The sequence below is a fragment of the Salvelinus namaycush genome, chromosome 3 (assembly GCF_016432855.1).
Source record: "Salvelinus namaycush isolate Seneca chromosome 3, SaNama_1.0, whole genome shotgun sequence".
Taxonomy (NCBI): Eukaryota; Metazoa; Chordata; class Actinopteri; order Salmoniformes; family Salmonidae; genus Salvelinus; species Salvelinus namaycush.
The window spans coordinates 34,828,038-35,082,756 of NC_052309.1; the positions used below are offsets into that span (position 1 = coordinate 34,828,038).

Here is a 254,719-nt window from a genome sequence, read left to right on the forward strand (position 1 = left end):
TCGTTAACAGGTATGGCAGTCAATCATTGTTTACATTGTGTCTTTGAAGTAACTAATCACCTATAGGCCTACAGCGTATTGAATTGCAGTGAATGGAGTGGGTGGAGTAAAAAGTGTTGCTGGGCATTAAAAAATGATCATATATAGATTCTACAGACCCTAGTGAGTTATCCCAACCCCACTTTTACTTTGGCACCTATAATAGTTTTCTATCTATAAGTATTTTGTGTATTGCACATGGGGCATTTATTTGACCTTGAAACATGTTTTAAAACCCACATTTAATGTTACTTAAATATGAACAAATATGAATCATTGTTAATGTTTAGACAATTTTTAAATATATCATGAATAAATACAGGTTAATTACACTTTTTCTACTATTACACGTGGGACTTTTATTTTGAGAATTTTCGAAATTCCGTGACCCTGAAGTACTTTTTAGTGTTGCTGACGAGACGCTGATCCCAGCCGCACAGTCAGTGGCTACTGAAGAAGGTGTCTCGTCCTCTGAAAAAGGTGAGAATTAAGCCTTGTAAAGTTAGTTCTTGACCAGTTATCTAAGGCATGTTTGCAACAGCCAACATGTAAGTACGCATTTGCTAACTTTAGCTTGCTAGCTAGCTAGACATAAAGCTACTATACTGTTAGTTAGCATGCTAACACATATAGAACAAGCCTGGATAAGGTAGTTAGGTCTGTTAAACATATTTTTAGTTATACATATCTACAGTAGCACGGTGGTTAGTTTCCTAGCCAGCTAGCTGTTTATTGTTATCAATGGGTTGTTGGCACGTTGTTTGACAAAATCTAACGCTTTATGCCGAAACCCTATTTATGTTTGTTGTAACCTGTAACGTTACACGCACCCCCGTCTCCGGCTTATCTTGTGTATTTTTGGTTGTTGCAGGCGTCATACGTGATAACGTCAGCTAAATAACCTATGCTATGTTGATGTAGTTACTAGCTAAGCCAATCTGTCATATACAGGTGAGGTGTCCTCCACCTGCTTGAGGGGGGCTCAACCAGGGTTTAACCTATATACTGACAGTCTTGTTTTGAGTGCACATACACACTCATAGTCCTCAAGCTGCAGCCTGCAGGTGAATGGTTTCTTTGTTTTGAAGGACAAACTGGCCTACCTCAATTTCTTTTGGGGAAATTTCCAGTGACTGGAGTTAAATTACAAAATCAATATTCAGGAGCCACAACCGGATGTACATAATCTGCACACTGTAGACAGGCTACACACAAACTGCACATGACACACAGCTTTTAAAGGGATATTCTATTTGGTTGGTGAGGTACGTTGATGGCATTGCAGTGAGATGTATTATTTCATTCAAAGTCAATCCATATAGTTTTAGTCACTGCCAGGAAAGCTTTCTGGTAATTAACAATAGCAAGTAAACCATCTCAAATATAGGCCCATTGTTCCCATGGGTCGTTCCATGTCATTTCAGCAATCCATGACACCCACCATCTGATTGTTCTAAAATCATTTCTGTAGTTAGAAACAGATTCGATTAACATTCTTGCAACATTATTTTGTTGAAATATAATTTGTTCTCAGAGAAATTAAGCTAATTGATTACATACATTATTATTTACAGAATTCATATAATACCCAATAAATATAGTGCCTAACATCCAATTTGACCAAACTTTTTTCGAACAATGAGTAAGACCGGAGGAAATGGTAAAAAGCCAACCACAGACCCCTCCCCCCACGGCAAACCCACCCCAACAATAAGTATACAGTACCAGTTCTCTATGTCTGACAAAAAGTATGGAGCTGGGGCTCGGAGTATTGTTTCTTCATCCTATGTAATGTATTTCTTTGTGAATTTGGGTCCTTAATAACACCTGGAACACCACCATCTAGTGGTCCGAACCTGGTAATATCAGGATGTAGGATGGAACATAAATTACCAAATTCAGCAAAAAAAGAATTGTTCCTTTTTCAGGACCCTATCTTTCAAAGATGATTTGTAAAAATCCAAATAACTTCACAGATCTTCATTGTAAAGGGCTTAAACACTGTTTCCCATGCTTGTTCAATGAACCATAAACAATTAATGAACATGCACCTGTGGAACGGTCGTTAAGACACTAACAGCTTACAGACGGTAGGCAATTAAGGTCACAGTTCTGAAAAATTTAGGACACTAAAGAGGCCTTTCTACTGACTCCGAAAAACACCAAAAGAAAGATGGCCAGGGTCCCTGCTCATCTGCGTGAACGTGCCTTAGGCATGCTGCAAGGAGGCATGAGGACTGCAGATGTGGCCAGGGCAATAAATTGCAATGTCCGTACTGTGAGACGCCTAAGACAGCGCTACAGGGAGACAGGACGGACAGCTGATCGTCCTCGCAGTGGTAGACCACGTGTAACAACACCTGCACAGGATCGGTTCATCCAAACATCACACCTGCGGGACAGGTACAGGATGGCAACAACAACTGCCCGACTTACACCAGGAAAGGACAATCCCTGAGAAAGGCTGGACTGAGGGCTTGTAGGCCTGTTGTAAGGCAGGTCCTCACCAGACATCACCGGCAACAACGTCGCCTTTGGGCACAAACCCACCGTCACTGGACCAGACAGGACTGGCAAAAAGTGCTCTTCACTGACATGTACGGGAACTTGCAGGTGCCTTGGTGGAAGAGTATGGTAACATCTCACAGCAAGAACTGGCAGATCTGGTGCAGTCCATGAGGAGGAGATGCACCTCAGTACTTAATGCAGCTGATGGCCACACCAGATACTGACTGTTACTTTTGATTTTGAATCCCCCTTTGTTCAGGGACACATTATTCCATTTCACATGTCTGTGGAACTTGTTCAGTTTATGTCTCAGTTGTTGAATTATGTTCATACAAATATTTACACATGTTAAGTTTGCTGAAAATAAACGCAGTTGATGGTGAGAGGACGTTTCATTTTTTGCTGAGTTTAGTTTCTCGGAATGGGGGGGGGGGGGGGGACATCACTGAATACGCTGGGCATACATTACATATGTGAAGAAACAATACTCAAAGCCGAGGCTCCAAAATACTTGTCAGACATAGAGATCTGATACTATATACTCGTTGTTGGGGTGGGATTGATGTGGCGGTCCGTGGATGGCTTTTGACCATTTCGTTGGATTCCTCATGTCTAATTCATTGTTAGAAAAATGTTAGTCCAAGTCACATGTTGGGTACTATATTTATTGAATATTAAATTAATCCCATAAATGAAAATGGCCAATTTTGGGTGCAATCAATTAGCTTAATTTTTCACATTCTATTTCAACAAAATAATTTCAGAATGCTAATTTCATCTGTTTTATAACAACAGAAACAATCTGAGATGATGGCTGGCAATCCTCTTTCTTGTGCTTTTTGAGGTGGAACAACCCCCACCTAAACCTTATGTGTTTGCAGTGGTAGAGCTAAGCTGATGCCCAACCATAACCTCTGTTTTTACAACAATCAGCTAAGGCTACAGAGATGTAGGTTACGCTCAGCACAGTTTAGCATACTTTTAGAATCCCAATGCAGTGAGCTTGGGAAGCACCTCCATGTCTCCTTCCACTATAATACGTGTACAGTTGACCATACAGTGAGTCTTGTTGTCCACGGTGTATATGGGGTTGGAAACATTCACGTGAACTGTTGGCTTCAGGCTGCATTCTCTTTAGCCTAGTCCCTATCCTTGTTCCTGACCACATTGTGTTCTCTGAGCTCACACAGCAGTGTCAGCAGCATCACACTGAAATATTGATGCTATGTCTGCTTTCTGCTGTGTAGTGATGGGTCCTGTTACCTACAAGTCACTCTATTGCTGTATGTGCATATTATACTGGGCAGTACTGGATATGGCCCCCCTGTAACAAGTCACCTTGTTCCTCCATAAGTAGGGTTGCAAAGGGTCGGAAACTTTCTCTTATGGAATGTTTTGGTTAAACTATCCGCAATTCAATGGAATTGCAACCCTCTGCATGCACAGTGCATTCTTCCATCACATGTACAGCTGATTCTCAAGATCTTGCACACTAATGAGATGCTATTGAGCCCACACTACTACACTGTCTGAGCCAAGGACTACATACTTCCTGGTAAGTTTTGATTACAACACTAGGTGGGGTGAATATATTTTATATTAACTAGTAAATAGTAGCCTACAGCAAAGTGTGTTTAAATCATTTCTAACTTGTTAACAATTTCTGCTAGTTAGTTTTTGCTACCATGTGGGTTTTAGCTTGCTTGAGCCTGCTAACTGAGTGTTAATTCACCTGTTTCCATACATGTTTCAATTTAAAACATTTGTCTTTAGTGATGCACCGATATGACATTTTTGGCCGATACCGATATTTTCCTTGCCAAAAAAAGATGATACCGATAACCGATATTTAAAATGTTGGCGTTCTTTTAAGCAGTGTTGTAGTACAGTTAAATAGTTAACACACACAGATGCAGCGGTTTAAGGCACTGCATCTCAGTGCAAGAGGCGTCTCTACAGTCCCTGGTTCGTATCCAGGCTCTATCACATCCGGCTGTGATTGGGAGTCTCATAGGGCGGCACACAATTGGCCCAGCATCGTCCGGGTTTGGCCGGGGTAGGCCATCATTGTAAATTTAAGAATTTGTTCTTAACTGACTTGCCTAGTTAAATAAAGGTTACACACACACCACACTGACCCAAAAATTATTAGGTTGGCATTTACGTATGTCCCCATTACCAGTAAAACATCATCAAAAACTATTTCTGTTACTTGCTGTGTTGTTTCGTTGTTAATTTCTTCAGTCGTTAAATTCTCAACCAGGATTTCTATGGAACGCCGTTTGGGTCTTTGCGTGTCAAAAAAGATGCTTGTTAAATAACACTCTTTGACGTGTCAAATAAGCTTGTTGACCAATCAGGATCTGAATATGATTGCATGTCACATAATAATTTAACGTGTTCATTAAACACGTTCATAAATTGTGTGGTTATTACACATTGATTACACTATCACTCGTATTTCATATGTCACAACGATTAATCGATACGTATGCTATGATGCTGGTAACGTTGTCTTGGCAACCTACAGTGCGGGTTATTAAAAAAAAGCGAGCTAGCTCATGGATACAAACAATGTTCTTCCCCAAAAACATAGCAAACCGACATCTGTTTCAGTAACTATATAGCTAGTTGTCATCGTCTAAAATAACCCTAATTTACAAGATGGTTCTTATTTGATTAATGGTGGTCGGACCAAACTATGTGAAGCTAGCCACAATAAGGATTAGCCACAATAGTGGACTTTGCGGTTAGCCTTCAAAATAAAAGTATGGCATAATTCTACTATTTGTATTCATTTGCATCACTGTCAATGACATATTTTTATTTTGAGGGCAAACCGCAAAGTCCACTATTGTGCCTAATCCTTATTGTGGCTAGCTTCACAACACAACCCGGTGTGGTCGAGCCTCACTAGCCAGATGAAGCTAGCTGGCTGCTTATAACGTTAGCTTTGGGCAACATGGTTTAGTAGCTTGCTAGCTATTAATTTTCATGAACTGAAGTTCAATTTCAATAGGCGAACAACAAGTGGCAACCTAGCTAATACTTACTCACAAGGATTCCTAAATCATTGCTAAGAATAATAAAAATGACTGCAGTTTTTACTGGTCATTATTTTCAGGCTGGTTGTATTTAGTGCTAGCTAGGTACCAAGTTAAAGCTAGCTACCCCAGAAGTTGCAGTTAAACAAATGATGCTTTATTACACATCGTTTGTGGCCGGTGTTGGCTTGTTTACAGACTTTTTTTGTACAGCTTTGACAGTGCTACTGTATCTTTTTTGACACGCAAAGACCCAAATGGCGTTCCACGCTATTACTGTGTAACTCCGGTAGAGCAACATCTGAAAAATAGCTCACTTAGTAGTGTGTACCGGTGCTCGACCAGTCGACGAAAGCCAACATCACCCACAACAGTGAACGGTTGGTTGTTAAGAGCAATTAATTCCATTATCTTGGTTTTAATGGATTTTGCCTTTGAGTTGTCTTGCTGAAATCTTCTTACTCTTTCAAATGACTGCTTGACTTGTTGACTGCTCGATCCACACAGCAGACATTGTGGGCTAGGTTAGGAATGCTGTGAAGCACATGTAGCGCAAAATTTCATGGGACGTCATGTACCTACGTTATATAGGTATGCACGGCAGCTTTGACATCGGTGTTTAACATCGGTGTTAAATTAGACATCCGGCTGATACCGATGATGGCATTTTTAGCTAATATCGTCCGATTCCAATATGTTCACCGATATATCGTGCATCCCTATTTATCTTACGAAGGAGTTATTTAATCTATCTGCCTAACTATTTATCTGTACATGGAATTATATATATTTTTTAACAAATTTTTGTCTAATCTTTACAGGAAAATGCCACGGGCACTATCTGTATGGAGACATTTCACTGCAGCTAATGTAGAAGGAAAAGCTGTGTACATTTGCAAATACTGTGCCAAATCATATGTGAAGAATGCAACAAAAATGCAGAATCATCTGGCCAAGTGCATAAAGTTCCCTCAGCGCTCACAACAAGCAACCTCTGACAAAAGTCCCTCTACTTCTATTCGAGGTGAAAATTATGAATCAGACACATTAGTGATAGCAACAGCTCATGGTCCTCCTAGAATCAGAAGTTTTTTTTTTTACTCAATGGACGAACATAGTCAGAGATGCTGATGGATGTCTTGCTCGAGTTGTGAATGGAACTGGTTCACCTCTGATGCTCACAGGCAATGTGTATTGGAAGAGATTTCTGAATGTTCTTCGCCCAGCATGCACTCCTCCAACCAGACATGCTTTATCTACTCATTTGCTGGATGCAGAGTTCAAGTGCAGGTCAAGCAAATCATGGAGAAAGCAGACTGTATTGCAATCATCTCTGATGGGTGGTCGAATGTTTGTGGGCAAGGAATAATTAACTAAATCATCTCCACCCCTCAACCAGTATTCTACATGAGCACAGACACAAGGGACAACAGACACACCGGTCTCTACATTGCAGATGAGCTGAAGGCAGTCATCAATGACCTTGGACCACAGAAGGTATTTGCACTGGTGACAGAAAATACTGCGAACATGAAGGCTGCTTGGTCTAAAGTGGAGGAGTCCTACCCTCACATCACACCCATTGGCTGTGCTGCTCATGCATTGAATCTGCTCCTCAAGGACATCATGGCACTGAAAACAATGGATACACTCTACAAGAGAGCCAAGGAAATGGTTAGGTATGTGGAGTGTCATCACGTTATAGCAGCAATCTACCTCACCAAGCAAAGTGAGAAGAATAAGAGCACCACATTGAAGCTGCCCAGCAACACCCGTTGGGGTGGTGTTGTCATCATGTTTGACAGTCTCCTGGAGGGGAAGGAGTCTCCCCAAGAAATGGCCATATCAGTCTGCCGATATGGACAGCCCCATCAAGAGGATCCTACTGGATGATGTATTTTGGAAGAGAGTGGTAGGCAGCCTGAAACTCCTGAAACCTATAGCAGTAGCCATTGCACAGATTGAGGGAGACAATGCCATCCTGTCTGATGTTCAGACTCTGCTTGCAGATGTAAGAGAAGAAATCTGTACTGCCCTGCCCACGTCACTGTTGCTCCAAGCAGAGGAAACTGCAGTTCTGAAATGCATCAAAAAGCGTGAAGACTTCTACCTAAAGCCCATACACGCCGCAGCGTACATGTTGGACCCCAAGTATGCTGGCAAGAGCATCCTGTCTGGTGCAGAGATCAACAAGGCTTATGGTGTCATCACTACAGTATCTCGCCACCTTGGCCTGGATGAGGGCAAGGTTCTTAGCAGTCTGCCGAAGTACACTTCCAAGCAAGGGCTTTGGAATGGAGATGCAATATGGCAGTCGTGCCAACATATCTCATCAGCCACCTGGTGGAAGGGACTTTGTGAATCTGAGGCTCTTTCCCCTGTTGCCTCCACCATCCTCCAAATCCCACCAACATCAGCCCCCTCAGAGCGCAACTGGTCCTTGTTTGGGAACGCGCACGCAACAGGCTGACCAATACAAGGGTTGACACATTGGTGGCCATCTGGGCAAATTTGAGGCTTTTTGAGCCTGACAACGAGCCATCCTCAACAAGGTTGGAAAGTGACAGTGAAGATGAGGCCTCAGTCTGATGTTCAAGAGGTGGACATTGAGGTCCGGGGAAAAGACATGGACGCCTGAGAGGAAGACAACCAAAGCTTTAGTTTCTAGGCTGTCATTTTACAGATGTATGTTGAAAACGTTTTTTGGGAGATGCGATGGATCATTGGGGATTATTCAATATTCCCTTTTGTTGTTCAGTGAAATCATCCCGTGTGAAGAGTCAACTCATTTGATTAAAGTTCAATTCGTAACTGAATCGTTTTTTTATTTCTATTGGAAGGATTTAATCATTTGCAATTATGTCTACTTATGATAAGGTAAAAGGTTTATGTTTCTGCCTCCATATGATATGGTAAATATATCCAATTCAAAAAAACATCTCCATTCTTCTAAATGGTATTAATGTACATTTGCATTTATTCCCGTTAATTCCCATATATTCCCACGGAAAGTTTCCACTGAATATTCCCCAAAATGTGCAACCCTATACATAAGGCATGGGGTTGATTTTTATTTCATCTTTTCATCCAGGAATGGAGCTTGTTTGATTGGAGAGCAGTTCTTAGTTCTGAATGTTCTCAGTGTTTCTGGGCTGGATTGGCTTGTGTCCGTGCCTCCTTCCTGCTGGAACATCAGGGGTTTGTGGGGGGTGATTCATCTTGTCATGGTATGTTGAGTTAAATGGGGAAAAGCCCATGGACTTGAAGAAGTGTGTAAAAACCTAAATTCTATCCAAAACTGCATTGACTGATTGCTTGTCAAAACTGTGGCCATGCAAGCCTTAGTTAGAGAAGGTGGTAAAGGTGTAAGATAAATAAAAAATAAAAAAAGATGACTATAGACCTAGCTCAATGTGCCAGATGGTCTCAATGTCTTCCTCATTTTCATTGGTGTGTGTGAACAACACTAAAAATGTCATCTTTCCCCACCAGCCAGCTCTTATAAGTTCCCTCCAGCCAGGCAGCTAGATGAGTCAGCGGAAGGAGCGCCGCGGGATCCACGTGGACCAGTCAGAGCTGCACTGCAACAAGGGCTGTGGTTACTATGGCAACGCAGCCTGGCAGGGCCTGTGCTCCAAGTGCTGGCGGGAGGACTACCAGCGGGCCCGGCAGAAGCAGATCCAGGAGGACTGGGCCCTAGCTGAGAAGTAAGGAAGGAACACTCCTAGTCCTGGATCAATGGGTCTCAAACTTGGGGTGGGGTGTGATGATGGAGGGGTCCATAGATAGTTGGTGGGATGACGCAGGATTAAATGTAGGCCCACTTGTGAAATGTTCTAATCAATTGCGATGTGTTGTCAGTGCTGTGGTGCATTCCTTCCTCAGTGGCAGGGTAGATACTTTTACATCACAAAGTTTAATGTGGGATGCCTCACTATGTTGGAATGTCAACATTCAACCCCAGGTCACTGGCCAGCAGAGTTAACAGTCAAGCTGGTTTGTCTTATCCACATGGTATTCTACTGTAGCAGAGGATATGTGCTTATAAGTATTCACCCACTTGGATTTCTTAACATTTATTGTGTTATAAAGTGGGATTAAAATTGATTTGTAACTTTTTGGTCGAAGATCTACACACAATCTATTGTCAGTGGAAGAAAAGTTATAATTTTGTTTAAAGATGAATGAAAAATAAAACTCTAATATACCTTGATTAAATAAGAATTCACTCCCCTGAGTCAATACATGTTAGACACACCTTTGGCAGTGATTAGATCTGTGAGTCTCTAAGAGCGGAAGGTGCTCCCGAGTGGCACAGCGGTCTAAGGCACTGCATCTCAGTGCAAGAGGTGTCACTGCAGTACCTGGTTCGAATCCAGGCTGCATCGCATCCGGCTGTGATTGGGAGTCCCATAGGGAGGCGCACAATTGGCCCAGCATCGTCCAGGTTTGGCCGGGGTAGACCGTCATTGTAAATATGAATTTGTTCTTAACTGACTTGTCTAGTTAAATATATAAAAAAGAGCTTAGTTTGCACACCTTAATTGTGCATATTTGCCCATTTTATTTTCAAAATTCTTCAACCTCTGTCAAGGTGTTGGGGATCATGGCTAGACAGCCATTTTCAGGTCTTGCCATAGATTTTCAAGCAGATTAAAGTAAACTAACTTGGCCACTCAGGAACATTCACCGTCTTCTTGGTAAGCAACAAGAGTGTAGATTTGGCCTTGAGTTTTTGGTTATTGTCCTGCTGAAAGGTGAATGCATCTCCCAGTGTCTGTTGGAAAGCAGACTAAACCAGGATTTCCTTTAGGATTTTGCCTGTGCTTTGCTCTATTCTGTTTATTTTTATCCTAAAAAAACTCCTTAGTCCTTGCCGATGACAAGCTTACCCGTAACATGATGCAGCCACCATCATGCTTGAAAATATGAAGTGGGACTTAATGATGTATTGGTTTTGCCCCAAACATACCGCTTTGTATTCAGGACACAAAGGTAAATTCTTAAAACATAATTCCACTTTGACATTATGGGGTATTGTGTGTATGCCAGTGACCATAAATCTACATTTAATCAATTTTAAATTCAGGCTGTAACAACGCGAGCTCATGTTGTGGACGCATCTATATGTATAAAACAACATCATGGGTAACTCATCTTTTATTTTGTGGGACCAAGGCACACATGAATAGAATCAACCTGCATACATCGATATTTGATACAGATATTCAAATATGATTACATTTTAACTCATAATAAGCTTTTGACCTTTTCAACTGCTCTATTGAATGTATCAAATGTTTCTTTGGCGCTATTCACACGAGCTATGGAGAACTCTAGTGAAATAACGTCAAGGACGTTTTGTAGCCATTGAGTTATGCTGAGCTTATGTGGAGGCTTCCATCTGGTCACTAACATCCTTTTTGCTGCAGTCAGTTCAGACAACCATACTCGTTTGTGTGGTACTGTGAGAGTCAGTGAAGAGTCATCATTCACCAATAATATATTGGGGAGATGGGGAATGGGAACACCAACTATGCTCAATAGAGACCTGTCAAACTGGGGTAGTCCCACATCATCCCACATAAGTTCCAATATTTATTAGAGAACACAACAAACAAGTTGGAATAGGAGCAAGTTTAAATTGGCAGCATTTCTGTGGAGTCAAATAAAATATGTCAATTCATTTGTAGTGTATTAGTTGATGATTTCAAATTTCGGGAAGACTTTGGGATATTCATTATGTCAGAAAGTTTATGAATACCTTGTTCAGACCATGATAGGTTTTCCCTCCCAAAGATAGGGAGTTATTTCTAAATATTGGTTTGGGTATGCCATTGCACTTCCCAATTACCAAGTTTTTCAATTTGTTGCCAGGTCTGTATTGAGTGGGGGCTGATTGGTCCAAACTGATTACGGCCTTGTATTTTGATCAAACCATTTCTTAAGTGGGAGATGAGATGACCAGTTTACAGAGGAGTATAGAGTGCAGAGATGTGTCCTATAAGCACTGGTGGCAAATCTGATGGCCGAGTGGTAAAGAACATCTAGCCGCTCGAGAGCACCCTTACCTGCCGATCTATAAATTATGTCTCCGTAATCTAGCATGGGTAGGATGGTCATCTGAATCAATTAGTTTGGCAGCTTGGGTGAAAGAGGAGCGATTACGATAGAGGTAACCCAGTCTAGGCCTCCCGGGTGGCGCAGTGGTCTAGGGCACTGCATCGCAGTGCTAGCTGCGCCACCAGAGTCTCTGGGTTCGCGCCCAGGCTGGGCTGGGTTCGCGCCCAGGCTCTGTCGCAGCCGGCCGCAACCGGGAGGTCCGTGGGGCGACGCACAATTGGCATAGCGTCGTCCGGGTTAGGGAGGGTTTGGCCAGTAGGGATATCCTTGTCTCAGTATGTAAAAAATGTAATAAAAATGTATGCACTCTACTGTAAGTCGCTCTGGATAAGAGCGTCTGCTAAATGACTAAAATGTAAATGTAAATGTAGATTTAACTTTCGCCTGCAGCTTTGATATGTGCTGAGAGAAGGACAGTGTACTATCTGGCCATGCTCCCAAGTACTTGTATGAGGGGACTACTACCTCAAGCTCTAAACCCTCAGTAGTAATCACACCTGTGGGGAGAGGGGCATTCTTCTTACCAAACCACATGACCTTTGTTTTGGAGGTGTTCAGAGCAAGGTTAAGGGTAGAGAAAGCTTGTTGGACACTAAGAAAGCTTTGTTGTAGAGCATTTTACACAAAATCTGGGGAGGTGCCAGCTGAGTATAAGGACTGTGTCATCTGCATATAAATGGATGAGAGAGCTTCCTACTGCCTGAGCTATGTTGTTGATGTAAATTGAGAAGTGCATGGTGCCTAGGATTGAGCCTTGTGGTACTCCCTTGGTGACAGGCAGTGACTGAGACAGCAGATTTTCTGACTGTATACACTGCACTCTTTGAGAGAGGTAGTTAGCAAACCAGGCCAAAGAACCCTCAGACACCAATACTCCTTAGCCGGCCCACAAGAATGGAATGGTCTACCATATCAAAAGCTTTGGCCAAGTCAATAGAAATAGCAGCACAACATTGCTTAGAATCAAGGGCAATGGTGACATCATTGAGGACCTTTAAGGTTGCAGTGACACATCCATAACCTGAGCGGAAACCAGATTGCATACCAGAGAGAATACTATAGACATCAAGAAAGCCAGTCAGTTGATTATTGACAAGTTTTTCCAACAGTTTTGGTGAACAGGGCAAAATAGAAATAGGCCTATAACAATTAGATCAGCTTGATCTCCCCCTTTAAATAAAGGATGAACCGTGGATGCCTTTCAAGCAATGGGAACCTCCCCAGAAAGGAGAGACAGGCTTGGCGACGATAGGGGCAGCCACCCTGTCCTGAGTGAAGGAAAGATGATGTGAATGTACTGAGTTAAGGACAGATAATCACATGTGGCAGGCACTGATAAGGATGGAGTGGTGGATTAGTGAGGAAAGGGGTCGAGGTCAGGTCACCTCAAGGGAGAAGGAACAGTTTATTGCCCGTGTCACTTAATTTCCTGCCTAGCAATAGAGATGTAATGTTTAGAGAGAAGGAGGACATCACCCATATTGGGGTATATGTACTACCACTGGTGGAAATATGTCATTGTCTAAATTCAGCTGCTCGATCCTTTGGGCGAATAAACTTGGTTGGAGCTTTCATAGTGTCCGTCAATTTCTTACTCTGATAATTAGAACCTAACGCATAGTATACCAGAGGTAGAACCATGCGATACGGTCAAAGGCCTTTTCCGCATCAATTGGCAGGACTGCATAGGAGGGCGGTATATTAGGTGTAATATGTAATATGTAGGAGACATCTCCGATTGTCTGACGCCAGTCTATGTTTGACGAGGCCCATTTGATCAGGTTGAACTAGTTTGGGTAAAATGGTTTCAAGACGTTTGGCTAGAACCTTGGCGTACAATTTCATGTCACTGTTAATGAGGGAGAGAGGCCTATGACTTGAAAAGAGAGTTGGGTCTTTACCTTTTTTATGTAACAGAGAGATAATTGCATTATTAACATCTCTATTGAAAAATCCCATCTGAATAGATATTTGTAACATCTCTAATAATATTGGACCAAGTTCAGACCAAAAGGTTAAATAAAATTCAGGTGGGATGCCATCCCATCCAGGGGATTTACCTCGGTTCATGTCTTTCAATGCATTGTGCAGTTCATTGAGTGTTTTATAGGTGCATCTAAAGAGAGTGCATCATCAGAGGAGAGTTTTGCAGTAGATTCAAGCCCTCAAAAAAGGGTATCTTGCTGTCTGAGGTATTTTGTACTTCAGAACTGTATAATTTTTCTAAATATAAATTGATGGTGAATCATGCAAGAGAACATCGTCAGCCTGAATGGAAAGAATGTCAGCAAGACTATCATTATTCCGTAATTTACTCACTAAGAGGAAGCTAGGTCTATTTAAAGTCCAGATAATCAGTTTGTCTGACTCTATGAATTCAAAATTCTGCTCTTAATCTGAGTAAGGAATTTAACTCAGATTTAATAATTCTCTCTTCGGCGGAGAAACTGTTCTGCTTGTTGACGAGTTAGTAAGGATAAAGTGGACAACAGTTTGGTTATTTTTTTTTTTAGTCGAGACTTGGTCACAGACTCTTTGTTGAGGATAAATTCATGTAAATCAGACCTGAATTGATCAGAATTCCAAACAAATTTAAAGAGTGAGATTAAATCTCCACCTTGCACGATTTGGAGCATTGGTTGTTGATAATTTGCATAAATTTGCAAGATCATTAGACACACTACATGACCAAATGTATGTGGGCACCTGCTCGTAAAACATCTCATTCCAAAATCATGGGCATTAATATTGAGTTGGTTTTGCTGCTATAATAACTTGCCACAAGCATTAGTGAGGTCGGGCACTGATGTTGGGCGATTAGACCTGGCTCACAGTTGGCGTTGCAGTTCATCCCAAAGGTGTTCGATGGAGGTCAGGGCACTGTGCAGGCCAGTCAAGTTCTTCCACACCGATCTCTACAAACAATTTCTGTATGGGCCTCACTTTGTGCATGGGAGCATTGCCATGCTGAAACAGGAAAGGGCCTTCCCCAAACTTTTGCCACAAAGTTGGAAGCACAGAATTGTCTAGAATGTCATTGTATGCTGTAGCGTTAAGATTTCCCTTCACTGGAACTAAGGGGGCTAGCCTGAACCATGAAAAACAGCCCCAGACCATTATTCCTCTTCCACCTAACTTTACAGTTGGCACTATGCATTGGGGCAGGTAGCGTTCTCTTGGCATCCGTCAAACCCAGATTCGTCTGCCAGATGTTGACCGCGATTCATCACGCCAGGGAACGCGTTTCCACTGCTCCAGAGTCCAATGGCGGCGAGCTTTACACCACTCTAGCCAACACTTGGCATTGCACATGGTGATCTTAGACTTGTGTTTAGCTGTTCGGCCGTGGAAATCCATTTCATGAAGCTGACGTTGCTTCCAGAGGCAGTTTGGAACTCGGTAGTGAGTGTTGCAACAATGTGCTTCATTACTCGGCAGTCCCGTTCTGTGAGCTTGTGTGGCATACCACTTTGCGGCTGAGCCGTTGTTGCTCCTAGATGTTTCCACTTCACAATAAAAGCATTTACAGTTGCAGGGCAGAAATTTGATGAACTGAGCTCCTGAGCGCTCTGGAGCAGGTTTTCATCAAGGATCTCTCTGTACTTTGCTCTGTTCATCTTTCCCTCGATCCTGACTAGTCTCCCAGTCCCTGCCGCTGAAAAACATCCCCATAACATGATGCTGCCACCAACATGCTTCACCGTAGGGATGATGCCAGGTTTCTTCCTGATGTGACGCTTGACATTCAGGCCAGAGAGAGTTTAATCTTGGTTTCATCAGACCATAGAATCTTGTTTCTCATGGTCAGAGTTGTTTAAGTGCCTCTTGGAAAACTCCAAGCAGGCTGTCATGTGCCTGTTACTGAGGAGTGGCTTCCATCTGGCCACTCTACCATAAAGGCCTGATTGGTGGAGTGCTGCAGAGATGGTTGTCCTTCTGGAAGGTTCTCCCATTTTTTTTGGTACCGTTTCCCAGATCTGTACCTCGACACAATCCTGTCTCGGAGCTCTACGGACAATTCCTTCGACCTCATGGCATGGTTTTTGCTCTGACATGCATTGTCGGCTGTGGGACCTTATATAGACAGGTGTGTGCCTTTCCAAACAAATCATGTCCAATCAATTTAATTTACCACAGGTGAACTCCAAGTTGTAGAAACATCTCAAGGATGATCAATGGAAATAGGATGCACCTGAGCTCAATTTTGAGTCTCCTAGGAAAGGGTCTGAATACTTATTTACATAAGGTTTTTAAGTTTTCTATAAATTTGCAAGAGTTCCTAAAAACCTGTTTCGCTTTGTCATTATGGGGTATTGTGTGTAGATTGAACAATTTGTATTTAATCCATTTTAGAATAAGGCTGTAACAAAATGGTAAAACGTCAAGGGGTCAGAATACTTTCCAAATGCACTGTATTTTTTATTTCACCTTAATTTAACCAGGTTGCAAATTTATTGAAAATATATTATTTACACCCCTTTCCTATGACACTCCAAATTGAGCTCAGGCGCATCCAATTTTCTTTGATCATTCTTGAGATTTCACTATAACTTGATTTGAATCCACCTGTGGCCAACTTAAATTGTTTGGACATGATTTTAAAAGAAACACACCTGTCATAAGGTCTCACAGTTGACAGTTCATGTCAGAGCAGAAACTACACCATGAGGTCCAAGGAACTGTCCGAGATAGAATTATGATGAGGCATATATCTGGGGAAGGGTCTAAAAAAAATTCTAGAGTGTTGAAAGTTTCCAAGGGCACAGTGGTCTCCATAATTGAGAAAGTGAAGAAATATGGAGCTACCCAGACTCTGCCTAGAGCTGGCTGTCCAACTGGGCAAGAAGGACCTTGGTCAAGGGGGTGACCAGGAACCCAATGACCACTCTGACACAACTACAGAGTTCCTTGGCTAAGATGGGACAACCTTCCAGAAGTACAATGGCCTCTACAGCACGTCACCAATCTGGGCTTTATGGGAGATTGGCCAGATGGAAGCTACTGCTGAGAAAAAGTCACATGACAGCACTCCTGGAGTTTGCAAATAGGCATTGTGAAAGACACTGAGATCATAAGGCAAAATATCTGGTGGTCTGGTGAGAAATACAACTCTTTGGCCTGAATGCAAAGCACTACGTCTGGAGGTACAGCTCATCACCCTTCTAACACCATCCCTACCCGGAAGCATGGTTGTGGCAGCATCATGCTATGGGGATGCTTTTCAGAGGCATGAACTGGGAGACTGGTAAGGATAGAGGAAACAATGAATGGGGCAAAATATAGGCTACCGGTAATCCTTGATGAGAACCTGCTTCAGAGTGCAACGACCTTAGACTGGGGGGAAGATTTACGTTCCAACAGGACAATAACCCCAAGCATACAGCCAAAGAGACACTGGAATGACTTCAGAACAAGAATGTGTAAGTCCTTGAGTGGCCCAGCCAAAGCCCAGACTTGAATCTTATTTAAAATCTGTGGAAGGACTTGAAGATTGCTGTTCAGCACCGCTGAACAGATTCACATGGAATTGTTGTGCAATTTAAATGTTTAAATATGAAATTATTTGTGAAAAGATTACATGTAATTTTAGCTTCTAAATGAGAGAATTGTTTGCATAAGTAAACTATGCTCACTCAGTGGCCATGCCAAAGTGAACAGACATTGGTTGAGAACTATGAAACACACCCTTCTCTCCCCCAATACAAAAGCCTGTTGACGGAAGTCAAACTTAGTTCCCGACGATGTGAGGACTGGTGTCCATACGTTTTAAAAGTGCTAATTTCAACATGGAGGTGACGATCACCACGCTGAAAGGATGAATTTCTACTAGACCAGCCAGAATTCACGGCAAGCTGATTATGGCAAAATGGTTTGAACTTTGAACTCTTATTCACTAAAGAAGAAGTGATACATCGTAGAATTCAAGTTATCAGCTGCAGCTGTAAACGTACGTGGCCTAGGAAAGGACAGACAATCTCCTAATAAGAACGACAGGGTACAAAGTATCGGCCCTACAACACTACGACCAGAAATATTCTTCAAAGGACAAGGGCGATCTCAGCTCGGCAAACCAGTCTTCCAACTTCGACCCATCTATAGAAGCGCAGATTTGTTTAACACTTTTTTGGTTACTACATGATTCCATATTTGTTATTTCATAGTTTTGATGTCTTCAATATTATTCTACAATGTAGAAAATAAACTCAGCAAAAAAAGAAATCTCTCACTGTCAACTGTGTTTATTTTCAGCAAACTTAACATGAGTAAATATTTCTATGAACATAAGATTCAACAACTAAGACATGACCTGAACAAGTTCCACAGACATGTGACTAACAGAAATTGAATATTGTGTCCCTGAACAAAGGGGGGGTCAAAATCAAAAGTATCTGGTGTGGCCATCAGCTGCATTAAGTACTGCAGTGCATCTCCTCATGGACTGCACCAGATTTGCCAGTTCTTGCTGTGAGATGTTACCCCACTCTTCCACCAAGGCACATGCAAGTTCCCAGACATTTCTGGGGGGAATGGCCATCACCCTCCGATCCAACAGGTCCCAGACGTCCTCAATGGGATTGAGATCCGTGCTCTTCGCTGACCATGGCAGAACACTGACATTCCTGTCTTGCAGGAAATCACGCACAGAACGAGCAGTATGGCTGGTGGCATTGTCATGCTGGAGGGTCATGTTAGGGTGAGCTTGCAGGAAGGGTACCACATGAGGGAGGATGTCTTCCCTGTAATGCACAGCGTTGATTGCCTGCAATGACAACAAGCTCAGTCCGATGATGCTGTGACACACCGCCCCTGACCATAACAGACCCTCGACCTCCAAATCGATCCCGCTCCAGAGTACAGGCCTCGGTGTAACGCTCATTCCTTCGACGACAAATGCGAATCTGACCATCACCCCTGGTGAGACAAAACCGCGACTTGTCAGTGAAAAGCACTTTTTGCCAGTCCTGTCTGGTCCAGCCACGGTGGGTTTGTGCCCATAGGTGACATTGTTGCCGGTGATGTCTGGTGAGGACCTGCCTTACAACAGGCCTACAAGCCCTCAGTCCAGCCTCTCTCAGCCTATTGGGGACAGTCTGAGCACTGATGGAGGAATTGTGGATTCCCTCCATCATTGCGTTTGTGTAACTTGGGCAGTTGTTGATGCCATCCTGTACCTGTCCCGCAGGTGTGATGTTTGGATATACCGATCCTGTGCAGGTGTTGTTACACGTGGTCTGCCACTGCGAAGACAATCAGCTATCCGTCCTGTCTCCCTGTAGCGCTGTCTTAGGCGTCTCACAGTACGGACATTGCAATTTATTGCTCTGGCCACATCTGCAGTCCTCATGCCTCCTTGCAGCATGCCTAAGGCACGTTCACGCAGATGAGCAGGGACCCTGGGCATCTTTCTTTTGGTGTTTTTCAGTGTCAGTAGAAAGGCCTCTTTAGCATCCTAAGTTTTCATAACTTTGACCTTAATTGCCTACCGTCTGTAAGCTGTTAGTGTCTTAACGACCGTTCCACAGGTGCATTAAGTGTTTATGGATCATTGAACAAACATGGGAAACAGTGTTTAAACCCTTTACAATGAAGATCTGTGAAGTTATTTGGAATTTCTTTGAAAGACAGGGTCCTGAAAAAGGGATGTTTCTTTTTTTGCTGAGTTTATCTTGCATTTTCCTTTTCTGAATGGGCAGTTATTAGAATGCATACGTTTCTGTATTTACGGTAGCATAGCTCTTCAAGGTGCAACAGAGACCCAATCTCCTTTGTCCCTCAGTCTTCCTGCTCTTTGATTCAAACCCAACCCCCTTCCTTTGTGTAACTAGCCGTCATATCGGTTTCGTACGCTAGGGACTTTTTCTTTTATGACATGATCAGTAATCGATGTATGATCCATCCTGTGTAAATGTAATTCTGTGTGATTATTTAGTAAATAAATAATTAATCCCATTTTTGTATTGCTGATTCAATTTATTTGCCAGGGTTCGTGAAGAATTTTACGACGTTCAGATGAAACTGATTAATAATTGACTGCTATTGATATAAAAGATCTTTGAGGTTATTCGGAAGACAGCAGCTCTATAAATACTCTTCCGTGGTACCTCAGGTTAGTTACGAGTTAATTGTTGCTTGGTTTAATTCAATCACGTAATCAATCAAACGTTAGGTAATCGATTTGATAAAATAGCCTGTCATATAATTTAATCAGTCAGAGACACGGCAGATGCTTCTACAAAGTATTGACTCAGGGGTGTGAATACTTGTTAATGAGCTTTCTGTATTCAATTTTCAATCAATTACATTTTTTCTTCTAAAAACATGTTTTCATTTTGTTCTTATGGGGTATTGTGTGTAGATGGGTGCAATTAAAAAAATAAAAAATGTATAATTTTATTTAAACAATTTTTAATTCCTGCTGTAACACAACAAAATGTAGAATAAGTCAAGGGGTATGAATACTTTCTGAAGGCACTATCACATTTGCAGACCAATGTGAAATAGTAGGCTGAGTACATTGGATAGTCATTTAGTTAAGCTAATAATATATAACTGACTCACTGTTCACAAAAAATACCCTTATGCTTTTCTTCTCCTTTCTTTGCACATATCCAGAGCTCAGACCCAGCTAGAGGGCCATTTTTAAAGAGGATCCGAGAAATGGTTTGCCTTTTTATAAACATTTTATGCAGTTCTAGGACACTACTCTTCATGACTGGCGACAATAGCATAATCTTTAATACCACAAAAATGACAGGGTAGACTACTCTACTGACAAACTGAGATCAATAAAAACGACCTTGTCTTGTATGCAACCATCTAATTGATGCTTATGAAAAGGGGAGACACATATTGTAGGCTATGACGTCCATCCAGCTTGGAGGAGGAAATTGTCCTAAAAAATATTACACCGGAGATATGGCCGATGCTCTCCGCTATAGTGCCAATTAGGCATGGGCGGTGTACTGTATATACCGGGATATTTGGAAATTGTCACGGAATGGTTATTAAATACCGTCAATATTGTTAACTATTTCTTTGAAGTTAAAAAAAATATACAGTACCAGTCAAAAGTTTGGACACCTACTCATTCCAGAGTTCTTATTTTTACTATTTTCTACATTGTAGAATAATAGTGAAGCCATCAAAACTACGAAATAACACATGGAATTATGTAGTAACCAAAAAAGCGTTTAACAAATCAAAATATATTTTATATTTGAGATTCTTCAAAGTAGCCACCCTTTGCCTTGATAACAGCTTTCCACACTCTTGGCATTCTCTCAACCAGCTTCACCTGGAATGCTTTTCCAATAGTCTTTAAGGAGTTCCCACATATGCTGAGCACTTGTTGGCTGCTTTTCCTTCACTCTGCGGTCCAACTCATCCCAAACCATCTCAATTGGGTTGAGGCCGGGTTATTTGTGGAGGCCAGATCATATGATGAAGCACTCCATCACTCTCCTTCTTGGAGAGCCCTTACACAGCCTGGAGGTGTGTTGGGTCATTGTCCTGTTGAAAAACAAATGATAGTTACACTAAGCTTAAACCAGATGGGATGGCGTATCACTGCAGAATGCTGTGGTAGCCATGCGCTTTGAATTCTAAATAAATGCTTCATGGTGGGAACCACACGTGGAGATCATCCGTTCACCTAAAAATCTCAAATTTGGTCTCATCAGACCAAAAGGACAGATTTCCACCGGTCTAATGTCCATTGCTCGTGTATCTTGGCCCAAGCAAGTCTCTTCTTATTATTGGTGTCCTTTTAGTAGTGGTTTCTTTGCAGCAAATTGACCATGAAGGCCTGATTCTTGCAGTCTCCTCTGAACAGTTGATGTTGATGTGTCTGACTTTTATTTGGGCTGCAATTTCTGAGGCTGGTAACTCTAATGAACTTATACTCTGCAGTAGAAGTAACTCTGGGTTTTCCTTTTGTGTGGCGGTCCTCATGAGAGCCAGTTACAACAGTGCTTGATGGTTTTTGCGACTGCACTTGAAGAAACGTTCAATGTTCTTGAAATGTTCCGGATTGACTGACCTTCATGTCTTAAAGTAATGATGGACTGTCATTTCTCTTTGCGTATTTGAGCAGTTCTTGCCATAATATGGACTTGGTCTTTTACCAAATAGTGCTATCTTCTGTATACCACCCCTACCTTGTCACAACACAAGTGATTGGCTCAAACGCATTAAAAAGAAAAGACATTCCACAAATTAACTTTTAACAAGGCACACCTGTTAATTGAAATTCCCGGTGACTACCTCATGAAGCTGGTTGAGAGAATGCCAAGAGTGTGGAAAGCTGTCATCAAAGAAAAGCGTGGCTACTTTGAAGAATCTCAAATATAACACTTTTGGATACTACATGATTCCATGTGTGTTATTTCATAGTTTTGATGTCTTCACTATTATTCTACAATGTAGAAAATAGTAAAAATAAAGAAACCTTGGAATGAGTAGCTGTGTCAACTTTTGACTGGTACTGTAATTTTGGCAAATTCAAGCTTAGCATATTGGATGTGCATATTCCCTAGCCTATTGCACGCGCCACCTACGACACAGTAGTTAAAAATAATACCTTAAAGTTCAAGTCTAATCACCAGTTGTTCCCCCTGGTCTACCTCAGGCTGCAGAGGGAGGAGGAGGTTGCCTATGCCAGCATCCAGGGGGCCCAGTCTCAGCCCCTGTCCCAGCCCCAGGCCTCTCTGGCGCCCTTCTCCAAGTTCGAGGAGAAGAAGACCAATGAGAAGACGCGCAAGGTGACCACTGTGAAGAAGTTCTTTAGTCCCTCGTCACGGACAGCACCCAAGAAAGGTACTGACTGCCTGACTGACTCTATAAAACGGAAGACAGTTCTGCTTTCCCTTTGATACGTTAAAGCCTGAGTTATCTCAATGGTATTTCTCCAGTGCAGTTTCTGACACACACACACACTTTCCATCCCAGCGTATCAGCCTAGTACTTGTCTCATCAGCTCACTTCTTTGGAAGTGATCCCCGGAGGCTCTAAAGCAGGGCATGTTAGTGATTTGAAGGTGTTCTGTGCCTACCAAGCCCATAACAGGCTATTATAGCCTGGGTTATTTAGTGATGCCCTCTATTAGCCTAACTGTTAGGCAAACTCCCATAGCTCCTATCTGTACAATGGCCCCAAGGGTATTGAGAACAATGTGCAAACTTCAAAGTTCCTTTATTTTTGCAGACTTCAATATTTTTTTCTTCAGTCAAAGAGGTGCCCTATCTCAGTGTGGGGATCATGGTTGATTGTCATTGACACATCACTCGTCGAGATTGTGACTTTGTCTCATCAGATTTCACTTTTTCTTTGCAGTAATAGCTGCTGTGCACCATTCTCTAGTGTTAGGTCATGTTTTTAACTGTTTTCCATATCCTTTCCAATCCCTTCTATCTCATTGATACCCTCATCATAACATAATGGTCCCAAACCAAACAACCCCTCTCTTTCTCCATCTTGTCTGATCCCTTCATTCCGCACTTCTGTCATCGCCAGTGTTTGTTGATTCATGAATTTATTGTCATCCATTATTTTCCATACCCATTCCACCTTCACCCACCTCTCTCAAATCCCATGTACCCATTCTCTCTTGTATGCCATTCTGGTACCCTTCATCCCTGTTTGCCCTGCGGCCCCACTTGGCCCTACCATCTCATTCTCAGCCCCCACTGTGGGAGAGGAGAAGCTGACAGGCCTCAGGGACTGGAGAGGAATGTTTACTCCCCCTTGGGAAATGGGCTCTCCCACCGAAGGTAATCATTTCTACCATTGGAGAGGAGATTTGCATTGGATAGCGCTCCCATTTTAATCCCTGTAGTTTTAAAACCAACTAGAAAACCATAAGGCCTTAACTAGTGTAGTCGACTTATAATTACCCTCCAACCAGGTAGCATTAAGATGTACCAATAGTCTCACCATAGTAGCACCCGCTCAGTCTGATTGGCTAAGAGACCTGTCCATCAAAGTGACTCCGCTGCTCCGGTTGGTTTTGAGTTTATTTGATGTGTAGTGTGCAGACGTGTGTGTGTGTGTGTGTGTGTGTGTGTGTGTGTGTGTGTGTGTGTTCAACGAGTCCCTTTTTCATGTTGTTCATAAAGTTCATTATCTCACTGTCCTCCTCTTGCGTATGGTCATTATACTGGCAGCACTGGTGGCAAGACTCAGAGGTGGGTATCTGTCATTCTCTCTGTAGTTGTAGATACACTTCTACAGAATAGATGACAAAACTGACTGTGTCCCTGAAACTGCCAACAATGTGTTCTTACAACCTGATCAGCAAAAGCAGTTCTAAAGTATCTGTTTATTTGTAGTTGTGACGCAATCCTGTTGATTTCATATTTGAGTCTGTTTTCCTGACCTCTTCTCAGCTCTTATGTAAAGATGCACCCTTCTGACAGTTTACCTTCTTTACCTGAGGCTCAGTCAGTTAGCGAGGGCAACCATGAAGAGGAAGGTATGGCGTAACATTAAGAGTAACACGTCATGGTGTCCCCCCCCATCAGAGAACCAGGAGGGCAAGACCCCCAGCCCCTCCATCAGCCGCCAGTCAAGCATTGAGACGGACCGCGTCTCCAGAGACTTTTTGGACTTCCTGAAGACCCTGCATAAGCCCGGCCGTGAGGTCCACAAGCAGAGCCGAGCCTTCATCGAGATCATGGCCAACAAAAAGGTCAGTTGAAAATGAGTCTGAATGCTTATTCATTGATTTTTAAACGTGCAGGGTACAAAACGATATCTGAAAGGAATAGATATACAGTTGAAGTCGGAGGTTTACATACACCTTAGCCAAATAGATTTAAACTGTTTTTCCTAGTAACAATTCCCTGTCTTAGGTCAGTTAGGATCACCACTTTTTATTTTAAGAATGTGAAATGTCAGAATAATAGTAGAGAGAATTATTTCAGCTTTTATTTCTTTCATCACATTCCTAGTGGGTCAGAAGTTTACATACACTCAATTAGTATTTGATAGCATTGCCTTTTAAATTGTTTAACTTGGGTCAAACGTTTCGGGTAGCCTTCCACAAGCTTCCCACAACAAGTTGGGTGAATTTTGGCCCATTCCTCCTGACAGAGCTGGTGTAACTGAGTCAGGTTTATAGGCCTCCTTGCTTGCACATGCTTTTTCAGTTCTGCACACAAATTTTCTATAGGATTGAGGTCAGGGCTTTGTGATGGCCACTCCAATACCTTGACTTTGTTGTCCTTAAGCCATTTTGCCACAACTTTGGAAGTATGCTTGGGGTCATTGTCCATTTGCAAGACCCATTTGCGACCAAGCTTTAACTTCCTGACTGATGTCTTGAGATGTTGCTTCAATATATCCACATCATTTACCTTCCTCATGATGCCATCTATTGAGATGTTGCTTCAATATATCCACCATTTTCCTCCCTCATGATGCCATCTGTTTTGTGAAGTGCACCAGTCCCTCCTGCAGCAAAGCACCCCCACAACATGATGCTGCCACCCCCATGCTTCACGGTTGGGATGGTGTTCTTCGGCTTGCAAGCCTCCCCCTTTTTCCTCCAAACATAACGATGGTCATTATGGCCAAACAGTTCTATTTTTGTTTAATCAGACCAGAGGACATTTCTCCAAAAAGTACGATCTTTATCTCCATGTGCAGTTGCAAACTGTAGTCTGGCTTTTTTATGGCGGTTTTGGAGCAGTGGCTTATTCCTTGCTGAGCGGCCTTTCAGGTTAGGTCGATATAGGACTCGTTTTACTGTGGATATAGATACTTTTGTACCTGTTTCCTCCAGCATCTTCACAAGGTCCTTTGCTGTTGTTCTGGGATTGATTTTCACTTTTCGCACAAAAGAATGTTCATCTCTAGGAGACAGAACGCGTCTCCTTCCTGAGCGGTATGACGGCTGCGTGGTTCCATGGTGTTTATACTTGCGTACTATTGTTTGTACAGATGAACGTGGTACCTTCAGGGATTTGGACACTTTTCCCAAGGATGAACCAGACATGTGGAGGTCTACAATTTTTTTTTCCTGAGGTCTTGGCTGATGTCTTTTGATTTTCCCATGATGTCAAGCAAAGAGGCACTGAGTTTGAAGGTAGGCCTTGAAATACATCCACAGGTACACCTCCAATTGACTCAAATGATGTCAATTAGCCTATCAGAAGCTTCTAAAGCCATGACATTTTCTGGAGTTTTACAAGCTGTTTAAGGGCACAGTCAACTTAGTGTATGTCAACTTCTGACCCACTGGAATTGTGATACAGTGAAATAATCTGTCTGTAAACAATTGTTGGGAAAATTACTTGTGTCATGCACAAAGAAGATGTCCTAACCTACTTGCCAAAACTATAGTTTGTTAACAAGAAATTTGTGGAGTGGTTGAAAAATGAGTTTATGAATCCAACCTAAGTGTATTTAAACTTCCGACTTCAACTGTACCTACACAATTTATGCTTGTGTGCAAATTATGACAACATTTCAAACAGAAGGTCTTGATCCAGCTGAAACTTTGCAATAAACTGTGTGGCTATGGGGGCATATACAATAGTGTGTAGGTATTTCTGTTCTTTCAACTAAGGTCAGCCCTGAAAAGCACAAATTAAATAATAGCTTTTATGTGTATGTTTTGTAATGAAATATTGCTATTTGATATGGCAAAACACTCCAAGGTTCTCTCTTGTTTCAAAAAGTAAATTGTTTTTTATTGGCTAGACAAGAATGTATTGTGGCTGTAGTAGCCTTTCTCACAATCAGTAGTTGTGTTGTACATAGTTTTACAGAACAGTGTCTTTATCATTTCCTTCAGTATAAAGCTCTTTTTTTATGGTATATCTTTTGTAGAAATATAATTAAATTATATAAACAGAGAAAAAACAGAGCTGTTGTGATGAGGTTAAAAAGTTATTTCAAGCTGTAACACATTTTGTCTAGAACATGCAATTTTGTTTGTTTGGTTGTTATGGTATGTAGTTCCTCTCATATCGTCCAGACATTGACATTGATTGACAAATACCTGGGATGACATTTGATTTTTCAGGACTTGAGTGCTGACGAGCTGTCTGAGTGTGTCCAAGACTTCTACCAGAATTTGTCCGACCGCCTCATGACTCATTTTAAAGGTAGGTTCAAACAACATTAAGAATGATGACTCAACCAGCCAAAAAGGGATACTTGCACTGTACAAAATGCATCACAAAAATGTAAATACAATGCATTCGATAGATTCACAAAAATTGACTAAACGGAGTCCCAATGTGTTTCAACTAACTGTGTTCTAGTGCACAATAAAGTGTTCTGTTGGTCTTTTCGGGCTTACAAAATGCCTTTTGGTTTTATTTGCAAGTAGAAATATCTACTGATTTAACCTTTATTTAACTAGGCAAGTCAGTTAAGAACAAAGTCTTATTTACAATGACGGCCTACCCTGGCCAAAACCTAACCCAGATAACGCTGGGCCAATTGTGCGCCGCCCAATGAGACTCCCAATCACAGCCTGTTGTGATACAGCCTGGAATCGAACCAAGGTCTGTAGTGACGCTTCTAGCACTAAGATGCAGTGCCTTGGAACCGCTGAAACTACTACTGTAACTAGAAAAGTACATTTCCTAAAGTGTGGACTTGCAAGCTTGTCTTGAAGTATCAACTGATTGATAGGATACAATAGCCTGAACATGTGAAAGTTGGTTTGGTGTCTGGCTTGAATGGTTCAAGAGTTACTATTATTGTGGTGGGTTATTTAAGCAATAAGGCCCAAGGGGGTGTGGTATATGGCCAATATACCACGGCTATGGACTGTTCTTAGGCACGAGTGCCTGGATACAGTCATTAGTCGTGGTATATTGGCCATATACCACACCCCCGAGGTGCCTTATTGCTATTATTAACTGGTTACTAGAGCAGTAAAAACAGTAAGTAAAAGAGCAGTAAAAACAAATGTTTTGTCATACCCATGGTATACGGTCTCGTATACCACGGCTGTCAGCCAACCAGCATTTTGGGCTGGAACCACCCAGTTTATAATTATTTTATTAGGATCCCTATTAGCTACTGCTAAAGCACTCTTCCTGGGGTCCAGGTTATTTTATGCAAATATTAGCTCATTTCAATTGTTATAGTTTATACTTTTTTTATGTTAGTAATTTGTAGCTGAAATGGTTAAAGAGCAGTAGCATGTGAAATGTCTACCACTGTGTTCTTATGATTGGCATTGAATTCATGAAGTAGTATGGTAATTTATGCCCCCCCCCCCCCAAAAAAAAATCTAGTTTTTATTAAGGTTTGAGAGAATTTGAAGTGAGGATAGCCTGAATGTTTTAAAGTTGGTATTGTTGCTTAAATGGCCAAAGGACCATTTTAAAGGACCATTTTGGATAGCTACCACTGTATTCCTATGGCTGTCATTCAAACCCATGTTAATATATGCACATTTTAAAATGTTTTCCATAAGTATACAAACTGTATGCAAGTACATTAATTTGAGTCAGTCTGCACATTTCAACGTTGGTTTGGAATTCCTATCCAGTGCAGAGCTGGTGTCCGGCTGATGCGCTGACTATGGTCCTGAATCCACCTGTTATGCCTGTACTGTAGATCGCTCCTTTGAGTGGGAGATCTGATATTTGGATTATTTCATAAGGTTGGATGGTCGGACTGAACACTTCATTCAATATCTGTATTTTTTGACAGTAGGCCTATAATTTAACATTTTATCACTGCACTTGTCTGCTGCTTTAGAATCTCTTTCTCGCTTTCTCTTTTGCTCTCTCTCTCGGTATGTGTAGGTAATAGACATGTTGTGTATTTCAATATATTTGTTTACTGTCGGACTCTGACAGTCAGCCTGTTTTGTCAGCGGTGTTGTTGTGTAGTTGGGCGCTAGCTCTATCTACTTGGCAATAATAACGGGCTTGTTTGTCAAGGGAAATGTGTGTTTTTTGGTCACATCCCGTGTTGTGTGTGCACAAATGTTCACTTAAATGTGTCTGGTAGTGGCGGTTATACCCACTTTTTCAGTGGTCGTTACGTATACTCACTTCTTAATCCCCACTGATGCGTATCCAAAGTAGTGGAGTGGAGTTTTACGGGGTATCAATTATGTAGTACAATCGAGAAATCATACACAAAGTTGCCTACACAAATATAATATGGGTTTGAAAAGTGTGAGTGTGGAACCATAGCATAGGCCAGGGCTCGCCAACCCTGTTCCTGGAGAGCTACCCTCCTGTAGGTTTTCACTCCAACCCCAGTTGTAACAAACCTAATTCAGTTTATGACCAGAAAATTATTAGAATCAGGTGTGCTAAATTAGGGTTGGAGTGCAAACCTACAGGACAGTAGCTCTCCAGGAACAGGGTTGAAGAGCCCTGGCATAGGCCTATTTTATTCAGCACCACGGACAGGTAATGCGACTTGGCAGGCGCTGGCTGAGCCCGTGAAAGTCAGATAAAATATTTCAGCACCGGACAGCTCTGGTCTCTGCTTTGACTCCTGATATTTGCATTCACAACGAGAACTGTGCATTTATTCCCATGTCTCATGAGTTCTACAGTTTAGCCTCTCTATTTTGCTTCTCGATAGAAGAGCTTCAAGGGACAGGCTATAAGGTTTAGGCCAGGGCTCTGACTCAATCCTGTAGCGATCACCAGTTCCTCTACGGACTATAGACCTAAGCCTACAGAAATCACGTGGCAAAGAATACAGCCTAGAAAAGTTATACAATAATAGTAATATTAGGGTAGAATTGCAGTGAATTCGGAAAGTATTCAGACCCCTTGACTCTTTCCACGTTTGTTACGTTACAGGCTTATTCTAAAATGGATTAAATTGTTAAATCTTCACACAATACCCCATAATGACGAAGCAAAAACAGGTTTAGACATTTTTGCAAATGTATAAAAATAAAAACGGAGTATTCAGACCCTTTACCTAGTACTTTGTTGAAGTACCTTTTGGCAGCGATTACAGCCTCGAGTCGTCTTGGGTATGACGCTGCAAGCTTGACACACCTGTATTTGGGGAGTTTCTCCCATTCTTCTCTGCAGATCCTCTCAAGCTCTGTCAGGTTGGATGGAGAGCGTCGTTGCACAGCTATTTTCAGGTCTCTCCAGAGATGTTCAATCAGTTTCAAGTCAGGGCTCTGGCTGGGCCACTCAAGGACATTTAGAGACTTGTCCCGAAGCCACTCCTGCGTTGTCTTGACTGTGTGCTTAGGGTCGTTGTCCTGTTGGAAAGTGAACCTTCGCCCCAGTCTGAGGTCCTGAGCTCTCTGGAGCAGGTTTTCATCAAGGATCTCTCTGTACTTTGCTCTGTTCATCTTTCCCTTGATCCAGACTAGTTTCCCAGTCCCTTCCGCATAAAAACCTCCCCACAGCATGATGCTGGCACCGTAGGGATGGTGCCAGGTTTACTCTAGACGTGACGCATGGCATTCATGCCAAAGAGTTCAATCTTGGTTTCATCAGGCCAGAGAATCCTGTTTCTAATGGCCTGAGAGTCCTTTAGGTGCCTTTTTGGCAAACTCCAAATGGGCTGTTGTGCCTTTTTTACTGAGAAATGGCTTCCGTCTGGCCACTCTACCATAAAGGCCTGATTCGTGGAGTGCTGCAGAGATGGTTGTCCTTCTGGAAGGTTCTCCCATCTCCACAGAGGAACTCTGGAGCTCTGTCAGAGTGACCACCGGGTTCTTTGTCACCTCCCTGACCAAGGCCTTTCTCCCCCAATTGCTCAGTTTGGCCAGGCGGCCAGCTCTAGGAAGAGTCTTGGTGGTTCCAAACTTCTTCCATTTAATGATGAAGGCCACTGTGTTCTTGGGGACCTTTTTAATGCTGTAGAAATGTTTTGGTACCCTTCCCCAGATCTGTGCCTCAACACAATCCTGTCTTGGAGTTCTACTGACAATTCCTTTGACCTCATGGATTGTTTTTTGCTCTGACATGCACTGTCGACTGTGGGACCTTATATAGACAGGTGTGTGCCTTTCCAAATCATGTCCAATCAATTGAATTTACCACAGGTGGACTCCAAGTTGTAGAAACATCTCAAGGATGATTAATGGAAACAGGATGCACCTGAGCTGAATTGAGTCTCATAGCAAAGGGTCTGAATACTTAAGTAAGGTACTTCTGTATTTTTTGTCATTATGGGGAATTGTAACTTTTTAAAATCCATTTTAGAATAAGGCTGTAAGGTAATAAAATGTGGAAAAAGAGAAGGGGTCTGAATATTTTCCAAATGCACCGTATGTGGAAACCATGGTGTATGGAATTGAATGTAGCCTAACTCATTTTTGTAACACATAAATCTCCTCTTGCAAAATGCAGAATACAGAGATGAATCAGCAGCGACTAGTATCCAAGCCTTCAGCTACTGTGAAGTGTAGGAACTCCTCATCCCGTTCTCATGTAACGCACCACCACAGAAATCTGTTCCATTTCTTACCTCCATCCTTATCTGGTCCCTTTGCTTAACATATCAGCCATAAGGGCTAGGCCTATTATTTAATTCTGGATATGATGGTTGATGTGTTTCACATTGCCATGCTTTTAGGTCATTGAGTAGCCTACATCTGCTTCTCATATAATTTTTCACAGGGCACTTTTCATTTGCCAGGCAGACTGTTTGGGAAATTTGGCAAAATTTGAATATGCCTACTTCTCCATACACCATGACTACACCACTGATGTCTGGGTATTTTTGCTAGAAAATGTTGGCCCAGTCACTTTTACTCAGGCCCAGCCACACAGCAATTTCTGCCTATGCCTCTGACACTAATACAAATGATGTCTAAGCACTTCACCAAGAGGCCAATGAGGACAAAAGGAATGACTGATAAGCCTGTTGACTTTAGCCTTTGATATGAGATAAAGGATTTAAAGTCCTATCTCTTGGTCCTCATTGACTGATATGGGAAACGTTTTTGTGAGATGTCAGGCCTTTAGACCAAATAGATACTTTGATCTTTGATGTGTAGAATGTTTGCATGTGTCACGATCGTCTTGACAAGAGAGAGAGGACCAAGGCGCAGCGCGTGAAAAATACATCTTCTTTAATGAAGGGAAAAACAAAACTTACAAAATGAACAAAACAAACGATCGTGAAGCTAAACAGAACTAAGTGCAAACATGCAACATAGACTTGACATAGACAATTACCCACAACCAGCTAAAGCCCATGGCTGCCTTAAATATGGCTCCCAATCAGAGACAACAATAACCAGCTGTCTCTGATTGAGAACCAATTCAGGCAACCATAGACTCTCCTAGACACCTACACTGAACACTAAACCATCTACTCTACTTAACCCCCTAAACCATACAACACCCTAGACAATACAAAAAACACACAAAGACAACCCACCCCAACTCACGCCCTGACCAACTAAATAAATAAAAGAAAAAGGAACAATAGGTCAGGAACGTGACAGCATGACTCATCTGTTCCTCACTGTGTGCTACATAGGCATAAAGCTAATATACTTTACCATAGTATCAACTGTACAATGTTTATATGTAAGCTAGATGTAATGAAGACCAAAGTAAAGCCTCATGGGGTGTCTCTTCCCTCCAGGCTCTTCAGAGCGTGTGGAGCGAGTGATGGACGAGGTGGAGAAGTACATTATGACACGCCTGTATAAGAGTGTCTTCTGCCCCGAGACCACAGATGATGAGGAGAAAGACCTGGCCACTCAGAACCGGATACGGTAAGGACTACCATATCCTGTCTGAGGACAGGCAGTTTAATCTGTGCTTGTGTGTTGGGATATTTGCCACTGTGGACAGAGAGATGCATGTAATTATGTGACTATATCACTGTGGGTGGTAATGCCCCTTTTGCGTGTCTGTCTCTGTGGGTGTTGGTGGCACGGTGGGTGTCTCTCTCACCCACGGCACTGTGTTGTACAGGGCGTTACACTGGGTGGACATTCAGATGCTTTGTGTGCCAGTGGATGAGGAGATCCCAGAGGTTTCAGACAACGTGGTTAAAGCCATAACAGGTGAGTTATTGATGGTGTCACACTGGACCCCATTAGGACTCAACCAAAACATGGGTAGTGTGGTTCGAGGACACTGCAGTGTGTTGCCTTTAGTTTGCTATAAGTCGGTTGTAAAAACATTTATAAACTTTGTTAATGAAATCTTGTTAGTGTGGACAGGATTGTGAATTGTGTGTGTCGCGTCACAGATGTCATCGAGATGGACTCCAAGCGGGTACCCCGGGACAAGCTAGCGTGCATCACGCGCTGCAGCAAGCACATCTTCAGCGCCATCAAGATCACAAAGAGCGAGCCAGCCTCGGCCGACGACTTCCTGCCGACCCTGATCTACATCGTGCTGAAGGCCAACCCGCCACGCCTGCAGTCCAACATCCAGTACATCACCCGCTTCTGCAACCCAAGCAGGCTCATGACTGGAGAGGACGGATACTACTTCACTAACCTGGTACCTGTCTCTGTGCCACCTCACACCACTCCCTCATGTCCACACCAAGTTGATGAGAACCAAGCACACACACTTTTTGTTCATAGCTCACCTCATGTGTCCTTTCTCTGTTTAGTGCTGTGCAGTTGCCTTCATCGAGAAACTGGACGCCCAGTCTCTCAACTTGGACCCCGAGGACTTTGAGCGGTACATGTCGGGCCAGGCCTCTCCTTGCAGGCCTGAGGCAGACAGCGGCTGGCCCCAGGTGGACCCTCCTACTGGTTCTGCCACCTCCAGTCCCGCCCTATCCCAGGTCTACCAGAACCTGGACCTCCTGTCTGGCCTGGGGAGCCGACAAGACAGGGTTCTGGAGGGGGTGCAGAGCCTGCAGAGAGACCTGATCACCTGGCAGGAGACTGTGGAGCGAGAGGTGCAGGAGATCCTGGAGAAGTACCCACTGGAGATCCGCCTGCCCACTCCCTCCGCCATTGACTCAGACAACGTGGAAAACGACCGGCTGCCGCCACCACTGACGCCCCAGGTGTTTGCTGGGTAATGTCTCTGCAGAATCGGAGGCAACAAAGGGCTTCTTGAACAAATGACTGCGCCTCTCTAATGTCTTGAGACGTCATTGGCTCTTCACTTTGGTGAGGTTCAGGAAGTGGTAGCCACCTCCTGTCTCCACTGCTACGCTTTTAAACATTCTCACATACTGTAAGCCAAGTAGGCTTTGGTCCATTTTGGCCCCTAGACCCTTTCCTGATAGTAAGATCTGTGAATGCTATCTCAGCCTGGTTAAATTAAGCATTAATAGATCAAAAGGGTGGACTAAGTTTGAGGAAAAGAGTTGAGGGACTGAAATGGAGCCAAGCCAAAACAATGCTCCTGCATGCACATACTCCTTTTAGACCAGACCTCTTCAAATCAGATGGCCTCACACTATGTATGGCGGAGTTGGTATTCGGCCCTAGTCTGTAATCCTCTACACCCCCGCTGCACAGACCCAGATGGCACATCTTGATACTGTAAGATTACTTCTCCAGCTTGTAGTGCCGAGGAAAGGGTTATGTATTTTTAGATAGCTGCTGCTGAATTTGGGAAACGCTGACTTCTGCATCTTGCAGTATGCACTCTGCAGAATTGTATAATCTGCTTGCATGTGCTTTGCTCCTAGCCTTCTTGAGTCTCCAGCAAGGGACCAGGGTGCAGGCTAATTGTGCGCAATGGGGGGAAAAGGGATGCGTTTCATCCAAAACCAAAGGTCTTAAGCTGGTTCTTATGTGATTATGCCCCAATGAGTGGTCTCAGCTAATATTTGTATTGGTAATATAGAGCGCTTAATCATCAGAAAAGTATGAACTAGGTAGGTAAGGTACTTTAACTTCTCTCGTTAATTTTATATCTCAACTATGTGTCAGTATAAGAGCTCTTACTGTATGTATTAAAGAACCTTTTTCCTGATGATGTGATCTGACCAGGAAAACTCCTGTTACTCTCATGTAGGATGCCCATGAGGCATAGTAATGCAGAAGCATGCTTCTTGTTATACCATGGAATCGCAGGGCAATACTTTTTTTTGTTGATAGTTGAACCATGGCACTGATGCTGTAAACTACAATGTGTACTACAATAGGGAAATTATCCTGTATGTTCCTAAATTAACAATCTATTAAAAGGGAATTTCTTCTCCCAGGTACATAATATGTATTAGTTGGGGATAACAATATTATTGGGGAAGTTAGCTTTTTAACACGTTAATGTTGGATAAACAATTACGACCTATGGTATTATGAGAGGCCGAGCACATAACACTCCTCAATTAATTTGTAACTTGAACAAATACTTTTTAATTGTTTCCTTGGTGCACTGCTGCTGGGCGATTCCAAGTCAGCGGAAGCAGAAAATATTGTTATCTCAGGTTGTTCTGGCAATTCTCACATAGTAACTTCATTGACAGGAAGGATGTTTAGCAAGCTTTTTACATTTGTATCACAAACCATTTTTTTTATCATGGTGAAACTGGCCATTTTAGGCCCTCTTTATACCTACGCTGTACATGCCTCCTGTAAGACCCTATGATCTGTGAACAGTACATGATACAGACAACATCTTGGTGCCATTATACTCGTTATAGTGTGATCCATTATATGGAGTATGTCTAGATTCTGAAATACAAATGTTCACATTCATTTATTCAACATTACAAATACTTTTATAAATATCTCAAAACTACCCTTTGATTGTGTTCATTTGGAGACATATTGTTTGGAACAATATACACTACAAGTACATCACATTTCCAGAGTGGGCTCTCTGCTAATTCTGAAGTAATAATACATTTTGAGCACCACCAACATAGTGAATGAGGAAAAATGGATTTAAAGGGAACTCCACCTGTTGGTGATTTAATAAATGTGCAAGCCTAAAGGAGGGATGAGATTGGTTAATGACCTATAATGTCAATTTCTATGTCAAATGTATAATTTCTTTAACAGTAGCAGAGAGTCACTCTGGAAATGTGATGTTTGAAGAGTATATTGTTACAAACAATATGTTTAAAAATAAGATATCCAAAGTGGAGTTGAGATATTCATTAATATTTTTTCATGTTTAATAAATTGATGTGAAAGTGTATTTCAGAATCTAGATATACTCCATATAATGGATCACACTATAAAGAGTATAATGACACCAAGATGTTGTCTGTATCATGTACTGTTCACAGATCATAGGGTCTTACAGGAGGCATGTATAGGTCTAAAAAGGGCCTAAACTGGCCACTTTCATCATGATTTTCTCAAAAATGTTTTGCGATACAAATGTAAAAAGCATGTCAAACATCCTTCCTCCCAATGAAGTTCCTATGTGAGAATTGCCAGAATGATCTTCCGCTGGGCTAGAATCGACCTGCTATATTTCTAATTTGTTTTGTGATTTTGATGGTGCAGAATTATCTGGCTGTAAAAAAAATAAAAGAAACAAGGCAATGGTACTACTTATTAAGCTAAACGTGAGAACGTATCAATAAGCTTGCTAAAATATGTGGCCCTTTAATTTCATTATAATCACATTCAAACGGTTGTAAAATATTTAAGAGGATGCCAGTCTAGTGAAACAAAGGATTATTAGAGGACTTTCAGTTAATACGCTTCTTTTCCATTTTGCAACAGATCTGGGAGCACCATCCTAAGTTTATTCTTCAGATAGTGGTACAATCTGTGAAACCTGAAGTTGACCAAGACGCAGGTTACTGTGTTATGTACAAAATGCCAGTGAACTGCTGATATATGGAGGTGGCATGTTGTATATCATAATGTAATCGTGAAATATGGATGATACCTGGGGAATGTTCAGTAGGGCGAAACACTCAGAACAATGCAGAAGGGACACTTCTTAACGGTTCAATCTGATTACCGCATGGTGTTTGCTCTATTACATGAGTTTTCTATCAGCAATCCATTGAACGTTTTAATCACCTGAATAAGCCCCTGGTTGTAAAGTGTTAACATCACTCATTCCGCTGTTACACATAGACATAACAGGTACTCTACTTTAACACTGTAATCAACTGTGACTGACTGCTAAGGGGTCTCTTAAGAGATTTCTAAACAAGTATGTGTATATTTGTCAACTTTTAAACTGAATGGCACATCACTTTTTATTATGGACATGTAACTTATAAGAATAGCCTTGTTTTACAGTGTCTATTGCCAGTGTATTAATTGCCATTCAATGAATAAACCCCTGGATTTCAAATCCATCAGCTGTGTTAATTTTTTCTCCCTCACACCATTTCCACCCATAATGGTGATGTTTGTTCAAATTTAATTTACTGGAACTGTTGCTCGTTAACAGTGAATGCACTCAAATCTAGCCTAAATCACGTAGAGTGGTCTGCATTGCCTGCTGCAAATGACTTGCTACTGACATCTTGTGGTGAAAATGTTGACCAGAGTTGTGCTAAAGCAGATAGGATGGGGCACTGCACAGCAGTCAGGGTTACTTTGGAACCATATCCCAATTCTGAGAATCCTCTGCAGAAAATGCGTACGGTTGGATTAAGCTACATTTTGACATTCAGCCTCTGAATTTGTGCTGGAAATTCATTGACACCAAATGTCTAAGAAAAGCTGTACTGTAACACTAGAAAAGCTCACTGGACATTAGCATTATCAAATTGTGTGTCTTAGGTAGAACTTTTAAGATGTGTTTTTTGTTTCTAGCAATGACTATTTAATAGTGGCTGCTCTGGAGCTCTATATATATGAAAGTGAGGAGAGAGGACATGATTAATACATATTGTAGTCGTATGTGCCTCTCTCTCCAAGTCTCTTGTCCTCATCTGCATTGATCTAATAGAATAGGACAGGTCACGTGTGTATGTAGATTGCCTGCAGGTGTCCACCATATTGCTTTCACCTATCACATGTTTTCAGATCACAACAGGTGGAGGAAAGGAGACAATGGATAAAAATTCAGATGTACTTTTGTTATGTGTGTCTATGGATGCCTATATTCATCAAGGTTCACAGTGGTTAGCTAGGCAGCCAGGCTTGATACCAGAGGATCCTGCTGAAAATGGGATGTGTCTCGATGGGGCTAGCCTGAATGAAAGACTTACATTTACTCAGGTTCACTGGGGACATAACAAATTGCTCATTAATTTGGCCCCACATCCAGAGAAGGCAACTTCACTGAAGGCAACTCTCTCCGGGCGTTCTATATTTAGTATGTGGGTCAATTTCTCACTCGGGTCCAAATGATGCTTCAGAATAAGGCATTTTCAGTGGAAAGTCCACATTTCAGTACAGTTTTAAGCATGGCATAGTTGATAAGTAACTTTGATTCTGCACTTGCAATGCAATGGGGAGAATAATAAGAGGTTTTCAATTTCACATTTTGTGTTACTGTTTGTCTCCCCAATTTCTTATGGAGATAGTTTTTATAACATATGTAATTACATCACTGGAAATTACCATAGTCACAGATCATTTTCTTTTTTTGAACCTCAAATTGTTTTTCAAAATCAGTGGTGTTCGGGAATATACGATAAGAAAATGGGTGTGTTGCCTTACCTTCTCAGCTATATGGGCCATTGCCCATTGGATAATTTACAAACGTCCCACCTTCCACCGCTTTTACATTGGTTTAAGCAATATCCGAAGAGCTCGCGATAAACAGGGGAATGGTCTCCAATGGTGATATGTAGCTGCAGCAGATGATATAGCCTGCATCATGGAAGAAATATGAATGTAGTCACGGATTGCAAAAACGATGTCTAGTCTTGCGTTCAAATGTATCATTGAATGAAGCCTGCATTTACTGTATGAATTCGATATTTACAGCTGAGGAAATTTAGCTGCTAGCTAGGTCAAGTAAGCTCGATACTAATTAGTTTATTAGCCAGTGGATGTTAGGAATCAGGCTAGCTGACGCTAACTAGCAAGCTAGTTAACCAATTCCACCCATCCAAAATAATAGTGGAACTTCGGCGTGTATCTTCAGCGCGGTTATCAATGCCTTTTTGAAGAAAGAAGAAATAGCTAAGCCAGTTAGCTATCTAGCAAGCATATGAGAAGGTAAGATAACTAGCATAGTCAGCTAGCTAACGTTAGCTAACTCGCTAGCTATGAATTATAATTTGCCATCAGCCCTCATAACATAATGCACAACTTCATTTGCTCTTTTTTTGAATGTTTACTAGTTAGCTAGCTTTGTTGTTCAACCCCATGTCAAACTACGATTATTTTAATGGTGTGTGTGTATAGATGGATATAATCAACAAAGTTTTGGAAACCAGTATTAATTAGCAAAGTCACCACCTGCTTAACGTTAGCTAACCAGTCACAGAGCCAAACTCTTTTTTTTCAGCGTGAAGTTATTGAACACCAATATTCGTTTGAAAGACCGTAATGATGAACTCATTCATTCATGCGCTGGAAATGACTTGACCTTTATCTGCATTAGTTTGACACAACTGGGGTGTGTTCATTACAGAAAGTCTACCGTTTAAGAACCAAACGAAACGGGGAGGGACCTACCTGAATGTTTGGCATAAACGGTTTCTGCAAAAAGTTTCGCAACAGAATCGGCGTAACGATTACACTCCAAACAGTTGGGAAACATCGAAAACTAATATTTCTATTGGACAGATTACTTTATTTCCCGCCCTGTTTGCTGGGTTCGTTTTCGTTACAAAAGAGAATGTTTTGCAACCCTGCGACTTATCCATTACGTTGATTCTGTTGCAAACCAATTCTTAAACATAAACGAACAGAACGAAACAGGGATGGAGCCAACCGGAATTTGTCAAATAGAAATTCGTTTTTGTTGCGAAGTGCAACTGTTTGGACTAATGATTACACCCCTGTTTTCTTTCTCACCATGACAATAGGTATTGGATTGAGATTTCACCCAATTTCCTCCACTTGAAGAAAACTGAACTAGCTGAGATGGATGAACAAAGTGTTGAGGTGTGGTCCATTTTGCACATAAGTATACAGTACCAGTCAAACGTTTGGACACCTACTCATTCAAGGGTTTTTTCTTTATTTGTACTATTTTCTACATTGTAGAATAATAGTGAAGACATCAACACTGAAATAACACATGGAATCATATAGTAACCAAATAAGTGTCAAACAAATCAGAATAGAGTTTAGATTCTTTGCCTTGATGATAGCTTTGTGCACTCTTAGCATTCACTCAACCAGCTTCATGGGGGATGCTTTTCCAACAGTCTTGAAGGAGTTGGCTGCTTTCCTTTGCTCTCGGTCCAACTCATCCCAATTGGGTTGAGGTCGGGTGATTGTGGAGGCCAGCTCATCTGATGCAGCACTCCATCACTCTCCTTCTTGGTCAAATATCCCTTACACAGCCTTGAGGTGTGTTGGTTCATTGTCCTGTTGAAAAGCAAATGATACTCCTACTAAGCGCAAACCAGATGGGATGGCGTATCACTGCAGAGTCCTGTGGTTGCCATGCTGGTTAAGTGTGCCTTGAATTCTAAATAAATCACCAGCAAAACACCCCACATCATCACACCTCCATGTTTCACTGTGGGAACCACACATGTGGAGATAATCCGTTCACCTATTCTGCATCTCACAAAGACACAGCGGTTGGAACCAAAAATCTAAAATTTGGACTCATCAGACCAATGGACAGATTTCCACAGGTCTGATGTCCATTGCTTGTGTTTCTTGGCCCAAGCAAGTCTCTTCTTTGTATTGGTGTCCTTTAGTAGTGATTATTTTGCAGCAATTCTATCATGAAGGCCTGATTCACGCAGTCTCTGAACAGTTGATGTTGAGATGTGTCTGTTACTTGAACTCTGTGAAGCATTTATTTGGGCTGGTAACTCTAATGAACTTGTCCTCTGCAGCAGAGGTAACTCTGGGTCTTCCTTTCCTGTGGCGATCCTCATGAGAGCCAGTTTCATCATAGAGCTTGATGGTTTTTGCAACTGCACTTTGACTGACCTTCATGTCTTAAAGTAATGATGGACTGTCGTTTCTCTTTGCTTATTTGAGTTGTTCTTGCCATAATATGGACTTGGTCTTTTACCAAATAGGACTATTTTAGCTGGTTGAGAGAATGCCAAGAGAGTGCAAAGCTGTCATCAAGGCAAAGGGTGGCTACTTTGAAGAATCTCTAATCTCAAATATATTTGGATATGTTAAACTTTTTTTGGTTACTACATGATTCCATATGTGTTATTTCATAGTTTTGATGTCTTCACTATTATTCTACAATATAGTAAAAAATAAAAACCCTGGAATGAGTAGGTGTGTCAACTTTTGACTGGTACTGTATGTGAATAAGGTATGTTTTTTTTTTTTTAATACATTTGCAAACATTTCAAAAAACCTGTTTTCACTTTGTCATTATGTATGTCACTGGTTACCCCACTGTAGCTTTAGATAACGACCCATCTCTGACTTGCTTGTGTGAACAACTAGACACACTGCTCTAACTAGAAAATCTCCTCAGCTGACAGGCGGATGGATGGATGGAAGCACTCCCGAGCTCATGATGTATCACTAGACTAGAGCTTTTCCTCTCAGCCATCGTTGGCCTTATGCCAATTGCATTAGATTGTGATATAGCTCACCCCACCAGACAGTCATTTACATTGGTTTGTGCCTCAACTGTACCAAATAAGAATTGATTCCTGCTTGCTTGTCCATGACTAAGCCCCCCCCTGTGTTCATTGTGCTGGTAGTTTTTATCACTGTTTGATAGATTGATATTTTCTGTATATTTAGGTCAATTTACAAAATATATACCCTATATCACATTTCTAGTTAGGCCTGTATTAATTGAATGTATCGTACACCACATTTCAAGAGCCTACTGATTCCTGTCAATTTATAATAGTTCCAGTCTTGCTTTGATCATTTAAAAGCCTTCTATCTCTGCACGTAGAGTATTGCGGAGGTGTTTCGTTGTTTCATCTGTATGGAGAAGCTGCGGGACGCTCGGCTCTGCCCCCACTGCTCCAAACTCTGCTGTTTCAGCTGCATACGGGTGAGTCTCATGACATGTCGCCACGGGCAATGAGGCCAGCTCGTTAGCGTAACTGCACAGCTGGGTTGTGAGGGAGAAATCTACAACAATGCACGTTAAAAAGTCTCTGTTCGGACTATCATGCTTAAAACTCACAGCATTGGTGAATTAAGCAGAAGCTTTATGAAACTACTATTCTTGTTTACCAGAGAAATCCAAAATTCCACTTAAATTTTCCAAATGATTAAAATATAGAAACATTCTCATTAGTGTTTACATTGAACTGTCAGGCTAGAAATATAGTAAATGAATGCAGTCATGGGTGTTAGGAATCTTGTAGAAATCTATACAACCTCATCTGCAATGCTGTAATGTAACCTCTCCTATTGACAGCGCTGGTTGACTGAGCAGAGAGCCCAATGCCCACACTGTCGGTAAGCCCTCCTACTACTGTAGTAGTATTCAAAGTAGGGGTTGCGACCCCGGAAAAATTCTAGTGCCAGTATCAATTCATGCTGGTAAAAGAAACACGTTTTTAAAGAAGTCTTGCTTGAAAAATTCTTGAAGGTATACTAAACTTGAAGATCTGTATGTAACTTCCTTTGGCTATATTGTTTGATTAGATGTTTTTGGATAGACCTAGGCCACTTGTCAAACTCATTCCCAGGAAGGCAGAATGTTTGCAGGTTTTCGCTCCTCCCTTGTACTTGATTAATGAAGTAACGTCACTAATTAGTAAAGAACTCCCCTCACCTGGTTGTCTAGGTCTTAATTGAAAGGCAAAACCAAACACATGCAGACACTAGGCCCTCCATGGAATGAGTTTGACATCCCTGACCTAGGCTGTAGCCACCATTTAGCAGGCATTATGTCAAGCCTGATCGTGTGTGTGTCCTGTCTGTCCAGGGCACCACTGCAGCTGCGAGAGCTGGTGAACTGCCGTTGGGTTGAGGAAGTTACTCAGCAGCTGGACACCCTGCAGCTCTGCAACCTCTCCAAACACGAGGAGAACGACAAGGACAAGTGAGCCCCAGCATCCCTCTCCATCGCTCCCCTGTGACCCGCCGCCTCATTCATCATCACTACCACTGCTTTTTTTTATCCTTCTGTCTCTCTCTGCCCTGTCTACCTCTTTCTGAAGACCTCTAAAACAACCTGAGCCCCCATTAAACAAAATGTAGCTCGTACCTGCAGTATGAGGCAAAAGCAACCTAAAATTGTGTCCTTTCAGCTAGGAAATTTGAAAGGCCCAGCACATTCTTTTTTTTATTTTTTTTTATCCCATTTTCTCCCCAATTTTCGTGGTATCCAATCGCTAGTAATTACTATCTTGTCTCATCGCTACAACTCCCGTACGGGCTCGGGAGAGACGAAGGTCGAAAGCCATGCGTCCTCCGAAGCACAACCCAACCAAGCCGCACTGCTTCTTAACACAGTGCGCCTCCAACCCGGAAGCCAGCCGCACCAATGTGTCGGAGGAAACACCGTGTACCTGGCCCCCTTGGTTAGCGCGCACTGCGCCCGGCCCGCCACAGGAGTCGCTGGAGCGCGATGAGACAAGGATATCCCTACCGGCCAAACCCTCCCTAACCCGGACGACGCTATGCCAATTGTGCGTCGCCCCACGGACCTCCCGGTCGCGGCCGGCTGCGACAGAGCCTGGGCGCGAACCCAGAGACTCTGGTGGCGCAGTTAGCACTGCGATGCAGTGCCCTAGACCACTGCGCCACCCGGGAGGCCCGGCCCAGCACATTCTAATGTGGGCTGAGTTTATAAATGGCTGGTTGTTTGGGAGTTGTTTTGGTGACAGTAGCTTGTTTTCATGCGAATATGGAAAAATCTGCTTAAAGAAAATCTGCTCATTTTCCCACCCTTGTTGGGGATAAAAATCAGTGCATGATGACAGTGCACATATATAAAATTTACTTTTTCACTTACGTTTTCATGATTTGAATAAAACCTAAAGAGCAATGTTTCCATCACATTTTCAACTGTCAGACGGCAGTCAAGCATCGATCATCATGTTACCAGAATAAGACCCTCGATATTTAATGGATAGGAGCGTCAAACTCATCACCGCTCACTTTCACCACCCTGTGAAGTTCATAACTTATTTAATCTGTAGCCTAATAAACTGCATGGTTTCCCGAGTCGTAGTGGGAGGACCACACACCATATCACGTGACTCCCAAGTTTACTTTGATATGATGGTTATTATATCAATATTTCTACATAAAGTAGTTTCCACCTCCATTTCTCACATTGTCTGCATTTATAACATTTTACAGACACTTCCTGTTTCCATCACAAATTTTTTTTTATACGGTTTGACGTTACTTGCAAAAAAAACTGTGGATTGAAACATGGTTAATTATAGAAAATGTGTTGAAAAGAGATTACAGAGGGTCTGGATGTGTCAGCCTTATCAGTTGTGTGGTTTGTCCACAGGTGTGAGAACCACCATGAGAAGCTCAGTGTGTTCTGCTGGACCTGTAAGAAGTGCATCTGCCACCAGTGTGCTCTGTGGGGAGGCATGGTAAGTGACCCACAGAGGAGTATTTTCAATCAAGCCCACATCAGTTTGGTATAAGATAACAAGTGCTCTGTCAGTCCGTCCCTCCATTTTATGATCACATCTACCCCTTTCCCAAGCATGGCGGCCACACCTTCAAGCCTCTGGCTGAGATCTATGAGCAGCACGTGACCAAGGTGAACGAGGAGGTGGCCAAGCTCCGCCGACGCCTCATGGAACTTATCAGCCTGGTGCAGGAAGTGGTGAGGGAAACTGTCTGTATATTATGACTTATCATGGAATTGCTTCTTTCTTTTTTTTTTGCTTAGTTAGAAGCGCACATAAGAAAGAAGGATCACTAATGCATAGTGCTGAATTTAACCGCTAGATGGCACAAGGACACTACAGCTAATTATCCTCTGTAGCTAATTATCCTCTACACACTATCCATTTATGATGACAGATGAAGTTACCGTTGTACCAATCTCTGCCTTCATTCGACATGGTTTTCTGGTTCTCTCAGGAGAGGAATGTGGAAGCAGTGCGAGGGGCCAAGGACGAGCGAGTGCGAGAGATCCGTAATGCAGTGGAGATGATGATCGCCCGTCTGGACAACCAGCTCAAGAACAAACTCCTCACCCTCATGGGTACGCTCATTTGGTGACACCATTCCGGGTTCACTCTAGTCACTGTAATGCCACTGAAATGTCACTGAAATATTATTTTTACATGAAAATGTCCTCTCACAACAGGTCAGAAGACCTCCCTCACCCAGGAGACTGAGCTACTGGAGTCTCTCCTACAAGAGGTGGAACATCAGGTGTGTGAACTTGTACCATACCACTATACAGCGTACCATTTAATACATTTAACACCAGTAAACCAAAAGGCAATAATAACAGCATAGGTGGCACTATAAGTGGATTGGACATGGTGTACCTGCTTGAGGGTGTGTGGTCCTGTGGTTTGTGGAGGCAGGTGTTTAAGAGGAGAGTGTGAAGTGTTTCCAGTGGCAGTCTGGCACGCCACACTGCACAGCACTCAGGGTAGCAGGAAGCTGGGGGAGAAACTGAGCCACCAATGGTCTAGAAGCTTTCTCTCGTTTCATATCCTCTTACTCTGCATCTGCACCAAGGTTATTATAGTTTTGTGTTTTTAGATTCATTTTTATTTATATTAGTTTTGAATTAGGTTTAGTTTGTTAGTTTTCAAACCTGATTTGTTTGTTTTTATTTGGTTTAAGTTGTATGAAAATATTAAATTTTAGTGTTAATGAAAGAAAGCATGAGTGAGAGGCTAGGAGCCATTTGTGTTGTATAGTTTTCTTGGGATGTCACTTCTTACCTCTGGGGGGGGTGCAGTAATACATAAGGTGATGGGTCAGGTCATAGGTTAGGCTAGCCCTTCTCATGACTCCAATGCTACATTGGAGTCATTCCACGTCCCTTTTGATTAGCTGAGGTGTTTTGGTCAAGTGTGGAACGCTCTATCTAGAAACGGTTGATACTTGATTGCAAGATGGTTTTGAAACCTTGAACACTCAACTTAAAGTAACTGTCCAGTGTTTCCAGATTTCTATGAAATATGATCTATAATTACTTACAATATGAGTGAAATAGTTTTCCTTCCAAAAAATTGTAATTAAGTATGTTAAAAAGTAGACTTACTTTGTAGGAATGGTGTGGGTGTACCCCAATAACAGAATGGTGTGGGTGTATACCGGTCATTAAAAATATTCATGCTAGTCATTAAAAAGATTTATGCGAGTAGAGTACTGATTGGCCAGCTCATCCTCCTCAGGAGTATGACATCATAATCTATGAGGAAATGGCAAACATTTTTGAAACAGTCTGTTTTGAAGTGTTTTATTTTCTTCTCAAAATTATGCTTTGGCAACATAAGACTATAGGATGAGTCAACAACATCATTTGGGTATGCGTTAACAGAATATACATTTTTAAAGTTCAGAGTACAGTTACTTTAATTATCTAAATGTAACATTAAAAATACAAGTATTTTACCACTTTAATTTTTGGAAGTAACACCTCTTCGAGCAGACTCCCGAGATTCCATTAGCTCAGGAAGTGAAATGCAAAACACCTCAGAGGGTATGATATGAAAGTAGAACTTGGACGTTGTGATTATTAGGGGTTAGACAGAGCGTTGTACACGTTGGCCCCACTGTGGTCAATTGTTCATATGGGAACCCTATGGCTGTATGGCAGCAGGTAGCCTAGCGTTTAAGAGCTTTGGGCTAGTAACCAAAAGGTAGCTGGTTCAAATCCTCGACCTGACTAGGTGAAAAATCTGTGTCCTTGAGCAAGACACTTAACCCTAATTTGCTCCTATAATTCGCTCTAAGAGCATCTTCTAAATTACTTGTTCTCGAGAGCAATGCTTAAGTTTAAATTATAAAGTAAATCTCAGAGACTTGGATTTAAAAGGAATAGTGCTGAGACTGGTGCAGAAGATATGATGGAAGAAAGCCCGTGTTTACACCAATCCAATGTTTCTACAATGAACAAAAATAAACATAACATGTAAGGTGTTGGTCCCATGTTTCATGAGCTGAAATAAAAGATCCCAGAAATGTTCTATACGCACAAAAGCTTATTTCTCTCACATTTTGTGCACAAGTTTGTTTACATCCTTGTTAGTGAGCGTTTCTCCTTTGCCATGGATTTCCATCCACCTGACAAGTGTGGCATATCAAGAAGTTGATTAAACAGCATGATAATTACACAGGTGCACGTTGTCCTGGGGACAATAATAAGCCACAATAAAATGTGCAGTTTTGTCACACAAGACAATGCCACAGCTGTCAAGTTTTAATGAGTGTGTGCAATTGACATGCTGACTGCAGGAATGTCCACTAGAGATGTTGCCTGATAATTGAATGTTAATTTCTCTACCATAAGCTGCTTACAACGTAATTTTAGAGAATTTGGCAGTACTTCCAACCGGCTTCCCAACCACAGACTAAGTGTATGGCGTTGTGTGGGTGAGCGGTTAGCTGATGTCAACGTTGTGAACAGAGTGCCCCTTGGTGGTGGTAGGGTTATGGTATGGGCAGGCATATGCTACGAACAACGAACACAATTACATTTTATTGATGTCAATTTGAATGCACAGAGATACCGTGACAAGATCCTGAGGCCCATTGTTGTGCCTCTCATCCGCCGCCTCACCTCATGTTTCAGCATGATAATGCACGTCCCCATGTCGCAAGGCTCTGTACACAATTCTTGGAAGCTGAAAATGTCCCAGTTCTTCCATGGCCTGCATACTCACCAGACATGTCACACATTGAGCATGTTTGCGATGCTCTGGATCGACAGCGTGTTCCAGTTCCCGCAAATATCCAGCAACTTTGCACAGCCATTGAAGAGTAGTGGGACAACATTCCACAGGCCACAATCAACAGCCTGATCAACTCTATGTGAAGGAGATGTGTCGCACTGCATGTGGCAAATGGTGGTCACACCAGATACTGACTGGTTTTCTAATCCACGGCCCTACCTTTTTTTAAGGTATCGGTGCCCAACAGATGCGTATCTGTATTCCCAGTCATGTGAAATCCATAGATCAGGGCCTATTTAATTTATTTCAATTGACTGATTTCCTTATGAAATGTTACTCAGTAAAGTTTGAAGTTTATTTTTGTTCAGTATAATTTTAGTACATGTAAGAATAATAAATGTTAGCTTTTCCTGTTAGATAGTGACGCAAAAGCTAGTCATTTTTGAAACCTCGCCATCTCCTGGCCGCATTTACCAGCCAGCTTCAGTAGCATAAAATCCCCCAAAAGCTTAAACTCCATTACATTTTTCAGACTATTGAGATTTACTTTTAGTTTTCTGAGAGAACTCATGTGAAACTTCAAGAAACCCGGTTGTTCGCCCTGATTTGAAACTCATGTGAGAAACTAAGCTTTTATGTTAGATGAGTCATTGATTGACAAGAGCTTGATAATCCTGCCCTTTTCAGTCCAGAGATTTCTATATTTCAAAACTGAGCCTAAATTCAATGAAGGTCGCAAGCCCCCTGAGAGAATGGGTGTCCTGGTTTCAACTGTCAGTCACGCATCCAAATTCAGCCATGTGAATCTTTCAGGATGTTTCTCAGGTTCGTAATGCGTTATTCATACATAGTCAATTGAAGAAAAAGATCAAGCTGTTTTCCATCCTTCACCCAGATGTTTTCTCATACATTCAACCTTGGGATTTCCATGGCCTGTGGAAATCTACCTTGATATGTCATGCCGCCAGTGAAATGAGATGACTTTAAGCGTTAAGGGTGGGGGGGTGGGTCAGGTGTTGCTCTGCGGAGCTCTAGAATTGTGTGTGTTGTTCTGTCTTTCAGCTGCGCTCCTGCAGTAAGAGCGAGTTGATCTCCAAGAGCCCAGAGATCCTGCTCATGTTCCAGCAGGTTCACCGCAAGCCCATGCAGTCGTTTGTTACCACCCCAGTCCCCCCAGACTTCACCAGGTAACATACTAAATACTACTGCACTAAACCCATTCTACCTGCACTCCCTAGGTGATGATGCGACTAGAGAACTTGAGAATACAAAAATGCCCTACACCCTCTTTTTAGACTTTGTTGTAGCTGTGTTTTCAAATTGTCGTCAGAGAAAGGAGGATCCACTTTTTAAATATGGATGTTCAGTTTAATTTTGTATTTTCAGATATACATTTCCATTTGGATGATTCATAATGCAGCAAGATATTTTTATGCTTTTAATGGATATTTGATGAAATTGAGCTGTAATTACGAAACATCTCCCCCCACACACACATACAGTGAGCTGGTTCCTGCCTATGACTCAAGCACTTTCGTTCTGGCAAACTTCAGGTAAAAAAAAATCCTCATCGCTCTTCCTCATCTAGTCTTGAAAATGTTCTGATATTCAGCTTGTGTATGCTAAGATGTTAAGATGGAGCTGAAGAGGATGGCTGACGTTTTACATGCCCGTAACCAATTGTGCAAATTTATAATTTTTTTGTTGCCTTTAACTTATTTTTTAACTTATTTTGTACATAATGTTGCTGCTACTGTCTCTTATGACTGAAAATAAATAACATCTGGACATCAGAACTGTGATTACTCACCACGAACTGGAAGAAGCTTTTACCTTTAACGAGAAAGTGACACTGCTCTCCCGGGAGCAGGCCCAGATCCCTGTCATTTGTGTGAAGAAAAGACGGAGGAAAATAGGACCCAGATGGGCTGCCTTTTTGAGAATCGGTAGGCGAGCAAGTAAACTCCCACTGCCATCAATTCTACTTGCTAACATGCAGTCATTGGAAAATAAAATTGATGGCTTACGATTATTCTACCAACGGGACATTAAGAACTGTAATATCTTATGTTTAAACGAGTCGTGGCTGAACGACGACACGGATAATATAGAGCTGGAGAGATTGTCAATGCACTGGCAGAATAGAGAAGCTACGTCTGGTAAGACGAGGGGTGGGGGGGTGTGTCTTTTTGCCAATAACAGCTGGTGCGTGATGTCTAATATTAAAGAAGTCACGAGGTATTGCTCGCCTGAGGTAGAGTACCTAATGATAAGCTGTAGACCACACTATATACCAGGAAATGTCTCATCTATATTATTCGTAGCCGTCTATTCACCACCACAGACCGACACTGGCACTAAGACCACACTCAACCAACTCTAAGGCCATAAGCAAACAAGAAAATGCTCACCCAGAAGCGGTGCTCCTAGTGGCCGGGGACTTTAATGCAGGCAAACTTAAATCAATTTGACCAGAGTTTTACTAGCATGTCACATGTGCAACCAGAGGGGGAAAAAAACTCTAGATCACCTTTGTTCCACACACAGAGACGTGTACAAAGCCTTCCCTCGCCCTCCAGTTGGCAATAATTCTATCCTCCTGATTCCTGCTTACAAGCAAAAACTAAAGCGGGAAGTACCAGTGACTCACTCAATATGGAAGTGGTCAGATGACGTGGATGCTACGCTACAGGACTGTTTTGCTAGCACAGACTGGAATATGTTCCGGGATTCATCCAATGGCATTGAGGAGTATACCACCTCAGTCATCGGCTTCATCAATAAGTGCATTGCGACGTCGTCCCCACAGTGACCGTGTATCCCAACCAGAAGCCATGGATTACAGGCAACATCCGGGCTAGAGCTGCCACTTTCAAGGAGCGGGACACTAATCTGGAGGCCTATAAGAAATTCCGCTATGCCCTCAGACGAACCATCAAACAGGCAAAGCGTCAATACAGGATTAAGATTGAATCCTACTACACCGGCTCTGACGCTCGTTGGATGTGGCAGGGTTTGAAAACTATTATGGACTACAAAGAGAACCCCAGCCGTGAGCTGCCCAGTGACGTGAGTCTAACAGACGAACTAAATGCCTTTTTATGCTCGCTTCGAGGCAAGCAACACTGAAGCATGCACAAGCGCACCAGCTGTTCTGGATGAGTGTGATAATGCTCTCGGTAGCTGATGTGAACAAGACCCGGGGCCAGATGGATTACCAGGACGTGTACTCAAAACATGTGCGGATCAACTGACAAGTGTCTTCACTGACATTTTCAACCTCACCCTGATCCAGTCTGTAATGCATACATGTTTCATGCGGACCACCATAGTCCCTGTGCCCAAGGAAGCGAAGTTAACCTGCCTAAATGATTACCACCCCGTAGCACTCACGTCGGTAGCCATGAAGTGCTTTGAAATGCTGTTCATGGCTCACATCAACAGCATCCTCCCGGATACCCTAGACCCACTCTGATTCGCATAACGCCTCAACAGATCCACAGATGACGCAATCTCAATCGCACTCCACACTGCCCTTTCCCACCTGGACAAAAGGAACATCTATGTGAGAATGCTGTTCATTGACTACAGCTCAGCGTTCAACACCATAGTGCCCACAAAGCTCATCACTAAGCTAAGGACCCTGGGACTAAACACCTCCTTCTGCAACTGGATCCTGGACTTCCTGACGGCCAGGTGGTAAGGGTAGGAAACAATATGTCTGCCACGTTGATCCTCAACACTGGGGCCCCTCAGGGGTGTGTACTTATACCCTCCTGTACTCCCTGTTCACCTACGACTGCGTGGCCAAACACGACTCCAACACCATCAAGTTTGCTGACGACACTACAGTGGTAGGCCTGACCAACGATGAGACAGCCTATTGGGAGGTGGTCAGAGAACTGGCAGTGTGGTGCCAGGACTGCAACCTCTCCCTCAATGTGAGCAAGACAGGAGCTGATCGTGGACTACAGGAAAAGGTGTGCCGAACAGGCCCCCATTAACATCAATGGGGCTGTAGTGGAGAGTTTCAAGTTCCTTGGTGTCCACATCACCAACGATCTATCATGGTCCAAACACATCAAGACAGTCGTGAAGAGGGCACGACAAAACCTTTTCCCCCTCAGGAGACTGAAAAGATTTGGCATGGGTCCCCAGATCCTGCACCATCGCAAGCATCCTGACCGGTTGCATCACCGCCTGGTATTGCAACTGCTCGGCATCTGACCGTAAGGCGCTAGAGGGTAGTGAGTACGGCCCAGTACATCACTGTGGCCAAGCTTCCTGGAATCCAGGACCTATATAATAGGCGGTGTCAGAGGAAAGCCCATAAAATTGTCAGACTCCAGTCACCCAAGTCATAGACTGTTTTCTCTGCTTCCGCACTGCAAGCGGTACCGGAGCGCCAAGTCTAGGACCAAAAGGCTCCTTAACAGCTTCTACCCCCAAGCCATAAGACTCCTGAACAATTAATCAAATGGCCACTGGACTGTTACATTGCCCACCCGCCTTCCTCCATTTGTTTTGTACACTACTGCTACTCACTGTTTGTTATCTATGCATCGTCACTTCACCCCTACCTACATGTACAAATTACCTCTAACCTGTACCCCCGCACACTGACTCGGTAGCTGTACCCCCTCTATATAGCCTCGTTATTGTTACTTTTTATACTTTTCTTCACTCTTCTTGAACTGTACTGTTGGTTAAGCGCTTGTAAGTACGCATTTCACGTTAAGGTCACGTATTCGGCGCATATGACAAAGTTTGATTTGAATCAACAGTCTTTTTGAACAACAAACTAAATATATTTTACCTTCCGTGTCTTGGAAAAAAATACTAAGTCCCCCGTTTAGGTTGCTTGGGTTGCAAGGTCCAAGGCTCTGATTAAGTGCTTATGCTCTAGCTGCTAATTAGCATGTGACTGATCATGTATTAGCATCAGTCAGTTGGGGGATTTGCTCCATTAAAACAACCAAGGACATGTCGGCCCATGATGATGAGCAATTTCTCTCTCGTTGTAACACTTACCAAGACGCAGTAGAAATTGGCTTGTTTAATGAATGGGTTCATCCTATCTGACTTGTTATTCTGCCGGTGTGTTCCGTTGGTCTTGCAGCACCCTGAGACAGAGGGCAGATCCTGTCTACAGCCCACCACTCCAGATATCTGGCCTCTGCTGGAGACTCAAGGTTTACCCAGTGAGTAGACCACAGGCAGTTGGTGGCACCTTAATTGGGGGAGGACAGGCTCGTGGTAACGGCTGGAGCGGAATGAATGGTATCAAATACATCAAACACGTTTCCATTTGTTTGATGCCATTCCATTCGCTCTGTTCCAGCCATTATTATGAGCCATCCTCCCCTCTGTAGCCTCAATTGGAGTAGACAGACACCTCCAACAATAGGTTGTCCTCTTGTAGTAATTGAAACTAGACAATTAGCTCTTATGTTCATCCTATCTTACTCTAACTACTAGATTTGATATGTCACCTATGTCACAACTAAGTTTTCAGTATTGAAGATCTGTGAAAAACTGGTCATGTTCATCATTATGTGTGTTTCTCCTTCAGGATGGCAACGGTGTGGTGCGTGGCAATTACCTGTCCGTTTTCTTGGAACTGTCTGCAGGACTCCCTGAAACGTCGAAGTATGTTTTTGTCAAATTATTGTCATTCTCTTTCTTTCAGTCAAGTTTTCACTTTTAGTTATATCACCTTTAACGTGTGTGTTTGTGTCTGTAGGTACGAGTACCGCGTGGAGATGGTCCACCAGGCCTCCAGCGACCCCACTAAGAACATCATCAGGGAGTTTGCATCAGACTTTGAGGTGGGGGAGTGCTGGGGATACAACCGCTTCTTCAGACTGGACCTGCTGGCCAGTGAGGGCTACCTCAACATGCAGACTGACACTCTAGTCCTCAGGTGAGTATTGCTGAGCGACTACTGCTTTTTGAGGTCGGTTTGACTATTACATTTTTTTTTATAAAGATTTTCCATTTCGAGATTTAAATTAAAAAAATAATGAAATAATGACATTACAATTATTTGAGAGCTTTTTAATGGAAATTTCACAGCCAAAAATTGTGAACATTCAATTGCCAAAACATTGAAAATATTCCATTCTCTGTCAATTCCACATTGGATAGACATCAATAGAAAATAGGAAAATACTATGAAATAAAATATTTCAGTTGTGTATGTTACTACGTTTATTTGATGACTTATTTTTCATTCCTTAGTCGTCATCTCATCTCTGCTCAGGCAGAAGCAGTCAATCAGACAACGTTATCTCTGTGCTCCCCATATTTTCTTGACTCATCATATTTAGCTAGGCTAGCCTGCCTAAACACGCTGCAGAGCTGTCTGACACAATCATTTTACTAGTTTTTCAAAGTAGATAAGACACACATTCACAAACTGTCGTTGAATGTGTGCCTTATCCCTCTCTCTCGTCATTGTGTACATTCCTCTCACGCGGTCTGTGTATCTAACCTAACGTAGCAGGCGTAAAAGTGTCTCCATCTCTGTCCATGCTGGAAAGAACAGGCGCAATGGATTATGGTCATTGTAGTTAATTGCCACGTTTCTGCTTCAGCCCAGCCTCCCACATAGTTCTTGGCTTGATTTCTCTCGTTTAAAAAAAAAAATCGCTGCAGGTGAGTTACCACTACTACACATTAGACAGAAAGGTGCCATGTCTTTGTCAGCTTTGATTCCGGGTTCATTGATGTCTTGTTTGACTGCCGAGTTGACTCTCTCTATCCTCAACAGGTACCAGGTACGTTCGCCCACCTTCTTCCAGAAGTGCAGAGACCAATACTGGTACATCAGCCAGCTGGAGTCAGCCCAGTCCAGCTACATCCAGCAGATCAACAATCTCAAAGAGGTGGGGGCTTAGATCAGGGTTTACCAAACTCGGTCCTGGGTGCACATTTTTGATTTTTCCCTAGCACTACACAACTGATTCAAATAACAAACTCATCAAGCTTTGATTATTTGAATCCGCTTTGCAGTGCTAGGTCCAAAAAACAAAACGTGCACCCAGGGGGAACGCCAGGACAGAGTTTAGGAAACCCTGGCTTAGATCACAAATGAATCTTAGGTTAAATGTTTGTCTTGTCATTGCATATTATGTCCACCCGTTTTCAGAGGCTGGCCATTGAGCTGATCTGTAGGCAGCAGTCTCGCAGCTCGTCCCCTCCTAACCGCCGCCTGGGCCCCTCGACCTCGGAGAGAGACTCACGCTCAGGGAAAGGCCCCGTAGCTGAGGACAGCTGCCAGACCACTGAGACCAAAGAGGAAGAGGAGGAGGAAGAGAAGACTCAGCACGATGACTCCAATGTGAGTAACTCAGACGTTAGCACTTTATAATCATATTAATGAGGACCACAGATGATCACTGTATTGGTTCATGTTTTTGGTTCAAGATGGTGCACACACTACCATATGATTATACTGATTTAAAGCTAGCTAGCTAATAAATGCACTTAGCGAACTACATTTGCTCTGACTATACACCATCACTGGTATTATCAGGCTGTAGACTTAAATATTGTTTGAAACAGTATCTTCTAAATAAAAGAGCCATACGCTAAGCATAAATATGTTATCTAAATAAAGTAGCTAAGAGATAATAGGGTTCCCTTGGAAACACTTGTCAACACTTTGGTTCCTACCCTGTCACAATAACTCCTTCCTGGCATTTTCATTTGTTGTTATGTCAAACAACATTGTATTCAAAGTGCCCACTAATATAGAATTAGAATAAACATTCTGTTTCCATAATATCAACAGTGAGTCCAAGTGTTTTGCTCTAAATCGCAAGTCAAATCGCAATTGCAACATTTGGTAACAAATTAGGCCTAGGTTGTTTGCCCATATCGAGCAACCCTACGTGGCAGTGTGGGAATTCTCAAATTAGTGCAGAAATTGATAAATGTTGACATTTTTTGGCTGAAGTTTAATTGAACGTTATAAAATAATCATAATGGAGAAAGACCCATTGAAATCACTTAGAATGTACAGTTGAAGTTGGAAGTTTACATACACTGAGGTTGGAGTCATTAACTCGTTTTTCAACCACTCCACAAAGTTCTTGTTAACAAACTATAGTTTTGGCATGTCGGTTAGGACATCAACTTTGTGCATGACACAAGTAATTTTTCCAATAATTGTTTACAGACAGATTATTTCACTTATAATTCACCGTATCACAATTCCAGTGGGTCAGAAGTTTACATACACTAAGTTGACTGTGCCTTTAAACAGTTATGTAAATTCCAGAAAACGATGTCATGGCTTTTGATAGGCTAATTGACATCATTTGAGTCAATTGGAGGTGTACCTGTGGATGTATTTCAAGGCCTACCTTCAAACTCAGTGCCTCTTTGCTTGACATCATGGGAAAATCAAAAGAAATCAGCCAAGACCTCAGAAAAAAAATTGTAGACCTCCACAAGTCTGGTTCATCCTTGGGAGCAATTTCCAAACGCCTGAAGGTACCACGTTCATCTGTACAGGCAATAGTACGCAAGTATAAACACCATGGGACCACACAGCCGTCATACCGCTCAGGAAGGAGACGCGTTCTGTCTCCTAGAGAAGAATGTACTTTGGTGCGAAAAGTGCAAATCAATCCCAGAACAACAGCAAGGGACCTTGTGAAGATGCTGGAGGAAACGGGTACAAAAGTATCTATATCCGCAGTAAAACGAGTCCTATATCGACCTAACCTGAAAGGCTGCTCAGCAAGGAATAAGCCACTGCTGAAAACCTCCATTTAAAAAAAGCCAGACTACGGTTTGCAACTGCACATGGGGACAAAGATCGTTCTTTTTGAAGAAATGTCCTCTGGTCTGATGAAACAAAAATAGAACTGTTTGGCCGTAATGACCATCGTTATGTTTGGAGGAAAAAGGGGGAGGCTTGCAAGCAAAGAACACTATCCCAACCATAAAGCACGGGGGTGGCAGCATCAGGTTGTGGGGGTGCATTGCTGCAGGAGGGACTGGTGTACTTCACAAAATAGATGGTATCATGTATCATGAGGAAGGAAAATTATGTGGATATAGTGAAGCAACATCTCAAGACATCAGTCAGGAAGTTAAAGCTTGGTCGCAAATGGGTCTTCCAAATGGACATTGACCCCAAGTATACTTCCAAAGTTGTGGCAAAATGGCTTAAGGACAACAAAGTCAAGGTTTTGGAGTGGCCATCACAAAGCCCTGACCTCAATCCCATAGAAAATTTGTGGGCAGAACTGAAAAATTGTGTGTATGAGCAAAGAGGCCTAGAAACCTGACTCGGTTACACCAGCTCTGTCAGGAGGAATGGGCCAAAATTCACCGAACTTATTGTGGGACGCTTGAATGCTACCCGAAAAGTTTGACCCAAGTTAAACAATTTAAAGGCAATGCTACCAAGTACTAATCGAGTGCATGTAAACTTCTGACCCACTGGGAATGTGATGAAAGAAATAAAAGCTGAAATAAATAATTCTCTCTACTATTATTCTGACATTTCACATTCTTAAAATAAAAAGTGGTAATCCTAACTGACCTAAAACAGGGAATTTTTACTAGGATTAAATGTCAGGAATTGTGAAAAACTGAGTTTAAATGTAGTTGGCTAAGGTGTATGTAAACTTCCGACTTCAACTGTATGTGTTGCCACCCTTGGGTTACGCACAGCTTATAAAGCAAATTTAACACTTTTATTATTAAAAACATAAAATACCGTGATGTATTTTGGCCATGTTGTCCAGCGCTAATGGGAGTCTGGCGAGGCGCCTGAGACAGCGTTTTCTATCACCATCAACAAAACACCAAATTCATTTATTGTGGAATGGTGTCGAATCCCTCCAATAGAGTTCCAGACCCTTATAGAATCTATGCCAAGGCACATTGAAGCTGTTCTGGCTCGTGGTGGCCCAGCACCCTATACTACCTTTCAAAAGTTTGGGGTCACTTAGAAATGTCCATGTTTTTGAACAAAAAGCAAAAAAAATTGTCCATTAAAATAACATCAAATTGATCAGAAATACAGTGTAGACGTTGTCAATGTTGTAAATTACTTTTGTAGCTGGAAACGGCAGATTTTTTATGGATACATAGGCGTACAGAGGCCCATTATCAGCAACCATCACTCCTATGTTCCAATGGCACGTTGTGTTCGCTAATTAAGTTTGTCATTTTAAAAGGCTAATTTATCATTAGAAAACCCTTTCGCAATTATGTTAGCACAGCTGAAAACTTATGATTAAAGATGCAATAAATCTGGCCTTTTTTAAACTAGTTGAGTATCTGGCGCATCAGCATTTGTGGGTTAGATTACAGGCTCAAAATGTCTAAAAACAAAGACTTTCTTCTGAAACTCGTCAGTTTATTCTTGTTCTAAGAAATGAAGGCTATTCCATGCGAGAAATTGCCAAGAAACTGAAGATCTCGTACAACGCTGTGTACTACTCCCTTCGCAGAACTTCACAAAAAGTATAATTTTGGTTAATATTTGTTTCATATTAAAATGTATGTTATTTTAAAAACGGCACGTCATTAGTCTATATATTACTGGACTAAATTAGATTTAAAAAACACTTATAAATCATTCCACCTTTTCTTCCACTTAATGTCTCTTGTCTTACTGCACGCTGAGATCAGCGCTTCGGTATCATAAGTTGTCTTAAGATGGAGATGGGACACAGTAGAGGGGAAACACTTGGTGCGTCCGGAGCTGAGCTCCAAGCTGCGTGTTGTCTGAACATTGTGCTAATGTTGCATTAATGTTGAAGTGTGATCATGAGCAGTCTGACGGGGACCTTGAGCATGATAAAACTTGACAGAGCAGCACTAGAGGCTGTTATGTAAATGTTGTGCCAACGTTGTGGTGTGGTCAGGAGCTGTCTGACGGGGATTTGGAGGTGGACTGTCTGACGGGGGATGAGGAGGTGAACCCTCTGGACGGCAGCAGCACCTCTGGCAGCTCCACGGCAACCAGCAACACCGAGGAGAACGACATCGACGAGGAGACCATGTGAGTGACCCACCGAAACGTGCTCGTTTTTTGCGGAACGGATGCAGAAAGGAAATTATATTATCAGCATCCTATCAGTACAATTAAGTTAGACTCCCTCTGCCATTCCCCACCATCCGGGTTGTGCTACATAGAAAAAGTGTTGTGTTATTTGACTAGTGTATGCGTACCTCATCAACGTGTTTTCAAACCCCTGCGACCAGAGAGGCTGAGAGTGGAGTGCAGCGCTGGATCATCAGCCTCGCATGTTCTCTCTCCCCCATCCACCCCCTCATTGTGAGCTCTCCAGATGAGCCGTCCATGAGTCATCATTGCTCCTCATACTGCCTGGCTGGCTGAGTGTAAAACACCAACACGAGGCTCACCAGCTCCTTCCACACACAAGCGCACACTTACGTAGACATTATCACACATGTACCGTATGCAAAAACACTCTCACAGAAGGGCTTCCCATGTCTTCATACAGACCTGTACGCGCACACATACACACATTACATAGAGAACACACATTGTTCAAGCTCCATGCCTCTCCTGAAACACTTAAATCCATGTTAGTGCTCCATGTTTGCTTTTAACAAGGATCCTCTCAGGCCCTGTGGGGGAAACTACAGTCAAGTGCCATCCCCTTCTCCTCCCACAAGGCACTTTTCTCTCTCGCGTTTGCAAAGCTGTAATGCTGGAAGGGCTTTTTCTCCTCCAAGATGCTCTGGGATGCGTTGCTCCGTCGTTCCCACATCTATAAATACGCTGAGTGGCGGCGAGTGAGAAAAGCTCTGCTGGATATCTCTGACTCATGTTGTGCTATAGGCTGATACAATGGCAAGGGCTGCTGTGTTTCCCATTCTCCCCCGGGGCATTCCTAAAGGCATGTGTACAGGGCAGGCTTACAGACTGATGTATACGAACACACAATGTACAGGCACACAAGTCAGTCACTTACTTGCACACTCTCAAATGGGCACGCACATCCCCATGGGGCTGTTTGGCCCCTGCTAAAAGAACAGCACGACTTATCATTAAGCTGTACCATTCCAGAGAGAACATTGCAGTGTCCATCCATTTCATCAGTAGAGCTACTAGCTGGTCTGTTACAACAGAGCACTTTCTGTCTAATCACCCTAAAAAGCTTTTTGGTAAGGGAACACTGCTCGTGATTTAGGGAGTCCTAGACATGCACACACTTTCTCATTGAAGAGTTGCTGGTCCAGCCAAGGTCTTGCAGATGCTGATTTATTAGTTGGGTCATAATGCCGTCTCCCAGCCTTTAGTATTGGCCAAGGAACTCAATTTTCCTTAAGTGGGGTTGATTTGAACGTGCACAGTTTCTATACCCATAGAGGTCCATGGAGGGAACGAACATTTCCATGTCCCCCAAATGGTCACATCTCGCTGTCTTGTAACAATAAATCGGCCAATAAAACCAATTGATAAACTGAATCAACTAAAGCTCAGTTGACCAAATTTAAATGCCAGCGAGGCTATTTGAAATGATAGGTAGACTTGTTTTCCTGGTCTTGGTATGGTTTCGGCATTGTCAGCATTTTGTGTTGGCTTTCAGCTAAAGTTTTAGTGTTCGTTTGACCGTGACATTGTAGCAATGTTGTTCCCAGTCCTGAAGTTGATGGTCTCTGGTTCTTAGGTCTGGGGAGAATGACGTGGAGTTCAGTAGGAACCTGGAGATGGAGGAGGGAGAACTGCCTGCCGATGTGGCAGGAGCAGCAGGTAACCTCTTCCTCCCCTTTGTCCATCTCTTTCTCTCTACTCCCTCATCTGTTTTTCCATCTCCCTCCCCTCTTTTCTCTCCATCCCGTTCTCCCTCTCATACTTTCTGTCTGTATGTCTCTCTTTCCGTCGCCTTTTTTCTCTCCTCTTTTTGATCTATATCATCAGATCTCGTGTGTGTGTGTGTGTGTGTGTGTGTGTAATGGGGCTTAAAGAGGATCAAATCAAGTTTATTTTATATAGCCCTTCGTACATCAGCTAATATCTCGAAGTGCTGTACAGAAACCCAGCCTAAAACCCCAAACAGCAAGCAATGCAGGTGTAGAAGCACGGTGGCTAGGAAAACTCCCTAGAAAGGCCAAAACCTAGGAAGAAACCTAGAGAGGAACCAGGCTATGAGGGGTGGCCAGTCCTCTTCTGGCTGTGCCGGGTGGAGATTATAACAGAACATGGCCAAGATGTTCAAATGTTCATAAATGACCAGCATGGTCAAATAATAATCAGGAGTAAATGTCAGTTGGCTTTTCATAGCCGATCATTAAGAGTATCTCTACCGCTCCTGCGGTCTCTAGAGAGTTGAAAACAGCAGGTTTGGGACAGGTAGCACGTCCGGTGGACAGGTCAGGGTTCCATAGCCGCAGGCAGAACAGTTGAAACTGGAACCGCAACAAGGCCAGGTGGACTGGGGACAGCAAGGAGTCATCATGCCCGGTAGTCCTGACGCATGGTCCTAGGGCTCAGGTCCTCCGAGAGAGAGAAAGAAAGAGAGAATTAGAGAGAGCATACTTAAATTCACACAGGACACCGGATAAGACAGGAGAAGTACTCCAGATATAACCAACTGACCCTAGCCCCCCGACACATAAACTACTGCAGCATAAATACTGGAGGCTGAGACAGGAGGGGTCAGGAGACATTTAACATTTACATTTAAGTCATTTAGCAGACGCTCTTATCCAGAGCGACTTACAAATTGTTGTGCAGACTCAGGACAGCTAAGCTTTGGAGGAATACGCAGATTTAAAGAGGAGTCCGTAATTTGCTTTCTAATGATCATGATCTTTTCCTCAAAGAAGTTCATGAATTTATTACTGCTGAAGTGAAAGCCATCCTCTCTTGGGGAATGCTGCTTTTTAGTTAGCTTTGCAACAGTATCAAAAATACATTTTGGATTGTTCTTATTTTCCTCAATTAAGTTGGAAAAGTAGGATGATCAAGCAGCAGTGAGGGCTCTTCGATACTGCACGGTACTGTCTTTCCAAGCTAGTCGGAAGACTTCCAGTTTGGTGTGGCGCCATTTCCGTTCCAATTTTCTGGAAGCTTGCTTCAGAGCTCGGGTATTTTCTGTATACCAGGGAGCTAGTTTCTTATGACAAATGTTTTTAGTTTTTAGGGGTGCAACTGCATCTAGGGTATTGAGCAAGGTTAAATTGAGTTCCTCAGTTAGGTGGTTAACTGATTTTTGTCCTCTGACGTCCTTGGGTAGGCAGAAGGAGTCTGGAAGGGCATCAAGGAATCTTTGTGTTGTCTGAGAATTTATAGCACGACTTTTGATGCTCCTTGGTTGGGGTCTGAGCAGATTATTTGTTGCGATTGCAAACGTAATAAAATGGTGGTCCGATTGTCCAGGATTATGAGGAAAAACATTAAGATCTACAACATTTATTCCATGGGACAAAACTAGGTCCAGAGTATGACTGAGGCAGTGAGTAGGTCCAGAGATATGTTGGACAAAACCCACTGAGTCGATGATGGCTCCAAAAGCCTTTTGGAGTGGGTCTGTGGACTTTTCCATATGAATATTAAAATCACCAAAAATTTGAATATTATCTGCTATGACTACAAGGTCCGATAGGAATTCAGGGAACTCAGTGAGGAACGCTGTATATGGCCCAGGAGGCCTGTAAACAGTAGCTATAAAAAGTGATTGAGTAGGCTGCATAGATTTCATGACTAGAAACTCAAAAGACGAAAACATCATTTTTTTTTTTTGTAAATTGAAATTTGCTATCGTAAATGTTAGCAACACCTCCGCCTTTGCGGGATGCACGGGGGATATGGTCACTAGTGTAACCAGGAGGTGAGGCCTCATTTAACACAGTAAATTCATCAGGCTTAAGCCATGTTTCAGTCAGGCCAATCACATCAAGATTATGATCAGTGATTAGTTCATTGACTATAACTGCCTTTGAAGTGAGGGATCTAACATTAAGTAGCCCTATTTTGAGATGTGAGGTATCACGATCTCTTTCAATAATGGCAGGAATGGAGGAGGTCTTTATCCTAGTGAGATTGCTAAGGTGAACACCGCCATGTTTAGTTTTGCCCGACCTAGGTCGAGGCACAGACACAGTCTCAATGGGGATAGCTGAGCTGACTACACTGACTATGCTAGTGGCAGACTCCACAAAGCTGGCAGGTTGGCTAACAGCCTGCTGCCTGGCCTGCACCCTATTACATTGTGGAGCTAGAGGAGTTAGAGCCCTGTCATGGGTGCTGATGTGGAATGTTTAAACTGTGTGTGTGCGTGTTAAGCCAAAGGGGAGTGTGAAAGGCTGCATAACAATGCTTAAATTTACGTGCATGAAGTGAAGGAATGTAATCCATGTGTCAGTTTACTTTAATTTACGTAGTGTTTAGGATGCACCTTTCTTTGGCAGATCTAAGTCTTGTGCTGTTACTCTTCGGTACTTTGGTAATTGATTTAAACTTAAGCAACTCAGTGCGGGCCACCCTTAAACTTGGACATGTTGGTAGTCCCTTTTACTTCATATCGGACTCTCTCCTCTGAAAGGAAAATATCCATTATTACGTGCCCCAATGCCTAATAGTCGGTTAGCCAGGGAGGTTATTCAAATGTATTCATTAATCATTGGCTGCAAGGTGGATTATCGTCCCCGCCTCCATTACACTCACTGCCTCAGACAGAGTAGCGTTTTTTTCCAATCTAATCTCTCGCCTTTTGAAATGCTCATTGTATGCAGCCCTTAATGGTTTTTATGCTGCTCTCGTAGCTGTGCGCCGGCTGACTCATTCAGTACTGCAGTGAAATGGCTGGAGAGTTGAACTGAATCTTGGTGCAGGAGTTCTCTTGTCTGTAACTTAAAATGGAGATGCAGCATGGGCTGTTTAGTAGCCATTGAGCTCCGCTCTGTGTTAAACCCTGGTAAAGATTTCCTTTTGCACAAGTATTCAATATGCCCTGTTCCAAACTCATTCAAAGTGTCAGTTGACTCCCCTTGCTGCTCCTCCAACACTCGATAGATAGAAGCATATCCAGTGTAGCTCACATTTGGTCTCCCCTTCCCTTTTGCAACTGTTTCCTCACCATTGTACCTCTGAACATACCTTTCTCACTCTAACCCTCTCCCAGGAAGCTCTAACCCCGGGGCCAGGTGTCTGAGGCGTAGTGGTGGTCTCTCCTCCGCTGGCAGCAACAACAGTTTGCTAGAAATCGACCCCGTCATCCTCATCCAGCTACTGGATCTGAAGGAGCGCAGCAGTGTGGAGTCACTGTGGGGCCTTCAACCCAGACCCCCTGCCTCCCTGCTACACAGCCAAGGTAGGGTCTGTCTTTCACAGCCTCCTACTCTGTACAGGGTAGCCAAGCTAAGGCACAGTCACTCCCTCTCTGGCAGACATTAGGATAAGCGCTAGTAGCCAATTCATCTTTTCATCTCCTTTTTTCACTCTTTTTTTCTCTCTCTCTTGCTCCAGTCCAAGTCCACTCCAGGAAGGAGCGGGGTGAGCGCAGGCCTCAGACAGTGCGGCGGGGAGCCCCAGACTCTGGGGTCCTGATTCGGCTCAAGGCACAGATGGCCGAGGTGCGCAGTAAGATGTCGGATGTCAAGTGTCAGCTGGAGGCACGGGGGGAGACCAAGGCAGGGCCCTCCGGCAGGGCCACAGGGGTGGAGCAGGGGCCCTCTTACCACTCAGAGCTAGGGCCCAGCAGGAAGCCCATAGAGCTAGATCTGATGGGGAAAGGACCCGGGGTCTCCAGACACTGTCGCTCTGGTGAGTGTTGCTACACACACACACACACTACATAATACACACACACACTACATAATACACACACACACTACATAATACACACAGACTACAATCTGTGGAATCGGATAGCATTTTACATCACGTTCTACTGTCAAACTCTTTGAAGACTAGATGGGCAGCTGGGGAGCTATCAACTGCTCAGTCAGATGTTTAACTAGCTGTGGTTTGTGTGGCAGGAGGGAAGAAGGCCTCATCTCCCAAGCAGGATGGGAGCAGGCTGGGCCTAAGGAGGGCTGCAGACGTAGTTGAGAAGGAGCTGAGAGGCCAGAGCGGTGGAGAGTCGTCCAGCGACCAAAGCCTCTTTCCCAGGGGCACCTCCAACGGATCAGAGGGTCAGTAGTAAAGCCAGGTAGAGGTGGGGTTATCAGTGTTTAGACCACCATGGATCCACCTATGTTCCCAAATGAATGATTGTCAGCTGATGACTTCTGACTGACCAGTGTTTCCCTGTTCGGTGTCATACTGTAGGAGCCCTGAAGCCACGCAGCGCCCACAGCTCCCCTCCCTACCTGGGCAGCTCGTCGTCCTGCTCCGAAAACAAACCCTGCAGCTCCAAACACGACCAGGAGCAGCTCTATGGGTCCGACCTGTACGCTCTGGAGTTCCTCAGCGGCATCTCCACCGCCACCATGACACGATCCAGGACCAAACCCATAGGGTAAAACTAACACCCTGTCCTAAATCCAACCCTAGTCCCTATGCATTTGTGGAGATCCAAAGCGATTGGATTGAAATTCTATTGTTTATTTTTCCTACTTTAAAAATATCTAATATTTTTTCATACAGTCCAGGTGCTTGGAGAATGGAGCTTGATAATTGAAAAGTGTACTTGACAGTTGAGAAAATAAACTCCCTCACACAACATTTCTGTTTGCTCCACAATCTTTTAATGGATCGTTTTAAACCAACGCTTTGGTTATTATTCCTTTATCAAGTGTTTAGCCCCTGCCAAAGCCTCCAATTTAACAGTTTGGATTTTTTGGCGTCATATTTGTTTTGTGCTACTGTTTCTTTATTACTTCACTGTGCCAGCCTTGGCTGGGTTTTAAAAGAACGCTGGATAAGTGAAAATAAAGTATGTGCTGCTGCTGTTGTAGCTAACTAGACTCAGTGGTATTTCTGTGGCACCCTATTTGGTATTGAAATTGACCCTCCCAGTGGACCACAAAGGCCTGAGAGCCAGCTATCTCTAAAATAACTGTTTAGCTTTGGAATAAACCAGCTACTAGAGTGGTGAAAATGTTTCTGTTCCTATCCATCAGTGTTCTGTAAGTTTTGTGTGGACCCCAGGAAGAAAAGCCGCTGCTTCTTTAACAGCTAATGGTGATACGAATACAAATCGTAAATCTCAACAAAAATATGTCTATTCAAATCATACAATTCCGCTTGTGCTTAAAACAAGAGTGGCAAATCTACTTTCCTCCTGTCTAGCATTTGTGTGGATGGCCATTTTTATTCATTGATGGACCACTCTTGGAGCAGTGTGAAAAGGTCTTGGCAGTGGCCACAGGGATTATCTGAGGTGATGTCGTGCAGGAGGCTTTGTGAGAAGGGAATTGTGTAAACTGACACCCTCCTTCTCTCTCTTCCTCCTCCCCTCCCTCAGGGCCGCCCTGCTGACGGACAGCTCTCTGGACTGTGACTCGGAGCCGGCTGAGATCCGCCAGTCACTGCTCTCCCTGGCAGAGGAACCCTCTTCATGCCCCAACGAAGGTGAGCCCTCACTGCTCTAACACCCCTCCCTCCCTTCCTCTAGCTCCACCCTCCTCTACGGAGGATTGTGATGGCACTAAGGCTTGAGCTCCACTTTTCATCTTAAGTGGATAGAATGTACTGTAATCTAATACCATACTGCAGGTAGAGTTAACAGCTTCTTTGAGAAGGGTATTTTAAAATGTGTTTCTCCTGCAGCATTACTCCTAATGAACTCTGGAATGAGTCCGTGTCTGTAGAGAGAGCGAGTGGGTGTCTACTTGGCACTGGTATGCAAGATGAGAGGTGTGCTCTTGGCACTGATGGTGTTCCCCTTACCTGTGAGACTGCTATAAGGTTCTTTCTGTCTCCCCCACCCTGTTTCTGGACATTTTTCTTCCTTTACATCTTTCTGTTGTTTTCCTTTTTGACCCCCCCCCTCCCTTTCTGTTTACCTATGTGCTGTTCTCTCCCTTTTCTGTTTGCCTGTCTCTCCCTGTCATTCTTTTTTCCCTTATCCTGTGTGTCCCTCTTTCTGTCTGTCAGGTCATGTTGTCCAGAAGCGGACGGTGGTACTGCTGCCAGGTATGAGTAGTGATAGTGAGATCGACTGTGACACAGAGAACGAGGACGAGGTGGTGGTCCTGGAGGCTGGAGATTGTCGCTACGACACCCCGGCACTGCCCTGCGCAGGTCAATATTGTTACCTGCTGTAACCCCCTCACACAAAAACATGCATACCCTAGTGTGGGGTTTCATTTCTGCACATTGTCCACACACATTTAGCCTCAAATCAACTTGCCAGTTCCTTGGAAGGAAATGATTGCTATGATTAAATGCTTATTTTCTTCTTTCCTCCCAGGGGACCAGTTGATCTCTGATGACCTAAGCTTCACCACAGGAGAGACCACAGAGAGGTGATTTCCCCTCCAATTTGGACACCACAGCCAGTCTAAACAGTGGCAATCGCCATGTGGGAACTGGATCGTAGTGTATTTAACTTTAATGCACATGAGCATTTGTGTAGACACTTGCATGCACTCATTCTAGTCACTGACAACCCAAATGCTACGAGAATGCTACAACTCACTAAATAAGCACCTTGATGATGACGACTAACTGCAAAATGGGTCACAATATATTTGGTCACAGTCATTCATCTTTTCATTTAAATGTAAATTTTATGATATATGAGTTTATGGGGCGATGAACAATATATCTGCGAGATACATATATTCCTGTCAGTGTGAAATAAAATAGGAAGTTATAATATGTAACTAATGAGGTCATGGTTGACATTTGCAATGTCTACATACTCAGATTGGGCTTTGGTCTGGTCATTATGAGCTAAGGTGAATTTTTAGAAAGAAGCAGGGGGCACATGCTTCACAACAGAAAGAGAACATCAAAAGCTCTCTGCCTTTCTGATTCAATGAGGTGCTATTGATGTATTTGTGTGGAGGAGCACAGTCAGGCAGGTATCACACAGTGCTGTAATGAACACTCAATTCTGGTTAACAGTCTAAACAAATGCCTTGAAATGAAGTGGACACATTTACAACCTTAATTCCTGTATCAACATCGCTTAAAACGTGTTAGGAACCCTTTACGTTAACTGAAGGAGAGGCGGTGATGAAACACGAGGAAAAATTGCCCAAAGTCCCCTCTGTGTAAATCTTGTCAATGTAAACTACTGTATTTCATCAACTTCTCCCGTTAGATTGGAGTTGCTTTCCCCCCAGTAAATCGTTCAGAACAAGAACCAGTTTTGCTGCTGTGTAGACAGACATTGAAGAGTGGATCAATGGTACGTCCTCCTCTGGCCTGTGTAAAAGATTGCTACATTTTGAATTAGTATTGAGTGAATTCTTAGTAGGGGAAATGACTCTTGCTCACAGTATTGAGTGGATTCTGACTGAATTGATTATTAACAATTCTTGATTGACGGTCTGGGCTTCAAGTGCTCGTTCACCTTGTCTCTTCGTTGCACATCAAAGCTGACATACATTATTCGTACATACAGGGTTCTTTCTTTCATGAAGAAGTGTTTTCTGCAGCTCTTGTCAAGATGAGCTCTGTAATATAGGTGCATGTGTAGGTGTTGTTTTGAGTTTTCTTCCCTGATTGCATTTGTGTCCACACTGTAATTTCCATCTTCACTCTTTTCCTGTGCTGTGTGAGCAACTCCTCCCAGTTCAGCTTTTCTGCTTGACTTAGAAAAATGGGTCCATACAAATTCACCGGTTTTGACTTCTATGAAGCAGATGCAACTCAGTGAATCCTTTCCCTGTTCAAACATGGTCTTAAATGGATTCAAATGTTACATTCCATCTTCTTGGGTCTAGATTGATTTTATTTGACTGAGTTAATTATTAGCAAAAATTGGTTTGACTGAGACGTGTGTAAGTGTTTGTTTTGTACAAAGACTCCCCAACAATGATGTGAATATTTTTCTTTAAAGCATTTAATTGGACCCATTACCTTTTGAATTTTTTCCTTTTTGCCCATCAGAGGGTGCCATTTCTGCCTTAAAGTTTAGCTTTGCTCTGACCGTGGACCATTTTTCTTTACACAGTAGCATTTTATTGCTTTCAACCCTTAAAATGAATCTAAAGACCACACTAGCGACCACATGGACATCATAATAGAAACTGTAGTTGCTTTTTGCACCATGGAGAACAATGAACACTGACAGACGTTCATTGAAAAAAGTGGTGACCCAAACCGAATCTGTAAACATTTCGAGATGTCTCAAAGTATACTAATGTGCATTGACTAATAAGGAAATATATTCTTAATGCCTGAGTGGAGAGCTGAGTGGTTAACGCTGTTAATATCTTCCTATGTCAGCTATAGGATGCCTGACGCTAAACCCACAGCTGCACATCTTCCTAATGTTCCATCGTGTGCCTAAAATCACATGGCTTTAATAGGGTTGAACAGGCAGACAGTGTGGAAAATATGCGTAAAACCTCTTGTGCCCTTGAAAGGGTGTTTGTATATACAGCTCGAGACTCATCCTGATATGGTCTTATTGTGTCTATATCGATTTCTGTGTTGTGTGTGTGTGTATACACTGCACACTTCTGTTACTGCCCAGGTTTGAGGTATGTGTGTGTGTACACTGCACATTTCTTTTACTGCCCAGGTTTGAGGTGTGTGTGTACACTGCACATTTCTGTTACTGCCCAGGTTTGAGATGTATGTGTGTGTTGGGCTGGTTGAGGAAAGGCACTAGAAAGAAGGTGATTAGATGTTTTTGAGTGTTCATGCTTTCCTTGTGTCTGAGTGTTTATTTTGTATTGTCCCAGAATGCAGTGGGAATTTATGTTGGGAATGTCATTTTTTTAATTCATTTTTTGTACTTATATAATATGACATGAACAAATTAAAATATTGTTTGGTTTCTTGAACTGGAACACGTTTTTGTAACCTAAATACGGAAATACTTGTCAAATGACTGAATAACGAAAATCCTGTGTTTTTTGTTTTATTGAACACAAACTGCATGAGAGACCAATTGCAGATGAGGGGTTACTCTTAACTTTTCTTTTCATTGTCCAGGATTTTAGAAACAGCGTTTTTCAAGCAATTGGGGGCTAATTTGAGTTTGCACTACTTAAACATTTCAGTCAGGCTTCCGCTCACTTCACCGCACTGAAACGGCTTTATTGGAAGTCAGTAACCACGCTCCCATCCTCAGTTTGTATGCATGTAGCCTTAAGTCATCATACTGTATAAACAAAAATCACGACGGCTGTGATGGAAACAAGTAGTTTCGTTACAATTTTATAAATGTCGATAGATAATTTGTTTTTTCTGGCATGGTGGGATCTGTTTGTATTAGTAGAATGTAGTTATGAGAGAAATGTCGGTGGGAATCCCTATATGCGCAAATGTTGCTATAATAAACATCGAAGTCAACTTTTTGAGTCACGTGACGAAATGGTGTGTGTGTGGGCCTCCCTCTACCACTCGGGAAGCCATACAGTTTATTAGGCTACAGATGAAATAAATTGATGGATTTCACAGGGTGGTGAAAGTGCACGGCATTGGTGATGAGCTTGGTGATCCTTTACAATAAATATCGAGGGTCTATCTGGTGACATGATGATCGATGCTTGACTGCCGTTTGACAAATAAAAATATTATCGCTCTTATAATTATCACATGTAGACTAGCCTGTCTGCACATCCTAACTGCACTATCTGCGAGCTGTTGTTGGCTTGAGCTCAGTTGCCAAAACCGGAGTAGGCGCATTTGCTATTTAACAGTTTTTGTGACGACTATCGGTAGAGTTGAAAATGCGATGTAAACACGTTTTTAACTTTGACAGTTTTATTCGGTACATCTAAACTTGAGCGAAAAAGTAATTTTTGTGTGCACTACCTCATCACGCACTGATTGTTATCTACAACAAGTCAATTTGGTGAAAACGCCAATGGTGGGAAAATGCGTATATGCATATTTTACAATACGCTATTTGCATTTAAATCTGCTGTGAGCAGTTGGATGGAAACCTAGCTAGTAATGACTCTGTTGGCTGCCGTTGAATGCTCTATCTAGTTCTTTTGGATCTCAATGCTGCATTTGACCCTTGATAAGAACATCCTTGTTGACCATCTGGAAATGTGGGTGGGAATCTGGCGTGGTCCTCAACTGGTTCATGTCCTATCTTTGTGGCAGATGTTTCTCAGTGAGCATGGGTGGTTCAGTATCATTCCCAGCACAAATAGCACCTATAGTGGACGCATCACAATACCCATAAAACCCGGTAATGGTTCCAATTGTTTTTTCACCATTCATTTTTGCTTCTGGAATTTTAGAACTACTTCATATACAGTGCATTTGGAAAGTATTCAGACCCCTTCCTTTTTCCACGTTTTGTTACGTTACAGCCTTATTCTAAAATCGAGTTGAATCATTATCAATCTACACACAATACCCCATAATGACAAAGCGAAAACAGGTTTTTGAAATTTTAGCAAATTTATTCAAAATAAAAAACATTCCTTAGTTACATTAGCATTCAAACCCTTTGCTATGAGACTCGAAATTGAGCTCAGGTGCGTCCTGTTTCCATTGATCATCCGTGAGCTGTTTCTAGAACTTGATTGAAGTCCACCAATTGAATTTACCACAGATTGGACATCATTTGGAATGGCACACCGCTGTCTATATAACCAAAATCCAACCACTCCCCAAATTTCTTGTTAAAAAAACTATAGTTTTGGCAAGTCGGTTAGGACATCTACTTTGCATGACACAAGTAATTTTTCCAACAATAGTTTACAGACAGATTATTTCACTTAACTCACTGTATCACAATTCCAGTGTCAGAAGTTTACATACACTAAGTTGACTGTGCCTTTAAACAGCTTGAAAATTCCAGAAAATTATGTCATGGCTTGAGAAGCTTCTGATAGGATAATTGACATCATTTGAGTCAATTGGAGGTGTACCTGTGGATGTATTTCAAGGCCTACCTTCAAACTCAGTGCCTCTTTGCTTGACATCATGGGAAAATCAAAAGAAATCAGCCAAGACCTCAGAAAAAAAATTGTAGACCTCCACAAGTCTGGTTCATCCTTGGGAGCAATTTCCAAACGCCTGAAGGTACCACGTTCATCTGTACAAACAATAGTACGCAAGTATAAACACCATGGGACCACGCAGCCGTCATACCGCTCAGGAAGGAGACGCGTTCTGTCTCCTAGAGATGAACGTACTTTGGTGCGAGAAGTGCAAATCAATCCCAGAACAACAGCAAAGGACCTTGTGAAGATGCTGGAGGAAACGGGTACAAAAGTATCTATATCCACAGTAAAACGATTCCTATATCGACATAACCTGAAAGGCTGCTCAGCAAGGAAGAAGCCACTGCTCCAAAACCGCCATAAAAAAGCCAGACTACGGTTTGCAATTGCACACGGGGACAAAGATCGTACTTTTTGGAGAAATGTCCTCTGGTCTGATGAAACAAAAATAGAACTGTTTGGCCATAATGACCATCAATATGTTTGGAGGAGAAAGGGGGAGGCTTGCAAGCCGAAGAACACCATCCCAACTGTGAAGCACGGGGGTGGCAGCATCATGTTGGGGGGATGCTTTGCTGCAGGAGGGACGGTGCACTTCACGAAATAGATGGCACATGAGGAAGGAAAATTATGTGGATATATTGAAGCAACATCTCAAGACATCAGTCAGGAAGTAAAGCTTAAAGCTTGGTCGCAAATGGTTGTTCCAAATGGAAAATGACCCGAAGCATACTTCCAAAGTTGTGGCAAAATGGCTTACGGACAACAAAGTCAAGGTATTGGAGTGGCCATCACCTCAATCCCATAGAACATTTGTGGGCAGAACTGAAAAGGCGTGTGTGAGCAAGGAGGTCTAGAAACCTGACTCAGTTACACCAGCTCTGTCAGGAGGAATGGGCCAAAATTCACCCAACTTATTGTGGGAAGCTTGTGGAAGGCTTCCTGAAACGTTTGACCCAAATTAAACAATTTAAAGGCAATGCTACCAAATACTAATTGAGTGTATGTAAACTTCTGACCCACTGGAAAGTGGTGAAAGAAATAAAAGATGAATTTAATCATTCTCTCTACTATTATTCTGACATTTCACATTCTTAAAATAAAGTGGTGATTCTAACTGACCTAAGACAGGGAATTTTTACTAGGATTAAATGTCAGGAATTGTGAAAAACTGAGTTTAAATATATTTGGCTAAGGTATATGTAAACTTCCGACTTCAACTGCAGGTATTCCTCTTGTCCAGATGGGATAGGGCAGAGTTATGGCGATTACATTGTCTGTGGACCTATTGGGGCAGTAAGCAAATTGAAGTGGGTCTAGGGTGACAGGTAAGGTGGAGGCGATATGATCCTTGACTAGCCTCTCAAAGCACTTCATGATGACAGTGCTACGGGACGATAGTCGTTTAGTTCAGTTACCTTTGCCGCCTTGGGTACAGGAACAATGGTCATCTTGAAGCATGTGGGGACAGCAGACTTGGATAGGGATAGATTGAATATGTCTGTAAACACGCCAGCCGTTTGTTATTAGTGTAGATTCATAGGATTAGTGTTCAACCCATATCGTACGCTTTTCTCGCCTTCCAATATTTCCTGGATTGAACCAATGGATATGGCAACTTTCTGTATTAATCAAACCACTGTATTTTTGATTCACCAATCTTTATCCAAACCTGTTTTTTTGTAGTATTATTCATAAATACTTTCCTAACCCTAAATAACGTAAAGATCGGAGTACCAATCAATCTACCAATTGGTGCTGAAAAGGAGACTAATATGGGTGTATTTACAATACATGGCTTTCTTTCATTGATCCCTTATTCTGATCGGTTCTCTCCAAATATGTCTTGCTGACATCAAATGTTGGATGTCTGACAATTTTCTCTACCTCAATGATAAAAAATCTGAGGTTGTTGTATTTGACCACCACCTTGAACTCAGATGATAGATAAACTTGGTCATTTGTCCACAAATGTAAAGCCTACAGGCAGAATCCTTGCTGTCGTCTTTGACTCTGACCTAAACCTTGAGCTGCATGTAAAAAAAAAAAAAAAAAAAAAGGTTGTTCAGTCCTGCTTTTATAATCTAAGAAATAAAGCTAAAGTCAAGTCTTATCTCAGTCACTGATCTGGAGAAACATATCCATGCTTTTATTTCCTCATGCCTGGATTACTGTAACTCTTTCTATACCTACCTGTTTTAGTCAGAAATCAGTCGATTCACAGTTAGTTCAAAACGCTACAGCTCTTACTAGCTCGCTACCTTTTTGAGTTTGGATCCCGCGTTGCAGTTGGCATCAGTTGCTGGGACCGCTGCTATCGGTCCGGGGATTCTGCTGACCAAGGGGTCTGATGAGCTGCTTGGCATAGCAGCTAGCCTAGATGCCACTGTTAAGCTGCCTATCAAGCTAGCGGGGTTTCCTTGAGGGCTTGAACGCAGCCCGCGACGGGGTTAGTCATTGTGGCAGGGACCGCGGATTGTCCCGGGCTTGTGACTGCTAGATCTCTGCTGCTTGTTGCTGTTTCCATCTTCTCTCTGACCTGAACTGTCTGGAACTGCCAGGAGTAACAGCGTAACCCACGTTGCTACCACAAAGACCAAAGCTGGAGGGAGTACCGTTGAGGACCGTTGAGGACAGTGCTGTCTATCACAGGTGAAGGGTCTTTTAAACGAAAACAAAAATAGTTCAAGAAGCAGTTGTTACAACAACATGACAATAGCTTCAAGTGTTGTGTCCAAATACTTGTGAAGTCAACTAATAAAACAATGGACCAGAGAGGTCCAGGACCTGAAGAACAGTTTGCACTTCTCCCAGGATCAGTTCGATGATTTTAAACAGGAAAATGGCAAGATGACAGCACACTGTAAGCCATTGAGAGAGGTCATCAGTTCTGTATGTGAATCCATAATAACAATGGTGGATAAATCAGATTATCTCGGAACAACATTGTTGTGGATGGAATTGCAGAATCTCCACAGACCTGGACAGAGTCTGAGAACAAAGTGAGGGAAATTGTTTGGGAGAAACTGAACATGGACCACAGGAAGATTGAGGTGGAGCAAACCCACAGGACTGGAAAACCCACCACCTACCCAGGCATTGCTTTCATCCACTATGACAGGCTCATTGTCCACCCTTCCTCCCAAAAGCCTAGAAGGGATGAGAGTGCCAAGCCTATGGGTTTGTAGTTTCAACCCTGCAGCACACAGTTACACACACCATCTGATTAATGGACCGCTGAATGTTTTCGTTTTTTTCTCTTGCTTTGTTTGTTATTTTCCATATGTCTATCTCTGAGAAGCTACCCCGGAAAAGGCTGAAAATAGCTCATATTGGAAATAAGATTCATGAAATCAAAAACTTGCTAATATCAGATAACGTTAATATATTAGCCATTTCTGAGACTTGCTTAGATAATTCCTCTGATGATACAGCAGTAGCAATACAAGGATATACCATACACTGCTCAAAAAAATAAAGGGAACACTTAAACAAGACAATGTAACTCCAAGTCAATCACACTTCTGTGAAATCAAACTGTCCACTTAGGAAGCAACACTGATTGACAATAAATTTCACATGCTGTTGTGCAAATGGAATAGACAAAAGGTGGAAATTATAGGCAATTAGCAAGACACCCCCAATAAAGGAGTGGTTCTGCAGGTGGTGACCACAGACCACTTCTCAGTTCCTATGCTTCCTGGCTGATGTTTTGGTCATTTTTGAATGCTGGCGGTGCTTTCACTCTAGTGGTAGCATGAGACGGAGTCTACAACCCACACAAGTGGCTCAGGTAGTGCAGCTCATCCAGGATGGCACATCAATGCGAGCTGTGGCAAGAAGGTTTGCTGTGTCTGTCAGTGTAGTGTCCAGAGCATGGAGGCGCTACCAGGAGACAGGCGAGTACATCAGGAGACGTGGAGGAGGCCGTAGGAGGGCAACAACCCAGCAGCAGGACCGCTACCTCCGCCTTTGTGCAAGGAGGAGCAGGAGGAGCACTGCCAGAGCCCTGCAAAATGACCTCCAGCAGGCCACAAATGTGCATGTGTCTGCTCAAACGGTCAGAAACAGATTCCATGAGGGTGGTATGAGGGCCCGACGTCCACAGGTGGGGGTTGTGCTTACAGCCCAACACCGTGCAGGACGTTTGGCATTTGCCAGAGAACACCAAGATTGGCAAATTCGCCACTGGCGCCCTGTGCTCTTCACAGATGAAAGCAGGTTCACACTGAGCACATGAGCACATGTGACAGAGTCTGGAGACGCCGTGGAGAATGTTCTGCTGCCTGCAACATCCTCCAGCATGACCGGTTTGGCGGTGGGTCAGTCATGGTGTGGGGTGGCATTTCCATGTGCTCGCCAGAGGTAGCCTGACTGCCATTAGGTACCGAGATGAGATCCTCAGACCCCTTGTGAGACCATATGCTGAAACATGCACATTTGTGGCCTGCTGGGGGTCATTTTGCAGGGCTCTGACAGTGCTCCTCTTTGCACAAAGGCGGAGGTAGCGGTCCTGCTGCTGGGTTGTTGCCCTCCTACGGCCTCCTCCACGTCTCCTGATGTACTCGCCTGTCTCCTGGTAGCACCTCCATGCTCTGGACACTACACTGACAGACACAGCAACCCTTCTTGCCACAGCTCGCATTGATGTGCCATCCTGGATGAGCTGCACTACCTGAGCCACTTGTGTGGGTTGTAGACTCCGTCTCATGCTACCACTAGAGTGAAAGCACCGCCAGCATTCAAAAGTGACCAAAACATCAGCCAGGAAGCATAGGAACTGAGAAGTGGTCTGTGGTCACCACCTGCAGAACCACTCCTTTATTGGGGGTGTCTTGCTAATTGCCTATAATTTCCACCTTTTGTCTATTCCATTTGCACAACAGCATGTGAAATTTATTGTCAATCAGTGTTGCTTCCTAAGTGGACAGTTTGATTTCACAGAAGTGTGATTGACTTGGAGTTACATTGTGTTGTTTAAGTGTTCCCTTTATTTTTTTGAGCAGTCTATATAGAAGAGACATAAATGCTTATGGGGGAGGTGTTGCTATGTATATTCAGAGCCATATCCCTGTGATGCTTAGAGAAGATCTCATGTAAAGTGTTATTGAAGTGCTGTGGTTGCAGGTTCACCTGCCTCATCTAAAGCCTATTATTTGGGGTCTTGCTATAGGCCACCAAGTGCTAACAGTCAGTATCTAAATAATGTGTGTGAAATGCTTGATAGTGTATGTGATGTAAACAGAGAGGTCTGCTTTTTTGGGGACTTGAATATTGACTGGTTTTCATCAAGCTGCCCGCTCAAGAGGAAGCTTCTCACTGTAACCAGTGCCTGTAATCTGGTTCAGGTTATTAATCAACCTACCAGGGTGTTTACAAACACTACAGGAACTGTTTAAAGGTGCAGTCAACTTAGTGTATGTAAACTTCTGACCCACTGGAATTGTGATAGTGAAATAATCTGTCTCTAAACAATTGTTGGAAAAATTACTTGTCATGCACAAAATAGATCTCCTAACCGACTTGCCAAAACTTTAGTTTGTTAACAAGAAATTTGTGGAGTGGTTGAAAAATGAGTTTTAATGACTCCAACCTAAGTGTATGTAAACTTCTGACTTCAACTGTATATAGAGCCATTATTGCATGGCACTCCCTTCCATCTCATATTGCTAAAATGAACAGAAAACCTGGTTTAAAGAAACAGATAAAGCAACACCACACAGTACAATGCCTCTCCCTTATTGACCTATATATTTTGTGTGTATGTATTGATATGTAGGCTATGTGTGCTTATGTAGTTCTGTCCTTGAGCTGTTCTTGTATATTAATGTTCTGTATTATGTCATGTTTTGTGTATACCTTGGGAAGAGTAGCTGCTGCTTTTGCAACAGCTAATGGGGATCCTAATAAAATACCAATACTAAATACCGTACCTTTTAATGTATATTTCAATGTATGATTATAATTAGCTATCTTGTTTTTGTTTCTTTGTTACTACTTTTATTTTATTATTCTATGATGTGAAACACTTTGTTATTTGTACTGAAAAGCGTCTGGTTTGGTCTGGAGGGCGGTGGGGGGTGGGGGCTCAGTCTGCCAGGTTGGCGCGGCAAGAGCTCAGCAGAGATTACTTGGGTGAGTGAACGTTGGCATTGGCCATGTCCTGCTTGCATCCGGTCCACTCCAACTCTCCCCTCTTTCAGAAGGCCACCATGCCAGGAAGCAGGGCTTCATTTAGGAGGGTTGGAGAGGAGGACATGTTGCACATTAGTCTGCAGCCCAGAAAGCCCCATAGGAATTGGCATGACTCAAGTATATTTATTCACATTACCAACTGAGATGTAACGTGTGAAGACACTACTTTAAGCTTTATGATTAATTTAATATGTTATGGCATTAAGTTCCATCACTAATGCTCCACCTCCACACATGTTTTCTTGGTTAAAAGCTCACATTAGTTTTAATTGATTCTCGATTCCTCATGAATAAGTTGTTTTCGAACTGCTGATTGATTTTAACAGCTTTCTAGGCCAATTAAACCAGTGTATAGTTTGGTTAGTGTGAAGTCTTTTCTTCAATCTTTGTCACAGTTAAGGCCACATAATGGACCGGTCATATTGTACACTGTAAGGTCTCTTACCATCATGTTATGACCGTTTTTTACCTGTTAAGGTTATGTTCAGGAAGCTGCTCCGCTCAAAATGTCTTTCTTGTAATCCCCCTCTCCCTTCCCCCCGTATTTCATCACCCATTGCTTTCACCCAACTACAACGACGGATTGAATAAATCCAGATTAAGTGTTGAAGCTGATTATTCTTTTTATAGCGACAGGAGTCTGTTGAGGACTGCCAAACCGAGCAGCTCTGACTGTCACGCCAGACTCCATTGAAGTGGTCCCTATTACAGCCTTTGGTTAATGACCCTCTCGCAACATTGTACATCTCCCACCCTTATTTGTAAGCACTCTCCTAAATGAGTTAATGGGGCTATTTGGTCTTTGATGCCCGAAATGTCCTTTAATTGATCACTAATGTGAATCATCGATTAAAGCCATGTCTTTTCCTGTGGGGTTGCCTCTTGATTACATTTGGAACACACAATTCTCTGTGAACCCTGGTGGATATTAACGCACACTCATCTGTTATGTCAGCTGGTAAACCAGCATAGTAATTAAGTAGTGTGTGAGTGTCCTCAAGCTGATGAACAACATTACTCGTCACTTGAGTGTGCCTTAAACCTTCACATACATACAAGAACCTGCACAATGGTCTAAATTTGAATCCTTCAGAATTCAGTTTTTGCCTGACATGACGTGGCCTGCAGCAAAAAAAAAGTGCCTTCAGTCAATCATGTACAAAAGCTCAGCTGTGGTGCTGCTACATGATGTAAAAATATAGACTAACATGCTGACTAGACCACAGACCACAGTGCGCGAGCATTGCAAAATAAATGTGCACATACATGTTATTCAATAATTTCATCCAAACTGCTTGCGCGTGCAAGCAGTTTGGATGAAATTATTGAATAACATGTCATCGGTTTTTACATGCATACTAACCCACATGGGTGATTGAAAGATGAACGAGGAGAGATTATTCAAAGAAAATGAACTAAAAACGGACTATGTTTAGCCTTTTATCTGGGTATTAATTGTCAGAGTAGAGAACACACGATTTTGTATGACTCAAAATGGGTCAAAATTCTACAAAGATCCAGCAAAAAAAGGACCATATGCATTTCAGGTAAAATAACAACCCAATGTTTATCCCCTGGACACATGAGCTAGCAACAGCAAGCTAGTTAAAAATCCATGAGTGTTTCATGTGTTTCGACCTGTCCTCAAATTCATATAGTTGGTTCACAGTTGGTTTTGGTATTTTAACCTGCATGAACGCATCTGGTGGTGATAGACAAAATTAACATGTGCACGATGGTGCGCTCGGAGATACGTTTGGGACCGGTTTGGTCAAGATATAAGCAGCTTCTCCACATACCATACCATATGTGCTATGTGGAGCACAAACGTTTAACTTATTAAGTCTGAAAAGCTGTTTCCGAAATTCAGGTGGGATTTGTGAAGTGTTCTTGACCTATAATGCTTTTAAAAAAGGTATACATTAATAAGTAATGATGATTAATGTTTTATGATGCCAGAGAACAGATAAATGGACATCTGACTGCACACCATTCATTCCACCTGGACGGTGAAATAAAAACATAGAAATGTTTCCGTTTCTCTGCTTGAATGTTAACAAGGGAAGGCCCTCTTCCTTTTCTACTATATTTGATTAAAACGCTGTAGCTTGCCATCTGTATTCTCTATCTTAAGAATGCTTGATGCACTTTACAGGGTGTTGGCATTCCTTTAAAGGAAAACTCCACCCAAAAACTATCTTTTAGTATTTGTTGCATGTCAGCAATTGAGAAATGCATCATATGGGCCAGATTTCTGTATTTTGAAAGTTACATATCTTGAAAATGTGATTACTGACATGCAAAATATTGTGGGAATATATCAGCAATGGCCTAATGAAAAAAATACCAAAAGATAGATTTTGGGTGGAATTTTCCCTGTAAATACTGGCCATCATGTACATACATGGGCATATGTGCATATCACCACAGGACAGTTGGAGGGCTTGATTAAAAAGCATCTTGGGTAGTTAATTAAATATGGCTGTTCTATTGCCAGCGCTTGACAGGTGGAGGCTGAAGACACTCGAATTAAGTCCCATGGATCTCAAGGTGGAGTAACTGGAGCCACAGCACACACACCTGAGGGCAGCTGCCAAATGGGCCTACATACACACCAATGGTGAGAGTAACAACCCCAAAAATGTTTGGGAAAATTGGTCTAATTAAAATCCATCCGGTTGCAGAAGTGGTCAAATAAAACCCTTTAGACAAAAGACTTGGTCTAATCTTTATACATGATAATAGTCACCGTTAAGATACACATTTGTATACTACGAGAACAACACAGAAGATAGAGATACTGACACTTTTTACTGGTTTACCTAACCTGCAGGTTGGGGAAGAGCTGGTCATGGGTTTGTCTTCAGGGAAGCCTGGTGGACAGTTTGAACCACCCTGTCACAGGGGGCTGGCCAAGCATAGAAACACTTTCTAGTGTTTCTCTTTGAGACTAATTCAATATGGCAGCCAAACGTGGTAGTGTTTTATATACACTGACAACTGTCTAAGGGGTACATCATAGGTTGTGTCCCATTCTACCATCGAGCAGAAGTAAAGTGGTGTGTGCCCATCAATGTGAATGTGAGCACTGGTAAGAGTTTAGGAGGGTGGCTGTTGTTAGTTTGATCTGGCTCTAGCTCCCTCCGCCTTGCTCAGTGAAGACAAACCCTCTGAACAAAAGCCTTTCCATGCGCGACTCTTAAAGATTGATTATTGCTTACAGGAACAAAGCATTTTGTGTACATGGACACACAGTGCAGAGTCATGGAGAGCAATGGAGTGGCATCGGAAAAGGAAGGGGTGAGAGGGGAACAGACCTGAACAGCGTGGTCTGTTTCTATCAGCTGGGGAAGGGTCATACTGGCATGGGGGTTAAAAGGGAAGGGTCATATAAGCATGGGGGGTAAAAGGGAAGGGTCATATAGGCATGGGGGGGGTAAAAGGGAAGGGTCATACTGGCATGATGGGGTAAAAGGGAAGGGTCATATAGACATGGGGGGTAGAAGGGAAGGGTCATACCGCAGAAGTGGATGAGAGAGAGAGGAACTATGGGATCTGTGAGCAAACAAGGTTAGCTGGGGAATTATAGCATACACTTTTATGTTTATGGCTTGAAGGTTCAGCGTCTTATAAACGACTGCAGCGTTAGAGGACTGCGAGGTGGGGGACCATTTTGACATTTCAGTGGAAATGTGGCCCAGCATTTGAATTCCCATGTTCACTTGTCACTCAAGCACTGCTAAAGTACACAACTCTACTTCTAAAGGTGTCACATGAAAAGTACAGTAGAGTGCTGGGGGCTCTGTAGCTTGATATCAACACAGAATATTGTTCCACCATCCTGCTGACTTTACAGTGGTGATTTTAAATAGTAGACATAAGACATACCACATGAATACCCTCAACACGTATACACACACCCACACATACGCCTGCACACATTCATACCTACATGTACATAATATGTGAATTTACGATCAATTCCAATAAGCAATTGGTGCCCCGTCCGAGGAACATTTAGGATGGGAAAGATGTGCAGTTTTTTTGCTCTCAAAAAGAAGCAGAAAGCTTTGAAAAAGCAGGTGATGTGGGTGGGGTTGGGGGTGGGACTGGGGATTAAGTTGGGGGGACTCGGGGCATTTGATAACTTATATATTCGACTTTCTGGTTGTCTTTCATAATTGGTCAGAAAATGTCAATTTGTGTGGTCCGCTGTTCCAAGAGTCAAAATGCAGGTGTTGCTTACGCAAAGGGAAAGATACAGAAGCATGGGCATCTTTCTGCCCGAGAGTCAGTGTGCATATCCACATCCTGCTCTCTCAGAGTGGAACACCAGGATAGAATGGTCAGATTTGCGAGGATACGGTGGATAGCTGATAAAGTATCTCACGATCAACAAACGCCTCCAGAATAGTGTGCCCTCCAGGTGTACTGCATCCAGAAACCGTTGTCTTACATCCACAGTCCAAAAACCCCATTACTGTCTCAGTCCTACTGGCCCATCTATGAAGGTCCCGGGAGAGCTCCATGTACATTCTACAACTGGAATACATTCTACTTTCTGGGGATCTTTCATGATGACACTGTCCAAATGGCCTTCTGTAAATGACCACCATGTTCTTCAGTGGGGAGGCCACCAGGCGACCAATGGCTAGGTGTTTCAGGGTAGCAGTAAGCAATGACAGTGACTGGGAACTGACTGACTGGCTGGGGGTATTTCTCTGTGTGACTGTGGGTCAGTGAGGGGATTTGGCCACTCATACCCTGTGTCCTTGTCTCCTGCTCCTGGGAACTTAGTGGGATTGGGGAGGGCGGGGGGGTTTGTTAAGGGGAAAAAGTGTGGAAATGGCACAATGTGTTAGTAAGAGTTAAAAATGTCAGGAATGGCAAACAATTTCTGTTTTCTTAAAGGTGAAAAGATTGGGAGTTTTTCCAACAGCAAGACTGAACTGTCTTTGATATATATTAAACAACAGTTGCCTGGGCCAGGAGAATGGAGGCACATTTTACAGAACCTAGTCATTGCTACAGTATATAGCATCTTCTATGGAGTTTCAATATAAAATAAACATTCACATTTGAAAGGATGGTGAGATTAAGATTAATTTACTATATTTGTCAAACCAGAGATGAAGTCTTTGACATTCATCCTTCTTATGCTCTATTGTTGTTAGTGAACTTAAAAAGCAGGATAGTTGTTGGTTAAGTAGCCCCTGTAAGCGATATGAAACACCTGGGTCCATATTGTAATGGGAAGCTTAGAAAGGGTTTTGTTGACTGAGGCTCAAAATTCCCATAAACATTTTCTTGTTTAGGGAAGGCACATGTTCTGCTGAGTCGTCTGAACTATCTTGGCCAAGTAAATCTGGCAACTTATTCACACCCAGCCTGTTTGGAAGGAGTTTTTGTCAATGAGAACACATCTCGTGTTTAGTTCTATGTAAATGTTAACTCAATTTGACAGGCATGGCAAGGACTGACTAATGTCTGCTCTTGGATGACGTCCTCCCCTAAATTATAAATAGAATATAATTTCTTAATAATATCCCTTCTACCATATAATATCCCTTCTGCCATTATCCTCTATTGTACTCCCATCTGGAATACATATCAGTCTATATATGTTGGATTTATTCAGGTAAGTGACCACTACTTATAATCCTGTATTAAGTACTCCCATCTATGTAGATAGAGTGGGCGGATAATGTGTTTTCCATTATGAATCCGAAAGTACAGTACAGTGTGTGTTTGCAATACGGGTCAGGAGCAGGAATTGTTATTGCCTCCTGAATGGGGCTGTGTGGCTATGGGGAGGGGTAGATAGATTTCCTCCTGAATGGGGCTGTGTGGGTATGGGGAGGGGTAGATAGATTGCCTCCTGAATGGGGCTGTGTGGCTATGGGGAGGGGTAGATAGATTGCCTCCTGAATGGGGCTGTGTGGGTATGGGGAGGGGTAGGTAGTTTGCCTCCTGAATGGGGCTGTGTGGGTATGGGGAGGGGTAGGTAGTTTGCCTCCTGAATGGGGCTGTGTGGGTATGGGGAGGGGTAGGTAGTTTGCCTCCTGAATGGGGCTGTGTGGGTATGGGGAGGGGTAGGTAGTTTGCCTCCTGAATGGGGCTGTGTGGGTATGGGGAGGGGTAGATAGATTGCCTCCTGAATGGGGCTGTGAGGGTATGGGTGTGGAGCCAGTGTCCTGGATGAGGAACTCATGATGGATGGATGAATGAATTAATGACTGTAGTCAGATAGAAGAAGGGGCCGGAGATCGAGGAGCTAGTGAAGATTAGGTCACATCATCAGATTCTGCTGCCGTGGGGCAGGTGGGGCAGGGCCACCCCGGGCCTCCTCTCGGGACAGCGCTGGGGGTAGGGCACACTATGGGTGGAGTGCAGCAGGCCGGGGAGCTCCCTGGGGGCACGGCCCCAACGCCGGGACACCCACCCCCACCTGGGGCTCACGCACTCCATCCTCCGGGTGCGCCTCCCCGCGTGGCCAAACAGGGCAGCCGCCAGGGGCCATTGTCCGTCTGAGCTGGGCTCCTGGCAGGTGGGGACACAGGGTTTAGGCTGGGGCTTGTGCCTGGAGACCTGGAGCCCCTCCTCTAGGCAGGGCAACCAGGCCGCCCCATGGCCCTGGGCAGGCATGAGGTTCTGGGTGAGGGCTAAGGAGGGGGTAGGGTGTGAGCAGGCAGGGGGGAGCCTGATCCGACCATCCTCTCCCAGCATGGGCCCCAGCAGGCCTAGGCTGGTTCTGTCTGTCAACGAGTCCGTGCGGTCTTCATAGCCCAGGTCGGCTGGAGCCGAGCACTGCTGCAGGAAACAATGACCCTTCCCCCCAACGTCCGTGGTGCCCCCGTCCTGGCACCCCATCTCCCCTTGACCTTCCTCCTCCACCTCCGCCACTTCCTCGTCCTTTTCCTCCTCCCCCTCTTCGTCCTCCTCTCCCGGCGGGGGCGCGCGGAGGTCTCTGAGGAAGACCACAATGACTGAGATGTTGTCGCTGGAGCCGGCGTCACGGGCCGAGGCCACCAGCTTGTGGGCCACCATGGTGCTGTCGCCGCTGTTCTCCGTCAGGTGGTCGCTGACCACACGCACCGCCTCGTCGGGGCTGACTGTGTCGTAGAAGCCGTCGCAGGCCAGGATCAGGTAGTCCTCCGTGCCGTCCAATGGGACGATGTGTTGGTCAGCAACGCCAGAGATGTAGGGCTTGTGCTCATTGTCGCCTGTCAATCACCAAGACAAAGAGAGATAAGAAACGAAGAAAACAAATCATGTATTCTATATATTGTCAAATGTTTCTCATTGAAGCACTTTTTTATAAAAACAGGAACCTGTTAAACCCTCAAAGAGCTGACAACAACATCATGTGATATTCAGTGCTGCTTTATCTGTCAAGTCCACAAGGCTATGCATCTGTGTTTTGAAATCATGGTTGAGAAAAACAAAGAATAAATGTTCATTTAACATTTAATAATAAATGATACATCTGCTGCTTGCCACCTTATCACCTAGACGTGTTGTTCGGCACTTTGGCCCCGATTCCAAACCGAGTTAAGAGCGCCTAAACGGAATGTTATAACCTTTTTATGCACTTTTCTCTCTTTGCGTATTCATGCTATTCACCTGCTATTCGTTCGGGATGGAAATCTAAGAAATGAACGTGTGGCAGAGGTGTGTCTACAGATACGCCGTATTCTGACCTTGACTTCATTCCATAATAATTCCATCACCTTTATGCGAGAGGAAACCATGAATAAGGTTGAGCGAATCTGCAGTTTCCAAGTGGAAAAAGCATCCACTTAATTTTTTATGATAGAAATAACATCATTCTCCATGCACTGTAGTTTACAACTTGATAAGCGCTATTGATAAGAGCTAGGTAAATGAGTAATCCGTTTGGATAAGGGAATTGTAAATATAAATGACACTTGTTTTATTTCACCTGGAGACAAATGTGAAACCAGTCATATGGCAGCAAACTGAAGCATATCAACATTCCCACAGTAAAGTTGTTGAAATGCTGTGCCATTATGTAGAATTTTAATTGTATAGCCTTTTAACTTGCAGGGATGGGAACTCTTGAATGGCTTAATTATAGGCTACCCCGACTTTCTGTTTCCTATTTCTATCATGTTAAATATTAGTCACTATCAGTATCTACAGTCAGTAGGCCTAATAACCACACATATTCAACTGCCAATTTACTGTTAGTTCCCTTCAGTTGGTATAGCCTACATTATCATTCCATTTAATTACATTGTTTAATTTACCTTCATTTGCTTCCTCTGTAAACGCCGTCACGGCCATGTGGTTGTTGCTGAGGATCATTAGTAACAGTTGATTGAGTAATTTTAAACACCAGTTGGTGCTGAAATGGAGACGAATATGCATATATTTAGATGGATTTCTTTTATTGATCCTCATTTCCTTAACCCGTTCTCTTGATGTATTCTAGTCTGTCGACAAAATAAAAGGTACACCGTATTTAAAGGGATGGCTTCAGATAAATGTACCGAAAACCCTATTGAATGAAAACTCCACGAGAAAAGTTCAGCGGTTGAATTACATTTATTCAGCGCGTGCAAGGGAACCACACCTGCAAAGCCCGTTACGGACCTTCATAAGGTATGTTTGAAACGGCTGAGAAGTGCATAGGAAAGGCGTGTGTAAGAACGGCGTAATTTGGGGTCCTTTGTGACTAATGTATTTATATATACGTATGAATATCAGTGTTGCAATAGCTGTCTTCTCTCCTCTGCTTCATGCAGCAGGAATTAAACAGTTGTTATGTAGCAGCCATTTGCTGTCGAGGAAGCGGTTGTTTTGATATCAGATTAGTGGAGTTTTAGGATTATGGAACAGCAGGTCACAGTATAGCTTTCTCACTAGCTACCACTAAAATAACTATCAGGAAATATGACTAGAAGCTAGCCTCAAGTTGCCTTGTGCATCAGGGTTGGGGGTCAATTAGAATTGAGGTCAGTTATTTCCATTTTTGGGGGGAAATAAAATCGAATCACTTCCTGAATAGACTTCAATTCGAATTGACCCCAACCCTATTGTGTATGTAAATGGGCACAGTTGGATTCTAAGGCAGTCTTTACAGTGGATTCCAATGTCGAGGCCATTTGTTTTCAAGAGAACAACAGTATTGTTGTGATTGTGATGTTGTATTATTGGAGCTGTGAGATTATTCCATCTAATCCCATTAGGATTTTAAATACCTGCTGGGAAATCAGACTGGTCACCTAACCTAAAGTTACGTACATTTGTGTATGCATAAAGTTACAGGAAACCCTCAACCCCCACCTCTGGGCTGCTATTTGTCTCCCACTCAGCACAGTGTCAGCTGATCCTTGGCTGTGGCACTCAATCACCAAGATAGTTTAGACTGATTATGGGCCTCCTGCTGAGTGGTGAGTTGCACACACACACACTCTCTGCACGACACACACGCACTCTCTGCACGACACACACGCACTCTCTGCACGACACACACGCACTCTCTGCACGACACACACGCACTCTCTGCACGACACACACGCACTCTCTGCACGACACACACGCACTCTCTGCACAACACACACACACTCTCTGCTCGACACACTCCGACCTCTTGTACTTCATACGGTAATTGTATAAATACAAGGCATAGAGTGATTGTTTGCACCTATGGCTCTGGATACGGACAGGCTGCCATTAACCCTCCACGTGCCGAACCAGATGACACAGCCTCCCAGAGCCTCAATACGCTGCTTCTCATCCTGCAGAGGGAAAAAGAAAGATAGTATTATGTACAAAGATATGTGGTTGTATATGAGACAGACATCTCTGCTCAAGTGATGTTAACCCCTGTGTGTGAAGTGAACAGTGATTAAGTGAGTGTTTTGTGTGTGTGTGTGTGTGTGTGTGTGTGTGTGTGTGTGTGTGTGTGTGTGTGTGTGTGTGTGTGTGTGTGTGTGTGTGTGTGTGTGTGTGTGTGTGTGTGCATGCGTGTGACCTCTCTGTCAGGCTTGTGAGGCTTCATCAGTTCCACGGCCTGGCCTTTCTTGACCAGCATGACCTGTGAGTCCCCTAGCCAGGCCACATACAGGGTCCGCCCCCTTAGAAAGGTCACCACCCCCGTGGTGCCGCAGCGCAGGTTCTGTAACACACAGACAGACACACTCACATGTACATACATACGGGTGTATACATACATATATGAATGTCCGGTAACATGTCAACTGGGTCGTTCCATTTGATTTCAATCATTTTTTAACCACACCCCATTTGATTTGAATGAAAATGTCCATACTATACCAATTTGAGCCCTTACCTCCATCTTAGCTTTCCGGATGAAGCGTTCATCGGTGACTCTGAAGGCGCGACACAGGGCCTCCCCCGGATCTTGGCTGAAGCACTCCTGGTGCACCATATTGACGTGGAGGTGGTTGGCGGCGTAGATGGCGGCGTCCACGCCCCCATGGCCATCGAACACTGCGAAGAAGGCCTGCTCCTCCTGGTCCTGAAAACACACACACACACACACAGGTCAAAGGTCAAAACAGTATGACAAGAGGATGAGCATGCAATGTCTTAGAGCTTCAATACTTTCAGGAAGTATTTCTCTTATTTCTGCACTTCATTGGAGTCACCACCTGTTCTAACATGATAGTAATTCATGTATAGACTCTCATCAATAGTATGAAGCAATGCAAAGCATTCATCTGTCTCAATCATTCCATAAAGAAATTGAACTCATCATAGTAATGTTTTCTAAATCACAATTGCTTCTACAGCGTAGTTCGTTGCGTGTCACTCTCGTGACGTTGTGTGTTTTCCATGAATGGCATGTGTAGTAGTGCCTCATCACGAATATGCAAATCGAAATATAACCTGCTTGCGTCTCCATCTATTTGCTTTAATTAACTGGGGTTTAATGCCAGTTAGCAGGCTTACCCGCCACTAGCATGCTTAGCTAATAGAATGGGATAAACATTTGATCCAACTGAATAATTATCTCAGGATCCTTGCTCTTGTCCATCTGCCTGTCTGTCCCGGGGACGTCTCACTGGCCAGTTGGCTCAGAGGGGACGTAAGGGGAGGGGCCATAATCGTTGGGGATGACTGGAAAACTAATAAGGATAGGACTTCAATGACTGATTGACTCTGTGTGGCTCAGATAACATGCCATTATCAGGCTGGTGTGTGTCTGTCAAATCAAATCACATTTGATTGGTCGCGTAAACACATTTTGCAGTTCTCGCAGGTGCAGCTAAATGTTTCTAGCTCCAGTTCTATCTATCTGTCTGTGTGTGTGTGTGTGTGTGTGTGTGTGTGTGTGTGTGTGTGTGTGTGTGTGTGTGTGTGTGTGTGTGTGTGTGTGTGTGTGTGTGTGTGTGTGTGTGTGGGTGAGGGTGTGTTGTTCAGCTTCATTGAAATCATTTCCTTCATGCCCGAGGGAGCACGTTAGAGTGCTGTAGCCAATAATGCTATTAGAAGCATTTCATTCACCAGCGGCTACCTACTGTGCTATCATTTACTGTTCTTATTGGGGTTGTAATGGGAATAACTCGTATAGGGGAGTTTTATTGATCTCCCCCCCATAGTGAAGTGAGTCGATAGCTTCCCAGCTGGGTTAGCCCACTCAGTGGGGGGGGTCTCTTCATTAGCTGATATACACAGAATAATAAAATGCTCTTTTTAGCCAGTCGGCAGTGATTTTGAAGAGTGTCTCTACAGGGTTAAGGTCAATTCCATTTCAATTCAGGCAATTCAGGATGTAAACTGAAATTCCAATTTTCCTCAATTTAGAATTGGAATTTCAGTTTACTTCCTGAATTGAAATGTGCTGTTTCACATGGTGATACTGTGTATTACTGTTCTTGCATCAAGTGTTAGGCCAAATGTTGCTAAGAAACATTGAAACAATGACAGACATCCTGGAGTCTTTGATAGGAGGATATATTTTGAGTGTGGCCAAGAACAAGGTATTGATTTTGTGGTCATCAGGATGCCATGTGTCTTGGGGTTTCTAGAGAGCTCTTTTAGAGTAAGCACTTTTAAGGCCACTATAGGGTTGGGCAGTATCCAGATTTCATACCGTTTCTGTACCACACTGGGGTATACGGTATTACCGAATGTGCACACCAGGGGCGCTATTTCGCACCCCCGCAGCCCACGAGAGACGGGGGGCGCCCAACCCACATTTCTTCTATCTATATATATTTTTTGTAATGATATTGAAAATCATACCGTCTTTATGTCTAAATACCCCGGTATAAGGTATATCACCCAAGCCTAGCCCACTAGGGAGAAGCCTTAGGGCAGGGCTACAGTAGTACTCGAGCCCTCTTTTCCCACCCTTTCCTCTTATGCTTTACCAGAAACGCCAATCAATTGTAATTGAAGTTAAAGAGTCCATATCCCTTTAATGGTTATGGTAAGAACTGGAGGGTAATCTGATCCTAGATCTGTGGTTGAAGGTTGCTCTCTTCATCAACCTAGCGACATGCTGGAGTCACCCGTACCTGCATGTTGAACTGATCCTAGACCTGTGGTTAAGGATTACTCTGTTCATGCTTACCTGTATGTTGAACAGGGTGTTGAAGTCGGGGATGACGATGTGTTTGTCCTCCATCTTGCGGCGCATGTTTTTGATGGCGTGGATGGAGGTCTCGTAGTAGGGCTGAGGTCGGCGGCGGTAAGGGAAGTCTTTCAGCCACAGGCAGCATGTTTCACACAACTTATTGAAGATGAGCCGGGCAAAGGCCACCGACTCAATCTCTAAAAGAGAACACACACACGCACACGCACAATCACACGCACGCACCCGCACATGCACGCACACAAATGGCATGTGATCAGACCTCAGGCTCGCACACATATACATTATACACGCATGTATCCATGCATAAGTGCACATGTGAAAAGAATGCACATCATTTATAGCCTCCAGATGTATATTCACGTTTGTTCACATTAAAATACACACATGTAGACTCACATGAAACCATACACAAGTAATCACACATACGCACGCACGCACACACACACACACACACACATTTGTTTGCAATCAGTCCCAATTAATACGGTAGTCTGGGACACCTGTATTCCATACTAGAGCTCTGTCACAATATTTATTGTCTTACAATAAATATGCTTGCATTGATATTGACATTTTGCATTGATATTGCATTGCATATTGCATATTTATTGACATTGAATTGTTTAAATGCAACTGTATAATCTCTCCTGTCATAAGTGACATAAACATGTTTTGGTTGGTTATCATAGTCTGTGTACCTACAATACTCCCATTAGAACAGAACGCATCAATCATTTGAGCTTCAATTTGGATGTTTGTTATTTCTGTATGTTTTAAAATGTGTTCATAGGTGAATAAGAAATGGCTTTTGGGTTTTAAACAGCATCGGTATGAGCTCACTGACGGAATTTCGAGGAAGTAAACTAATTTAGGGCTCGATTCAATCCGTATTGAAATGTAAAGGTCATTTACAAATGAGCCGACATATGCAGCGTTTACCGTGAATGGAGTCTCCGTTAATGTGGGAACATTGCCTTTAAACTTCTATCGTGCTGTAGCGCAGCTCTTCAGGACTACGGATTGAATCAAGCCCTTAGCCTTTTTCGTCTCTGTCACAGCGAGTCGAGCAACAGAGAGGGACTCAGGAGACAATGTTAAAGTGTTTGTTTTTATTTTGATGAACCTGAAATATAGATGAACCTCTCGAAGTACTCTGTTTCCCAGTTACCTTGGTTGTTGTGAGGGGGGATTAACTGTTTCCTAGTTACCTTGGTTGTTGTGAGGGGGGATTAACTGTTTCCTAGTTACCTTGGTTGTTGTGAGGGGGGATTAACTGTTTCCTAGTTACCTTGGTTGTTGTGAGGGGGGATTAACTGTTTCCTAGTTACCTTGGTTGTTGTGAGGGGGGATTAACTGTTTCCTAGTTACCTTGGTTGTTGTGAGGGGGGATTAACTGGGTGACTGACATTCGTAAGAAAACTTGTGGGCTTTCTGTTTGTTGCAAAGGGCTCACCAATTGTTCATTCGTAATTTACAGAATAGTAGCGGTTATAACTCGTCTTAAGAAGCTCTGATGCTTACTATAGAGTCCTATGTTTTACTATAGATACCTATAATCCTATAAATACTGTGAGATTCCAAGAGTTGGGTCGTTTTTCTACTTACCTAGAGAACTCATGGATACCATTTTTATGTCTCTGCATGCTCCTCTCAAAAACAGGGAAATAGACCTAACTATTGCAAAGCTTGGTGGTTAGCACTTGGTCCTCTATGCATTTTTTACAAGTTCATTTGAAACGATAACATTTAGATTATAGTTGTTTTAAATGCATTTTTACTTTACTATTTTCTCTGATGTACGCATTTCATTCATCCGCCGTGGGCACACCGATGATAGGCTGTGCGAACTTCTCAAGTCAACACAGTGGCCAGATGCGACAGAATGAGGAAGTTGATAGTATCTATGAGTTCATTTGACTCAGGGTAAGTAGAAAAACAACCAAAATCTCAAAATCTCGCAGTATCTTTTAAAGACTCCATAGTTTCGTCCTCTAAAATAGCTTCTGTAATGAATATCTGGACGAGGTCATTTTGAATGAATTCTCTGCTCCACCTAGTGGAACTAAGGACTTGGTCTTTCCACTCTCCAATCCTCCTCACTCTCCTTTCTTCCCCTTCTCTCTATTCCTCTCCGTTCCTCTCCTCCTCCTCCTCCTCTCCCTAACTCCCCAGGCTCTGTAGTTAAATTTAACCTCCCATTCCATCTCAGAGCCCTGTCAGTGAGCAGTGGGAGCTCTGTGTGTGTGGGTGTGTGGGTGTGTTCGTGTGTCTCCTCTGCCCTGGGCCTAGATGGCCAGGCTGTCTGCTATCCTCTGTTCTTACCCACTCTTACCGCCCACCTGACATTCACCAACCCACCCTCTGTCCCAAGACAGCAACCCCGTCACGCAAATCACCAGAGCCAAAATTATCTTTCCCCTGCGTTCTCTTTTTGCCTCACTCTCTCCCCCTCCCTCTCTCTCTGATAAGAACACAGAGATCTTAAAGGAGGACTGTCGCAGGGTTATTCATTGCTGTTCCCTTCTATTCTAAAAGACCTCTGCTCTCGCTCGCTCGCTCCACAGAGTGCTTTGTTTTGTAACTAACAAAGTAAAGGGAAAGTGACAGCGGTTGACATCAAGCTGTGGTATAAAAAAAGTGAGCCAGGAAGCGCAACTGTTTTAATGCTAATTATTCGCTAAGAGATTGTAGCAGCTGTGCCACAAACACAATGTGTTTGTGTTAAAGTTGGTGATTTCCTCATTTGTCCACGGTGTTGAATAAAACAACACCTGAAATGATTAAGGCTTTAAGCCAATATATTGAATAAAAAATACCTCTGTCCTTTCAGTAGCCTAGCTAGGTCAGTACATGACCTGATTTTGCATGTCATGCGCAGGCTGACAGGGGACTCACGGGGGAAAGGGTCTACTCCATCCTCAACGGTCTTCTGGATGTGGTAGATGGAGAGGTCACTCTGCAGAACACTGTCTGCTGTAGCCCGCGCCAGGGCAGCCGCCAGGGAGAAGGGGCAGTTACTGTAGGAGAGAGAGAAAAAAGAGAATGTAACATCCCCATCAACCTTACTTGAGTTATCATACTCCAAAGAGACCAGCCTATAGACTTACAGTCCTCAATGACCAGCTCTGACTTGAACCATTAGACCTACCATCAATTAATTTCACTGAAGTAATTACCTCCATCGAGCAGCTTTAACCAATCCCAGAGAAGAAGTCTGTCTGTCTGTCCTTTGGCATGAGACAGGCCTGTTAATTTTCCACGTTCCAATCGCTCCTGGTTTGTCATTTCTACCCCCTTTTTCTCCCCAATTTCGTGATTACGATCTTGTCTCATCGCTGCAACTCCCCAACGGGATGAGTGGCACAACCAACCTTTGGGATCCAATGGAGGAGTTTCCTAACACTGGTGGGGGATCCTGACCATTCTTCTGCCACCACTCTTTTTAGGGTCTTTTAGTTGCGTGTTCACCTATGATGCCCTGCCCACTTGACCTACTTCCTGATCGAACACAGTTGTTTTCCTCCTTACATTTTAGGTTCTCGGCACCGGATAGCTAGCTAGCATCTAGTTAGAGATGGCGCCGCTAGATGGCTGTGCTAGATCAATTGGCATGCAAGTTCTGAGGAACGCTGCCGGAAGTAGGAAAACATTCACAGTAAATGGACACGCCCTTGTTGCCAGGCGCCGTAAGGTGAATAATAATGGCAATAGTAACGGCGTCTTTTTGTAGGCACTAACTCTGCCATGGTACTATGGTGTTGAACGCTGAGCATTCTAACGTAGGTGTTCCTCTTGTCCAGCTGGTCAGCACATGCTTTGAGTACGCGTCCTGGTAATTTGTCTCCTTGTGAATGTTAACCTGTTTAAAGGTCTTACTCACATTGGCTACGGAGAGCAAGATCACACAGTCATCCGGAACTCTGGTGCTCTCATTATGGTTCAGTGTTGCTTGCCTCGAAGCGAGCATATAAGGAATTTAGCTCAACTGGAAATCTCATGTCACTGGGCAGCTCGTGGCTGGGTTTCTCTTTATAATCTGTGATAGTTTGCAAGCCCTGCCACATCCGACAAGCTTCAGAGCCGGCGTAGTAGGATTCGATCTTAGTTCTGTATTGATCTTTTGACAGTTTGATGGCTCGTCAGAGGTCGTAGCAGGATTACTTCTAAGCGTCCGGCTCCCTGAAAGCGGCCTCTCTATTATCTTTTAGCTCAGTGTGAATTTTATTTAGCCTGTAATCCATGGCTTCTTGTTGGGATATGTACGTACGGTCACTGCGGGGACATCGTTGTTGATGCATTTATTAATGAAGCGGTTGACTGATGCGGTAAACTCCTCAATGTTATCGGATTAATACCGGAACAAATTCCAGTCTGTGCTAGCGGAACAGTCCAGTAGCTTAGCATCCGCTTCAACGGACCACTTCCATATTGAGCGCACTGGTACTTCCTGTTTGAGTTTTTGCTTGTAAGTAGGAATCAGGAGGATAGAGTTATGGCCAGATTTGCCAAATGGAGGGGGGGAGAGCTTTGAATGCATTTTTGTGTGTGGAGTAAAAGTTCCGCCTCTGTATGTGCATTTTCTTGTTTGCTTATGGCCCTATGCAGCTCGTTGAGTGCGGTTTTAGTGCCAGCATCGGTTTGTGGTGGTAAATAGTATGGTCTGCAGTTTATCATGAGGTATTCTAACTCAGGTGAGCAAAACCTTGAGACTTCCTTAACATTAGAGATGTCATTAACAAAGAGACACACACCTACCCTCTTAACCTTACCCGAGGCTGCTATTTGATCCTGACGATGCATAGAAAAACCAGTGATGTATAGTATCCATTTCATTGTTCAGCCCCGACTCAGTGAAACATAGGATATTACAGTTCTTCAGGTCCCGTTGATAGTCTCAAACAGAGGTCATCCAGTTTGTTCTCGAGTGATTGTACATTCAGGTAGCCGGCTCGTTTGTCTCACTTGCGCCGTCTTTTCCTCTTTCGAGTCCTGGGGATTAGGGCCTGGTTCGAAATGAGCAGTACATCCACAGCTGCTGACTCGTTGATGTAGAAATCTTCATCCAAATCGAGGTTAGTGATCGCTGTTCTGATGTCCAGAGGCTGTTTTCGGTCATAGAAATTGATAGCGGAAATAGTCTGTACAAAAATGTTAAGATCAACGTAAAAAAACACACAAAATAGCAGAATTGGTCAGGAGCCCGTAAGACAGCAGCTATCAATTGCAGAGCCATCATATTAACTGTCTGACATTATCTTACAGAACAAGATGTACTAGATCTCCTTAGCCTGTGTTAACCTCCGAACGTATTTTCAGCATTTATCCCAAAACCTTATTCTTTCCCAATTCATTTTCCCAATAGGAATGACTGAACAAACTAGAGGTAACTCATTTCCATTTTTTAGGATTACAAGCTGGCGAGCTCTGTAGGCACTCTACTGAGCGCTGAGAGTCAGCGCTGTCATATTACGAAATCTAGTGCTCGCACATGAGCCTGGCCGAGCTTTTGTGTTGTTGTTCAAATTCTATCAACTGTAGCTGACATGGGAAATTACATTTGTTTACATTGTGGAAAATACAGTTCCATACAGTAGCACCTGGATTGATTCAAAGGCAATGTAAAACTATTTCAGTGAAATCTTGCATTGCAATCAAAATATTAATGAGGCCCTTGAACTAGCCCCAACGTGATTTCTATACTGCAGAAGTCACATTGGGGCTAGCCCCCAGAGCAACTTGGCTCAGAGACCCAGTGGAAAAATCCTGTTTTTAAGTGTCGTTATACTATCACTGCTAAAAGTACAATGATTTTTAAGGACAGTATATAACCATGCAATCCTGAAATCCTTACTGGACTGATGAGAAAACAGCAAAAGACAAAGAACACATCCATTTAGAAGCTCCTTAAGCAAACTAGACGGAGAGATATGTCCTCTTTATGTTGTTCCAATAGAAAAGAAAAGCGACAAGTCAGATGAGAAGAGACAAATACTCTCCCTCTCCAGAGATGTGCCAGTATAGATCTGTTTGTCTAAACTCAATCCATGTCCCTGTTGGAGGGGAAATTCATTGAGTGATTCTGTGTCTGTCAGTAGCTACTATTGAGCTATCAGACCTCCCCGCGGAACTGTGGTTATGGTGACCAGTACATTTTAAAATTGTTCTTCAAAACCATGCAATGGCCACAATTAGAGGAAAGTCATGAGTGTACCATTCAAATTTCTACATCTGAGTACTCTCTAGGTTATGTACTGTACATCAATGTGCTCCCTTCAAAGAGGCCTAGGCCTAGATTCAATATTTTGCGAGATTTACATTTAAAGGTAATTTTCGGATTGTGACAACATATGCATCATTTACCGTGAATGTGGTCTCCGCGAACATTGCCTTTAAAACGTGCATAGCATTTAACATTGCCTTTAAAACGTGCATAGCATTTAACATTGCCTTTAAAACGTGCATAGCATTTAACATTGCCTTTAAAACGGGATCGGATTGAATCTGACCCCTAGCCCTGATTCCTACTCATCCTATGCTTAAACATTCCAGTGCACTGATGCCAATACTTGCCCCGCCTGCAAATAGAACTACTCATCGCTGACGAGGTGTAGCGGAACTATGTGTTCAGGTGCACCCTGGGAGCCTCAGGCAGCTTGGAGGGGGAAGAGAGGGTGTGGGTCACATGATCTTGGTCCAGGTGCTGCCTTCATCTGGGCAGGTTATACACCATTGTGGCACTGAGCTCCTGTACCCATGGTAACCTGAGGCACCCAGTGTGTTGACAGCTGATGATGGGGATCCCATTACAACTGCACTGCCTGGCAGTGACAGCAGGTACAGGGGTTCATGCCCACAGTCTACCTCAGAAGGCTACAGGTATTGTGTGTGTGTTTGTGTGTGTGTGCGTATGCAGCAGGGGGTGACCTTACATAGCCACTATAGCCCCAGAGATAACACAGGGGGTGAGGGTGAAGGGATAGAGGAAGAGAGAAAGGAGGGAGGGATAAGCCCTTCCCTTGTCAAAGGAAGTGGAGAAGCTCAACAGGCAGCGAGCGAGGGGAAAGTGGAACATTCTCAAACAAGGACAGTCCACAATGACAGGCTGCTGCTCTACATGAAGGTAATCCAGGTCACCTCTATAGTGGGTACCATAACTATTCACCCCTCCTGGATTTTTTCACATTTTGTTGTGTTACAAAGTGGGATGGAAATTGATTTAATTGTGAAAAATACTCCATAATGTCAAAGTGAATGTAATGAATGAAAATTACAGTGTATTTTGTGTAGATTGTTGACAAAAGGAAATGAAATACAATTCAATCCATTTTAATCCCACTTTTTAACACAATACAATTTTAAGAAATCTAAGGGGGTGAATACTCATGATAGGCACCTAGGTATATTGAGGTGACCAAGGTAACTCGGCCTAGTTACTCTATAAGAAGAATACTCAAATTAACATGAGAAGATAAATTATCTCAGATAACAGGCTAAATTGCTCTATGTGCCAAGTGCCAACCACGGTCACCATTCCATTTGATTGCGGGTAACCAGCGATAACCTGACTAGTTACAATACCTATTTCATGTATTTGGTCAATTAAAACAAGCATGATCAGGGAAGTTGATGATACATATAGATCTTATCTTTCGGCAGAGAATAGAAAGTTCAACATTTTGCAGCATCCTCTGAAATGTAGGTAATGTTGAAAGTGCAGCTCCATTAAATACATTTGATAGCAAGGTCACAGGTTATCTTTAACTGCATACGAATCTAAGTTAGATAGAGACGTTAAAAATGAGTTCAAGTTGATCTCAAGCCTAAAATGTGATTATTTGGACTCCAGATACTACAGCCAATTAAGTTAACTCAGGCACAGATTGTTTGACTGAATTCTGGTTGTATTGTAAATAAAGATTTGTCCTCGTTGCAGATGTCTTGTGTAATAGACTCTCATGGTCTGAGCGAAGTAGCCTAGTTTGGTGGAAAGCAGATGGCACAGCCTATTAAGAAGAGTTTACTCAGTACAACGCTACTATCAGTGCTTACGTAACTTCTGTGTTACTAGAGAGCAGTAAGCAGGATATTCTCTGGGGTTTAAAGTTGGTGGTGTGTACGTGTAGAGAGCTGGACAAGAGAACTTTTCTGACGGACACACACACACTGCAATGAACTCCTGTAAGTCGCTCTGGATAAAAGCGTCTATTAGATGACTAAAATGTAAATTTAGCATTTTATTCAGGAACTATCTAACTCCTAAACTACCCTCTTTCCAGTTGGACCCACTTGCTTATAAAAAATAGTATTCTATTTGAATGTTATGCCCCTATTAACCGACTCCATTTCAACAGTTCATAGGTTGTTAATGAGGGTACACTATACACAATAAGTAACAGTGCCCGCTGCAGTTCTCTTCATGCTCAATTTCTAATCTGACTAAAATGCAACCAAGGAGCAGACGGAAATGTACCTGGACCATTGGGTCTCTACTAATTGATAACTTCTTTATCGAATCAGTAGAGAGGAGGGGATGTGGAGAGGGCAGGGAGTGAGTGTGTAAATGGCCTAAGGATGTGTGCGTGGGTGGGTATGAGGGTATTGTATGTGCATGTGTGTGTAGGAAGATAATATGGGGTTGGGGGGTGGGTCTGTGGTTAGTGGTGTGTGTGGGCATGCATGTGTGTGTGTTTTTATTCATGTGAAAAAAATAAGGCATGGTCTCATTATATGGGATTATGAGAGAGAGAGAGAGAGAGAGAGAGAGAGAGAGAGAGAGAGAGAGAGATGCTAACAGTCTCATCAGTCTCCAGCTGCACTCTGTGCTGTTCCTCCTCCACATTTCCATTCATAGAAATTCTCTCTCTGCCTCTCTTTTTCTCTCTGCCCTCTTTTCACGCTCACATACTCCGTCACTGCTTGCCCAAGATGGGTGGGTGCCGAGGTGTGGGGCCCTCATTGGCTGAGGGACTCCAGCACATCCGTTGGTAGCCAATAAGGTCCCTCATCTACTTGTGCGACACAGTGAAGTCAGATCAGTGTGAGGAATTGGGATTAGGAGGAGAAAAAAGCTTTTTTTCACACAGCTATCTTTGTGAATTCTATTTAACAAACCTAACAACGCACATTGCTTTTATAGTGACAACAACAGATACAACGCGTTCGAGCTTCACAGCTTGCAGTATTTTTCATCTATTGGCTGACTCCTTTACTGGGTTATTTCTATATATACAGTATATTCCATATACACTGAGTGTACAAAACATTTCCATTAAATAGACTGACAAGGTGAAAGCTATGATCCATTATTGATGTCACTTGTTAAATCTACTTCAATCAGTGTATATGAAGGGGAGGAGACAGGTTAAAAAAATGATTTTTAAGCCTTGAGACAACTTAACCATTATTTTATCAGGGAGTCAAACTTAGACAAAGGTCTCTTTTACAGATGAGCCCTGAATTACAGAAAATACACACGCACATGGATTGTGTATTTTTCTTCCCCTCCCCCTACCAGCTAGCCTATAGCGAGCAGTTTTTCACCCTTTCGTTATCATCATGGGTGATGTTAGCGTTTGTATGGTGTATGCCTATATTGACATACATAGTGTAGCAGTGAGGCTGGGAGAGACAGAGCATAGCGTAGAGGGCTTTACTGCAGCTTACTGCAGCTGCTGTCTGTTGAAGTGAGAGATCTGGGTCGGGGAGCCTCGCTTTGACGTCATACTGAGAGAGAGGAGGCTAAGCCCGGTTTCACTACTGCATAGAGGGAGGAAGAGACAGAACGAGAGAGACAGGAAGCGGGAGAGACAGTGGGAGATAAAGAGAGAGAGCATACCCTCGGATTGATAAACGAGTAGTTCTCTCTGCAGCGTATTTCTCAAACTAATGGAGAAGACTGCTGGCAGCTCCATTGTTTAGGGTTTTAGCCTCCCAGAGACGTCTCTCATTGGGAAATGAACATCACATAACTAGGATCCCAGTGAACCCTGTAGCAGGTTACGTTGTCAGGGTTAATGCTATGAGGATCTCTTGAAGTCATAGGCATAGCTGCATGTCAGAGAGTTGAGTGTGTATTGAAGAGAGGGCAGTTGTGCGATTGGGTATGTGTCAGTTGCATTGGTGCTGATTTTGAGGCATCGTGTATCAGTGCAAAGTGATCCCAACAACAGCGTCACAGGCAACTGTGTGTGAGAAGGCAGTGCCTGAGCTCAGACCCATCCCTGCAACAGTGCGTCACAACCGTCTCTCAGGGGGCTCCTGTTCCTACATTAACTTTCAACTGTCCTTGACAGAGACTTGGCAAGATCTCTACACACCCACACGCTGCAGCCTGAAAGTTTGTCCTTACATAGAGTGTTCCTTCTATGACCTACCTGTATAGAGAGCTTTATCCAAACCTTGACTCATCTTATGACAATACAAATTCCCATACATACAGAACTTGTATGGATAAATGTACTGGGCTGTCCTCTTCCCCTCTTGCTAGCCAGAACTGTGAATGACACAGTCGTGTCCACTGGACGTCACTGGTGCGTGGCTGTGATGCTGTTCACAGTGCAGACCACAGCTAACGTCACAACGCCCACCTCTCCTTCACATACACAGTCTCTCCATCTCTCACTCTCTCTTTATCCCTCTCTGGCATCAGCGCGTTCTCTCTCTCCTTATCCCTCTCTGGCGTCAGTGCGTTCTCTCTCTCTTTATCCCTCTCTGGCGTCAGTGCGCTCTCTCTCTCTTTATCCCTCTCTGGCGTCAGTGCGTTCTCTCTCTCTTTATCCCTCTCTGGCGTCAGTGCGTTCTCTCTCTCTTGCATCAATGGGTTCTCTCTCTCTTTCTTGCTAACCTGAGTTTCTCTCTTTGCTCTCTTTTACATATGAATTCACCTCCCGGGTCACAGGGGGTTTGGGGGGCTCTATGTTCCCTTAGCTGAGAAGGTTAATCTACAGCAGGGGGGGAGGGTGTGTGTGTGTGTGTGTGTGTGTGTGTGTGTGTGTGTGTGTGTGTGTGTGTGTGTGTGCGCGTGTGATTTTCTTTGAGAAACAGCTATGACTCGGCTGGGGACAAGGTGGGTGGGAGAAGATCGATCAGACTTCTTGTATTTCTTGACTTATTGTATTGGGGCAACATATGAGAAGTGGACAACAAGTAGTCAACTTTGGGCCATAACACTTTCTGTCAACATCACGGGGAACCACTAAATGTAGACATGGTTAGATTTGGTTCGTTTTATGGACTGTATGTGTGTTGTGGTTTTATCAGTCTAAAAATGCCATTGAGCTCTGAGCTCAGTGCCATTAAGTAATTCATGAATCCATCTATGTGGAAGGAGCTGGCAAGCACAATGAGTAGACATGGTTATGGATGCCTCGTATCAAGGAGGTGCCCCTGGGGGTTTTGTTAAAGTTGGCGGAACGAAAGCACCTCCATCGTCGCATGACGGTGGCCTCAGCCTCAAAGAGGACATTCCTGTGGAGAAGCAAACTGCTATGATCCACATTAACCAGACTGTGCTACAATTCCTCCTGGGCACTATTGGTATTCGATATCTATAGCTACGCAGTATGTCAGACTATTAATCGGTGACAGTAGCTTTGTTTGAACAGATCTGTTTGTGAAGTGAGCTTCTTATTGGCTACTTTACAGTGTAGCACGAACCTGTGACATGGCTGGGGGACTCTAGCAAGGCTCTGGCAACTGACTATGTGTTGAAAGTAAATGAAAACTAGACTGAGCTATGCTTTGACTCAGGCACAACCAAAATGGAAGTCATCGTGTTCCTGGCACTTGGAATAGACAGCTCTAATAGTCTGGCTGAGGATGGACTCTCAGTCTCTCAGTGATGTTGGTCCCCTAAAACATTTGGGGTGAATGATTTCAGCATCACTCCCTGCCACTCCCTAAATGTCTATACTGTCGATGGCTTCATTAATTTACGTGAGCTCTTATTCAAAGTGATAGACATAGTAATAATTCACTGAATGTAAGGATTTCATTCCCATTAGTGGAGAATATTTCAAATGTAGCATTCATCAATAGGGGAGAGTGGAGCAAGTTGTTTCTAGGAAACCATACACAAAATGTATAATTTGACCAAATATTTAGGAATATGTCATAATGTTATGGAGTCTGTGAAGGAAGAAACCACATGGAAAAAGTAGTCAGCAAGTTAGGTCCAAAAAAGGGATTTTCACCATTGAAAGGAATGCATTGTGTTTCGTGATGTATCTAAACCAAATTCTATCATTTTAAGATGCTGGGGTCTCTATAAGATTCAATATGAGGTCCTAACCTACAGTAGCAGGAAAGTGCATCCTTGTAGCTGTGTGGGCTAATATATTCAAAATCTTTGCCTTGGGGGCTCAACTTGTCATTGTATCAGCCAATGACAAGTTGAGCAAATTGAAGTGTTTTCTTCCCAGGCGTAATGCAAGGCAACAACAGGGCCTGGCCTATATGACAGTTGTAAAAAAGGTACCGAGTGTTTGTTAGGTGTTAAGCATGTGTTAAAATATGCTTAAAACGTGATTATGTTGAATTGTGTTTGGGAAATAAAGATAGACATGGTTTTAAAAAGGTAGCGGTAATATTTGATTCAGAACAGAAATGTGTAGGCAGCTTTATTTACCCTGTCCTGCAGCCCATAAGCTATGTTGTCAAATGATTAGATGAATTCTGATTATTTCCATGGATACACAACATCCTGAAACATATGTAGATATCTTTGTTAGAAGGAATACGACTCTTTTCCTGACGGAGTGATGGAGAATGTAAAAAAATGGCTCAACTTAACCCACTCTCCCCTACAACATAGTCAAACCAAAGTCAGACCAAAGAGAAAGTGCTGATCACTTTGCAGGGGTTTGTTTGTGCATCTTGTCTAACACAGTCTTTGGTAGTAAAACAAGGACAAGTAAGCTCATTGCCTGACATTGTGGCTTGGGAAAGAAATGTGACCTACTTGTTGGTGATATGGGCTGGCTTAACTCAATTTGCTATCTTATATAGTGTATTTGGTCCTGTGACCACCCATGTGGATACACATATTAAGGGGTTTCAGCTGTGGCGGTAGTGACGGCATCATCTGCAAACGCTTCCGAATACAGGAGGTTCACTCCTATATCATATAGAAATGTACAGATGCTACAACTAGCAACTCTTGAGGGCAAATGGCTATTTTTACTCGTAATGGCAAGCCATTCTCTCTTTCTCTACAGCTGTCCTTTTATCCCCCCTCCTCTTTCTCTACAGCTGTCCTTTTATCCCCCCTCCTCTTTCTTTCTTAAAAAAAGGTCAGAACACTGCAAACACGTCACCGGCCATAAAATGAGCATTGATATTTTTTTTTTTTTTTTTTTTTTTATATTTTATTCCCTTTTCTCCCCAATTTTCGTGGTATCCAATTGCTATTAATTACTATCTTGTCTCATCGCTACAACTCCCGTACGGGCTCGGGAGAGACGAAGGTCGAAAGCCATGCGTCCTCCGAAGCACAACCCAACCAAGCCGCACTGCTTCTTTAACACAGCGCGCCTCCAACCCGGAAGCCAGCCGCACCAATGTGTCGGAGGAAACACCGTGCACCTGGCCCCCTTGGTTAGCGCGCACTGCGCCCGGCCCGCCACAGGAGTCGCTGGAGCGCGATGAGACAAGGATATCCCTACCGGCCAAACCCTCCCTAACCCGGACGACGCTAGCCCAATTGTGCGTCGCCCCACGGACCTCCCGGTCGCGGCCGGCTGCGACAGAGCCTGGGCGCGAACCCAGAGACTCTGGTGGCGCAGTTAGCACTGCGATGCAGTGCCCTAGACCACTGCGCCACCCGGGAGGCCCTGAGCATTGATATTCTAATCTAGGTAGTTGATGTTTGTTCCTGGAATGCAGGGAAACAGCATACAGTGTGAATTAGATTGATCGTGGAAAAGGAAGATATCTCTGAGATAAAAAATATATTTTTAGGCCTATTTAATCCCCGTCTTCAACATCTTTATGAACAACTTGTCAATATATGACCTGGAAATTTCATAATTTTTAAGGGCCACTTAAATAGTAGCAAGCTTAAAGCCGAGGTCATCTTGTTCATTAAGCAGTAGATTGTATGATAGAGTCATCACAGGCCCAGAGCTAGCTTTGCTGAAAGCTTGGGAGCAGATCACGAGGGGCCGTAATACTGAATGTAATACTCTGTTCAGATACCAGAGCAATTATCTTTGCTCAAGATACTCATGGATTAGAAATGGAAATGTTCCTTCATCAAGGGTTACAGATGTAGGATCTTAATTTGATAACCCTCTCACAGGAGAACTTTCCTGCAATTCAGAAAATGTAAAACTTGTAGTGTATTTGATTTAAAAAGCCTTCTGAAGTTTGTAATTTCCACTTTGAAATGTCAGACTTTATTTTCCCTTATGAAAAATGTCCATTAATTATAATCCACATAATAATTCACATTTCCTGTTGCTGCAGGATTATTTTCCTGATGTGGCAAACTGGCTCAAATTAAGATCCTACAACTATATAGGACAGGTCACATAGCTATTATCTTTGGAACAATACATTGATACCCTGTGGCAGTAAGATGATCAAGGGTAAACGTTGCCTACTATGGGTGAAAGGTTGAGTTGAGTATTAGCCAGGCTTATGGGTGCAAACCAGGACAGGGTGCTTATTCCTACACTGCACTTCAGAAGATCAGCCAACAAAAAACCATGAGCCGTACAAGAGCACACCGATTTTGCATTGGTGTTGTTGTGGGGATGCATGTCTGGTTCAAGTGTAACAAAACAATGGTAACTAATGGGACAAATCTCACTCGCCTCGAAAGTATTTGCTTGAGCCCACAGCGAATTTGTTACCAAACTCTGGTTCCAATTAGTAAAAGGAGCATTTAGGCTGAAATGAAAGTGATGCTAGGAAGAGGACACACCGACATGTCATTATGGGCAAACAAAGATGTAAGGTTAGCTTTGGAGCCAAGTGTGAATACTGTAAAACTTCAATTAAATGCCGAGTCTCAAATAGCTGCCTGTACCTTTTAATAGCCGGGCAACGACACACATTTCAGCAAATAAACGGCTATTTCAAATAAACTCTGGGTCTAAATTAATTGTTTACGAGGTTGCCATGAATCGTGTACGAGGTTTCATGTTTGATTTGTTACATTAAAAAATGATGGCAATCATCCGTTTTTATTGGCAGTAAGAAACTGCTTGCCATTGACTGCTAAGAGCTGAGAACGGCTAACTAAAGCAGTCAACAACTTCGGGAGTACAGACCCCTAGAAATCGTCTGGTCGCCCTATAGTGGCGAAAGTAACAACTCCCGAAAATGCAGTCAAAGAGGAGAATAATTATTCTGTCAAGGAATGGTTTTTGGAAACTTTTTATACAGGCACACTATGAGAAAAGGAACGTGACACTGTGTGTAAATGATAACACATTAGTGCAGGAAATTAAGAAATTGATTAAAATGCTGGAAGTGGATGCTGGAATTAAACAATTAACTACCGTATGCAAATGAGCAAAATCTGTGTGCATTAAGGAAATAGATACCTGGCTCAAATAGAAGCTTGACTCTAATAAGCGCCTGTTGTGTTCAGTGATTAAAGCAAATAAACACCCCGATTAATTAAATACTTCACATTATATGTGTTGAATAGTTTTTCTAGTGTAGTGAAGGTGTAAACAAGGTGAGACGTGTCAGCTCTGAGATTTGGGCTGTTGTGACATTGAAGGATGAGGAGCTCTGCATCCCGGTATTTCGGCACTTAAGGAAAGAGGCTGGTCGAAAATCCCTATGCATCACAATCATAGCTGCATCTTATACAGCAGTGACATATCATATAGAGTGGGCCTGATTTTGACATACTCTGAACAGAGATTACAGTATGGAGAACAGATGTACTGGGGTTGAATGTATTGATTCTGTATTGACTACACCTCAAAGCAAGTTCACTCAACTTTACTTGTTTATAATGTCAGTCATGATTCATGAACATGATATGAATCTAAATAATATTATTTATACACAATAATGTTGACAGAACATGAAGAAAATCAGCCTTCCTAAAACCATTCCAGTACCATGTAGCCTGTTCTCGTTTATTAATCTCAAATCTCTCTTCACACACAGTTGGTCTAAGATAGTGCCCTAATTGGATATTTGCGTCTCAGTTCAAGTAGAATAGGAATTATCTGCGATCAACTTTGGTTTGGGAGAAGCAGTTACATAATCTTGAGATCTTGAGAGACATTCCAAGCTCGCTAACTTTTTTTAGGATATTTCTCCTGTAGCTATAAAAGCCTGAAATACAGTAGCTGCCTCTATCAATTTCCTGTCAAACTCACACAAAGACTAAAACAAATGTTTACATACTGTCATATGAAAGAGAGAAAGCAATATTTGTAAGGTCACAAAAACTCTGGGCTAGTACTAGTGACGCTGGAACACAAGCATTTCGCTACACCCGCAATAGCATCTGCTAAATATGACCAATAAAATTGTAAGAATTTTATTTGATTTAGTGATGCTGTATGCCAGGGTCGGGGAAGCTGATAGTTTCAGTCCACCTTTCATTGTATAGTCAAATAGCATGCCTGGCTTTCTGGAAGAAAAACTGCACTGGGAAGAAATGCCCTAATTATTTTGTTTAAAAATGCATAGTGACAGGGTCAGGCATGTTCATTTGATTGCTTTACAACTGCACCCACTGTTAATTGTTTCTGTCCTTCATCAATTACTTTCATCAACTGCTATATTTGGGCACAATATTGCAGGGAGCGTTGACAGGCTGTACTGATAAAATGGAGAGAAATTGCTTCAATACTATGAGGTGTTTTGGAGAGGAATACAATTACCAGTACTCTTGTGCAGTACTTGGTACGTGAGTCATGCATTGATCTAGGGTTTGCTTTATTGGTATGCCAAAGCACTTGTTCTTTCTGAAGAACTAGCCATCACAGGTCAAATATAAGGTTGTCATGGTAACTCGGATTTGTCATTTTGAACTGAAATTGACGAAAATTGACGCTCAGAGACCAAATTATTCTTTAATTTTAGGATATTTTCAGAGTAAACAAGAGGTTAGAATTTTCAACAGATCACATTAAATCAATCAGTTGATCTGCTCTTTTGTGTGAAGTCCACATTGGAAAACTCCATCACTGCTGATCTGACACACACAATTCCCCATTTCACCTGGATGGGCAGATAATCTTGTCAGTCGATGGCGTGTAGTGATGAAGAATGGAGGCTGATGATGAAAGACAGCTAGGGAATGTTCTCAGAATGAAAATGAAGATCCTTGAGGCCTTTGGCAAGATTGATGTTCTTTATCTTTGACTCCAGGCAGGACAGCCATTTTACCTTCATAGATAATAGCAATGTACGAAGAGCTGCAGGGTTATAAGCCTGATAAGAGTGTGCCCTGTGCTGTCGGATGTTAACAGGAGCTTGAATCAGGGAAACCAGCTGGAACCGCACAACACAAACACTCAACAATCAAATCTATTCAGAGCCATTTTGGGTCATTTTGATCCCTAATGGACATTGCCCAGCAACAACAGCATCTGAAAGCAGGGAGGTTTTTCCTCTCACCTGCATAAGCCATTGTTCAGTGGCTCTTCATGGGGTTGTTTGTGTTGTTAGTGTGGGTTAGACTCATTTCCCTCTGCTCTATTCACCACTAAAAGCCTCTCCAGAGTGTGTTTGCACAGCGGGGAACACTGAGCCAAGTGGCTCTGGAAAATCCCATGTGAAGCAGCTCTGAGCATTGAGAGCACTGCCATAAATGGAGGACTACTACAATAGAATGGAATGATACCAAACTATCAGTCCATTTCTATGATTTTATTCTGTCTATCAAAGAACTCTCTGGAGAGGCAATATCTACACATAGTTAAGGAGTGAATCATATTTCTAGTGCTACAGATAATACCATGCAAAGAATGACCCATTAACATGGACAATTGACATGGTAGTCGTGTGCGTGTGGAAATGTATTGAAAAATGTGATTATGGGTCACTAAAACATAATGACAGCGGTGACTCTTTAGACAGCGATCAGGTGCTGAGTAGCCTGCCGGGTTTCAAGGAAACAAATCAGCCACACAACGGGGCAATATCTTCCTCTGTGTCGCGGCTTGTGATTAAATGTTAAATCTCTGAGATTATGGTGCGTACTGTTTTCCACCACTGTATCGCCAATGAGAGCCCGCTTTCCAAACCGCTTTCCATTCCAATGGCAAATTCAGACTTTTGCTGTCCTGGGAAGTAATCAGTTTCTGAAACAGTGACATGGAGATTATGCCCCTGCCTGCCTCCTCAGAGACAGAAGTTACGTAACGGAAGTGGGCTGGGAAGTGAACATGATAGAGACACAGAGTCAATGTATCTTGGTTGTAGATCTGGTATGCATTTATTTTTGTACTTCTGTGTAATCCAGAATTCTCTCCAGAATTCTCCCACTAGCACAAGCCTAGACATTAACCTAATAAATTGACGCCCATTTCATTTTTTCAACAAAAAAAACATCCCTAAAATATATAGGAATCATACCTGCGTTATTATCGTATACCTGCCCAACACTAGTATGTGTGCATTGAGTCGCTTTGAGAAAAGGCATTTTGAAGGTTGACTCCGATAGCCTTTGTTTCATAATGACACAGATGACACACTTGTTGGATGAAAAGCATAATAAATCTACTGTTCATGAGCTATGTCACATTGATGTAGATTGTAGAGCATAATAGTGTGTACTTTTCTCCCACTGACAGTCTGCCTTATCAGACGTTAGGCATTGTGGAATTTCTCAAAGGGTTAAATTGTCAACCAGCTGTCACGGGCCACAGGCATGATGCACACTCATCAACACTCCGCCACACAAACATGCACAAACAACTAGGGCTGGGAATTGCCACAGACCTCACAATATGATATTTTCACTATACTGAGGCGGCAATACGATATGTATTGCGATTCTCACAATGATTTTAGTTTTTTTGTAAGACTGTATTTTATCTTATATAAACAATACAAAACATACACATACAATCGACAACATCATACAAACATAAACTACATCACACCTGCCCAGACCCACTAGCACACACCCCCATCTCCATTATAGAGGTCGACCGATTAATCGGAATGGCCAATTAATTAGGGCCGATTTCAAGTTTTCATAACAATCGGAAAATTGGTATTTTTGTACACTGATTTGGCCGATTAAACTTTTTTTTTTTTTTTACACATTTATTTAACTAGGCAAGTCAGTTAAGAACACATTCTTATTTTCAATGACGGCCTAGGAACGGTGGGTTAACTGCCTTGTTCAGGGGCAGAACGACAGATTTTTACCTTGTCAGCTCGGGGATTCAATCTTGCAACCTTACGGTTAACTAGTCCAACGCTCTAACCACCTGCCTTACATTGCACTCCACGAGGAGCCTGCCTGTTACCCGAATGCAGTAAGAAGCCAAGGTAAGTTGCTAGCTAGCATTAAACTTATCTTATAAAAAACAATCAATCAATCATAATGTAACGGCTTTCCTCCTCTTCAGACGAGGAGTAAGAAGGATCGGACCAATGTGCAGCGTGGTAAGTGTCCATTTTAATTTATTAAAACTGAACACTAAAAAATACAAAATAACAAAGTGAATGATACAAACGAAAATCGAAACAGTCCCGAAAGGTGCAAACACATAACAGGAAACAATCACCCACAAAACACAATGAAAAACAGGCTACCTAAATATGGCTCCCAATCAGAGACAACGACTGACACCTGCCTCTGATTGAATACCATACTAGGCCAAACACATAGAAATATAACATACAGAACAAAACATAGAAAAACAACATAGAATGCCAACCCCAACTCACTCCCTGACCAAACTAAAATAAAGACATAAAAAAGGAACTAAGGTCAGAACGTGACACATAATCACTAGTTAACTACACATGGTTGATGATATTACTAGTTTATCTAGCGTGTCCTGCTTTGCATATAATCGATGCGGTGTGCATTCGCGAAAAAGGACTGTCGATGCTCCAACGTGTACCTAACCATAAACATCAATGCCTTTCTTAAAATCAATACACAAGTATATATTTTTAAACCTGCATATTTAGTTAATATTGCCTGCTAACATGAATGTATTTTAACTAGGGAAATTGTGTCACTTCTCTTGCAACAGAGTCAGGGTATATGCAGCAGTTTGGGCCGCCTGGCTCGTTGCGAACTGTGTGAAGACTATTTCTTCCTAACAAAGACAGCCAACTTCGCCAAACGGGGGATGATTTAACAAAAGCGCATTTGCGAAAAAAGCACAATCGTTGCACGACTGTACCTAACCATAAACATCAATGCCTTTCTTAAAATCAATACACAGAAGTATATATTTTTAAACCTGCATATTTATCTAAAAGAAATCCAGGTTAGCAGGCAATATTAACCAGGTGAAATTGTGTCACTTCTCTTGCGTTCATTGCACGCAGAGTCAGGGTATATGCAACAGTTTGGGCCGCCTGGCTCGTTGCGAACTATTTTGCCAGAATTTTACGTAATTATGACATAACATTGAAGGTTGTGCAATGTAACAGCAATATTTAGACTTATGGATGCCACCAGTTAGATAAAATAAGGAACGGTTCCGTATTTCACTGAAAGAATAAACCTTTTGTTTTCGAAATGATAGTTTCCGGATTTGACCATATTAATGACCTAAGGCTCGTATTTCTGTGTGTTAATATGTTATAATTAAGTCTATGATTTGATATTTCATAGAGCAGTCTGACTGAGCGGTGGAAGGCAGCAGCAGGCTCGTAAGCATTCATTCAAACAGCACTTTCGTGTGTTTGCCAGCAGCTCTTAGCAATGCTTCAAGCATTGCGCTGTTTATGACTTCAAGCCTATCAACTCCCGAGATTAGGCTGGTGTAACCGATGTGAAATGGCTAGCTAGTTAGCGGGGTGCGCGTTAATAGCGTTTCAAACATCACTCGCTCTGAGACTTGGAGTAGTTGTTCCCCTTGCTCTGCAAGGGCCGGGGCTTTTGTGGAGCGATGGGTAACGAGGCTTCGAGGGTGGCTGTTGTCGATGTGTTCCTGGTTCGGGGCAAGGAGAGGGACGGAAGCTATACTGTTACACTGGCAATACTAAAGTGCCTATAAGAACATCCAATAGTCAAAGGTATATGAAATACAAATGGTATAGAGAGAAATAGTCCTATAATTCCTATAATAACTACAACCTAAAACTTCTTACCTGGGAATATTGAAGACTCATGTTAAAAGGAACCACCAGCTTTCATATGTTCTCATGTTCTGAGCAAGGAACTTAAACGTTAGCTTTTTTACATGGCACATATTGCACTTTTACTTTCTTCTCCAACACTTTGTTTTTGCATTATTTAAACCAAATTGAACATGTTTCATTATTTATTTGAGGCTAAATTGATTTTATTGATGTATTATATTAAGTTAAAATAAGTGTTCATTCAGTATTGTTGTAATTGTCATTATTACAAATAAATGTAAACAATCGGCCGATTAATCGGTATCAGCCTTTTTTGGTCCTCCAATAATCGGTATCGGTATCGGAGTTGAAAAATCATAATCGGTCGACCTCTTATCTCCAACACCCGCATCACTCTCCACCACATGGCCTGAAACATCACAATCACAGTTTCTCTCCGTAGGCGACGCCCTTTCAATATTTCAGTAATAAATTGTGTTAATGATGGCGAAGTGATTGATTTTCACGTTTTTAGTATACATTTTTTCAAGATGAGTGATGAGTACCCATCGGATATCTCACTACACCCCCATATACCATGTCTTGAAATAAGCAGACTGACTGATTAAAAGTACGTTTACATTGTAATACTTCTGTCAGCTTCGCCCACAACTTTTGGACTTTATAGCATTCCCAGAAAGCATGGAATATTGAGTCATTGTTAGTTTTACACTTAAGACATGACTGCCGTTGTACTGTAGAATTTGTGAATTCTGTCTCTTGTATAATAAATAATTTACATGAGCTTATAATGGATTAAGCATATATTTTCTTTAACTGTAATTTTGTTAGTTATACTTTCCCTCCATCTTGTGCCAACATCAGTTATTTTTAAGTCTTGGTTCCAATAGCTAATTGTCAGTTGGATATGCTCTCTGCAAGGTGTTTTCGTACAGTATCTTCCCTATAATATGAACATCCTTTCTGACTCAAGTTGCTCTGATGTCCAAAAGATTTCAAATAGACATTTTGTGATATGTAACTTTGAAGTTACATGTATTTGAAACTATCTACATTGGTCAGTCCAAAATGACTTTTTAATTCTGTCATGGAAAGTCATTTACGGTTTCTATGGCTTCAGTTTTCATTGTGTACCAATTTATCTGTGAATTCTGAAAAGCTATCCAATGATTGTTCCATAGGGTTGTGTTTTTAGGAAGTGATATTGGTTCTTGTAGAAATCGTTTAATTTTCTTCCGTATTGTTATAGTGTTCTTAACTATGAAGTTGTTAATGTAACAACAGACACGTAAAAATATTCTGGGGATGAGCATAAACATCTTCAATATGTACCCATGGTTCTTCTTTAGTGCATTTAACTATATGTCGCAAATAAAAGCCTTGGGTAGTGAGTTGATACAATTCCCAGTCTGGAAGGTTAAAACCACCCTCTGACTTAGGAAGATGTAAAATGTTCCTTTTTATTCTATGAATTTTATTTGTCTGTTATAACCGAGTATACTTTTTTAAAGAACGTCTTCAGTGGGGTAATTGGTATTACCGAAAATAAATACAAAAACTTTGGTAGCCAAGCCATTCTAAAGAGGTTTATTCTACAGTACCTGTAAAATTTGTAGAAAGATTATTCCATTTAATTAGATCTGCTTTCATATTGTTGAGTAATGGAATAAAGTTATCTTTATATATTTGTTGCTTGTTGTCACTTATCAAGCATCCTAAGTTTTTAAAACATGTTGTGGTCCACTTAAAGGATTGCTGAAGATCGTGAGTTATTTTTTTATTTATTCCTATTGCCATTTTTTTTCTTCACATAAATGTTATATCCTGACATTTTTTTGCATTCTGAAAGTATTTTTAGCAAAGGGATCATTGAGTTTTCAATATTCCAAATCAAATCAAAATGTGTTTATCACATGCGCCGAATACAACCTTACCGTGAAATGCTTACTTACAAAGCCCTTAACCAACAATGCAGTTCAAGAAATAGTTACGAAAATAATTACTAAATAAACTAAAGTAAAAAAATGTATAAGGTCAGTCGAGGTAATTTGTACATGTAGGTAGGGGTAAAGTGACTATGCATAGATGATAAACAGCGAGTAGCAGCAGTGTAAAAACAAAGGGGGGGGGGGGTTCAATTTCTTGGGGGTGGAAGCTGTTAAGGAGCCTTTTGGACCTAGACTTGGTGCTCCGGTACCGCTTGCCGTGCGGTAGCAGAGAGAACTGTCTATGACTTGGGTGACTGGAGTCTTTGAAATGTTTTTGGGCCTTCCTCTGACACCGCCTAGTATATAGGTCCTGGACAGCAGGAAGCTTGGCCCCAGTGATGTACTGGGCCGTACGCACTACTCTCCGTAGCGCCTTACAGTCAGATGCAGAGCAGTTGCCATACCAGGAGGTGATGCAACCAGTCAGGAAGCTCTCAATGGTGCAGCTGTAGAACTTTTTGAGGATCTGGGGACCCATGCCAAATCTTTTCAGTCTCCTGAGGGATAAAAGGTGTTGTCGTGTCCTCTGCACGACTGACTTGGTGTGTTTGGACCATGATAGTTTGATGGTGTTGTGAACACCAAGGAACTTGAAACTCTTGACTCGCTCCACTACAGCCCCGTCGATGTTAATGGGGGCCTGTTCGGCCCTCCTTTTCCTGTAGTCCACGATCAGCTCCTTTGTCTCGCTCACATTGAGGGAGAGGTTGTTGTCCTGACACCACACTGCCAAGTCTCTGACCTCCTCCCTATAGGCTGTCTCATTGTTACCGGTGCCGTCAGCAAACTTAATGATGGTGTTGGAGTTGTACTTGGCCACTCAGTCGTGGGTGAACAGGGAGGACAGGAGGGGTCTAAGCATGCACCCCTGAGGGGCCCCAGAGTTGAGGATCAGCGTGGCAGATGTGTTATTGCCTACCCTTACCACCTGGGTGTGGGCCATCAGGAAGTCCAGGATCCAGTTGCAGAGGGAGGTGTTTAGTCCCAGGGTCCTTAGCTTAGTGATGAGCTTTGTGGGCACCATGGTGTTGAATGATGAGCTATAGTCAATGAACAGCATTCTCACAAAGGTGTTACCTTTTCTCGAGGTGGGAAAGGGCAGTGTCGAGTGCGACTGAGATTGCGTCATCTGTGGATCTGTTGGGGTGGTATGCAAATTGGAGTGGGTCTAGGATTTCCGGGATGATGGTGTTGATGTGAGTCATGACCAGCCTTTCAAAGCACTTCATGGCTACCGACGTGAGTGCTATGAGGCGGTAGTCATTTAGGCAGGTTACCTTTACTTTCTTGGGGACAGGCACTATGGTGGTCTGCTTGAAACATGTATGTATTACAGACTCGGTCAGGGAGAGGTTTAAAATGTCAGCGAAGACACTTGCCAGCTGGTCCGCGTACGCTCTGAGTACACGTCCTGGTAATCCGTCTGGCCACGCGGCTTTGTAAATGTTGACCTGTTTAAAGGTCTTGCTCACATCGGCTACAGAGACTGTGATCACACAGTCGTCCGTAACAGCTGGTGCTCTCATGCATGCTTCAGTGTTGCTTGCCTCGAAGCGAGCATAAAAGGCATTTAGCTTGTCTGGTAGGCTCGCGTCGCTGGGCAGCTCGTGGCTGGGTTTCCCTTTGTAGTCCGTAATAGTTTGCAAGCCCTGCCACATCCGACAAGTGTCAGAGCCGGTGTAGTAGGATTCAATCTTAGTCCTGTATTGACGCTTTTCCTGTTTGATGGTTCGTCTGAGGGCATAGCGGGATTTCTTATAAGCGCCCGGATTAGTGTCCCGCTCTTTGAAAGCGGCACAATTCTCACAATTCTATTTGTATTGCAATTCAATACTGTGATTTTATTGCGATTTGATGTTCCAAACATATTGCTCCTCGTATGTCTTCTGCAGAGGGACAAGAGAGAGAGCCATGAGATAAGAAGTTTTGATCAGACATGGAAATAAATGTGCTGAAAACAAATTGGCAAGAGCTATGAAGGAAAAATACTTGAGTTTTGGTGCAGGTACAACCAACTAGAGCAAAAATAATATTGTGGTATTGTCAAAACTATATCATATATCGTCAAAAATAATACATTGGGGCATAGACTCTACAAGGTGTCGAAAGTTGGCTGGATGTCCTTTGGAGGGTGGACCCTTCTTGATACACACGGGAAACTGTTAAGTGTGAAAAACCCAGCAGTGTTGCAGTTCTTGACACAAACCAGTGCACCTGGCACCTACTACCTACCATACTCTGTTCAAAGGCACTTTAATCTTTGTCTTGTCCATTCACCCTCTGAATGGCACACACACAATCCATGTCTCAATTGTCTCAAGGCTTAAAAATAATTATTTCAGCCAGCCGCGACCGGGAGGTCCGTGGGGCGACGCACAATTGGCATAGCGTCGTCCGGGTTAGGGAGGGTTTGGCCGGTAGGGATATCCTTGTCTCATCGCGCTCCAGCGACTCCTGTGGCGGGCCGGGCGCAGTGCGCGCTAACCAAGGGGGCCAGGTACACAGTGTTTCCTCCGACACATTGGTGCGGCTGGCTTCCGGGTTGGAGGCGCGCTGTGTTAAGAAGCAGTGCGGCTTGGTTGGGTTGTGCTTCGGAGGACGCATGGCTTTCGACCTTCGTCTCTCCCGAGCCCGTACGGGAGTTGTAGCGATGAGACAAGATAGTAATTACTAGCGATTGGATACCACAAAAATTGGGGAGAAAATGGGATAAAAAAATTATTAAATAAATAAATAAATAAATAAAATAAAAAATAAAAAAATTATTTAACCTGTCTCCTTCCCTTCACCTACACTGATTGAAGTGGATTCAATAAGTGACATCAATAAGGGATCTTAGCTTTCACCTGGATTCACCTGGACAGTCTATGTCACGGAAAGAGCAGGTGTTCATAATGTTTTGTACACTCAGTGTATAGTAACTAAGGCTGAAATACAAATGAACCATCACCCGCCACGCAGACACACAAAAACACACCTATGGCTGTCCCTTTAACTGTCAGGGAGGTTGTGCACTGACATGATTTCATTCCACTAGCTTCAGTCCCCTGACTGGTTCAGTTGCCTCTAATTCCTTCCTTCACCAGTTATTGTTTTCTCTGGAGCACCCACTTGTGTTTTCTTAATTACACTACAGAGACTGTCATTAGGCAGCAGGCTAGTTTAATTGTTGTTCACTGGAACATCGTCAGGAGGACCATTGACTCAGAGCTAGGAAGTCACTTGTCCTCCCAAGACCCTGGTGCTGGTTCACCTCTTTCATTCCTGACCACTTCATAATCAGCCATATCAAAGATTGTCTATTATATTGACAAGATATTCAAGGGACTGCTCTAACAATGAAAATACATGTCCTCAAAGATGGAAGGCAAGTGGAAGGAGGCGAGATCAGGTGGGACCATTCTAGCAAATGAGAGGGTAGATATGCGCTCCTACCAGGTGACGTGTAGAGGATCTGTGTCTGCACCAAGCGCTCTCACTACTGGTGTCCCCTAGGGCTCAGTTCTAGGCCCTCTCCTCTTCTCTCTATACACCAAGTCATTCGGCTCCGTCATATCTCCTATCATTGCTATAATTTTCAGCTTCCCCATTCTGACACCCAGGTGGCGACACGCATCTCTGCGTGTCTGGCAGATATCTCAGCTTGGATGTCGGCCCACCACCTCAAGTTCAACCTCGACAAGACAGAGATGCTCTTCCTGCCGGGGAAGGCCTGCCCACTCCAAGACCTCTTCAACTCCACGGTGTCCCCATCCCAGAGTGCAAAGAACCTTGGCCTGACCCTGGACAACACCCTGTCATTTTCTGCAAACGTCAAAGCAGTAACTCACTCCTGCAGGTTCATGCTCTACAACAGTGGTCACCAACCGGTCGATCGCAATTGACTTGTCGATCTTCAAGGCATTCCTAGTCGATCACCAAACATTTCTGTAGAACAGCCAATGATAAAGGCTTGTGCTCCTTTTCTTTTTTTCTTGTTGCGCTGTTGGCAGTAGCTGTTCGTGATTCATAAGCCCTGCGTACCGAATAGGCAAAATATTCCCATTTTTAATAATTCCCTTTGTCTGAAAATACAAACCCCGCCTACCCGGCGGACCAGGAGATCTGTGGCTAAATTGAATTGCGCTGGCCAATCGGTTAGCTCAAATCACCGTGCCTACAGCTTCCATGACCCGGCCACAGCAACGTTTGATAGTCTACGTGAGATTTCATAACTTTAAAACCATGACCTGTGAGAGACTGTCAAAGAATACAGCAAACAGCTGCTGTTTTTCTGAGTGAGTTCATGTTTAAGTTTTTATTAAGCACTGTCAACACTGTTCTTATTCAACACTATTACAAAACATAAACATGTTTTTTCCTACATACACTTGTGCTGCAGCTGCAATGAATGAGTAGCCAAGTGTATCAACAGACCTGCATTTTTATTATTAGCAGCTCGTCGTGTCTATTTTAATATCGAGAAATATTTCACTTTCTCTGGTCACAGGAACAACATAGCTTTGTGCATGATGCAGATGCGATGCGACAGTTTCGTAATCAGTTGAAAAACAGTGCCCCCACTCTCTGGTCAGTCTCACCGAAGGAAAGGAAGGAAAGAGCAGCAACCATGAGAGGTGGATCCTCTGCTGCTCTCTTCCTCCCTCTGCTGAGACTAATGACTTGTTCAAAACAACTGGGAACTCGGAAATCTCAGACTTCCGACTAAAAAAAAAGATATCCAACTGGGGATAAATATTTTTGAACAGTCACCCAACTCGTAATTCCAAGACGGAAACTCTGCCATCTTTCTAGAGCTTCGACTTTCCGACCTGAAGATCACTGATGTCATGATTTGACATAGTTCTCAGTTGTATTGAAAGCATCATGGCAGATGCAGGTACCAGTCCAGTAAAATAAAAAGCTAATTATTTAAATTTATGCTCAGCTGTGCCTCGCAAGTGCTACACCAAATGATCTATTCTGTTTTCAACCCTCGAGCTTTGAAATATAAAATGGTCTGAGAAGAACAATATTGTCAGGCCAAGCTTGTATGCCAATATGCTGTGATAATGTTTTAGATCTACTGCACAAACATAATTTATACAAAATTATTTATATTAGGTTAATGTTACATTTAAGTAATGTTCAAAAAATCTGAGCGGTAGAGCTCGGCTTGCTTTTTGACTGCAAAAGTGATCTTAACTCAGAAAAGGCTGGTGACCACAGCTCTACAAATCCGTAGAGTACGACCCTACCTCACACAGGAAGCGTACAGGCACTAGTCCTCTCCCGTCTGGACTACTGCAACTTGCTGTTGGCTGGGCTCCCCTCTTGTGCCCCTGCAGCCCGCCTGGTGTTCAACCTTCCCAAGTTCTCCCATGTCACCGCGCTTCTCCGCACACTCCACAGGCTTCCAGTCTAAGCTCGCATCCACTACAAGACCACGGCACTTGCCTACGGAGCAACAAGAGGAGCTGCCCCTCCCTACCTTCAGGCTATGCTCAAATCCTACACCACAACCTAAGCACTCCATTCTGCTACCTCTGGTCTCTTGGCCCTCCCACCACTACTGGAAGGCAGCTCCCACTCAGCTGTCCAAGCTCTTCACTGTCCTGGCACACCAATGGTGGAACCAGCTTCCCCCGGAAGCTAGGACAGCAGAGTCACTGCCCATCTTCCGAAAACATCTGAAACCCTAATGTTATTACAGCCTTATATACAACATTTTCCTTATCAATCTACACACAATACCCCATAATGACAAAGCGAAAACAGGTTTTTAGAATTTTTTGCAAATGTATTAAAATAAAAAAAACAGAAATACCTTATTTACATAAGTATTCAGATCCTTTGCTATGAGACTCAAAATTTAGCTCAGCTGCATCCTGTTTCCATTGATCATATTTGAGATATACCTGCAAGTTGATTGGAGTCCACCAGTGGTAAATACAATTGACTGGACATGATTTAGAAAGGCAAACACCTGTTAATATAAGGTCCCACAGTTGACAGTGTCACGCCCTGACCGTAGAGATCAGATCCTTTTTATGTCTCTATTTTGGTTGGTCAGGGCGTGAGTTTGGGTGGGCATTCTATGTCTGGTGTTCTATGTTGTCTATTTCTTTGTGTTTGACCGTGTGTGGTTCTCAATCAGAGGCAGCTGTCTATCGTTGTCTCTGATTGAGAACCATATTTAGGTAGCCTGTTTTCCCACTTTGAGTTGTGGGTGATTATTTTCTGTGTAGTGTTTTTCGTCACCTTACAGAACTGTTCGTTTGTCGTGTTGTTGTTGTGTTAGAGTGTTCATATTTATTAAAATAACATATTATGAATACTTACCACGCTGCACCTTGGTCCTCTTCTCCTTCTCCCGACGACGTTCATTACAGACAGTACATGTCAGAACAAAAACCAAGCCATGAGGTCAAAGGAATTGTCCGTAGAGCAGGATTGTGTCGAGGCACATATCTGGGGAAGTGGCCTCCATCATTCTTAAATGAAAGAAGTTTGGAACCACCAAGACTCTTCCTACAGCTGGCCGGCCGGGCCAAATTTGGTCTGGGAGGTGACCAAAAACCCAATGGTCACTCCACAGTTCCTCTGTGGAGATGGGAGAACCTTCCAGAAGGACAACCATCTCTGCAGCACTCCACCAATCAGGCCTTTATGGTAGAGTGGCCAGACGGAAGCCCGTCCTCAGTAAAAGACACATGACAGCTTGCTTGGAGTTTGCCAAAATGCACCTAAAGGACTCTCAGACCATGAGAAACAAGATTATCGTGTCTGATGAAACAAAGATTGAACTCTTTGGCCTGAATGTCAATCGTCACGTCTGGAGGAGACCTGGCACCATCCCCACGGCGAAGCATGGTGGTGGCCACATCATGCTGTGAGGATGTTTTTCAGCGGCAGGGACTGGGAGACTAAACAGGATCGAGGGAAAGATGAATGGAGCAAAGTACAGAGAGATCCTTGATAAAAACCTGCTCCAGAGCGCTCTTCAACCCGATCAGAGAGATCTCTGGAGAGACCTGAAAATAGCTGTGCATCGAGACTCCCCATCCAACCTGACAGAGCCTGAGAGGATCTGCAGAGAAAAATGGGAGAAACTTCCCAAATACAGGTGTGCCAAGCTTGTAGCGTCATACCCAAGAAGACTCGAAGCTGTAATAGCTGCCAAAGGTGCTTCAACAAAGTACTGAGTAAAGGGTCTGAATACTTACGTAAATTAATATATCATTTAAAAAATATATATTTGCAAACATTTCTAAAAACCTGTTTTTGCTTTGTCATTATGGCGTATTGTGTGTAGATTGATGAGGGGGAAATAACAAATATTTGTTTTAGAGTAAGGCTGTAATAACATAACAAAATGTGGAAAAAGTCAAGGGGTCTGCATACTTTCCGAAAAGGATCTGTATGTCATGAGTTTGCCTTGGTAGATGCTATCATTCAGTGTGCTAGCTGTTCAGGATGCTGTGTCTACTGTACTCTAAATTGTATTGTCAACGGTTATGTCAGTTTACTAATACAGAACTAGTTGAAGAAAAAAATCAGGGGTTGCTGCAGCACCCTCAGCACCCCTACTTCCCGTGGCTATGGGGGTGTGGAACAGAAAACCAGTCAGTATCTGGTGTGACCACCATTTGTCTCATGCAGCACGACACATCTCCTTCCCACAGTTTGTCAGGCTGTTGATTGTGGCCTGTGGAATGTTCTCCCACTCCTCTTCAATGGCTGTGCGAAGTTGCTGGATATTGGCGGGGACTGGAACACACTGTCGTACACGTCAATCCAGAGCATCCCAAACATGCTCAATGGGTGACATGTCTGATGAGTATGTAGGCCGTTGAAGAATTGGGATATTTTTTAGCTTCCAGGAATTGTGCACAGATCCTTGCGACATGGAGCTATGCATTATCATGCTGAAACATGAGGTGATAGCGGCGGATGAATGGCACAACAATGGGCCTCAAGATCTCATCACGGTATCGTTGTGCATTCAAATGACCATTGATAAAATGCAATTGTGTTCGTTGTCTGTAGCTTATGCCTGCCCATACCATAACCCCACCAACATCAGCAAACAGCTGGCCCACACAACCCCATAAATGTTGTCTGCCATCTGCCCGGTACAGTTGAAACTGGGATTAATCGGTGAAGAGCACACTTCTCCAGTGTGCCAGTGGCCATCAAAGGTGAGCATTTGCCCACTGAAGTCAGTGACGCCGCCGAACTGCAGTCAGTTCAAGACCCTGGTGAGGACAACGAGCACGCGGATGAGCTTCCCGGAGACTGTTTCTGACAGTTTGTGCAGAAATTCCTTGGTTGTGCAAACGCACAGTTTCATTAGCTGTCTGGTCTCAGACGATCCTGCTCAGACAATCCTGCTAGTGAAGAAGCCGGGTGTGGAGGTCCTGGGCTGGCGTGGTTACACTGCGTGGTCTGCGGTTGTGATAACAAGATTGAGCCGACAGACATGGCAGCTCTGCTTCTAGCTCCTAAGCAAGTTATTTCTTACATCACAGCCTTACATTTGTGTTATCACTTACAGCCTGAAATAACTTTTGGATATCAGAGCGGTGGTAACTCACCAGCATTACGACCAGAAATGTGACTTGTTTCAGGAAACTGGTGTATGTCATGCGTCACTACTTCACAGGAGAGGCATTGAACGTAAACATTTCCTTTTTATCAGAATTTGTTTAATGGCACAAATGCCTTCTGGAACATGTAAACTTTCATGTGCCTAAATAACAAACTTGTATGCCATCTGTAAATCCGAATAAAATTGTTAAATTACGAGCCTAGGGCCTCCCAGGGGGCGCAGCTGTCTAAGGCCCTGCATCGCAGTGCTTGAGGAGTCACTACAAGACCCCACCATGACCGGGAGACCCATGCGACGGTGCACAATTGGCCCAGCATCGTCCGGGTTAGGGGAGGGTTTGGCCGGCCGGGATGTCCTTGTCCCGTCGCACTCTAGTGACTCCTGTGGCAGGCCGGGCGCATGCACTATACAGTTGTATAGTGTTTCCTCCGACACATTGGTGCGGCTGGCTTCCGGGTTAAGCGAGCAGTGTGTCAAGAAGCAGTGCGGCTTGGCAGGGTCGTGTTTCGGAGGATGCATGGCACTCGACCTTCGCCTCTCCCAAGTCCATACAGGAGTTGCAGCAATGGTACAAGAATGTAACTACCAATTGGATATCACGAAATTGGGGAGAAAGAGGGGGTACATTTTTTAAATAAAAATTACGAGCCTAGTTGGTTAGCCACGGAAAAAGACAGGAATCTATCCGCTAGCCATGATTCGGTGATATAATGGATGGGCTGGACATGCCGAGAGATGAGTCCAGATTGTAACATGTTTCTGTCTATAACATGAGCTGGTCAGTATGTGTAGGGAATCCTTTCTAGCAGCGTATTCCTTTCTAGCAGCGTACTATATAATACGCTGCTTTTTTGAAAGATATCAAGTGGTAGAACTCCAAAAGTGTTGTTCTCCCCTTTCTGGAGGACCAAGTTTTGAAATCAGTGTAATGCCCGGTGGAATTAGCATATGATAGCTAAGGAGATGGAGAAAATTCTGACGTTTCACTGCAAATATGCATAGGGAGTCAAAAAGAGAACACACAGAAGGCTGTTGTATAAAACACCTGTCTACGGATTACATCTTCAAACTAAGGGCAAACATGGCATCCATGATGGAGAGGTAGAAGACTCCATCCATGTATACGGGTAAGATTGTCTAGCAAGCTACATGTTCAGATATTATAAGTTTCTAATTTTGTCAGAAAGATGTTTTCATTTGATGTATGATCTGTGTAGTAATATTATTTGTATCTCAGAGCCATTTGCATTGCTAGTTATAGCCTAATGTTAGCTAGCTAGCTAACATTGAACCTGGTTGGTTAGCTACCTGCAGATTCATGCAGTGTAGTAACATTATGAGTTGGGATTATGGTTAATTGTTTAGCTAGCTAGCTATATGTCTAAACAAAATACTATACTATGCAAGTAACCATTTCACTACACCTTCTGTATCCTGTCATGTGACAAATCAACATTGATTTCATTTGATATATTATGTGTTTTACCAGAGACGGTAATGTGAAGAACATGACCTGCGCTAAAGTCAAATTAGGATATAACGTTTGGCCAACGAGACAGTGTCCAAGTTCTAAAATCCTCCAGTAGAATGCCCTGCTTTTATTTCGTCACACTCACAACCGCAAGCTATTTTCTGTAATTTGTTCACCATTAACTTGTAAATAATGATCTTGTTGTGAGTTTATTTTCCTGTAACAATGAACCTGGTTGGTTAGCTAAAATGAAGACGTTGTCAGCTATATAATATGGTCATTATTTGAACTGGCTAGCCAGCTAACTTAATAACATTAGCTAGCTAGCTAGCTAACAAGCTAAAAACTAACCAAAACATTGTTTATAAAGTTGCATTTAGTTGCCTGGTTTGCTAGATTGACATATACTAAATTCATTTTTAAAACGGGTGGATTTATTGGTTGCAAAATACACTAGATATTTTGGACCACCAGGCTGCTGATGTCATGCAGCCTGTAGTTTTTGTGTTTATACTTTTCATAACGACAACGACAAGTTAGATGTCGGATGACAATAGAATGTTCATGATGTCATTGCGACAACTGTCGATAGACAGTATAAACCAGCCTTGTTTAGTACACGGCCTCACATGTGAATCCTTAAAGAGATGAGTGGGGCTTAGGCTTAAGAGGGTGGGAACGATGCTGAATGGGTGTAGACAAAGAAGAGCTCTCCAGTAGGTTTACCAAAACATTCAAGGGCCATTTCCTCAAAAGTGAGGTTGCAAGTTTATCAACTTTCAAAGCAGAATTACTTTCCCATTGTTCCTCAACTGTAGCGTATAATATACCATTTTCTAGCTCTGAGTCTCTACTTTTATCCAAAGTAAAAAACACAATTTCAAATTTTGGATTGGATCCTTTGTAGGTACCCCCCAGTGCAATTGAGCTTATTCCAGAGGCTACTCCAAGACGCCCCCGGCGGAGAAGAGGTATTCGGAGTGGAATTGTAGTCCAAGTCAGGAGGCGTGCACACCATCCACCGCTTCTGAGAATATTACTCGCTAATGGTCAATCCTTGAACAATAAAGTAGACGAGCTCAGCGTGAGGATCTCCTTCCAGAGAGACATCAAGGACTGTAAAATACTCTGTTTCACGGAATCATGGCTCTCTCCGGATATACTGTTTCCGTCCATAAAGCCTGCTGGGTTCTCAGTACATTGCGCAGACAGGAATAAAGAACTCTCCAGAAAGAAGAAAGGCGGTGGTGTATGATTTATGATTAACTACTCATGGTTTGATAGTGATAACGTACAGGAACTCAAGTCCTTTTGTTCACCCGACCTAGAATACCTCCATCAAATGCTGACCGTATTACCACCCAAGAGAATTCTCCTCGGTTATAGTAACAGCCGTGTATATTCCCCCTCAAGCTGATACCACGACGGCCCTCAAGGAACTACACTGGACTTTGTGCAAACTGGAAACCACATATCCTGAGGCCGCATTTATTGTAACTGGGGATTTTAACAAAGCAAATTTGAGGAAAACACTACAGTTCTAACAACACATTGCCTGTGGTACTTGTGCTTCAAAAACTCTCGACCATTGTTACTCTCCCTTCCAGGATGGCTACAATGTCCTCCCCCGCCCTCCCTTCGGCAAATCAGATCACATCTCCATTCTGCTCCTCCCTTTCTATAGGCAGAAACTCAAACAGGAAGTACCTGTGCTAAAGTCTATTTAACGCTAATCTGACCAATCTGAATCAATGATTCAAGATTGATTTGATCACGAGGACTGGGATATGTCCCAGGTTGCCTCTGAGAATAACATTGACGTATACACGGACACGGTGACTGAGTTCATCGTGAAGTGTATAGGGGATGATGTTTCCACTGTGACTATTAAATCCTACTCAAACCAAAAACCGTGGATAGATAGCAGCATTCACGCAAAACTGAAAGCACCAACCACCGCATTTAACCATGGCAAGGTGACTGGGAATATGGTTGAATAGAAACAGTGTAGTTATTCCCTCCGTAAGGCAATCAAACCGGCAAAACGTTAGTACAGAAACAAAATGGAGTCGCAATTCAATGGCTCAGACACGAGACATATGTGGCAGGGTCTACAGACAATCACGGATTACAAAGGGAAAACCAGTCACGTTGCGGACACCGACGTCTTGCTTCTGGACAAGCTAAACACCCTTTTCACCCACTTTGAGGATAACACAGTGCCACTGACGCGGCCCGCTCCCAATAACTGTGGGCTCTCGTTCTCCGTGGCTGACGTGAGTAAGACATTTAAGCGTGTTAACCCTCGCAAGGCCGCCAGCCCAGATGGCTGTCCTGGCCGCGTCCTCAGAGCATGCACAGACCAGCTGACTGGAGTGTTTACGGACATATTCAATCTCTCCCTATCCCAGTCTGCTATCCCCACTTGCTTCAAGATGTCCACCATTGTTCCTGTCTCCAAGAAAGCAAAGGTAACTGAACTAAATGACTATCGCCCTGTAGCACTCATTCTGTCATCATGAAGTGCTTTGAGAGGCTAGTTAAGGATCATATCACCCCCCCACTTTACCTGACACCCTAGACCCACTTCAATTTGCAAACCGCCCAAATAGATCCACAGACGATGTAATCGCCATCGCACTACACACTGCCCTATCCCATCTGGACAAGAGGAATACCTATGTAAGAATGCTGTTCATTGACTATAGCTCAGCCTTCAACACCATAGTACCCTGCAAGCTCATTATAAAGCCCGGGGCCCTGGGTTTGAACCCAGCCCTGTGCAACTGGGTCCTGGACTTCCTGAGGAGCTGCCCCCCAGGTGGTGAAGGTAGGCCACAACAGCGCCACTACACTGATCCTTAAAACAGGGGCCCCACAAGGGTGCGTGCTCAGGCTCCTCCTGTACTCCCTGTTCACCCATGACTGTGTGGCCATGCATGTCTCCAACTCAATCACCAAGATTGCAGATGACACAACAGTAGTAGGCCTGATTACCAACAATGACGAGACAGCCTACAGGGAGGAGCTGAGGGCCCTGGCAAAGTGGTGCCAGGAAAATAACCTCTCCCTCAACATCAACAAAAAAAAAGGAGCTGATCGCGGACTTTAGGAGACAGGAGAGCACCACCCTATCCACATCGACAAGACCGCTGTGGAGAAGGTGAAAAGCATCAAGTTCCTCGGCATACACATCACTGACAATCAGAAATGGTCCAACCACACAGACAGTGTGGTGAAGAAGGCGCAACAGCGCCTCTTCAACCTCAGGAGGCTGAAGAAATTCAGCTCTAAGACCCTCACAAACTTTTACAGATGTGCAATTGAGAGCATCCTGTCGGGCTGTATCCCCGCCTGGTACGGCTACTGCACCGCCCACAACTGCAGGGCTATCCAGAAGGTGGTGCAGTCTGTCCAACGCATCACCGGGTGCACACTGCCTGCCCTCCAGGACACCTACAGCACCCGATGTCACAGGAAGGCCAAAAGGATCATCAAGGACATCAACCACCAGAGCCACGGCCTGTTCACCCCGCTATCATCCAGAAGGCGAGGTCAGTACAGGTGCATCAAAGCTGGGACCGAGAGACTGAAAAACAGCTTCTGTTCTCAAGGCCATCAGACTGTTAAATAGCCATCACTAGCCGGCTACCACCCGGTTAGTCAAACCTGTACCTTAGAGGCTGCTGCCCTATGTACATAGACATTGAATCACTGGTCACTTTAATAATGGAACACTAGTCACTTTAATAATGTTTACATACTGTTTTACTAATTTCATATATATATACTGTATTCTACTGTATCTTAGTCAATGCCGCTCCGACATTGCCCGTCCTAATATTTATATATTTCTTAATTCCATTCTTTTACTTTTAGATTTGTCTGTATTGTTGTGAATTGTTAGATACTATATGGTAGAGAAATGAACATTCAATTCTCTGGCAACAGCTCCGGTGCCCATTCCTGCAGTCATCATGCCAAAATGCATACTCCCTCAAAACTTGAGACCTCTGTGGCATTGGGTTGTGTGACAAAACTGCTAATTTTAGAGTGGCCTATTATTGTCCCCAGCACAAGGTGCACCTGTGTAATGACAATGCTGTTTAATCATCGTCTTAATATGCCACACCTGTCAGGTGGATGAATTATCTTGGCAAAGGAGAAATGCTCACTAACAGGGATGTAAACAAACAGGTGCACAAAATGTGAGAGAAATACGCTTTTTGTGCACATGGAACATTTCTAGGATATCTTATTTCAGTTCATGAAACATGAGACCAACATTTTTGTTCAGTGAAAATTGTAGCTTTAGACCTGGTACGAGAGTGCATAGTTTCTACTATCAATGATCCAGCAAAACTCATTCCCATACTAGGCAAGATTGGGAACTTAAATGTACTTCGCTTGGAGGCATTTGAGCGAGCTCAGTGCAGCTCTACACAGTGCCTCAAGATAGTATTATGTAATCCACCAGCTGGCAGATCAGTTGTTTCATAATAGCCTAAGGGGTAGCTAAAACGTGTCCAAGGCCTGCCTAATCGCAGGGACTCTTGACTAGCCAAGGCTCCTGGGTCCTGACCCCACACTAGTGATGTGGGAAAAATTGATACAGTTACATATATGGGGATATTATTTTTGATGATATATCGTATCGTATAGTTTTGACAATATTATTTTTGCGCTAGTTGGCTGTACCTGCACCAAAACTCCAATATTTTTCATTCATAGCTTGTTTTCCATCTTTTTTATAAATAGGTAGTCATTTTTTTTCAGCACTTTTATTTCCATGACTGATCAAAACTTGTATTCTCATGGCTCTCTTGTGCCTCTGCAGCAGACATATGGTGAGCAATATGTTTGGGACATTGAATCGCAAAACAATCTCAGTATCCAATCGCAATGCATATAGAATCGTGAGAATCGCAATACATACCGCATTGTCACCAAGGTATCGTGATAATATCATATCAGCCCTACCCCACACTACCACTTGACCTAATATTATCAAAGCATAAGAAAAGGATCCAACGGTGCTCGTAGGCCTATAGTTACCATGGGGATACAGAAAGACAGGGTGGATGGTGGACAGAGACGAGGCTAGGGTGTTAGTTAGCCTCTAAAACTATAGGCACTGTTGGCCCTGCTGAGGAGAAAGCCAGCGAAGGTCACACTGAATCACTGCAAATACCTGGGGGGACATGTCTCCCGTTATTCAACGGTGACTCATGGCTTCTGTGGATGAGAAGCTCACTTGACTAAAGTGAAGCAGCTAATCGCTGGGCTTTGGAGTGGCTCAGCCTGTCAGCACACTGCCTACTGTGACTCAGCCCTCACACAGCAAGCTTGTTACCTCTCTTTCGCTCTCTCTCTGGGTGCTGACAATGTGAAGGCCACCACAGAGGTGGGGTAATAATGTGAGCTCATGTTCAGCGTATGCAGCCCAGCAAAAGACCGGAGGGGTCCTCACTGTCTGTGTGCCACACTGCAACTTGCCACACACCTGTGTTACCCTAACCATGCAATTTTCAGAGGTTGTCCAAGTCAACAGGGATTATTTCACATGTTAGCTTGGGCATGCCTGTTTGTAGTTTCTTTTTATATACATTTATTTCCGTCACCATCTGAACACACAACGATCCGCTTGGACTGGCCGACCAAGAGCTTCTTCTCCCGATGCTGCGCTTCCTCTTTAATTTCCCATTAAATAGCCAGCATCAGATGCGCAACGGGGGTGACGTGGCGTGAGAGACGAAGTTCCAACCTTCTGTTCCGAAGCTCCTTTTCTCCGTTTTGTTTTTGTTCTAAAAGTGTGCATTGTAGTTGTGTCGCAAGATCAACAAGGATCGGATCCACTCATTTTATTGTTGGACTACACATCTCCAGTGGTCTCCGCTGTTCTCCGTGGCCTTTCTCCGCCAGAGATCTGTTGGCGGATTGGATTGACTGACTGACTGACTGACTGACTGACTAGCTTTTCCTAAGCGGTGTTTCACGTATTTTCTTGTGATCTACTCCGTGTTGGGTTGGTTAATATGTTCAATTGTTGGAGAAGAGTAATGTGAGTCCTGCTAATCTTTATTTGTTGTGTGGAACGGGAGATTTGTGATCTGAATGTATAATGAGACCGGTTTTATGCCTCACATTATGAACGAACATTGCGTGACTGAGGTCACTTGGGTTCACCTGGATCATTTACAGGGCCGGACAATTTTTATGTCTGAGCTACGGGACTTTCCCTGAGTAACTTATTTTATTATTTTGTGAGTATTGTTTGTATGATCATTTATTTTGTATAATAGTGTAACGACCCTTGGTTTATAAGCGCGGAAATCGACTGTGCCGCTCGATGCTTTTGCGGCACAGTCGATAGCGCGCCGGACCTCGGGCTCGAAGGTCGAGGGTTCGAGACCTGCTCCCTGCTGTTTCATTACAATACAAACAATTCAAAATAATAATTGTTTTGAAGTTATTTCTAATGTTTTTAAGGGTTTATTACTTTTTCATGAGTCCTTTGTATTGGTCTCTAGACTATGACTGATAGATGAGACCGACTCACAAACTTAATGGAGAAATCAAAAATGTCTCTGGTAGGCACGACCTACCTAGCACCACTAAGAAACAAATAACCTCAAGTCAAAACCATTACAATGTGCATCCAACATGGTCCTCAAACAATTTCTCACATAGATGCACATCTTAAATCAGGTTACAGACCAGTTAACTAGGCTTCATAACATTATCACTAAATCGCCTTTGTTCACAAATTAAATCAATCCTGCAGATCCAATGAACTGGATCTAAGAACAAACAAGGCAATTATAATGAGAGCCCCAAGGAAAAACACACTTTCTGATAACCATGCAGCATGGAGAACTAAATGAGATGGGGCTTAGCTTTTCGTCATGGGGGAGAGGGAGCACTGTAAGTTAATAGCACAGCATCTCTATTAAATATGTAGGCCTCGGTGGAAGCTGTCTCAATAATGCAGACTTACTTTCTCCATCCCGTTTTGTGGTGGCATAGCCAGGATACCAAACAAGGCCTCAGCCATGTCTGTCTGCCCCACAGCAAATGATAGAGGGTAAAGCTGTTTAGAGGCCGAGACTGGATAAGAGAGACCGCTGCCATCTAACACAATAGGCCTGGGCAATGTGCTCTGGTGGGGGTGGGGGTGGGGGGGTTCATATTGAGAGCAATCTGAAATCTCCCCTGGTTTAATGTGTTCTTCACTCATTCACTTTATTAGATGCAGCCGACTGTACTTTCAGTGAAGAGACTATCAATGAATCAACAGACGCACATTCAACATATCTTTCTGCGGATTGTCTTCTGCTGCATCGCTCATTTTGTTGTCATGTCATAAGGTCGGTTGAAATTTGTGTTTTGTTAAATGTTTTTCTACAGAAACGACACAATACATATTGTTGAAGCAGTCATGCACTGTAGTTAATTGGGCACGTAAGCACATCTAAAATGGAAGCGCTAATAACCCGTATAGACAGATTTATTGACTTATAATGCATGACTGCTTATGTCGCGTTCAAAACAACTGGGAACTCGGAATTGGGAACTCGGAAATCTCCCACTTCCGACTTCAGTGCGTTCAAAACAACTGTGAAATCGTTAAAAAAAAGAGCTCTGGGCCTCCCGGGTGGCGCAGTGGTCTAGGGCACTGCATCGCAGTGCTAGCTGCGCCACCAGAGTCTCTGGGTTCGCGCCCAGGCTCTGTCGCAGCCGGCCGCGACCGGGAGGTCCGTGGGGCGACGCACAATTGGCATAGCGTCGTCCGGGTTAGGGAGGGTTTGACCGGTAGGGATATCCTTGTCTCATCATGCTCCAGCGACTCCTGTGGCGGGCCGGGCGCAGTGCGCGCTAACCAAGGGGGCCAGGTACACGGTGTTTCCTCCGACACATTGGTGCGGCTGGCTTCCGGGTTGGAGGCGCGCTGTGTTAAGAAGCAGTGCGGCTTGGTTGGGTTGTGCTTCGGAGGACGCATGGCTTTCGACCTTCGTCTCTCCCGAGCCCGTACGGGAGTTGTAGCGATGAGACAAGATAGTAATTACTAGCGATTGGATACCACGAAAATTGGGGAGAAAAGGGGGTAAAATATTTAAAAAAAATAAAAAATAAAAAATTAAATAACAAAAAAAAGAGCTCTGACTGGGGAAAAAACTATTTTAACGGTCATCCAACTCGGAATTCCAACTTGGGAACTCGGGCCTCTTTCTAGAGCTCTGACTTTCCGACCTGAAAATCACTGACGTCATGATTTGACCTCATATTTTTCGAGTTCCCAGTTGTTTTGAACGCGGAATTAAGACACGGGTGATATTCAATGTTGGTATTTCTTAAAGAAACTTGCTTACCTGATCTCGCCTCAGGTATGGCTTGTTTTTATGCATTTCTGTTAAGAGCAATAAGTTGCCTTTTTCTCATGATTGGATTTGTACATGGACTGGCATATTACCTGCTGGAGGCAGACTCCCTCTTTTTGCATTCTATTCAATGGCAATCATTTGCATTCTGCCAGGATAGACAGAGCACTAGGTGGGCAAGTAGGGATTCCAGTCTGTCAGTCGGAGCAACTGCTTTGCATTTGCTTTTTCTGCTGCAAACATATGACTCAACATTTGACTATGGGCTGCTCATAAACAAAGCGGGTGGATATACTGGCCAAGAGCAGACAGGAAAAACATCTGCACATGTATCTATAATATTGTTTCAGGGAGAGAGACGAGGAGAAAGAGGACATACAGTAGAACAGTTCAGGACGTTTTGAAGGTCATTTTACTTCCACAATTGGGGCACCTGCAGAGCTGACAATTTACAAAAGAAATAACCTGGACTCAACACTAAAATTACTATTTCAAAGATTGCTTGGATTTTAGCACAATAAATAAGGAAAATACCTACTGTGATAGAACTACTGTTTCAGAAGTGATGGCATCATTACATTCCCCCTCTACAGGAGCAGCTTTGGACAAACAGCATGTGTCTGATTAATGGGACCATAGAAAAAATTCCCATTCATAAATCTACCATCACTGCCCCCAGAATAACATTGTTTATCCCTGCCCTCTGAATCCACCATTCAGGTTAGCTTTACTGTCACGCCAGTAGAGCTGAGGTAAGTGCCCATTAGTGACGCTGGGAACTTGTTTACCTTGGGTATGAGATTAATAATAGTTAAGAAACCACATGCTGGCTGTCCAACCAGCCCTTTGCTTTTAGGCCTCTCCGGGACACGAGACACTCAAGCATCTATGAGGAAACCACTAGTAAGTCTGATGGAGGTTGAAGGGGAGAACTAGAAGCTCCAAGCCAGACGCTGGCAGAGAGGCGCTAAAAAAAGAATGTTTTCAAAACCCCGGAGAGGCTAGGGAAAGTAGGCATGGCCGTGAAGGTACAGCTCCCAGGAAGCGTTTGCTGCTTATGAATGTAGGGCAACCATCTCCCGCCTCCACACAGTCCTCTTTCCACTGCCTGAGGAGCGGTGGTAGAGAACAGCCGGCGAGGAAGAGAACTCGCAGACAAGAGCAGGTCATGTGCATCGCTCAAGTTTGGTCCACTTTGTATGCCCTTGACTGGACCATTTTACAGAGGGAGGCTTGTGCTTCACATACCCAGCCCTACATACTGAGACACAGCAACCTCTGATAGAAACACAATGTCAAGTGTTTGGAAACTGTTGCGTACAACTCATCTATGTATAGCTGTTATCTATGTACATTTGGTGTTAAATGTGCCCACAATTATCAAAAAAGCCTTAAGGCAGCGCCACAGTGTTGAATTCTTCAATCAAGTCAGTGCAAAAGCAAGGCTTGGCTGTGAATCACTGTGACTCAGAGGTTGTGATTTCCCACTGGGCAAAAACTGGTTCAATCAATGTTGTTTCCAAATAATTTCAACCCCAACAATCTATGTGATAACATTGAATCAACGTGGAAAACTGATTGGATTTGCAATAAGTCATCAACGGGCTCCCAAGTGGCGCAGCAGTCTAAGGCACTGCATCTTAGTGCTAGAGGTGTCACTACAGACCCTGGTTTGATTCCAGGCTGTATCACAACTGACCGTGATTGGGAGTCCCATAGGGTGGCGCACAATTGGCCCAGCGTCGTCCGGGTTAAGGTTTGGCTGGGGTAGGCCGTCATTGTAAATAAGAATTTGTTCTTAACTGACTTGCCTAGTTAAATAAAGGTTTAAAAAATAACATTTAAAAATGTACGGGCATTTAGTCTTTTTTCGTCAAACTTTTAACGTAGTGCAACCTGTTTAGAAAGGAAGAAATACAAATTATTTTGTCAGGACAGATTGTTAACGTCAAATGTTGTGCTTAACGGAGATGAACTGTGCTTACAGCCTTTGGCATTCCTCTTCATAAGACTGACATTTGGAATAGCCAGGATAAACAGAGATTTGGTGTTCCCAAGCACTAGAAATATCTTACCAGACTGCTACTGAGACCAAACTGGACCTAAATGTAATCGTCAAGCAAATATAATAACCCAGACTGCCAAGGCGTTATTAACTCATAACTAACTCAACAACACTGTGCCCAAGTGAAGATATCCATCAGCACAGGCAGAGAAGAGTCAAATGTTTTAGTGACACATGGTCCTTAGACTCAGTATACCCATGTATGAACATGAATGCAATCCCCTGAAGGGCAGAAGCTCCTTGGGGTTTTCCAGAGCTATGAGGTCATGGTAAACCAGAGCTGGAGGCCACTGGTGGAGGGCCCTGTTCCTGCTGCCAGGTGAAGGCACTGTGCTGTGCTTCTGCCCTGGATCCGCTGAGTGGTTAAGTGACCAGTGAGGACAGGGCACTGTCTGGGCTTGTTAATCGCAGGGAGAGACACTGATTAAGGGATTTGCTCCTGCAAGTAATTTCTCTACCTGGGGTAGCCCAACCACCAGGAGCCAGAGGAGGATGTGAAAGGACAAGGGATGAAGGGAGAGCAGGAGAGGGGTAGCTTGGATACCCCTGTACCAACATCTGGGCTAAAGATAAGCTGAAACCTGGAGGACAGCTTATCCAGGATCGCCAAGCAGCCTTTGCTGTCACTGTCTGGTTAGTGGCCCTTTAAATAATAGTAATTGTGTCAGACATAGCGGCCAGGCCTAAATAGCACTAAGATAGGAGAGCTCTAAGGGGAGGCAGGTGCCGATGGGACCTGTGCGGCTTCAATTTGCAGTGGCGTGTTCTAGAACTTCTCTGTGCCAACTTCTCTGTGTACCGGGTGTGCTGAAATATCCTGGCCAGAGCTTCCAATGGGATGTTTGAATAGATTGAAAATGTGAGTTGATCGCTGTGTGCACAACGAGGCCTCAGAAGTTTCATGTCATTGCTTTGGACATTGAACTGCAAGCAGCTATAGTGGAAGAGCAACAACTGCTACATTGCTCACCATGCTTGAATTCTTCATCATCCCATTGTTTTACCTTCAGGTCTTGTGTTTCCTGCAGAACTGATGTTAATGTCAACACATTGGGTGTGAATTTTCATCAAGAATGTACAATTGTGCTACTGTGGGAGACCATTTCAAAACGATCTTATCTTTGACAGCAACATTATGATATAAATTGGTCCCTTAAAGGGGAAATCAGCAGTTGCTACATCCATTGTTTGGACTTGTTAATTATATATACCCATTGATTCTTGAAGAATATAATTTATAAATGTGTCATGTTGGCATGAAGGATCGGGAGACAGACGCAGGAATGCGTAATAGGGTTTCTTATTAAGCCCCAAATTACGGCGTGCCGTGTAAAGGCACGTGGACGAAGACCAAACAAACACGTAACAAAAACACATGGTTGAAACCCAAACAAAAGAGCGAGGAGTACCTCGAATAAATAACACACACGCACAATGACTAACACACGGGACGAGACCTGTAATCATCTGCGAAATCCACAAGGGCACGAAAGCCCAAAACACACAGCACAGGTACTCACACGTACCAACGGACATTGTAACAATAATCGACAAGACCATGGAAACCAAAGCGCACATATATACAAATACTAATCAGTGGGAATCGGGGCCAGATGTGCGTGATGAAAGTCCCGGAGGGATCCGTGACAGTACCCCCCTGTACCAACACCCTGACGTGCTGAAGTTGCAGAGGCGTCGGACGGACCAGTAGCACTGGCGTCGGAGGGACCCGTTGTGGCTGCTGAAGTGGCGTCGTCGGACGGACCCGTTGTGGCAACGTCGACAAGACCATGGAAACCAAAGGGCACATATATACAAATACTAATCAGTGGGAATAGTGGACAGGTGTGCGTGATGAAAGTTCCGGAGGGATCCGTGACAAAATGCCTCAAGAGCTTAGTTCAACTGTCCTACCCCATCAGAACCAAAAATATAAACTTGTTAACTCTAATGTTTGTAAACAAAGTACATATAAATAAACACTATATGGCCTCAAAACATGGTTACAACTATAATGTTTATATCATGGATGGTCAGTCCTTGCATCCATAGCTCTGTCTATGAATTTTAGAGTGGTTACATTTCTCCAGCCTCATCCCTCAGCTTTTTACCGAAGCAGGACAGGGAGATCGTTTTGTTATTGTTTCTATTGCTGATTTCCGCTTTAAACTTTCCCAAATGTGATGAGGGTACATCCATTGTTTTAGATTCTGAAACTAGTTCAAAGCAAAAAGAGGTCAGATCATCCTGAAACAGTACATTTGGGACTCAAGTGAATGTTCTGATTAGTCTGCTATAAAATGCCAAAATATTTTAACGATAATCAACTGCAGTAAATTAATTGTTCTTGATATGCACTGCTTATTGAAAGGCATTTACTTTATGTCTATGAAGATCATGTTTAGTAAAAGTAGGCATCACAAAGAATAGACCACTGGTTCTGCCCTAATATCTGGTTTCTGCTTTTAAATCAGAATTGATATTTCAAATGTATGCTGCACTACGGGCCTGTGAGTGACCTTCCACATTCTAATTGAAATGCAAAATCTTGAGCGTCGGGACCATGTTTGACCTGCGGAAGATGTATAGATGGAAACTGGCGTCAAATACACTCAGAGTAATTGCTGTGTGGCAGGCAGGAGGCGACCAAATCAATCATATTTTCATCCAATTAGCTAGCCGGTCATCGCAGAGGAGGTGCCAGACTTTTTTTGCACAAATGAAAAGCTTGGGGGGGAGACAACCTGGGAGGACCCTGAGGGGTGTCCGTTTGTCTGTAGAGTTGCCAGGTATTATAAAACAGAGTGCATTGCACAACACTTTGAAGCAGAGTGCTTTTTGTGGTCTGCGGCTCTTACGTAAGGCCCATCCAGGTGCTAGGTGTTTTTAGGTTGTTTAAATAGACAAACCTTGTTTATGCCAACCTTGATGTCGATTACATCATCCCTTTTCTCATCTGCAAACACCAGTGCCTTTAATAGACCTACTGACAGATACAGTCATCACCCAAACTCACCTTTCACTGTGGAAAATAGTTTACTTACCTATGAATTCAGAGCCCTTACCAACTCTCTGTTTAAGCTGCCGTATGTCTATGACAGTTCCCAGTTCTGCTCTGAATGATAGTAGGTTCCTGGCTATGTTCAACAACCATAACAGTCTGTAATGATCTTTTCCTGTATATTAAACAAATTTAAGTGCTGGGTGACGATTACTATGGCAATAACTGTGAGGGATAATTGCTAAACGATTGTCCATCTAGGGTCATGTTTGAGGCATGCAGCGAACCTGCCGCTCAATTTAACAGCATGTGCAACTGATGTCTTTAACGCTCCCCTGCTTCTTCAGTAAGCTCAAGAGGCCAAAATATACTTCGAAGTGAAAAAAAGAGGCTAACAAAAGGTCTGACACAGAGTAAATGAAAGACAAGGCAACAAATATAGTGGTATATGCTTCATCAGAATGATCACCAGAAATCAGTTGTGCCACTAGAGGTTCTGGGAAGAGGCCCTCAAGACTAAAGCAAAGTTCAGAGACATCACTAGTGTCATGAGAGGCCCAGAGTCAGAGAGCCCCAGGGATCTGAAAAAGAGAAGACAGCTCCCTTTGGGCAGATGGACACTGTTCTCTAGGAGCTACGACACAGCAGACAAAATCCTCTGACCCCAGACTTGTTCCTCGGCGGAACAAGATCATTCATGGCAGTACATATAAGCAGAGGACGCTTTCATTGATTTGGAAGTAATGACTTGTGAATCCTTGCGGATCCCTTTTCTCTGTCTCTCTGTTGCCCTTGTTTAGCCTAGCCGGGCATTCTAAATTGAGTAGCATCGATTGCAAGTGTGAAAGGCAGTTAATTGTGCCTTTGGCTACAATAAAAACAGGCATTGAGGAGACATGCTCACTCCTACCGCCTATGTCCTGGGCAAGTCAAGGCAAGGATTCAGCCTGAACTGCTGGGCCTTTTTTAAAGAAGGATATAAAAAAAACTCATGCTGTGGGTCAAGATATGACATAGCCTAGCATGACCATTAGTGCTTCGTTGCTTTGATGTATCAATCCCATTAAGCAATGCATCCCGTTAAGCAATGCACCTTAATTGGAAAAGCGTGTAGCGTAGATGAACCCTGGTTGTAAATCTTCGGTACTGATGACCTCCCTCTGCTGAGGTAATGTGTCTTATCTCACCATTTTAATTTGTGATTTGTTGAGATGAAATGTTTTGGTCGTTCTTATCCATCAATTCTCACTGGGCTCAAGTGTCAACAACTCATCAGGACTTCTATACCGCTATAGAAGCCAGTCTGTAAGTTATAAGTAAAACTTGAGGGTCATTTAGGGGTCTAAATGACTCGATTAACAAAAATCCCAAATTACAGCCAAATAAGTCTATTGGGAGTTGCAGGTGGTGTAGTAAATATGCTACCGCATTGACAGTAAATCTAGCTAGCAGAACACTGGTACATTTACGTAACACCACCTTAACTGCTAGGCACAAATAGCAATGTCAGACTCAAACAAGGAAAGGTTGTCGTTGTCTTTTATCCTGTATCTCATCTCTAGGTTTATGACAAACGAGGGAGGCTGAGAGGTGCCCTCTTTCTCTCTGAATCAGAGGCCTGCTCTGTGTCTACTTTAAAACCTCTATCTGATTATGGTGTGTGTGTGTGTGTGTGTGTGTGTGTGTGTGTGTGTGTGTGTGTGTGTGTGTGTGTGTGTGTGTGTGTGTGTGTGTGTGTGTGTGTGTGTGTGTGTGTGTGTGTGTGTGTGTGTGTGTGTGTGTGTGTCTTGGAAGCAGCAGCTGTCAATGTTGCTGAAGAACAATCACGCTCTTAATTCAATGCCCAAAAGCTCTTAGCTGAATTTTGTCTTGACACAAAAGACGAACAGGAAAATGTCATGAAAGGCTCTCTTGTGCATAAATCCATTTGTTTTCATGTAAACCAACACTTTTTGATGTGAGAGCTGAAAAATTTATGGAATTGATCATTTGGAACAGCGCATATCTCATCAGTCTTTTGTGTGTGTGTGTCAAAATGAGATGGACAAATTGTAGGCCGGGTTACATTTTGTATCATTAACCCTGAACAAGTGCAAGATTGCACTAACATTGTAATTACATTGTAGTTATTAAGATGTGAATGGACAGCAATGCTCGATCCGGTAAAACTCTGCGACACTGTCGTAGTCCATTAGGACTGAGGCACTTTCGGGTGAGGGCACAGATGACCCCCTCTCTTCCTGTTGTGTTATGAATGAGAAGTTGTGGTGAGATGAGTGTGTCCCCTGCCCCTCTGATGTCCAATCCGGTCGCACAGCAGTGCTCATTAACGCAGCTGTCAGCTGCAGCGCTTCCGACACCACACACTGTTCCTCCAGCAGTGTGCGGAAGCAGACTCTGTGTGTGTGTGTGTGTGTGTGTGTGTGTGTGTGTGTGTGTGTGTGTGTGTGTGTGTGTGTGTGTGTGTGTGTGTGTGTGTGTGTGTGTATGTGTGTGTGTGTGTGTGTGTGTGTGTGTGTGTGTGTGTGTGTGTGTGTGTGTGCGTGTCTTGGAGGAATCCGGATGTGCGCGTGGTTGTTTACAGCTGTGGGAGACGTGCCAGTTTAATGAGGTTTAGGAGAGCTCCCCTCTCTCAATTATCAGCGCTCCCAGTAGAGGTACCGGGGACAGTGGGAAACGAGGGGTTGGAGGGAATGGGGGTAGGAAGGAGTGAAGGAGGAAGGAGGCTTAGTCATGGTTCTCCTCCATCCCTCCCTCCCTCTATTGTTACCCACCCTCAAGATGGCCTCTACAGCCGTTCCCAACAGAACTAGCTCTCAAAACACTCAAAGAGTGAAGTCAGGCAGTAAGCAATGTCTATCTTTAGCCACCACAGCATATGTGTTGAATTATGCATTGCATACTGTATATTGCATAGGCTCCTCCTGTGGTTATTTTTCATCATAATGACGTGGTGGAATTGTGAGCGAGGACCAATGAGCCTGCTGACACGTATGCCTGCATCCATTATGCTCCTCTCTCTCTCACTCCCTAGTTAATAGCCATCATTAAGGAGTGTGAGGAAAGCTTGACACTTTGAAGCTGGACAAACAGAGCAGCTTTTCTACCTGCCTTGTCAGATGATGAAGCGATGAGGAGAAATGGAGGCCACGAACGCATGCCTTAGGTGAAGGCTTCACACACGAGCCGACTGGGATTGCGACACCGAGCTGCTTTCAGTATTAGAATTGTTATCGGATTATTAATCAGCTGCTCTGATCACACACACGTACGCACACACACACAAAATACTATTTAAAATATCTCAATTACTTTCACGTACATTCAAAGTAATTATTCAGATATATTTTAATTGAAAAGACATGTAGTTGGATATTTTAATGTATTTGGAAATACACTTGGAAAGTATTTGACAATACTCAAATACACTGACTCAAATACACTTCCATGCATTTGACCAGGTATTTAAAAATAGTATTTGAAATAAATATTTGAATAATACTCTCAAATACAATTTGGTAGACTGTTTGGATTTTACAAACCATTCAAATAAAAGTACTTGTTTTGGGGTGTATTTGAAAATACTCAAATACACAGAAAAAAGTATTTTAAATACCAGATACTCAAATACACTGGTATTTGAACCCATGTCCGACACACACACACCACACACACTTTCAAGGAAATGTACTGTTGTATGGGGAGAGAGGTGGCCACTCGCTAGCGATAACTGAGTGAGGTCTGTGTTCTATTCACATTGCATATGACAGTACTGCTTCCAGCATATTCTGGCAATTACAGAGTATGGTACAAATGTGTTAGAACTACAGAATTCAAATGAAGACCAGGTCAATGGTCCTTCTGTGTTTTTAGATGGTTGGATAATGATCATTTGTCATATTTGATGGAAGTACGAGTACATTATCTTTGTGTATAGTCCCTCAGACATCCAAACAGACAATAATCACAGGCTTCCTGGTCGCAAAGTCAAAGCATTCCTGTTACTTAAATCGTGACTCTTTTCTTTTTTTCATACCCTACTATTTTGGGTTCAATTCAAAAGTGAGTTGTCATTAAATGTGACAGCACCATCCCTGTGTCGTGATTCCCTTATCCTCCAGAAGTATCATTACACGTCAGCCATGACAATTTGAGAGGAGGGCTGTGTCTCACCCACACACTGAGCCAGCTGACACTGGGCGGAGCGTACCATGTCACAAACCCCCCCCCCCCCCCCCCCCCCCCCCAAGACACACACACACACAATTGTGTGCCTCTGATACCTCAGGCAGGGATGGGAATGTGACAAAACATTATTCACACTGTCGTCATTGCACACATACACACAAGTCCAGATCTGCACAATCTGTGTTCATCTCCACCTTTTCAAATACACATATACCCACACTGTAAGCCTCTCCTACCCATCAATACAGCACCGCTGCAAAACACACACACACACACACACACACACACACACACACACACACACACACACACACACACACACACACACACACACACACACACACACAGGGACCTCAACACAGGAAGAGCAGCAAAGGAGACCTCCACCTCTCTCCCAGGTATATTATTAGATCTTCAACCCAGAGACAAAATAATCACACGTTCAGCTGAAACACAACGGAAGGACCTGATCCTCGCAGCACAGAGTGTGAGAATGGGTCTCACTTTGTGCCGAATTACAACATTGCTCTCCTTCAAAAATACTATCATTAGCGCTGCAGGAATGATCCCATGGAAAACAAATAATCAATCAAACTATGATCGCTTTAGAGAGGGAACCAGGAACCACTGCAAATATCCACGAATGGAAATTGTTATTGTGTAATAAATACATAATATGTAGGTGTTTCCTTCTTCTTAGATAGACTTAGGCCTATCCATGGGGTCAATTACATTTGTCAACTCTCAATACATGAACACTACTGTAGGTATGGATCTGTTCTGGTAGTACGGGCCCTGGCAGCATCCAGAGCTGAGCGCAAAGTCACAGACAATAAGCTCTTTGTGCAGAGCAGATCTAGCAGACTGATACTGCTACAACCCTTTTCCCAAAGACTGGGAATTGGTGACATCGACACAACAAGTTTAGGTCTTTGAAATGGAGCAGGGATGAACATCAAAATACTGTTTGTTGTATGATAAGCCCTGTAGGCTATATGGGACATGACGAAACCCAACATAACACATTGGGTTCAGTATTGATTTACTAGCTCTCAGTAGAGTAAACACATACAGTGCATTCGGAAAGTATTCAGACCCCTTGACTTTTCCCACATGTTGTTACATTAGAGCCTTAATCTAAAATTGATTAAATTGTTTTCATCAATTTACACACAATACCTCATAATGACAAACGCCAAACCAGGTTTTTGAAATGTTTGCAAATTTATAAAAAACTGAAAACAGAAATATCACATTTACACAAGTATTCAGACCCTTTACTCAGTACTTTGTTGAAGCACCTTTGGCAGTGATTACAGCCTTAAGACTTCTTAGGTATGACGCTACAAGCTTGGCACACATGTATTTGGGGAGTTTCTCCCATTCTTCTTTGCAGATCCTCTCAGGCTCTGCCAGGTTGGATTGGGAGCCTCGATGCACAGCTATTTTCAGGTCTCTCCTGAGATGTTCGATCGGGATCAAGTCCGGGCTCTGGCTGAGCCACTAAAGGACATTCAGAGACTTGTCCCGAAGCCACTCCTGCATTGTCTTGGCTGTGTGCTTAGGGTCGTTGTCCTGTTGGAAGGTGAACCTTCACCCCAGTCTGAGGTCCTAAGCGCTCTGGAGCAGGTTTTCATCAAGGTTCTCTCTGTACTTTGCTCCGTTCATCTTTCCCTACATCCTGACTAGTCTCCCAGTCCCTGCCGCTGAAAAACATCCTTACAGCATGATGTGGCCACCACCATGCTTCCCCGTAGGGATGGTGCCAGGTTTCCTTCAGACGTGATGCTTGGCATTCAGGCCAAAGTGTTCAATTTTGGTTTCATCAGACCAGGAATCTCCAAACGGTCTGTCATGTGCCTTTATTGAGGAGCGGCTTCCGTCTGGCCACTCTACCATAAAGGCCTGATTGTGGAGTGCTGAAGAAATGGTTGTCCTTCTGGAAGGTTCTCCCATCTCCACAGAGGAACTCTGGAGCTCTGTCAGAGTGACCATCGGGTTCTTGGTTACCTCCCTGACCAAGGCCCTTCTCCCCCGATTGCTCAGTTTGGCCGGGTGGCCAGCTCTAGGAAGAGTGCCTCGACACAATCCTGTCTCGGAGCTCTACAGACAATTCCTTCAACCTCATGGCTTGGTTTTTGCTCTGACATACACTGTCAACTGTGGGACCTTATATAGACAGATGTGTGCCTTTCCAAATCCTGCCCAATCAATTGAATTTACCACAGATGGACTCCAATCAAGTTGTAGAAACATCTCAAGGATGATCAATGGAAACAGAATGCACCGGAGCTCAATTTCGAGTCTCATGGCAAAGGGTCTGAACACTTATGTAAATAAGGTATTTCTGTTTTTTATTTTTAATACATTTGCAAACAATTCTAAAAACCTGTTTTCGCTTTGTCATTATGGAGTATTGTGTGTAGACTGATGAGGATGATTTTTTTTTTAATCAATTTTAGAATAAGGCTGTAACATAACAAAATGTGGAAAAGGGGAAGGGGTCTGAATATTTTCCGAATGCACTGTAGCAAACATAGTAAATTGTAAGCTCACATTTTCAAGGTCAAGAATGAATTATTTCCAAGCACTTGGGCGCCTGGGTGCCTTAAATGGCTCTATTTTAGACTGGCTGTGTTTGCTTATTGTTGGGTCGTTTATTGGTGGTGGTGATCTCACAATTACACGTGACGTGTCAAATTGCAATCATCCTCGACACGCTTCAGAAATTCACCATTGTCTTCTAGGTCTCTTCCGTGGTTACATGTGCTATTTATGGATGTGAGTGTGACGTAATATATCTGAAAATGCTCAACCCTTCCCAAACACATTTTGCTTTGAATTGAATTTACTAGGGAGCCTGCGCCGACGAACGCAAGTGCGCTTCATTTCAGTTGTACTCCGGTTCTGCTCTGTTTCCATTCGTTCATGATCCTCCATCCCATTTATCCGATGTCCGTGAATGTGAATTCCCCCTCTCTTTTGCGTCCCACGACGTCATTTCATTCGTAGGAAGAAACGATTGCATTCCTCATAGTTACCATGGCAGGCTATTCCCATAAGAGGTGCTTTCCAATTCATACAGCTTTGTCGATGTAGGCTATTTTACATGACAACAATACGGGCACACTTTGTTCAGTATGTCCTGATTTTCCTCTTTGTTCCCCATTTCAGTGTATTTGCAACCATCCTGAAATGTATTTGAAGTTTGTCTTCCCTTTGTTACAGAATTGTTTGCAACATACCCAATGACGTCGGCGGCAACATGATAGATGAGGATGTCAAGACATTGAGAGTGGCTTCATAGGATACCCGGCAAAACTGACGGGAGAGCAATTCTGTAGCAACTAATTCCGAATTGCTCACTGCACCTAGAAGGCTAATACTTTTTTATATAATTATATAATTTATATTAACTGTGTTTGCGCAAAAGTCATGCCAATTCGTGTAAAATATATTTAGCTGGCAAAATTAGCTTTCACTTTTGATGACTCCAAATTCCTATTCTATTCCTATTCTCGTCTGAAATTGTCTTGCAAAGACAAACATAAACCATTAGTTTAAGCTGCATACAAAACAATCTATAACATCAAATCGGTAGCGTACTTACTATTTGCACAGGTGCTGAAGACACATATCGAGGCATTCCCCTTCAACTTCGTCCTCCGAGGTGAGGTCAGACAAAGGGCGCATTGGGACAGGGTCATTCTCCTGGAGTGGTGGTCTCATCTCTCGGAGGAAGAGCTCCAAGAACCTTCGGAAGGTTTTCTCCTCAGTTGCAGAGCCGGCCATCACTTCTCATTCCTGGACAGACAAGAGACCGCACTTGCCGGGCAAGAAGACTACTTCAAATCGCTTGCTGGACAGCTCCCGACTCGCGCCGGTTGGGAACGCGCGCGCGTGAACAAGGTTTTCGCTCAATCACAGTAGAGGGTGGGTGGATGATGACAAGAGAGGGGAGGGAATTTTGAGAAAGCGGGAGAAGCATCAGGTTTGTGTCAGGTTCGGGAACGCGTACGCACAATGCCCCCTCACATGCGATACGTGCGTTTTGAACGCCGATGGAGGAATAAATAAACCCACTGCTTTGAAAGAAGCACTAAAATTAGGCAAATTGCCTTCACTGAGGAGGAACTGTAACAACTACCGTATTTTTTTTAAAGTGCATAGGACATGTAATGACTTATCCAAAAATATATAAAAAAATATATTGCGGCAGGGTAGCCTAGTGGTTAGAACGTTGGTCTAGTAACCGAAAGGTTGAACGTTCGAATCCCCGAGCTGACAAGGTACAAATCTGTCGTTCTGCCCCTGTTATCTCATTGAAAATAAGAATTTGTTCTTAACTGACTTGCCTAGGTAAATAAAGGTAAAATCACAAGCGGCCGTGATCGGGAGTCCCGTAGGCGCATAATTGGCCCAGCGTCGTCCGGGTTTGACCGGGGTAGGATGTCATTGTGAATACGAATTTGTTCTTAACTGACTTGACTAGCAATTTCTGAATGTAATCCGTTACATTTGCTAGTTACCTGCCCAAAATAGTCATTAGTAACATTACCGAGTTTGGTTAATCCAAAAGTTATCAGATTACTGACAAAAAGGATCCATCAAACACATTTGGTATGTTCAGCTGGAACAACATTTAGGCCTTTTTTCAATGCTGAATTGAATGTCATTGAGAAAACAGATGTAATCCTTCGCAAACATTCTTACCGAATTGTAATGTAATCCAAAAAAGTATCTAGTTTTTTAAACAGTAATCGGATTATAATATTTCTGCTGGTAATTTAACTGATTATGTTTTTTAAAAATCAGATTACATGTAACCTGTAACTCTCCAACCCTGGTTAACATATTATACTATTACAAAAAAATATACTGAACAAAAATATAAACACAACATGCAACAATTTCAAAGACTTATAGTTCACATAAAGGCCGTAATCTACGGAGTTCACATGACTGGGCAGGGGCGCAGCCATGGGTGGGCCTGGGAGGACATAGGCCCACCCACTTGGGAGACAGGCCCACCCACCGGGGAGCAAGGCTCACCCAATCAGAATGAGTTTTTTCCCACAAAAGGGCTTTATTACAGACAGAAATACTCCTCAGTTTCATCAACTGTCCGTGTGGCTGGTCTCAGACGATCCCGTAGGTGAAGAAGCCGGATGTGGAGGTCCTGGGCAGGTGTGGTTACACGTGGTCTGTGGTTGTGAGGCCGTTTGGACGTACTGTCAAATTCTCTAAAAAGACAATGGATGCAGATTATAGTAGAGAAATTAACATAGAATTATCTGGCAACAGCTCTGGTGGACATTCCTGCAGTAAGCATGCCAATTGCACGCTCCCTCAAAACTTGAGACACCTGTGGCATTGTGTTGTGTGACAAAACTGCACATTTTAGTGTGGCCTTTTATTTCCCCCAGCACAAGGTACACCTTTGTATTGATCATGCTGTTTAATCAGCTTCTTGATATGCCACACCTGTCAGGTGGATGGATTATCTTGGCAAAAGAGAAATGCTCACTAACAGGGTTTTAAACAAATTTGTGCAAAACATTTGAGCGAAATAAGCTTTATGTGCGTATGGAAAATGTCTGGGATCTTTTATTTCAGCTCATGAAACATGGGACCAAAACTTTACATGTTGCGTTCATATTTTTGTTTAGTATATATGGATAGGGCCTTTATCCATGATTAAACAGCACTCTTAGCGTTCATCAGGAGCTTGGCATCAATGGTGAGATTCTATGGCTTAAATGTGTATATAGGACATCAAGCACCCATGCTAAAAATATCCACTGTAGTGGATTTCACTCAGAATGAGAATTAACCATTTCAATACCTGCAGAGCTGTTCAGTTAAGCTACATGCGCAATAATCAGTGGTTTTAAAGACATATCTGGGTACATTAAGCAAAGTAAGGTTCAATGCATTTAGCATTATTTTGTAGTGAGTGCTTGTTCTGATTTTGTACCTACTACCTACTTTGGCTTGTTGCAAATGATCAAATGTAACATTGACCCAAGGAATCAATACCCCCATAGGTTAAGTTTACTTGGAGGTCATGAGAGGTTTTCATGAAGTAATGTCAAACTTCTTAGGCTACTTACTGGGTTCAGAAAATTATTCATTGATTTGCTCTAGTCATGTGTTTGTGAGTGTGTGGACAGTGTGCATGTGTGCACAATGTGTGCAGGGCCGGGTCCAGGCATAAGCGATCTTGCACAGGGGCCCCCCAAAAGGCTAGAGCTGGCTCTGAGTGTGTGTGTGTGTCTTGGAAGCAGCTGCTGTCAATGTTTCTGAAGAACAATCACGCTCTAATTAATTGCCAAACAGCTCTTGGACGAATTTTGGCATGACATAAATGACAAACGAGACAATTTAATGTGTGTGTGTGTGTGTGTGTGTGTGTGTGCGCACGCACAAGAACAGCATACCATCCAACTTAGAGTTCTGTATTTCACCTTACTTCCAATGTCATCATGGATGCAGTATTTGACATATAACTGAGCTGAACATCGTTCATGCTGAGGGTTTGTCCATGTGAAATGAGGTCCAAATCAAATCAAAGTGTATTGGTCGCGTACACAGATTTGAAGATGTTATCGCAAGTGCAGCAAAATGTTTAAGTATTTAGCTCCAACAATGCAGCAATATCTAGCAATACAATAACAATACACACATAATCCAAAGGTAAAAAAAATAAAGAAGAACAAGAAATTAAGACATTTAAAAAATAATAATATTTAACCTTTATTTAACTAGGCAAGTCAGTTCAGAACAAATTCTTATTTACAATGATGGCCTACACCGGCCAAACCCGGACGACATTGGGCCAATTATGCACTGCCCTGTGGGACTCCCAATCACGGCCGGTTGTGATACAGCCTGGATATCAGAAAAAGCAATGTCAATGTGAGCAAAGGTGTTCGTATTTCACCTGCCTTCCCACTGCTGCAGAGGCCAGCTCTAAAGTGTATAATTTCATTACAGAGATGCATCACCAGGCCTCTCTCAAAACCACTTGACTGGCGCTGGATGTAATATCTGTGGCGGCAGGAGAGATGCACTCAGGCATCTCAATATAATCTGGTTGCAGAGAACCGCCCAAAACTGACAGTCCAAATCACTTGATGGTGTGGGTGCACAGAGCAAGGATTATTTTTGGGGTGTCCGAGTTGATCTAGAGTCTCCCAATCCATTGTGAAAAGGAGGTCTATCAGAAGACCATTAAAGGCCCAGTGCATTTCTATCAGACCTCAGGATAAGACCCAGATGCAGACAGGTCAAAGTTACAAAAGTTTATTACAAAAACAGGGGGCAGGCAAACAACAGGTCAAGGGCAGGGAGAGGGCAGTAATCCGGCCGGGCGGGCTCAGGGTCAGGACAGGCAGAATGGTCAAAACCGGAAAAACTAGAAAACAGGGACTAGAGAGCAAACAGAAGTACAGGGAAAATGCTGGTAGCCTTGACGAGACAAGACGAACTGGCAACAGACAAACAAAAAACACGGGTATAAGTACACAGGGGATAATGGGGCAGATGGGCAACACCTGGAGGGGCGTGGAGACAAGCACAAAGACATGTGAAATCAGGGTGTGACAATTGAGGTTGGAATACTACTACAAAATTGTGAAAATTATAATGCCCTTTAAGTGTAAGAGCTGTTTGAAAAGATCGCCTGAAATTTCAGCCTGTTTTGGTGGTATGACATCACCAGGCAGTCAATTAGTTAATAGTTAGGGTCGTTTTCAATAAAACATCACAATAAGGTGCAGAGCATTCAATTTGCCTGCTGGGGGGGGGCGACGCTGGGCCAATTGTGCGCCGCCCTATGGGATTCCAAACACGGACGGTTGTGATACAGCCTGGAATCGAACCAGGGTCTGTAGTGACGCCTCTTGCACTGAGATGCAGTGCCTTTGAACGCTGCACCATTCGGGAGCCGTCCTTTTCATCTAAGGCAGGACTAAGCTTCGATTGGCCACTCCAAACCTCTGTAGTCACCTGATTGGTAAGAACAACCTAAACATGAAGGAAATGAAAGCTCTTCTAAAGGAAACTGGCTTCCGCAGAAACAGTATGTTAAATTAGTTGGGTTTAAATTGGGAGAGGTATATGATTGGCTGAATTGCAAAATGTGCTGTAAAACTTGGCCCTAACCATTTCTGTTAAATAACTGATGTACAGTTTAAGGAGAGGTACGATTTTTATTGTTATTTGTAGCATTTAGTCAGTGCATCGCAACAGTCCTTCTCACCTAAGGCAGGAATAAGCTTTGATTGGCTGCTCCAAACCTTTGAAGTCACTTGATTGGTAAGAACAACCTAAACACGAAGGAAATGAAAGTTCATCAAAACGAAACTGGCTTCCGCAGAAACATGACAGAGGCAAAAACAAGACAACAGGCAAAATTTATTGTGTTAATCATTTCACCCTGAGAGAAAAAGTAAAGGTTAAAAGTCCTCTTCAGTCTCATTGATGCAGTGGTATGTTCTGAGAAAAGAAGAGTTTGGTGATGAATAAAACACATCCCTCCTTAACAAAACATTAGTGGCACCCTCTTTTTTCCACTTCAATTGCTGTCCCTTACAGCTGTGAGGCTGGGGGACCCAAAATTATTGTGTAGTGTTTATAATTTCCTGCCTATGTGTTGATGCTCCATCCATCAGCAATACAGCCGGGATGCTGTATTGTCATTTCAGACAGAGACGACATTGGAGATGGCATTTAGACTAGGTTATTATGTGGACTTGGGAACCGAGTAACACAATAATAGGTTTTGTGGACTTAGGTATTGGTAGACATACAGTAGGAATGTACTCAGCAAACATAGAGACAGGTCCTGTGGGCTTGCATCAGGATGAGTCATACTCTCCCTCTCTACAGCAGAGCAGCAGAAAAGAACTCCAGCTCTCCACAATCAGAGGATCATTACTGGTATGACTTCAATCTTTTCTTGTCCAGGGACCCCCTCCCAGGCAAACCGGCGACCCAGGGACCCCCATCCTACCTTAGCCCACCAAAAAAAAATCACATGCCTTGTCTTGTCATCAGGTGAGTGATAAATGGCAAGGAGAAGTAATGACCATTTTTTTTATGAAAAGATTTGGTAGACAGTATTTCATTATTTTGACCTCCCCACATTATAATTGGAAAAGGAAAACTAAACTAACATCGCTGACCCCCTGCAGTACCTCCATGGACCCCTAGGGGCCCCCGCTCAAATTGGAACAGGTTGTTCTGTCCACCGGCTTTGTTGTTTCTCCTGTGTGTCCTCCAAGGGGTCCCTGAGTGCCGCCAACCAACAAATTACTAGAACAAAGTGAATTTGCTCCAGGGCTCATAAGATAACTATTTTGCTGATTAAAAACTGTGCAGCGCCATCCTGGCATGGAGCGGCCATTCCATTTAGATCCCAATCTACCTGGCCGCTTAAATCAGCATTGCACCAATAAGAGCCTTTTTATCTCTTGGAATGAGAGTGCTTAGTCTAGATGCGCGGTTGGATTGGGACCAGAGATGGGACGTTGTAAATACTGAGTAGAGACAGAGAGACACAACGCAAGTCTGGTGAGCATAGTTTTGGTTGGGCTTGGAAGGATGGCTCAGTTATGGCTCTATACATTATAGTAGTTTACAATAGGGAGTAGGTAGATAGGCTCTATAAATGATGGGAGGATGTGGTTATAACTGGACTCTTCTTGGTTGTTATTGCTCCTTTAAATGTGTTTTATCAGGCCTAGAAAATAGTTATCACCAGATAAAAGGAAGACGGGTTAAGAATACAGACGATGGAGAAGACATTAGTGAAAGTCTGGTGAGGCAGCAAGGTGGACAATGTCAGGTCATACTGCGACATTGCGAATGGTGGCCATCTGGATGAGCTGCTGGGCGAGGCTGTTCCGGAGGCGGGTCCTCTGGGAGAGGTCATCAAAGCAATGGTGGAACAGGAAGGCAATGATGTCAATCACCACCAGCTGGACCTGGATTTGACCAATACAGGGGCCCAAGTTAATATACAAAAGCCACAAGCAAAGTATTTTATTGATGCTGTCTTTGCTGTTCCAGTTTTTACTATTCTATTTTGCTCCAGCCAATCCAGACATTTAGCCATCATTTTCTATGCGCATTTCAGTTAAGGAATTCCATTTCGACTCGTTACTTGAAATTGACTGGAATTGAAATGGAACGGAGCCCAACCCAAAATGGAGGTTGTAGAAATAACCCCTTTGGATTTTATTGGTTGGATATTTTGGGATCAGTGACAGTATTGGTAGGGATTAGTACCTCAGGGTGCTGAGCCAGGAAGTCAGCCAGGAGATACATCTCCGCCAACAGCTCCACGTAGTCATGGTAACGGACGAGGACGAGGGTGGAAAAGATTGTTTCCACAGTCAGCTCCTTCAAGGCCTCCTGCTGCTCTGGAGAAGGAAAAAATTAAGACAAATAAATCAGAGACAGTGAAGTAAAACATTTCTCCAATTAAGCTTGAATCTAAGACGGAACCCTTTCTTCTCTAAACCGTCTCTATTGTTGAACATTTTGTCATGGCTCACACATAGTGTAGCGATTAAAAGGTGTGACGAAACGACCAAGCAGTGATTGAATGCATGCAACAGTACTGTTGATCCCCTTATGTCAGCATTTACCAAATAGCAGAACAATACTACAGTTTTTCATCAGTAAACCATTCTCTTCATAGCCTAGTATGTATGACAATGTAGTGACATTGCGCCAAATACGTTCAATATTTGAAAGTCTTTCTTAAAACTACATTGTTGGTTAAGGGCTTGTAAGTAAGCATTTCACTGTAATGAGAATTCGGCGCATGTGACAAATCAAATTCTATTTGAATCATAAGCACTAAATAGATGCTTAAGAAATCAGTTAAGTCATCCTACATGATAGATGATATAAACGTTGTTTTTGTTCTGTCCTGTACTTAGTTACGTGCATCCTCTGCTAGCAGCCCATAGTGGTCCACAGCTGCCTGGGCTAGGTCCACAGCCCTCTGGACCAAGAAGCTGCCCTCTGTGTCTATGTACAGAGCCTTGCCTCCCAGCCCCCCAAAACACATAGGGATGTGCACATCTACTGCCAAATGGATACTTAGGGACACAGAAGGAGGGGTTTAGGTGTGAATGTATGGTACAGTTATTTTACTGTGTTATTATTACATTATATGGAACAGGTGAGTAACTCTTCCACACAGAGGTACCAGAGCTTACCAGAGCTGGGTCTTTCCCACTCCAGGCGTCTCGCAGACCTCAGTGGTCTTCCCCACCGGCAGGCCCCCTCCCAGGGCTGTGTCCAGCGCTGAGCAGAAGGTGAAGACGGTGCCCAGCTCCTGCTCTGTCTCCAGAAGCTCCTGTGCCGTCAGCCTGCCTGCTGCTGCTCTCTCCTGGCCAGACTCAAACCTCACAGGCTGCAGCACCTCTACTGCCTCCTCCTGGGAGCCTCTACAAATACAAACACAGGGATGGAGCTGAAGAGGAAAAGATAGCCAATCTTGAAGGGGAGAGATACAAATGTTAATGCACTGTAAGACACATTGGGGAATAAAGTTGGCACCACATATTGACAAAAACACTATATTTGGGATATTTAGGTGTAATGCGTTTCACCCAGTTCATGTCCTGTAACTGTATTATAATCTAGATTATATGAGTACATGGAGATTATAAGAGTACATGGCCATTAACGACAGATCGTTCTTCAAGGTGTTCAAAGGTTCATATATGACCTGCAGGGTCAAATAATAATCACAGAGGTTAAATAGGGTGCAACAGGTCAGCACCTCAGGAGTAAATGTTAGTTGGGTTTTCATAGCTGAGCATCAGAGGTCGAGACAGCAACTAGCTAGACAGCTGTTTTATGAGTCGAAAATCTCTGTTTATTATTTTTGAGAATTAAATTGAACAATATATGAACACAATTTCTTCTTCTGAAAACAAAAAAAGCTATCAGAACTCTGAATATATGTACTTTTTACAAGGTCTTTATATAATGTATTGTCTGGATTCCCCAGAAGAAAAAATAGCTGTTTTTAGCTAGCCAGCTAACTGACATTCAGCACATCTTATTTACCTGCAGCGACCCACCTGGTGGCATCTTTAGTTGGAGCTGAATGGAGCAGGATAACTGCTTTGACGGTGCCCTGCCCGGTGCGATTAGGCATCATGAAGAATGGAGGTTTACCTGCTCAGCTGCACTGGTACACTATAGAGAAGAAACTGCAGAAGATGGAGAAGCTGCTCAAGAAAGGTAAAGCAAAACAATATCATCATCATGCATTACTTGTGTTGAGTAAGCATTTGTCATCCCTACCTACTAGTACCTACCCAGTGAATTTGGCAGTTATGAATAAATGGTTTCCTAATGAAGTTTATCATCCATCAATTTTTCTGATGCCGTGCTATAGGTGTGGATGTGGACTGTGTCAATCACTTGGGATAGACACCTCTGTTCTGTCTCTCTCTCCTGGGCCGGGCAGGTGTTACTGAGCTGCTACTGCAATATGGAGCTGACACCAACCAGTTAGAATGACAAGTCATTCACACACTGCACATGAATAGTCTCTCATGTCTCCTCTCTTTTAGACGTAAAGTAAATACTTCAAAGTTGTGTAATAGAAATTATAATATGCTAATAAGCGTTTTAGTACAGCACGTTTTAGTACAGCACGTTTTAGTACAGCACGTTTTAATACAGCACGTTTTAGTACAGCACGTTTTAATACAGCACGTTTTAGTACAGCACGTTTTAGTACAGCACGTTTTAGTACAGCACGTTTTAGTACAGCACGTTTTATGTGTTTTGAATGGCACCATACTCGGTGTGATCTATTTTTCTGTGTAGTCGCTGTGAAAACAGGAGCACATGGCCGTGTTCTCCTGTAAGACCTGGCCTGCTGGACGCAGGGGGGGGGGGGGGGCCTGAGGCTCTATGACCACAAAGGCAGGAGCCCCAAGACTGGGCCGAGGCTGGGTCTCAGGAGAACATCGCCAGGGTTAGCGCTCAAAGAGTCAGGGTACATTTAGCATGGAGAAATGATCAGATACATGCTGTATGCACTACTAAACTCTATCTCTCTCTGTCATTCAGATGCTTGAGTTCCTGAAGGACTGTGTGTCCCACATGTACAGCCTGTCTCAGACCCCCAGCCCAGGGAGCTGCACCAGACCCTCTCCTCCACCCTGTTGCACTCCCCCTCTCTACTGGAGCTCCTTAAGTCCGGGTGAGCAGCCAGGGGGGGTCCTACATTAATACTCCCCATTTTTTAGGGTTTGTTTTCTGAAGTCTGTCAGTTAACTTTTCCCCATTTCTCCCATGTTCCAGTGGTTCGGACCTGCACCTCAACCGAAAGATGACCAAGCCTGTGATACAGTTCGGAAAAGAACATAACGGTTCAAACATGGATTCACTCTGGCTCAAGATCAAACTTTTGCCTAAATCAGTGATGTTGATTTAAGACAAAAAAAAAATTGCATTATGTGCCCACATGTCATATTAGGATTTGTCTCTATATCATCTCATATATCATCGACTCATATGTTGGATAGTGTTGGAGTTTATTTGGATAAACGCGTCTGCTAAATGACATATAGTGTGGTAATATTTTGGAATGGCAGTATTGTGTATCTGGATGAGACTCAGTGACCAGGTGTTTTCTTGCTGGGCCCAGTTGTCTATAGATAAGCCGGGGCATGCATTGGGTCTTCTGGCCTCCCTGCCTGTGATTGGGGACAGAGAGTTAGGGCAGGGTGACAACGAACCCCTCCTCTCCTTCACCTGTGGCTCCTTCATTACCATGACCAAGTAAGACCACTGGGGCCTGGAACCACATCTTATATAACTCCTATGGGATCGCATCAATTAAGAAGCTACAGTCTTTGATTTGGTCCACTAAGCTGGATGTTACATCTGTCAGTTACAGCTGGAAGGGATGCATGATCACTTTAAAGAAGTCACTAAATTGATCACTAACATTTTGAAGCTGAGCCATTTGCTCTTGTTCTGCTTTTCAGTGCAGTCATATCTGACTAAAATCATAACATGGTATCAGAAGTGCTTCAATCTCGTTAAATATATGACAGGAGCGATTATTTCACAGAAAATAATAATGTTCCTTGAGTTTTATCAGAGTTTAGTGTCCCGAAAAGTAGCTAACAGCCAACTACTCTCTCATATCTCTTCATTAAGCAGAGCAGCCCAAGCGGAGCCGTTGCTATGGAGACTCACAGACTCAGAGCCGCTATGAGCAAAGCGCACGCAGAGCGAGCTGCACGAAGGGAGCGAGTGACAGACATCAAGGAGCAGCTAATGGCTTTACTAACGGAGGAATTTATTTCTGATTTCGGGTTTTGGGCAGGGCCTTAAATTTGGCAAAAGCAAATGGGCCTGGGTAGGATAGTGTCTGAACGTCATGGGCATGGGTAGGGCTCAAACCCTTGTATCCATCACTCAAACCCTTGTAATTGTTTTTTCTTATCTTGCACCTACTCAAAAAGTTACATTAATATTCTTATTATGTTAATGAATGTATCCAGAGTATTTTCAGATTTCATTATTGACAAATGCTGTGAAAAGTACAGGAAATGTAAAATGCACATAAAATCAACAGTGGAATGTTTAGATTCAGTCTTGTGTCAGGTGAACTGTTGTGTCTTCACCTTTGGTCTGATAATTTCCCATTAATCTCCAAAGTGTTCTCTTTCAATTGCTAATCTAGAAGAAAAAAAAAGAAACGCACACCTATTTAGGCGAGGTGCTGGCTAGCGGAGTAGAAAACTTGAAAATAAAGGAGAGCCGCACACTAGGAGCTCAGATGCAAAAATGTAATATCCAATGTTTCGATAGCCAAGCTGTCTTCATCAGGGTATAATCACAAACACTGCGGGATGACTCGTTTATATAGTGTCAAAAGACACACAGGTGTCTGTAATCATGGCCAAGAGTGGCCTAATATCATTGGTTAATTCTCAAATATTAAAATGGCATACAAAAAACAAATGTATAGCATACGATCATAGATTCATTTTAGACTACACAAGCTTACAAACAATTACAATGGCAAAGTCACAATAATCACAAGAATGGCTTCAGATCAAAGTCTACGTTGAGACCAAAGGGAGCAAGGGTCTTTAAATGAAAGATCCAGGCAGCCTCTCGTTTTAACAATAAATGATCAAGGTCACCCCCTCTCCTAGGGAGCGTGACATGTTCGATGCCAATATAACACAGAGACGAAATCGAGTGGCCTGCCTCCAAAAAGTGGCCCTCAACTGGGTAAATCAAGTTTTTGCACCTAATGGTGCTACGATGCTCTGAGATACGTACTTTTAATTTGCGCTTTGTTTAGGCTCTATATCCCTCGTTATAAGATAAATAACTGCCTTAGTGGAGCACGTAATAACACCTTTGATTGGGATCGATTTCCCTGTTTGTGGGTGTTTGAAGGATCTGCATTTATAAGTGCCATTGCATTGAGCACAGCCATTACACTTGTAATTTCCATCCAGTAGGGGCGCAAATAGACGTTGTTCAGGAATATCTTGGGGTGGTAAATCAGAGTGTACCAATTGGTCTCTGAGATTTCTGCCCCGCGAGAATACGACCAAGGGAAGGTCCGAAAACACATTACCGAGACTATCATCGGATTTTAGAATGTGCCAATGTTTGTGAACGATTCCCTTGTTCAGAGCGCTTTGAATAGCTGGTAGTTAAAATGCAAGAATGCGTCTTTTTGCGAGACTGCCCTTGAAAAAGGTCATGTCTCGTTTTGTTTTGAATTTTCTCAATGGCAATATTAATCTGATCATTTTTGTACCCCCTCTCCTTGAACTTTCTTTGCGTCTCAGCCATATTTCTGTCGAAATCTGATTATTTTTTGCAAATTCTTTTGATTCGACAGAATTGGCTGTAGGGCAAACTATTTTTCAAGGGAAGTGGGTGATAACTGTCAGCCCTCAACAAACTGTTACGATCAGTAGGGTTCCTGTAAATATCAGTGTATATGTAACGGATGTGAAATGGCTAGCTAGTTAGCGGGTACGCGCTAGTAGCGTTTCAATCAGTTACGTCACTTGCTCTGAAACCTAGAAGTAGGGTTGCACCTTGCTCTGCAAGGGCCGCGGCTTTTGTGGAGCGATGGGTAACGATGCTTCGTGGGTGTCAGTTGTTGATGTGTGCAGAAGGTCTCTGGTTCGCGCCCGTGTCGGGGCGAGGGGACGTACTAAAGTTATACTGTTACATATAGAACATTATTTTCACACAAGATCAGAAGATCAAGAAAACTGATCTGACGTGTATCAGATTGCATAGTCAAATGTTCAGAAAAGGAGTTAAGAAAAGCATGGAATGCCTGGAGCTGTTTTGCATCACCCCTCCATAGAACAAAAATATCATCAATATACTGTTTCCAAATAATGATGTTAGGCAAGAAAACATTTTTGAGAGGATTGAAAATAGACTGTTTCTCCATGTAACCCACATACAAATTAGCATAGTTAGGAGCCATGGGGGATCCCATAGCAGTACCCTTCGTCTGAATAAAGAAATCATTTAGAAACATGAAATAGTTATGTGTGAGTACTATTTCAGCCAATGTTATAATGCATGCACTGGAAGGTAGTTCATTAGGGTCACGTTGCAGAAGAAAATGTTCCATAGCTTCAATACCGCCCTCGTGTGGAATATTTGTGTATAACGACTCATCATCAAAAGTAACTAACACGGTATTCTCAGGAAGAGGATCAAGAGATTCAATGATAGAGATCATACTGCTGGTGTCCTTTACAAAGGAGGGGAGCTGTTCTGCGAGTGGTCTAATAAAAAGTCAACAAAAGTAGATAGAGGGGCCGTTACTGCATCAATGCCCGCTACAATAGGGCGCCCTGGAGGTTTTGTAACGTTCTTGTGTAATTTCGGCAAAGTATAGAAAGTGGCAATTTTAGGGTGTTGAATAGCCAAAAACTCATGGTCTTTTTTGGTTATCTGACCAGAACTTAAATACCCATCTGTAATATTCATATGTGTAAACATACTGAATTATAATTGGATGCATTTTACCGCCATATCATACTGTGCTATGATTGGTTAAGACCACCCAAATGGTTAGGTCGTGGTCAGTTTGATCCTGGTTGGCGATACGTGAACATGCCAGTTATAGCTAGCTAATAAAGAGCTACGTTAAGAAATATCCTGTAGTACTGCATTTTATTATTTTGTACAAGGCGTGCAAAACAAGACACCATCTAGGACAGTAAAGATAGTATTCTGAAATTGGGAAGTAGAGTCACTTCTGAGTTTCTTGTAAAAGGTGTTGTCAAGCAGCTGTCTATGACACTCATTTACATAAACTGTCCTATCCATGAGTACAACCGACCCACCCTTATCAGCAGGACGAATAAGGACGGAGGTATCGGATTGTAAATCAAGCAAAGCTTGTTTTTCATCCTTAGGTAAATTACGGAAAGATTTGGACTCCTGTTTGTTCTTAGGGAGATGAGCAACATCTTTTTCAACAAGTCTGCAATATGTCTCGATAGAGTGATTGCGATTGGTTGGAGGTATAAAATAACTATTGCTTCTAAAAGGAGTCGGAGTATGTGCAGCTGAGGAAAGTACTGGTTCAATAGAAATGTCAGGATTAGGGGAGCTAAAGTATTCCCTTAAACGGATGTTTCTAAAAAACTTCAACATCAAAATCGTTGCACTGGGTTGTAGGCACAACAGATAACCCGTTATTAAGCAAAGAGACATGGGCAGGGCTCAATATCTTGCTTGATAAATTAAAGACACTCAGTCCCGTGGGTTCTGGGAACCGTGTGAACGGTCTCCTCTGCCTCTGATAGTCGTTTCTTCTTACCCCGTCGGGTGCGGCATCTCGTCGATGCGCGTGCCTGCGGCCACCTCCGCCCTTCCGTCCGTCCAGTCTCTCGTTGAATAAAAAACTACCAATGGAAGCCGATGAGGCGCTGGTTGTAGAGCATTGGTCAGACGGGGGTGGATCGAAGTAAGCGGTATCCCTCCTGCGTCTGCCATGGAGAGGAGGAGCAGGACCTCCCTTGTCAGGGTTTCTCCAGAAGTAGACTTGATCCTTTATCCATGCTTTTCTGAAGGAAGCGCAGCATGTGTACACTGAGCAGAGGGGAGGAAAAACTCTAGTAGAGAGCACAGGGGGGAAAATGGCAGCTGTATATGTAACTCAGGTAACAGAGTTCTTTGACTTCTAAAACATGGCAAACCTTTGGTAGTGAATTGCATACAAGTTTAACTTCATCACCTAATGTGTGCTGCACAACAGAGACTCGCCAATAGAATGCTATGGACTCAACAGTTCCCACTTTCTCTTGTGTGCTCTTTACAATGAACATGTGACTGACTCAACTGTTCTAGGGGACTACGGTAAGCTTCATAATGTAAAATAATGTGACAAGTGAAATAAAGAATGCAATCTGCTTTATCTCCTAACATATTGCAAAAGTTGACTGCAAGTATTAACTTAAAGTAGCTACAAATATTAAAATGTATTGAAAAACTTCAAATAAATAGTTTTGAAGGTATTTATGGTATTGAGAAGTCATCCTGTGGCTTTTTCCAAATACCCCAGTATACAGTATATGAGGCATACTGCCCAAGCCTGATGGTCTACACAAAATACTACTATTCCCAGAGTACATTTCCCCTACCAGGGTGCAATCAAGCCCCCAGTGTTCGGTCTGGAGCATAAAGTCACGAGCTCTGCTGGTCGGCTACTGCGTAGCAACCTAGTGGTGCCTAAAGCCCTGGTCTGCCCTAAACCTTTTTTTTGTATGATCAAGTTCAATCCCTACCGTGAATTATTTTAAAGTTCGCTACAAATCGAGATATTTTATTAAATTGTGATCCATTCTTATTACAAATTTGTCATCACACAGGACCACATGCTGACACAGACCAATCAAAGGTCGGCAAGCTACAACGAGGCTCCCGGTTCTCTCTCAGGCAGGATGAAAACAGCTACATCAACCATGAGTGATTTTATGGTGCCATTCAGCAATATGGTGGCTTTAAATTCAAATACTTCCGGGTTCATACGCCATTGGGAGTTTTCCATAGGTATCGTGGATGACATCAGCGATATCCCTATCTACTGGTTATAATGTCTATGGGTGCAATGCTCCGCCCAGGGCTGCTGGCTGGCTGGCTGGCTGGCTAGCAAGCCCAGACGAAGTAGAATGCTGTTGGCATTCTCTCGCTATCTTCTCGCTTCTCAAAAGTGTCTTGCGCTATGTCAGCTGACTCCATTCTATGCGCAAGTAGGCTGGCCAGATTACTACTGCTCCCTGGAGAAGAGTCAGACAAAATCCAGACAGACTCCATCCTCTCAATCAGTATACGGTGTGAGACACATTTGACAGAAGTACCGAAGAATCTAATACTGAAACGTTTTTCATGCTCTAGTATCGAAAAAGTACAGAAGTTTCGGTATATCTTTCTGCAATTTTTGTTATTTATGTATAACAAAAAATCAACAACGAAGTTGGCGCTTTTACAATGGAGGTGAACGGGAAAGAATGTTTGTTTTCCCCAATTTGTGGGCGTGGTCGAAGGGAATTTATTTTTTATAACATGAATATCGACATGGAAATAATGCATGCTCTAGAATGCCAGTCAAGCCCATCAGAAATTAGTATTCAACAATGCCATGGTACAATTAAGTGACAATGCCCGAGAAGCCAGTGTTTGGAGGATATATTGGCACAGGTGTTGTTCGGCACGAGACAAAGTTGAAGGCCGGAAAACATGCCAATATACAGCTGAAGTCGGAAGTTTACATACACTTAGGTTGGAGTCATTAAAACTCGTTTTTAAACCACTCCACAAATGTCTTGTTAACAAACTATAGTTTTGGCAAGTCGGTTAGGACATCTACTTTGTGCATGACACAAGTAAGTTTTCCAACAATTGTTTACAGACAGATTATTTCACTTATAATTCACTGTATCACAATTCCAGTAGGTCAGAAGTTTAAATACACTAAATTGACTGTGCCTTTAAACAGCTTGGAAAATTCCATAAAAATGTCATGGCTTGAGAAGCTTCTGATAGGCTAATTGACATCATTTGAGTCAATTGGAGGTGTACCTGTGGATGTATTTCAAGGCCTACCTTCAAACGCAGTGCCTCTTTGCTTGACATCATGGGAAAATCAAAAGACATCAGCCAAGACCTCAGAAAAACAAGTGTAGACCTCCACAAGTCTGGTTCATCCTTGGGAGCAATTTCCAAACGCCTGAAGGTACCACGTTTATCTGTACAAACAATAGTACGCAAGTATAAACACCATGGGACCACGCAGCTGTCATACCGCTCAGGAAGGAGACACGTTCTGTCTCCTACAAATTAACGTACTTTGGTGCGAAAAGTGCAAATCAATCCCAGAACAGCAGCAAAGGACCTTGTGAAGATGCTGGATGAAACAGGTACAAAAGTATCTATATCCACAATAAAACAAGTCCTATATCGACATAACCTGAAAGGCCGCTCAGCAAGGAAGAAGCCACTGCTCCAAAACCGCCATAAAAAAAAGCCAGACTACGGTTTGCAACTGCACATGAGGACAAAGATCGTACTTTTTGGAGAAATGTCCTCTGGTCTGATGAAACAAAAATAGAACTGTTTGGCCATAATGACCATCAATATGTTTGGAGGAAAAAGGGGAACGCTTGCAAGCCGAAGAACACCATCCCAACCGTGAAGCACGGGGGTGGCAGCATCATGTTGTGGGGGTGCTTTGCTGCAGGAGGGTCTCGTGCACTTCACAAAATAGATGGCATCATGAGGCAGGAAAATTATGTGGATATATTGAAGCAACATCTCAAGACATCAGTCAGGAAGTTAAAGCTTGGTCGCAAATGGGTCTTCCAAATGGACAAAGACCCCAAGCATACTTCCAAAGTTGTGGCAAAATGGCTTAAGGACAACAAAGTCAAGGTATTGGAGTGGCCATCATAAAGCCCTGTCCTCAATCTTATAGAAAATCTGTGGGCAGAACTGAAAAAGCATGTGCGAGCAAGGAGGCCTACAAAGCTGACTCAGTTACACCAGCTCTGTCAGGAGGAATGGGCCAAAATTCACCCAACTTATTGTGGGAAGCTTGTGGAAGGCTACCCAAAATGTTTGACCCAAGTTAAACAATTTTAAAGACAATGCTATCAAATTCTAATTGAGTGTGTGTAAACTTCTGACCCACTGGGAATGTGATGAAAGAAATAAAAGCTGAAATAACTAATTCTCTCTACTATTATTCTGACATTTCACATTCTGATTGCCCACCTCAACAACAGCCCCTTCACATTACACCCCACCCCATGCAGTTTGGCTTCAGAGCGAAACACTCCACAGAAACGGCCATCTACTTTCTTCTGGAAAATGTGAAGTTCAAGATGGACAAAGGGGGCGTTGTTGGGGCTGTGTTTCTGGACCTAAGGAAGACTTTTGATACAGTTAACCATGAGATTCTCATCACAAAATTGTCCAAGTTCAACTTTTCCCCCGATGCCTTGAGATGGATGAAATCATACCTTGAAGGCAGAACTCAGTGTGTCAGAGTGAGCAATGAGCTGTCGCCCACTCTTAGCTATGGTGTGGGCGTGCCCCAAGGGTCAATACTGGGGCCCCTCCTGTTCAGCCTGTACATTAATGATCTGCCCTCTGTCTGTACTGGGTCTGAAGTTCAAATGTATGCAGATGATACAGTGATATATGTGCATGCAAAGAGCAAACAACAAGCTACACAAGAACTCACTACTGTATTGGTCCAGTTTACAAAGTGGCTCAGTGACCCGTGTTTGCATCTCAATGTGAAAAAAACTGTGCATGTTCTTCACAAAGAGGGCAACTTAACCAGATGTCTATGTGTCAGGGGAGAAGCTCCAGGTGGCATCTGATTTTAAGTACCTTGACATCATACTTGATTCCACCCTCTCTTTTAAAAAGGTGAAAAAGGTAATTCAAATAACCAAATTCAACCTAGCTAATTTCCGATGTATACGAAATTGTTTGACTACAGAGGTAGCAAAACTGTACTTCAAATCTATGATACTCCCCCACTTAACATACTGCTTGACTAGTTGGGCCCAAGCTTGCTGTACAACATTAAAACCCATTCAGTCTGTTTACAAACCGTCTCTCAAAGTGCTTGATAGGAAGCCCAATAGCCATCATCACGGTTACATCCTCAAAAAGCATGAGCTCCTGAGTTGGGATTTTTTTTTGCAATACACCGACGCATGTCTTGTATTCAAGATCCTAAATGGCCTGGCTCCCCCTCCACTCAGTATTTTCGTTAAACAGAAAACCCAAACATATGGCAGCAGATCCACAAGGTCTGCCATGAGAAGTGACTGTATAGTTCCCTTAAGGAAAAGCACCTTTAGTAAATCCGCTTTCTCTGTAAGAGCTTCCCATGTCTGGAATGCACTGCCATCAGACACACATAACTGCACCACCTATCACACTTTCACAAAAAACAAGACATGGCTAAAGGTCAATCAGATTTGGGAACATAATCCCTAGCTGTGTTTTGCCGCTTTCCATGTTGTCTGTAGCTTGTGAGGTATGGAAACACTTTGTTGCCAATATGGATTTTGTCTTGTTGCTTTTTGTTCTGTTGCGCTGTCTGCATGCTATGTCTTGCTTGTCCTATGTTGCTCTGTGTGTGCTCACTGCTCATTGATTTTCTGTTGTTTCTCATTGTAATTGTTTTTAATAGCCTGCCCAGGGACTGCAGTTGAAAATTAGCCGGCTGGCTAAAACCTGCACTTTTACTGAAACGTTGATTAATGTGCACTGTCCCTGTAAAAATAAAATAAACTCACTCTTAAAATAAAAGTGGTGATCCTAACTGACCTAAGACAGGGAATTTTTACTAGGATTAAATGTCAGGAATTGTGAAAAACTGAGTTTAAATGTATTTGGCTAAGGTATATGTAAACTTCCGACTTCAACTGTATCCCCCAAACACCGGCTTCGAGGGGATTATCACTTTTATACAACAGGTTACCAACATATTCAACTAATGATTGACATATTTTAATTAAAAGCTTTATTTTGATGAATTTATTCTTACTATTTCATCCTTCCACAAGATATAGTCCCGACACAAATCTAGGGTTGCTACCCAAGCTGGCTGGTCGTTTGTTCTATCGGTTCGGTTGCCAGAGACACGACCCAGTTGTTCAGTCTTTTTGTTCTGTATCTATGGACACGACCCAGTCGTTCATTCTAAATGTTGCATTGCCATACTGGCTGGTAACGTTCTGTTCCCCTGCTTGCAAGCTAGCCTACTACAGCTAACTTACAGGCATGTCAAAAGTGCAACCAGAATAACAAAGTAGCTGCATCTGCATTTGTTTAAGGTGTTTTCAAGTGACATTTATTTGGATACATCCATAACAATGAGCTAATGAGGTGCAATTTTGCCTGGCATAGAACATGTGCTCACTCGTCAGGACACGGTTGTTCAGAGGAGCTAGCCAACAACACAATCACTTCAAACTGAAGCTGGAAAGACTGTAAACTAGCTGCAATTCGTTTCGTTTTACCTTTTTTCAATCAACATTTCTTTGTATATATCCATAAAAAGTAAGCCAGCTGATTCATGATTTCGACTGGCTGAGAAACGCTGCCTGCCACTCTCTCGTCCCGACTCCTACACGTTCATTACTATTGGACAGCTGGAGATTGAATTTGAATATTGAAACAAATGTTGAAAATGTCGGAGAGACAGACAGCAAGGTTTATACAAATCTCCGCTGTTTAAAACTAAATGTTAGTCTAAAATAAATATGAGAATGTCTAGATGCTTTTTATAGTGGAGATCAAGTTTATAAATTGCCTGGCTGGGCTGATGAGACAGTGGATTGCGCAGTCAGATGGAACAGAGTAAATGGACATTTTAACGTCACAGATTTAGCCGGTGGTAACTTGTGTAATAGACACCGGCTGGAATGCGGTTTTAACCAATCAGCATTCAGGATTAGAACCACCCGTTGTATAAACTGCGCTAGGCAGTAGCATGCGCCGCATCGCATTCGTTGAAACCAAGACTGTTCTCTGGGCAAGCCTGGTTGTAGTTAGATATGAGTCGCGTCAGGGACCATTTTAGCTAACCTTAACCCAATTCTCCTAACCTGCTACGAAAAGTCACTTCTGCTAGTCAAAACCGGCAAACCTGCCCTGAGAACAGTCTTGCTTTCCAATAATATGATACAGCGTAGCATGCACTGCAAGATGCCCCTGGAGTGATGCGGTGCCTGCTGTGATTGGTCAAGATTTTTTACAACACTCAATGCAGTGGACCGCTCACATCCTTGACCCCACCCCCACCATTACAGCACTGGTTAAATGTCAATGTCATCACTCAGCAAATTGCCTCTCACTCAGTCAGAGTCTGAAATAGTTTTTTTTAGCTCAGATTTACTCAAGAGGCATAGGCCTACAACGCAGTGTAGTCAATGCCTATAGTGTTTCTATTTAGTAAATAGTTGTTAGGTGTTTTGGACACCCTGCAAACATGACAAAATACCATAAAGATTAATGTATCGAAATAAACTACATGTGTTTTGTATTTTAAAATACAGAAATACATTTGCAAGTAGCCAGCCCGAACAACAACATTCTCAGTAACGGTTACAGAAATGTTTTCATTTCCTATGACTGTGATATGAGTTGTTTATCTACCTTAGTTTAATTCACTGACTGGCACTGGATAAGAATGTCTGCTAAATTACCAAAATGTAAATATATATGCGAAAATAAACATACCAAGATGAATTGCAAAGCACACTGGGTATTATTATTGGCCTTGTTTTGGGGTCATGTCTAGATGGGATACAGTTTAACCTAATTTTCCTAACCTGTTACGTTAATTCTAACCTGCTGCGTAAATTCTACTAAACCTGATACAAAAAGTCAATTTTGACAAAAGCTGTATTCCTTCTAGACAAAAACCTTGTTTCCGGGCAGAGCTCATTAGAATGATACTCAGCATGCTTTGCAATTGCCCATTTTTTACATATCACACCATAGCGCCACCAGACTACTGATACAAATGCAGGGTGAAAAATGGTGAACCACTATAAAACATGGTATAGAATTGGTATAGTACTTTGAAAATGGAAATTACTGCTCTCGAAAGATCTTGTTACAAAATACATTTGAGTGTAGTTTAGCCCTGTGTAATACAAATTACAAAATACTCAGAAGTAATTGAAATACGCATTTCAAATACATGTAACAGAAATACTGCCCATCTCTGCTGCTCTCTCTGCTCCATCCCAGGCTCTGTCTTTCCTCTGAGGGACAGACTCTCTTGAGGACAGTCCTCCTCCACCACAGCCCAGACTGCCTCAGCCCCCAGCCAAGGCCAAATGGACCGGTGAGTACTCGGTAACACTTTACTTGACACCCAGCGTCATAACCATGTCATAATAAGTCATAATGGATGACATAACATGTCATAACCTGTAATATGATCATGACACATTTAGACCCATTGTGACATATATTGTGTTATTTTATGTCTGGTTATGACACCTACATACAGTGCCTTTGGAAAGTATTCAGACCCCCTGACTTCTTCCACATTTTGTTACGTTACAGCCTTAAATGGATTTAAAACAATAATACTCCTCAGCAATCTACACACAATGCCACATAATGACAAAGCAAAAATAGGTTTAGAAATTACTGCACATTTATTAAAAATAAAAAACAGTAATACCTTGCTGACATAAGTATTACCTTACTGACATAAGAGTCCACCTGTGGTAAATTAAATTGATTGGATATGATTTGGAAAGGCACACAGCTGTCTATAAGGTCCCACAGTTAAAAGTGCATGTCAGAGAAAGAAAAAAACAATCCATGAGGTCGAAGGAATTGTTCGTAGAGCTCCCGAGACAGGATTGTGTCGAGGCACAGATCTGGGGAAGGATACCAAAACATTTCTGCAGCATTGAAGGTCCCCAAGAACACAGTGGCCTCCATCATTCTTAATTAGAAGAAGTTTGGAACAACCAAGACTCTTCCTAGAGCTGGCCACCCGGCCAAACTGAGCAATCGGGGGAGAAGGGCCTTGGTAAGGGAGATGACCAAGAACCCGATGTCACTAACAGAGCTCCAGAGTTCCTCTGTGGAGATGGCAGAACCTTCCAGGAGGACAACCATCTCTGCAGCACTCCACAAATCAGGCCTTTATGGTAGAGTGACCAGATGGAAGCCACTCCTCAGTAAAAGGCACATGACAGCCAGCATTTAGTTAGCCAAAGGGCACCTAAAGACTATGAGAAACAGAATTACCTGGTCTGATGAAATCAAAATTGACCTCTTTGGCCTGAATACCAAGCGTCACATCTGGAGGAAACCTGGCACCATACCTACGGTGAAGCATGATACAAATACCTAGGTGTCTGGTTAGACTGTAAACTCTCCTTCCAGACTCACATTAAGCATCTCCTTTCCAAAATTAAATCTAGAATCGGTTTCCTATTTTGCAACAAAGCCTCCTTCACTCATGCTGCCAAACATACCCTCGTAAAACAGACTATCCTACTGAACCATGACTTCGACGATGTCATTTACAAAATAGCCCCCAACACTCTACTCAGCAAACTGGATGTGGTCTATCACAGTGCCATCCATTTTATCACCAAAGCCCCATATACTACCCACCACTGCGACCTGTATGCTCTCGTTGGCTGGCCCTCACTACATATCCGTCGCCAAACCCACTGGCTCCAGGTCATCTATAAGTCTTTGCTAGGTAAAGCCCCGCCTTATCTCAGCTCAATGGTCACCATAGCAACACCCACCCATAGCACGCGCTCCAGCAGGTATATTGCACTGGTCATCCCCAAAGCCAACACTTCCTTTGGCCGCCTTTCCTTCCAGTTCTCTGCTGCCAATGACTGGAACAAATTGCAAAAATCTCTGACGCTGGAGTCTTATATCTCCCTCTCTAACTTTAAGCATCAGCTGTCTGAGCAGCTTACCAATCACTGTACCTGTACACAGCCATTCTGTAAATAGCACACCTGACTACCTCATCCCCATATTATTACTTACCCTCTGGCGCTTTGCACGCCAGTATCTCTACTTGCACATCTATCACTCCAGTGTTAATGCTACATTCTAATTATTTTCACCTCTAGGGCCTATTTATTGCCTACCTCCCTACATTTGCACACACTGTACATAGATTTTATTTTATTTTATATTGACTGCACGTTTGTTTATGTGTAACTCTGTGTTGTTTTTGTCGCTCTGCTTATGCTTTATCTTGGCCAGGTCGCAGTTGTAAATGAGAACTTGTTCTCAACTGGCCTACCTGGTTAAATAAAGTTGAAATAAAAATAAATACATAAAAAATAAAATGTATTTTCTTGGTCCAAGTAAAGTGACACAGGATGGTCATAATGCTTCACGACAGTGGCATAATGTATTTAAAATAAGATGAAAAAAATGTGACTAAAAGAATTCATTGCAACAAAAAAGGATTTAAGAAACAAACTTTCAAACAAAAGGAAACTTCTTGGCAGGGAAAACACGAATTTGAATAAATGTGGGTTTTGACACTTATGTAAAATCAAATCTGATTTGATTTGTTTTGACACTCTTATGTAAGTGTCATAACCAGCCATAAAATAACGCAATGTACACTACCGGTCAAAAGTTTGAGCACCTCCATTTTTCCAGGTTTTATTGAAATTTACACAGTTTCATGTCTTAATGTACTCTGAAATTAAAGCATAGAACAAATAAACAATTGGAGACAAAAAAATTGATCATGGAATTGTACCGGTTTAACAATATTGTATCTACATTTTTGACTTAAAGTAGCCACCATTTGCACACATAACAGTCAAACACTCGTGGCATTCTTTCTACAATGGAAATCAAATATTGTTCAGAAAGTTCTTCCCAACACTGTTGCAGAAGTTCCCACAAATGTGTTGCACTTGTAGGTTGCTTTGCTTTAACCCTTCTGCCCAGTTCATCCCAAATCAGCTCGATGGGTTTGAAGTCTGGAGACTGTGCTGGCCAATCCATGATTTGAAGCCTACTGTCTTGTACTTTTCTTCTGAGGTAGTTCTGACATAGCCTGGAGGTATGTTCTGGGTCATTATCTGGCTGTAGGATGAACCCCTGACCAACTAGGCGTACACCAGAGGGTATTGCATGGTGCTGCAAAATGCTGTGGTAGCCGTTTTGGTTCAGGGTGCCACTCTGCAAGTCGCCAACTCTGGATCCAGCAAAAGAGTTCCAGACCATCACGCTTCCTGCTCCATGTTTGACAGTTGGTGTCACACACTGAGGAACCATCCTTTTGCCTACTCAACGGCGTACCGAAACCCTGCGTGATGAACCGAAGATTCCGCTTTTTGATTCATTGCTCCGTAAGACCTTCCAGTCTTCAGTAGTCCACCGGCAGTGCTTCAAGGCCCAGGCAAGCCTCTTTTTCTTATTTTGCCATCTTAGCAATGGCTTTCTTACTGCCACTCAACCTGTCAAACCTGCAGTTCGAAGTCTTCTCTTCTCAGTTGAAACTTGCTTACAGTTGAGACTTGCTTACTTCGACCAGTGTTAAGCTGTGCTTGAAGCTGTTGTCCTGTGAGCCGCCTATCACGCAAGCTGTTGACTCTCAGAAACTGGTCTTCTGATTCTGTTGTGGCTTTGGGTCTGCCATACCTCCCCCTGTCAGGGTTTCCAAGTGCCTTTTGATGGTGTAGGAAACTGTACTCACTGACACCTTGGCTTTCTTTGCAATTTCTCTAAAGGAAAGACCTACATCTTTAAGGGTTATAATGGTCTGTCTATCTTCCTTTGTTAAATTTCAATAAAACGGGAAAAATGTAGGTGTTCTAAAACTTTTGACCGGTAGTGTATGCCACTACAGATATAAACATATGGGTCATGACAGTGTTATGACTAAATTATAACAAGTTATGTCAGCTGTTATGACATATTTTGGGTGTCAAGTAAAGTGTTACCGAGAACTCACTATACATACATTATACCAAAGTTCAAAGTTACAGTTCACATAACACATTGACCTCCCATAGGTGAGGTGTCAGAGTTGTTGGCCAGGATGACCCGGGGGTGGCTGTGGGACCCCTTAGCAGCAGTGACAGTGAGGAGGAGGAGGACAGATTGGGACAGGGGCCAGCGGTTGGACCCCCTGGGGCACAGTGACAATGGCTACAGGTCCTCTCCAGCCCCATCCAGATACAGCCAGGTCTAGTAGTTCTTAGTTAATGTAATAGTTATATGGTATAACATAACATAGGAGTAGCACACACCCTTTAGTTAAATAAAGGTTAGGAGCAGCACCAACACACTAAGGTGCTATGGTAAAATCAACTGTACAATATATGATTATGTAATGTATTATGTGTGTTGTGAATAGAAGTTTCAGTGCAGATGAATGCTTAAGCTTTGTAAATCCCCCCATGTTGAGACCTGATGGGAATGTTGTTTAGGAGCTCTGGGAAAGGTGAGGCTGTCAGAGAGTAGATTGAGGTGTTCTGCGGTGTGATGTAATCATCAAGCACCAACAACTCTTCCTTTGGGAGTACGTCCACCAACAATATAATTTCCAGTGTGCCACAGAGTGTTTCAGGCACATATCTTTGCACTCTCTGAGACACAGATCTACACATTCTGTAGACATCTCATCGTACAATGTATCATGGTCTTCATCAATTTATGTGTGTGTGTGTGTGTGTGTGTGTGTTTATACAATGGCGTAACTGACATGATTGATGTCTTCAGCATCACATGGTGACCCGCCTGCACCAGGAGTGGGTTGCCAGGAGAGACTGCACCCCAGACCCATGAACAGACAACCTCTGCCCTTCAAAAGCCCCCCACGCAGCCCAGGTACCAACCAACGACACCTAGCTACCAGAGCTTTACTGGAGCTTCAAATTGTAGAAACCCCTTGGTGAAATGTTCCAGAACATACAGTACCAGTCAACTAGTAAGATGGTGCCGGAGAAGAAGGACCAATTGTGTTTTTTTGTTAGATTATTTGCAACTTATTTTGTACATAATGTTGCCGCTACCGTCTCTTATGACCGAAAATAACTTCTGGACATCGGGATTGCGATTACTCACCACGGACTGGCAGAATCCTTCTTTTCCTTTAACGAGTCCGACGCGAACGATATAATGCTTTCTTGGGAGCAGGCCCAGATCCCAGTGATATGCGTGAAGAGGAGGCAGAGAAAAAGGGGCCGCAGGGCGGGCTGCCTTCTGAGAATTCGTAGGCGATTGAATAAACCCCCACTTCCTTCCATTCTGCTAGCAAACGTGCAATCTTTGGACAATAAAATAGATGACCTACACGGAAGATTAAACTACTAACGGGACATTCAAAACAGTAATATCTTATGCTTCATGGAGATGTTGCTGAACGATGACACTATCAACATACAGCTGGCTGGTTATACGCTGCACCGGCAGGATAGAACAGATGCTTCTGGTAAGACAAGGGGCGGCTGACTATGTATTTTTGTAAATAACAGCTGGTGCACAATATCTAAGGAAGTCTCGAGCTATTGCCCGCCTGAGGTAGAGCATCTCATGATAAACTGTAGACCACACTACCTACCTAGAGAGTTTCTCTGTTTTTTGTAGCTGTTTACATACGGCAGGTAGCCTAATGGTTTGAGCGTTGGGCCAGTAAACGAAAGGTTGCTAGATCGAATCCCTGAGCTGACAAGGTAAACATATGTCGTTCTGCCCCTGAACAAGGCAGTTAACGCACTGTTCCTAGGCCGTCACTGTAAATAAGAGTTTGTTCTTAACTGACTTGCCTAGTTAAATAAAAGTTAAATAAAAATGTAATAAAAAAACATACCACCACACTCAGAGGCTGGCACTGAGACAGCATTGAATGAGCTGTATTCCACCATAAGCAAACAAGAAAATGCTCACCCTGAGGCGGCGCTCCTAGTAGCCAGGGACTTAACTTATGGCTGCAGGGGCAGTATTGAGTAGCTTGGATGAAAAGGTGCCCAGAGTAAACTGCCTGCTCCTCAGTCCCAGTTGCTAATATATGCATATTATTATTAGTATTTGATAGAAAACACTCTGAAGTTTCTAAAACTGTTTGAATGATGTCTGTGAGTATAACAGAACTCATATGGCAGGCAAAAACCTGAGAAAAAAATTCAACCAGGAAGTGGGAAATCTGAGGTTTGTAGGTTTTCAACTCATCGCCTATCGAATACACAGTGGGATATGGGTCAGTTTGCACTTCCTACGGCTTCCACTAGATGTCAACAGTCTTTAGAACCTTGTCTGGTGCTTCTACTGTGAAGTGGGGCCGAAGGAGAGGGGAATGAGTAAGGTCTGCCATGAGCTGACCATGCCCGTTCACATGAGAGGGAGCTCTGTTCCATCGCACTTCTGAAGACAATGGAATTCTCCGGTTGGAACATTATTGAAGATTTATGTTAAAAACATCCTAAAGATTGATTCAATACATCGTTTGACATGTTTCTACTGACTGTTACGGAACTTTTTGACATTTCGTCTGCTTTTAGTGAACGCGCTTCGTGGCTTTGTTTACCAAACACGCTAACAAAAGTAGCTATTTGGATATAAATGATGGACATTACAGAACAAAACAAATATTTATTGTGGAAGTGGGAGTCCTGGGAGTGCATTCCGACGAAAATCCGCATAGGTAAGTGAAGATTTATAATGCTATTTATGACTTTTGTTGACTCCACAATTTGGCGGGTAACTGTATGGCTTCCTTTTGTGGCTTAACACTGTTCTCAGATTATTGAATATTGTGCTTTTGCCGTAAAGATTTTTTGAAATCTGACACAGCGGTTGCATTAAGAACAAGTGTATCTTTAATTCTATGTAAAACATGTATCTTTCATCAAAAATTATGATGAGTATTTCTGTTATTTGATGTGGCTCTCTGCAATTTCTCCAGATATTTTGGAGGCATTTCTGAACATGGCGCTAATGTAAACTGAGGTTTTTGGATATAAATATGAACTTTATCGAACAAAACATATGTATTGTGTAACATGAAGTCCTATGAGTGTCATCTGATGAAGATCATCAAAGGTTAGTGATTCATTTTATCTCTATTTCTGCTTTTTGTGACTCCTGTCTTTGGCTGGAAAAATGGCTGTGTTTTTCTGTGATTTTGCGGTGACCTAACATAATAATTTGTGGTGCTTTCACTGTAAAGCCTTTTTGAAATCGGACACTGTGGTGGGATTAACAAGAAGTGTATCTTTAAAATGATGTGAAATACTTGTATGCTTGGGGAATTTTAATTATGAGATTTCTGTTGTTTGAATTTGGCGCCCTGCACTTTCACTGGCTGTTGTCATATCGATCCCGTTAACGGGATTGCAGCCCTAAGAAGTTAATCAAATGCAGGGAAACTTAAATCTGTTTTACCAAATTTCTATCAGCATGTTAAATGTGCAACAAGCGGAAAAACAACTCTGGACCACCTTTACTCCACACACAAAGACGCATATAAAGCTCGCCCTCCATTTGGCAAATCTGACCATAATTCTATCCTCCTGGTTCCTTGCTTCCAAGCAAAAATTAAAGCAGTAAGCACCAGTGACTAGATCAATAAAAAAGTGGTCAGACGAAGCAGATGCTAAGCTACAGGACTGTTTTGCTAGCACAGACAGGAACATATTCCAGGATTCCTCTGATGGCATTGAGGAGTACACCACATCAGTCATTGGCTTCATCAATATGGTAAGTGCATCGATGACGTCGTCCCCAAAGTGATATCCCAACCAGAAGCCATGGATTACAGTCAACATCCGCACAGAGCTAAAGGCTAGAGCTGCCGCTTTCAAGGAGCGGGACTCTAACCCGGAAGCTTATAAGAAATCCCACTATGCCTGCCGATGGACCATCAAACAGGAAAAGCGTCAATACAGGACTAAGATCGAATCGTACTACCTGACACTCGACGGATGTGGCAGGGCTGGAAAACCATTACAGACTACAAAGGGAAGCACAGCCGAGAGCTGCCCAGTAACACGAGCCTACCAGATGAGCTAAACTACATCTATGCTCACTTCGAGGCAAATAACACTGAAACATGCATGAGAGCACCAGCTGTTCTGGAAGACTGTGTGATCGCGCTCTCCACAGCTGATGTGAGTAAGAACTTTAAAAACAGGTCAACATTCACAAGGACGCAGGGCCAGACGGATTACCAGGACGTGTACTGCGAGCATGTGCTGATCAACTGGCAAGTGTCTTCACTGACATTTTCAACCTCTCCCTGTCCGAGTCTGTAATACCAACATGTTTTAAGCGGACCACCATAGTGCCTGTGCCAAGGAACACTAAGGTAACCTGCCTAAACAACTACCGACCCGTAGCACTCACGTCTGTAGCCATGAAGTGCTTCGAAAGGCTGGTCATGGCTCACATCAACACCATTATACCAGAAACTCTAGACCCACTACAATTTGCATACCACCCCAACAGATAGAGATTGCATCATCTGTGTATTGCACTCCACACTGCCCTTTCCCACCTGGACAAAAGGAACACCGATGTGAAAATGCTATTCATTGACTACAGCTCAGCGTTCAACACCATAGTGTCCTCAAAACTCATCAATAAGCTAAGCACCCTGGGACTAAACACATCCCTCTGCAACTGGATCCTGGACTTCCTGACGGGCCGCCCCCAGGTGGTAAAGGTTGGTAACAACACATGCGTCACGCTGATCCTCAACACAGGGGCCCCTCAGGGGTGCGTGCTCAGTCCCCTCCTGTACTCCCTGTTCACTCATGACTGCACGGCCAGGCACGACTCCAAAACCATCATTAAGTTTGCCGATGACACAACAGTGGTAGGCCAGATCACCTACAACAACGAGACAGCCTATAGGGAGGAGAGGTCAGAGACCTGGCCGTGTGGTGCCAGGACAACAACCTCTCCCTCAACGTGATCAAGACAAAAGGAGATGATTGTGGACTACAGGGAAAAAGAGGACCGAGCACGCCCCCCATTCTGTAAGGTCTACACCTGTTGTATTCGGTGCGTGTGACTAATACAATTTTATTTGAACTCACACTGTGCATGTTTAACATCAAAAGTACTTCTTTTAAATCTCTACATTTACACATTGAATTGCAGCAAGATGTTACGTCACTTGTATACTTGTTTTGGTTTGGTGTAGCAACTGTGCCCAACTACAGAGCCATGGCGGTCACTGGGGAGCCCATCCCCCATCTGCCCAGCCTACTGGACACCTCCAACTGGGGCAGCACCTGCTTCCTGCCTCCCCACACCAAGAGCTTCACCACAGCCAGCCTGGGAGCCAGCAGCATGGTCAGTATAGAGTCAGCACTCTTCTAGTCAAAACCATGTTTCAATATGTTCTTCAGACCTGTCCAAATATATAGTACGCCACCAACCCTGGTCCTGGAGAGGTACAGGATGTAAAGTTTAACTCAATAGTGTCTTACCTTTTATCAACGTAACTGAAATGTTGTGATGCATTTTGGCTGCTCTGTCTGCAGACGGACCCCACCCCAGCGTGTACAGCGTGCTGCAGTCGCCCATGAAGAGACTCCTCCACCCACGGGCGTCCCAGAGTTCACCACGGCCAGCTCTGGAGAGAGACAGACCACAGGGACCAGCCAGGAGGGGGTGGGCTCTACCTACAACGTACCCGTCCCCAGTCAAGAAAGGGAGGAGGTTGATAGGGAGGAGGAAGGAGAGGGGGAGAAGAGAGATAGTTTTGAAGAGGAGACGAACATGGAGTGTCTTGAAGGGGAGATAGGGATGTCGCTGGCTGCAGACATGAAAGAAGAGATAGAGGAAGAAGAGTTGGAAGGGTCCAATCAGGGTAGCTGTGATAATGTGGATGCGGACCCGATGCATGAAGAGCCTGGTAGTCGAAATTTCTTTAACATAGTGAGATAGTTAAACCTTCGAAAGTATTCACCCCTCGACTTTTTCCACGTTTTATTGTGTTACAGCCTGAATTTTAAATGGGTTAAATTGAGATGTGTCATTGATCTACACATAATACCCCATAATGTCGAATTTTTTGACATTTTTACTAATTAAAAAATGAAAAGCTGAAATGTCTTCATGTCAATAAGTGTTCAACCCCTTTGTTATGGCAAGTGTAAATATGTTACATATGTCACATAAGTTGCACGGATTCACTGTGCAATAACAGTGTTTAACATGATTTTTGAATAACTACCTCTGTACACCACACATACAATTACACTACATGACCAAAAGAATGTGGACCCCTGCTCATCGGACATCTCATTCCAAAATCATGGGCATTAAAAACCCAGATTCGTCCGTCCAACTGCAAGATGGTGAAGCGTGATTCATCACTCCAGAGAACGCGTTTCCACTGCTCCAGAGTCCAATGGCAGCGAGCTTTACACCACTCCAGCCGACGCTTGGCATTGCGCATGGTGATCTAAGGCTTGTGTACGGCTGCTCGGTCGCGGAAACCCATTTCATAAAGCTCCCGACAAACTGTTATTGTGCTGACGTTGCTTCCAGAGGCAGTTTGGAACTCAGGAGTTTGTGTTTCAACCAAGGAGCCTGCCAAGGCTGCAGCTACTCTTCCTGGGGTCCAGCAACATTAAGGCAGAAACGTCCCTTTTTCAGGACCCTGTCTTTCAAAGATAATTTGTAAAAATCCAAATAACTTCACAGATCTTCATTGTAAAGGGTTTAAACACCGTTTCCCATGCTTGTTCAATGAACCATAAACAATTAATGAAAATGCACATGTGGAACGGTTGTTAAGACACTAACAGCTTACAGACGGTAGGCAATTAAGGTCACAGTTATGAAAACCTAGGACGCTAAAAAGGCCTTTCTGACTCTGAACAACACCAACAGAAAGATGCCCAGGGTCCCTGCTCATCTGCATGAACGTGCCTTAGGCATGCTGCAAGGAGGCATGAGGACTGCAGATGTGGCCAGGGCAATAAATAGCCATGTCTGTACTGTGAGACGCCTAAGACAGCGCTACAGGGAGACAGGACGGACAGCTGATCGTCCTCGCAGTGGCAGACCACGTGTAACAACACCTGCACAGGATCGGTACAGGATGGCAACAACTGCCCGAGTTACACCAGGAATGCACAATCCCTCCATCAGTGCTCACACTGTCCGCAATAGGCTGAGAGAGGCTGGACTGAGGGCTTGTAGGCCTGTTGTAAGGCAGGTTCTCACCAGACATCACCGGCAACGTCGCCGCCTATGGGCACAAACCCACCGTCGCTGGACCAGACAGGACTGGCAAAAAGTGCTCTTCACTGACGAGTCGCGGTTTTGTCTCACCAGGGGTGATGGTCGGATTTGCGTTTATCGTCAAAGGAATGAGTGTTACACCGAGGCCTGTACTCTGGAGCGGGATAGATTTGGAGGTGGAGGGTCTGTCATGGTCTGGGGCAGTGTGTCACAGCATCATCGGACTGAGCTTGTTGTCAATGCAGGCAATCTCAATGCTGTGCGTTACAGGGAAGACCTCCTCCTCCCTCATGTGGTACCCTTCCTGCAGGCTCATCCTGACATGACCCTCCAGCATGACAATGCCACCAGCCATACTGCTCGTTCTGTGCGCGATTTCCTGCAAGACAGGAATGTCAGTGTTCTGCCATGGCCAGCGAAGAGCCCGGATCTCAATCCCATTGAGCACGTCTGGGACCTGTTGGATCGGAGGGTGAGGCTAGGGCCATTCCCCCCAGGGGTGAGGGTGGGGTGACATCTCACAGCAAGAACTGGCAAATCTGGTGCAGTCCATGAGGAGATGCACTGCAGTAGTTAATGCAGCTGGTGGCCACACCAGATACTGACTGTTACTTTTGATTTTGACCCCCCTTTGTTCAGGGACACATTATTCCATTTATGTTAGTCACATGTCTGTGGAACTTGTTCAGTTTATGTCTCAGTTGTTGAATCTTATGTTCATACAAATATTTACACATGTTAAGCTTGCTGAAAATAAACGCATTTGACAGTGAGATGACGTTTCTTTTGTTGCTGAGTTTATAATTTAAAATAACACTTTTCACAACACATTAAATGTGTTCCCTCAGGCCACTATTCTACTATCACATACAGTGCATTCGTTAAGTATTCAGACCCCTTTATTTTTCCCACATTTGGTTACATTACAGTGTCATTCTAAATTTAAATAGTTCTCCCCCCCCCCCCCCCCATCAATCTACACAAAATACACCATAATGACAAAGCAAACACAGGTTCAGACATTTTTACAAATGTATTGAAAATAAACAGAAAAATCTGATTTTCATAAGTATTGAGACACTTTAGTGAGTACTTTATTGAAACACCTTTGGCAGTGATTACAGCCTTGTCTTCTTTGATATGATGCTACAAGCATGGCAGGCCTGTATTTGGGGAGTTTCTCCCATTCTCCTCTGCAGATCCTCTCAAGCTCTGTTAGGTTGAATGGGGAGCGCCGCTGCACAGCTATTTCCAGGTCTCTCCAGAGATGTTCGATCGGGTTCAAGTCAGAGTGGCTGGGCCACTCAGCAACATTCAGAGACTACCCTGAAGCCACTCCTGCGTTGTCTTGGCTGTGTGCTTAGGGTCGTTGTCCTGTTGGAAGGTGAACCTTCGCCCCGGTCTGAAGTCCTGAGCGCTCAGTTCCATTCATCTTTCCCTCGAACCTGACTAGTCTCCCAATTCCTGCCACTGAAAAACATCTCCACAGCATGATGCTGCCACCACGCTTCACCATAGGTATGGTGCCAGGTTTCCTCCAGATGGGACACTTGGCATTCAGGACAAATATTTCAATTTTGGTTTCCTCAGACCAAAGAATATTGTTTCTCATGGTCTGAGTCCTTTAGGTCCCTTTTGGCAAACTCCATGCAGGCTATCATGTGCATTTTACTGAGTGGCTTCCGTCTGACCACTCTACCATAAAGGCCTGATTGGTGGAGTGCTGCAGAGATTGTTGTCCTTCTGGAACTTTCTCCCATCTCCACAGAGAAACTCTGGAGCTCTGTCAGTGACCATCGGGTTCTTGGACCATCGGATTCCCCGACTACTCACTTTGGCTGGGTGGCCAGCTCTAAGAGGAGTCTTGGTGGTTCCAAACTTGTTCCATTTAAGAATGATGGGGGCCACTGGTACCCTTCCCCAGATCTGTGCCTCGACACAATCATGTCTTGGAGCTCTACGGACAATTCCCTCAACCTCATGGCTTGGTTTTTGCTCTGACATGCACGGTCAACTTTGGAACCTTATATAGACAGGTGTGTGCCTTTCCAAATCATGTCCAATCAATTGAATTTACCACAGGTGGACTCCAAAGTTGTAGAAACATCTCAAGTATGATCAATGGAAACAGGATGCACTGGAGCTCAATTTCGAGTATCCTCGCTAAGGGTCTGAATACTTATGTAAATAAATGATTTCTGTTGTTTATAAACATGCAACAATTTCTAAAAACCTGTTTTCGCATTGTCATTATGGGGTATTGTGTGTAGATTGGTGAGGGAAACAATTAATATAATCCATCTTCGAACAAGGCTGTAACGTAACAAAATGTGGAAAAAGGGAAGGGGTTTTGAATACTTTCCAAATGCACTGTACTACAATTCGACCATGCTGTTGATTACGTTCTAACATTCTCCACTACAATTCACTCACCTGTTTGAAAATGGATCCTTTTGGTGGTAAACACTACTACTGCCTTTTTTAAGCATTTAAACATGTTGCATGATAATACATGTATTCTTTGGTTCTGGAATTTGGATAACTTATCATTACTGTTTTTAATTCATTTACCATCACTACTGTTAATGTATTCATGTGTTATCTATTGTAATTTCACTCTGCCCTAGTGCATTACCCATTGATCAGATTTTATCAATACCAAAGCAAACTTAAATCAACCAATGTAATGGTTTGTTTGCATCTGCATTTTTAAACTTTTATGGATTCATTTAAAGTTCCTGTTAATTTTACCTAATTGTTTTACATACTTGGGAGAAAGAGACTTTAAACTGTACATTGAGATGCTAATACATGTTTGCACGCCTTGTTAAATTCATTTTTGGGCCTCCTGGGTGGCGCAGTGGTCTAAAGCTGTGCCACCAGACTCTGGGTTCGAGCCCGGGCTCTGTCGTAGCCGGCCGCGACCGGGAGGTCCATGGGGCGACGCACAATTGGCCTACCGTCGTCCGGGTTAGGGAGGGTTTGACCGGTAGGGATATCCTTGTCTCATTGCGCAAGGTGTACGGTGTTTCCTCTGACACATTGGTGCGGCTGGCTTCCGGGTTGGATGCGCGCTGTGTTAAGAAGCAGTGCGGCTTGGTTGGGTTGTGTTTCGGAGGACGCATGGCTCTCGACCTTCGTCTCTCCCGAGCCCGTACGGGAGTTGTAGCGATGAGACAAGACAGTAACTACTAACAATTGGATACCACGAAATTGGGGAGAAAAAATATTTAAAAATCACTTTTTGATTGGGTGTATACCTGGACAGAGGGAATATTTCAATTTAATGAAGGCTCATAAAATACATTGACACAAGACGTACAGTACAGTTGGAAAGACAGTGGAATTAAATCGTTCATCACATATTTACAGGTGAAATGTATTTGGCTGATACATTAGCCAGAAAACCCTACATACTTATCCAACATTAAACTCTTTACAAAAATTGTGCACCTTAATTTACAATATGGCCCAACCGCCTTCCACTTACAGCACCCTAGAAACATGTGATGACTTGATCCCATCTGGAATTCTTGCTTCTGATGTCAATTCCTTTTGAAAGAAGATTCTGGGCAGAGGGATTTATAAATTCCCTCTGCCCATTTAAGAAAAATATCTACCAAATTAAATCGAACCACAGCATATGAGGATTCAACTGAAAACCCTTCAATGAGGCTAATATGCCTAGCAAATGGACAAAGAGAGATGGGCGGAATCAGTCGCTTTTCATCACATAGTGCGGTGGGGTCTTATATTTTAGCCTCTCGGCTATGCAGGTTCCTCAGTCTCACATTAGCAGACGAACATGCCCTTTCTTGTCTAGCTCAATGAGAGAGAGGTGCTGCAACGTCTTCAGCTTGGCGTCGCTAACCTTCATGTTCATCTGCTTCATCTTCTGCAAACTGAGGGCACCACTGGAGAAAGAGTGGCAAAGTTGGAACTTGCAAGAACATCCAACATAATGCATACAACTTACTAAACATTCATATGACACGGGGTCTGACTCTGGTCCAGCAGTTAACTGTTCAGCATTAAAACAATTCGGACATTGCCTTGACAACTGGGGGTTTCTGTGTTAAGGTATATGCATCTCGGCACGAACATGACTCGTCTGACCTGTTTTTTCTGAAGGAGAAGTACTCATGCAGCTGCTTGTAGAAGGCATTGAGGTTGGCCAGCTTGACGTTGGCACGCATGCTGCACGGCACTGCCTCCAGTGTGGCTTCACTCAGCTCCTCAAACTCGCCCTCCCTCGAGGCTGTGGACATAACACACTAGCGTTGGCTTCAGTCGCCATATTCCTGTCTGTAGAGTACGGAGCCCTTTTTTGGGTTTCACATGGATTCCTTGAAGAGGAATGTTGTGTCATTGTTGGCTGTTATAGTATCAATATAAATTCTCCAAATTGAACATTTCCTATTTAGCTATGTACATAATATGTTGGTTACAAATTACTTCAATAGGGGTTTGTGTCTAAGACATATGCAGAGGGGAGACTTGGGGTTAACCATTACTTACACTGAGGCAGCTCTTGGGCTGGAAGCTCCATAGACATCGGTACCTGTTAACAGACAAACATTGGCATATTACAGTTATATTGCAATATATTGTAATACTGGGATATTACAAGACGACTATAACATTTCACTGAAGGAAAGAGTTGAGAAATCCTGAGCAGAAAAGCTATATATTTCGCTGAATAGCATGGGCCGTAAAATTGGACAATCAAAAGTAGTGCCCCATACAATGTCAGTGTTACACAGAATGACGTCTGTGAAATATCGTTCCTCCACACACTCTGCTCCTGTACGCAACGACACCTTAGCTCCAGCAAATGGACTTACCTCTGTTGTGTTTTGATTGACTGATAAACCAAGGAACTCTGCAGACTCCTGCTCCGTCTCAGTCAGTGTTGGAAGCTACAAAACAGTACAAGTGGAAATATAAATTCTGAATTGCACATGATTTAAACCACCCTTTAACATTGAAAAGAGTTGGTTGGCATTGTCGGATGTACGTAGAGGGAATAGTCTACCTCAACGTCAGCAGTCTGCTGTAACTGTTGCACCAGCTGCACAGTGGTGTCGAGGTGCACTCGTATGGAGTCCATTGATTGCTTCTGCTCGGCTGCGATCTCCTGCACTTGTGTGCACAGGGCCGCATGCCTCGTCTTGATGGCTGACAGGTTCTCCAGCAGCTTCACAGGGTTTTCCTGTGGTCACGAGAACGTGAGTCATATTGATTTAACAGAATGTTGGCTACACTCTCTGCATGGCAGAAGTTCAGAGATGTATTATATACACTGTAGCATTGCCTTTTGTGGATAGAGTGGAAAGGGGTTGGGTGACTTGTCTGTTGGTCTGTTCTGAGGACATGTTTGTAACTCAGTAGTGTGGTGTATTCACCTCTGCTGCACTGTTCTCTGGAACATTAGTCAGGAAGTCCAGCCTTAGCCGCTTCTCCATGTACTCCATGTCAGCCTCTGCCTTCTGGAACTGAAAGAACAGTTGGTTTAGTGTACTACAAGCCTTACACAATCATTATTACACACGGAAAATCATTGCATGTGCAGATCTGTCAATACTATGAACTATGGTTGCAAAGTGTCGTAAACTTTCCGGGAAATTTTTCATGGGAAGTTAAGCCCGGGAATTATCCGCAATTCAATGGAATTGCAACCCTCTGCATGCACAGTGCACTCTTCCAAGACCTTGCACACTAATGAGATGCTATTGACCCCACACTACTATACTGTCTGAGCCAAGGGCTACATGCTTTCTGGTAAGTTTTGATTACAATACTGGGTGGGGTGAATACATGACAAATCATTTTTTGTTAATATGACATATTTGGATATGACAAACGCACTTCCTGCGGCTTCCACTAGATGTCAGTCTGTAGAACCTTGTCTGATGCCTCTACTGTGAAGTGAGCTGACCATGCGCGTTTACATGAGAGGGAGCTAGCTATGTTCCATCGCACATCTGAAGTCAATGTAATTCTCCGGTTGGAACGTTATTCAAGATTTATGTTTCTACTGACTGTTACGGAACTTTTGGACATTTCATCTGCTTTTAGTGAACGCGCTTCCTGACGTTGGATTTGTTTACCAAACACGCTAACAAAAATAGCTATTTGGACATAAATGATGGACATTACCGAACATTTCTTGTGGAAGTGGGAGTCCTGGGAGTGCATTCCGACGAAGATCAGCAAAGGTAAGTGAAGATTTATAATGCTTTTTATGAGTTTTGTTTACTGCACAATTTGGCGGGTAACTGTATGGCTTCCTTTTGTGGCTTAACACTGTTCTCAGATTATTGAATATTGTGCTTTTGCCGTAAAGCTTTTTGAAATCTGACACAGCGGTTGCATTAAGAACAAGTGTATCTTTAATTCTATGTAAAACATGTATCTTTCATCAAAGTTTATGATGAGTATTTATGTTATTTGACGTGGCTCTCTGCAATTTCTCCGGATATTTTGGAGACATTTCTGAACATGGCGCCAATGTAAACTGAGGTTTTTGGATATAAATAGTAACTTTATCGAACAAAACATATATGTATTATGTAACATGAAGTCCTATGAGTGTCATCTGATGAAGATCATCAAAGGTTAGTGATTCATTTTCTCTATTTCTGCTTTTTGTGACTCCTGTCTTTGGCTGGAAAAATTACTGTCTGATTTTGCGGTGACCTAACATAATCGTTTGTGGTGCTTTCACTGAAAAGCCTATTTGAAATCGGACACTTTGGTGGGATTAACAACAAGATTACCTTTAAAATGGTATAAGATACATGTATGTTTGAGGAATTTTAATTATGAGATTTCTGTTTGAATTTGGCGCCCTGCACTTTCACTGGCTGTTGTCATTTCATCTCGTTAATGGGATTGCAGCCATAAGAAGTTAATTCACCTGTTTCCATACATGTTTCATTTTAAAACATTTCTTACAAATGAGTTGTTTAATCTAACTGCTTAACTATTTATCTGTACACAGAATTGTATTTTTATTAACTCATTTGTTTCTAATCTTTACAGGAAAATGCCATGGGCACCATCTGGTGTGTGGAGACATTTCACTGCAGCTAATGTATAAGGAAAAGCTGTGTACATTTGCAAATACTGTGCCAAATCTTATGTGAAGAACGCAACAAAAATGCAGAATCTGGCCAAGTGCATAAAGTTCCCTCAGCGCTCACAACAAGCAACCTCTGACAAAAGTCCCTCTGCTTCTAGTCGAGGTGACAATTATGAATCAGACACATTAGCGATAGCAACAGCTCATGGTCCTCCTGGAATCAGAAGTTTTTTTTGACTCAATGGAGGAACGCAGTCAGAAATGCTGATGAATGTCTTGCTCAAGCTGTGTATGCAACTGGTTCACCTCTGATGCTCACAGGCAATGTGTATTGGAAGAGATTTCTGGATGTTCTTCGCCCAGCATACACCCCTCCAACCAGACATGCTTTATCTACTCATTTGCTGGATGCAGAGTTCAAGTGCAGGTCAAGCAAATCATAGCGAAAACCGACTGTATTGCAATCATCTCTGATGGGTGGTTGAATGTTCATGGGCAAGGAATAATTAACTACATAAATCTCCACCCCTCAACCAGTATTCTACAAGAGCACAGACACAAGGAACAACAGACACACCGGTCTCCACATTGCAGATGAGCTGAAGGCTGTCATCAATGACCTTGGACCAAATAAGGTATTTACACTGGTGACAGACAACGCTGTGAACATGAAGGCTGCTTGGTCTAAAGTGGAGGAGTCCTACCCTCACATCACACCCATTAGCTGTGCTGCTCATGCATTGAATCTGCTCCTCAAGGACATCATGGCACTGAAAACAATGGATACACTCTACAAGAGAGCCAAGGAAATGGTTAGGTATGTGAAGGGTCATCAAGTTATAGCAGCAATCTACCTCACCAAGCAATGTGAGAAGAGCACCACATTGAAGCTGCCCAGCAACACCCGTTGGGGTGGTGTTGTCATCATGTTTGACAGTCTCCTGGTGGGGAAGGAGTCTCTCCAAGAAATGGCCATCAGTCTGCCGATATGGCCAGCCCAATCAAGAGGATCCTCCTGGATGATGTATTTTGGGAGAGAGTGGTAAGCAGCCTGAAACCTATAGCAGTAACCATTGCGCGGATTGAGGGAGACAATGCCATCCTGTCTGATGTTCAGACTGCTTGCAGAAGTAAGAGAAGAAATCCATACTGCACTGCCCACTTCAATGTTGCGCCAAGCAGAGGAAACTGCAGTTCTGAAATACATCAAAAAGCTTGAAGGCTTCTGCATGAAGCCCATACACGCCACAGCGTACGTTGGACCCCAAGTATGTTGGCAAGAGCATCCTGTCTGATGCAGAGATCAACAAGGCCTATGGTGTCATCACTACAGTGTCTCGCCACCATGGCCAGGATGAGGGCAAGGTTCTTGGCAGTCTGGCGAAGTACACTTCCAAGCAAGGGCTTTGGGATGGAGATACAATATGGCAGTCGTGCTAACATATCAGCCACCTGGTGGAAGGGACTTTGTGGATCTGAGGCTTTTTCCCGTTGCCTCCAACATCCTCCAAATCCCACCAACATAAGCCACCTCAGAGCGCAACTGGTCCTTGTTTGGGAACACACACACCAAAGCACGCAACTGGCTGACCAATACAAGGGTTGACAAATTGGTGGCCATCTGGGAAAATTTGAGGCTTTAGAGCCTGACAATGAGCCTGACAATGAGGCTCCTCAACAAGGTTGGAAAGTGACAGTGAAGATGAGGCCTCAGAGTCTGATGTTCAAGAGTGGACATTGAGGTGGTCCAGAAAGAAGACATGGAAGCCTGAGAGGAATACAACCAAAGCTTTAGTTTCTAGACTATCATTTTACAGATATGTTGAAAATGTTGTGGGAGATGTGATGGATCATAGGGGATCATTCAATATTTCCTTTCTTTTGTTGTTCAGTGAAATCATCCCATGTGAAGAGTCAACTCATATAATTAAAGTTCAATTTCGTAATGAAATCGTTTTTTTATTTCTATTGGAAGGATTTAATAATTTGCAAATATGCCTAGGTAAAATGTTTATGTTTCTGTCTCCATATGATATGGTAAACAAAATGAGTGAAAGGATCAGTCACATCTTTCGAAGACTTCGGCCACAAAACTGTTGCCTCCCGAAAGGTGCATGATGAAATAGTTGAGACGCATAGTGCCTTCTGTGAGGCTTTAACCAAAACACTGAAACCCTAAAAGCAACATTTCACTACTCAAAGTGGACAGCAGAGAAAATACTGATAGGGTTTCAGGACTTGGGATCAATCAAATGCTTGTCATTTTGTCAAAATGGAGTGGGGAAAAAATGATCAGGGTCGAGTTCAATAGGCACGTAACACAAAACATATTCAGAAGGTATGAAAGAGAGAACATTTAAATTCAAATAACTGTCCATTTTTGGAGGTTTAGGTAGATCCTCCTCCTAATGAGAAATGGAAGCTGACTGATGGGGACAAAAGTTCGACTTGCTTTGATAGATTTCTCGTCATTCCCTCACCTGCAGTGTAAGATTATTGCTCAGTTGGACCTGAATTAATAAGACCATTGATCTTCACTGCAGATTTTAATGAAATAAACGCCCCCCAATCGCACCAATGCCTATTCCAGAGTTCTAATTCCTAATTATAAGCACATCCATTCTTTGGGGTGCAATGGGCTTTGCAGGGCAATTTGGGCTTTGCCCTATTTGTTTTGATTTAAGCGCTTCAGTAGTCGGTATTCAGACTTACCTTATGCCGGTGCGCAATGGGCTTTGCAGGTGTGGCTCCCACTGATTAAAATTTTATTCAACCGCTGAAAACTCTCCCACTTGCTAGCCCACAGATTTTTTTGTTAAGTTTCCATTCAAAAGGGGTTTCAGGACATTTATCTAAAGCCATCCATTCAAATACAATGTACCTTTAATTTGAATTTTCGCGACAGATTCACTAGAATATACGTTGAGAAAGAGCTCAGAATAGGGATCAATGAAAGAAAGCCATCTAAATACAGTCTCCTTTTCAGCTCTAATTGGTAGATCTAAAAATACTCAGATCTTTTAGACTATTTAGGGTGAGGAAAGTGTTCATGAATCATACATAAACAGGGTTGGAAAGCATTTACACACAAAATGTATTGGTGAATCATAAATACAGTGGTTTGATTCATCCTGAAAGGTACCATATTCAATTGTTCAATTCATGAAATATTTGAAAGGGAGGAAAAGTGTACAATAGGGGATTGAACAATAGTCCGTTAAATCTACCCTAATCCTCATGGAACTGATGAAAACAATTCAGTTGTTGTGAACCATGCACTAGGCTCCAGGTTTGAACGGCTATGTATGGTCTATGTTCCATATAGCCTATTCTTGTGTGATGTTGCTATAGACCACCAAGTCCCAACAGTCAGATAATGTGGGAAAGACTTGATAATGTATGAGATCTCAACAGAGAGGTACAGTGCATTCAAAAGTATTTAGACCCCTTGACTTTTTCCACGTTGTTAAGTTAGACTTTTTCTAAAATTGAAAATATATATATTTCCTCAATCTACACACATTACCCCAAAATGACAAACATAAAAACAGGTTTTTAAAAAATGTTTGAAAATGTGTTTTTTTTTTAAACACGAAGTCCTGAAGCAACTCCTGCCTTGTCCGTGTGCTTAGGGTCATTGTCCGGTAGGAAGGTGAACCTTCGCCCCAGTCTGAAGTCCTGAACGCCCTGGAGCAGGTTTTCAACAAGGAGCTCTCTGTACTTTGGCCGTTCATCTTTCCCCTCAATCCTGACTAGTCTCCCAGTCCCTGCTGCTGAAAAACATTCCCACAGCATGATGCTGCCAGGTTTCCTACAGATGTGACGCTTGGCATTCAGGCTAAAGAGTTCAATCTTGGTTTCATCAGACCTGAGAATATTGTTTCTCATGGTCTGAAACTCTTTTAGGTGCCTTTTGGCAAACTCCAAGCGGGCTGTCATGTGCCTTTTACTGTGGAGTGGCTTCAGTCTGGCCACTCTACCATAAAGGCTGTGCTGCTGACATGGCGGTCCTCCACAGAAGAACTCTGGAGCTCTGTCAGAGTGACCATAGGGTTCTTGGTCACCTCCCTGACCAAGGCCCTTCTCCCCCAATTGCTCAGTTTGGCAGGGCGGCCAGCTCTAGGAAGTCTTGGTGGTTCCAAACTTCTTCCAGTTAAGAATTATGGAGGTTCTACGGACAATTCCTTCAACCTCATGGCTTGGTTTGTGCTCTGGCATGCAGTGTCAACTGTGGGATCTTATATTGACAGGTGTGTGACTTTCCAAATCATGTCCAATCAATTGAATTTACCACAGGTGGACCCTAATCAAGTTGTAGAAACACTGAGGATGACCATGGTAATAGGATGCACCGGTTCTCAATTTCGAGTCATATAGCAAAGGGTCTGAATACTTTAGTAAATAAAAAAGTGCAAACATTTCTAAAAACCTGTTTTCGCTTTGTCATTATGTGGTATTGTATGTAGACTGATGAGGGAAAAATGAATTGCATCAATTTTAGAATAAGGTTGTAACGTAAAAAAAATATGGGGAAAAGGAAGGGGTCTGAATACTTTCCGAATGCACTGTGTGTGTGTATGTACAGTTGAAGTCGGAACTTTACATACACCTTAGCCAAATACATTTAAACTCAGGTTCACACAATTCCTGACATTTAATCCTAGTAAAAATCCCTGTTTTAGGCCAGTTAGGATCACCACTTTATTTTAAGAATGTGAAATGCCAGAATAATAGTAGAGAGAACAATATATTTCAGCTTTTATTTCTTTCATCACATTCCCAGTGGGTCACAAGTTTACATAGCTTTTTTTAATGGCGGTTTTGGAGCAGTGGCTTCTTCCTTGCTGAGCAGCCTTTCAGGTTATGTCGATATAGGACTCATTTTACTGTGAATATAGATACTTTTTTACCTGTTTCCTCCAGCATCTTCACAAAATCCTTTGCTGTTGTTCTGGGATTGATTTGCACTTTCGCACCAAAGTACGTTGATCTCTAGGAGACAGAACGTGTCTCCTTCTTGAGAGGTATGACGGCTGCGTGGTCCCATGGTGTTTATACTTGCGTACTATTGTTTGTACAGATGAACGTGGTACCTTCAGGCGTTTGGAAATTGCTCCCAAGGATGAACCAGACTTGTGGAGGTCTACACTTGTTTTTCTGAGGTCTTGGCTGATTTCTTTTCATTTTCCCATGATGTCAAGCAAAGATGCACTGAGTTTGAAGGTAGGCCTTGAAATACATCCACAGGTACACCTCCAATTGACTCAAATGATGTCAATTCGCCTATCAGAAGCTTCTAAAGCCATGACATCATTTTCTGGAATTTTCCAAGCCGTTTAAAGGCACAGTCAATTTAGTGTAAGTATAAACTTCTGACCCACTGGAATTGTGATACAGTGAATTATAAATGAAATAATCTGTCTGTAAACAATTGCTGGAAAAATTTGTTGTGTCATGCACAAAGTAGATGTCCTAACAGACTTGCCAAAACTATAGTTTGTTAACTAGAGATGTGTGGAGTGGTTGAAAAACTAGTTTTAATGACTCCAACCTAAGTGTATGTAAACTTCCGACTTCAACTGTATCTCAAGCTTAAACGGAGAGATTTTGATGGGAATTTTTTGCATTATGTTACATAGATTGACGCAACGGAGCCTCAATAGACGCTAGGGGTTTTTAATTTTTTGGTTGACAAGAGTAGCAAAAACGTATGCATGACAAGCAAACAACAAACGCTGAGCCTTCATCTTCATGCATAACGGACTAAATAATGAAAGACTGTAGCAATAAATTCCGCAAAGCTAGTGTGGAAGAGTTGAAAAAAATATTGCCATCAATAAATAAAGGACAAACCACCTGGAACCGACAACCTGGATGGTAAATTACTGAGATTGTGGGAGCTGTTTTGTTAGATTTCAGTGGAGCCTTTGATATCATCGATCATAACATATTGCTGAAAAAACATAGGTGTTATGGATTAACATCCTCTGCTTTATCATGAATGGACAGTTACCTATTCAATAGAACAGAGGGTTTTCTTTAATGGAACACTCTCTAATGCAAATTCGGTGGAGTGTGGTGTGCCACAGGGCAGCTGGCTTGGACCATTATTGTTTTGTGTTTACTAATAACCTTCCACTGACCTTGAATAAAGCCTGTGTCCATGTACGCTGACAACTTCACAGTATACACGTCAGCTGCAACAGTAAAAAAAGTAACTGACACTCTTAATATATATCTCCAGTCAGTTTTAGAATCTGTAACTAGCAATAGGCTGGTGCTAAATATCTAAAAAACTAAAAGCATAATTTTTAGGGCAAATTACTCGCTCAACCCTAAACCTCATCTGGATCTAAACCGCATCTGGATCTATTCTTGAATTGAGCAAGTTGAAGAGACTAAAAACCACTGGGTGTCACCCTAGATAGCACACCATCATGGTCAAAACATATAGACTCAATGGCTACTAAAATGGGAAGAGGTCTCTCCATGATAAGGTGTTGCTCTGCTTTCTTGATATTTCAGCTACAGGTCGTACAGGCCCTAGTTTTGTTGCACCTGGACTACTGTCCAGTTGTGTGGTCAGGTGCAGAAAGGACATATGCAAATTGTAGTTGGTACAAAACAAAGCAGCACATATTGCACTTAGATGTACACGGATGGGGAATGTCAATGACATGCATGTCAATCTCTCCTGGCTCAAAGTTGAGGAGAGATTGACTGTCACTATTGATCTTTGTGCGAGGTGTTGAAAGTACCGAACTGTCTGTTCAAGCAGTTGGCACTCATCAGTATCACACAAGACATACAATACAACCAGAGGTCTTTTCAGTCTCCAGGTCCAGAACAGAGGCTGAGAAACACACAGTATTAAATAGAGCCATGACTAAATGGACAACTCTGCCATGCCATGTAACTCAAGCTAGCAATAAAGCAAGATTTCAATTGTGGCAACAAGTTGAGAATGACACAAATATTAATTTCCACAAAGTTTGCTACTTCAGTGTCTTTAGATATTTTTGTCAGATGTTACTATGGAATGCTGAAGTATAATTACAAGCATTTCATAAGTGTCAAAGGCTTTTATTGACAATTACATGAAGTTGATGCAGAGAGTCAATATTTGCAGTATTGACCCTTCTTTTTCAAGATATCTGCAATCCGCCCTGGCATTCTGTCAATTAACTTCTGGGCCACATCCTGACTGATGGCAGCTCATTCTTGCATAATCAATGCTTGGAGTTTGTCAGAATTTGTGGGGTTTTGTTCGTCTACCCGCCTCTTGAGGATTGACCACAAGTTCTCAAATGGGATTAAAGTCTGGGGAGTTTCCTGACCATGGACCCAAAATATCGATGTTTTGTTCCCCGAGCAACTTAGTTATCACTTTTGCCTTATGGCAAGGTGCTTCATCATGCTGGAAAAGGCATAGTTCGTCACCAAACTGTTCCTGGATAGTTGGGAGAAGTTGGTCTCGGAGGATGTGTTGGTACCATTCTTTATTCATGGCTGTGTTCTTAGGCAAAATTGTGAGTGCGCCCACTCCCTTGGCTGAGAAGCAACCCCACACATGAATGGTCTCAGGATGCTTTACTGTTGGCATGACACAGGACTGATGGTAGCGCTCACCTTGTCTTCTCCGGACAAGCTTTTTTCCGGATGCACCAAACAATCGGAAAGAGGATTCGTCAGAGAAAATGACTTTACCCCATTCATCAGCAGTCCAATCCCTGTACCTTTTGCAGAATATCAGTCTGTCCCTGATGTTTTTCCTGGAGAGAAGTGGCTTCTTTGCTGCCCTTCTTGACACCAGGCCATCCTCCAGAAGTCTTCGCCTCACTGTGCGTGCAGATGCACTCACACCTGCCTGCTGCCATTCCTGAGCAAGCTCTGTACTGGTGGTGCCCCGATCCCGCAGCTGAATCAACTTTAGGAGACGGTCCTGGCGCTTGCTGGACTTTCTTAGATGCCCTGAAGCCTTCTTCACAACAATTGAACCGCTCTCCTTGAAGTTCTTGATGATCCGATAAATGGTTGATTTAGGTGCAATCTTACTGGCAGCAATATCCTTGCCTGTGAAGCCCTTTTTGTGCAAAGCAATGATGACAGCATGTGTTTCCTTGCAGGTAACCATGGTTGACAGAGGAAGAACAATGATTCCAAGCACCCTCCTTTTGAAGCTTCCAGTCTGTTATTCAAACTCAATCAGCATGACAGAGTGATCTCCAGCTTTGTCCTCGTCAACACTCACACCTGTGTTAACGAGAGAATCACTGACATGATGTCAGCTGGTCCTTTTGTGACAGGGCTGAAATGCAGTGGAAATGTTTTTTGGGGATTCGGTTAATTTGCATGGCAAATAGGGACTTTGCAATTAATTGCAATTCATCTGATCATTCTTCATAACATTCTGGAGTATATGCAAATTGCCATCACACAAACTGAGGCAGCAGACTTTGTGAAAATTAATATTTGTGTCATTCTCAAAACCTTTGGCCACGACTGTAGTGCTATGTATAATTTATGTATATTATGTATTTTATTTGTTATGTTGTTTCCTGTTTGGACCCCAAGAAGAGTAGCCGCTGCCGTGCCTGCAGTTAATTGGGAATCCTAATAAAAATAAAAATAAATGATTCAAATAGGCTACATGTAATACTTTAGGCTTATATGATCCACTATTACTCGCAACCTTCAAAAACGACCACACGAACGTGACAGAGGAAAGAAAGGTAAACTAACGATGTAATGGAATGATACATTTAGGCTATAAATTTAAGGAAATTAACAATCGCTGCACTAAAGTGCCAGTTATTATGTACTGTATGTGGTTATTACTGACAGTGGCTACAGATAGTGGCTAATATTTAATACAATATGATAGAAATGTAAAAAAAATAATAATAATATTAAGTCTGGGTGGTAAGGGGGAAACTCACCTCATCCACCACCAATGTGTGGCACACACCTGGGTTTTGCACGGCAACCTTTTTTTGTGCCAGAATGCTCACCACACAAAGTGGAGAGGAGTGATATATGCCAATTAGGAATTAGGGGGATGATTAGGTGGCCATGATGGAATAGGCCAGGTTGGGAATTTAGCCGTGACACCGGGGTTAACACCCCTACTCTTACGATAAGTGCCATGTGATATTTAGTGAGGTTACCCGTTTAACATCTCATCAGAAAAACAGCACCCTACGCAGAGCAATGTCCCCTTCACTGCCCTGGGATCTACTTAGACCAGAGGGAAGAACGCCCTTCCAGCAGCATCTGGTCTCCCATCCAAGGATCGGCCAGGACCGACCCTGCTTAGCTTCAGAGGCAAGCCAGCAGTGATATGCGGGGTGGTATGATGCTGGCACATGGTGACATGCTTTTCAGTTTGCTGAAATATGACTGGTTTCACATTTGTCTGCAGATGCTCTTAAGGTAAAATAGATCTAAACAATTATCATTTATATTTTCAATCTTCTTAGGGACAGGTTTAAATGTACAACTCGAGGTGTCATTAAAAAAAATCCACACCCCTCAATGTAAAAAAATATTTTCACACCACCCTTTCCTTGTATTGTAAAAACATGTACACACCCTAACCCTAATAATTAACTTGAAGACAATTAACACAATAAATAACAATTGTAAAAAATAAAAATAAATTGTAGCAACCCTGTGTTTATAAACGTGGATATCGACTTAACCACTAACATGGTTTTGTGGCACAGTCGATGCCACGCAGGGCAAATGGCCAAGACGGTTGAGGGTTCGCCAACGGCGAAGGACGAGCTCACTCTCCCTGCCTGTATCGTTACACTACAATCAGAGCCGGCTGCAGTGATCAGCTAGGGAGAAAAATCAGACCAACACTTCGATGCTAGATTTATAATTATGTAAAATATATGCAACAAATTTTCCACTAACAGGTTTCTGTTCCAACGCACCACATACACCCAATAAGCAACGCATAACTGCATACCGATTACCGACTTATCATCATGGTTTGCATTTTCAACACCACAATCAAGTAGAGTATGTCAAATCTCGACAAACAGAAAATACTCCCTACTCAGTATTAAAGGCTTGATTTGACAATCTCAGAATGTCATTAAACCTATGTTTTGTAACAGATGTCTCTTTCCATTAATAGAACGGCCGTTGCTCAGTTTGGATGCTGGAATTATAATCGAGTGGAATGGATGAACGTGAGCAGATAGGCTACTTCAAAAGTCTCCTGTAGGCTAATCAGATTAAAACATTATGACTAGTTATGTTTATGGCTCACACAAAAAGGTAATACAGTCTAAAAGTTAAATGACAAATATTTAGGCTATATTGAAGCATGAGGTTCTAGGTCAAGGAATAGCCTCTCGGATCGGAAAGGAGGAAGAACAACGTGCATTAAGCTTTCCTGAATAACTGGGCTTGCTGGGAGCATAGGCCTATGTGGCCACAGGACGACTTTGGAGAAGGATGATCAGCAACAGACAGCGCATCAGTATCACAAGTAAAAATACAGCCAGACTGTCCTGCAACTGTAACTTTCTATAATCTGTCGACTCACAACTGATCCAAATGGAATGAAACATTCAAATAACAGGGCTTTTGGTAATAATTCAAATTACATTTTCACTGCAGTTTACAGGCTAGAGAATTGTACTCACTTGAAAACAATATTGCAATTTTTCATTGGATTTTGGTGTTGTAGGCTAGTCTAATTAGTATAATTGTATTGTCCCTAAACAAGAGCAATAGGGGAGCTTTTTAAACTACCTGTCTTCACTGTTCTTTCATGTGCAATGACGCACCCGGCCTCTCCGCTGCCTATCAGCTGTTCCTTCATCTTGTGGATATACAGTGCATTCGGAAAGTATTCAGACCCCTTCTTCACATTTTGTTACATTACAGCATTATTCTAAAATTGATTAAATAAAAATCCTCTGCAATCGACACACAATACCCAATAATGGCAACGCAAAAACAAGTTTAGAAATGTTTGCAAATGTATAAAAACAGAAATAAATTATTTACATAAGTATTCAGAGCCTTTGCTATGAGACTCGAAATTGAGCTCAAGTGCATCCTGTTTCCATTGAGTTTGCAAAAAGGCACCTAAAAGACTCTCAGACCATGAGAAACAAGATTCTCTGGTCTGATAAAACCAAGATTGAGACAATATCGACAGAGTAATGTTATTAGTGCTGAGCAATTTATCCAAAATGTCTTATTTTCGGTTCAATTATTTGAATTTTTTTCTGTGAGCTTAATGCACACATTGAACAGTTTCTCTATAGATAAATCAGATCCAGCCTGAACTGTGCAATGTAGTAGAAAGTTGTAGTTTCCAACAGGCCAATATTCTACATAGTTTAGTGCAACAAAATGTGGTAATTTAACTATAATAGCTAGGTTTCCATCCAATTGGCTACAGATTTTCATGTAAGTATTCTAAAGACTGCTTGAAGAAAATATGCATGTTTTCCCTCCAGTGGTGTGTTTCCACCAAACTGACTTGTTGCAGAGAACTCAGTGCATGACATAACTTAATAGTAAAACCTGCAAAACGGCAAATGTAAATCAGGGGGAAAAATAAAAAACGCACTACCCTCCTTTGTCAATTTTGTTTGTAAACGGATTACCTAGGTCTCATCAATAGCTCTTATCAATTTATAAATGACAGTGCATAGAGATTATTTTTTCCCCGATAGAAATAACAGCAAAGCTGTTTTTTCACATGGAACTGACAGGTTGATTGACCTTATTCATGGTTTCCTTGCGTATTAAGGTCGTGGAATTAAGACAAGTTCAGAATATGGTGTTTCTGTGATCTCCACACCAAACTAATAACTGGCTGACATGCGTTTTCCCATGCTTAAGTTCAAGGTCAGAATACGTGTACAGAGAAAAGGGAATAAAGTTCTATTTAAGCGAGTAACTCCAGTCTGAATCCCCCCCTTTGGTGAGGAGAGTGGCAGCTTTCGCCACTTTTTCCTACAGTTTTTGCAGCTTCCAAAAGTGGTCTTTGCTGCTTTCAGATGCTTTGACAATACTATTGCACTGCTAGCTGTCCAATACAGTAGTGCAATGAAGTCAGAGCACCTGCAAACAGCTTTGTTGAGCAAAGGTTCACACCTACACCTAACAAAACCTCCTTGGGAATAATCCCTGGCCAATGCCCTTTTAACATTGCACTGCTTTCATTAGAGGGTCACCAGTAGGACAATATAAAAGGGGCACTGGACAGACAGACACAACATAATGGATTCCTCTTTATTCTGTGTTATCAGTCTTGAAATAAAATTGGAGACATCCAACCTCCTGTCAAACTAGAGAAAAAATTAACTACATGACAGAAACTTTAATTGGATTGGCTGAGCCAGATCAAGAAAAAATATTAATGGGTGAATCAAAATGATCTAAACCTCAAGTAAAACCAGTTTTGAAATCCAGTGATCGTCAGCAGAGAGAAACAAGCAAGTGAAGCTACATGACTTTGGGGAGCTGAATAGATAGTGAATGCATCATATTTGAATAGTCTAGTTACTACCCACTGTGCACAAATGAATTATGCGAGTAATGGCAGTAGAAACGCCTTTAAGTGCAAGTATTGATATAATAACAGTCATCTCGAAGTAAACTTGGAATCACGCAATGATAGTGTTATCCTCCCACTACGACTCGGGAAACGATGCAGTTTATTAGGTTACAGATGAAATCAATTATGCACTTCACAGGGTAGTGAAATGGCACGGTGATGAGCTTGATGCTCCTTTCCAATAAATATCGAGGGTCTTATTCTGGTGACGTAATGATCAATGGTTGACTGCAGTTTAAAAAATAAAAATGTTTTTGCTCGATCCATAGTAATCTAATCATGTAGACCAGCCTACCCGCGCTGAATTTGCGAGCTGTTGGCTATAGTGCAACTGCCAAGACCAAAGCAGGCACATCTGCTACTTAACGCAAATGTTTGTGACAAAACTATCGGTGCAGTTGAAAATGTGATGTAAACACACTGAACTTTAGATTTCTATTCTGTACATGAAAACTAAAGTGAAAAATGTCCGTGTGCACTACTTCACACACTCATTTATATCTGCTACAAGTCAGTTTAAAATACACATTTTCTTTAATGCATATTTTAGAATATTCGCATGAAAGTCCTGTTTTTGCTTTTTCATTATGGGCTATTGTGTGTAGATTAATCAATTTTAGAATAATGCTGTAACATAACATGTGGGTCTGAACACTTTCTGAATGCACTGTAGGCATTGGGTTTCAAACTTTGGCTGCTTTCAAATGTAATCTTCAAGTTACTCATTAATATGTTGGATTCACATCTTCATCTCAACCAAAAACAAAGTTAAAGAACGGTGTTTTTCCACAAGCACATGGAGTAGCCAGCCAAATAGAAAAAGTAGCCAGATCCCGCCCAGGTTAAGAATGTTTTGCTGAACAAGCTCTATTTTTTGGTGGCATCTGGTACATTCTAATGCCTTGATTCCATCTGAAATACACAGGAAAATTATAGTTGGTAGACTATTGTGCACCGGGGCCTCCCACTCTTTCTATTCTGGTTAGAACCAGTTTGCGCTGTTCTGTGAAGGGAGTAGTACACAGCGTTGTACGAGATCTTCAGTTTCTTGGCAATTTCTCACATGGAATAGCCTTCATTTCTCAGAACAAGAATAGACTGACGAGTTTAAGAAAGTTATTTGTTTCTGGCCATTTTGAGCCTGTAATCGAACTCACAAATGCTGATGCTCCAGATACTCAACTAGTTTAAAGAAGGCCAGTTTTATTTCTTCTCTAATCAGAACAGTTTTCAGCTAACATAATTGCAAAAGGGTTTTCTAATGATCAATTAGCCTTTTAAAAATGATAAACTTGGATTAGCTAACTGGAACACCGGAGTGATGGTTGCTGATAATGGGCCTCTAAAAATACTTGTTTAACAACTGACCCACAAATTTCAAGATTCCGTTTAAGAGGTTCTCTCCGCTATCTCCAATAGAGCTATGATTGACCAATGAAGCAGGTGTTAATCATGGGCTTTGCTACACTGAAAGCAGCAGTTGACTACTCCATTGTCAAAACTTTAAGATCATTAGACCTATATAAATATCTTTGGAAATACCATATAAGTATCAAAATCTTTTTAAAACAATTCAATCGGTTTTCATTTACCATATCTTGGACCAGAGTGAGGCTATCGCTCAAGATCTTTAGTTTACTTGTCTCGATGCGATACCATGGACATACAGCGCATTCGGAAAGCATTCAGGCCCCTTGACTTTCCCCCCCCATTGTAACGTAACAGACTTTCTAAATTGAATGTGAAAAATATCACATTTACATAAGTATTCAGACCCTTTACTAAATACTTGAAAAAAACATCTTTGGCAGTAATTTGAGTCTTCTTGGGTATGACGCTACAAGCTTGGCACACCTGTATTTGGGGAATTTCTCTCATTCTTCTCTGCAGATCCTCTCAAGCGCTGTCAGGTTGGATGGGAGCGTTGCTGCACAGCTATTTTCAGTACTTTCCAGAGATGTTAGATCGGGTTTAATTCTGGGCTCTGGCTGGCCCACTCAAGGACAGAAGGTGAACCTTCGCCCTAGTCTGAGGTCCTGACCAGGTTTTCATCAAGTATCTCTGTACTTTGCTCCAGTCATCTTTCCCTCGATCCGGACTAGTCTCTCAGTCCCTGCTGCTGAAAAACATCCCCACAGCAGGATGCTGCCACCACCATGCTTCACTGTAGGGATGGTGCCAGGTTTCATCCAGATGTGACGCTTGGCATTCAGGCGAAAGAGTTCAATCTTGGTTTCATCAGACCAGAGAATCTTATTTCTCATGTTCTGAGAGTCTTTAGGTGCCTTTTCGCAAACTCCACACGGGCTGTCATGTGCCTTTTACTGTGGAGTGGCTTCTGTCTAGCCACAAAGGCCTGATTGGTGGAGCACTGCAGAGATGGTTGTCCTTCTGGAAGGTTCTCCCATCTTCACAGTGGAACTCTGGAGCCCTCTCAGAGTGACCATCGGGTTCTTGGTCACATTCTCCCTCAATTTCTGTCTGGCTGGGTGGCCAGATCTAGGAAGAGTCTTGGTGGTTCCAAACTTTTTCATGTAAGAATGATGGAGGCCACTGTGTTCTTCGGGAACAGAATTGTTTTGGTACCCTTCCCCAGATCTGTGCCTCGACACAATCCTGTCTCGGAGCTCTACGGACAATTCCTTCGACCTCATGGCTTGGTTTTTGCTCTGACATGCACGGTCAACTGTGGGACCTTGTATAGACAGGTTTGTGCCATTCCAAATCATGTCCAATCAATTAAATTTACCATAGGTGGACTCCAAACAAGTTGTAGATACATCTCCAGGATGATCAATGTAACAGGATAGACTTGAGCTCAATTTCGAGTCTCATAGCAAAGGGTCTGAATACTTATGTAAATAAGGTAAGGCTCAGTGGGGAAATTGGGGATGCCCTGCATTGCTATCTATTGCCTAGAACAAAAGCAACCAGGGTTTCACTAAATAAGCTATAAGCACAATACTTTTTATTGCATATTTAGGCCTAACTAAATTGACACGTTTGTTCATTTTCAATTCACTGGCACAATGTAGAGTAGTTTAGCCATACTCATTGATAGCCTAATCTATACTTTAATATACTTGTGAATTTACGAGGCATTGCGAGATACAAATCATCAAATATATAGGCCTAGCCTATGCGCACAGTTCCAACAGTCTGCCTTCCCCCACCTCTCTCCCTCGCTGGGTCGCCTGATCTTTCTCTTCGCTATAAAAGATGCCAGTGTGTGTGTTCAGTCTTCAGTCTGTTGCATGTAGAATAGTTTACGGTAACATAATCATAGATAGCCCCTACTTACTTTAGTGAACTTGCGAGACATTGCAAGCCAAGAAATTGCAAAATACAGCTTTTGATTACCGATGCACAGTTCTGACTGTCTGCCTGGTGGCTGACTTGCCTACCTATGTCTGGCTGTGCCCCTCCCCTCTCTCTCGCTAACCCGCAAGAGTGTGTTCTCGGAAGTAGCCTACGGCAACTACTCAGTATCTTTCGTTCCAAAAATACTGAATCTTAGGAGCCGATTCCCAGCGGAATCGAATCTTGACACCACTAATAGTCTCTATAAGCCAGAATGTTGAATAAAATAACATTTGAGGTTACTTTACCTGTTGTACATGCTGGTCCTTTTGGTGGTAGGTGTAGATAGGGTCACAGGAAAGTGTTGTTAGCCCACCTTCTGAGGCACGGTGGGTTCTGTCGTTTGTATTATCAATCTCGACTCATTGCACGTGATGCACAATATGTAAACATAGTCGAATGTAACCGAAAGTAGTCCCCCGAAGCACGTTTCCTAGCAAACAGCTGGAAGTGTTTGCCCAACCCCTCGGCCATACTGTGCGAATTGCATCAGTATTGAAAATAAAAACCTGGATGTACAAACCGATATACAGACCAGTGTACTGAAAGTCGGGTTAATAACACTTAGTGTTGAGCGCTTAGTTATTTTTGAAGTCGGTTTGGTTTGATTATTTAAAAACTTATCACGGTTTTCAATTTCGGTTTCCATTTCTTGGGTTGAATGCTGTAACACAGAATAAAGCAATTAATAAAAGTCCCATGATGGTACTGACTGCCCATGAATGCTTATCACTTATTAACCATATTTTATTCACAATACTTTAATAAAATATTTCAGTTGTGTATATTACATTTGTTTTACTTGATGGCTTTATTATTTTATTTCATGTCACCTTCTCATCTCTATTTTGTAGTTCTTCTAAGTAAATCAGGTCAACTTTTATGACTTCTGAACACTAACTATCAATCACTTAGAATGTGTATTTTCAGGTAGAGATACCTGGCGAAGCAATAGGTGCTCTCTATATCCCCTCATGATCACGCATTCTTCTCTTTCATAGCAGGCGTAGCAGGCGTAAAAGAAACAGACCGGACAAGTAGATGCGCAATGGATTATGGTCAGTAACCATGTTTCCATCGACAGTTTTCATGCGAGTAAAGTCATACCGTATTTTTTTTTTATCACAACAGATGTGATGAAAACCGGAAGTTTCAGTACAATTTTCTAAATGACAACAGATCATTTGTTCATTCGACATGGTGGGATCTTTGTGTCGGTAAAATGTATTATGTGAGAAATGGCAGTTGCCTTTATGCGCAAATACTGATATAATAACCATAATATCGAAGCAAACCTGGAGACATGCGATGATATAGTGTCTGGTCCTCCCACTACAACTCAGGAAACTATGCTGTTTATTAGGCTACAGATGAAGTAAGTTATGATGAACTTCACAGGGTGTTGAAAGTTCACACTATGAAGTTGATGCTCCTTTCCAATAAATATCAGTCTTATTCTGGTGACAGAACACCCATGCATACCTCACAAGACATGCCACCAGAGGTCTCTTCACAGTCCCCAAGTACAGAACAGACTATGGGAGGCGCAAAGTACTACATAGAGCCATGACTACATGGAACTCTATTCCACATCAGGTAACTGACACAAGCAGTAGAATCAGATTCAGAAAGCAGGTAAAGAAATACACCTTATGGAATGGCGTGGACTGTGAAGTAACACAAACATAGGCACAGACACATGCATAAACACACACATGATAATATGCGCACTATACACACACGTATATATGGATTTTGCATTGTAGATATGTGGTAGTGGAGTATGGGCCTGAGGGCACACAGTGTGTTGTGAACTCTGTAATGAATATTGTAATGTTTTTAAATTGTATAACTGCCTTCATTTTGCCGGACCCCAGGAAGAGTAGCTGTTGGCTAATGGGGATCGATAATAAATACATGACTGATGCTCTCGCTCTGTATCTGTGAGCTGTTGCCTAGAGTACATGTGCCAAGACCAGAGTAGGCACCGTCGCTATTCAACACAGTTTCTGACAAAACTATCGGTAGAGTTGAAAATGCGACGGAAACACATTGAACTTTAGATTTTTATTCGGTACATGAAAGTGCACACAAAATGTAAGTTATGTCATGCACTGAGTTCTCTGCAACAAGTCAGTTTGGTGGAAACACACCACTGGAGGGAAAACATGCATATTTTCTTCAAGCAGTCTTTAGAATACTTGCATGAAAATCTGTAGCCAATTGGATGGAAATCTAGCTATTATAGTTAAATTACCACATTTTGTTGCACTAAACTATGTAGAATATTGGCCTGTTGGAAACTACAACTTTCTACTACATTGCACAGTTCAGGCTGGATCTGATTTATCTATAGAGAAACTGTTCAATGTGTGCATTAAGCTCACAGAAAAAAATTCAAATAATTGAACCGAAAATAAGACATTTTGGATAAATTGCTCAGCACTAATAACATTACTCTGTCGATATTGTCTCAATTTTCTAGCAGCAAAAGAACAAACTGCACAGACAACCGGTAGAGCAAGTTTAAATGTATTTGTATTAAACATTCTGGCTTGTATGGAACATTTACCCAATACTCTACATAAATGTCTCAGGATCTATATACCAATTTATTGTGTATTACAGCCTGATTAAATCAGACTAAGTGATACCACATTGAGATTCAACAAACTTCTGGCTGACTTTGAGTGAGTGAATAAAAGATTGAAATCTCATTGTTCAATGTCTCAACCAAATATTACCCAAATGTCCACGTTAAAATAACGTGGGGTGCCCAATGGGTATCTGGCTAGTTTGTAACAGTTGCATACTGTACGTTTGATAAGCGCCGTGGATGGAACACCCAGAAATGTTATTATCGTTGATCAGACATTGCAAACTCCCTCCTTTATCTTTCGATTGGCTAACAACGAATGTGTACAACTTTCATATGATCGCGTGAAATTTCGCTTTTAAACATTAACGACCAAGTACAACATGAACGACCACGTAAGACGACGAGCGAGCGCGGGGACATCGACTAATGTATATCCTCTTTGCAGGCGCAGTCTCTCGTACTCATTGTGAAACGTATGGCAAACAAGCCATCGAGATAGCTAACTACCTAAATAAACACTGAACATGGGCAACGTGACACAAGCGGAAAAAAAATAGCATGTTGGTTTTCATCGCAGAAAACACTTAGCTAGCATGGTATGTTTTCGTGGTTCTTTTCCTGGAAATATTTTTTTCCTTCGAAAATGGCAGATTTTTTTTATTTAGATCCTCTCACTTTGCTAACGTTGCATTCCTATTTTTGACGCATTTCCTCAAATAGCTAATTGACCACAGAAAAGCCGCCTCGTATCTAAAGACTAGGATCATAGGTTTACTTTCGCTGGTTTAGAAATTAAAGTGGTTTGTAAAAGCTTACCATCGCCTCCAGTTTATCAACTGCTGTCTCCATGTTGAGTAGTTTACGTTCCGTCCTCTTCTTCTATGGTATTATGGCGGTCTTCAAACTAGCGATAGAGGTGCATGCCGCCACCTACCGTATGTTTGGTAAACTATTGCAAAAATATCCATTGTAGGAAAACCCGACATCACACAAAATAAAAACCAGACACATAAAACATTCCACTCCTTCAGTCATATTCCAATTCAAGTAACATCCCTACAGGCTCAGCGGCCTGTGAGGGCGAAACATCTTTTGACAGGATTTCTGGCAATGGCACGGCTGTAAACTCAGAATCCCAAAAAGCGTTCTGCTGCACTCACAATAATTTAATTGTTCTCTTATTTCTTCTTTCTTTGTGCTGTGCAGTTTATGACCATTGCAATAAATGCTACAACTGTAATATATCAGGATCACACATTTCTACAGGCCAAAAGGACCAACCGCACAGACAACCAGTAAAGTACGTTAAAATATAATTGTATCCAACGTTCTAGCTTGTAGAGGTCTGTCACGTTCCTGACCTGTTTTCCCTTGTTTTTGTATTTGTTTAGTATGGTCAGGGCGTGAGTTGGGGTGGGCATTCTATGTTGTGTGTCTAGTTTGTCTGTTTCTGTGTCCAGCCTAATATGGTTCTCAATCAGAGACAGCTGTCAATCGTTGTCCCTGATTGAGAATCATATATAGGTGGCTTGTTTTGTGTTGGGGATTGTGGGTGGTTGTTTCCTGTCTCCGTGTTTGTGTTCTGCACCAGATAGGACTGTTTCGGTTTGCAACACTTTGTTATTTTTTGTTCGTTGTAAGTGTTCACTGTTTTTGTTTAATTAAACATGTTGAGCACTGGCTACGCTGCGTGTTGGTCCGATCCCTGTTTCACCCCCTCTTTTAGTGAAGAGAGGGAAGGCTGCCGTGACAGAACCACCCACCAAACCCGGACCAAGCAGCGTAGCAACGGGCAGCAACGGCAGCAGCAGCAGCAGCGGGACCAGGAGAAATGGACTTGGGAGGACGTATTGGACGGAAAGGGTTGCTACACATGGGAGGAGATTCTGGCTGGTAAGGATCGCCTTCCATGGGAACAGGTGGAGGCAGCTAGGAGAGCGAAAGCAGCCGAGAAGGGGAACCGGTGTTATGAGGGAACACGGCTGGCCAGGAAGCCCGAGAAGAAATCCCAAAAATTTATTGGGGGGGGGGGATAAAGGGTAGTGTGGCGAAGTCAGGTAGGAGACCTGCGCCCACTTCCCATGCTTACCGTGGAGAGCGGGAGTACGGGCAGACACCGTGTTATGCGGAAGAGCGCACGGTGTCTCCTGTACGTGTGCATAGCCCGGTGCGGGTTATTCCACCTCCCCGCACTGGGCGGGCTAGATTGAGCATTGAGCCAAGTGCCATGAAGCCGGCTCAACATATCTGGCCTCCAGTACGTCTCCTCGGGCCGGTGTACATGGCACCAGCCTTACGTATGGTGTCCCCGGTTCGCCAACACAGCCCAGTGCGGGTTATTCCACCTCCCCGCACTGGACGGGCTACGGGGAGCATTCAACCAGGTAAGGTTGGGCAGGCTCGGTGCTCAAGGGAGCCAGTACGCCTGCACGGTCCGGTATATCCGGCGCCACCTTCCCGCCCCAGCCCAGTACCACCAGTGCCTACACCACGCACCAGGCTTCTAGTGCATCTCCAGAGCCCTGTTCCTCCTCCATGCACTCTCCCTGTGGTGCGTGTCTCCAGCCCAGTGCCTCCAGTTCCGGCACCACGCATAAAGCCTCCTGTGCGTCTCCAGAGCCCTGTACGCACTGTTCCTTCTCCCCGCACTCGCCCTGAGGTGCGTGCCCTCAGCCCGGTACCACCAGTGCCGGTACCACGCACCAGGCCTATAGTGCGCTTTGAGAGTCCAGTGTGCCCTGTTCCTGCTCCCCGCACTAGCCTTGAGGTGCGTGTCTCCAGTCCGGTACCACCAGTTCCGGCACCACGCACCAGGCCTACTGTGCGCCTCAGCAGGTCAGAGTCGGCCGTCTGCCCAACGCCGCCTGCACTGCTCGTCTGCCCAACGCCGCCTGCACTGCTCGTCTGCCCAGCGCCGTCTGAGCCATCCGTCTGCCCAGCGCCGTCTGAGCCATCCGTCTGCCCAGCGCCGTCTGAGCCATCCGTCTGCCCAGCGCCGTCTGAGCCATCCGTCTGCCCAGCGCCATCTGAGCCATCCGTCTGCCCAGCGCCATCTGAGCCATCCGTCTGCCCAGCGCCATCTGAGCCATCCGTCTGCCCAGCGCCATCTGAGCCGTCCGTCTGCCCCGAGCCTTCAGAGCCGCCCGTCTGCCCCGAGCCATTAGAGCCGTCCGTCAGTCAGGAGCCGCCAGAGCCGTCCGTCAGTCAGGAGCCGCCAGAGCCGTCCGTCAGTCAGGAGCCGCCAGAGCCGTCCGTCAGTCAGGAGCCGCCAGAGCCGTCCGTCAGTCAGGAGCCGCCAGAGCCGTCCGTCAGTCAGGAGCCGCCAGAGCCGTCCGTCAGTCAGGAGCCGCCAGAGCCGCCAGCCAGTCAGGAGCCGCCAGAGCCGCCAGCAAGTCAGGAGCCGCCAGAGCCGCCAGCCAGTCAGGAGCCGCCAGAGCCGCCAGCCAGTCAGGAGCCGCCAGCCAGTCAGGAGCCGCCAGCCAGTCAGGAGCCGCCAGCCAGTCAGGAGCCGCCAGCCAGTCAGGAGCCGCCAGCCAGTCAGGAGCCGCCAGCCAGTCAGGAGCCGCCAGCCAGTCAGGAGCCGCCAGCCAGTCAGGAGCCGCCAGAGCCGCCAGCCAGTCTGGAGCCGCCAGAGCCGCCAGCCAGTCAGGAGCCGCCAGAGCCGGCAGCCAGTCAGGAGCCGGCAGCCAGTCAGGAGCCGGCAGCCAGTCAGGAGCCGGCAGCCAGTCAGGAGCCGCCTGTCAGTCATGAGCTGCCCGCCAGTCATGAGCTGCCCGCCAGTCATGAGCTGCCCGCCAGTCATGAGCTGCCTTCCAGTCATGAGCTGCCCTTCAGTCATGAGCTGCCCTTCAGTCATGAGCTGCCTTCCAGTCATGAGCTGCCCTCCAGTCATGAGCTGCCCTCCAGTCATGAGCTGCCCTTCAGTCCAGAGCTGCCCTTCAGTCCAGAGCTGCCTCTCTGTCCGGAGCTGCCCTTCAGTCCGGAGTTGCCCCACTGTCCGGAGCTACCTCTCTGTCCGGAGCTACCTCTCTGTCCGGAGCTACCTCTCTGTCCGGAGCTACCTCTCTGTCCTGCGTTATCTCCTCTATTTAGGAGGGACCTTTGGGAAGGTTCCTAGACCAGGGTCGGGGGCGAGGGTCGCCACTCAAACGACGCTAAGGAGGGGGATAAAGACAATGGTGGAGTGGTGTCCTCGTCCTGCGCCGGAGCCGCCACCGCGGACAGATGCCCACCCAGACCCTCCCCTTGAGTTTTAGGGGTGCACCCGGAGTTCGCACCTTGAGGGGGGGGTTCTGTCACGTTCCTGACCTGTTTTCCCTTGTTTTTGTATTTGTTTAGTATGGTCAGGGCGTGAGTTGGGGTGGGCATTCTATGTTGTGTGTCTAGTTTGTCTGTTTCTGTGTCCAGCCTAATATGGTTCTCAATCAGAGACAGCTGTCAATCGTTGTCCCTGATTGAGAATCATATATAGGTGACTTGTTTTGTGTTGGGGATTGTGGGTGGTTGTTTCCTGTCTCCGTGTTTGTGTTCTGCACCAGATAGGACTGTTTCGGTTTGCCACACTTTGTTATTTTTTGTTCGTTGTAAGTGTTCACTGTTTTTGTTTAATTAAACATGTTGAGCACTGGCTACGCTGCGTGTTGGTCCGATCCCTGTTTCACCCCCTCTTTTAGTGAAGAGAGGGAAGGCTGCCGTGACAAGGTCCTGAAAGGAAAATGTCCTGATTCAAACACTAATTTCTGCCTGACATAGAATTCAATGCAATTAAATGTTGGGTTTCCAAGCAAATCAGGATCCCTTGATTGCCGAGAAACATTCACTGGTGCAGTCTCAATTACCATTGCGTCTTCAACGCCACTTACTCCTTCCACTCTTCTCACCGCCTCCAGATAGGAGACATGTTGGACAGCCCTTATTCTCTCCACCTCTGTCTCCTTCAACCTAACAGGGAAATCCGGGGACTCAGGCGTATGTTCGCCACCACAGTTGCTGCATATAACCTCAGCTGGCATAGGATATTCTTCCTGTCTGCATACACTTGAGACATGCACAAATCTTTAGCATTTACAACACTGGAGTAACTTGTCCACAAAAGCTCTTAGGGATGGATAGAAATTTCCAGATTGGGTACCTGGAGGAAAATGGTGGAGGGTCATGCTTTTTCAAATTCAGTCAAGGGGAGGGTTTGGTGGGTAGGTTTGGATGAGAGTAAGGGAAAGGGGGATACCTAGTCAGTTGTACAACTGAATGTATTCAACTGAAATGTGTCTTCTGGATTCAACCCAACCCCTCTGAATCAGAGAGGTGCGGGGGGCTGCCATAATCGACATCCACGTATTCGGCACCCGGGGAACAGTGGGTTAACTGCCTTATTTAGGGGCAGAATGACAGATTTTTACCTTGTCAGCTCAGGCATTCGTTTCAGCAAACTTTTTTGGATCAGGGATTCGTTCAAAGTCACGAGGAGTATCATGAAGGCGTCGGGTCAGGTGATGTTGGTCTTATTCTGCTTTTTTGTGTGTCCACCGAAAAGCGTGCACCTTGTGCTGGGGACAATAAAAGACCACTCTAAAATGTGCGGTTTTGTCACACAACACAATGCTTCAGATGTCTCAAGTTTTGAATGTTCATTTCTCTATCATAAGCCGCCTCCAACATAATTTTGAGAATACAGACAATGAACACAATTACATTTTATCGATGGCAATTTGAATCCACAGAGATATCATGAAGAGATCCTGAGGCCTATTGTCATACCATTTCATCCGCCGCCATCACCTCATGTTTCAGCATGATAATGTCACAAGGATCTGTACATAATTCCTGGAAGCTGAACATGTCCCAGTTTTTCCATGGTCTGCATACTCACCAGACATGTCACACACGTCAGCATTATTGGGATGCTCTTGGTCGACGTGTTCCAGTTTCCAACAATCTCTAGCTAACCCCATCGCAGTTGCTGTCTCTGGCTCTGAATGCTCGGCTATGAAAAGCCAACTGACATTTACTCCTGAGGTGCTGACCTGTTGCACTCTCTACAATTACTGTGATTATTATTATTATTTGACCCTGTTGGTCATCTATGAACGTTTGAACATCTTGACCATGCACTGTTAAAATATATACCCGGCACAGTCAGAAGAGGACTGGCCAGCCCTCAGAGCCTGGTTCCTCTCTAGGTTTCTTCCTAGGTTCCTGCCTTTCTAGGGAGTTTTTTCTAGCCACTGTGCATACACATCTGCAATGATTTCTGTTTGGGGTTTTAGGCTGGGTTTCTGTATAGCACTTTGTGACATCGGCTAATGTAAAAAGGGCTTTATAAATACATTTGATTGATTGATTGAAGAGGAGTGGGACAACATTCCACAATAAACAACCTGATCAACTCTATGCGAAGGAGATGTGTCACACTGCATGAGGCAAAGTCTTTGCTGATGACAAGCATACCCATAACATGATGCAGCCACTACCATGCTTGAAAAGAATGAAGAGTGGTACTTAGTGATGGATTTGCCCCAAACGTAACACTTTGTATTCAGGACACAGTTAATTTCTTTTCCACATTTTTTTGCAGTTTTACTTTAGTGCCTTATTGCAAACAGGATGCATGTTTTTGGAATAGTGTATTTTGCATGCTGTGGTATCTAGAAAAATACACTCAGGGGCCAGTTTATTAAGTACACCACCCCGTTCACGAAAATGGTTTGCTCCTACAGACAGTGAGTCACGTGGCCGTGGCTTGCTATATAAAGCAGGCAGGCAGGCATCAAAGCATTCAGTTACTGTTTGATTGAATGTTAAAATGGGCAGAACTTGTGACCTAAGTGACTTTGAGCGTGGTATCATTGTCAGTGACAGGTGCGCCGGTTCCAGTATCTTAGAAGCGGCCGGTCTCCTAGGCTTTTCAAGCACGACAGTGTCTAAGGTTTTCTGAAAATGGTGCAACAACCAAAAAACATCCAGTCAGCGGCAGTCCTGTGGGCGAAAACAGCTCGTTAATGAGAGGTCGAAAGAGAATGGCAAGAATCGTGCACGCTAACGGCCACAAGCAGGCAAATAACAGCGCAGTACAACAGTGGTGTGCAGAATGGCATCTTGGAACGACGGTCCTTGTCACAGATGGACTATTGCAGCAGACGACCACACCGGGTTCCTCTCCTATCAGCTAAAAACAAGAAGAAGTGGCTCCAGTGGGCACACGATCACCAACATTGGACAATTTAGTAGTGGAAAAGCATTGCCTGGTCCAACGAATCCCAGTTTTTGAGTCAGAATTTGGTGTAAACAGCAGGAGTCCATGGCCCCTTCCTGTCTGGTGTCAACGGTACAGGCTGGTGGCGGTGGTGTAATGCTGTGGGGAATGTTTTTATGGCACACGATAGGTCCCTTGATACCAACTGAGCAATGGCTCTTCTGGAGGCAAAGGGGGTTCCGACCCGGTACAAGATGGGTGTGCCTAATAAACTGGCTACTGAGTGTATATTCCAATATATATTTCATAAATACGTGTTGACATTTATTTTAATGAATGGAAGATTTAGCTATTTACCTAACATACAGTAGCTAGGCTACATTCACATGCAATGTATAAAACATCAAAGTGAAGTACTATTACACAATAGCATGCTGTAGTATACTTTGAAAAGTTATGAATTTGACAATTAAAGGAGTGCTTTAAATAATATTTAACTCTGCTCAAATAACTTGGTCCATTGTTGAATTGTGGCATAGGTTGCATCTGAAAACAAAACAGTGCACAAATTAACTCTGTGCACTTACATTTGAAGTCGGAAGTTTACATACACTTAGGTTGGAGTCATTAACTCGTTTTTCAACCACTCCACAAATTTCTTGTTAACAAACTATACTTTTGGCAAGTCGGTTAGGACATCTACTTTGTGCATGACAGAAATAATTTTACCAACCCTTGTTTACAGACAGATTATTTATCCAGTGGGTCAGAAGTTTACATACACTAAGTTGACTGTGCCTTTAAACAGCTTGGAAAATTCCAGAAAATGATGTCATGGCTTTAGAAGCTTCTGATAGCCCAATTGACATCATTTGAGTCAATTGGAGGTGTACCTGTGGATGTATTTCAAGGCCTACCTTCAAACTCAGTGCCTCTTTGCTTGACATCATGGGAAAATCAAAAGAAATCAGCCAAGACCTCAGAAAAACAAGTGTAGACCTCCACAAGTCTGCTTCATCATTGGGAGCAATTTCCAAATGCCTGAAGGTACCACGTTCATCTGTACAAACAATAGTACGCAAGTATTAACATCATGGGACCACGCAGCCGTCATACTGCTCAGGAAGAAGACACGTTCTGTCTCCTAGAGATGAACGTACTTTGGTGCGAAAGTGCAAATCAATCCCAGAACAACAGCAAAGGATTTTGTGAAGATGCTGGAGGAAACAGGTACAAAAGTATCTATATCCACAGTAAAATGAGTCTTATATCGACAACCTGAAAGGCTGCTCAGCAAGGAAGAAGCCACTGCTCCAAAACCTTCATAAAAAAGCCAAACTATGGTTTGCAACTGCACATGGGGACAAAGATCATACTTTTTGGAGAAATGTCCTCTGGTCTGATGAAACAAAAATAGAATTGTTTGGCCATAATGACCATCATTATGTTTGGAGGAAAAAGGGGGAGGCTTGCAAGCCAAAGAACACCCTCCCAACCGTGAAGCACGGGGGTGGTAGCATCATGTTGTGGGGGTGCTTTGCTGCAGGAGGGACTGGTGCACTTCACAAAATAGATGGCATCATGAGGATGGAAAATTATTTGGATATATTGAAGCAACATCTCAAGACATCAGTCAGGAAGTTAAAGCTTGGTCGCAAATGGGTCTTCCAAATGGACAATGACTCCAAGCATGCTTCCAAAGTTGTGGCAAAATGGCATAAGGACAACAAATTCAAGGTATTGGAGTGGCCATCACAAAGCCCTGACCTCAATCCTAAAGAAAATTTGTGGGCAGAACTGAAAAAGCATGTGCGAGCAAGGAGGCCTACAAAGCTGACTCAGTTACACCAGCTCTGTCAGGAGAAATGGGCCAGAATTCACCCAATTTATTGTGGGAAGCTTGTGGAAGGTGACCTGAAATGTTTGAAACAAGTTAAACAATTTAAAGGCAATGCTACCAAATACTAATTGAGTGTATGTAAACTTCTGACCCACTGGGAATGTGATGAAAGAAATAAAAGCTGAAATAAATCATTCTCTCTACTATTATTCTGACATTTCACATTCTTAAAATAAAGTGGTGATCCTAACTGACATAAGAATGGGCATTTTTACTAGGATTAAATGTCAGGAATTGTGAAAAACTGAGTTTAAATGTATTTTGCTGAGGTGTATGTAAACTTTCAACTGTATCTGTATTTGAAAATAAGGTCTTTAAACATCAAATGGATACTTGCAATGCAGATTTGTTCACCTTGTCCAATTTCAGACTAAGTTGACAGTTACCCTGTAGATAATACAGAGACAGAGAGTCTGGGAACAAATTCCACACAAGATGAAGAATTAGGGATTGATGTTCATGAACACATTTTAATTTAATTGGGAACTAGATAGCTAAATGATACAAAATACAAACTTACATTGGCTGGGGTCTATCCATAGGAAGTTGAGGCTCCAAACTATAAGGATCCACTGCAGGGAAAAATATAATAATGTTTTTGCTAGAAATAATCTAGCTAGCTATCTAGGCAGTTCTTGTTAGCTATATTGCTGTCAGAGAAACCACAGAACATGGACCTAGGGTAAGTGTTATTAATAATTTAACATATGCAGTGCATTCAGAAAGTATTCAGACCCCTTGACTTTACACATTTTGTTATGTTACAGCTTTATTTTAAAATGTTTTTACAAAAGTATTCAGACCCTTTACTCAGTACTTTCTTGAAGCACATTTGGCAGCCTCAAATCTTCTTGGGTATTGCGCGACAAGCTTTGCACACCTGTATTTGGGGAGTTTCTACCATTTTTCTCTGCAGATCCTCTCAAGCTCTGTCAGGTTGGATTCGGAGTGTCGCTGCACAGCTATTTTCAGGTCTCTCCATAGATGTTCGACCGGGTTCAAATCCGGGCTCTGGCTGGGCCACTCAAGGACATTCAGAGACTTGTTCCAAAGCCACTCCTGGATTGTCTTGGCTGTGTGCTTAGGATCGTTGTCCTGTTGGAAGGTGAACCTTGGCCCCAGTCTGAGGTCCTGAGCGCTCTGGAGCAGGTTTTCATCAAGTCTCTCTGTACTTCACTCCGTTCATCTCTCCCTCGGTCCTGACTAGTCACAGAGGAAATCTGGAGCTCTGTCAGAGTGACAGGGAGTCACCTCCCTGACCAAGGCCCTTCTCCCTCGATTGCTCAGTTTGGCCTGGCGGCCAGCTCTTGGAAGGGTCTTGGTGGTTCCAAACTTCTTCCATTTAAGAATGATGGAGGCCACTTTGTTCTAGGGAACCTTCAATGCTGCAGACATTTTTTGGTACCCTTCCCTAGAGCTGTTCCTCTACATAATCCTGTCTCTGAGTTCTACGGGCAATTGCTTCAACCTCATCAAATCAAATTTTGTTTGTCGCATACACATGGTTAGCAGATGTTAATGCGAGTGTAGCGAAATGCTTGTGCTTCTAGTTCTGACAGTGCAGTAATATCTAACAATTCCCCAACAACTACCTAATACACACAAATCTAAAGGGGTGAATGAGAATATGTACATGTAAGTATATGGATGAGCGATGTCCGAGCGGCATAGGCAAGGTGCAATAGATGGTATAAAATACAGTATATACATGTGATATGAGTAATGTAAGATATGTAAACATGATTAAAGTGGCATTATTTAGAGTCCATTGTATAAAGTGACTAGTGATCCATTTTTTAAAGTGGCCAGTGATTGGTTCTCAATGTAGGCAGCAGCCTCTCTGAGTTAGTGATTGCTGTTTAGCAGTCTGATGGCCTTGAGATAGAAGTTGTTTTTCTGTCTCTCTGTCCCAGCTCTGATGCACCTGTACTGACCTCGCCTTCTAGATGGTAGCGATGTGAACAGTCAGTGTCTCGGGTGGTTGATGTCTTTGATGATATTTTTGGCCTTCCTGTGACATCGGGTGCTGTAGGTGTCCTGGTGGGCAGGTAGTTTGCCCCCGGTGATGCGCTGTGCAGACCTCACTACCCTCTGGAGAGCCATACGGTTGTGGGCGGAGCAGTTGCCGTACCAGGCGGTGATACAGCCCGACAGGAGGCTCTCGATTGTGCATCTGTAAAATTTTGTCAGGGTTTTGGGTGACAAGCCACATTTCTTCAGCCTCCTGAGGTTGAAGAGGCGCTGTTGCGCCTTCTTCACCACATTGGCTGTGTGAGTGGACCCTTTCAGTTTGTTTGTGATGTGTACGCCGTGGAGCTTGAAGCTTTTCACCTTCTGCACTGCTGTCCCTTCGATGTGGATAGGGGGGTGCTACCTCTGCTGTTTCCTGAAGTTCCCGATCATCTCCTGTTTTGTTGAGGTTGAGTGAGGGTGTTTTCCTGACACCACACTCCAAGTGCCCTCACCTCCTCCCTGTAGGCTGTCTCGTTGTTGTTGGTAATCAAGCCCGCTACTGTTGTGTTGTCTGCAAACTTGATTGAGTTGGAGGCGTGCATGGCCACGCAGTCGTGGGTGAACAGGGAATACAGGAGGGGGCTGAGCACGCACCTTTGTGGGGCACCAGTGTTGAGGGTCAGCGAAGTGGAAATGTTGTTTCCTACCTTCACCACCTGGTTGAGGTTGAGACCCAGGGTCTCCAGCTTGATGATGAGCTTGGAGGGTATTATGGTGTTGAATGCTGAGCTGTAGTCAATGAACAGCATTCTTACATAGGGTATTCCTTCTGTCCAGATGGGAAAGGGCAGTGTGCAGTGGGATGGCGATTGCGTCGTCTGTGGACCTGGTGGGGCGGTATGCAAACTGAAGTGGGTCTAGAGTGGCCGGTAAGGGGGAGGTGATATGATCCTTGACTAGTCACTCAAAGCACTTCATCATGACAGAAGTGAGTGCTACAGGGTGGTAGTCACTAAGTTCAGTTATCTTTGCCTTCTTGGGTACAGGAACAATGGTAGCCATCTTGAAGCGTGTGGGGACAACACACTGGGACAGGGAGAGATTGAGTATGTCCGTAAACACCAGCCAGCTGGTCTGCGCATGCTTTGAGGATGCGGCTAGGGATGCCGTCTGGGCCAGCAGCCTTGTGAGGGTTAGCACGTTTAAAAGTTTTACTCACATCAGCCACGGAGAAGGAGAGGGGGAGTGCAGTCCTTGTTAGCGGGCTGCGATGGTGGCACTGTATTATCGTCTAAGCGTGCAAAGAAGGTGTTTAGTTTGTCTGGAAGCGTGACGTCAGTGTCCGTGACGTGGCTGGATTTATTTTTGTAGTCCGTGATTTCCTGTAGACCCTGCCACATACGTCTCGTGTCTGAGCCGTTGAATTGCGACTCCACCATGTCCCTGTACTGGCATTTCACTTTGATTGCCTTGCGGAAGGAATAGCTACACTGTTTATATTCAGACATATTCCCAGACCTTAAATGCGGTGGGTCGTACTTTCAGTTTTGCGCGAATTCCGCCATCCATCCACGGTTTCTGGTTAGGGGTAGGTTAATTGTCACAGTGGGTACAGCATCTCCAATGCACTTCTTTATAAACGCACTCACCAAGTCAGCGTATAGGTCGATGTTGTTCTCTGAGGCTGACCGGAACATATTCCAGTCCGCGTGATCAAAACAATCTTGAAGCGTGGCTTCCGGTTGGTCGGATCAGCATTGAATGGTTCTCGTCACTGGTACATCCTGTTTGAGTTTCTGCCTATCAGACGGAAGGAGCAAGATGGCGTTCTGGTTGGATTTGACTAAGGGAGGGTGTGGGAGGGCTTTGTATGCATCGCGGAAGTTAGAGTAGCAGTGGTCGAGGGTATTGCGCATGAACATAGCGCAATCAATATGCCGGTAGAATTTAGGTAGACTTGTTCTCAAATTTGCTTTGTTAAAATCCCCAGCTACAATAAATGCAGCCTCAGGATGTATGGTTTCCAGTTTGCATAGAGTCCAGTGAAATTCCTTGATGGCCGTCTTGGTGTCTGCTTGAGGGGGAATGTACACAGCTGTGATTATAACTGACGAGAATTGTCTTGGTAGGTAAAATGGCCGGAACTTGATTGTAAGGATTTCTAGATCGGGTGAGCAGAAGGACTTGAGTTCCTGTATGTTGTTATGATTACACTATGAGTCGTTAATCATAAAGCATACACCCACGCCCTTCCTTTTCCCAGAGAGGTCACATCTTCTCAAATCAAGTTGTATTGGTCACATACACATATTTATCAGAAGTTTTTTCAGGTGTAGCGAAATGCTTGTGTTTCTAACTCCAACAGTGCAGTAGTATCTAACAATTCACAACAATACACACAAATCTAAAAGTAAAAGTAGGGAATTAACAAATATATAAATATTAGGACGAGCAATGTTGGAGTGGAATTGTCTAAAATACAGTAGAATACAATGCAGTATATACATACGAAATGAGTAAAGCAGTATGTAAACATTATTAGAGTGACTAGTGTTCCATTACTAAAGTGACCAGTGAGGGATGCCGTCTGGGCCGGTAGCCTTGCGAGGGTTAACATGCTTAAATGTCTTACTCCCGTTGGCCACGGAGTACGAGAGCCCACAGTACTTGAGAGCGCGCTGCGTCGTTGGCACTGTGTTATCCTCAAAGCGGGTGAAGAAGGTGTTTAGCTTGTCCGGGAGCAAGATATCGGTGTCCGCGAGATGGCTGGTTTTCCCTTTGTAATCCATGATTGTCTGTAGACCCTGCCACATATGTCTTGTTTCTGAGTCGTTGAATTGCGACTCCACTTTGTCTCTGTACTGACGTTTTGCTTGTTTGGGAATAACCTTACGTGGGAATAACTACACTGTTTGTTTTCAACCATATTCCCAGTCACCTTGCCTGATCCAGTGTCATGGGATTACGCCCAGCCACCACCCACATCAACAAAACCCAAGCCTACTTGATGGAAATAGTGCTCACTGTTGCCCCCTAATGGCCTGTTTTGAAGGAATTTCCCGACGTCCTCCAGAAATGGATAGACATCCAATTTCAACATCAATCTTGAACGACATGGCTGTGGTAGGCATCCCCAGTTACTACTATCCTCCTGGCAGATCTAAACTTTGTGAGGCATGTCACTTTACCCATCTCTTTGCATAGCCCACCACATGCCCTGTTTTCTTAACCACAACTGGATGGATCCATAAAGAATTACTGTGTGAATAAATATCACTGAATTATGAAAATATTGGAACAAAGTAGGCTAATGAAATTGAAGGCATCACATTTTCATACTGAAAGTCATCCAATTGTTATAAATCATTTGAAGCAATAGCTTACGTGCTTGTGGTCAACTATTTCAGCGCCATTTCGTGCTGCTTTGAGACAAGTGTGGGGACTCGTCTTGATAAATCAATCAATTTCAGATTTTTCACTGAATCTCCATTTGGATATTGGTTAGGCTATAATTAGGGTATGGAAATGTTAGCTAAGCTCAGGTGAGGGCTGCTAATGATCATCTTGTCTAGTTAGCTCATTTATTAGCACTGATCAGAACATTTGACAGCATGTTATGTAGCTTAACATGTGGTTTATTTTGCTCTTCACTCGCAGTTGATTAGTAGCCTAGGCCTACTCCTGACCAAAAGCCTGTGACTGGTCTTAATCAATCAATGTGATTTTGTTTCACTGAATCTCCATCTGTATATTTGGTTAATTCTCTGGCTGGACAAATAAGTGGAGGTGGTATAGCTCATATATTCATTTGCAATCATCTATAACTGATCAGAAAATGTAGCATGCAATAATGTAGCCTAAATCAAGTGTAGGCCTATTATTTTGCTCGATCGCGTACAGGCAACTCCAAAAGCCTGTGGAAGTTGTGAAAAATGAACATGAGACTTACATGCTTTGAAAATATAGATTGCTTTTATTTTCTATCTGTATCATGATGAAGATCTGAGACTCTACGCCTGCTCCCTAACAATGCGGAGTAAGGGTAGGAAAGAGATGAAACGTGGCTCAAAAAAGCATGGGTTTGCTTTGGGCTCTGTTTCAAAATGTAACTTTTTTATGACTGCGATTCCACAAGTTGCTGTGACGCAAGTTGTGTGGGTTATATTTCATTATATTCATAGTCTACTATAAAATATGTGTTTTGACTGTGATCAGGGTAGCCTAAGTGTTTTTTCTGTTTTAATGAACAACCTAACTGTTGATTTCATGTGCATGGCAGCCATCCAGCCTATAGCCAGCACAGACCAGTAACATAATTAAACTCAAAATATGCCATTATATTCTTTTGAAAATAAATGTTATTAGTTTTATAATGTTTAGGACATGCCTAAAACAAATTAATAATGGATTTCTTTGTGATTAAAAAAAAATGACATCGGTTCACATCTACCACTCCTAACCTTTCTGGCATGTGCATGGGAGATATAAAACACTTATCTCGACAAGAATGTGGTAAAGATGGGACCGTATGAATTGGGTTCTAAAAAATATTGGCAGATTTTTTTTTTTACAGGCAACATACTCTGAAGTCTGTTTGCAAAGGGTTGAATATACACTCCAATAAATACAGCACTAAAGTGAAAGGACCACTTTTGACCTTCACGTTATGATGCATGATTGATATTGTTTTCGCCCAATCACAAATTGACATTTACATATCTTAACCAATCAAACTGCATATGGAGCAGGAAGTAGGCTGTCCCCGATAGTTACAGTAGGTAGCTCGCTTTTGAAAGCTTTCTGTCTCAACCGGGCACCGAGGTAGAGGACGTTGGAGTCACTGAGAGGATCAGCAAATTTTATTTTTGGTATAAAATTAGACAACATGTTTTCCCGCATTGCAAGACCCACACTTTGCATTGTTAACAGAAGCTTAACCACCTCCTCACAGGTAAATAATAAGATTAATATATATTTTAAAAATAAATATTTTTGTCAGCCAGAGAGATAGTAAACGTAACGTGACTAACGTTATCATTAGTTAGCATGGTTGCCATCTAGCTTGTCAGAATAGTTAGACAGCCAGCTAACTAGCTATAACTTGCAATGTCATAGATACACTTTGTACGAGTTGAGCCACCGCAGAATGGTTTATATTGTTTAAAACGAGTGATAGTTGCCGACCATATCGTATACGTTAGCTATAGCTTGCTGGCAAGGATGTGTGTACACGGTTGAAAGCTGCGTGCACTGTATAAGGTCAACAAAAGTTTCCTTCACTTTTAAGGTCCGCAAGGCATGTGCTTTGTCAGTTATCATCTCTAGTTGGTCCTTCATGTCATGATGGTAGTGAACCACCTCTGGTGGCCCATTTCAAGTTTTTATGAATGATATTAGGATTAGTTTGTTGGGCCTTTTTTTCAAATCCAGGTTTCAGCTAATGTATCCATATTTAACACACATGAGGCACAACAGTAGCCTGGTATTTAAGTCATGGTTAGCCCAGGTGATTATAAACTAAAACTACTGATAATATGCAATACAATCGCATTAAAAATATTTCCATGTTTCCTTTCTACACCCGTTTGAGCAAAACTGTGCAAGGTGTTTCATCAATCGTGTGTTTATTTTATCCTTGACACAATCTCAGTGTTAAATATGTTCCTTAAGGTTGGCATTGAAAAGGACACAATGGTATAATTCCAGAACCTTTTACATTGATCAAGAAGTAACCTTTTGAATATAATCCGTTACCATTATCTGTGAGCTTAAGTGTAAGGGTGGCTTACATTCTTTCTACAGCTTAATGAGCCTTGAATCGCCCACTCTGAAATACTGGCTTCTTAGGAAGTGGGTCTAAGTGGTTTATGGCCTACAAAATACAGACGTCATTTTCTGGTGAATGGTTCGTCTGTCCCCTCTTTGATATCAGCAAATGACAAGGATTTATTGTGCAAAGATACGTTGCAAAGTTCTACATGGAATTTGGACTATAACCCTTGATCTAATGGAACCCATCCTACAAAACCAAGAATGAGTCTGTCTCATTTAATCTTATTGCTGGTAATAGATGCACATCTGTATTCTAAAATACAGTTTGTGCTGGAAATCTTCAAAAACACAGAAGATATGTTGGTTCTGTGTGATTTTATGTCAGAAATACAGTTAGTAGCCAGGATTTCTAAAATGTGCAGAACAGTATCATTAACATAGATAGACAGTCATTGAAATTGTCTCCTCTCCCCTCAGAACAATGCAAAGGTGGCAGTGCTGGGTGCGTCTGGCGGTATTGGCCAGCCTCTCTCACTGCTCCTAAAGAACAGTCCTCTGGTGGGCGAACTGTCTCTCTTTGACATTGCCCACACACCTGGAGTGGCAGCTGACCTCAGCCACATCGAGACCAGGGCCCACGTCACTGGTAAGACACCTTCCTGCTGGACATCAGCTAAGCTACTACAGTCTTGATGCTGTATAGTGAAATGAGTGTGAAAATGTCTGTTTGGTTGATGTTATTTAACTATCATGATTCCTTCACTAGGTTATATGGGTCCAGACCAGTTGAACGCTGCACTGAAAGGCTGTGATGTCGTTGTCATCCCCGCTGGTGTCCCAAGAAAACCTGGTGAGTTCACCCAAGTTGACAATGTGATTCATATTGAAGAACATCATGTAATGCTTTTCTTTCAATTGAGAAGTGCACACATTACATTTTAAAGTGAACTTCTTCCAGGCATGACCCGTGATGATCTGTTCAACACCAATGCCACCATCGTGGCCACACTGGCCGACGCCGTCGCCCGCAACTGCCCCGAGGCCATGATCTGCATCATCGCCAACCCTGTAAATATACCACTACCTCCTCTCCAGACACCTCACAGATTAACTCACCCTCCTGACGACTCACATTACTCTAGAGCAGCTCGGATGTCTAGAGTTAGAGGCCTTAGTGTTGGAGAAAAGCCATTTTGTGTTGTTGCCAAAGAGAATGTACTACTGACTTTCAGGAATAGAGGTCAAGGCTTTAATTTGGAAGGTAATTTATTTTCCATGCCAGCTCTGTTTAGTTCACTGAATGTGTTTCGATGCTTCAGTCAATATGCCCTTTAATGATACAATATCTTGTTTGAATGCATTTTAAATGGTAAATTCTTAAGTATACCAGTGATTGTATAATGGTTGTGTACATAGGAACAGTTTTGTTTCCAATCCATAGGTCAACTCTACTATTCCCATCACATCAGAGGTCATGAAGAAGTATGGCGTCTACAACCCCAATAGAGTGTTTGGAGTCACAACATTGGACATCGTCAGAGCCAACGCTTTCGTTGCAGAGCTGAAAGTAATCCATCTTCAAGCTGCAGAGGATTGAGGACCTCACTCCTCATGCTCCCTATACACACACTCTATACCGTTGACACATCAGGAGTGATTTCAAAGTTCATAGGGATATCACCCTGAACGGAACAACGCTTGTTTTGTTTGTATCTTACAGATGTTTTTTGTTCAGAAGCAAATGCACTGTGGATGATTGGCAATGCTAGATGGCTGACTATTTGGTGTTTTGTATTGTAGGGCCTTGACCCAGCACGTGTCAATGTACCAGTGATTGGAGGTCATGCAGGAAAGACTATTATTCCTCTCATCTCACAGGTAAGAATTAAGGGCCTTTTCACAGAAATAAAAATCCAATACCTGAATGATTGTCTTGCAATGCCATCAGTAGGCCTACATCTTAATCTAATTACAAAGATGACACACTTTTGCAATTCTCTACTGTTTCATGTAATTTCATTCTGTTGGTATTTGAGCTATCAGATATGCCACCCCCCTTTTGGAGACAAATGTGTTTATGGCTCCCTCTAGTGTGTAACATTTTATAGTGTGGATCAAAGCGAATGAGGGTTGTTCTACAGTAGGAGGCCTTGATTAGGTATTTGTCATTAGTCAGTGGCTTTAAGAAATTCCTCATTCATGGTCATTTAAAAATTCAGTTCGAAAAGTAAAAGTGTAAGGTTCTCACTGAACAATGCTTTCCCTGTGAATAACTATACACATCACATTTTTTATTTATTTCACCTTTATTTAACCAGGTAGGCCAGTTGAGAACAAGTTCTCATTTACAACTGCGACCTGGCCAAGATAAAGCAAAGCAGTGCGACACAAACAACAACACAGAGTTACACATGGAATAAACAAACATACAGTCAATAATACAATAGAGAAAGTCTATATACAGTGTGTGCAAATGAGGTAGGATAAGGGGGGTGAGGCAATAAATAGGCCATAGTGGTGAAATTATTACAGTATGGCAAATTAAACACTGGGGTGATAGATGTGCAGAAGATGAGTGTGCAAGTAGCGATACTGGGGTGCAAAAGAGCAAAATAAATAACAATATGGTGATGAGGTAGTTGGATGGGCTATTTACAGATTGGCTATGTACAGGTGCAGTGATCTGTGAGCTGCCCTGACAGCTGGTGCTTAAGCTAGTGAGGGAGATATGAGTCTCCAGCTTCAGTGATTTTTGCAGTTCGTTCCAGTCATTGGCAGCAGAGAACTGGAAGGAAAGGTGGCCGAAGGAGGAATTGGCTTTGAGGGTGACCAGTGAAATATACCTGCTGGAGCACGTGCTGCGGGTGGGTGCTGCTATGGTGACCAGTGAGCTGAGATAAGGCGATGGCTTTACCTAGCAACGACGTATAGATGACCTGGAGCCAGTGGGTTTGGCGACGGATATGAAGTGAGGGCCAGCCAATGAGAGCATACAGGTCGCAGTGGTGTGGGTAGTATATGGGGCTTTGGTGACAAAATGGATGGCACTGTGATAGATTGCATCCAATTTGCTGAGTTGAGTGTTGGAGGCTATTTTGTAAATGACATCGCCGAAGTCAAGGATCGGTAGGATAGTCAGTTTTACTAGGGTATGTTTGGCAGCATGAGTGAAGGATGCTTTGTTGCGAAATAGGAAGCCGATTCTAGATTTAATTTTAGATTGGAGATGCTTAATGTGAGTCTGGAAGGAGAGTTTACAGTCTAACCAGACACCTAGGTATTTGTAGTTGTTCACATATTCTAAGTCAGAATCGTCCAGAGTAGTGATGCTGGATGTGTGGGCAGCGATCGGTTGAAGAGCATGCATTTAGTTTTGCTTGCATTTTTGCATTGAAGCTCGTCTGGAGGTTAGTTAACACAGTGTCCAAAGAAGGGACCGAAGTATACAGAATGGTGTCGTCTGCGTAGAGGTGGATCAGAGAATCACCAGCAGCAAGAGCTACATCATTGATGTATACAGAATTGAACCCTGTGGCACCCCCATAGAGACTGCCAGAGGTCCGGACAACAGGCCCTCCGATTTGACACACTGAACTCTGTATTGATTTGATTTGTCACATGTGCCGAATACAACAGGTGTAGACCTTACAGTGAAATGCTTACTTACAAGCCCTTAACCAACAATGCAGTTAAGAAAAATACCCCCAAAAATATGAAATATAAGTAACAATTAAAGAGCAGCAGTAAAATAACTAGCGAGGCTATATACAGGGGGTACCGGTACAGAGTCAATGTGCGGGGCCACCGGTAAGGTAATTGAGGTAATATGTACATGTAGGTAGAGTTATTATAACATCCACACGTCTCTCTGTAGGCAACACCCAAAGTGGAGTTCCCAGCCGACCAGCTGTCTGCTCTGACTGCTAGGATCCAGGATGCTGGCACTGAGGTTGTGAAGGCCAAGGCTGGAGCAGGTAGGCAGTGTTTATTACCCTGAGGACTGACCAATGACTGTCTATATAATATATATATATATATATATATATATATATATATATATATATATATATGAATGAATCAACAAAGCCATCGATCATGTGACACCATTCATTCCTATTTGAAGACTCCATAGCGCATTGAAGTCGGTTAAGATGGCATCTCATGGAAACAACATGCGCAGTTTGAGCTACTCCAGGAAGTGACGTTGCAGGCTAGCTCAGTGCTGCCCCCTCATTGATTAAATGCCGATTTTATTCTTGCTCCGGAAATGTGATCCAGAGGCTCCGTACGGAGGGTTTGACACCATTGCGGAGCTTCCGGAGGGCAAAATAAGCAATGTACCACATCGCCGTGCGCCTCCCAAATTTTGTAACAATGCGGAGAGCTCCGTATAGCTCTGCATTGACATGATTGGTTGACGGTAGGTGGGGGCGGGAGGTCCTGTATAAACATACTCACTTCCTTGACAACTATCTTCACAACAGATCTGCTCTGCGAAGCGCAGGAAGTATGAATTCCCTGACTTCTGCAGAGGCCTATCACAGTAAATGCTGGTCAGCCACTGCAGATAATGGATTGACCATGCAGAGCCTTTAACTCAAGTTGAAGGTTGACCGGGCTACTGTTGGCAACTAAATTATCTAAATTAACTTGTGTGATTCATAAAAATAAAATAAAAAATCAGTTCAGGGACATATTAGAAGCAGTTATTGGTACCATAATTTGTTTAAAAATAATAATAATTGCGAAGATTGAGCACACTTCATTTTTTAAATTCACTATAATGGGGGGGGGATCCTGTGTTTGAACCACTCTGATTGAGCTCTAACTGGCTAACCTATTTGTGTTCAGGCTCTGCTACGTTGTCCATGGCCTACGCTGGGGCTAGGTTCACCTTCTCTGTCCTGGACGCCATGAACGGAAAGGAGGGAGTCGTAGAGTGCGCGTATGTAAGGTCAGAAGAGACCGAATGCAAATACTTCTCCACACCTCTCCTCCTTGGGGTAAGTCCTGCACCACCTTATTAACAGGTTTATAACTTGGAGACAAATTTAATATTTTGCTTATTAATGTTGTACTTAAAGCCCCATACTATGTAATTTTATTTTAAATCAATGCCTAATCACTTTTATTTTGTGAAAATATATTTTTAATGGTTTATATCCCTGAACCTCTTTTGGCCCTTAATGCTCAGTCTGATCGTGTGGGCGTTAGGAAACAAATTTGAAGATATTTACATACACTGCCCTGATTGGCTGTTAGATGGTCTAGACCCCACCCGCTTACCCAGATGAACAGACATTAGTCTATTATAATCAAATCACATTATGGCATCATGATGTGGGTCAAAAGTTCCATCCTACCTGAACCAGCAGAAATTCCTGGCATTTTCACAATTTCTGTGTTATTTTGACATCGTAGTGTGGAAATAAATATATTTGTTATTGGAACATCACGTTTTTAACTGCACTGCCCCTTTCAAGTTCCTATTTGAATGACGGACAATTCTTTCTTGAATACAGTTCATAATCTGAAGTTGTAACCAGTAGGAATATTTTTGTTCTTTTAGAAACACGGAATTGAGAAGAACCTTGGACTGGGCAAGCTGTCAGCCTTTGAGGAGAATCTGGTGGCTGATGCCATTGGTGAGCTGAAGGGCTCCATCAAGAAGGGCGAGGATTTTGTTGCTAATATGAAGTGAGCAGGGTTTGAAACTCTCAACCTGTGGTTATTTATATTGTCCAGTCACATAAATGGTGCCAGGCCTGTCCAAAATCAAAGTTTCATCATGCCTGACAAAGCAATAGTTTGTTACTGATCAGAAATATTTACTCAAACAAACAGTTGACCTCACCATCTTGAGCTGGATCAATGTAGGTTTGAGAGGGATCTCTGAGAGAATCATGACCGACAGTATATTTTGTATGGCACTTATGTTTGCAATTTGGAATGTCAAAGTAGGCTCCAAGTAACTATGCATGGAATTATTTGTGTATTATTGTATTTTGTCTTAGCCCATCAACTCAACTATTGTGGCTTCTTTTAAATGTATAAAGAGATCTCAACCCCACTTGCGTTTTGTATTTTAATATTTTAGGGGAAGGGGTCCATGGAAATGTCAATCAGTATTCCAAATGTATTACCTTGAGTCTGTCAATGATATTCAGTTATACATTTTAATTTGGACATCAAAATGTGTAACAAGTGGCATCCAGCTGCAAAAAAAAATTCAAACGCCAAAGGACATTGAACATGTTTTAGAATTCATTTGCATCTGTTGAGCTATGGGGAAAGTGTGGTCGTGAAATGGAATATTTGGAATGAGCTCATTATTACCTTGTAACCAAGGAGTACCACAGCAAAATCACACTACAAAACAGACTCTTGCTAGCTAGAGCTAAAATATGCAGATATATTTCAGGTTAATTTTGACTAACCTTTGCATATCTATGGTTGGTTGCAGTAGCTGATTACCATCTGAGATCAATACCTTTTCAAGCATTTTACACAAAATTAAACTAGCTAACTACAGTTGAAGTCGGAAGTTTACATACACCTTAGCCAAATACATGTAAACCGTTTTTTACAATTCCTGACATTTTAATCCTAGTAAAAATTCCCTGTCTTAGGTCAGTTAGGATCACCACTTTATTTTAAGAATGTGAAATGTCAGAATAACAGTAGTGATTTATTTCAGCTTCTATTTCTTTCATCACATTCCAAGTGGGTCAGAAGTTTACATACTAATTCAGTGTATTTGGTAGCATTGCCTTTAAATAGTTTAACATGGGTCAAACGTTTTGTGTAGCTTCCCACAATAAGTTGGGTGAATTTTGGCCCATTCCTCCTGACAGAGCTGGTGTAACTGAGTCAGGTTTGTAGGCCTCCTTGCTCGCACACGCTTTTTCAGTTCTGCCCACAAATTTCTATAGGATTGAGGTCAGGGCTTTGTGATGGCCACTCCATTACCTTGACTTTGTTGTCCTTAAGCCATTTTGGTACAACTTTGGAAGTATGCTTGGAGTCATTGTCCATTTGGAACACCCATTTGCAACCAAGCTTTAACTTCCTGACTGATGTCTTGAGATGTTGCTTCAATATATCCATATAATTTTCCTGCCTCATGATGCCATCTATTTTGTGAAGTGCACCAGTCCCTACTGCAGCAAAGCACTCCCACAACATGACGCTGCCACCCCGTGCTTCATAGTTGGGATGGTGTTCTTTGGCTTATAAGCCTCCCCCTTTTTCCTCCAAACATATTGATGGTCATTATAGCCAAACAGTTCTATTTTTGTTTCATCAGACCAGAGGACATTTCTCCAAGAAGTATGATCTTTGTCCTCATGTGCAGTTGCAAACCGTAGTCTGGCTTTTTTATGGCGGTTTTGGAGCAGTGGCTTCTTCCTTGCTGAGCGGCCTTTCAGGTTATGTCGATATAGGACTTGTTTTACTGTGGATATAGATACTTTTGTACCTGTTTCATCCAGCATCTTCACAAGGTCCTTTGCTGTTCTGAGATTGATTTGCACTTTTAGCACAAACGTTCGTTCATCTCTAGGAGACAGAATGCGTCTCCTTCCTGAGCAGTATGACGGCTGCGTGGTCCCATGGTGTTTATACTTGCGTACTATTGTTTGTACAGATGAACGTGGTACCTTCAGGCGTTTGGAAATTGCTCCCAAGGATGAACCAGACTTGTGGAGGTCTACAATTTATTTTATTTTTTCTGAGGTCTTGGCTGATTTCTTTTTGATTTTCCCATGATGTCAGGCAAAGAGGCACTGAGTTCAAGGTAGGCCTTGAAATACATCCACAGGTACACCTCCAATTGACTCAAATGATGTAAATTAGCCTATCAGAAGTTTCTAAAGCCATGACATCATTCTCTGGAATTTTCCAAGCTGTTTAAAGGCACAGTCAACTTAGTGTATGTAAACTTCTGACCCACTAGAATTGTGATACAGTGAATTATAAGTGAAATAATCTGTAAACAATTGTTGGAAAAATGACTTGTCATGCACAAAGTAGATGTCCTAACCGACTTGCCAAAACTAGTTTGTTAACAAGAAATTTGTGGAGTGGTTGAAAAACAAGTTCTAATCACTCCAACCCAAGTGTATGTAAACTTCCAACTTCAACTGTATGTGTTCATTGCAGGTTCATTGTCATGATGTTACTTAAACAACATGAAATAAGTGGAACCAGGTGCAGGCTGAGGCAAAATATGGTATTTGCTATAATACTTTCAAATGAATCTTTTACCTCATCATGACTACTCTGCTTGAAGTGTCCATTGTTATTGCTCAAAATAATGTCTACATGGATTCATCATGCCAAGAATCAAAGCATCAAGCCCTTCAAGTCTAGCGAAGACGAGTACCTGTCAATCATTTATAAACTCAGCAAATATTTACACTCAGCAAAGCGTGTAAATATTTGTATGAACATAAGATTCAACAACTGAGACATAAACTGAACAAGTTCCACAGACATGTGACTAACAGAAATGGAATAATGTGTGCCTGAACAAAGGGGAAGCTACAGAAATGCACTTATTAATGTCTACATTCGTTTTTGCCACGTTTATTATACACCTTAATGCATACTTTATATTATGTGAGCTAAACAAAGAAAACATATATACAAACATTTTCCTTAAAGTATAATTTTTTAGATTACTAATGTTACTGTCCCCACTCCTATGAAAAAATACTTCATGTAATTTTGAAACATTTAATGTAAATACTGGAGAATTCCATTCATTCCTATGGAGGACTGCTCCTACTAGGGAGTGCCAATAATGAAGACCTGCGGCTTCAAAGCCTTTCTATGGCCAATACATAGCATCAGCAATCCAGAGTTTGTGTACAGCCTTGGTTTCTACCTGTGTGCGATGGAGGATTTAGCAGAATGGTTGAGAGACTTGTACGATATTGACTGAACAATGTGGATGCGCTCGAGACTGGCACAGTTCTCTGTTCCCACGCCAATCATTTCACAACGAGGGGTGGGAGAGAAAATTCAGAGAATTACGGAGGATGGTGTGACGGGTCCAGTTGCCAACAACTGGTGCCACCTGGTTTTCGTGTCTCTATGGGTGTTACGTTTGTAAATTTGGCCCAACCTGCCACTTTCCTTGCCCGGGACGACATCTCAAATATAATCAGTTGATGAAAGCAGATATACACTGAGTATACCAAACATTAGGAACACCTTCCTAGTATTGAGTTCCACCCCCCCACAGAGGCAATTTAGATTAGAAGGAATCCAAGAGAGTACATACATATTTAATGTATGTGTTATTTTATTTCAGTAGGATGGAGAAGAAATGGAATACTCAAAGCTATTCTCAATATTGCTATACAGCATAGGGCATGTTGCACACTAGGCAGCAGTGCACACTTGTTATGTTTGGACAAATGAGCTGCTCATTGTGTATTACAGTGCATTGACAAAGTAGATGCATTAAAGTTGTCAAGAAAAGGAAGCATGGATAGATCATGCTGGTCCCCGTTGCTCTGCTGAGTCACACTCTGTGACACAGCTTCTGTCACCTACGTCACCGCTCCACACTAGATGCTGGTTTAATAAATGACTTATGCAACTGAATCATTGCTGGCCTGTCCTCTCCAAGGATGGCTTTTAACCAAAGGCATGTAACATCTCACTCTCCTGGCTCACCAGGTTTATACAATAAAGTCCCAAAGGGACAGAGTGGAAGGACAGGAAGAACGGTGGACTGTGGTTGTCGTTTTGTCATAGAATAGAGACACATATTTATATTGGGAGCAACCCCTAGCGTAACCTCTATGCTTTCTGCTGATGAGAGATGATCATTCATTCCCCAATGTTTTTTATTTTTTTAAGTTGACTAAGAATATGAATTGTGACAGGCAATAACATGGCAAGCATAAACCTAATTGGTATTTATTCATAAGATCTATCATAGATGTTAAATACTTCAGCTAAAAATGAAACACAGAAACCTTTAAAAAAAAGTATGGGGAGTGGTGTATCAGAAAACCAGTCAGTATCTGGTGTGACCACGATTTGCCTCATGCTGCACGACACATCTCCTTCACATAGAGTTGATCAGGCTGTTGATTGTGGCCTGTGGAATGTTGTCCCAATCTTTTCAATGGTTGTGTGAAGTTGCTGGATATTGGCAAGAACTGGAACATGCAGTTGTACACGTTGATCTAGAGCATCCCAAACATCCTCAATGGGTGACATGTCTGGTGAGTATGCAGGCCATGGTAGAACTGGGACATTTTCAGCTTCCAGGAATTGTGCATAGATCCTTGCAACATGGGGCCATGCAACATGAAACATGAGGATCTCGTCACGGTATCTCTCTGCATTCAAATTGCCATTGATAAAATGCAATTGTGTTCGTTGTCTGTAGTTTATGCCTGCCAATAACATAACCCGACCGCCACCATGGAGCACTCTGTTCACAGCGTTAACATCAGCAAACCGCTTGCTCATCATCTGCCCGATACAGTTGAAACCATGATTCATCTGTGAAGAGCACACTTCTCAGCATGCCAGTGGCCATCGAAGGTGAGCATTTTCCCACAAGTCGGTTACGACGCCGAATTGCAGCCAGGTCAAGACGCTGGTGAGTACGACGAGCATGCAGATGAGCTTCCCTGAGACAGTTTCTGACAGTGTGCAGAAATTATTTGGTTGTGCAAATCCACAGTTTCATCAGGTGTTCGGGTGGCTGGTCTCAGACGATCCCGCAGGTGATGAAGCCGGATGTGGAGGTCCTGGGCTGGCGTGGTTACACCTGGTCAGCGGTTGTGATGCTGGTTGGACGTACTGCCAATGACAATGGGTGCAGCTTATGGTAGAGAAATTAACATACAATTCTCTGGCAACAGCTCTGGTGGACATTCCTGCAGTCAGCATGCCAATTGCATGCTCCCTCAAAACATCTATGGCATTGTGTTGTGTGACAAAACTGCACATTTTAGTGGCCTTTTATTTTTAAATATTTTTTTAACCTTTATTTAACTAGGCAAGTCAGTTAAGAACAAATTCTTATTTTCAATGACAGCCTAGGAACAGTGGGTTAACTGCCTTGTTCAGGGGCAGAACGGCAGATTTTTACCTTGTCAGCTCGGGGATTCGATCTTACAACCTTTCAGTTACTAGTCCAACGCTCTAACCACTAGGTTACCTGCCGCCCCAGGACAAGGTGCACCTGTGTAATGATCATGCTGTTTAATCAGCTTCTTGATATGCCATACCTGGATGGATTATCTTGGCAAAGGAGAAATGCTCACTAACAGGGATGTAAACAAATTTGTGCACAATATTTGAGAGAAATAAACTTTCTGTGGATATGGAAGTTTTTTGGGATCTTTTATTTCAGCTCATGAAACATGGGACCAAAACTTTACATGTTGAGTTATATATTTTTGTTCAGTTTATATAAATTGTGCTTCATTCCTACAGTTGAAACCAGGAGTAATCCGTGAAGGGCACATTTCTCCAGCATGCCAGAGCCATCGAAGGTGAGCATTTGCCCACTGAAGTCAGTTACGACGCCGAATTTCAGCCAGGTCAAGACCCTGGTGAGGACAACGAGCATGCAGATGAGCTTCCATGAGACGGTTTCTGACAGTTTGTGCAGAAATTCTTTGGTTGTGCAAACCCACAGTTTCATCAGCTGTCCAGGTGGCTGGTCTCAGACAATCACGCAGGTGAAGAACTGCACATTTTAGAGTGACCTATTTTTGTCCCCAGCACAAGGTGCACCTGTGTAATGATCATGCTGTTTAATCAGCTTCCTGATATGCCACACCTTTTAGGGGGATCAATTATTTTGGCAAAGGAGAAATGCTCACTAACAGCGATGTAAACAAATTTGTGCACAAAATTTGAGAGAAATTAGGTTTTTTGTGCATATGGAAGATTTCTGGGATTTTTTATTTCAGCTCATGAAACATGGGAGTAAAACTTTACATGTTGCATTTATGTTTTTGTTCAGTATATATAAATTGTGCTTCATTCCTATAAAGATCACCATAATGGAATTAAGTGCTTTATGTAACGATTAACATTTAAATGAGTGCTGCTGAATCCTGTCAATTGTACCTTACATTTTATTTTCACCTCGGTCAGATACTGGGATATTAACAGCTTTGCTGTAGCACTGGTGCCAGATGATGACCTTGTTTTCTTCTCACGTTTTTAATCCCTCTCCCATCCATCCATCCATCCATTCTCAGCCCATAAGCTGGCCCAGTGCCTGGGCACGCCAGTCCACGGGATCAAAGACAGGTTGCCGGGGCGCCCAGATGGCCAGGGTACAACCATGACCACCATGCTGCTCCTGAGTCGTCACGCCCAGACCCCCCTCCAGCCCGTCCTCTGGACCCAGTCCGCAGCCACCTCCACTTCCTCCCCCAGGGGCCTAAAGTCAGCCAGGACCAGGGTTTCCCTATCACTAGACCCAGGACTCAGAGCTTTTTTCTCCCCCAACCGCAGTATCAGATCCTCCCTCTCTCCTGATCCAGGCCCCCCGGGTCCTGAAGACTCCTTCTCCCAACAGGTAAGAGAATGATGGTGATGGTATTGATGAAGATTTTAGTAATATTGATGATGATGCTATTAAAGATGATGATACTATAAAAGACAAGTTGTAAACAATAATCTTGAACGCTCTGCACAACACGTAACTTCCTGTTAAACGCGAAACAAGGGAGAACTCGGTTTGTTGTTTTGGAACGTTTATTGTTTTGGAAAGTTTTGAAAGTCTATTGAAAAAGTTTGGTTACTAGCTAGATACCTTTTGAGTTTGGATCCCGCAACGCGGTTGGCATCAGTTGCTGGGACAGCTACTATCTGTCTAGTGATCCTGCCAACCAAGACCGGGTCTGAGGAGCTGCTTGGCATAGCAGCTAGCCTAACTGCTAGCTAGCTGCCTATCAAGCTAGCAGGGTTTTCTTGAGGGCTTGAACACAGATGCAACGCAGTTAGCCATTGTGGCTGGGACCGCGGATTGTCCTGGGCTTGTGGCTGTCTAGATCCCTGCTGTTTGTTGTTGTTGTTTTCCAATCTTCCCTGTGACCTGCTCTGTCTGGAACTGTGAGGAGTAACAGCATAACCTGCGTTGCAACCATGACAAAGACCAAAGCTGGTGGGAGTACCGTTGAGGACAGTGCTGTCTCTCTATCACAGGTGAAGGATCTTTTAAACTAACAAAAATAGTTCTACAAGCACTTGTTACAATAACCAGAAAATAGCTTCAAGTGTTGTGTCCAAATACTGGTGTAGTCAACTAATAAAAAAATGGACGACCTGACCAGAGAGATCCAAGACCTGAAGAACAGTTAGCAGTTCTCCCAGGGTCAGCTCGATGTGTTTAAACAGGAGAACGGCAAGCTGACAGCAATCTGTAAGTCATTGAGAGAGGACATCAGTTGTGTATGTGAATCCATGATAACAATGACAGAGAAATCAGATTATCTCGAGGGACAATCAAGGCGGAACAACATGGTTGTGGACAGAATTGCAGAATCTCCACATGAGACCTGGACAGAGTCTGAGGACAAAGTGAGGGAAATGATCTTGGAGAAACTGAAAATGGACCACAGGAAGATTGAGGTGGAGCGCGCCCACAGGACTGGAAAACGCACCACTGGCCCAGGTGACAGGCCCAGGCTGATAGTAGTCAAGTTCCTGAGGTTCAAGGACAAGGTAGCTGTTATGGAAAGAGCCAAGAACTTGAGAGGAACTTACATCTTCCTCAACGAGGACTATCCTGAAGCTGTGCACCAGAAAGTAAAGCACTGATCCCAGCCATGAAAGCTGCCAGAGCGCGTGGGGACATTGCTTACATCTGCTATGACAGGCTCTTTGTCCATCCTCCCTCCCAAAAGCCTGGAAGAGATGAGAGAGTCAAGCCTATGGGTTTGTAGCTTCAACCCCGCATCACACACACACCCTTCCACAAACCAACTGATTAATGGACTGCTGAATGTATATATATTTTTTCTTGCTTTGTTTGCTCTTTTCCATATTATGTCTATCTCTGATAAACAACCCAGGAAATGGGCAGAAAATAGCCCATATTAATATATGTAGCCTTAGAAATAAGGTTAATGAAATCAAAAACTTGCTAACATCAGGTAACATTCATATATTAGCCATTTCTAATTAATTTGATGATACAGCAGTAGCAATATAAGGATATTACATCTATCAAAGGTACAGGAATGCTTATGGGGGAGGTGTTGCTGTATATATTCAGAGCCATATCCCTGTAATGCTTAGAGAATATCGTATGTCAAGTGTTATTGAAGTGTTGTGGTTGCATGTTCACCTAAAGCCTATTCTTTTGGTGTGTTGCTATAGGCCAACAAGTGCTAACAGTCAGTATCTAAATAATATGTGTGAAATGCTTGATAGTGTATGTGATATAAACAGCGAGGTCTACTTTCTTGGGGACCTGAAAATTGACTGTTTTTATCAGAAAAAAGATAGGGCAGACGTGCTTCTAGCTCCTAGGCAAATTTGCAGTATTTGTTTTGTGTGCTATTTTTTAAAACATTATTAGCCCAGTACATTTTTTTGTGTTAATACATAGTGCCGGGAAGAACTTTTGGATATCAGAGCGGCGGTAACTCACCAGCATTACGACCAGGAATACGACTTTCCTGAAGCAGATCCTTTGTTTGTTCATACCCCCCAGGGCAATTGAACTGATTCCAGAGACTGATCCAAAACACCGCTGGCAGAGAAGAGGTATTCGGAGTGGACTTCAAGTCCGACTCAGGAGGCACGCACACCACCCAACGCTTCTGAGTCTCTGGATAATGAAGTTGACGAGCTTAGGGCAAGGATTTCCTTCCAGAGAGACATTAGGGAATGTAACATACTCTGTTTCACAGAAACATGGCTCTCTCTGGATATACTGTCTGAGTCCGTACAGCCAGTTGGGTTCTCAGTTCATCATGCAGACAGGAATAAATATCTCTCCGGGAAGAAGAAGGGCAGGGGTGTATGTTTCATGATTAACTACTCATGGTGTGATTGTGATAACATACAGGAACTCAAGTAATTTGTTCAGCCAACCTAGAACACCTCACAATCAAATGCCGACTGTATTACCTCCCAAGATAATTTTCTTTGGTTACAGTCACAGCCGTGTATATTCCCCCTCAAGCCAATACTGTCAGGATTTGGCCAGGATTGTTCCGGTTTTGGTCACTAGATGCCCCCATTGGGCTTTTTTTTCTGTCAGGACCTGGTTACGATCTCGGGTCTCCGGTGAGAGAAACAGTCACTTAGCTAACTGAGCCACTAATAGTCGGCAGAACCCAGAGGATGAGGCAGACACAGCAGTACTTGAAACGGTGTTTTAATAAAGTAAAAAGGAAAGTACTTCAGGCAAAAATATAAATCCACAACATCAAAAGGAAATCCAAGAGAAAAAAGGTATATCCTCCAAGTCACAAGGTAAATCCACAAAAGTGGTAAGTACAGCAGGGAAAAAACCTCAAAATAAAAATAAAAAAATCAATAAATAAACGAGACCAAAAACAGAGTACTTCAAGAGAATCCAACTGGAATAACAAAAGTTCACAGCATGGCTGGGGCTGGGTGCTAACATTCAAACACAGAGCAAAGAACTGAGGAAAACTAAGGGTTTAAATACATACAAGGGAAACGAGGCACAGGTGAAAATAATAACTGGAAATAAGGGAAAACAAAAGGGTCAAAAAAGCCCAATGGGGGCATCTAGTGACCAAAACCGGAACAATCCTGGCCAAATCCTGACAAATACCACAACGGCCCTCAAAGAACTTCACTGGACTTTATGCAAAATGGAAACCACATATCCTGAGGCCGCATTTATTGTAGCTCGGGATTTTAACAAAGCAAATTTGAGGAAAACGCCACCGAAGTTCTATCAACACATTGACTGTATTACTCCCTTCACCAAATCTGATCATGACTCCATTTTGCTCCTCCCTTCCTATAGGCAGAAACTCAAACAGGAAGTACCCGTGCTAAGGACTATTCAACGCTGGTCTGACCAATCGGAATCCACGCTTCAAGATTGTTTTGATCACTCTGATTGGGAAATATGTTCTGGGTAGTCTCCGAGAATAACATTGATGAATACACTGATACGGTGACTGAGTTTATCAGGAAGTGTAAAGGAGATGTTGTACCCACTGTAACTATTAATACCTACATTAACCAGAAACTGTGAATAGATGGCAGCATTCGCGCAAAACTAATATACGCCTGTTATGAAACTGACTGTTAGAACTGTTAAGGCGCCATGGATTGATGAGGTACTGAAAAAACGTATGGTTAAAAGAGATGGGGCAGAAGGAGTGGCTAATAAGTCTGGTTGCACATCTGACTTACTGCAAATTGAGAAATTATGTCACTAAACTCAACAAAACGAAGAAGAAACTGTATTATGAAGCCAAGATCAATGATATAAAGAATGATGGAAAAAAAACTTTGGAGTACTTTAAATGAAATTATGGGCAGAAAGACAAATTCAGCTCCATCATTCATTGAATCAGATGCCTTATTTGAATGATTACTTAATTGGTAAAGTGGGCAAACTTAGGCAGGAAATGCGAACAACGAACGGTGAGCCATCGTACTCATGCATAAAAAAACTAATAATGAAAGAACAGCATTGTAAGTTTTGAATTTTGTAAAGTTAGTGTGGGAGAGGTAGAATTGGTTTTGTTTTTTATAAATCAATAATGACAAACCTGGCATTGACAACTTGATGGAAAGCTACTAAGGATGGAAGCTTACTCTATAGCCACTCCTATTTGTCATATCTTTAATCTGAGCCTAGAGGAAAGTCTTTGTCCTCAGGCCTGGAGGGAAGCCAAAGTCATTCCACTACCCAAGTGGTAAAGCGGTCTTTACTGGTTCTAACAGCAGACTTATCAACTTGCTGCCAGCTCTTAGCAAACTGTTGGAAAAAATTGTGTTTGATCAAATACAATGCTATTGCTCTGTAAACAAATTAACAACAGACTTTCAGCAGGCTTATAGAGAAGGGCATTGACACAAATGACCGATGCTTGGTTGAAAGAAATTGATAATAAAATGATTGTGGGAGCTGTGCTGTTAGATTTCAGTGGAGTTTTTGAAATTATTATTATTTTTTAAATGTAACCTTTATTTAACTATGCAAGTCAATTAATAACAAATTCTTATTTATAATGACGGCCTACAATGACGGCCTACATTATTGACCATAACTTGATGAGAAAACGTATGTGTTATGGCTTTTCAACCTGTGGATTCAGAGCTATCTAAGAGAACTCGGAGGGTTTTCTTTAGTGGAAGCTTCTCTAATGTTCAACATGTAGGGTGTGCTGTACTGCAGGGCAGCTCTCTAGGCCCTCTACTCTTTTCTATTTTTACCAATGACCAGCCACTGGCATTAAACAAAGCATGTGTGTCTATGTATGCTGATGATTCAACCATATACACATCAGCAACCACAGCTAATTAAGTCACTGGAAACCTTAACAAAGAGTTGCAGTCTGTTTTGGAATGGGTGGCCAGTAATAAACTGGTCCTGAACATCTCTAAAACTAAGAGCATTGTATTTGGTACAAATCATTCTCTAAGTTCTAGACCTCAGCTGAATCTGGTAATGAATGGTGTGGCTTTGAACAAGTTGAGGAGACTAAATTACTTGGTGTTACCTTAGATTGTAAACTGTCATGGTCAAAACATATAGATTCAATGGTTGTAAAGATGGGGAGAGGTCTGTCCGTAATAAAGAAATGCTCCACAAAGCAAGTCCTGCAGGCTCTAGTTTTATCTAATCTTGATTATTGTCTAGTCATATAGTAAAGTGCTGCAAAGAAAGACCTAGTTAAGCTCTAGCTGGCCCAGAACAGAGCCGCGCATCTTGCTCATTGTAATCAGAGGGCTAATATTAATACTATGCATGCCAGTCTCCTTCAGCCAAGAGTTGAGGAAAGACTGACTGTGTCACTACTTTTAAAAAATGTATTATGTATTTTACTCCCTTTTTCTCACCAATTTCATGATTGCGATCTTCTCTCATTGCTGCAACTCCCCAACGGGCTCGGGAGAGGCGAAGGTCGAGTCATGCGTCCTCCGAAACATGACCCGCCAAACCGCACTTCTTAACACCCAAATGCTTAACCCGGAAGCCAGCTGCACCAATGTATCAGAGGAAACACCATTCAACTGACGACCGAAGTCAGTCTGCAGGCGCCTGGCCTGCCACAAGGAGTCGCTAGAGCGCGATGAGCCAAGTAAAGCCCCCCCGGCCAAACCCTCCCCTAACGCGGACGACTCTGGGCCAATGTGCGCCGCCCTATGGAACTCCCGGTCACGGCCGGTTGTGAGACAGACTGGGATCGAACCCGGCTCTGTAGTGACGCCTCAAGCCCACTCTGGAAATTTGACGTGTTTGAAGTGATGCGGGAGCGCAAAAAAGGGCTCTGATGACACCTCCCTCACTGGATCCGCCCACATCTTCACCACTGGCTCTGTCTCTTGAGTGGGAGACAAACGACTGGTTGGATGAGATATCTCACATCCAATCACCACCCCCAGCAGAGGCAGAAGGCGAGTCATCAATCAAACAGGAGGAAGCCAGACCAACAATAGAGTTTGTTTGGGTTAAATTGATGCAAGGTTTAGACTTAGATGACGCATAGGCATTGTCGCTAGTAATATATTCACAGTGACAGCTTGCCACAGTCGCTTACAAAAATAGAATGTAACTGAGCGATAAGGCTGACTTGGTCCCGGGAAAATAGTATATAAGAAGCATGCCTTCCCAAGAGAAGGCATGGTAGTGCTACTTGACTTATCACTGAACTCGTGATACTTCAAACTACCATCAACCTAAAAGGTAATATCTGACTTTAATACTCTAGAACAATTGTATCTTTTGACGGCTGATTTTTGGGCGAGACCTACTGAGACAAATACGCTATACACTCCCAGGGCTGAATACATCCACCCCTTAACCGGAGTAGATAAATAGCATTGGAGGTGTTACAAAGGGTCTTGATCTACAAAAGCAGTCTCGTTACTAATCAGTTAAAAAAATATATATAAAAAAAGAAAAAGTCAAAGTACAACTTTTAGCAGGAGAAACAGATACTGAGTGATTGGGAAGCCCTATAGAGAAATTGTGAGTTGAAGAGCATACTTTTTAAGGACCAACGAAGTCAACCTACGCTAAGGTAATTAACCGCTTGTTGTAATACATAGATAAGGCATGAAGAGTTCAAGTGTTTTAATGATTATTGATGTTTTATGGAAAGGACGTAAAGAAACTGTAATGACGTGTATGCTTTGCAAATATTGAATAAAAGGTAGAAACTAGACCCAAAACCCTAGGGGAGAGAACACCTCTGACACTCCAAGATCTGGGGGAACAAGTCTAGTTTCTACACAAAAGACAATTTAAAGGATTGAACAGCCAACTCATTTACGTTGTAAAAGTTCCTCTGTATTAATATTCAAGCAGTATTAACCGACGGGTATAGGCATTAAATCGTATAGGAAAGCGTGTGTCTAGATACAAGAGTATAAAAGGTATTGGTACCACAAGTAAGAGGTTCTCTAAGTCTGATTGATATTATCTAAGATCCCGAAACAATAAACACTAAAGGCAATTCTCCGAACTAAGGGCAGGAATAAATAAACCAGGTCAGTCCGGCGGACCTGTGAATCATCTGTTTGCCGGATGATATAAGAACTCGAGTGATACGAATTGCCTCACTCTTGACGGGGGTACCTGTGTGGTCAAAGAGCAATGGTGAGTGGAAGAACCTACTCTTTGGGAACCCACCAGGTCACTTAAAATCCCCTACCGCGACAGAAGACTATATTGTTCCAAACAAAATGTTGAAAAAATAAGCTAAATCAAAAAGAGTCGTTTTGAATGTTCATATAATATTTTAAAATGTTGAGTACATTTATGTAGTAATGTGTATTTCAGAATCTAGACATACTCCAAATTTGAGAGCACAGTATAACGAGTATAATGACACCAAGATGTTGTCTGTATCATGTACTGTTCACAGATCATAGGGTCTTACAGGAGGCATGTATAGGTATAAAAAGGGCCTTAAATGGCCACTTTCATCATGATTTTCTCAAAAATGTTTAGTGATACAAATTTAAAAAGCTTGTTAGACATCCTTCCTGTCAATGAAGTTACTATGTGAGAATTGCCAGAAAAATCTGACACAAAAATTCTGCGATCCATATAGTATATTATCTACATTAACTATAACCACTATAGTATAATAAAGTTAGTAGATGTAGATTAATTCACTCTGATTTCATTTTAATTTAACCAGGCAAGTCAGTTAAGAACAAATTCTTATTTACAATGACGGCCTACACCGGCCAAACCTGGACGACGCTGGGCCAATTGTGCACCGCCCTATGGGACTCCCAATCATGGCCAGTTGTGATACAGCCTGGAATCAAACCAGGGTGTCTGTAGTGACGCCTCAAGCACTGAGATGCAGTGCCTTAGATCGCTGCACCACTCAGGAACTCACTTGGGAGCCCACTCGGGAGCCCTGATGATCACTGCTATTGGCAGCATTGTCTTGGCTGGGTTGCTGGGTGAGCTTCTTCCTTTTGTTCCTCTTGGGAATCTAAAATATTGGAAAAAATGAACCATGATTTAAATCAAAGGTCCCTGGTGAGAAATCCTCCAAATTAAGCAACCATCGCAATTAAGAGAAAGTCCATGTACTGTATTTAGCTACTGACGATTGGCAAACCCATTAGTAATAACGTTATACTGCAAAATATCTAGTCTGTATTTGAAAGTCTACTATACCATAATGCAGATATTCAGGAAACTGATTTTTGGCTTAGGTGTGTCTCCAGTAGCTTTGCTGTTAGTTGGTGAAGTGGTGGGGGGCACTGTCAACTGGCCAATGCTAGAAACATCCTGCTTCTGAACCAGCTGAGTGACCATAACCAGAACAGGTTCACTGCATCACCTTTGTTGACAGGGGAGGAGCTCAGAGAGGGAAAATCAGTGACTGTATTTTGGTACTGGTCTGTCATCTGGTCCTTCAGAAAGCACTTCACTGCCTCTTACATATAGAAATACACCAGATCAGAGGCAAATTCACCAGACCTTTCTACACTATGTATTTTGCCTGCATCCAAACATTTGGAGAACTGAGTCAGAGGCAGCTCTGTCGGCTGGAGCTTTAAACTGGGAGTTGATGTCCATTCCCTGGGGGACGTTGTCTGTGAGCTCATATGCCAATGCTGTACGCTCTCTCCAGAGATGAGGTTCTATAATCTTATTTCAGCAGAGGTAACCTTGCCTGCCTCCTGCTGTGCTATTCCTCTTCTCACAATGGTGTCGTGTATGACAGAGATTACTTTTTTGACTTTGTTACCAGATTATTCCACAGCTACAGCATCACTCATATCTATCATGGAACATCTTACAATGGGGAGATGTTCAACAGGCAACTCTGTAGGAACAGTAGTGCCAGGCAGAGGTAGAGCTTCAGACAAATCTACATGACTGGCTTTTAATTATGTGGATTGAGTTCACACCAAGCCTGCAGATAGTGAGCAGGTTGTGGTGAGGCTAGAACATCTTGAAATGGGGAGCTGTTCAATGGGCAGCTCTGTAGAACCAGAAGTGCAGAGGTAGATGTCCAGCCAAATCTACATGACTGTCTTTTGATTTTGTGGATAGAGGGCGTACAGAGCTGCATGTGGGTTTGGTGAGCCTACTATAGGAACAGTATCCACTGATTCAACTGTCTTTATTTCAGCTGTGGATGTTGGTCTCATCATGACATGTGACTTCCGGTCACAACTTGTGGACTTGTTTACGTGATGCTGTGTGGTTTGTTGCTACTTTGCTACCTGCAAACTTTACGGTTTTTACTTTCTACATTTTTAATAACCGTTTTTATATTTCTATTTTTCCCTCAAACAACTTTTTTCATTCAACTTTTTCACCTCGGACTCTTTAACTGGACATGGTTCTCAGTCTCGACCTTTAAGTCTTTATTGAAGACTCATCTCTCCAGTAGGTCCTATGATTGAGTGCAGTTTGGCCCAGGGGTGTGAAGGTGAACGGAAAGGCACTGGAGCAACAAAGCGCCCTTGCTGTCTCTGCCTGGCCGGTTCCCCTCTCTCCTCTAACCCTATTCTCTGCCTCTAACCCTATTACGGGAGCTGAGTCACTAGCTTACTTGTACTCTTCCATCCCATCCCTAGGAGGGCTGCGTCACTTGAGTGGGTTGAGTCACTGACGTAGTCTTCCTGTCCAGGTTTGGCACGAACCCCCCCCCCCCCCCCCCGGGTTCGTGCCATGGGGGAGATCTTCGTGGGCTTTACTCAGCCTTGTCTCAGGATAGTAAGTTGGTGGTTGAAGATATCCCTCTAGTGGTGTGGGGACCGTGCTTTGGCAAAGTGGGTGGGGTTATATCCTGCCTGGTTGGCCCTGTGGGGTTATATCCTGCCTGTATCGTCGGACGGGGCCACAGTGTCTCCTGACCCCTCCTGTCTCAGCCTCCAATATTTATGCTGCAATAGTTTGTGTCGGGAAGCTAGGGTCAGTCAGTTATGTCTGGAGTATTTCTACTGTCTTATCAGGTGTCCTGTGTGAATTTAAGTATGCTCCATCTAATTCTCTCTCTCTCTCCCTCTCCATCCCTTCCCAGAGGACCTGAGCTCTGGGACCATGCATTAGGACTACCTGGCCTGATGACTCCTTGCTGTCCCCAGTCCACCTGGGCGTGCTGCTGTTCCAGTTTCAAGTGTTCTGCCTGCGGCTATAGAACCCTGACCTGTTCACCGGACGTGCTACCTTGTCCTGGATCTGCTGTTTTCGACTCTCTCTCTACCGCACCTGCTGTCTCAAACTCTGAATGCTTGGCTATGAAAAGCCAACTGACATTTACTCCTGAGGTGCTGACCTGTTGCACCCTCTACAACAACTGTGATTATTATTCTTTTCTGACCCTGCTGGTCATCTATGAACATTTGAACATCTTGGCCATGTACTCTTATAATCTCAACCCGGCACAGCCAGAAGAGGACTGGCCACCCATCAGAGCCTGGTTCCTCTCTAGGTTTCTTCCTAGGTTCCTGCTTCCTAGGTTCCTGCCTTTCTAGGGAGTTTTTCTTAGCCATCGTGCTTCTACATCTGCATTGCTTGCTGTTTGTGGTTTTACGCTGGGTTTCTGTACAGCACTTTGTGACATCGGCTGATGTAAAAAGGGCTTTATAAATAACATTTGATTGACGTGTCAACAAGTTGCTAATTCCTAATGAAAAAATCCCGAACGTTTCCTCTCACCATTAGTCAGTCTCCTCAAGAGCAGATCAGGCCCAACCTGGGGATATCGCATGTGGCGGATGAATCAGAATTAGTTGGGTAACATAGATAAATAAGATGTTTTATTTATATAATATGCTTATGTGAGATACTTGTCATTAGAATGTATCCCTTTGGACTATACTGTTGGCAGTTGCACTTTTCCCTTCTCAGCTAGGGCTCAGTCACTTGGGGCCCAGAGAGGGGAGATGTCAGAATGGAACATTGTCTTCATATGTGAATGTATCTGTTAAACCATGTGAAGGGATGGTGTAATTAAGGGGGAACCAATTATCTCTTGGCTCCACAATGTCTGTGCGCAAGTCACTCCCCTCAGTGAGCTTGTCCAGGAGTGTGGAGAAGAGGGGGTTTACCTGAGATAGGAGTATATAAGAGTTGACAATTGAGTTATGCCTTGGATGAGGTAATGTTTTGGTACTATGAAGTACCAGGAACGAGATTAGAACCTCGTTTTAGAGACCAAATTGAGCGATAATTTATAGCTAATGCTATCTGGCTATGGGATACTCGTTTCTCAAGTAAAAGGCCCTTTGTGAAGAGTTCCTAAAGATCTGTGGTTCGTCATGTAAGTTGAGAGGGGTGTATCTTTGCTATAAAAGATCTCATTTGCCATTATGTTGGGACTCTCAACAATTCATTATAGATAGTGAATTGTTGAAAGTCACAGGGCTATGGTAAAGCTCATATTATTATTAAAGATGAAATTTAAGTATAACTCTGACTGGTGTGTGGTTTGAAACTCTCCTCATTTGGTAATACAGGAAATTGCCACGACACGCATCATATTCAAAAACAAATCTCTTCACAATACGCCCAACTGCACACTCAGCGTACTGAGAGGACCTCCCCCCTGACTTTGCTGATAAATACATTTTTATACTTTTTTTACCCCTTTTTCCTGATATCCAATTGTTAGTTACAGTCTTGTCCCATCGCAACAACTTCCCTACGGACTCGGGAGAGGCGATGGTCGAGAGCCATGCGTCCTCCGAAACACGACCCTGCTAAGCCAAGCTTCTTGACACTCTGCTCGCTTAACGCGGAAGCCAACCCAGCTGGCGACCGAAGTCAGCTTGTAGGCACCCGGGATGCCACAAGGAGTTGCTATAGCGCGATGGGACAAGGAAATCCCAGCCAGCCAAAACCTCCCCTAACCCAGACAACGCTGGGCTAATTGTGCGCCGCTTCATGGGTCTCCCGGTCACTATGATAGATATCACAATCGTACAAGGGGCCCATAACTAAGATCTGTGATATTTTTTCTGTTGAGCCTTCATGTCCAATCTATTTCCTCTATATCTGTGCTGTATAGCTAGCAATGTACGATATCATGCATGACCTGTGTTAAATCTTCCATTGCCTGAAAAACACAATAACACCCAGTGAGCACCGTCCAACTCCAACGTCCATGGATCTTGAAATCTGGTCCGTCTGCCCTGACCTTAATTTCAATGTCCACAAAATCGTTTTCTGGTCCCCTCTGGACCACCTTATAGATGTCTGTTTGGTTCAAATGTGGTTTGGTTCGGACCAGCCTTGATATCAACATCCACAGACGTCTGTACCTGCCTCGATTTGGCCCAAAAATAGATGTTTATGATTGATTCAGATTTGATCCGGTCCGGACTGTCTGTCTATTCTCATATTTTCAGTGATATCATAGACATCTTATTTTCACTACTCCTATTTTTGTATTGCATGACATCACATCAACATGCAGACCCAAGGCATACATACATGAGTCCAAATGTCCACTTCACATTTCCATATCATAAAACTCATGTCATATACCAGGGTTCCCCGACTGGCGGTCCGCGGATGATTTTGTATATATTTTTTTGATTTAGTGTCAAAAGTTTTAGTTTAGTTTGATTATTTGTCCATATCACAATATGTTGACAAATTACATTGAAACAACATTGATTTAACCAGTTTGTGCATAGTGGGATGACTCCTTTCTATGCGCACTCAAATTATGATCTGTTTCTCTGAATTGCCTAACACTAAGGTTGTTTTTTGTATCTTAACTACTAGTCATGTTGGCAATAGAACAAGCTTTCAAATTATGCCCACCCGACCCAGATTGCGATTTATAATGCTAGGAGAGCTCAAAAATGCACCTTATAGATGAAGACTATTTGAGTCATAAAAGTGCATTGAATGAGGTGTGGCCACTTGGAGACACCAGTAAGTCCTTTCACTCAAATCCTTGTCATTTTTGTCTTATGTTTCACCTTCTTACTCCAACCTGGACCTAGTCTCAGTTTGCCTCCAAGCTCAGGTAGAGCTCCACATTGGGCGGCAACAGCACAGAACCCCCAACCAGTTCTGCCCCCCAGATGCATGGAGAACCCAACACGGCAAGGTTCGCTACACCAGTCAGAGGCTACAGCCCGCCAGATGTACCCCTGTCGGCCCCAAACAACCCACCATCACTATCCAGCAGCCTGAAGAAAGTGATACTCCTCAAAAGAGCTCAGATATAATTTGCACGTTCTGTCCAGTCAAAACATGCTGTTAACAATCTTATGGGGAACCCAGTCAGGCCCTTCACACCCATTGGGGGAAACTTGAGGAGGGATCAAAATAAGAAACCCAACCCTTATGACATCACAACCAACCCTTCACAACAGCTCTATAAACAGCAACTCCAACCACAAGAGAATACAGAACCTGATGAGACCGAATGCATTTGGCTTTCCGGTCAAGGCTTCTCACAAAAGCACTGAGGCAAAACTTGAAGAGCCTGAGTATCCATAACTATGTGGTAAAATCTTTAGGGCAGGAGACGGAGCGATAGACAGTGTTTACCTCTTCACCCCTCCACCATCAGCCCGGGAAGCCAGTCTGTACCAGTGTCTGGAGCACGAGATCCTGTCCAACCTCTAGCAGCTCAGCGTCGACTCAGAATACAGGCACAACCTCCCAGACGGCAGCAAGGAAAACGGTCAATACGAACCTACTCAGAATGTCCCTGAGAGTGACCATGGTAGATTCGCTACTGTTCCAGCTGGGTCCAAACCATCTCCACATACCTCAGCCTCTAATGTCACACATCCAGGTGAGGCCAGCTTCGATGTAGTCATCGCTGAACTCTCCAAAGGGAAGAGGCTGCTGGAGAAGGTGTGTGTGGAGAGCTGGGTGAACACACTGTCGCAGCCCTAGAGCCAGTAGAGAGACATGCAGCAGCGCAGAGGTGGTGGACTCAAACTTAAACCTCAATGTGGCAAAAGCTTGTGTGACCAGCTCCTGGTCCTCTCTGGACTCCAGTGTAGAGTCCAAAGAGCTGTCCACTGATTCTACAACATCTCCTGACTCTGGGAATGGAGTTAGCATTAGCAGCAGGCGAAGGGTGACAGAAGCCATTTCACCTGCAAGGAACTCCAGAGCCACTATCGCAACAGGCTCAAATACCCTTTCTTGGTTTCAACAGGCTATTTCAGGCAGAAGAGGACCTTGAAGAAACCAGAGAGGGTGCCCTCCATCTACAAGCTGAAGCTTCGGCCCAGAGTCCATCCCAGGCACAACTACAGATTAGGCAGGAAGCCCACGTGGATCCCCACCCCAATCTCCTACAGAGGGTCCAGAAGGGACACACACATAGACAAGCAACACACACAACTCACCACTACAGGCAGACAGACAGGGCTCCACAGAAAGGTATCAGAGCTACAGGCGGCATGGGTACGAGGCCACGGTGAGGCTAAGGCAGTGCCAAACGCCTAAACAGGAGACAGCAGTGGACCCGGAGCAGGAGCCCTGGGTCTAACCCCTTACATTTTACTTCCATAGCCAATTGCAATACTCAAGGAAAATTACTCGTTTTGGATGGTAATGTACAGTCGTGGCCAAAAGTTTTGAGAATGGCACAAATATGAATTTTCACAAAGTCTGCTGCCTCTGTTTGTATGATGGCAGTTTGCATATACTCCAGAATGTTAATAAGAGTGATCAGATGAACTGCAATTAATTGCAAAGTCCCTCTTTGCCATGCAAATGAACTGAATCCCCAAAAAACATTTCCACTGCATTTCAGCCCTGCCACAAAAGGACCAGCTGACATCATGTCAGTGATTCTCTCGTTAACACAGGTGTGAGTGTTGACGAGGACAAGGCTGGAGATCACTCTGTCATGCTGATTGAGTTCGAATAACAGACTGGAAGCTTCAAAAGGAGGGTGGTGCTTGGAATCATTGTTCTTCCTCTGTCAGCCATGGTTCCCTGCAAGGAAACACGTGCCGTCATCATTGCTTCGCACAAAAAGGGCTTCACAGGCAAGGATATTGCTGCCAGTAAGATTGCACCTAAATCAACCATTTATCGGGTCATCAAGAACTTCAAGGAGAGCGGTTCAATTGTTGTGAAGAAGGCTTCAGGGTGCCCAAGAAAGTCCAGCAAGCGCCAGGACCGTCTCCTAAAGTTGATTCAAACTGCGGGATCGGGGCACCACCAGTACAGAGCTTGCTCAGGAATGGCAGCAGGCAGGTGTGAGTGCATCTGCACGCACAGTGAGGCGAAGACGTTTGGAGGATGGCCTGGTGTCAAGAAGGGCAGCAAAGAAGCCACTTCTCTCCAGGAAAAACATCAGGGACAGACTGATATTCTGCAAAAGGTACAGGGATTGGACTGCTGAGGACTGGGGTAAAGTCATTTAATCTGATGAATCCCCTTTCCGATTGTTTGGGGCATTCGGAAAAAAGCTTGTCTGGAGAAGACAAGGTGAGCGCTACCATCAGTCCTGTGTCATGCCAACAGTAAAGCATCCTGAGATCATTCATGTGTGGTAAAAATATAAAAATACTCCATTGCGTGATAAAAATATTTTAACCCAAAACACAACACTATTTCTTCAATGCTCTGGTAATCATATTTGCATTTATTCCAAAAGAAAATAGCAATTTTCCCCCACCATTCTCCTCTATTCTCCAAAAGCTGAATGTATTAAATTCCCTATGATTTTATATGTAAGGGAAATTTGGAGGTCAGATTTCCACTTCAATGTTGACTCCCAGTAGCTCTCCGCTCACAAAGGAACACAAACAGAGGCAGCGGGCAGACACAGTCAGGCGTCTCACAGCTGCTGCCCACATTACACCAGGATCCGTTCTATCAGAGCACAGAAGATAAGCAGAGAATCTCACCAAGACCCACAGACCCAGTATTGATACAAGGCTGAAAACACACATCCACACACATTCTCAAAAACACAGATAGACATTAACACCCTCGCACACAGTCACGCAGCATGAGATCGGACACCTTTGGTGGCTGAAGCCACAAACTCTTTTGCTAATGTATTTTTTATGTAAGATTTGAAAGTTTTAGATTCATGATGTATGTGTGTCTTAAGAGCTGAATCACAGATAATTAACTTTGAATAGATTTTTGAAAATGTAATTGTTTTTGATCAACGTTCAAGGCATTATTCTTTTAATTGACCTCTGCCTCCCAGGAGTGACCCTCTCATTAAACAGTTCTGCGGGTCGCTACTTTAGCATCCTCTGATTGCTCCACTTCACCTCAGATGCTGTCCTCGTCACCTTGTGTGTATTGAGTTTTGTGGCTGCAGACTTATAAATAACCCTCTGGCGAAATGCTGCTCGGAAGATCAAGTCTGGAGCTATTAATATCCCTGTCAAAGCTGAAGCCCGTAGCACTAAAGCAGCTGTGCTTGTTCCTCATCCGCTCGCTCTCGCGTCACGCTCCTCGCCTCTGAGTTGACTAGGAATACTCCTTCAATTACCGCCACTGTCTGTGGGGCCGGCCAGCGAAACACACACACACACTGGGATGAACTGTACTAAGGAAGAACAATACATACTGGGACATACCAGGGATCAGCATCCAGTAGCCTTGAACTCAAATTCAGTCGTTTTTTCAGCAACTTCATTTCTCAAAACAGGCACGTGTTGAGTTTGTTGAACAATTGATTAGTTTGAATACAGCATTTAAACATCTTCTAATTCACAACTGCTGGTTATTTCCTTGTGACGCCCCCAGGTTCAATATACCCCTCCAGTAGATCACAATACTCCAGGGCTCCCTAGTGGCACAGCGTTCTAAGACACTGCATCTCAGTGATAGAGGCATCACTACAGACCCTGGTTCGATTCCAGGTTGTATCACAACCGGCCATGATTAGGAGTCCCATAGGCCGTCATTGTAAATAAGAATTTACTTACCTAGTTAATTAAATAAAAATACTGATATTTTAGACACCACTTCGCAATACCAGCATAATGGTTCTCATGGGAAGGGGCATTCATTGAGACCTTGGGAAATTCAACAGGTATCCTGAAAATAAATGATTTTATTGGAATGGTAAGATATGATACAGGCAGTGGAGGAGGGAAAAGTATCTAAGTCAATATGACCCGTGGGGTAAATTCAAGGCAGTGGTCTTTATGAGACTTATAGAGTCGGTTGAGTTTCTCTAGCATGTATTATAAACCAGACAGACCTACCTGTAGAGTATCAAATTATTATGACGTAATCATGAAACAGACCAAAATCAAATCGAATCAAGTTTATTTTATATAGCCCTTCGTACATCAGCTAATATCTCGAAGTGCTGTACAGAAACCCAGCCTAAAACCCCAAACAGCAAGCAATGCAGGTGTAGAAGCACGGTGGATAGGACAAACTCCCTAGAAAGGCCAAAACCTAGGAAGAAACCTAGAGAGGAACCAGGCTATGAGGGGTGGCCAGTCCTCTTCTGGCTGTGCCGGGTGGAGATTATAACAGAACATGGCCAAGATGTTCAAATGTTCATAAATGACCAGCATGGTCAAATAATAATTAGGAGTAAATGTCAGTTGGCTTTTCATAGCCGATCATTAAGAGTATCTCTACCGCTCCTGCGGTCTCTAGAGAGTTGAAAACAGCAGGTCTGGGACAGGTAGCACGTCCAGTGGACAGGTCAGGGTTCCATAGTCGCAGGCAGAACAGTTGAAACTGGAACAGCAGCAAGGCCAGGTGGACTGGGGACAGCAAGGAGTCATCATGCCCGGTAGTCCTGACGCATGGTCCTAGGGCTCAGGTCCTCCGAGAGAGAGAAAGAAAGAGAGAAGGAGAGAATTAGAGAGAGCATACTTAAATTCACACAGGACACCGGATAAGACAGGAGAAGTACTCCAGATATAACCAACTGACCCCAGCCCCACGACACATAAACTACTGCAGCATAAATACTGGAGGCTGAGACAGGAGGGGTCAGGAGACACTGTGGCCCCATCCGATGATACCCCCGGACAGGGCCAAACAGGAAGGATATAACCCCACCCACTTTGCCAAAGCACAGCCCCCGCACCACTAGAGGGATATCTTCAACCACCAACTTACAATCCTGAGACAAGCCTGAGTATAGCCCACAAAGATCTCCACCACAGCACAAACCAAGGGGGGGCGCCAACCCAGACAGGAAGATCACGTCAGTAACTCAACCCACTCAAGTGACGCACCCCTCCTAGGGACGGCATGAAAGAGCACCAGTAAGCCAGTGACTCAGCCCCTGTAATAGGGTTAGAGGCAGAGAATCCCAGTGGAGAGAGGGGAACCGGCCAGGCAGAGACAGCAAGGGCGGCGAATAGGATGTCTGTGCACTTCGTAATTATAGCTTCACATCAACACAGTGCTATTTCACATTCATCTTTGTAATCATACACAGTCAGGTAGCTCATCAGCATACAGTATATAAAGTCATTTTATATTTAGGAAGAGGATCGTTAAAATCACAGGACATGACAGTAGTTCAGTGCTGTTCTGATTTCGAGGGCTGTTACAGACATTTGAGGCTCTCCTTATGCAATGTGATTGCCCAGACACAGATCAAATACTTATGCCACCTGGCAGTTTGGCAGTTTGTCAATATCATGAAGCAATCTTCTTATAGTATTACACAAATCTTGTTCCGCTCAAACGCTCTCTGTCTTACACACAAGTGGTTCTAGTCAGGTAGGCTAGTATCTGCATTGTATTCTTCATAATAGTATTCTCCTTTCATTGAATGCAACCTTCTAGGAACAAGTGTATCCTATATTTCCCCCTTATTCCAAAACAAATTCTAGCTTACTTTTTTATCAAAGGTTGCCAGGATTCAAGCAGGGAATGTGTATTTATTGCTGTATTTAGCAGTTTACTTTAGACAGTTGGCAACAACTGTCTAAAGTATTTAATTACATTTTGTCACGCCCTGAACTTAGTTATCTTTGTTTTCTTTATTATTTTGGTTAGGTCAGGGTGTGACGAGGGTGGTATGTGTGTTTTTGTCTTGTCTAGGGTTTTGGGTATGTCTAGGTGTGTGTGTGTAGTCTAGGCATTATGTAGGTCTATGGTGGCCTAGATTGGTTCCCAATCAGAGGCAGCTGTTTATCGTTGTCTCTGATTGGGGATCCTATTTAGGTTGCCATTTCCAGTTTGTTTTGTGGGTGATTGTCTATGTGATGTTGCATGTTTGCACTCAGTGTTATAGCGGTCATTTGGTATTGTTTGTTAAGTGTTCGTCATTATTAAAAAGAAGATGTATTCACATCACGCTGTGCTTTGGTCTCCTCACTACGACGTTCGTGACAGATTTAGACCTCTTTTTACAATATCTCATTATTAACAGGCTGGTATCAGGGGTTTGGTTTGACTTGTGTTTGTAGGTACAAAGTGCCTTGCAAAAGTATTCAGACTGGATTCCTTCACATTTTATTGTGTTACAAAGTGGCATTAAAATGTATTTATAAAAATGTAATAACTAAAATATAGTCGTTGCATAAGTATTAAACTCCCTAATTCATTACATGTTAGAAACACCTTTGGCATTGATTACAGCTGTGAGTCTCCTTGGGTAATTCTATAAGAACTTTGCACACCTGGATTGTGCAATATTTGCCCATTATTCTTTTCAAAATTCTGTCTAGACCGCAATTTTCAAGTTTTGCCATAGATTTTCAAGCCGATTTAGGGCTCTATTCAATCAGATCCGCTTTAGCCGACATCCACATAGCGGTTGTTTTGACGGTGTTGGCGGTGGAACTGCGTTAGAGATGTCAGATCCACAAGTGGCTCTGCATTATACCTAAAGCGGACATTGCCATTGGCTGCATGGAGTGGCATTAACAGAAATCCCATGCAGCCTTGTTGTTACGGATACAAGTATTCTGTGTGTATCCTGTGTATTTCTTTTCTCTCCTTCTCCCCTACTCACAGGTGACCATCATCATTCCCCAATCAGTCATCAATCAGTCGCTAATCAGAAGACACCTGCTCCTTTTCTCCTACCCAATCACAGTCCCTTTCCCTTGGTTTAAAAACCCTGTCAGTTGTGTTCTCTAGAGCGCAATCTCTCTGTAAATGCCATATGTTTGTAGATCTCTTGTGTGGTTTAGGATACATGTCACTTTGTCCCCACCTGTGAGTATTGTTTTTGGTTATGGTGTTTGTTTGATGGTGGGAAAAGGGGGTAACCAGACAGGTCGCCCATGGGCATACACTACCCGTAGGTAAACTTTGTTAAATACACTAGTTAGAACTGGGCGGACCACCCACTGTATTTTTGGTTAGTTAGCTGTTGTTGAAATAGGCTAGTCTAACTTAGAGGTGTTTTTGGATGCTTATTGTTTCATTCCTTGGGTCCAGCTCAGCCCCTTTTTCCTGCTCCCCCCATTACCGTGTGTTTGTAAATAAACCCTGAGTGTTTGATGGTAGATATTAGTTGTCGTGGTTATTTTGTTCTCACTCTTACTTTGTCACTACTATAATTTGCATGAGTTATGTTACGGGTCCCATTACCATCCCCCCTAGGTTGTCGGGCCAAAGGGATTCTTAACACTTGTTTACAAGTTGGAACACTGGTATGTGAGATGTAATCTACACCTCAATTAGGATAATAGAAATCCTGATTATTTTTAATAATTTTTCAATTTGAGCATAAAAATTTCTCGGAGGTTATGTCTTCAGTGACAATGATTGCAAGAGCAGCTACTCAGATTTGAATGCTCCAAAGTAGTTCCACCTCTGACATCGCCAAAACATCCGCTATGCAGGTGTCTACTATCACCGGTTAACGCTTGATCTGATTGAATCTAGGCCCTAAATTAAAACTGAAACTTGGCCACTCAGGAATATTCACTGTCTTCTTGGTAAGCAACTCCAGTGTAGATTTGGCCCTGTGTTGTAGGTTATTGTCCCACTGGAAGGGGAATTCCTCTCCTAATGTCTGGTGTAGAATTTCGTGATTACGATCTTATCTCAATACGTCAACTCCCCAACGGGAAAGGAGGAGGCGAAGGTCGAGTCATGCGTCCTCCGGAACATGATCCGCCAAGCTGCACTTCTTAGCACCCGCTCACTTAACCCGGAAGCCAGCTGCACCAATGTGTCGGAGGAAACACTGTTCAACTGACGACCAAAGTCAGCCTGCAGCTGCCCGGCCCGCCAACAAGGAGTCGCTAGAGCACGATGAACGATGAATAAAGCCCCCCTAGCCAAACCCTCCCCTAACCCGGACGACACTAGGCCAATTGTGAGCCGCCCTATGGGACTCCCAGTCACGGCCGGTTGTGACAGAGCCTGGGATCGAACCCCAGGCTGTAGTGACGCCGCAACACTGCAATGCAGTGCCTTAGACCGCTGCGCCACTTGAGGCCCCGAAGCAGGTTTTTGTCTAGGATTTTGCCTGTGCAAACACACTCCATCCCGTTTCTTTTTATCCTGAAAAACTCCCCAGTATTTGCCGATGTTAAGCATACCCATACAATGTTGCAGCCACCACCATGCTTGAAAATAAGGAGGGAGTTACTTAGTGATGTGTTGTGATGGATTTGACCCAAACGTAAAGCTTTGCATTTAGGGCAAAAGGTGTATTCCTTTCCTGTTTTTTCCAGTATTGCTTTAGTGCATTGTTGCATGTTTTGGAATGTTTTTATTCTGTATATTTGAATTCTTCTTTTCACTGTCATTTAGGTCATGTTGTTGAGCCATCCTCAGTGTTCTCCCATGACAGCCATTGATCTCTGTAGCTGTTTTAAAATCCCCAATGGCCTCATGGTGACATCCCTGAGCAGTTTCATTCCTGTCCTGTGGCCCAGTTCAGAAGGATAACTGTCTCTTTGAGTCTGGGTGGTTTAATACATAATCCACAGCATAATTATTAACTTGACCATGCTTAAAGAGATATTCAATGTCTGATTTGTTATTGTTACCCATTTGACTGAGGGACCTTACAGATGTTGTATATATGGAGGACAGACGAAGGGTTAGTCATTAAAAATTCTTATGTGATTTGTTAAGCCAAATGTTACTCCTGAACTAATTTAGGCTTGCCTAAACAAAGGGGCTGAATACTTATGCAATGACTATTTTAGTTATACATTTTTATTTATCTTCTTCCACTT

At 43.1% G+C, this 254,719-nt stretch overlaps 6 protein-coding genes across 11 annotated transcripts; 3 read left to right on the forward strand and 3 right to left on the reverse strand.

Annotated features, from left to right (window-relative positions):
- Positions 1 to 452: 452 nt before the first annotated feature.
- LOC120030709 (rab5 GDP/GTP exchange factor-like) lies at positions 453 to 35,222 on the forward strand. 5 transcript variants are annotated; one of them, XM_038976167.1, is made up of 11 exons: positions 453 to 519; positions 8,683 to 8,818; positions 9,084 to 9,298; positions 22,342 to 22,529; positions 23,393 to 23,482; positions 24,233 to 24,399; positions 26,740 to 26,821; positions 32,268 to 32,400; positions 32,603 to 32,694; positions 32,883 to 33,139; positions 33,255 to 35,222. In XM_038976167.1, the coding sequence occupies exons 3-11, from the start codon at positions 9,120 to 9,122 to the stop codon at positions 33,672 to 33,674; spliced, it is 1,608 nt and encodes a 535-aa protein (XP_038832095.1). In that variant the 5' UTR covers positions 453 to 519; positions 8,683 to 8,818; positions 9,084 to 9,119; the 3' UTR covers positions 33,675 to 35,222. The 5 variants fall into 5 exon arrangements, with proteins under 5 accessions (XP_038832095.1, XP_038832096.1, XP_038832094.1 ...); XM_038976166.1 differs by lacking the exon at positions 453 to 519 and adding an exon at positions 6,568 to 6,615; XM_038976168.1 differs by lacking the exon at positions 8,683 to 8,818.
- A 3,082-nt stretch (positions 35,223 to 38,304) lies between these two features.
- LOC120030756 (E3 ubiquitin-protein ligase TRIM37-like) lies at positions 38,305 to 69,353 on the forward strand. The gene is made up of 25 exons (XM_038976179.1): positions 38,305 to 38,697; positions 39,513 to 39,591; positions 41,546 to 41,647; positions 42,020 to 42,060; positions 42,533 to 42,649; positions 44,075 to 44,162; positions 44,279 to 44,401; positions 44,662 to 44,785; positions 44,891 to 44,958; positions 48,501 to 48,625; positions 48,941 to 48,991; positions 52,558 to 52,639; positions 53,011 to 53,087; positions 53,182 to 53,361; positions 54,211 to 54,325; positions 54,589 to 54,780; positions 58,331 to 58,467; positions 60,107 to 60,189; positions 63,563 to 63,751; positions 63,907 to 64,203; positions 64,419 to 64,574; positions 64,711 to 64,900; positions 65,849 to 65,955; positions 66,481 to 66,627; positions 66,797 to 69,353. The coding sequence occupies exons 1-25, from the start codon at positions 38,690 to 38,692 to the stop codon at positions 66,853 to 66,855; spliced, it is 2,937 nt and encodes a 978-aa protein (XP_038832107.1). The 5' UTR covers positions 38,305 to 38,689; the 3' UTR covers positions 66,856 to 69,353.
- Positions 69,354 to 83,931: 14,578 nt separating this feature from the next.
- On the reverse strand, positions 83,932 to 144,983 carry LOC120044338 (protein phosphatase 1E-like). The gene is made up of 8 exons (XM_038988954.1): positions 144,802 to 144,983; positions 93,154 to 93,275; positions 90,235 to 90,434; positions 87,985 to 88,173; positions 87,667 to 87,810; positions 87,337 to 87,430; positions 84,561 to 84,889; positions 83,932 to 84,524 (listed from the first exon to the last, which is right to left on the reverse strand). Exons 1-8 carry the CDS (start codon positions 144,981 to 144,983, stop codon positions 83,964 to 83,966), a joined length of 1,821 nt encoding a protein of 606 aa, XP_038844882.1. The 3' UTR covers positions 83,932 to 83,963.
- A 4,606-nt stretch (positions 144,984 to 149,589) lies between these two features.
- LOC120030765 (DNA repair protein RAD51 homolog 3-like) lies at positions 149,590 to 176,266 on the reverse strand. Of its 2 annotated transcripts, none has more exons than XM_038976191.1 (5): positions 175,730 to 176,266; positions 153,299 to 153,430; positions 152,426 to 152,656; positions 151,485 to 151,613; positions 149,590 to 151,180 (listed from the first exon to the last, which is right to left on the reverse strand). In XM_038976191.1, exons 2-4 carry the CDS (start codon positions 153,376 to 153,378, stop codon positions 151,601 to 151,603), a joined length of 324 nt encoding a protein of 107 aa, XP_038832119.1. In that variant the 5' UTR covers positions 153,379 to 153,430; positions 175,730 to 176,266; the 3' UTR covers positions 149,590 to 151,180; positions 151,485 to 151,600. The 2 variants fall into 2 exon arrangements, with proteins under 2 accessions (XP_038832119.1, XP_038832126.1); XM_038976198.1 differs by lacking the exon at positions 175,730 to 176,266 and adding an exon at positions 159,067 to 159,779.
- Positions 176,267 to 180,759: 4,493 nt separating this feature from the next.
- On the reverse strand, positions 180,760 to 204,024 carry ska2 (spindle and kinetochore associated complex subunit 2). The gene is made up of 7 exons (XM_038988956.1): positions 203,946 to 204,024; positions 182,900 to 182,989; positions 182,530 to 182,706; positions 182,339 to 182,413; positions 182,013 to 182,055; positions 181,611 to 181,752; positions 180,760 to 181,408 (listed from the first exon to the last, which is right to left on the reverse strand). Exons 1-7 carry the CDS (start codon positions 203,976 to 203,978, stop codon positions 181,282 to 181,284), a joined length of 687 nt encoding a protein of 228 aa, XP_038844884.1. The 5' UTR covers positions 203,979 to 204,024; the 3' UTR covers positions 180,760 to 181,281.
- Positions 204,025 to 218,973: 14,949 nt separating this feature from the next.
- On the forward strand, positions 218,974 to 226,016 carry LOC120030778 (malate dehydrogenase, mitochondrial-like). Its single transcript, XM_038976211.1, has 9 exons — positions 218,974 to 219,125; positions 220,424 to 220,592; positions 220,713 to 220,796; positions 220,905 to 221,014; positions 221,388 to 221,513; positions 221,747 to 221,824; positions 223,821 to 223,920; positions 224,798 to 224,949; positions 225,516 to 226,016. Exons 1-9 carry the CDS (start codon positions 219,060 to 219,062, stop codon positions 225,645 to 225,647), a joined length of 1,017 nt encoding a protein of 338 aa, XP_038832139.1. The 5' UTR covers positions 218,974 to 219,059; the 3' UTR covers positions 225,648 to 226,016.
- Positions 226,017 to 254,719: the final 28,703 nt, after the last annotated feature.

Coding starts and splice junctions, on each gene's coding strand:
- LOC120030709 (XM_038976167.1), top strand. CDS start 9,120: ATGAGTCAGCGGAAGGAGCGCCGCGGGATCCACGTGGACCAGTCAGAG. Junction 23,483..24,232: donor AATGGGCTCTCCCACCGAAG/GTAATCATTTCT, acceptor CCCCCCCATCAG/AGAACCAGGAGGGCAAGACC. Junction 24,400..26,739: donor AGATCATGGCCAACAAAAAG/GTCAGTTGAAAA, acceptor TTGATTTTTCAG/GACTTGAGTGCTGACGAGCT.
- LOC120030756 (XM_038976179.1), top strand. Junction 39,592..41,545: donor TGGATGAACAAAGTGTTGAG/GTGTGGTCCATT, acceptor CTCTGCACGTAG/AGTATTGCGGAGGTGTTTCG. Junction 58,468..60,106: donor GACATCGACGAGGAGACCAT/GTGAGTGACCCA, acceptor TCTGGTTCTTAG/GTCTGGGGAGAATGACGTGG.
- LOC120044338 (XM_038988954.1), bottom strand. CDS start 144,983: ATGGCCGGCTCTGCAACTGAGGAGAAAACCTTCCGAAGGTTCTTGGAG. Junction 93,276..144,801: donor CTTCAGCACCTGTGCAAATA/GTAAGTACGCTA, acceptor TCTCTCCTACAG/TAACTGCCCCTTCTCCCTGG. Junction 87,431..87,666: donor CTCACAAGCCTGACAGAGAG/GTCACACGCATG, acceptor TTCCCTCTGCAG/GATGAGAAGCAGCGTATTGA.
- LOC120030765 (XM_038976191.1), bottom strand. CDS start 153,378: ATGATGCCTAATCGCACCGGGCAGGGCACCGTCAAAGCAGTTATCCTG. Junction 152,657..153,298: donor CCAACTAAAGATGCCACCAG/GTGGGTCGCTGC, acceptor TTGTATTTGTAG/AGGCTCCCAGGAGGAGGCAG.
- ska2 (XM_038988956.1), bottom strand. CDS start 203,978: ATGGAGACAGCAGTTGATAAACTGGAGGCGATG. Junction 182,990..203,945: donor TTGATAAACTGGAGGCGATG/GTAAGCTTTTAC, acceptor CTGTTCTTTCAG/TTCCAGAAGGCAGAGGCTGA. Junction 182,414..182,529: donor AGCAGACTGCTGACGTTGAG/GTAGACTATTCC, acceptor ACTGTTTTGTAG/CTTCCAACACTGACTGAGAC.
- LOC120030778 (XM_038976211.1), top strand. CDS start 219,060: ATGTTTTCCCGCATTGCAAGACCCACACTTTGCATTGTTAACAGAAGC. Junction 220,797..220,904: donor TGGTGTCCCAAGAAAACCTG/GTGAGTTCACCC, acceptor AACTTCTTCCAG/GCATGACCCGTGATGATCTG. Junction 221,825..223,820: donor TTATTCCTCTCATCTCACAG/GTAAGAATTAAG, acceptor GTCTCTCTGTAG/GCAACACCCAAAGTGGAGTT.